Source organism: Macrotis lagotis, chromosome 1 (assembly GCF_037893015.1).
Source record: "Macrotis lagotis isolate mMagLag1 chromosome 1, bilby.v1.9.chrom.fasta, whole genome shotgun sequence".
Classification (NCBI taxonomy): domain Eukaryota; kingdom Metazoa; phylum Chordata; class Mammalia; order Peramelemorphia; family Peramelidae; genus Macrotis; species Macrotis lagotis.
Window position 1 is genome coordinate 899,959,395 of NC_133658.1, and position 266,580 is coordinate 900,225,974.

Genomic DNA, 266,580 nt, shown 5'->3' on the forward strand with positions numbered 1-266,580 from the left:
ATCTGGGATGGATGGATGGGGGGACGGACGGACGGATGGATAGATGGATGACCCATCTTTTGAAACCAAGGGTGGTGATATTAATCAGAGTTGATCAATCAAAGAACATGCTCTAAGTCGTTGCTTTTAAGCACCTCTGTGCCAGGTATTGTACGGGGATACAAAAAGAGGCAATTCTTAGAGTTCTCAAAGCTGTTTTTAGTGTTATGGGGTAAATTGTTCTCTTGGTTTTGTTCATTTCATTCTTCACCGGTTTTTAAAAATCTTTAGAAATATTCATTTTTATATGACTGATGTTATGGTGTAAAATGTTCTGCTCCTGCTCACATCACTGCATCACTTCATTTAAGTCTTTTCATAATAGACTATTTTCTCATTTCTTATATCAAAACACTATCCCATCACATTAATATAACACAACTTTCCTCAATCATCCCTTTAATTCCTCAGGTTTTTTGACACTACAAAAAAGAGTCAGTATTTTTATGCATGAGAGCTTTTCTTTTTTCCTTTGATCTCTTTTGGTATAGAATAGATCTAATAATGGTATAGCTAAGCTGTATTGTGTCTCCTATTCACAGGTCTATCAACAGTGTATCAATATACCTGTTTTCCCACAGCCTCTCCAACGTTTATCATTTTCTTTTTTTGTCATCTTTTCCATATTGATGAGTATAATATGCAATCCCTGAATTATTTTAATTTCTCTAATTATTAATAACCATTTGAAACATTTTTCTCCAACATAGCTAATGATAGCCTACGCTTATTCTGTTGAGAACTGACATCATATTTTACACTATTTATCAAATGGCAAATGACCTTATTCTTATAAATCTGAATCAGTTCCATATATATATATATATATATATATATATATATATATATATATATATATCTTACAAATAATACATTTAATGAAAGAGCTAATATTTGTAAATTGTTTAGAATAGGGTCTGGCTCATAGAAAGTGCTTAATATAGGCTTATTCACTCTCCTTTCTCTTAATTAGAGAAACTTGCTGTTAAGATTTACCTCCCCACCAGATGTTTCCATTTTAATCTTAAATTTATTAGATTTGTTTATACAAAAACTTTTAAATTTTATGCAATCAAAATTACCCATTTTATCTGCTCTGATCCTCTCTATCCCTTGTTTGATCATGAACATTTTTCTATCCATACATTTGATAGGTAATTTATCTCTACTTTCTTCCCTTTTGAAGCTGATCTTTGTGTAAATTGTGAGGTGTTGGTCTAAATCTAACACTGCTGTCTAATTTTATTAGATTTGTTTATATAAAAACTTTTAAATTTATGTAATCAAAATTACCCATTTTATCTGCTCTGATCCTCTCAATCTCTTGTTTGATCATGAACTTTTTTTCTATCCATACATTTGATAGGTAATTTATCTCTAGACTTTCTTCCCTTTTGAAGCTGATCTTTGTGTAAATTGTGAGGTGTTGGTCTAAATCTAACACTGCTGTCTAATTTTCCCAGCAGGTTTTTATCAAATAATAAGTCCTTATTCCAGTAGTTGGGGGTCTTTGTGTTTATTGAAAACTGGAGAAATAGATTTTTCTATTTAATCTATTCCATTGATAAAGCTATTTTCTTTAACCAATAGTTTGAAATGTGGTTCTGGTAGGCCTCCTTTGTTCTCATTGCTTTTCAATATTTCTCAAGATTTCTGACCTCCCCTCTCCACCCTATAGGACTTTTTTAAAAATTTAATTTAATTTTCAGTTTTGAATTCTCTTTCTCTCATCTTCTCCCACTCATTAAAAGGCAAAAAACAAAAAATATTACAAATATGTTTAATCACAAAAAGCAAACTTCTCTCAATAGCTGGGGGGGGGAGGGAAGAAGGAAGGAAGGAAAGAAAATATGCTATAGTTAGGAATTCAATTAGCTCCCTATCATGAGGTTTCATCATGAGTCCTTTGGAGTTGGAGTTGGGTATTGGTTATACAGTTTGGCTTTAACAAAAGACAGAGTAACGTTCATGTGTTCATTAAGTCTGCAAACAATTATACATAATTGGGAACTCAGAACATTGGGTTTGAAGAAGCTTTGGGGGGAAAATATTAATAGTTAGAAGTCAGAGGGGTCTTCAGTAGATAGGGATTCTCTATACTTGTCCATCAAAGAAGTTCTCAGAGGTATTCAAATTGTCAAGGGCAGAGTGATCATTATCAATAACCTCATTAACTTCAGAAAAGGCTCCTTTACTCTGGATCTTGATGCTCTGTCAGACATGCTAAAATGATCTTCATAAAGTTCATTTTTCATAGTTTAATCAAAGTTACTAAGTCATTTAAAATTGATGATCTTCAACCTTGATGGACTTGCTCATTCCATCAGTGCAACAATCAGGGACAATTCGGGGCTGTCTGTGATGGAGAATACCATCTGTATCCAGAGAAAGAACTGGGGAGTTTGAAAAAAGACCAAAGACTATTACCTTTAATTTAGGGAAAAAAACACGTTCTCTTATTATGTAATTTTCATACCTCTTATACTTTATTTTTCTTCCTTAAGAATATGATTTCTCTCTCATCACCTTCAACTTAGATCAATGTATACCATGGAAACAATATAAAGACTAACAGACTGCCTTGGGCGGCGGAGGGAAGTATGATTGGGGAAAAAATTGTAAAACAAAATGAATAAAATATTTAATAAAATTGATGATCTTTAGTATATTGTTGTTACTATATAAAATTGTGCCCCTGGTTTGGCTCTCTTCATTTTGTAGTAGTTCAGAAAAGGATTTCCAGACCTCCTCCATTTTTTTCTACATTCAACTTTTTGTAAGATTTTGAGTTCTATCACCCTTCCTTCCTGTCCCTCCCCCCCTCCCCATGGCAGCAAGTAATCTAAATTGTACATGAACAATTGTATTAACATATTTTCATATTTGTCATGTTGTGAAAAAAGAATCAGAACTAAGGGAAGGGGGGAGAATCATGAAAGAAAAAAAGAAAGATTTAAAAAGCGAACACTCTGTTTTACTCTACTTTCAGATTTCATAGTTTTTCACATCTGTGGATGTGAATGGCATTTTCCATAACAGGTCTCTCAGGATTGTCCTTGATCACTGAATAGCTCAGAAGAGTTGAGTCACCTCACAAAGTTGCTGTTCATGTTCTCCTGGTATGAATTCATATAAGTATCTCTGGGCTTTTCTAAAATCTGACCCTGTATGGTTTCTTACAAAATATTCATATATACATATATATATCTCATAACTTGTTCAGTCATTCCCCAATTGATGGAAAGCCCTTCAATTTCAAATTATTTTCCACCACAAAAAGTATTGATAAATATTTTTGTATATATGGGTCTTTTTTCCTTTCTTTGATATCTTTGGGCTATAAATCTAGAAAAAGTCATTGCTGGGTCAAAAGATAGGCACAATTTCATATCCTTTGAGGTATATAGCTTCAGATTGTTTGTGTCAAAGTGTAATTTTGCCAAAACTATATTCCTGGTCAAGGTTGATTTCTTAGCAATTATGAGGAATAGAATGTGTCTTCCTTTAGATTTTAGGAAGGAATAATTATCCTGCCCAACTTGTGCTTAAACCAGGAAAGAATGGGATCACCCTTAGGCCAGATAGCATTGTATAAGACTTATACTCTTTGATGAGATTTTGTACAACCTAATAGAATGGCCTCCAGGGAAGTTGAATATTTTGTCTATTCTTGTTTATACATAAATATCCTGGTTTCTTCCCCACTCCACTTTGTTCTTGTACAAATCTCCTACTCTAGGTGGTCATCCTGGACAGATGGCCTCCACCTATAGGTTTATGGTAAATCCTAGAGAATAAAACTTTGTGTATAATCTATATTTTCTGTCATTTTATTTTAAACCTTTATTTTTAAGGTTTACAATTCTTGTGCTATTACAGTAGATAATTTTGCCTTGGAAAGGGGGGAATTCCCTTTTAACAACACTCCCATCAAAGATCCACCAAAAAAGCTAGGACAGATTTTGTGCCTAGCCAAAGCTGGCCTGGCAATGAGGTGAATCTACAACTTTTTCAACTCAATTGCTTTATTTTCAAAATTTTGTTTTGACAGAAGTTGAAATATTCTCTAGAATTTACTTCTGGGTTTAAGGGGAATTCTTGCCTCTTTTTGGGGTAGGAGTTTTCTCTCTGTTTTAAATTTTAAGAAATGCCTTTTTCCTCACCATGTAAGACAGGAAGTAATATGAAAATATTCTATTGTTACTTTTGTGAATAATTTATCAAAATTTAATCAAAGTTTGAACAAGATTATGAGAGTTTTTTGTAATTTGATTTTTAAGGGAAATGAAATATTTTTGTTTATAAATATGTAAATGTATGATATACATATGCATATTGAAAGATACTGGGAATGTGGAGCCCAGATTTGAAATAATTTGAGATATACTCATACTTGGGGTAAACTAAGAGTCTAATATTATAAAAATCCCATTAGCATAGCACTCATTTAAGAAGCTCAAAAAGAGTAATCAAGCTTTTGGTTTCAAAGTAGAAGATGGAAAATTATAAATCCTATTCTAATATTAACTGTTTATAAAAAAATATGACATATATAAAACTCAAAATGCTAAATTATTTGATGATATTTGGGAAATGTAAGATCCAGAAGCTATTGAGTTTATTTCTAACCCCAGGCTAAATGAAGGGAAAATTCTAAAATGTGGATTCATTTTATGTGTTTAGATTTGGGATTTAATTGTTTATAAAAACTAATTTGAAATTAATAAGCAATAGCAGATTATCATCTAATTTAGGATGCCATCATTTTCAAGATTTCAGGACTTAAGTCCATGCTAGAGCATTTTTTTCCCCTAGGGAAATGGGGTTGAGTGACTAGCAGAAGATAACACAACTTGATTTTTCTATGCAAGATAATCTAAAAATATTCACTTAAATTAAGAAATTTTTAACTTTTTAAAATGCATAATTAAGAACATGGGACTTTTGGTAAATGTAACAACTAGGATTATTATTAAGGACAGATTCTCTCATAAACTAAACATCGGGGAATGTAAAATTGTATGGTTGATCACAAACAGAATAAACCTCTTATGGTGTATTGCTTACTGGAACTCCATTGTAACTAAAAATATCTAGCTTTAAAGTTTTGACCCCTATTAGGCCTCTCTGACCAGTCTTAATTGGCTTGATTTCAAAGGAATTTAAACCATAGATGTCTAATAACATTTGTGTGTTCCTACAGAAGCATAGACCACTACATGTCTTCTAGAAGTTTTTGTAGTTACTGAAAGTGGGAGAATGAGAGACCTGGAACTCTTTGAGAGGAAAATCCCCCTGAGTTTGGAAAAAAATTGGGAATTTAGTAAAAACAATGCTTTCAATAGTAGAATATGGAATTCTTGCATTATTATGAAATTCTAATTTTTTTAAATATGCATTTCTAAGTATTTTGTAGTTTAAAAAATCTTTGAAAATGGGAAAGTTAGAGTAATGGAATCAGCTTGTTATCTGATATGTCTCCAAGTGGAAACAGGAGATTTTAGCATTTTAAGGAGTCAAAATGGAGGTCTTCATGCACATACAATATCTTAGAGTTTCAAGGAAATCAAAATGGAGGTCATCATATTCAGACTTTCTTTTTTGCTATATAGTTACTCAAATTACTCTTGTGCAAAAAATAATACCAAATAACTGAAATCATAAATTGAATTTCTGCTATGTCTGGGAAATAAGTCCAGGTGTAATTTGTTTTGGCTTCATTTTAAATGAAATTTAGTATTATTGTTATATTAGGAAATATCAGTAGAGTGGCTTTTAGCTAAATTCTGTGATTTGTAAAAGGAAAAAGACCCATCTCTCTGGGTCCTAGGAAGGTTACTTGACAATATATGTTATAGTACTTACTTGTTATAGGGCAAATGTTTTTTTAATTATCCTTTTAATTGAATGTAATTACTTCACAACTCTACATAATTTTTATTAGGAAATCCAATGCTTTTGAGACTTTTCTGAAAGGAAGTCTGAATATGCACTTAAGAAAACTATCCCTGGGGAGGTTTAGGCCTTGTCCTCTCATCTCATCTCTCTATAAATCTGATTTTGCCCATTTGTAAAATTGTGCAAATTAAGATGTATTCCTACTAACCTCATAGGGCCATTCAGAAGATCATAGCATTTAATCCAACCTCCTCCTCCTCTTATAGGCAGCTAGGAGGTGCTTGCAGTGGATAGAGCCTTGAATCTAAAGTTAAATTCAAATCTGACCTCAGACACTTATTGGCTGAGTGACCCTGGAGAAGTCACTTTAACCCTGTCTGCCCCAATTCCCTCATCTGTAAAATGATCTAGAGTAGGAAATGAGGAACAACTTAAGTATCTTTGCCAAGAAAATTCCAAATGGGCTTATATAGACTCTGATAGGATTGAACAACAACCTTGTCTTGTAGAGGAGAAAATTAAGACAAATGTTTGCCAAGGTCATACAGGTATATATATGTGTATATCTACATATATAAATATTGCTATGTAGAATTACATTATTTCATTTGAATGTCACATAAATGTCCTGGAATAAGTGCTAGAGGTGGGGCAGCTAGATGGCACAGTGGATAGAGCACTGGCTCTGGAGTCAGGCAGGACCTGAGATCAAATCTGGCCTTGGACACTTAATAATTACCTAGCTGTGTGGCCTTGGGCCACTTAACCCCATTACCTTGCAAAAAAAAAAACCCTAAAAAAAAAGTTCTAGAGGTATCCAAAAAGGGATAACAATATATACTGCTTTTAAAGTTTTAAATAAATTTAATTCAAATTTAAAATTTAATTTTAATTCATACATGCAAAGCATTTTACAAATATTATCTTATTTTGATCCTCCTATCAACTCGCAGAGATGCTGTCATTGTCCCCATTTTCCAAATGAAGAAACTGAGAATGAGAAAATTTAAGTGATTTGTCCAAAGTCACACAGCCAATAAAATTCAGAGGAGGGATTTACTAGTATAAACTCATTTTACAGATGGGGAGACTGAGATTTAAAGGACTTGGGCTCCCTTACCAGTATCTGAGAAGTGTTTTGATCCTCTCTCTCCCAATTCCCAAACCAGCATTCTTTCTTATTAAGTGCCTATTGAGTGATTTCCCTACATTTACGGATCTGGGCTATCCAGGGGCTTAGTCAACAACTCCCCTGCACCCTTCCTTCCTAGAATTCTGTGAGAGCTTGTGACTATGGGGAGGGGGTTCCTCTCCAGGAAGAAGTTTCCACCCAGAGGCAGATGGATGGGGGGGAGGGAAATCATAGACCTGCTAGGTCCTGTGCATCCAGTTAACATCCCAAAGAATAATAAATAGCATTAATATGCTCTAGTTACTACAACTTTACAATATCATTTCTGTAAATTTCGATGTAATATTTAAAAGGGTCTCCAAAGGGCTTTCAGAAGTCATCCCTTTCAGGAAGGAGGAATTATTATGATCCCTTTCTAAAGGTGGGGAAACTGAGGCTAGCAGAGGTGAAGTGCCTGGCGCAGGCTCAGAGGGTCTGGGGGATTTGAACTCGGGTCTCCTAGGCCCTGCTCCCTCCACGGCTGAAGTTTAGATCTGGGCTCAGGGTTAACCCCCATTTAGGGGGCATTAAGGCTGCCCTTTCTGTGGTTGCCCCCCATCCCCTACACTTACACCCCTTGTTTCGTCTATCTCATTGATAAACTTTTTTGCAAGCGTAATCCGCACAGAAAGAAAACTTTGACGCACCTAGTGAGGGGATCCCTACGTTTTTTCCCCAAATTAGAGTACAAACTTCCGGAGGGCAGGCATTCCTCTGCCCCCCCCCAACTCCGCCCCGCCCTCTGGCTTTGCGCAAGCGCCTTCCCCCCCCCCGCCCGTCTAGGAAGCTGTCGGGTCTGCGCATGCCCACGCGTCCAGCTACAAACCACCGTGCGGGGCGCTTCCCGGGCCCTCCCCCGGCACGTGACGCCGGAGTGGTCACGTGACGAGGCCGGCCGGCCCGGGAATCCCGCGGAGCCCCGAGGGAGGGAGCGGGCCTGGCGGGCCGGGGCCACGCCCACGTCTTCCCCGGCTCCGCCCCGCCCCAGCGCCGCCGCCTCGCCTCTCGCCCAAGGGAGCGTCCCTCTCGGGGAAGGCGCCGCGGCTCTGACGTCAGGACGCCGCGCTGACGTCGGCCCCGCCCCCTCCCGAGACGAGCGCGAGGCCCGGAGGGCGGGCCCGAGGGCAGGGGGCGGGGCCACTCCTTCCCCCCCCCCCCCCCAGTGTCCGCGGCGGGGGGAGAGCGTGGAGCCCCGGGCCGGCTGCGAGGCGCCCCGAAGGCCGCCCCGAAGGCCGCCCCTCTCCGGACGGCGGAGGACTCCGAGGCCGGGCGCGGGGACTGGCCCCAGGGCACCCGGGAGTAAGTGGCCGGGCCGGGGTCCCGCGGGGCGCGCGGCCCTCCCCTCCCCTCGGGGCGGCCCGGGCCCTTCGCGGGGTGGGGGGCGGGGACCCCGGCCCGGCCCGACGCCCTGACGGCGCCGCCTCGCTTGTGTTCCAGGAGCGCAGCCCCGACGGCGCGGCCCCCGGCCGCGGCAGCCCTGAAGGCCACGGCCACCGCGGCTGACTGGGGGGCCCGGCCGGCGCGGCCCCTCGAGGCGCGGCCCGCGCCCCCCGTGACCGTGGTGTCGTCGGCGCTCGTCACGCCCATCGTGTCCACGCTGCCCCTCGTGCCGCGCGCGGCCTCGCCGGGCACCGAGCGGCCCGGGGCCGGGGAGCCCGCCGGGCCGGCCGGGGAGCCGTCGGGGCCGGCGCCGCGGGACGAGCACGCCTACCACCGCGCGCGGCGCGAGCCCGAGGCCGGCCTGGACGGCGCCCTGGCGGCCCTGCAGCGCAAGGTGCGCGGCCTGCAGCAGCGCCAGAGGCGGCACCGCGCGCGCCTGGGCGCCCTCGAGGGGCTGGTGCGCCAGCTGCGGCGCGACCACCTGCGGGCCCGGGAGCGGCTGCGGCTGCTGGGGGTGAGCGGGGGGCGCGGGGCACAGGAGGTGAGGGGGGGGCGGCCACCTGCGGGCCCGGGAGCGGCTGCGGCTGCTGGGGGTGAGCGGGGGGCGCGGGGGCGCGGGGGCACGGGGGGGGCGGGGCACAGGGGGTGGGGGGGGCGGCCACCTGCGGGCCCGGGAGCGGCTGCGGCTGCTGGGGGTGAGCGGGGGGCGCGGGGGTGAGGGGGGTGGGGGGGGCACAGGAGGTGAGGGGGGGGGCGGCCACCTGCGGGCCCGGGAGCGGCTGCGGCTGCTGGGGGTGAGCGGGGGGCGCGGGGGTGAGGGGGGGTGGGGGGTGCGGGGGTGGGGGGGCGGCCACCTGCGGGCCCGGGAGCGGCTGCTGGGGGTGAGGTGAGCGGGGGCGGGGGGCGGTGAGCGGGGGCGGGCGGCCCCGAGACCCCCGCCCCTCACCCCGCCTTCTGTCCCTCCACAGACATGCGTGAGCGCGGCCCCCGCGCGGCCCGAGCCCGGCGTGGCCCTCGTGTGCGGGGAGCAGCCCGCCGCCGTCCTCTACACGCTGCCGTCGGCCCCGGACCCCTGAGAGCCGCGGGGCGGGGGGCGGGGGGCGCGGCCGCGGCCGCTGGGGGGGTTCAATAAACTCACTTGAGAAAACCTGGCGTCTGTGAATGGGGGCGGGGCGCCGTCCGGGGTCCCTGCCCCTCCCCCGCTCCCCACCCCCTCCCCGCGCCGCGGCGCATGCGCGCTCGGGGCCCCGCCCTCCGGCCCGTCTCCGTCTCCAGGTCTCTCCATCTCCATCCTCATCCTCCCCATCCTCCTCCTCCTCGCACCTGTCTCTCCCCTTCTCCGTCTCCGCACCGGGGTAAGGGGGCCCGGCCCTGACCGGGGGGCCCCGGCATCGGCCCCCGCGGGCCGGAGGGAGGGCGGGGATGGGGGGGGGACAAGCCCCACCTGGGGGGCGCGGGAAGCCGCCGGCCCTCGGCCGATCTCGGGGGGCCCCGCGGGGCCGATGACCCCTGACCGGCCCTTTCCCGTCCCCTCCCCCAGGCCGCGGCCCCTGCCCCCCTTGAGTGCCCCAGGCCCCCTCCCCGAGCGGCCCCGGGGCCATGACGAAGACGGACGCGGCGGCGCTGCCCCCCGAGGAGGAGGAGGAGGAGGGGGAGCCCCTGCCCGAAGCGCCCAGCCCGGCCCCGGAGCGCAGGCAGAAGCCCGTGGTGCACCCCTCGGCCCCGGCCCCGCTGCCCAAGGACTACGGTAAACAGCCCCGGGGCGGCTCGGCGGGCAGCCTCGGGCAGGACCGGGGCCACCCCGGGACGGGACCCCGGCGTCCGGCCCGGGGCCACCCCAGGACGGCTTCCAGGGCGCCCGAGCAGTTGTGACTTGACAGGATCGGCCTTGGGGATCTAGGAGGCATTCCGGAGGATCTAGGCAGGAGCTCCCTTGGCCCCCCAGAGGGGGTGGCATCTGACGAGGCTGGGCAGGGCGCTTGGTGACGGGGCCTTAACCTGGGGTCTCAGACTCGCTTGGCTTTTATTTGTTTAGTGTCTTTGGGTAACGGTGCCTCCCTCGGAGGTTGCCTTTGTAATTCTGAGCATTTTTTGTTTTATGCGTTGAAAAACACAGTTCTGAGGAGAGACCCATAGGCTGCCCCCCAACCAGCACCCCAAGGGGACCAGGACAGAAAACACGGTTTAAGAACCTCTCTCAGTGGATCTGCCACTGGAACCTGAGCAGGAGGCGGTGGGGGTGGGGCACGGGGGTGGGGAAGGAGTGCTGGAGCCTAGGGATGCAGCAGGATGATGGGGGTGGGTGTGGAAGGATGCAGGTGAGGCCTTCCACTCTGGTAGGTTCCCTTCTAGGAGCCGGGAGGGTCTGCTCCCTGGCGGTCCTGGTACAGGAGGGTAGATGGAGTCCAAGCTGGAGTAGAGGAGGGGAGGTGGCTTGGTCTTGGCCTAGAGATGACTTCTGTCTCTCTCTCCCACCAGCCTTCACTTTTTTTGACCCCAATGACCCAGCCTGCCAAGAGATTCTGTTGGACCCACGCACGACTATCCCCGAGCTCTTTGCCATCATCCGCCAATGGGTACCCCAAGTTCAGCACAAGATTGACGTCATTGGCAATGAGGTTCGTAGAGGCTGCAGGCGGGACCCTGGGGGGGCAGGGGGGCTCTCCCCAGGGTGACGCTATGACCCCGTGTCCACAGATCCTACGCCGTGGATGTCACGTGAATGACCGGGATGGACTCACAGACATGACCCTGCTCCACTACGCCTGCAAAGCTGGCGCTCATGGTGTTGGTGAGTGAGGCTGTGCCCCCAGTGTCTGACAGGCTGAGACCCTGGACCCCCCAGGACCAAATTTTTGAGCTCCTAAGTTTCCATGCCTTTGAGATCCCCAAGTGCTAGGTTCACCCAAGTTTCCAACCCCACTCACCAGTCTGTGCCCACCCTGCCCATCTCCCGACAGGGGACCCAGTGGCCGCAGTCCGCCTGTCTCAGCAGCTGCTGGCCCTGGGGGGTGACGTGACCCTGCGGAGCCGCTGGACGAACATGAATGCGCTCCATTATGCTGCATATTTTGACGTCCCCGATCTCATCCGAGTGCTGCTAAAGGGGGCCCGACCTCGAGGTATGTGGGGGCAGGTCCCAGATTGTTAGGGCAGGGAGAATCTGGGGCCTGAGAAGTCTCTGGCCACCTTGACTATGTCCCTTCTTGCCCTCACCCCCATCACCCCTCCTAGTGGTGAACTCTACCTGCAGCGACTTCAATCATGGCTCAGCCCTGCACATCGCAGCCTCCAACCTGTGCCTCGGGGCTGCCCGCTGTCTCTTGGAACATGGTGCCAACCCAGCTCTGCGGGTATGTGACCCCAACCTCCATTCTGGGAGCCTGGGATGCCCAGACGTCTGGGGCCTTTGAGTGTAGCCTGGGGTGTCTCAGGTATCTGGGCCCCACAACTGTGCCTGTCCTTCCACAGAACCGTAAGGGCCAAGTCCCAGCTGAGGTGGTGCCTGATCCTATGGACATGTCCCTGGACAAGGCTGAGGCTGCCCTCGTGGCTAAGGAGCTGAGGACCCTGCTGGAGGAGGCTGTCCCCCTCTCCTGTGCCCTCCCCAAGGTCACATTACCCAACTATGACAACGTCCCAGGCAACCTCATGCTCAGCGCCCTCGGTCTTCGGCTTGGAGATCGAGTCCTGCTAGATGGCCAGAAGGTCAGGAGCCGTGGGAGGCGACGGTCAAGCATCCCAGGGGCTGAGAGTGTAGAGTGGATTGATGGAGTGGGGGAAGGGGAGCAGCAAAATCAAGACAGGTCAGAGATGAGAGTGTGGGGGTCAGGCATGTGCCGGAAGTTGGAATGTGAAGACCAGGAGGGTGGGGAGTTAAGAGATGAGAGGCCAGGGAAGGGGGAGACAGGTACAGCCGCAGGCCTCAGCCCCGTTGGCTGGCGTGCAGACTCTGAACCCCTCCCCTGTCCTTCCCCATCCAGGCTGGGACGCTGCGTTTCTGTGGGACCACGGAGTTCGCCAGTGGCCAGTGGGTAGGCGTGGAGCTGGATGAGCCTGAGGGCAAGAACGACGGAAGCGTAGGGGGTGTGCGGTACTTCATCTGCCCCCCTAAACAGGGTCAGTGTGGCCACCTCCCTATCCCCAGCTCTCCTACTCCCTCCTCTTTACTGGACCGAACCAGTTCCGCTTTCTATTGTGGTCTTGAAAGCTGATACTCCTGTGTGGGACCAGGAGGGTCACTGGGGTGCCAGCCCTACTGACACCCCCTTCTCCTCCAGGGCTGTTTGCCTCTGTCTCCAAAGTGTCAAAAGCAGCCGATGCCCCTCCTTCCTCTGTCACTTCTACCCCTCGCACTCCTCGAATGGATTTTTCTCGAGTCACTGGAAAAGGCCGAAAGGAACGCAAATGTAAGAAGGGGTCACTTTGAGACCAAGGAAGATGTCATTGGTAGCTCTGGAGCCGAGGAGATCCCAGAGAGAGATCAGGGGCTACCAAGGGGACAGGAGGTTCAGTGGTTAGTGATAGTCTAGGGCTGTTGGAAGTGTCTGGGTCCTTTTTTAGTTCAAGGTGTCCACATATGGGGGAATTCTGATTTCAGGGGTCCTTGATTCAAAAGTTCTGAAGTTTGGGCAATCCCTCATTTGGGTATCTCAGATTTAGGTGATGCTGTATTCAATTGTATGCTTAGACCCAATGGGTCCTAGCTTCAGGGGGATACCAGATTTTGGGGTTCTGGGTTTTTAGTCTATGCTTCATTCATGGGAGTTCTGCATTTAAGAGTTTCCAAGGTGAGGGAGACTCTGGGTCCTTGGCCTTTACATGCTGCCCTCTCCCTTCCCCTCCTTCCAGCAAAGAAAAAATCCCCATCCCCATCTTTGGGCAGCCTCCAGCGTGAGGGACAAAAGGCTGAAGTTGGGGACCAAGTGTTGGTGGCTGGACAGAAACAGGGTGTGATTCGCTTTTATGGGAAGACAGACTTTGCCCCTGGTAAGGCAAATGCTCTGGGCCCCTGGCGGGTTTTGTGGGGAGGGAAGAGAGGGAGAAGGACCGGACTGAGGGTTGAGAGCTAAGGGCTTTGAGGTCCAGCCAGGCAAGGACCATGATTCAGCTTGGTCTATCTTCAGGCTATTGGTTTGGCATTGAGCTTGACCACCCGACAGGGAAACATGACGGTTCTGTCTTCGGGGTCAGATATTTTACATGTCCCCCACGCCATGGGGTCTTTGCACCTGCATCCCGCATACAGAGGTAAGCTCCAGAACCCAGAACGCCACCCACTGCCACCACCACAGCAACCAAAAACTTAGTACCCCCAGACCTGAGAGATTCACCCTGACAAAAACAAAAACGAAAGCCCAGGAGCTCACACAATGCAATGACCTCCTAAACCTGGAAGATCCAAACACCTCCCAGTCCCTCAGAACCTTAAGTCTAGATTGAGGTGCTCGGGGCAGTGAGGTGACACAGTGGATAGAGCACTGACCCTGGAGTCAGGAGGACCTGAGTTCAAATCAGCCTCAGACATTTCATAATTATCTAGCTGTGTGACCCTGGGCAAGTCACTTAACTCCATTGCCTTCCAAAAACACAACAACTAAATAAAAGATAGATTGAAGTTCTCTCCTCATACCTTGAAGAGAAACCCAACACACAGAAAATGACTCTGGACTACCCCCCTCCAGATCCACCTAAAGTTGGACACCCCTTTGGGATTCCAAATCCAGAGGCCTGCTTCCCCGGCCAAAGGCCAAGAGAGCACCCCACCCCCATCCTGCTCTGCCTCATTGGCCTCAATCTCAGACATGATGAAATCCAAGACTTGAGAATTCAAACAATGACGGCCTTCACCTTACATCGCTCGTGCTTGGATCTCCCCTGCAACCTCTCTGACGTGCACTTTTATGTCTTTCTAGAATTGGTGGCTCCACTGACCCCCCCAAGGACAGCATCACAGCCAAGAAAGTCCAAGTGACCAGTGGGTGTGGGGGACCCTGAGGGGACAAGGAGGGAGTGGGATTTGGGGATTTCATGGTCCTGGGAGTGCATGAGGTGGGGAGCTCAGAAAAGGATTAAAGGAGTCTAGCATGGGGCAGCTAGGTGGTGCAGTGGAGGATCTGAGTTCAAATCCAGCCTCAGACACTTAATAATTACCTAGCTGTGTGGCCTTGGGCAAGCCACTTAACCCCATTTGCCTTGCAAAAACCAAAAAAAAAGAAAAAGGGGAGACTAGAAATCCACAAATCTTTGGGTTTCTTACTCTGCCTTTCCCCATAGTGACTCAGCCCAAACGCACATTCCCAACGGTCCGGACCCCCAAGGACATCACATCAGAAAACTCTATCTCCAGGTATGGAGGCAGGAGCGGGCTATATCCTCACCCTACCCCCCAGTCTGCCATTCAGCCTTCTGGAACCCAAATTTGGGAAGGCAAGAGATGGGACTAGTGAGAGAGGATGTGGAGGCAGAGGGGGAAGTCAGAGCTGAGTCTGTGGGAGAGGGGGGAGAATAAGGTTTGGAATCAACAGCATGAGTACCCGTCTAATTTGGGACAGAGGAATTGGGGAGATGGGTCAGGACTGGAGAGTGGTCAGAGCCAGAAGCAATGGGGCTAGAGGGGGAAGGAGAGAGATGTCAGGGACAGGGAAGTCTAGGATGGATAGAGGTTGGGGCCAGACAGAGAGGATGAAAAGGGGTCAGATGGGTAAAATAGTTGGGCTTGGAGAGGTTGGGGAAGGGGTACAGCATGATCCAAGAGGGGCCAGCCACAACCAAGATGACACTGGCCAGGGATAAGGGTGTCTGGATGAGGTCTTGGGAGATGGGACAGAGAAGAGAGGGGACTGGAACAAGAGACAGCACCAACAGTGGAGGCGAGAAGCCTGGTGCCTACCCTATCCTGGCCCCCTTCCTCTTTCCAGGTTACTCTTCTGTTGTTGGTTTCCTTGGATGCTTCGGGCGGAAATGCAGTCGTAGGAACCAGGAGCTGATGGTGGCCCTAACTACCCCCCCGATATACTGACCCCCTCAAATACAAGTCCCAGCTCACCCCAAATACACCAACCCCAACTCCCCCAGTATACCAATCCCCTCTGGATCAGACCCCATTTACATGGGTATCAGTATCAGACCTATCCCTTACTCGTCACTGACCGTGCCATCCGATATCCCCTCAGAGACACTGACCCCAGATCAGCCCCAGACGGCCTGAAATGACCCCAAATTGTCCCCTTCCTGTGACCCTTGGTAACTCCCTCAGTGACTCCCTATAACCCCCAGTGCCTTGATATTCACAATTAGCCCCTTCCCCTTAGAGAAATCTCTATTTTTTAAGACACTACAACCCCGGGCCCACCCTTGAAATCCCCCACCCACAGATCCTGGCCAAGCCCCACACTCACATTAGGGCCCCCAAAGCCGCCTGGGATGTCACTCACTGACCCGCATGCCTCCTACCCCACCTACTCAGCATGACATCTCCCTCACCTTGCCTGGCTTCAATAAAGACATTTCTATGGCCAAGGGTCTTTGGGTCACTTTTTGTGAGTCATTATAGAATCATAGATTCAGAGTTTAGAGGCCATGGGGTATAATCCTTTAATTTTACAAAGGGAGAAACTGAGGCTGAGAGGGAAAGTCACGTGTCCAAAGTTACATAGCTAGTAAACAACTCAGGTCATCTTGTGCCCAGGCCCAGCCCTCTCTATTCACTACACAGACTATGACCCTGTCTCTATTCCTACTCAAAGACCCATTCAGGTGCTTGGGGACTTGCTGCCCTAGGCCCCACCAGGCTATGGCAGGGGACAGAGAAGGGCTTGGAAGTAGGCAAGTGTCTTTGCTGTCTTCCTCTAACTTGGAACCATCCTGGAGCAAATGAGAGAGAAAGGAAAGGTCTGGGGGGCCTTAGGGTTGGCATAGCCTAACAGCACATTATGGACCATTTTCAGACTCTTTGTTGCATCATCCCAAGAGGAGGGCTCCCCAAGTTTCCAACCTTGGCCTCTTCTCCGACGGGGATTTCACCCATTTCCATGCATTCTAATTCTGTACATCCAGCCCTCATTTCATTCCTAAGATCCAGCCCCACAGTTCCATCCTCCTATGGACATCTCTACCTGGACATCCCTCCAGTACCTCAAAATTCAGCATATACAGAATTCATAACCCTTCCCCTAAAACCCATTTTATGAATGTCTCCTTTGATCCTCCTGACAGGAGGCAAGTATTAGAATGCCCATTTTAGAGATGAGGAACCTGAGATAGACAGGTTAGCTGGTTTGCCCAGGGTTACATAGCTAGTATCTGAGTATCTAGAAAGGTTTGAACTCCGAGCTTTCTGGTTCCTCTGCATTGCCTAGTCATTAGCTGCCTGATCTTATCCATTCTGCCTCTAAAACCATCCCCTCCTCCAGCCACTCACACAATCTCCACCTTCTATTCCCTCTCCCCTAGACAACTTGTAATAGCCAACTGGTTGGCACTCCTTTCTGTCTCCCCTTTCTCCCATCCTCCCCTCAGGGACTTACTGAATCATCCTAGAACACAGCCCTGACCACACTGCTTCCTACTGCCTCTAGGATCAAATCCAAACTCTGCAGCCTGGCCCTTCCACAATCTGGCTTCCACTTTCCATGCCAGCTGGATTTCACATGATGCTTCGTCTCAGACTCTGCCTTGGACAAACTAGACTCTCAGCAGCTCCCCAACCTCGACGCTCCTCCGCCTGCCCCATACATGGACACAAGCCCAGTGAGTGGGTCCCCAGTGCCTACAACGCCTCCTCTCCATTTCTTAAAATACACCAACTACCACTCTGGGGCCACCTGTTCCAAAAGCCTTCCCTCCATCCTCCAGTTGTTAGGGGAGTGCTGTCGCCTTCCTCATATATCACTGTATGTGGATTTATACATGCTTTTGCATTCCTCCAGATAGAAGGTTATGATAAGGACAATAATTAATAATACTTCTCCATACTACAAATGTCTTGGAAAACTCAATAACACATTGGAGAGGAACCAAATTGTTGCCTATAGTCTCTGGGTCATGATGTGGTGTTCGTTTGTATCTGGCATTCTGTGATCCCCTTTGGGGTTTTCTTGGCAGATAGTAAAGTGGTTTGTCATTTTCTTCTTCAGGTCATTTAAAGATGAAGAAACTGAGGCAAAAAGGACTAAGGGTCGCCCAGCTAGTGTCCAAGGTCACAGTCCTCTTTGCACTATGATACCACCTAGCTTCCCCAAAGGGTAAAGATACAAGAGTTGAATCAAAAGGCCCTCTTTGCGCTGCCTGTTCACAAAGAACAAATGGCTGAATCTTGTAGGTTTTCATACAGACACAGAGATAGAGGACAGTATTAAGAATCAGGTTTTCATCACCACAAATTATAAAACGTTGATCTTTCAAGAGCCCAGGTGTACTGTTGCAATAGAAATTGTATCCCATATGCCCTCAAGGTACAAATATTTAGCATCTACTGAATACCTAGAAAGAAATTACTCTGTGGCCAGAATTAGAAACCAGATGCTCACTAACCTTCATAGATTAACAGATGACAAACCCCCAAGTCACAAATAGAGACACCAAACTATTTTTGAGAATGCAATAAATAAATTGTACTGAAACTAGAGTATTAGCACAGAAAAAACTGCTGCCCACAGGCACCCAAACACAACATTGATACATTAATCATGATAATGATAATAGGTTTTTTAGATTTTCATAAGTTTTAAATATTTTTATAATAGTATGTATATTTATCTCTGTATATTAGATTTATTTTTTATTTTATAATAGCATTTTATATTGTATTCTATTCATTTCATAGTTTATTATAGCATTTTTATATTCACATTTTTTATAATAGAATTTTTATATTTTATGCTTATATTTTGTAATATTTTATATTTATTGATATTTTATAATGGCATTTTATATATTTTATTTCTATATTTTGTTTATATATTTTATAAAAGCATTTAATAGATTATTTTATTTTATATTTTATCTACAGATTATTTTACCTTTTATAATAGCATTTAATATTTTATATTTTAGCTATACATTGTTCATTTTATATTTTTGGTATCATTTTAATAGTTTATTTTTATTTTATATTTTATCTATATATTATTTTCTTTATATTTTATGACATTTTAATATTTTATACTTTATTTGCAGATTTACTTACATTTTATCTGTAGATTATTTTATAATATTTTTAGATTTTATGCTTATTTTATATTTTTATAACATCTTTTATTTATATTTTTATCGTAGTATTTTTACACTTGTTTACAATTCTATATTTTTGTTTTAAGATTTGCAAAGTTCTTTATATTATTTTATTTCATCCTTATGGCAGCCCTTCCTGGGAAGAAGATGCCATTATTATTTCCATTTTCCAGATGAGGAGCCTGAGACAGACAGAGGTTCTGTAACTTGGCTGGGGCCATGCAAGCTTCTGAATATCTGAGGCTGGATTTAAATTCAGGTCTCACTGCCTCCAGGCGTGGTGCTCTATCCACTGGGCAACCATGGGGAATACTCATGCATATTGGTCTACTCTTTCAACATAATCCTCCATCTTTCAACTGTAACATAACACTGTCTTGTAATTTTACATTGTTTTGCTGTTCCTGACACTTCGATTGTCAAACCTCTTTACCCACTATGTCTCCTGGGTTCCTTCAAGGCTCAACTCAGCTAAATCCCATCTTCTGCAATCTGCCTTCCCTCTTGCCTGTGCATAGTTGTTGTCTCACCCATTAGATGCTAAATTTCTTTAGCACAAGGATTTTTTTTTTTTTACCTTATTTTATAGTACAGTGCCTAGACAAGTAAGCGCTTAACTTAATACATCTTGTCTGCCCAGTCCTCTGTCTCCTTTACTGGCTTTTTTTTTCTTTCTTTTTTTTAGGTTTTTGCAAGGCAAACGGGGTTAAGTGGCTTGCCCAAGGCCACACAGCCAGGTAATTATTAAGTGTCTGAGACCAGATTTGAACCCAGGTACTCCTGACTCCAGGGCTGGTGCTTTATCCACTGCGCCACCTAAGTGCCCCACTGGCTCTTTCTTCATCTATATCTCCACCACTCTGTCTTGAGTCCTCTTCTCTCTATTTGACAATCGCACCACAGATTTAAATGACTATTTCTTTGATGATGGACTCTCAAATCTACCTTTCCTGCACCAGTCTCTCTGCTGACCCAGCTCCAACTGCCTAGAACTGAATGTCTAGCAGATATTCTAAATGCAACATATCCAAAACAGAGCTCATTATCTTTTCCCACCCCCTTCCTTATTATTATAAAGGGCCACACTCCAGGCTCAGAGCTGAAGGGATCATCCTGTACTCTTCACTGTCTCCCATTGTATTTAATGTGGTGCCAAGGCCTGCTGATTTCACCTTGGCAATATCTCTTGTTCACTTTTGCAACATTTGTCTAGGACTGGCTCTTTCTCTGATGTTGATCCTCATCACCTCATGCTGGTGTAGATGTGCATCACCTCAGACCTGGACTATGGCAATAGCTGTTGGTGGGTCTGTCCACCTCAAATCTCCCCTGACTCTAGTTCACCCTCCATTCAGTCACTGAAATTATTTTTCTTTTTTTTTTTAAAGATTTTATTTATTTTGAGTTTTACAATTTTTTCCCCATTCTTGCTTCCCTCCCCCCCCCCCACAGAAGGCAGTCTGTTAGTCTTTACATTGGTTCCATGGTATACATTGATCTCAGTTGAATGTGATAACAGAGAAATCATATCTAAAGTGATTTTTCTAAAAATTTATTTAAATTTAATTTAAATAATATAAATATATTTACTTTATATAATTTTATTTTAAATAAATTTACTCATATAAATTTATTTACTCAGAAAACTCCACTATCTCTTATCATCTCCAGTATCGAACACAAAAACTCTGTTTGGTATCCAGAGTCCTTCATAATCTGACCCCCTACCACATGGGGTTGCTGGATGGTAGGCCTGGGGTGAGGATGGTCCAAATTCTAAATACAGTCTCAGACATTCATTAGCTGGGTGACTCTAGGCAAGTCATTTTAGCCTCTATTTGCTTCAGTTTCTTCCACCGTTTTTTAATTTTAAACAAATGAAATAAAGTATCTGGCACATAGTAGGGGGTTAACGTTTGCTGACTGTCTTTTCCCGGAGTTCACCCATAGATGCTTTCCCTTGTATCCAAATGTGAAGCTAGGCACTTTATCCAGTCTTAAAATAAAAAACAGGAGAGAATAACAACAGAATGGGTTATTCGTTCCAGCAACGTTTCTCTTGAAACTCCGTCAAAAATAACATGAGAGGAGGCGGCTAGGGGGCTCAGTGGATAGAGCACCGGCCCTGGAGTCAGGAGTACCTGGGTTCAAATTCGATCTCAGACACTTGATAATGACCTAGCTGTGTGGCCTTGGGCAAGCCACTTTACCCCATTGCCTTGCAAAAACCTAAAAAAAAATGACATATGAGAAAGATGACTATGAAGATATTGATGCCATCATCTGGCTTGCCAAGGATTTTTATTTGTACAACCTTTAATACTTTCATTTTATCCTCATAATAAGGTAGCAGAAGTTCTAGGATCCCCATTTTGCAGCTGGGGAAACTGAAGGCACTTGCATTTGGATACTGAGGACCTGGAAAGCCCAGTTACAGCCACGTGACGTGACGTAAATGATGTGTCTGGTCTTTCAGACCTTAACGCTTTCTCATTGGTCCTTGAGATTGAAACACCGACACGTGAAGAGAGGGGAGGGGAGGTGTTAGCTGAGAGGTGCAAGTATGAGGATTGGTCCAGATCTGAATAAAGCCCGCCTCCGTGTTCTTCCAATTTACTGACAGAAGAGAAGGACGAGAGAGGGCAGTGTTTGGGTCTCCTAGGATTGGACAATTATAAGACGAACCCCCGCCTCCTTCACTTTCTATTGGTCAGATTCTCAGGAACACCTTTCTTTGGGTGGGAAAGTAGAGAAGGCGGGGGCAGGGGGCGGGTCCTGGGAGTCTCCAGATCGATGATTGGACAAGAAATGGGGCCGTAGGAAAGAACAGGCGTCGGTCTCAGAGTCCGGAAGTCGTGAAGGCCGTGGTCGAGACCATTGATAGAGCAACACGAGGGGTGAAGATAGAACCGAGGTTTAGGACCGAACCAGGCCGAGCCGCTGGCCGGCTGAGGGTAAGACCCAAGAGGGATGGAGGCCGGGAGATGGCTTACGATCAGGGAACAGTGGAAATGAACTTAGGGGAGGAGGAAGGGGAATGGGTTGGGCCAGGATTGGGGAGTGGACTTAGTGGAATGAGGGGTGTATGTCGACGAATGGTTTGGCCTGGGAAGGGGGTGGTGGCGAGGAGCGGTTTGCTTCAGGAAGGGAGGGGAATGGTTTGACCCAAGGGGGGGAGGCGAAGAATGGTTTGATCCAGGATGGGCGGGGTAAGCCGGGAATGGTTTGGTCCGGAGGGGGCGGGGAAAAGGGAAATTGAGTGGGTCCGAGGTGGGGGGAGGGGAGGAGTAGGCTGGTCCAGGAAAGTGGGGAGGGGGGCGGGGAAGTGGGGGGCGAGGGGGCCGGGGGCAGGAGCTGGTCCTGGGATGGATTGGGCTCCGGTGGAGAAGAATAGGTTGGTCCAGAGTCCTTTAGAGGAAGATGAGGGGGCTGGGGTGGGGGCGCCCAGAATGGGGTGGGGGGCTGGGGGTTGGGGTGGGGGCGCCCAGAATGGGGTGGGGGGCTGGGGGTTGGGGTGGGGACGCCAAGAATGGGGAGGGGGCTGGGGGCTGGGGTGGGGGCGCCCAGAATGGGGTGGGGGGCTGGGGGTTGGGGTGGGGGCGCCCAGAATGGGGTGGGGGGCTGGGGGTTGGGGTGGGGACGCCAAGAATGGGGAGGGGGCTGGGGGCTGGGGTGGGGGCGCCCAGAATGGGGTGGGGGGCTGGGGGCTGGGGTGGGGGCGACCAGAATGGGGAGGGGGCTGGGGGCTGGGGTGGGGATGCCAAGAATGGGGTGGGGGGCTGGGGGTTGGGGTGGGGACGCCAAGAATGGGGAGGGGGCTGGGGGTTGGGGTGGGGGCGCCCAGAATGGGGAGAGGGCTGACCGGGTTGAGATGGGTCGGTCCAGACTACTTGGAGGAGGATGAAAGGGATGGGGGTGGGGGAAGGAAGAATTGAGCCAGAGGCTTGGGGGAGGGGATGGTTTGAGGGCACTGAGAATGGGTGGGGGAGTTGATCTGGGCAGGAGAAGGGAACTGGGGATCGGGAAGAATGGGCTGGTCTTGGTAATAATGTTGGAGAAGGGTCTTGGAATGGGGCTGAGGGTTATGGGTGAAGAAGGGGTTGATCCATGATGTTTGGGAGGGAGTGGAGAAGGGGTTTGGCCTGGGGCAGCATGGGGGCAGTGTTTGAAGGTCATGGGTGGTGGTGGGGGAAGCTGAGAAGGGAATGGAGGGGAGCATAAGTGACCCATGTTTCTGCCTCCCCCCAACAGCAATGGCAGAGCCAGATGCTGTGATACCTTCCCTGGAGCCCTTCAGGGTAGAGCAGGTGAGGGATGAGCCTGAGAAGGGGGACTTGTTAGGGTGCAGAGATCACCCTCACCTCCATCTCTCTATCTCTCTCTCTCTCCCCTTCCCACACCCAGGTTCCACCCATCATCTACTATGTCCCAGATTTCATCTCTGAGCAAGAAGAGTCCCAACTGCTCCAACAGGTGAAGCTGATTCCTGCCTCCAAACTCCTACAGTTCAGCTCCTGGGGAAACTTTCCTGGTCTCTTTGCTGTTCCTTGAATGTGGAAATCCATCTTCCACCTCTGTGCTTTGTACAGGCTGTTCCCTTTCATGTCACTCTGTTAGGGTTCCCCCCTCCCTCCTTCCTTCCACAAGCATTTATTCATAACTACAAGACTGTTCACCCACTGTTTCCTGAGGGAAGCCTTTCCTGTCCCCCTGCCAGTTAGTCTTCTCTTCGCTTCTCCTCACATTAGTATCTCTACTTACCCTCCTTGAGGGCAGGGACAGTTTGTATCTCTGGCACCTTGCAAAATGCCTAATTGTCCATGGATTGCATTGGGGTCATGCTGTGGTCATAGGACGACTCCAGGGGCCGTCCAGTGTCCCAGGGTCACGCTCTGATCACCCCTGTTAGGTGTATGAGGCTCCAAAGCCCAAATGGACACAGCTTTCTGGGCGGAAATTACAGAACTGGGGTGAGTGCTCCCCTGACCCTCCACCATGAACACACACCCACAGGTGGGATCTGGAGGGAGAGGGTGGGTATCCCTGGCTCTAGATCTCGATCCTCCCAAGATACTGGGGCCTAGCCCGGAGGCCTTCTTTCTAGTCCCTAGGATCAGAAGAGAGTTCCCTTCCTTCCTGAGAATGACAGGTCACTTCCCTCTTCTCCCTCTGCCTTGATCCTCCCCAGGTGGGCTCCCCCACCCAAAGGGAATGGTACCTGAGCAGCTGCCTCGGTGGCTCCAGCGATGGGTGGACACAGTCTCTAGTCTCGGCCTGTTCGGGGGTGCCCAAGCTAATCATGTGCTGGTAAATGAATACCGGCCAGGAGAGGGCATCATGGTAAGTCAGAGTCCCTGAATATGGGCGTGTAACCTCACATCCAGCCACTATACTCCCAGAGAGGGCATCTTGGGAAGTCAGAGCCCTGCAAAATATGGCTCTCTACCCCTGTACCTCAGACCTTGGCTCTCTGGACACCCCCCGGGGGGCTGCCTTATCCGGGAAGGATTGAGGTCAGATGGGCTGTATATCTGGGGCTCATCTATGCTGAGTTGATTCCAGCCCTGGGGAGGAATAAAATTCCCTAGGGAAAGGAAGAGAAGAAAATCTTGATGACTCCCATGTAGGGGGGGTAACGGGAGGAGAAGGAGCAGGACCACGGATGTCTCTGGAGCGTCTCTGTTCAGGCAAGGTTCTGGGAGGAGGCTCAACAGAAAGACCAAAGAGCTTAGTTAAAAAGGGATGGGATGATTAGGCAACTTCCAGGAGAGGGCTGGGGCTGGGTGTGGAAAGTCAGGTCACTAGGGGAGTCAGTGGTAGGGAATGCAGTTGGGGGGAGAGGAAGGGCTCCAGAGTTTGGGGAGGGTCTTTTAGGCTGGGGGAGATAGGGCCGCATTCATAGGCTGAAAGGAACAGTGGGAATGTGAAGCTGCCAGAAATGGGGAGAAGACTGATAGGTCTGCGACTGGTGCCAAGGAAGAAAGCCTGGAGAGAACCCACTGAGCCAGTGGGATGCCAACTTCTCCAAAGCAAGGCCTGTGAAAAGCAGCCCTTTTTATGAAGTAACTCCTTCAGTTCTCACAAAAACCTGGCTAGGGAGGAGCTCTTATGAGCCCTTGTTTACAGATGGGGAAACTGAGGCACAGAGCAGTGAAGTGACTTGCCCAGGATCACACAGCTAGTAATCTTCTGCAGCAGGATTTGAACTCAACTCTGTCTGTCTCTGAGGGGCCACCTGGGTGAAGGGCAGCTAAAGAGTGGGCAGGGGAAAGGGGAACAACGTCTGATTCCGACCAGAGAGGACACTGGCAGTTCAGAATCTTAAGGGGCAGAACTGGAGAGTAATGGTGAAGGCTGGAGAGGGGTGGGAGCCAAGAAGATGCAGACAGGAGGCCCGGGCTGGGCTGGCAGGAGATGCTGAGGCCTTGCCCAAACGGAGAGTGCCCCAAGGGAGACTGCCCGGGGCTGTGTGCAGCCTTCGGAACAAAAGGGGGATGCCCACATGCCCTGATAGCCCCAGATGGTCCCTTTGCGGGTGCTCCCCGGAGGGTGCTCTCAGTGCCCCTTCCCCGCGGGGACTGAGATGTCTCTGGGTCCCCTCCCCAGCCCCATGAGGACGGCCCCCTCTACTACCCGACGGTCAGCACCATCAGTCTGGGCTCCCACACCGTGCTGGACCTGTACCCGCCCCGAGGACCGGCGCTGGAGAAGGACCCACGAGAGGAGCAGGTGAGGGCTGGGGCCCCTGAAGCGCCCCGGGACCCCCGGCGCCCCGCAGCTCCCCATCCTCCCCTTCTCCTTTGTGCTCTCCAGCCCCAGCTGCACCCCGAGTTCTCGCTGCTGCTGGAGCCCCGAAGCCTCCTGGTCCTCCGAGGGGAAGCGTACACGCGGCTCCTCCACGGGATCCGGCCCACCCCGATGGACTCCCTGGCTGAGACCCCCGTGGCCAACGCCTCGGCCTGCCCCTCCGCCCGGCCGGGGGCCCTGCTGGCCCGGGGCACGCGCGTCTCCTTGACTATTCGAAGGGTCCCCCGAGTGCTCCGGACTAGCCTCTTGCTGAGCAAGAAATCGCCACGAACCAAGTAAAACCAGGGATCTCCAAGCACCAAGAAGCCAATTCATCCTGCGACTCTGCCGGCCTGGAGACTCCCGGGTCTGAGGCCGCAGAAAGGATTTGGGGAGCCTGTGGGGAGCCCATTCCGCCTGCCCGCTCCCATCCCGGTCCAGGAATAAACTACAGTTACCTCGGGCTTTGAGATTCTTTGGGGGTTGGCACAGGGGCTGGGACAGAGGTGGTGACCTGTAGAGGGCAGCAGTGCGGCTGGGGAGGGGGCGCCGAACAGATGCCGGGGAGGGCCCAGATGGGGGCCAAAGTAGGGAGAGGCGAGGGGGAGTAGTCCTCCAGTCACAGGAAGGAGACAGGACTGGGGGACGGTCACTGAGGAAGAAGGAATAGCCTGGGGAGTGCAGACTCCTGGTCCCTGAGGAAGGAGGCAATGGCTTGGAAGGGCAGATCTGGGCACTGGCTGTGGCGGAGGGGTAGACACCAGGTCACTGAGGAGGGGGCAGACACCAGGTCACTGGTTGGGGGAGGGACCCAGGTGCTTGGGTGTCTGCAGGAAGAGGACCGCCAGAGGCCAGAGGGAAGGCCAGGCTTCAGGAATGAAGGGGTTAACGTTGCCCAAGTGTCACCTGAGCTGGGCATCAGGTTTCCTGGGTGCTGGCTCCACCCCAGTTGGAGGGAGGGGAAGGGCAAGGGCTCAGGCCTCCCTGAGGAGACACCCCCCCCCCAGTCCCCGGTGAGACTCCAGAGAGCCCTCAGAAGGGACCAATCCTTTTCCTTTGAGGATAGAAAGCTGGCGAATAGGATGCTTGGTTCCCGGGGGTTTGGGACGGGCAGTAACTGGCAAGAAATGGCCCATTTTCTTCAGGCCCCGTTCTCTAGGACTGTAATTGTGATTGGGGGCTCCCCCACCTGTCCCTTGGGGCGCTGGCACCCAGAATCTCATTTATTTCCCCCTTTAACACCATGCCTCCAGAAGCCTCTTCTTCCCCCCTCCCTGCCAGGCCCTGGAGGCCCCTCCTAGACCCGGACGCCCCGAGCCTTCCTGCTCCCAGCAGCAGATACCTGGACCTTGGCCCCTGCTGGGAGCCACTGCTGGCCCAGTCTGACTCGGCAGCTCCAGGTATGGTGGGAAGGGAGACGAGGAGATGGGCAGGTGGGCTTTCAGGTGCGAAGACGTGGGGGAGAGGCTGGGAAGGAGTCTTGGAAAACTTACAGAATTGGTCTGGGGGAGGAAGGGAGGATGGTGGATCTGGGCTCTGCCCTCAGAGGCCTTGGAGGGGACCTGCAGCTGGCCCAGTTGAACCTGTTTCCATGGGTCCACAGGTGGATTCCCCCAAACTTTGAGGGTGTCTGGGATGGGACCTAGACCTTTGAGAGTTGACTTAGGGGCTTTGCTTCATCCCTGGATCCTCATAGGAAGAGTTGGAGACCCGGCTACCCGGGAATTGGGCTCCCGGGGAGGGAGAGAAGGCAGGGGGTCCCCAATCCTTGGTGCCTGAGATGATGGGCCAGGCCTGTCCTGGAGGTGTGGATTCACATGGAGGAGCTGGGATCTCTCAGGATGGGGGGACTGATTCTCTGCTGGGGGAAGGATTGGCCCCCATTGTCTGGGCTCCCCCTAGGCCTTCCTGGTTAATGAGCAGCCAGCAGCTGAACAGGTGGAAGGCTGCGGGTGTCCAGGGAGGGTCTGATGTGGAGGAGGGAAGCCTGGAACAGGGCCACCCTTGAGGAGGGCAGGCTGGCCCCAACCCCCCGCTGGCATCTCGGACACCATCATGGCAGACTGATCGCCTACAGCCTGGTATGGACCTCTCAGTGCTCGGATGCCCCTCTTCAGTCAGCCGTGATCTCTGACCGCCCTTTAACCTCTACTCTCTGAGTTTTGTTTTGAAGTCTTTTGATCATAGCCTTTCCAAATGCAACCCACTGAGATCTCTGACCCTGGCCCTATGGTTCCCCTTGCCACTGAGACTTCTACCTAGAGCCACCCGCGATTCCCCCAGCCCCTCTGACCCTTGACACCTTCCCATGACCTCTGCTTCTAGGTGTTTGAGGACCCTTCCTTGATCCGGGATCCAGATTTGGACACTGACTCAGATGGTTCTGGGTGTGGCCCAAGGGTTGAAATTGGGAGTGACTGGGGCGGTTCCCCACTGGAAGGTCCCGTAGCCGAGCTGGAATGGGACCCCACTGGGGATGTGGGGTGGCTGGGTGCTCTCAGGAACAGGAGAGTCTGGACACCGGGGTCCCCCTGTGAAGTGTGTGGACGAGCTGAGCCCTTGGCGGTGAGTGAGAGCTGGGACAGGGGCACACACAGTATCTCAGGTTGGGGAACAGGGCTGGAGGGGTCCCAACTCCAGGACAGCTCAGTTTGGACAGCCCTACGGAGAGAGAACAGCCTCCACCAGCCTCTCTGATGCCCCTCTCAGCTTCCTGTCCCTCCCCAGGGAGACCTTTGTCTCTCCCATAATCCTCCTGTGGTGCCTTATCTATCCGTCCTTCCTATTTTTTATTTTTATTTTTTGCAAGGCAATGGGGTTAAGCGGCTTGCCCAAGGCCACACAGCTAGGTAATTATTAAGTGTCTGAGGCCGGATTTGAACTCAGGTCCTCCTGACTCCAGGACCGGTACTCTATCCACTGAGCCACCTAGCTGCCCCATCTGTCCTTCCTATGAGCCTTGCACCCTACCATTTTGATTCCCCAACTCTCTGTGTCTGTCTCAAACTTTCTTTTCTCTCTTCCTCTCTGATACTTAGTCTGTGCCTTTGTCTGGCCCTTCCCATGTGTCCCATGCAGTTTTGGGGTGGTGGAGAATGAGGAGGAAAGAAGAGGGGGTAAAAGAGAGAGACAGACATAGAGACCCACACTGAGGGAGAGAAAAGAGGAGAGACTTCCAGGAAAAAGAAAATCAAAATATCACTAGAGATTTAGGGGGAGAAGGGCAGAGGGCTGCTCTCTTGAGTTGAGCCCCCCTCTCTGTCTCCCTGCTGTCTCTGATCCTGCAGGGGGGGGGAGGGCTCACCTAGATGGCCTTTCCCTCCAGAGTCTCAGATCTCCAGAGCCAGGCTGAGGGGGGAGCATAGGGGGCTGCTTCCTAGAGAGATTCCGAGGAGCTAGGCTGGGGAAGGGGCAACATGATCTGACCCCTTTCCAGATTTACAGTTCCTGTGTTTCTTGCAGCAGGTGTGGTCTGTCCGGCCACGGGGTCCCCCTCGGTCTTCTTTTCACACTCGGGACCAGAATCAGCAGAGCCCCCGAGATGGGACTGTGCAGATCCCTCTGGGTTCTGAGGACCCTAAGGAGGAAGGAGTTTTGGCGAGAGAGGCCCAGCCCCGCCGGACCCACCGCACCCTCCTTTTTCTGCTGCTTTTGTTCTTGCTCGGGGTGGCCTGTCTCCTGCCACCTCCCGGGGGGCCTCCGTATCCCCCTCCACGGCTCCCTGGGTCCTTACACCTCGTCCTGCGCTATGTCAACGGCCCACCCCCGACCTGAGCTCCTGGGGACCTTCCAAGTAGATCCCATTTTCTCCCTCAGATCTTTGGAATAAATTTAAAAACCCAACTTCCTGAGGAGTCCTTGGTATGTGAGGTTTTTACTTCCCCTCCTGCCCCTTCCTGTCTCTGGCCATCTTCCAGGGGGACAGTTCACACTGCTTTGCTAATAGGAAGGAGCCAGAGGAGCCTGTCCCATGGGAGAGTTGGCCATTTTAGAGAGGCCTTCTGGACATGGTGTCTCTGGTGGGTGGCCTCACCTGCAGTCACACAAACACACAGACACACACAGACCCACACATACACACCCCCATTCACATGGATACACATACACATAGATACACACTGAACACGCACATCCAGGTTTAGGATTGTGTGGTGTGCTTGGTCACATTGGAGGTTTCTGGGACCCATACACCATGATTACTTCCATGTCAAAGCAGCAGCCCAACCCAGGTAGAGAAGGGCCCTTCAGGCACAGGGTGAATGGGCTGCTGATCTCAAGGACCTTACAGCCACCTTCTTCCTTCCACTGAGCCCACCTCAGGGACCCCTTGGGGTCAGGTCACTGGGATGGATGAAATTCATTCAAGACTGTTTGGAATCAGGGGGGGGCCTGGGTTCAGATCCCACCTCAGACACCTTTGTACAGCCTTGGATAAGTCACTTGCACTCTACCTCAGTTTCCCCATCTGCGAAATGGGGGAAGGGATACGCTGGACTTGATGAACTCAAGAAACCTTTTAATCCTGCATCTGAGATCTTTTATAGACATACCTGTCCACATACTATGGAGTTATCCTGAAGTCTGGGGGAAGAGGTGAGTGGCCCACTGCTCAGAGGAAGCTAAGGAACCCAACCTAGAAAGTCCCTGATTATACCCCGGTACCAGATGCCGCCCTCACCAACTGTCTCTACCAGCAAGACCAGACACTAGAAGTGGTTGTACTTCCAAAAGAAACAGAAACCAAGTTAAAGCCTGACCATCCTTGACCAGAATGCTTCCTGAAGGAGAATCCTCAGTGTTGGCAAACAGGTTCTCTGAGTCACCAAAGAGTTGATTCCTCAAATTAACCCCCTTCCTTCTCTTTCTCTCCAACCCCTTAAGAGACATCCTAGCCCCAACTCAAACTCCATCCCCCATGAAACCTTGCCTCCATTATCCAATGCAATCTAAACATTTATTAAGAAATTGCTGCTTGCCATCCCTCCCCTCAAGAAACTTACCTTCTACTGGGCCTTCTCCATCTCCCTTTGGGAACAGGGAATCCTCCTCTCTGTTTCCCCTCAAGGGACCCTCTGAGGATGATGTCTCTTGAACCCTCTCCTTTTCTCTACTCTCCCTTAGCATTTCATTCCCTCAGTTAACACCTCTGTGCAGATGATTCCCAAACCTAGACTTCCAGTCCCCATTCCATTCTGCTAAAACCAAATCTTCAACTGCCTGCTAGTCACCTCCAGCTGTGGGCCTCTCCATCCAATTTCACAAACTCAGTATCTGTAAAACTGCTATATCTTCATATTTATTTTGGCTCATGAAATCCTTATAGGGAATGACTTTTCAAATTATGGGGTTGTTTATTTTTTCACATTTATATTCAATATTATATCTATATGTATTAATATACATGATTGAACCACAATCTCTCATTATACACCTAGCATGTGCCAAGACATGAGAGCCACAAAACTCCAATTACATTTCAGTTTATCATTCTTTTTAAAAATACTTTATTTATTTGTTTTCCCAACTACATGCAACAGTAGTTTTTACCAATCTCTTTTTGGCAAGGTTTTGAATTTTACAGTTTTCTCCCTTTCATCCTCAGAAAGCAATCTAAAATAGGCTCTACATTTATAGCCATGATAAACACTAGATTCATATTGATCATGTGGTAAGAGAAGAATCAAATTCAAATGGAAGAAAGAAAACATTAGAGAGGAAAAAATTGACATAATTCATAAGATAGGCTTTGGTTTTCATTTAAAGTCCACAGTTCCTTCTCTTTTGAAATTGTCTTTGATTATTGTACTGTACTATTACTGTAGTAGTCCATCATGGTTGATCACCTAATGTTGTCTGTGTGTATAATATTCTTCTGGTTCTGCTCATTTCACTTCACATCAATTCAAGCAAATCTTTCCAGGCTTTTCTGAAATTCTGTCCCTCATGATTTCTTATAGAACAAAGTATTCCATCACATACATATACCACAATTTGCTGATCCATTCCCCAATTGATGGGCATCCCCTCAATTTCCAGTTCCTTGTCTCAGTTTATCATTCTTCATGCTAACTAATGTGTGACATAAAAAGTTGGAGAGACCTAATTTCTGAATACTTAATCATCTTATTAATCATGTTAGATAATTAATTAAAGGGGTCAGTGATGCTGTTGATTGCCAAAGACACCTTGTGGAATCCACTCAATGCTTATATGCCCTCAAAAGAGTGAGTGTTCCTGAGGGTGGCAATCAACTCTGATTGGGTAACAAGTAATGAGAATAATGTATAATATAATGAGAAATGGTTTTATTCTAATGAGGGACTGGGAGACATGACTCTGATTACTGAGCCTTGGACTAAGAGATTTGTCTCTTATCCAGAACCTTCTTTTTCCTTCTGCTGAACCCCCCTACTATGGCCAGCAACACTTCAGGGGCAATGTGGCTCTCAAGGTCAATCCAGTGGGGTGGACCCCACCTAGGATAATCTAGACAAAAGGGAATCCACCTCTACCCAAGCCTGATGGGAATTCACCTTAATTTTTTTGTAAGATTCTCTAGTTGGGTGGGATCTCCAACCCAGAACAGAAAAATAATCTCATCCACCACCAATGCCTTTCAGTTCAATGTCCTGAACAACTTAGAAGCCCTAATTCAATAACTGATTATTAATATGAGAAAAATAGCCATTTCTCTCAGAATGAAAGACTAATCAAACCTATACTTCTCATGCTAGCAATGAAACTTTATCAAATGTGTATAAACATTCATTTGTATTATCTATTAGACAATACAAACATTAACCCCACTAGGAACAAGTCAACCTTATTTCACCGGGCTACCTAGGAAACATATCTCATACCAGTCCTGAATGACAAGGTTCTCTTTGCCCACCTGGAGGCAGTGTCTCTCCCTTTCTGGGAGTAGTGGCCTGGAGGGTCTGCAGGTCTTTGCTGTTTAATCAGTATTGCCTGAAAGCACTCTCGACATAGCTATAAAAGCAGCAGGTTTTAAAAATTGGAAGACCAGACCAGACATCCCTACCAATCCCTGAGGTGATCAGAGCTCAATCCTTACATAAAGTCCAAAGTCAAGAAATAATCTAGAAACATGGGCAAACAACAACAGAACTTGATTATTATATTATATGCTACACATTATAGCAACAGGGAAACTCAAATTACAAATTAAGAAGACAATGACTTTAAGACATCTATGAGCAAAGCCTCAAAGAAAAATACAGACTGGGCATAAACCCAATAAGAATCTTTATAAGAACTAAAGAAAGATATTTTTAAAAAGAACAAAAATAATTTTTAAAATCAAAGAATGTTAGAACATTTGGAAATGGCCAAGAGGTACACAACTTTACTGAAGAAAATGATTCCTTAAAAATGAGAATTAGTCAAGTGGAAGCTTATGATTCCATGAGACATCAAGATATAATAAAACAAAGTCAAAAGACAATAGAAAGAAATGTAAACTATCTCATAGGAAAAACAAACTGCTCTGGAAGATAAAGAAAGATAACTTATTAATTATTGGACTATCTGAAGGCCAAGAAAAGAACCTATATATCGTATTTCAGGATGTTATGATGGAAAAAGCTCTCAGCTATCTTAGAACCAAATTACCAGCCTTAAAAATGAGGAGGAAGGATACATAATCAATGAAAATGAAAGTAAATCAATCATTAGGAGCTTTATTGTCCAATTATATGCCAATAAAACTGACAACCTAAATGAAATGAGTGAATTTTTTTAAAAAAAACTAAATTGCCCAGATTAATACAAAAAGTAGAAAACTTAAATAATCTTATTTAAAAAAGTAAATTGAATAAGCCATAAATATGCTTCCTAAGGGAAAAAATCCAGGACTCAATGGATTTACAAGGGAATTTTGTCAAACATTTAAAGAATAATGAATTCTAATATTATGTAAACTTTTTTTATAAATAGGAAAAGAAAGAATCCGGCCAAATTCCTCATTGGACATAAATGTAATTTTGACTCTTAAACTAGGGAGAGTTAAAAAAGAGAGAGGAAAAGAAAACTAGACTAATTTCTTTAATGAATATTAATGCAAAATTTTTAAATAAAATGCTGGCAAGATCATATATCATGATCAGGTGGGATTTATATCAGGAATCTATCAGCATAATTGGCTGTATTCATAACAAAAATTTATAACAGAAATGCAGGGTAATTCAATATTAAGGAGTCTATCAGTATAATTGACTGTATCCATTACACAAATTTATATCAGGAATGCAGGACTAGTTCAATGTTAAGAAAACTATCAGCATAATTGACTTTATCCATAACAAAAATTTATATCAGCAATTCAGGGCTAGTTCAATATTAAGCAAACAATCAGCATAATTGACTTTATCCATAACAAAAACAACAAAATCATATAAGTAAAATAATAGATGTAGAAAAAGCTTTTAACAGAATGCAACACCCATTCTTATTTAAAAAAAAAAACCCAACTAGACAGCATAGGAACAAATGGAACCTTTCTTAAAATGCTAAGTAGTATCTATCTAAAAAGATCATTAAGCATTATCTATTTTGGGGACATGCTAGAAGGTCTTCCAATAAGATAAAGGGTGAGGCAGAGATGTCCATTATCACCATTATTATTCAATATGGCACTAGAAATGTTAGTTACAACAATTAGACAAGAAAAAGAAATGGAAGGAATTAGAATAGTTAATGAGGAAGCAAAACTATCAAACTTTGCAGATGATATGGTGGTACACTTGGAGAATTCCAGAGAATCAACTAAAAAGCTACTGGAAAAAATGTACAACTTTATCAAAGTTGCAGGATATGAAATAAACCCACATAAGTCATTAACATTTCTATAAAATACTTACAAAACCCAGCAGGGAGAGAGAATTTCTGTTTTAAAATAACTGCAGATAGTATAAAATACCTAGGAGTCTACCTGCCAATATACATAGGAATTATACAAGCATAATTACAAAACACTTTTCACGGAAATAAAGACATCCAAACAGCTGGAAAAATGTTCATTGTTCATGAGTAGAGCTAGTCAGTATAATAAAAATAACAATGCTACCTAAATTAATTTACTTATTCAGTGCCTTACCAATCAAACTACCAAACAATAAAAACAAATAATTTTTTTTTTCCTGGAGAAACAAAAGCTCAAAAACATCAAAGGGATCAATGGTGGGAACAACTAAAGGGGTGGAGAGACAAGCAGTACCGGATCTCAAACTATATTACAAAGTAATAATCATCAGCAATCTGACATTGGTTAAGAAATAGAGGGGATAATCAATTGTATAGATTTAGGTACACAATATCCAGAAGTAAATGACCACAGTTTGATAAACCTAATGATCTAGACTATTAAGGCAAGGACTAAACTATTTGACCAAGACTGTTGGGAAAATTGGAAAGCTGTCTTGCAGAAAGTAGGCACAGATCAATAGTAAGGCCTACCTCTCAGGGTCATTGTGAGAATCAAATGAAATAATTGTTGTAAAGTGCTTATCACAGTGTCTGGCACACCATAGGCATTATATAAATATTAATTATTAGCTATTATTATACCATTCAAAATGGGATCATGCTTTAGCTATAAAGGATGTTATTATTGTAAGCCAATTACAGAAGTATGGCTAGATGAATAGGGGAAGAGTTTATGACCAAACAAGAAATAGAAAGAATCATGGGAGGTAAAATGGATCATTTTGGTTACATTACATTAATCAGGTTTGGCGTAAACAAAACCAAGACAGCCAAAAAAATAGGAGGAAAACAAGAAACTGGGTGAAATTTTTTTAAGAGCAAGTTTCTCTAAAAAAAATCTTATTTCTCAAATATATAGGGAACAGAGTCAAATTTATAAAAATAAGAAACATTTTTCAACTGATAAGTGGTCAAAAGATATGAACAGGTAGTTTTCAGAAGAAATAAAAGTTATCAATAATCATGTGAAAAAATACTCTAAATTACTACTAATTTGAGAATTGCAAATTAAAAAGAAAATCTGAGATGCCTTCACAACCATTGGATTTTCTAAGATGACAGAAAATGAAAAATGACAAATGCTGGAAGGATGTGGAAGAATAGGAACACTATTACTCTTTTTGGTGTAGAGGTGAACCAGTCTAACCATTCTGAAGAACACTTTGGAACTAAGCCCTATCCAAAGAGCTTACAGATAATATTTTCCAAAGTTTTCTAATTTTTTAATCTCACCTTTTATTTCTAAATCATGAACCAATTTTGTGCTTATCCTGGTATATTAGCATGAGGCAGCTAGTCCAGTGGGTAGAACACTGGACTAGAATAGAGTTAGGAAGACAAGTTCAAATTCAGCCTCAGACACTAGCTGTATGAGCCTAAACAAGTCACTTCACCTCAATTTGTCTCAAACCAGAGAGGGAAATGGTAAATCATTTCTTTGCCAAGAAAACTCCATGGGAAATATGGTCCATAGGTCACAGATACTACTGAACCAAACCACAAAAATAATAGCTAATATTTATATCATGACAACTAAGTGCCAAACTATTTTATAATAATTATCTCATTTGATCTTTATAATGACCTCAGAAGGTAGGTGCATATCTTCTGACCCAGCAGTGCTACTGTAAGGTCTATAGCCTAAAGATCAAAGAAAAGAGAAAAGGAATGATTTGTACAAAAATATTCATAATCATTCTTTTTTGTAGTGACAGAGAACAGGAAAATATGGGATCTTCATCAATTGGGAATGGCTGAACAAGTTGTGTGATATAAGATTGTGATGGAATACTATTGTGCTATAAGAAATGACAAGCAGTGTGTTTTCAGAAAAACATGAGAAGACATTTGTGAATTGATGCAAAGAGAGTGAAGCAGAACCAGGAAGCACTGTAACCAGGAAACAGTAACATCAATATTGTAACAATAATCAGACTTAGTTGATCAATACAATGATCCATGATTCCAAAGGTCTCAATGAAAAATATTATGTAACTTCAGGGACAGAACTGATGAACTCTGAATACAGATTGAAGCTGAGTTTTTTCACTTTATTTTTCTTGCTTTATTTTCTTGCAACATAGTTAATGTGAAAATATATTACCTGACTTCACATGTATAATTGGTATTACAATTACTTGAGGGAATGAGGTGACTAGGTGGCACAGTGGATAGAGCACCGGCCACTGGTCTTGGAGTCAGGAGTACCTGAGTTCAAATGTGGCCTCAGACACTTAATAATTACCTAGCTGTGGCCTTGGGCAAGCCACTTAACCCCATTGCCTTGCAAAAAAACCTAAAAAAACCCCAAAAGACAAAACAAAACAAATACACACATACACACACACATATCAGAGGGGCTAGAGGGAGGGATGAAACTTAGAATTGGAAAAAAAAATTTTTTAAATGAAGTCAGTTATGTCAAGACAACAAAGATTCTCAGTCCAGAGCCAGGTGCTGGTTTGATAGACCAAGAGTCCCTATCCGCAAGGTGAATAAGATCAGTCATTCAGTAATAAGCAATTATTAAGTGCCTACTATTGCCAGCACTGTGTCAGATGTTGGGGATATAAAAGCAAAAGACAGTTCCTAGCTCTTGCAGAGCTCACAATCTTTTTTTTTTTTAACTGATATTTTATTTCATTTTTCCTATTACATGTTATGGAAGTTTTTCGATATTCATCCATGCATGTGCATATTTTAAAATTACGTAATTTCCTTCTACTTTTTCTTCCAATGGCCCTCCCCTCAATTGGGAACAGTCTGGTAAATATTGTACATATACATTTATGTGTTAGACACATAAACAAATATATAGACATATGTGTTTAAACATTTGTCCATGTGTTGAACACATAAATACATGTGTGTTTAACATGTTTACAGATTATCCATTTTCTGTATGAGGAATTAGAATTAAGGGAAAGAAAACCATGAGATAGTAAAGAAAAACAAGAGAAAAAATTTTAAAAGTGAATATAGTGTTCATTCAGATTCTGTAGGGTTTTTTGGTTTTGTTTTGTTTTTTCTTCTTCAGAAAGTGGATAGCAGTTGTCTAAAGCAGATCTCCTAGGTCTGTCCTAGCTTTAAGTAGCTCACAATCTAATGGAGGAACCATCATGGTAAATAAGAGACAATTAACAAGGGGAATGCACTGGAATGAAGAGGGTATGTGAAAAATTTCCTATAGGAGGTGGAATTTTAGCTGGGACTTGAAGGAGGTCAGAGAGAGCAAGAGGTTGAGGTGGGAGAGCACCCCAGGAATAGGAGACAGCCAGAGAAAATGTCCAGAGCCAAGAGATGGAGGGTTGTTGGTGGAAAGAAGTCAGTGTCACTGAATGGAAGAGGACATGTCAGCAGTGAGAAGTTTGGAAAGGGAGGAGGGGCTCTTATGAAAGGCTTTGAAGGTCAAACAGAAGATTTTGTATTTGCTCCTTATGGCAATAGGGAGGCATTGGAGTTTATTGAGGAGGGAGGTAATATAGATCTGCTCTTTAGGAAAATCATTTTGATGATTGAATGGAAGACAGACTGAAGTGTGGAGAGACTTGAGGCAGGCTGATCCCCCCCCCCAGTAGCTATTGCAGGAATCCAGGGGTGAGATGATAAAAGTCTACATCAGGACAGTGACCATGTCAGAGGAGAGAAAGAGGGTATTCAGGAGATACTATAATGACAGGCCTTGGTAACAGCTTGGATATGAAGAGTGAGAAATAATGAGGAATCCTAGAAGCTCTCCAGCCTGAGGGTCTGGGAGCATTTTGGTTTACATAGGTGTTCATTTTCCATCTTAGAATCTTTAAAGTGAGCACTTGAACCCACTTAATAAATGCTTAGTTTGCTGATCAACATTTCTGTTGTGTCTCCCAACTAAGACCTTTAAAGAAGTCATTTCAGAGGCCCCTCTCCTCATGGGTCTCTCAAAGAGATTTCAAACCCCTAACTAAATGGCCGCCTCTCCAGGCCTTCATGGGGATACCACTGTATCTTCTCTAATCAATTATTCAATCAACAAAACATCACAACAACAAAACAATCACAAAAAATACAAAGAAAAAGCAAAAATAATACCTGCCTTCAAGGAGCTTATATTTGTAATGAGGAAGATTTGAATTCTAATGAAGATGATTAGTTGTCCAAACAGCTAAGTTTAGGCCCACCAATATAATTCCTGTAGAAGCTTGAGACAACTCTTTTGTGTTAAATGAGATATTATTTATAAAATACTTAGGCCCGACAGACAGTAGGCACTTAATAAATGTGTTTTCTCCTTTCCCTTCCATTGACAAATACCTCGGGGGGAAAACAGTGTCCTGAGATTCATACAAGGAAAAAAAGTCAACTAACAATTAAAAATAAAATAGTAGGGGCAGCTAGGTGGCAAAGTGGATAGAGCACCTGCCCTGGAGTAAGGAGGACCTGAGAACAAATTCAAATTCAGACACTTGATACTTACTAGCTGTGTGACCTTGGACAAGTCACTTAACCTCATTACCTCACAAAACCCCAAACCATAGCACAATAACAAAATACAAAGTGAAAACTAGATACTGTAACTGAAGAAATCATGGGTCTGCAGGAACGAGGGTCAAGTATATTTCTTGGGTATCCTGAGTCTTTGACAATGAAAAGGGAGGAAAAAATAACCCTGGGGGGGATTCAGAAAAAACAGGAATCCTTTTCCTAGGTCAACCCAACAATCTAATCCCAACTCTAAGATTGAGGTATTCAAAATGTTTGAGGCAGGGATTCCTACATTGAGATTATATGGCATCATCAATTTAGATGTCACTCTTGACCAAATCCTAACCTTAGTTCTACATTTTTTCTCACTAGCCATGATGGGGGAGGGTAGCTTGGCGACCAAGTGGACAGAGTGCAGACCTGAAATCAGGCAGATAAGAGTTCAAATGTGACCTCACACACTAACTTGGCATGAGCAAGTCGCTTCACCCTATTGGCCTCCAGAATTTTTGCAAAGAAAATCCGCAAATAGAGTATAAATACTTGGAAATGACCAAAGAATGATGATGGGAATCCCTTCAAGATAATTCTTAAACCCAACCCTGAAAATTTTGAAATCATCCCAAACCCATGAATTCAGGCTTTCTTTTTCTTCAATCCCCCAAGGAAACATAAATATTTGGATTAAAAATGTAATTTTATTCTAGGAGGAAGGACCATGAGTAAGGCCAAGGGTTTGGGTAATTGGGGACAGAGCTCCCACTCCAAGAGTCTTTAGAGTGTACCCATGTAGGAATTGTGGGCTCTGTATACTACAGGCCTTCAGGTCTAGGAAGGGAATCCTGGATGGGAGAACCAATCAATAGATTTATCAAATGTCTACTATGAATGAAAAAGTCCCTAGATTTAAGAAACTGACATTCTAAGGGTGTAGGGGGAGAGGAGAAAACAAGGAAATATGTATATTTTACATGTATGTATGTATGCAGAAAATAACAAAATACAAAGTTGTTAAATACAAGACAGTTTGAGAGGAAGAGCACAGGCACTTCGGGGCATCAAAAAATGCTTTTGTAGATTTAATAATCTAGAGAAGCAAACAGCAAAGCCTTCCAGTGTCTCTGACAAGAAAACCCCAAATAGGTCAGGAAGAGTTAGACAGGACTGGGAAAAAAAGAACTAATGAAGGGGGCAGCTAGCTGGCACGGTGGATAAAGCACCAACCCTGGACTCAGGAGGACCTGAGTTCAAATTCAGCCTCAGACATTTAATTTACCTACCTGTTTGACTTGGATAAGCCACTTAACCCCATTGCCTTGCAAAAGCCAAAAACAAAGCTTGTAAAAAAAAAAACCTAATGAAAATATGAGAATATTTAGATTGTGTTAAGATTGTGTCTAAAAGAGATTATAAAATGTAAAGGAAGGAGAGGGGAAGAGAGGGAAAGAAGGAAGAAGGAAGCAAGAAAGTGTTTCTGTCAAGAAAACTCCAAATAGGTCAGGAGGAGTTGGACAGGACTGAAAAAAAGACCTAATGAAGAAGAGATTCTAAGATATAAAGGAAAGAAGGAAGGAGGGATGGTGGGAAAGAAGGAAGTAAGAATCTCTGTCAAGAAAACCGTAAATTAGGGGCAGCTAGGTGGTGCGGTGGATACAACACAGATCCTGGAGTTGGATAATCTGAGTTCAAATCTGACCTCAGACACTTAATAATAACCTGTGTGGCCTTGGCCAAGCCACTTAACTCCACTGCCTTGCAAACAAAACAAAACAAAACAAACAACCCTTAAAAAAAAACCCTAAATTGATCAGAAGAGTCAGACAGGACTGAAAAGAAGACCTGATAAAAAGATCTATTTAGGCTGTGTCTAGAAGAGATTCTAAGATGTCAAGGAAAGAAGGAAGGAGAGAGGGAGGAAGGGAGGGGAAGAAGGAAGCAGGAAAGCAAGGAATTCCTGCCCCTTGGTCTACCTTTTGGACTCTGGGACAGCTTGAGGGGGTTCTCCATCCTCCCATCTGAAATCTGGAATTGCATCACCCTTCCACCGAGAAAAAGTAGACAGACAGCTTAGCAAATAGGGCTCACTTTTATTGGGGGGAACCACAGAACAACAGTTACCTCAGAATCAGGCCCAAGGACATCTCCCTGAGGACCTTCAAAGCACAGAAACAAGGGAGTCCAATGGGCCCAAAGCCTGTGGGAGTCCTGGAAGGATCCGAGTCACTCTGGGGAACCCACGGGTTTTCTGCTTCTTTCTTTCTTCTCTCCCAGGGAGTGGGGGGTTGGGAGGGATCTAGGGCAGTGTCCTGAGGGAGCCTGGCAGGTAAGGGGAAAACAACATGCCCAGGCTTTTGGGTGCCCAGTCTCGTGTGTTCACTACCATGTGTCTGTGGGCGCCCGGGCTCGTGGAGGCACTGCCTAGTGTCCTGTGGGCACCTGGGCTTGTGGAGGCACTGCCGAGTGTCCCGTGGGCGCCCGTGTGTCCTGTGGGTGCCCATGTGTCTGCGGGTGCCCGGGCTCGTGGAGGCACGGCCGCGGTCCTGCGGGTGCTGGGCCTCCGTCAGGGCTCCTGGGTCCCGGCTCCGGGTCCGAACACGCCCACGGCCGTGGTGTGGCTGCCCCGCAGCAGCTCCAGCTGGCGCCGGCCGCGCCGGTACAGGTATTCGATGCGCAGCACGTCGGCGCGTGGCAGCCGCGCGTGCTCCCGGAACTCGGCCCGGACCCGCGCCTCGGCGCCGGGCTTGCCCCGCGCGGCGCGCAGCAGCTCCCGGTACAGGCCGAGCACCTGCCTCTGCAGGCGGCTGTGCGGACTCATGGCCTCCCGCGGGGCGGCAAGCACAGGGGCCCGCGGGGCGGCAAGCACAGGGACTCGCGGGGCGGCAAGCACAGGGACCCGCGGGGCGGCAAGCACAGGGACCCGCGGGGCGGCAAGCACAGGGGCCCAGGCCGCGTCACTTCGCCATGCGGCCGGGGGAGGGCGCGGGCCGACCCTCCGGGCATCTCCTGCCCTGGCCCGGACGCCCGAGCCGGCCTCCCACGCCCGCGGGGATCGGGGCGCCCACGCCGGGGCCTCTCCTCCGGGCCAGGCCGGAGCAGTCCCGGCTGGAGGGGCAGAGCGGGCCGCGCGGCCGCTCCGAAACCACCGTGCGCCATGCTTCCGGGTTTCCCGCCGCCGATTGGCCGCCGGGCCTCGTGACGTCACCGCGCCGGGGCGCGCCCTCCCCTCCCCCTCCCCTCGGCCGGCCCGGGAGGAGGGGGCGAGCCTGGGGGCGCGGCGCGCCTCTTGGGTCCAGATCGGGGGCTCGGCCAGGCCATGGCCCAGATGTCCTCCTTAGCTCCGAGGTCAGGAAAGTGCCCCAACCGACTGGATTGTGGAGGGAGCAGGGGTCTCCCCGCCCACCAAAGCTGGGGTGCCCACCTGGCTGCGATGTTGCAGAGGGCTAACTCTTGGGGGTGTGGATTGGATCAAGGGTTCCACGCTTCACACTGGGCGCTCAGGTCCCCGAGGGGAGGAGGTCTGGGGGCTGCGCCCCCCACCCACCCCGGGCTCTGATGGCAGAGGCTTGGGGAGACTGGGTCCCCGAGGAGACATGGGGGGATTAGGAGAGGATAGCTGTTAGGCCCTCGTTGCAAAGCTGAGAGCCACAGCCCTGGGCCCCCAAGGGGTCAGGGGCTACGGCCAACTTAGCAAGCAGAGAGGGGGTCCGTGAAGAAGGGAAACATAGAGGAAAAGAAAAGAGTAGAATGGGGGCAGGAAGGAGGATTCTGAGGCCACAAATGCTTCATTTGCCAAAATCCATTTATTGGCGTTTTCAGCAGACAGTCCCCCGGTCAGAGGTGCCAGGCCTTTGTGGGAGTGGGGGTAACCACAGACCAGAGCAGCTGCATTATTATCAAGTAGAAACAGAGCCTTCCTTGTAGACAGGAGAGTGCCTCTTCTCCATGCTATGGCCAAAAAATAGAGGGTGGGGTTAGGAGGCTACAAGTCCCTCTGGCTTGGGTGGATCTTCTGGGATTCCGTTTGCCAGGATCCTGGGAAGGGACTGCATGGGAAGTTGCCTCAGACATGGGCCACTTGGGGCAGAGAAAAGGGAGAAAATTGGTCTATTCATTCCCTTGTAGGGCAATTATTGGTTTGGGGTCCTGAAAAGGATTAGGGCTAAAATCCTTACCAGGGACTGAAGGCTTGGGAACGACAGGACTGAAAGACATCATCCAGGCTAGTAGCAGGAAGCCCACCCCTGAGTTGAAGGTCATCGTGAGGGTCCCCATTGAAGTCACCGCAGGCAGCTTGCAGCTGTCCCCCCAGGGCTCGGGCAGCCCTCAGGACCACTGCACCTTTTGGCCCCACCAGCACCCGGAGAAGGGGTGGTCTCTGTACAAGGACCTTCCCCGAGCCAGCCCATTGGGCCATGACCCCTCCACAGACCTGTGCGGGAAGCTGGGTCCTTTCCCCATTCACCTTAAGAAGACAAAAGGAAGTTGGGGAATTGGCTGAGGAGGGGGTCCAGGATTCAGGTAATTCCTTGGGATTTGGGATTGGGGAAATAGCTTAGATAGTAAGGGAGAAGAATCTTTAGGGCAAGAACCTAGGCCCCATCCTCCTTGCCTTTCTAGTCTAAGGGAGGTCAGTATAAGGCATTTGAAGTTGTGGATGTGGTCCAGAAAGGTCTTTGGGAAGGGGACCTTATTGAGGAATCAGTGACTTACCCAGACCTCCCTGTTGGGCCCTACAGCCACACAGCCATCCCGGAAGCGAATGATGACCCATGGTCGTGGAGTTGGACAGGCTGAGCAGGGGGGGTATTCTGTGACCACACGGAACCAGGCCGGATCCTGGGAGTTGGCCCCAGCCAGAGCTGCCAGCTCATAGGCGCCTGGCGCAGCGAGGACAGGGACTTTGCCTTGGAAGCCATCAAAGGTGGTAAAGAGACCTCCTGGTACCATACGACAGATGGCACTGCCCTTGCCCAGAGGCCCCTTACAGAGGCGGACACCTTGTTCCAAAATGCAGCCCAAGCCTCGGCGACATTGGAATGGTCGGCACCTCAGGCGACCTCCTGCCTGGCAGATGCAGCGTTCTCGGCAGCCTGGGAGGACCAGAGACTGGCCCACCTGGGGAGAGAGCACCTGGTCAGATTGGACTCACAGCAACCACTCCCTAGGGTAACTTTCAAACTGGCTCCTCCTCTCTCTTCAAGGTCCCAGCCATTCTCTGAAGAGATCTGCACTTGACGATTTAGCCTAAGTTTCTAAGGTTAAGTCAGCAGAGCCTTGGATGGGTAGGGCTCACACATCTAGTCCATTTTACAGATGAGCAAGGTGAGGTCTGGGGAAATTATTTTATCATGGTCATACAGGTAAAAACTTTTCTACTCAAATCCTTGATTACCTCATCTGCAAAATGGAGAACAATTCCTGGAATGTGAAGGTGGTGTTTGTAAGCCTTACAAAGCTGCCCCAGGTGGCTGAGAGGGGTGGATCCTTGGAGCTCAGGAACAGGTAAAATCTATGGTATCAAGCTTATGAGTCTACATTGTGGACCCCTCCCCCATCTACCTAGCAAATCACTTCACTTCTAACTGCCTTGGCTTCTTCAATTGTAAAATGGGAATAATAGCTACCCACCTCCCAGAGCAGTTGTGATTAAATAAGGTATTATTTGTAAAGTGTTTAGCACAATGCCAAATAGCAAATGTTTTAAAAAAAATCTTTCCTCTTCTCTCCAAAAATTCCTATATAAAGGAAGCAGGTATGATGATCACCTGCATCCTTAATTTCCTCATTTCCTATTCCTTCTGGGCCCAGTCCCTTGCCCCTGGTTCTTCACTGCCTAAAACAAGCTCAGGCTTCTTAACTCCCATCAAGCCTCTCTTTGCTATATATTGGAAGACTGCTAGATCCAGAGCCTGTCTCCTTTGGGAAAAGCTGCCTGGTGCTTCCACTTCCCATATTCTCTTTGACCCCAACAATCATATGGTCATGACCCTCATTCCCCTCCAAAACTTCTCATCTAAGTCACCTCTTCACTGGCAAATTAATTGGTCTTTTTCCTTTTTTTTTTAAGATATTGATAATGTTTGTTTTTATCTCTCTTCCTATCTAAGGAGCCCTCTTGTATGACAAAGGAAAACAGAGGAGTCTCCCAAGCCTGAGGATGCTCTGTTACAGATCCTTAATCTCCCTGCTCTCCAGGGAAAAGCAGGAGTTGTATCTCTCCATCTCTCCTCTGGGATACAAGGGGTTATGTGAAGTCATCCAGTTTTGCTTATCTTTTTTGTTTGACTGTCGCTACTTTGCAGATCTCTCTTCCTTCTGGCTTCTCAGAATTCCTCCTTGATCCTAGAGCCAGAAGTCCCAAGGTTCATCAGAGCTTAGAAATTTGTTCATCAGCCTTGTAGTTTTCAGGTCTTGCCATCCAAAAAGCGGATGCTCCAGAGAATTCCAGGAGCCTCAGCTCCCATCCTCATCCTCATGACTCTGACCCCCATCTCAACTGCACTATGTGTTCCTTCCTCATAGTCAACACACTTACCTTTCTTACCATTCCTTCTCTGTCTCCTTCCCCACTGCCTTGTCATGTTTCCAGTCCATTAATATGGGGGTTCCCTTGGCTTTCCCCAGGACTCCAGTTTTTTTTCCATAGAAGCAGAGCTCTTAACTGAAAGAGACCTTACAGACCATCTAGGCCAACTCATTTTGCAGGTGAAGGAACTGAAGCCCAGTTTGGGGAAGTGACTGATCCGAGGTCATAAACTTAGTAGATAGCAAAGGTGGGATTTGAACCCAGGTCTTCTGGTTCTTTCCACTAAACCATTCAGGTGTGTGTGTGTGTGTGTGTGTGTGTGTGTGTGTGTGTGTGTGTGTGTTTAGGTTTTTTTCTCTTTCAATCTATACCCTAGATTGAAGAGACCTCAGGGCCATCTAGGCTAACTCCCTCATTTTTTACATTCACCCTACAATTCTCCAACTCCCTAGATGATTCTCAAAGCATTACCTTCAGTACTGCTCCCCTCCTGTCCTGTAGACCACCATCTTTAACCACCCACAAAATATCTCCACAAGGATGGCCCATGGGCATAGTCCCAAGATCCTTATCCTTTTCTTATTAGTCTTAAGCCTTTCTTGATTGCAGAACAGCCTTAATGTAAACTGATCATAAAAACTCACACATGTGCTCCAGGGAATAGGCAGTGAATGAAAATTAGAGGTGACTCCACTAGCTGAGAAATGATTAACCCAAAGGGGTTTAATAGGAAGGATTCCCCGGAGCCTGGGAGGGCTTCCATGAACTGCAGAGGGAAGGAGTCAGGAATAGAGAAACAGGATAAGAGGTGACTATGACAATGGAAATGGACAAAACAACAGCTAAGACTGAAAGTCTAATTTTTTTAAGAGAGTGAGACATTTGGATTCTGTTGGATTCCCTTCATTTTGCAGGTATGGGACTGGAAGGTCACATAAGACTTGATGGATATGTTGGTAGACAGCTGGAAGTATTATAACAATAAAGATAATCTCTTTGACCTTCAAAAAGGTGAAAAAAATTATTGGTTCATTATTTTTCCTCTTTGAAGAAAAGTCTTCATTACAGAGGATCTCTTATTGGGCAGAGGAGGGGGGTGGGATAGATTCAGAAATGAAGGTAATAAAAAAGTCCAACTTTTTTTTTTATAAAAGTAAGAATTGCACATATATAACCTATATTGGGGAGGGAGAAAAATTTGGAAATCACAATGTTATAAAAAGTTGAAAACCATCCTTACATGTAATTTGAAAAAATATTTACAAACTTTTTTTTAATTGTAAGCTGAGAAATTAGAGGGCCACTCCAGATTGTTATATTCAGTGGGAGGAACTGGATTTGGAATCAGGAAGGCCTACATTGACATCCATCTAGCTCTGTGATCTTGAACAAAGTCCTTTGCTTGCTTTGGTTTTCTCATTTGTAAAATGAGGATAATATTACCTCTGTGGTGTTGCGAGGATCAAATGAGGTAAGATCTAGCACTTTGTATGTAGGTGCCATATAAATCTTATAACATATGGTATCTAAATGCTACCAGAATTATTCTAGCCTTGATGATCTTTAACTCAAACTGTTGTGAACCTAACAAGAGCTCATGAGGATAGAATGTCTTAAGGTTTCCAAAGGATTTTCCTCCATCATTGCATTTGGCCCAACTGGATCTTTAGACTGGCTCTGCCACAGACAGCTTTAAATTTCTCCATCACTTGTTTGAGAAAGATGACTCAGGATTTGATGATCTCTTGTTTTTGTTTTTGCTTTTGTGGGGCAATGGGGTTAAATGAGGCTGCATTTGAACTCAGGTCCTCCTGACTTCAGGCGGATGCTCTATCCACTGTGCCACCTAGCTGCCCCCTTTTAATGACTTCTCGAAGTAGCATCGGCTGGTGCTGAATGAATGTTCTTGCAGCCAAGGGCTCTGGGGTCAGCCACATCATGTTCCTGTGGAGTCCTTCCCATCAAAGGCTTCTCCAATAACTCCACCATTCCCAAATGGAGAAGATGTGACAGAGGGATCGGAATCTCCTTCTCCCATGGCAAAGCTAGGCTGGGCACAGCCTGGGTCAAGATATCCATCAGCAGGTGGTGTCTGATTATAGGTGGCTTTGTGATTCTGCATCTCCATTTCTAGTTCATCCATAAAGGTCTTTTTACATCATGGTCCAGCTGTATGAACATTGGGCTGCAAGTTTCTCACAACTGTAGCCAGTATGGCACAGTGTGGGGAGATCTCTAGGGTCAGAGGCTCTGGCTTCAAATCTGGCCTTTATGACTCATTACCCTTGTGACCTTGGGGAAGGGTTTTCATCTTTTAGGGGATAAAGGACCCAGGATTAGAGGACTCCAGAGCCTCCTTCCCAGACTTAATGTGATCTCTAAGCGTAGGTGAATTTTGGTTCTCCATAGCTAGACATACCCAACTCTGACTCTGGACCCCAAATGACTGTTTAGCCAAGCTTCCCAGCCTCAAGGGCACATTCTCTTTGAAAGAATCTTCCCTCCAAAGGAAAAAAAAAAGCATCAGCCCTATTTACTTCACTTTGCATCAGTTCATACAAGTATGAATGTGACAATGACACATCTGTGTCATACTCTGACCAGAATGGAAATAGGCCAGTGACCAGGACACAGATGTTTAAAAAAATGTTTGTTGACCGACTTATAGCCTGTTAATTTCTTCCTTGCCTCACTCTCCCTCTTCAACCCAACCTCCTTACTTCTGCATAAGCAATTCTCCTTACACAAAGATCTGGTCATGTCATTCCTCCATGGGAAAAAATTACTGCTTTCCAAGTAAAATTCCAATTAATCTATCAAGCTTGACATGATTGGTGCCTACTTACCTTTCTAGTCAAAGGTTTAGTGGCAACACTGAAAAGCTAAGGTCCAATGTTCTCTGGTGAATTGTTTTGTGCCCCAACCCCTGATCTCTCTCCCTTTTCCACTCACATATTTTGGGTCCTATTCTCTTGCCTAGATTTGTGAGTTCAGAGTCAAACTAGATTTCTTTTTCCAGCACTCCATGGCTGACCAATTCTAATTCCACAATATGTCTCCCACCAATTCCTTCTCTCCACCTACACGACCACCTCATTACCTCTCACTCAGACATTGTAATAGCCCCAGGTTCATCTTTCTGTTTCCAGCCTCTTCCCTTCTGACTCATCCTCTGTTCTGTTGCAAAAATAATCTTCCTGAGGGGCAACTGACCTTGTCTCTAAGCTGCTCAGAAAGTTTCAATGACTCCCTATTGTGACACTATTATTTATCTCAACTCCCTATGGGCAGTTAGATGGCATATTGGATAGAGCACCAATGGAGTCGGGAAGCTGAATTTAAATCTGGCCTCGGAAAGTTACCAGCTGTGTGATCCTGGTCAAATCACTGATGTCTGCCTCATTTTCCTCAACTGTAAAGTGGAGATAATGGCACCTACTTCCCAGGGCCATTGTGAGAAGCAAACCAGATCATAGCTTTAAAATGTTTAGTGCAGTGCCTGGATATAGTAAGTGCTCAATAAATGCTTCCATGGTTGAACCTCAGTTTTATTTCTCATGAATTCATAGCTCTAAGAGCTAGAAAAGATACAGCTAGTAAGATTCAGATGTCTGAGGCTGAATTCAAATTCCTTTCCCCCTGATTCCAAGGCCAGTACTCTATCCATTGGATCACCTAGCTTCCCTGGTCACCCTGCAGCTATACCAATGGCCCAGAGGGATAGTAATGAGGGTGATAGCATTGGGAATGATGAAGGAACAGAAAAGATTTGAGAAGACAGAATTATTAGGACTTGGAGATGAATGGAAAGGAAGAGTAAGGAATGGAAAATAATGGAGTACTGGTTTTGGAATCAGGCTTTTGGTTCAAATTCTTTCTCTGCCTTATTCCTTGTACGGCCTTAGACAAGTTGACTCTTCTCTCTGGGACTCATTTTCCTCATCTGTAAAAATCTATAACATGAGATGATTGGAAAAGTGATTTCTAAGGTCTGTTCTAGCTCTTAGAGCTATGATTTCATGAGAAATGAAAGAGGTTCAATCATGGAAGCACTTATTAATCACCTACTATCTCCAGGCACTGCACTAAACCCTTAAAAGCTATGATCTGGTCCTCTCAATGGCCCTGGGAAGCAGGTGCTATTCATCTCCATTTTACAGGGCCATCTCCAGTCATCCTGCTTCATATCTGGTCACTCGATCCAGATGGCTCTGGAGAAGAAAGCGAGGCTGGTGACTTAGCACAGCACCCCCTCACTCAAATCCAATTCATGTGCTTGTCATGGCATCACCTCCCTGATGTTGTGGTCTTCTTCGAAAATGAAGGACAAGGGGCAGCTAAGTGATGCAGTGGATGGAGCACCGGCCCTGGAGTCAGGAGTACCTGAGTTCAAATCCAGCCTCAGACACTTAATAATGACCTAGCTGTATGGCCTTGGGCAAGCCACTTAATCCCATTGCCTTGCGCGCGCACACACACACACACACACACACACACACACACACACGCACACAAAACAACCTAAAAAATAAAATAAAATGAAGGACGAACTGTGTGGAGGACATAGTATATACTTAAGACTTGTTGGTTGACTGTCAATTGACAGGTCATTCAAGGCCTGACAGAATCTGATCTCATCTTGTTTTCCTAGTCTACTTCTCTAGTGACCTTATGGTTTAGACAAACTGAACCCGCCCACTGAGCACAAGCTAGGTACTGAGGCTCTCTGCCTTTGCTCCCACTCTCCCTTTCCTTAGAATAAGCTCCTCTTCTCTCTTTATTAAATCCTTTCCCATCTATTAAAGCTCTAATAGCTCCCCTGAATGAAACTCATGAATCCCCACCAGTGTGCATCCATTAACAAGCAGCTGGTGGAAGGACTTAACTTTTTTACTTTGGCAAGACAATGGGCTTAAGTGACTTGCCCAAGGTCAGACAGCTAAGCAAGTATCGTTTGAGGCTAGATTTGAACTCAGGGTCCTCCTGACTCCAAGGTCGGTACCCTAACCACAGCTCCACCTAGCTGCCCCAGGAATTAACTTTTAGTAAAGGCATTTACAAAGATGATATAGTGAGAATAATTGTGACAAAACATTCCACTCAAAAACCTAGGGTGCATTCTGCTAAAAATCCACATGCCATCCATGGGAAGAGTGAGCTTAAAGAAGGAGTCCTGTGGCATTGAGACACATGGAACAGGTGGGACAAAGGGCAACTCACGATTCCTAGGACCACCACATGTCCTAGACGTCCTTTTTTTCTCTCTGAAGAGTCCTCATGCAGATGTCCCAGGGTACGCTGTCTGTGCTTAGTAGGTTGCTCAGCTAAGCTCCCAGGGTCTATTCCTTCCTTGAGTTCAGGGCTGGCATTTTCCTGTGCTGTGGCAGCTCCTTGAAGCCCTCCCTTGGGTAATTATTTTCTCTTCTCAGGCATATGTTTATGTTCTTGGGTGGATGTCCTTGTTTCTTACTGGTCCAGTAGCTCTGCTGATCTGGGTGGTGGGGATGGGGAGGAAAGACCTCTCCCTGCAGGCATCTCCACCACAACACTCCTGACCCTGGATTCCATAGCTCTCAAAATGTAATTGCTGAACTAAATCCAGATACTTAATATCCTGATCTTGAAAGCTATGACTGGCTTGTTTGCTCAGTCCATCTCCTCATCTAGTGAGAGGCTATCACATCATAAAGACATCATAGGGCATAGCTACCTGTTAACATGTTAAAATATCATCATGGGTAACTACATTTCTGTCTTAACCCTCTCTATGTCTGTCAACTCCTTGAGGGAGGGGAGTATCTAAATTCGATGACTGTCTCAATACCTGGCTTAGGGATCTGTACACAAATACTTAGTAAATGGGTTGGATTGAGTTGAATTCTCTTCCCCCAGCTGCCCCCCACTCACCGGGATATAACGGCCAAGATGGAAACAGCCACATCGCTCCTGAGGTACGCAATCTGTCCCATTGGAGACAAAGCCAGGGTCACACTCGCAGCCCTCAAAGCAGTGAGGGGAGCATCGACCAAGAAGAGGGGCACAGCCAAGGTCACATGTACGGGCACAGATGCTGTAGTGACTCCGTGGTGGACATTTCAGGGCTGAGGGCAGAAGGCAAGGATCTGGTGTGAGGCAAGGTAGGCTCGCCTGGCTGTTGAGGTCCTAATAGAACATTCTTTCTGAACACAACTACCTACCTTTCCATCTCTCTCTCATTCTCATTGTTCCTAACCCTGTCCTTTCTGCTTATTGGAAGTCCATTGATCTATCACCCCAGCTCTGGCCTTACTGCTCCCCCATTCATAGTCTTATCCCTCTGGTTGAACAGTTCAGCCATTTCTACTTAGCCAATCCTTCCTAGTCCTAACACCAGTCATTTCTTATTAACTGCAGTGCTGGTTCACCCCACTCCCTCACCCCCATCCCCCACTCCCATCTGCCTTCGCTGCTCCAACATGTGAGTTGATGAATGTTGCTCTATGTCAACCTAGCAACAACAAAAGAGAAATCAATTGGCTTCCTGGGGCATGTATCCAAGATATAACAGGGTACCTTTCAAGACCTGTCAAAATGGATGAATACTACCACTGGTGGTGATTTACAGGGGCACAAATTATACTGTCAGAAGGAACCTAGAAAGTTTGGCCAAAGTATTTGCCAAAGAGAAAATCTTGGATTAGAAATTCAAAACCTAAGAGCATAAGGGGAGTTTTCACCATTTCTGAAGCTGCAAGGATTAAGAAGACAAAAATTGGACTTGGAAAGTGAACAGTCAAGATGATGATGTTTGAGAATATAAGGATTTATGGTTTCAAAAACAGAAATAACATAGCCCTGGCCAGAGATGGAGTGCTTTTGTTTTAAGATCAGTAAGAATGTGTTTGCTTACTGCCTTTCTAGAGTCTAACAAAATGTTTTAATGTGAAAAAGGACAGGAGAAGGAGAAAATCGACTTATCTATTCACCAAGCTGAATCCCACAGAGAGTAGCTTCATTGAAGAAGGAAGGACAGAAGACAACCTAGAAGTCCCCAGAAGACAAAATCCAAGAAAAGAATGAGGAGTAAAACTTATGACCTCAAATGTCTATAGATAAAACTGCCCAAAGATGATTTAAGAAGAATTTGAAAGACTGACATTAAAAAAAGGTAGGTTTGACTTCAAAGGTGTGAAACACATGACTGTAATATCGCTTTGGATGGGCACACTTGTGAATGTGCTGGAGCCAGTTCACATTGGCTTGGAAGAGTTGATTGTTAATTTTCCATGTGACCATGGACATTGTGATTTATTGTCTAGACTTAAGAAAGTGATAGGGGCAGCTAGGTGGTGCAGTGGATAAAGCACCAGCCCTGGAGTCAGGAGTACCTGGGTTCAAATCTGGTCTCAGACACTTAATAATTACCTAACTGTGTGGCCTTGGGCAAGCCACTTAACCCCATTTGCCTTGCAAAAAAACCTAAAAAAAAAAAAAAGAAAAAGAAAAGAAAGTGATAGAAAACATGTTAATGGATGCATGCTAAATTTAGAAGTGTGCCGTGAATACATGTTCCCACCTCCCTCCACTACTGGAAAGCTGGTTGTTAAACATTTATCAGCATACCCACTTGAGTATTTGTTTTGCAGGACAGGTAAAGGGGAATTGGAGGTGGGTCAGCATTATCTATTTAGGAAACATACTTTTTGAATCTTCTCCATTCCAGTCACACTCCCACTAGCTATTTCACAAATACCAAATTCTAACTCTTCTGTCTCCAATGTCTGGAATGTCCTTCCTCCTCACCTTGGCCTCAGAGAAGCCTGTGCTTCTTCCAGAGCACAGTCCAAGTGTCTCCTCCTCCCTGAGAAGTTGCTAACATCTCTCACTTAAGTGAATTTCGAGTAGGTGGAATGACTAGATCCAAAGTAGTCATTAATGACTAATGTTATTGTGAAGGGAGGTGGAGGACCCCAGGGATCTGCCCTTGGCCCTGGCCTGTTCATTTTTAACAGTAACACAGCAAGAATGATCCATCTGTTCATCAAATTTCAGATGGCATAAAGCCAGGGAGAAGACAAAAAGAAAAGTTAGGATACCAATAAAGGTCTTGACAAGCTAGAATGATGAGGTGATCCAATAAGCTTAAATTTAATAGCAAAAAGGTTAGGTTAGAAAAATCAACTATCTAGATAATTAGGCAGCCATTCTGCTAACAAAAGTCTGGGGGGTTTTGGGGGATCACAAGCTTGATATAAGTCATGGAAATCTCAAAAACTACTATATAAAGTCTTTGAATGAGGTAAGAAGGACAATGCCCCCAAATAGAAAAAAACATTATTATTTGGTGACTTCAACTCTGGAGTCGTATTCACTTCTGGGAACTACATTGGAGGAAAATTATTGACAAGAGGGAGATTGTCCAGGAAAGAGTCACCAGGATGGTTGGGACCCAAGATCAGATCACAGGAGGCTCAGTGAAAGGGTCTGGGAATGCTTGGCCAGGAGCAAAGAAGACTCGTCAGGGATAGTTTAACAGCTTCAAGCATTTGAAGGATCATCATCCATATTCAGCTCCAGAAAGCAGAACTGGGAGCAACAGGGAACAGTTACAAAGGAACCAATTTCAGTTAGACCTATGGAAAGGAAGAGCTGTCCAAGTGTTTCAGTGGACCTCTCTGAATAGAGAGAGAGAGCCTTTTTTTTTTTTTTTTTTGGTTTTTGCAAGGCAGTGGGATTAAGTGACTTGCCCAAGGTCACACAATTGTGTGAGGTCCAACTTGAACTCAGATCCTCCTGACTGGTGTTCTTTTCATACACCACCTAACTGCTGCTAGAGAAAGGCCTTTAAGGAAAAGCTGGAGGGCTGGTGGAATGGAGGTAATAGAGGTGATCAGGTAATTCCAAATCTCTTCTAGATCTGGGATTCTGGGATTCTGGGATTCCTCCCTATGGGAGGGAGGTAAGAACAAGCAAAAGGAAACAGGTGAAAGAGAGAATAAAGGGAGTGGCCAGGAAGCTGGCCAGACTCAGAGGCCTGGGATAGCTGCCAGATGCTCTGGGGAGGGAAGTATCCCTTTGTTGCTTGATGGACTGTAAATCCAAAATTAGATTAAAGGTGGAAGCCTGGGACTGGAGTCCTGGTTTCCCCCTATGTCCTGTGGTGGTTCCCTTCTTCTGTGGTCAATTTTGGCCAAACCAAGACCAGTTCCCCTCCCCGCCCAGATCCCCTACTTAGGGATGGGAAGTCACTCACGGCAAAGTTTGGAGTCCCTCCAGGGGTGCACCAGGGCCCCTGCCTCCTGGCAGGCCTCTGTGTAAGCGGTCAGAGAATCACATAGCCCCTGTTGGCCTCCCTGGTCCTGGCACATGTCTCGTAAGCAGAACCCATAGAAGGGATCGGGCTGCACAAAGTTGTGGCAGAGACTGAAGGGCCCTCTTGGCAGCCTGAGGAGCCCACAGGCCGAGGGTCCTGAGAAGGCAGCATCAAGACCCTGGGGACAGGGTGGGCAGGGCCCAGTAGGAGAACAGGGGCCGGGCCCAGGTAGGGCCCAGCTGACAGTAAAGACTTCAAGAGAGTCCCTGGGGCCAAAGTCATCCATGCCCCCATCCCCATTGAAGTTCCCACAAAGCCCAGAGAGGCGGCCCTGGTACGTGGATGGGACAGTCAGCCGCAGGTGTCGGGCAAAGTCATAGAAAAGGCGGAGGCCACAGGCAGCTTGGACAGCCACCACTCGGCCCTCACGGGTTACCCACAGGTGTCCTCCAGGCAGGACCAGAGGCAGCCGGCAGTGCTCTCCATCTACCTGGTGAGACAGAGGAGAGAGGAACAGGGATGTCCAGGTCCTTGCAATCCTGGCTCCTCCATGTCAATCCAGACCCTCTCAGTAATCACAACTTCAAGCATGGATAGCAGATTTAGGTCTGAAAAGAACCTCTGGTCTGTAGGGGGTAAGATGGAAACAACCTCAGAGGTGATCTAGTGCAATCCTCTCATTTTACAGATGAGGAAACTGAGGCAACAACTGGTCCATGGTAGGTAAATGAGTAAATGCTCTTTGAATAGGGATTCATTGGTTTTAGGCCCCTAGCTCCTTCCCCCCCCCCCCCCCCCAGCATTTAGTTTTCCCTGGTCTTGAACTGCCCATCTCAGCACTGGTCCTTTCCATCTCAACATTCCATAGGACTTAGATTCTCAGTATTTGCTTTTTTCAAGGACCCTGATATTCTCATCATCCAAATCTTCTCCCAGGAACCTCAGGGCATGGGTGATTGGTTCTCACCTTGACAATGCCAGGGGCTCCACGATCCAGGACCAGTTGATGCCCATAAAGGTTAAGCTGGATTTGACTAGGTCCAGTCTCATCCTTTTCTACTTGGAGGCCAAAGGGTTCAGGGTCAGGGTCGGTAGCCCGGGCTAGCAGATAAGCACATTGTCCAGCCAGCCCTCCAAGGGCCCGGCCATCAAAGGTAAGGCCATGTCTTGACCCAGCTAGAAAACAGCTGGCATGACCATCTGGGAAGCAGCCGCGAATTCCTCTCTGGATGGAACAGACCTCGTGGGAGCGGCAGGCTCCAGGCCCACAGGACACAGTCCCACTTGGACCGCAATGGCATTGCCGCTTACACCCAGGGTCTGGATACCAAGTAGTCCCCAGCCCATGGTAGCGGCCTACATGGAGGCAGCCGCAGCGGCCCCTCGGCACACAAGTCGCCCCGCTCAGTACAAAGCCAGGGTTGCACACACAGCCTTCCCGGCACTGACCCTCAGCCTGGCAGCCTAGAGACCCCTGCAGGTCCCCGCATGTCATGGGGCAGCCTGGTCCACATAGTTCATAGTGGGAATGAGGTGGACATTGGAGTGCTGGGGGTGCAGGACGAGGAGGCAGAAAAAGAGCAGGGAAGATATATAGAGGAGAGGAAAGCCAAAGGTGGGGGGGGGAGAGAGAGAGAGAGAGAGAGAGAGAGAGAGAGAGAGAGAGAGAGAGAGAGAGAGAACAAACAGATGGAGGCAGAGAAAAAGATAGACAGAGACAGAGACAGATATTAGGAGAGAGAGATATCTCAAAAAGATATAGAGGAAAGAGAGACAGAGAGGCAGAAGTGAATGAGACAGAAGAAATCAGAGAGGGAAAAGCGACCACAGAGCAGAGACAGGACAGGGACAGAGTCCATGGAGTACAGAGGCAGGGGAAAGATAGAGGAAGACATGTGCCAGAGAGACAGTTGGAGGGACAGAGAAGAAAGATACAGAGAATCGTAGGGATGGGAAAAATATGGAGAAAAAGAGAAGAAACATTTCAGTTAATCCAGTCTTGAGCAGTAAACCTCTTTAAAGTCTCCAGAGGGTCCTCCTTGCTCCCCACCTGAGTGACCTGAGTGAGCTGGGGGTCCATCCTCTGCCCACTCACTAAGGACTCTGGGACCTGGCTCCCAGGACCCCTGCACCCCGGGGGACCTCAGCATCTGGCCCTTACTCACGGCATAAACCGGACTTCCTCCAGGGCCTGAGACGAACCCCTCGGGCCTGACAGGCTGTCACATAGGCCACCAGGGCTCGACACAAAGCCCGCCGGCAGCCTTGGTGCTGACATACTTCATCCAGGCAGTCCTCCACAAAAGGCTCAGGATTCAGGGTCTGGTGGCAGGGGGCCATGGGTCCAGCTGGAGCTCCCAGGAGTCCACAGTAGCCCAGTCCTTGGTAGCGACCACGCTGAGTAGCTGGGCAGGGGAGTGGACAGTGTGACCCACAGGATGGGCTACAGCCAGGGATCTCGGCCACCTTCCAGGAATGGGCCAGCCGAGAAAGCTGAGATGCGGGTATTCCTCCAGCCATTCCCCCACAGAGACCACATAGGCTTCCAGCAAGAGACCAGGGAACAGAGAGACGGACCAGACTGTCCCAATTGTAAGTCAGAGAGAGGCCTGAAGCTGTGTCCAGGCACAGCTGACCCCCACAGGAGTAGGCCCGGAGACAGCGTCCATGGAAGAAGGGCAGCGACTCAAGGATGCCATCTACCTGTGGGGAGGGAGGACCAGGTATCTGGTTATTTACTGAGGCAAGAGTTCACCAGTGTCTGGGCATCCCAAGTCCAGGTTCCTAATGCTTGGTTAGTTCAGCCTAGCATAGAATGTACATCTCTAGGAACCAAAGAATCCCATTTACCCAGGTCTTCCTCCTCTCAAGGCAGGCGTCCCCTTTTACTTTGGGAAAGTTTGTGGAAAATCATTGGTGGGAAGTTTCTCCTTTTTAGCAAGTTTTCTACATGGAGGTCATCACCCAGAACTCCTTGGTTCCACTCTCTGGGAACCCCCCAATCTAATCTTTTTTCCCCAGTGGTTCAAAAGCATTTATTAAACCCCCTATAATATGCTAGATTCTGAGGATGCCAATGCAATAATGTAACAGTCCTTGCTCCACAAGAACTTACATTCTATTAAGAGAAAACAACATGCATGTGGATAAATAAATGCAAAGTAATTTGGGAAGAGAGCTACCAACTGGGGTTAGGTGATACAAGAGGCTCTGGTTTGTGGGCTGAGCCCTGAAGGAAGGTAGGGGTTCTAAAACTGGTAAGTAAGGAGCGAGTGGATTCCAGACACGGGATCCAGTTTATGAAAAGACATGGAAAGAGAACCCACAGAAGAGGAATATGAGGCTGGAACAGATGTATGTGGGAAGGGAAATGTGGGATACACCTGGGAAGGTAGGCTGGAACTAGGTGGAAAGGGGATTTGAAATTCAAACGCTTGCCAACAGCCCTTGTATTCCTCTAAAGTTTTCCTTCTAAACATCCCATTGAGGAAGGAGAAATTGTGAGATGATTAAGGAAGGGAGGGTTGAGCACGCAAGAATCACTGAAGAAAGAGTGGGGGGGGGGGTGGTGAGAGGACAGCAAGGGGTCAGGAAGGTCTTAGTGAGGAACAGCAGGGGAGTGATGGCTGAGGGCCAGACCTCACCTGGAGAAAATTCGGATTCACTGGACTCATATCCAGTCTGAGTCCACAGGCCCGCAGGGTCAGTGACTTGGAGCAACCAAGAGGTTGGATGTGTGTGGCTATGTCCAAGTAGAAGGGGTCAAGGTCACGACTCCCACTGGTACTGCAGGGGCCTGCCAGCCGGTATACACAAGAGCCAGAGAAATTGTATCTGGTACCCCCAAAGGTTTGGAAGCGGTAGTCTCCGGATGCAGTGCAGGTGACATGTTGCGGCCCAGAGCCCAGATGGATCGGCTGGCAGCGATGCCCTTCCCCAGAGGCCTCTTTACAGTGGCCTTGGCACTGGGCAGGCCAGCACTGGATTCCAGGGCTCCAGGGGTCCCCAAATGCTGGGCAATGGCAACGCTGTGCACAGCCTTTGGTCCAGAAGGCCTTGCCTGGCCTCAGGAGGCAACCACACTGCTCACTGGGTACACAGCGTCCAGACAGGAGCAATCGACCTGGCACACACTGGCATGATGGGGCACAGGGCTGGCTACAGTGAGCTGGGGCTGCTGGGTTAGCACATGTGGCTGGACAGGCTGGGCTACAGGGGACATAGCGGGAGTATAGGGGACAGGCAGGGTCGACGCCTGAGACCAGTGGTGGGGTCAGCGGGACTGGGAGCCCCAGAGGGTAAGCTGTTGGAGGGGAAGAGAGGGGAAGATTAGGGACCTGGGGCTCCAATTCCTGGGACCCAGGTATACTGTACTCACATCACCTCTGTACCTTCAGAGTTTCCAGTTATCCAGATCAGTAATGGGTTAATCAGTCAATCAATCAATTAATCAATTATCAAGCATTTATTAAGCTGGGTTTACAACTATACAGAATGAAACAATCTCCCAAGAGCTTACATTCTAATTGGGGAGAATCCAGGAGCCTGATTACCCAATCCCCAGCCCTCAGGCTCCATTCCTCTGGCATTGTCCCCAGCCCCTAGTCTCCATCTCTGTCCCCAGTCCCCAGCCCCCAGCCTTCAAGCCCCCAGTTCCCGTCCCTCAGCTCTCATCCCCAATCCCCAGCCCCTAGTCCCCATCTCTCAGTCCCCAGTCCCCAGCTCCCAGTCCCTCAGGCCCTAACCCCTCCAGCCCTCAGCCCCCAACCCCAACCCCAGCTCTCAGTTACTCCCAGCCCCCACCTTCCAGTCCCTGACCCCCAACTCCCAGTCCCTCAGCCCCCACCTCCCAGTCCCCAGCCCCTGGCCCTAAGCCCAATTGAGAATCCAGATTCTTGTGTTTAGCCAACACCATGCCATCTAGTTCCCAAGAACTCAGTCCTCTCAGCTCCCTAAGGGATTCCAGCATCCAGGTCACCTGGCCCAAGGCATCTGAGGACCCCATTGATGATGCTGCAAACCTGCCCCCCAGGGCACCGGTGTGGGACACAGGTCACACCCTTCCCAGGCTGGCAGGAGCAGGCAGAAGAGCAGTCATCAGTGAGGACTGTCTGACCAGGCTGAAGGGGAGGAGAGGTCAAAAGTCAGAGTATCCAGAGTGAGATACAAATGTTGGGCCCCAAGGGAGGCACACCCCAACATTCTCACCGGGAAGTAGAGGCCCTGATGGAAACAAGGGCAGTTCTGTAGGGGAACACAGGCCCCTGCAGCTGGGAAGAAGCCTGGGTCACACTGGCAGCCCTCAACGCATTGGCCTGGGGTCTGGACAACAGCTTGGACTCCTGGGCAGTCCGCCGGGCAAGGATCTGCACACAGACTGTAGTGACTGCGCCTGGGGCAGCTCATGGCTGTGGGGGCAGAAGTGAACAGTCAGGTCCTAAAGACTCCCTGGGTAGCCCCGAATCTCCCCTGATCTCTACCTCCCCTCAGATACCAGTTTTTCTGGTCCCTAAACCCATCTTCTCTCTGTCTATCCCATAAATGGATTTTACCCTTTACTCAGCCTTGTTTCTGGACCACCTGGTTCTAGCCCCTCACCCAGATCCCCCAGATTCCAAGCACTGCCTTCTTCTTCAGCCTAGGTCCCAGAAGCCCCTGGTCTCACCATCTGGTTTTGAGGCTTGGTTAGCCCCAGTCCTTTGGGCTGACCCTAAGCACCCAGCTCAGTCCTTAGCCTCACAGGCTTGGTGCCCCACCTGTCCACACACAGCTGTGGCCAACCCTTTCCCCTGAGACTCAGTCACCTGCTGGTCCCCAAACTCACGGCAAAATTCTGCACTCCTCCAGGGCAGTACCCGGGCACCTGCCTCCTGACAGGCAGCCACATAGCTCCTGAGAAAGTGGCAAAGGACATTGTGCTTCCCCTGACTACGGATAACATCAGCCAGGCAGTTTTGAAAGAAGGGTTCAGGGGGCAGAGTCTTATGGCAGTGGGCAAAGGGGCCTTGGGCTGCCCGCAAAAGCCCACAGGAGTTAGGTCCCTGGAATGGGGCACTCGCAGCCTCCTCCACAGTGGGGCAACCCGGGCTGGGACAGGGCTGGGGCAGAGGGCAAGGCTGAATGTCAGGGCCAGGGTCCAAAGACTTGGGGTCATCTGCACTGTTACCATTGTAATTCCCACACAGCCCCAGAGTAAAGCCATGATAGGCAGTGGGCAGTGTTACACTGAGGTAGGGGCCAGGGCCCAGGAGCAGGCGAGGTCCTCCCTGGGCCATTAGCACCATTGATGCCCCCTGCATGAAGGCTCGGACTCCACCTCCAGGAAGCCCAAATGGAAGGCAGCGTCGTATTCCATTCACCTGGGGTCAGGAAAGAGAAGGGGTCAGGGAGACAACCCGAGACCAGGAAATAATCTGGAGGTTTTGTGGGGTCAGTGAGCAAAGACGAAGACAAGGAGGTGAGGAAGAACACAATGAGGTGAGAGGAAAGGAGGTAAGGGACAGGAAGACAAAAGAAGGAAGAACAGAGACCAGAAAGTGATGGAGAAAGACAAAGGATGCCTAGAAAAATGGCAATAGAGACAAAATTGAGACATGTAAGTCCCAGAATGATGCCAGAGATTTGGCTAGAGAAAGCAATTGAGCCAGAAAGAGTGACCTCATCCCTTTCCTTGGCCCTGTGAGGATTCCCCAGTTTCTCTTTATCCCTGCCTTTTCCCAGCCTCAGAAGCTTTAGCTCTGTCCGCTCTCCAGCTCCTAAGACATGCCAGGGATGTCTAGGGCTGGAAGCACTCACCGTGACATGGCCCCAGTCCCCACGATCGAGGTCAAAGCGATAACCAGCAACAGTGAGAGCAATATGACTGACGATATCTCTGAAGGGCTCGTTTTCCACCTCCACTAAAAAGGGTGGGAGGTCTGCTGGATAATTGGGAGTCGTACCAGCCAGGGTGTAAGAGCAGTGCCCACGGAGACGCAAGGTGGTGCCGTCAAAAGTTCGACAATAATGGCCTCCGGAAATCAAACAGAGCCCCGGGGCTGAGACTGCAGGGGCAAGGGTACCCGGGAAAGTACAGGGGCAGAGCACCTGGCCTCCAGGTTGGCAGATGCAGGGAGTTCTGCATGGCGCCCCCCAAATTCCTGGCAGCTGGAGGCCTGGCTCATAGTAGTGGCCAGAGAGGAGGCAGCCGCATTGACCCAGGGGCACACAGGTTGCTCCGCTCAACACAAAGCCAGGATCACACACACAGCCCTCGTGACATCGTCCAGCCTGGCAGCCTGCAGGCCCTGAGAGGCTTCCACAGGTGATTGGGCAAGCTGGCCCACACAGCTCATAGTGGGAGTGAGCAGGGCATGGTGGACCTGGGGGGGGGGGAGATAAGTCAAGTGAGTGGACACTACCTGGAGGCCCCCAAACCTCCCCCCACTTCTCTTAGAACTTCAGTGCCCACTGCTGTTTGGATTCCCAGGGAACAGGGATGGTTGTAGACTAAAGGTCAGTTCCCTGAGTCTCTGAGGAGAAAGAGGCAGGGGCTGAAAGCCAAGACATCTGTGACCCTTAGAGGCTAAGGGTCCAGATGCCAAGATTCCTGCACTCACGGCAAAAGTCTGGGGTCCTCCATGGATAGATAAGGATGCCCTCCTCCTGGCAAGCAGCAGCATAGTTCCGAATAATTGGGCAGGCCCCTCTCCCAGGAATGAGGCAGGCATCTCGAAGACAGTCCTCAAAATAGCCTCGGGGGGTCACTCTCTGGTGACACAGACGGAAAGGTCCTTCAGGCGCTAGGAGAATGTGACAACCACTGATGGCCCCCTTGCACTGGACAGTGGTGCCCTTCCATTTTGCATCCACCTCTTCCCTACAGCCCTGGGTTGGCCCAACCCGACAGCTCCGGATCAGGGCCATGGCACCAGTCAAGTCAGAGACAGGGGGATGGCCCAGTGTCGGATACAGGTCATTGGCTGGGTCTCCATCGTAGTTCGCACAGAGACCAGTCACTTTTCCTGCATAGCTCCTAGGCAGCGCCAGCACCAGGTGGCTACCCCCATCAAAGGCCACTTCCAGGCCGAAAGGACAGCTCACAACAGTGTCCCACCCTCTGCGGAAAATCAGGACATGGTTGCCCACCTGGCATGGAAGATTTCGCCATCTGCCATTCACCTGCATACATATGGGACATAGATCATGTCAGCGGAAGACAGAAGGAGAGATACTCAGGAGAGGCAGGTCACTGGCATGAACCATGTTGGGGTGGGCAAAGAGGAAAGATCAGAGAAGAACAGATAGAGGAAATAGGTGAGGGGTACACAGAGAGATAAGTATACAAAGAGGTACAAAAGATAAATGGTAAAAGACATATGGAGAGAACGAAATACCGAGAGACATAGGGTGAGACAAGGAGATTGTGAGAGGTAGAGAGAAAGATAGAGACAGAGTGGGGGAAGTACATACAGAGAGGGACAGAAAGAGACAAAAGAGAAAGAGAAAGCCACACAGAGAGATGGGAAGAGACAGAGAGACACAAAAGAAAGTGAGGGACAGAGATAATGAGACACTGAGAAACAGAGACATGGTGAGAAAGAAACACATACAGAGGGTGGAGAGCATACAGAAAGTCAGAGACAGAGATACAAGGAGAACCAACCATCATCTCCTTAGCCACACAGAGATGGTAAGATATACAGGGAGAGATGGAGCTTCAGAGAGAGTGTGGGAGACTTGAAAAGAGACAAGACGAGAGACAGAGAGATGGGAAGAAAGAGAGAAAAGAGAGATAGTGAAAGAGGGGAGAAAAAGCCTGGAAAGATTTGCATGAACTGCTGCTGAGCGAGATGAGCAGAACCAGAAGAACACTGTACACCCTAACAGCAACATGGGGTGATGATCAACCTTGATGGACTTGCTCATAGCAACAAGGCAACAATCAGGCACAATTTTGGAGATGGAGAATACCATCTGTATCCAATGAAAGAATTGCGGAGTTGAACAAAGACCAAAGACTATTACCTTTAATTTTTAAAAAAAGTTGTCGTCTTATGTAATTCTGCTATATCTCATACTATGTTTCTTCTTTAAGGATATGATTTCTCTCTCATCACATTCAACTTACATCAATGCATACTATGGGAATGATGTAAAGACTGGCAGACTGCCTTCTGTGGGGGGTGGTGGGGGAGGAAAGCAAATAAAATAAGTTAAGTAAATAAATAAATAATAAATAAAACCTTTCTAAAATTAAAAAATTTGAAATTTAAATTAAAAATTAAAAAAAGAAAGAGGAGAGAAACAGGCAGAGACACAAACAAATATGGAGAGTGAGATGAAAGAGAGAGAGAGATGGAGAGAGAGAGAGACTATGAGACACAGATGGAGAGAGAAACAGACACAGAGAGAGACAGAGAGATGGAGAGAAAGACAGATAGAGAGGGAGACAAAGTATAAAGATAGAGATGCAGAGACAGAGACACACACATACAGAGTGAGTGAGAGAGACAGAGACATAGACCGAGAGGAAGAGATAGACAGAGAGTGAGAAAGGTAGAGTAAGAACGCTGGCAACACAGAGATAATGAAAGAAACAGAGATAAGCAAATACCAGGCAGAAGGAACTAGGAGACCTAGGAAAAGGAGAAAAACAAGCCTAAGAGAAAGGAGGGTGGGGTTACAAGGTCATGAAGACACAACACCACAGAGTCAGGGCCCAAGGATCTCTTTATCTCTTACCAAAACCTTGCCAGCTTGGCCCTTGTCCACCTGGATGTGGCATCCTGGTACATAGACCTCAACCCCTCTTGGAATTCCAGCAGGGCCAGTGTTGAGCAGGACCCGGAAGGGGGTGAGGGCCTGCTTCTCTCCAGGACTGGGCCTCCTGAGGCCACTGAGCAGGTAGCTGCAGGAGCCAGAGAAGCGGTAGCGCTGCCCATCAAAGGTCTCGAAGTGGCCATCACCTGCAGCCCGGCAAGTGGTGACCCTGATGGCCTGGCAGCCACGAATGCCTCCAGTCACAGCACAGCGTTCGTTGGGCCCACAGCCCACCAGGCGACAGCGTGCCTGGCCCCCGTGGGCCGGACACCAGCAGCGGCGGCCACAGGCTGCATCCATCCAGATAGCCTCCCCAGGCCCTAGGAGCAGTCCATTCAGCAGGCAGCCACAGTCTGGACCCTTGCGAGCCACGCAGTTTGGGCCACTGAGCACAAAGCCAGGGTTGCAGGCACAGGTCTCCAGGCAGGGGAGTGGGCATTGCTGGGGAGATGCTCCCTCTTGATCCGCACATGTGACAGGACAGGCAGAGCCACATGGCTCATAGTGACTATTAGGACCACAAATTCGTGCTTCAAGGATAAAAGAGAAAAAGAGGAGCTATGATGAGCCCCTTCATCTCTTCCTGGGAACCTCCAGGTCTCCCATCATCTAGGATCGAAGAGATCTCATCTTATTTCTTAGACTCAGAACCCCTTAGCACCCTCACCAGTCCCAGGACACGGTTTCCTTAATTTCTGAGGTGGAAGGAACCTCTGGAACACCAGCCTAGGAAGCAGTTTCTCTACAACACCCCACAGTATCACTCCAATTCTGCTCTTGCCGAAATACTTGTGTTGGACAGCTCCAACATTTGCCTGTAGCTCTGGTCCTTAAAAGCTCCCTCTCCTTCATGCACTGAACCCACCTGCTTCTTCCCTCTCAGAGCAAAGATTCCTTTTCCACATGCTATTCTGGAAGCCAGAGATCATGAATGATCGCCTCCTTCCCCACCCAAGGCTTCTCTTCTCCTGGCCAAAGAATTCCAGTTCCTTCAACTAATTTTTATACAGCACCATCTCTAGTCACTTCCTCTGCCCATTCCTTCTAAAGTGTGGCATCTAAAAGTGAATATAATATTCTAGATGCACTCTGAACAGAGCAGAGGATAGTGAGAAACACATACAGAGGGTGGAGGGCATATAGAAAGTCGGAGACAGAGAGATACATCTCCTTAGCCACACAGAGATGGTAAGATATACAGGGAGAGATAGAGCTTCAGAGAGAGTGTGGGAGACTTGGAAAGAGAGAGACACAAGGAGAGACAGAAAGATGGGAAGAAAGACAGACAGAGAAAAGAAAGACAGTGAAAGAGGGGAGAGAAAGCCTGGAAGGATTTGCATGAACTGATGCTGAGCGAGATGTGCAGAACCAGAAGAACATGCCTCTGGTGACCCAAACACAATTTCCTGTTTACAGAAGTTAGGTAGTGCAATAGATAAGAGTTCCAGGCCTAGAATCCAGAAGACCTGAGTTCAAATTTGACCTCGGGCACTTCCTAGTTGTGTGACCCTGAGCAAGTCACTGAATCCTATTTGCCTCAGTTTCCTCATCTGTAAAATGAGCTGGAGAAGGAAGATACTTTAATATCTTTGCTAAGAAAACCCTAAGAGTTAGATATGACTAAAAAAATGACCCAACAAAAAAATTTCCAGTCACCTTTACCTAACCAGATCTCCTGTTTGACTTCTAGGCTACAATTCTGAAGTTGACTTTTTGAACGTTAGGTGAAGGACTTAATGTTTATCACTAATAAATTTAATATTATCAGATTGGCTCCAGAATTCTAGCTTATTTTTTATATCCAGAATTTCTTATATATTTGAGCTTTGTGTCATCTGCATATTTAGAGAAGGGAAGTGAAGGAAGAGAGGGGGAAAAGATGTAGAGAAAAATAAAGAAGAGAGCAGAATGGGAAAGAAGGAAGGATTGAAATAACCCATGTTATACACATTTCAAACATCCAGAAAGATGCAACAAGAGAAGCTATTCAATACAATTTTAAATGCATAAATACCTAGGAGTTTTTCACCAACCGACACACAATCAAGACTCATATAAATATAACTACAGAACATTTTCTGGAAAGACAAATAATGGGAGGAATATTCACTGCTCATGTTCAGGCTGTACCAATGTAATAAAAATGGTAATTTCACTGAAAGTAATCTGCAAAATTAGTGCCACATCAATCAAATTCCAATAGGAATTCTTATAAAATTTAGAGATTAGACTTAGAATGAATGAATTCACTTGCTAAGTAGTGAAATGGATAGTGACAGATCTGGGGTCAGGAAGGTCTGAGTTCACATCTGACCTCATATACTTGCTAACTTGTGACCCTGGGCAAGTCACTTAACTATTTACCGAAGTTTCCTCATCTGTAAACTGAGCTGGAAAAGGAAATGGCAAACTACTCCAGGATCTTTACCAAGAAAATGGGATCACAAAAAGTCTAACATGACTGAACTTTTGAGGAACAAAAGTTCAGAACCTCAAGAAAAATAATACGGAAAAAAGTAGGAATGAAGGGCACACCATTATTAGACTTAAAACTAATCATAAAAACAACAATCATAAAAACTTTGATACTATTTTTTTAAATAGGGAAGTAAATCAGTGGAACAGACTAGATAAACAAGAAATAGGAATCCATATCTGAGACGGCAATAAGAGGAAAGGGCCACTGTGAGGAAGGGAGATGAGGGAGAGAGGAAACTGGGAAGAGAGGGAAATGGGGAAGAACCCTTCCAGTTTTTTGCCACCTGAAAATTTGATGGGCATCTCACACATGCTTTCATTCAAGGTACTGATAAGGAGTGGGCTGCTTCCCTCCTGGCCCAGGCCACAGGAGATCCCATCTCTTCTTAGGATCCTGAAATCCACTGCCTACTGACCCAAGGAAACTCCTCAATTCCTCATCTTCAAACTCAGTTTGAAGACCAAGGGGTGGTGCTCAGAAGCTGAAATGCTCCTGTTGGACAGCTCCATTTGCCACCAGCTCTGGTCCTTAAACTCTCCCACTCCAGGGGTCCTTAACTCCCACCTCCTTGCCTCCGAAGACACCCCAGGGTCCAGGATCATTGCACCTCTGTCCCAAGATCCCCCAGACACTTACGGCAGTTGGCGAGGAGCCTCCAGAGGCCCATGGATACTCCCTCCCGTTGACAGGCATGGGCATAGGTCTCCAGCTCTCGGCAAAGCAGGGGTCTATAGCCGGGGAAGGCGCAAGCTGCCTCTAGGCAACTGAGTACAAAGGGCTTCGGATCCAGGATCTGGTGGCAGTTTTGGAAAGGACCCCGGGGGCTTTCCATGAGCATACACATTTTCACCCCGGACCCCTCGGGGCCCAGAATACATGAAGGCCCCCACTGCGAGTGGCAGGGGGCACTGGAGGGCTCCAAGGCCCAAGCTTGGGCAAAGGCTTGGGCAGAGTCAGAAGGACCAAAGACTATGCCACCTATCCTTGGGCTCGAAACTAGGGCAGTGCCCTGCTCCCTGAGACTGAGGTCGTCTGCGGGATCCCCATTGAAGTTCCCGCAGAGGCCCCCCACTTGACTCCGGTAGCCGCCAGACACTTTGAGGCACAGGGCCTGCTGCCAGTCGTAGATCAGAAGGAAAGCCACCCGAGATCCCAGTCCGGTGCCTGTCACGACTCCTACCCCTGTCTTGCTTCCTGTCACGGTGTCCGACATGGTCCAGGTCCTGGAGCCAACTCCCGCCCCTGCCTGGGCTCCAGTCCCGGACTCCGGTCCTACCCCTGCCTCTGCCTTGGATCTAGTCCTTGTACTGGTCCCGGGCCAAGCCCCAGGCCCCGATGCTGCCATGGCCCCTGTCTCGGTCCCGGCCCAAGCATCAGATCCCGACGCTGCTTTGACCCCGGGCTCGCTTCTGATCCAAGTCTCAGAGCCTGCCCTCTTCTTGGCTGAGGCCCGGGTCCCTTCCCCTGCCTCGTCTGTAGCTCCTGCCTTGGGTGCGGTTCCGGCTCCCTTCCAGGTTTCGGCCCCTGCCCCTGCCTTGGCTTCGGCCCCATTCCCATTTTCGGTCCCTGTCACTGCCTTAGCCCGAACCTCGGCCCACAGGTCGGTCCCGCGGGTACAGAGTCGAAGCCTCCCGCTTGCCAGAGTCACCGGTAGCCGAACTCGCTGCTGGTCGACCTGGGGGTTGGGGGGAGGAGAGATGGGTCTGTGAAGGACCCAGGAGTCCTGAGGAAGAGGGGCAGCGCATGGGCACGAGAACACAAGGGGCTCTGGGGAGGGCATAGGGTATGGGACTGGTGGCCCGGTTCCCCGAACTTCAGGAATGGGAAAGGGTCTCTAAGGGGGAAGGCCTTGGGGTGTCCTCACCCTGACGTAGCCATACTCGTATCTGACAGCTGTGATCGTGTGGCCGAAGACGTGGAAGGAGACGTAGCGCAGCGGCAGCCGGCCCCCGTCGCCCCCAGCCCACACGTGGAAGGCCGGAAGCCCCGTCCCGGGGACGCCTTGGCTACAGCGACACACCGTGTAGGCACAGGCTCCTGGCGCCGCAAAGGAACGACCATCGAAGGTGTGAAAGTGGGGAACCCCCGACGCCCAGCAGCTCCCCGCCCCTACGGGCTTAGGGCCAGACTCAGCTGCACTTCGAGCCTCGCCCGGGGGTCCAACCCCGGTCCCAAGCCCCGATTGCCCCCCAGCTACTCCCAAGGTTTCTGCTGGAGACATCCCCCCCGAATCGAGCCCGTATTGCCCCCCCGCTTCTCCCAATGAGCTAAGCTCCGGGTAAGCCACAGGCAGCCCTATGTTCCCAAGCCCGGATTCTGACACCGATCCCCCGATGGGATCGATTCCGGATTGTGCCTCAGACCCCGCAACAGGACCGATCCCAGGTTCTGCCAGAGATGCCCCCAGCTGTCCTGCCTGGTGTTGGGATCCAGATCCACCCACGGGGTTGGCCACAACCACAGATCCCGGGATGGATCTCCCCAGGGGCTCTGCCACAGGCCTTGCCATCGAGCCCCCCACAGGCCGTGCTACAACCATAAGGTCCGAGATGGCCCCAGGCTGGATCACAACCCCCGAAGAAGCCACGGCCTTGGCCCCAGACAAGGACTCGGGCTCGGTGATGGTCACAGGTTTGGCCACAGCTTCAGCCACAGCCACTGGTGGTCCTTGGGCCACGCACTGAGGGAGGCTCTTCACCAGGCGACAGGATGTACCCTCGGGGCAGAAATAATCCTTGCAGGTGGGTGGGTACTGCCGAGAAAGGGGATGTGGGGGAGGTCCTGGTGGTGGGGGAGGCCCTGGTGGTGGGGGAGGCCCTGGTGGTGGGGGTGGTCCTGGCGGTGGGGGCAGAGAATGAGGGTAGGGATCGGGGTGGGGCCGAGTGAGGGAGCCTGCTTGGAGAAGGGTCCCGGGCTGAGGGTGGGGCTGGGGGAGAAGCTGAGGGAGGGGAAGGGACTCTGTCCGGAGCAGGGAAGCAGGAACCGAGGATCCCAGATCTGGCCCAGGTCTGGCTACAGCCGCAGGCTGGAAGACTGGAGGGGAGGAGAGGGACCCAGCGGGAGTGAGCTTCCCTGCCCCTCTTTCTTTCTTTCTTTCTTTCTTTCTTTCTTTCTTTCTTTCTTTCTTTCTTTCTTTCTTTCTTTCTTTCTTTCTTTCTTTCTTCTTGATTGAGATTTTTATTTTTTCAGTGACATGCTAGGACGTTTTTCAATATTCATCCACTTGCATATTTATGTCACACAACTTTCCTCCACCCTTCCTTCCCTCTCCCCCCAGTCTAGTGAACGCTGTACGTATCTAACTCCTCTTTCCATCCGGGGGAATGGTGCACCCCAAGTCCCTAGAGACTCAGACGTCCTCTCCCTCTCCCACCTCCCCACCCCAGTCTAGCGAACGCTGTACATGCCCAACTCCTCTTTCTATCCAGGGCATGGGTGTACCCCAAGCCCCCAGAGATTTAGACGTTGCCCCCCCCCAGTCCTCCGGCCCTGCGGGCTCCCCGCATCCCCCCGAAGCCCCGGGAAGCCGCTCACCAGCCTGCCGCGCTGCCTGGGTTCCGAAGCCAGCGCCGTCCGAGGTCCCGCAGCTGAGGACCCCTATGGCTAGGTCCCCGACGGTCTCCAGCCGGTGGCTCCCGCCGCCCCCAGCCCCGTAGGCGACCTCCGCCCAGGAGAAGCCGCCGTCCCCGTCCCCGTCCCCGTCCCCGCAGGGAATGGGCCGCCAGTCCAAGTCGGTCAGCGGCCGCCCGTCCAGCAGCAGGGCCCCGGGCTCGGGCGCCTCCCCGGGGGCCAGCAGCAGGGCCACGTTGGAGAAGCCGGGCTGCGCAGTCAGCGAGTAGCAGCGGCCGTAGGAGGCCACGGGCGGCACCAGCGCGAACCAGGGGTCGTAGACCACGCCGTGGCGGGCCCCGCCTCCGGCCAAGAAGAGCACCTGGACGGCGGCGGAGGAGCGCAGCAGCAGCGGCCGCCGCGGGTCCACCGGGAAGCGGAGGACGCGGCCCGGGCCCAGCGGACGCGCGCCGGCCGCCCCGCCGCTCCAGAACTTCAGGCGGCCCTCGGAGGCCGCCACCACGTAGACGTAGTCGCGGGGCCGGGCGGCGGCGGGCGGCGGCGCGGCGAAGGGGGGGACGGCGTAGACGCGGCCCCAGCGCTGGGCCGGCAGCAGCTGCTCGCAGACGTGCTCGCAGTCGGGGCCGGCGCGCAGGCAGCTGTGGCCCGCCAGCACGGCCACCGGGCTCCCGGCGCTCACCAGCGTCCCGGACAGGTCGGCCTGGCTCTGCAGCTGCAGCGCCTGGTAGGGCCCCAGGCGCACGTCCAGGGTCCGGTCCGCCCGCTGCCTCGCGCCGTCCAAGGTCACGGCGCACGGCGGCCGCAGCTGCACCTCCGAGCCCCGGGCGCCCGCCACCACGGCGAACTCCTTGTACCGGTCCCGGGCGCGCAGCGCCGGCGTGACCACGGTGTAGTGGCGGCCCAGCAGACGGCAGGGGAACACGAGCGTCGCGTCCAGGGAGCGCGGCCGGGCGTTCACGGCCGTCACCGACACCGGCCGCGACGACGTGACCTGGATGGCGCCCGGGACCACCCCCGAGCCGCGCAGCTCCACGCTGGACGGCAACCGGACGCACCGCGTGCTCCCGGGCTCCAGGCTCAGCTTCTGGAGGAAGGCGGGCCCCGGGGCCTCCACCGTCACCGTGGTTGGCCCCGGCTCGGACTCCGGCACCTCCTGAGGCGAGGACACGTACAGACGGAAGTCTGGCTCCCCCGCGCCCCCATTCTGCAGGAAGGCGGTGAGGAAGCACTGACCCAGGGGGTCCCCGGTGACCCAACCTGTCAGAGGGTGAAGAGAGAGGTGGGGCGAGTCTTCCCTGCCGCAGATCTAACCCATCCCCACCCCCGACTTAGAGGCGATCAGACCGCAGCCAACACCGGCAACCCCCTGTTGTAGAACCTCGGGGCCAGTAGCATACTCTCCAAGCACAACTGCACTACCACCCCCTTGGTTTGCAGATCTCTTCCTTAATACTTACCCCAAGGCAGCCAGATGAAGAGTAGGGTGGGTAAGCAGGCAGCCATGACTGGAGGAGAGGGAGGAGGACTGAGAAGATGCCCTTCCACCTAAGTCTATTCCCATACCCTACTGAATCTAGCCTGCAGCCCCCCAATTCCTTAGGAACAACCCTCTTACCACCCCACCCCACCCCGTTCCTTGAAAGAGGGGAAGGAAGGACCAGGATCCAAGCATCCTGCTCTGAAGCTCCAAGGAAAGAACTAGCCTGGGATATAGCTGGGCTCTCACCTGCCCGGCGAGCCTGGCTGGGATTCCTTCAGCAAAAAAGGGGAATTTATACTCCCCAACACTTGGGTCCAACACCGGGTTCCAGCCCCTCCCTTTCCACACACGGATATCCCCATTAGTGCTGGCTCCCGGCAGACCAGGGCCGGTAATTAACCTTAATGAGCCTAAATTATCAAGCACCCAGAAGGGCTGAGGGAGACATGGATAGAGGGGCAGAGGCAAGAAAGAGATGGGGGTAGAAAGGTGACTGAAGAGAAAGGCACACGACAGAGGTAGTCAGGAGAAGAGATAGAGAGAGAGGGAAAGAGATGGCCAGGAAAAAAAAAAGAATTGAGACACAAGAGAGAGAGGGTCAGAGAGATTCAAATAGAGAGACAGGAGAGAGAGGGACAAGGGCAGAGATGGTCAGAAAAAGAGATTAGAATAAAGAGAGGGGGATAGACAGGTGAGAGAGAGACACACAGAGATAGGAAAAGAGATTAGTGTAAAGAGAGACAGGAGGGAGAAGGGGACATCGACAAAGATCAAAAAGAGAGAATAGAATAGAGAGAGAGGGACAAAAAGATAGGAGAGAGGGAAAGAGATGGTCAGGGTTAAAAAGAATAGATACAGAAGAGAGAGGGACTAAGATGGTCAGGAAAAAAGAACAGAATATAGAGAGGAGAAAGAGACAGAGACAGAGATGGTCAGGAAAAGAGATTAGAGACAGGAGAAAGGGGGAAAAGGGAAAGAGATAGGAAAGAGACATGAGAGATTGGTACAGAAAGAGGGAGATGAGAGGGATTGACCGAAAATGAAGGAAGACCAAAGAGACTGAGGGATGGTGACAGATAGAAAGAGGAGCTGGGATCAAGACAAAGGAAAAGGAGACAGGAAAAGATGGAAAGGGTGGAACTGACTGGAGAGATCAGATCAGCAGATCAGAGAGAAAGATGAGAGACAGATGGGAAGAAAGAGACAGAGATAAGGAAAGAGACAAAAAGAAATGAGAATAGGAAAAAAGTAGAGTCTGTAAGGCATTTTAATTGACATTTATAATGCCCTTTGTGGATATAATCTCCTTGGGCCTCACCCAAAGCCGTTCTTATTCTTCCCACATTATAAATGCTGGAACTGAAGCTCAGAGAGGCTGAATAACTGGCCCATTATTGCACAACTGGTAAGTACAGATCCAGATTTCCCACCTTCAAATTCATTATTCTTTCTACTGCACTATGAGATCTCCTTCTTGAGAGAGAGAGAAAGTCAGAGAAAAGGGAGGGAAAGATGGAGAGATAGAGATTAGGGTAGGTGGAGACTGGGAGAGAGTGGGGGGATAAAAATTCTTAGGCAGAGAAAACAGTGGACCTAGTAGAAATTTTCTGGGCCTAGAATCAGGAAGAATCTAGTGGTTGGGACCAGGGGCCTGGTTCCCTGAGAAGATTGGGGGATGATCAGGAACTAAATGCCTAGGTCCTGGCAGAGACCTGACAGGTCTGTGAGAGGACTCTTTGTCCCAGGATGCCTGGTTTGGGGGGGGGGCAAGCATGGACAATGGCCTAGACATCACCCTTTGTCCCAGGACACTTTGAGCCAGAGAACAAAGACGCCACACCCCAATCTGGAGCCAGGAGTGCATTGCCCTGGTCATTTGACCAGGGACAAGGCGATGTGGGGGGGTGAACCACAAAGACTATGGTGAGGGTGACACAAGGACAGACAAATGGAGGACAATGTAAAGGAGGCCAAAACATGGAGGGTTAGTAGAAGGAGACTCAGATTGGGTAAACATGAAGAGAATGGTATGAGAAGATAGAGGGTGACATTGGAAAAAGTGGGGGATATAGTATAAAGAATGGGGAAATTGGAGATAACAAAACAAGAGGGGAGGAAAAAGACTTGGAAGTAACATGGGAAGATACTGGGGGGATGAACTGGTGAAAAGTGGAAAAACAGGGACAGATCAAAAACAGTGGCTGAGGAGACAGCATTGAAGAGAAATTACAATGGGGGACAGACTCAAAAAATTGCATATGGAAGGAATAGTATGGGGATCTGGAATCTGGAAGTGGAGGTGCTCTGGGAAAGAATGAGGAGAAACAATGGGATATTGTGAGGACAAAGGGGGACATCTAGGGACATCACAGTATTTTAGTAGAAAGACATTAGTGAAACATGGGAAGGGCAATAAGAGTGACAGTGAGATGAAGAGGAAAGTGAGGTGACATGAGAAATTATTTTGGGGACATTTGAAAAGAATGGAAAGACACAGCCTTGATGATAGTGTAAGGACAAGAAAGACTATTGTTAAAGGGGCATAGGGAGAGTGTGAGGGGGTGTGAGGGACATGGAGGGGAGTGTGTTGGAAACAATGTGGGGACAGTGGGATGGAGCAAGGAAAAAGACCTGAGATGCCACACAGACATCGTGGGAACAAGACATGGGGGCTTGTGTGGTATGGACTGTGTGGCAGTAGAGGAAGGACACCAGGGGTAGTGAGAAGAACACAGGAACCAGAGGGAGGGGCATCTGAGAGATAGGAGATAATTGGATGAGAAGAGGCTAGGAGAGAGGGACAAGAAGAGAATGAACTCGGAGAGAGCGGAAAGGCCAAGAGACAGAAACAGAAAGGGAGACAAGAGAAAGTCAAAGGAAGGACAATCCAGGCCTGTGTATGTATAATGGGAGGACAGCATTAAATTAACACAGAATAATGTGGGGGGGGGGTAGTTTCCTTTCAGGGACCATCCTCAATTAGCCCCTCCCTTGTATCCCTGGGGCATCACCAGCTGAAGTGGATCAAGTGAGGGGCTGGGAGTCAGGAAGACATCTTCCTGAATTCAAATCTGGCTACAGACATTTTCAGGCTGTGTGACCCAGGGCAAGTCACTTCACCCTGTTTGCCTCAGTTTCCTAAATTGCAAAATGAGCTGGACAAGGAACAGTAAATCTCTCGGGCATCTCCCGCATGGGATCATGGAGAGTTGAAGTCACTGAAAAGTGACTTAACTTTCACAACATTGTATTTCTTCCATTCTACTCATCGAGTAGACTCTATTTCCTTTTGTGGACAGAAGTGTTTTACCTCCCTGCACTTGGGCAGTCTCCAGTGGCCCAAGATGGGTGTTAACCATATGTGTCTCCCCGGGCCTTAGAGGAGAGGAATAGGAAAAGATCTGTCTGCAATTGAGAAATGGAAGGAGAGAGAAACTTCTTCCCTTACAACCCTTTACCAGCAGAATGTAAGCTCCTTGAGGGCAGGCCACTCTTCCTTTTTGTCTCCAGCACCTAGCCCATAGTAGGCACTTAATAAATGATTGATTCAAAAAGCAAAAAGTGAAACATTAGGGAAGATGGTGTCTCCAAGTCAAGTTGAAAGGCAGGGTCTCGCCATGCAAAGGTTGGAGGAACTCCTGCAGGGTGGCTGGTGGAAGGGGTTGAACCTGGATGAGCCCATTCCTTCAGGTCCATGACCTCAGCTCATCATCTATCTGATTGAATGAACTGCCTTCACATCCTATTGAATTGCTTGGATCCTTGTGAATCTAATTGGTGGGACTTCATAGGCTCATAGATTTGAAGCTGGATGAGATCAAGCCCAGGACTCTCATTTGATAAACAGGGAACCTCAGGCACATAGAGATTGAACATCATGTATCCAGATATTCAGCTAAAGTGACCAAGGCATGATTTGAACCCAGGCCTTCCTGATTCCAATTCCTGTGCCTTATCCCAGCTACCCGACTAGATTTCAGAGTGGTGGGGTGGGCTTCAATTCTACTATTTACTTATACACTGATCATTGGTGGCTTCAGTGTCTCCCCAGTTCAGAAAACATACCTTGGAACTGATGGGAAGAGCACAAATTCTTCAGGTGTCCACGGCTTTCTCCAATACGGACCCGATGTTACCTCTTACTATTGTCTGTTGTGTATTCTGCACTCTGGCCAAACTAGAACCATTGTACACCAGAGGCACCCTGCCTTACTCCTCCTGGTCTCTTATCTTAGAATGCCTGCCCCTCCATCTCTCTCATTGTCTCATCTTGGCTTAGTAGAATGCTACCCATCCCACACAGCCTTCCCTCCCCTGGTTAGAGCCAAAGGACCACGCTCCATTCCTCTCTTCCCCTTACAAGGAAGGGAATGAAACTCCCCCTGGCCTGATCAGTCTTGGCTCCCATCTCCTTGGACACATCAGTCTTTGGAACAGAGTCTGGAGAAGCTGTGGACCCCACCTGGATACCTGGGCACTGCTGGAGCCGAGTGTTCCCTGGGGGTAATGACCCGAATCTGTCATTGTTGATAAATTGGCCAGGCTGTGGCCTTCCTGTTGGCCATAGGAAACCACACATGACTGGTAGGATGATGACAACCACTTGCCCAGTCTGTCCTTTGTTGTGGGCAGTGCCACTGACTGGCCAGTTTGGGGACCCAGGAAATCCTTAGTGGCCACAGGAAAATCAGCCTCTTACCCTCTCCCTTCACAGAAGATCCCAGGACCTGGTGTCACCATAGAATGGTATTGTAAAATAGGGGTTAGGGTACAGAAACCAGTATTAGGAAGATCTGGCTTCAGATCCCACCTCAGACTCTGGGCAAGACATTGAAACTTGTCTTGGCCTCAGTTTCCTTATCTGCAAAATGAGAGGGCTGGACCAGACAGCCTCTGAGATCCCTAGTAACTCTAAACCTGGGATTTTCAAATCCCCCCATCTCCCCAGATCAAAAACATTCCCTGAAACTCAGACCAAGCTCAGATTTTTCTGGCTGACATTCAGGTGCATCTACAATCCAGAGCCATCTCTCTGACCTTTACTCCCACTTAGATACTGTACTTCAGGTCAGTTGGAGCAAAGGACTTTTGGAATCCTCCTAGCCGATCTCTCAGCCCACAAGGTCTGCCCCTCCAGCCTCCTACTGCCCACACCATCTATGCCAGTAGGAGTGTCTCATCCAGACAGCAGGCACTGTCCCTGTGCTTGAGCCCTGACCTCATCCTGGATATCACTGCTTAATGGGGTGACTGGACCCACCCTCTTCGTTTTATAGAGGGGGACACAGCTCCAGAAAATGGATGTGTACCACCCTGGAGAGAAAGCACAGAAGGATGGACCAAGTCTGGAGCCTATAGAAGAGAACTCTACAGATGAGAATGTTCTGCTTATGTCACTGGAGTTGGACAGACTCCAGGGTTGTTCCAAGGCAGAAGTTAAGTAACCAAGGATTCTGGAGATGGGGTTGGATCAAGTACCAGTCCCAACTATACCATCAACCCATTGTATGAGCATTAGCAGCTTCCTTGCCCATTCAAGACCTCAGTTTCTCCATGTGTAAAATGAGCAGGTTGGATCAAGACTCATGTTCTTTCTCCCAGCTTTGATATCTGTGAATTCTGTCTTTAGTCAAATTGAGCTGGGCTGAACTGCTGGGATCTGAAGTACCCCCCACAATCTAGCCAGTCTAGGCCCTACCCAACAGAAGGATGCCATCTTGGGCCAGTCTCACTGTCTGTTCTGCTCTAACCAGAGTGAGATAATCTGCCCAGCCAGGAAGCAAATACTAAATTCTAAACATGGCCCCTAAAATCTAGGAGCTAGGAGCTCTGGACCCCAACAACTCCTGGCGAATCCAGAGTCGTACAGCCCTAGGCTCTGGTGTCCTAGAACTAATCAGTTCTAGGGACCAGCTCAAGGGTCTTGGGCTTGGCAGAACTCTTCCCTAGCCTTGAGGGGAGTTTTTGGAATAGAGCTAAGGTTATTGGGAGGGGACAATCACCCCATTTATCTTCTCCCCTGCAAAGGCCCTAGGCAGATGGATGGCTGAATGGACAGAAAGACAGACAGGTAAGGGAATGAATGAGGCCAGAGCTTAGAAAAATAGGTTTCTCTTGACATAATCTCCATAATGTCCCCACTTTCCCGCCAGGTCCCCTGCGGGATTGTTAAAAATAGGAGGTTGGGCAGGAGCTGCGAGGTGGGCCAGCATCCAAGCATGGACTCCCCCCATGCCCATTATTGGCCCAGTCACAGCCCCTGGGATCTACTTTGTCCATGTTCTTCCTCAGAGGCCAGGCTAGTCTAGACCAGGCCAAGGAACATCCCAGGACCAAGACCAGGTCTCAGGGCTTCTAAGGGGCCAAGGTGGTACCCAGCAGAAGCTGGAGATATTCTAGTGAGCAGTCCAGGGCTAGAGATATTTGAGGGGCTTCCCTCAGGATCATTGCCCTCCACGTTCATGAGTAAGACGGCCTCTAGGCCCCCTTGAAGGCTCAAAGTCCAGTTGTACCAAGGTATGCCCTTTGACTGGTGTTGGAGGTGTAGGGTCCGAGTCTGAGGCTGAACTCTCGGGCCCAGAGGCTGGGGCCCCACCATTGGTCTGGGAGCAGACGCTGCTGACTCCTCCCTGAGCCGCAGGCTTGCCCGGAGGTTGGTCACCGTGCACCTTGTAGCGGAGCAGCAATAGGAAAATGAAGCCCAGCACAGAAGCCACGATAACGCCCCCCAGAGCGATGATCATGGTGCCCCCGAGGACAGGAGCCGCTGAGTGGGGTGAGCGGCATGGCCGCAGCTCAGGTTCTGTAGAAAAGCGGGCACAGCCCACGGCCCGCGTGGCCGTCAGCCCGGTGGCCCCATCCTCCGACACTGCCAGCACGCAGAGGTCATAGGTGCGCCCTGATACCAAGTCGGTCAGGTGGAAGGAGCGGCTTCCCGCGGGGACCATCCTGCAGGCAAGAACAGAAGTGAGCCTGTGAACTCCCCAACAACTCTATCTCCTTTCACCTGTTTCCTGGACCGGTCCAGGGCCTAGCCAAGTAGATGACTGATAAGTGTTTGAGCTGAATTCCCCTACAATCTCCTTCCTCCTTTCGTGTCTTGCAGACACACATTTCCCATGCCCCTGCTTAGCCTCGATCTTTGGACCTTTTGTCTCAGGCACCCCATTTCCTTTCATCTCTGTCACCCAGCCCGTTTTTATCCACCCGCCCAGTTTTCCTATGAGCTCCATCCCCCAGTTTCCTCCTAGTGCCACTGAGCAGTTTCATCTTCACTTCAATCATAGACTGAAAGCTGAAGAAGGCTACTGCATCTAATTCTTCTGTTTTAACAACGAGAAGTCTGAGGTCCAGGGTCATTTGTGATTTGCCCGGGGTCACTCAGGTAGTAAAAATTTGACCTTGGACCCTCTTGCCTCCACCTCTGGAGTCCACTCCACTCGAGCTCCCTCCTGCCTCATCCTCACTCACCTGTAGACGAGGATGTCATCGGCAGAACTGTTGTACTGGATCTGGTACATGCGGAGGCCAGGGACAGGCCCGTGGTCAGGCCATCGGATGAGGGCAGCCGTGGCGCTTCGCTCAGCTACCTGGACGCTGCCATCACTGTCACCATCATGTTCGGGAGCCTGGGGGAGCCCAGCCCGGGGATCCATGGGGGCCAAGGAGGAGGAGGCAGATGAAGAGGAGGGGGTGAGAGGGACCCCACCTTCACCATCCTCTCCTTCACCACGGGGCTCACAGCTGGTACTGTTGGCCAACTGGGGTTGGGGTGGCCCCACGGTGAGCTCCACAGAAGCAGTGGCTTCCCCGGCAGCATTGGCTGCGATGCAGGTAAAGACACCGCCATCACCGGGTGTGGCTTCTAGAAGCTCCAGTGTTCCGTTGGGAAAGGCCCGAGTGCGACTGGAGTTCCCCAGAAGTCGACCTCGGGGAGAGACCCAGCGTACCCGAGGCTCAGGGTCCCCAGCAGCCCGGCAGCGCAGTGAGGCCGTGCGGCCCTCAGGCACGGCTACTGGTGGTGATCGGTGGGTGACTACTGGAGGCTCACACACAAACTCCTCCTCCCGAACAGCCCAGAAGGAGCGGCCTCCCAGGGCTGGGGGAGAGGCGCAGGCCTCCAGGTCATCCTCCCGGGCCAGCCTCCTTAGCCACACCAGCTCACAGTTGCAGTGGAGTGGGTTCCCCCCAAAGGCTAGTACCAGGGCAGAGGCTGGTGCGCCCGGTCTAGGCCTGGACAGCACGGGAAGGCGGGAAAAAAGTGGGTCTGGCGGGATGGTGGTGAGTCGGTTCGCTGTCATGTCCAGCCTGGCCAGCTTGTGCAAGCCGGCAAAGACCCCTGCGGGGACGGCCGCCAGCAGGTTATGGTCCAGGCCCAGGGTGTTGACGTTGGCCAGCCGGCCCACGGCGTCCCAGGGCAGGGCCTCCAGGTTATTGTAGCTGAGGTCCAGATCCTCCAGGGTCTCAGCACAGTCAGCCAGGGCTCCCGCTGCCAGGACACCCAGTTGATTGTTGGCCAGGATGAGGTGGCGGAGGCTGACCAGCCCCCGGAGCTGGGCCGCGCCCAATGAGGACAGCCGGTTGCCATCCAGATGCAAGGCGCGCAGGGCTCGCAGGTCAGCAAAGGCCCCAGGAGCGATGTGGGCCAGCGTGTTGCGGCTGAGGCTGAGGTGCAGCAGGCCCGTCATGTTGGCGAGGTCACGGCGTCTGACGGAGGCGATGAAGTTATCGGGGAGGCGAAGCTCAGAAGCCCTTCGGTCCAACCCCGGAGGTACGAAAAGCAGGCCGGCCCCCGGGCACAGCACGCTCCGGGGCGGCGAGGAGGTCTGGCATCGGCAGCGCCGGGGGCAGGGTCCTGAAACCGAGCCGTCGGGCACCGACGCCGGTCCAACCGCACTGGCAGCCCCCAGCCGTGGGGGGCTGAGAGCCAGCAGGCATAGGAGCGGCAAGCCCAGCATCCTCACTCCACAGATACAGAGCCCTGGGGAGAGAGGTGGGGGTCCAGGGTCAGGGCAGTTGGCCTACAGTGGGCATAGGGTGGGGGCAGAGAGACATGGAGAGACAGAGGGGGTGCAAAGAGACACAGGTGAGGGTAGAGATACATGGAGAGACAGGAGGTACAGAGAGACTGAGAGACGGGGAAGGGGCAGAAATACATGGAGAGAACATGGGGTGGGGGCAGAGAGATATAGACACAGGATGGGGGTAGAGATGCATGGAAAGACATGGGATGGAGGCAGAGAAACAGACAGACTGGGGCAGAGAGATGTAGAAAGACGGCATGGGGGCAGAGATGCATGGGAAGGCATGAAGTAGAGGAAGACATAGAGAGACAGGAGTACAGAGATACATGGAGAGATACAGAGGGGGTGCAGAGAGGCAGACATGGGGAGGGGGAGAGAGACATGGGAGAGACAGGGGGTGTAGAGACATGAAGAGACAGAAACAGAGACATGGGGTGGGGCAGAGACACACAGAGATAGATACATATGGGGGGAGGGACATATAAAAATATATAGGAACACACAGATAGGGTTAGAGTCACAGGGAAGGCCAGAGAGAGAGAGAGAGAGAGAGAGAGAGAGAGCCAGAGTTAGAGACAGGGACAGAGGGAAGAGACCCCAAAGAGATACACAGAGACAGGGCCAGCATTGGGGAGACAGAGACGGGCCAGTAACAGAGACAGAGGGAAGAGACCCCAGAGAGATACAAAGAGACAGGGCCAGAATTGGGGAGACAGAGACGGAGCCAGAATAACAGAGACAGAGGGAAGAGACCCCAAAGAGAGAGACAGAGACAGGGCCAGAATTGGGGAGACAGAGATGGGGCCAGAATTAGGGAGACAGAGATGGGGCCAGAATAACAGAGACAGAGGGAAGAGACCCCAGAGAGAGACAGAGACAGGGCCAGAATTGGGGAGACAGAGACGGAGCCAGAATAACAGAGACAGAGGGAAGAGACCCCAGAGAGAGAGACAGAGACAGGGCCAGAATTGGGGAGACAGAGATGGGGCCAGAATAACAGAGACAGAGGGAAGGGACCCCAGAGAGATACAAAGAGACAGGGCCAGAATTGGGGAGACAGAGACGGGTCAGTAACAGAGACAGAGGGAAGAGACCCCAGAGAGAGACAGAGCCAGGGCCAGAACTGGGGAGACAGAGACGGAGCCAGAATAACAGAGACAGAGGGAAGAGACCCCAGAGAGAGACAGAGACAGGGCCAGAATTGGGGAGACAGAGACGGAGCCAGAATAACAGAGACAGAGGGAAGAGACCCCAGAGAGAGAGACAGAGACAGGGCCAGAATTGGGGAGACAGAGATGGGGCCAGAATAACAGAGACAGAGGGAAGGGACCCCAGAGAGATACAAAGAGACAGGGCCAGAATTGGGGAGACAGAGACGGGCCAGTAACAGAGACAGAGGGAAGAGACCCCAGAGAGAGACAGAGACAGGGCCAGAATTGGGGAGACAGAGACGGGCCAGTAACAGAGACAGAGGGAAGAGACCCCAGAGAGATACAAAGAGACAGGGCCAGAATTGGGGAGACAGAGACGGGCCAGTAACAGAGACAGAGGGAAGAGACCCCAGAGAGAGACAGAGCCAGGGCCAGCATTGGGGAGACAGAGACGGAGCCAGAATAACAGAGACAGGGAAGGGACCCCAGAGAGACCCAGAGCCAGGGCCAGCATTGGGGAGACAGAGACGGGCCAGTAACAGAGACAGAGGGAAGAGACCCCAGAGAGATACAAAGAGACAGGGCCAGAATTGGGGAGACAGAGACGGGCCAGTAACAGAGACAGAGGGAAGAGACCCCAGAGAGACCCAGAGCCAGGGCCAGCATTGGGGAGACAGCCGGGCCGGAGCCACAGAGCCAGGGACAGTCACCCGGACGGACAGGGCGGGAGGCACAGAGACCCCGAAACCCACAGCCGGAGAGCCCGCGAGAGTCCCGGAGGCACAGCCCCCCCCCCCCGCCCCGGCAGAGCCGGGGGCGCAGCCCCCCACGCCGAGGCATCTCCGGGGGCTCAGCCCCTGGACCGCGCGGGCTCTTACCTGGAGCCCCCTGGGGCGGGGTCACAGGTCCCGGTCACCCCCGCGCCCGGGGTCTCGGGTGGGGGGCGGCCAGGCCCGGCCCCTCAGGGCCCAGGCCCACGAGGCCCCGGGCCGGATCAGGCCGTGGCACGGGCCCCGCCAGTCCCCGGCTGCGGCTCAGCCTCCGACTCCCGGGCGCCGGGCACACGCGTGGGGGGTGGGGAGACGCGGGGCAGGGCGGGGCCGGGCGGGCGGGGGGCCGGGGCCGGGGGCGCGGGGGCCATGAGGGGCGCCGGGCCGCGCGTGGGGGGCGGGGGCGGCAGCCGCAGCCGCGGCGGAGCGGGAGCAGCAGCCGCCGCCGCGCGGGGCCGGGGGGAGGGGCCGCGGGCCGCAGGAGGCCCCGCCCCGCCCCGCGCGTGGCCGTGACCGTGGCCCAGGCGCGGGGGGGCGCCCACACGAGGCCGGGCGGGGGGGGGGAGGGGGACGAGGCGCCGCCGCCGCGGGCCCCCCGGGTCGGTTCCGCGCGTGGCGGCCTCCGCGAGGGTCGCTCCGGGAACCCAGGGCCGGGCGCAGGCGCGGCCCCGATTAAAGGCGGAGGCGCGGTCTCGATTAAAGGGACAGGAGCGCCCCGATTAAAGGCAAAGGCAAAGGCGCGACCCCGATTAAAGGCGCCCCGACCTGGGAGGCTGCTGTGCCGCTGGACCCCGGCCCCGGGCCCGGGGCGGCCAGGACCCTGGAGTCCCGCCTTCCCCGCCCCACGAGACAGAAACTCTAGCCGCCCCTCCTCCATCGGGGGCTCTCTCATCCTCCGCCCCGCCCCGCCCCCCATCTTCGGACCCTTCTCTGCCATCCACCCGGCCATCCTCAGACCCCCTGGTGGCCCCCCAGCCGCTAAGTCTCCTCCACCTCTGACCTTCCTTCTGACCCTCCGTGCTCCAAGAATCCCTTCTGATTCTCAATCGTTCAATCGGTCCCTCACCCCCTAATCCTCTGACTCCCCCACCCCAAAGCTCTTTCCTGCTCTGACCTCCCCTCTCTCTCCATCTGACCCCTAATCACCTGGCCTCTTGTCCTCAGATCCTCCACCCTGGGTCAACCACATCCTTGAGAACCTCTCAGCTTGGGTTAGGGTTCGGCTCAAATGCCCCCTTCTCCAGAAAGTCGTCTCCCTCACCCCAATTATTGTGTCTCCCCATAAGTGAACATTTACTTTATATCCATTCTGAACAAATTTGACAAGTCGGATCTCCAGTCAAAGATAAACCTTTGAGCACTGGTCTCTGAATCAGGAGAATGGAGTATGCATGTGTGTGTGTGTGTGTGTGTGTGTGTGTGTGTGTGTGTGTGTGCGCGCGTGTGTGTGCATGTGTGTGTGTGTTTACATGTGTATTTTACCTAGAGAAAACAGGGAGCCAGTGAAGCTTTTTGAGTCGGGCTGTGAAATGGTCAGATGTATAATTTAGGAAGATCACTTTGGCAACTGGCCAGAGGATGATTTGTAGACAGAAGGACTGGGAAGCCAATCAGGAGGTCTTCATAAGCTTCATAAGGCAAGAGGTGATGATGATCTGGAGGAGGGTGGTTGTGGTTGTGAGTTGGAAAAGGGCACGAGACTTGTGGGGTTGGAATCAACCAGACTTGGCAACTGATTCAATATGGGGCCATGAAGGAGTGGGGAGAGTGAAGTTCGACTCTGAGATCACAAGCCTGGGTAGATGGAAGGATGGGGGTCTCCATGAAAGTTGGGAGGAAGGTTGGGTTTAGGGGAAAATAATGAGTAACATTTGGATATGATGAGTTGAGAGTTCTGTCAGTGGAGCTGTCCAGCAGTTGGAAGTATTGGACTAGAGTTCCAGAAAGTTGGTGGATGAATAGATAAATTAAATGAGAGATCTGCATAAGGATGACAATTGAGTCCATGGGACACAACAGTTCCAGAGAGCATGTAGAAGTATGCCTAAGACAGAGGACTAGGGTACACCCAACATTGGGTTGTTGGACATGGATGGTGATCTTGCAAAAGAGATTGACAAGGATTGGCCAGGGAGGAAGGAGGAGAACCATGATAGCCACTATGCTCTGGCAAACAGCCATGAAAGCTGAGGAGAAGAGCATATCTATGGAAAGAGGGGTTGGTTAACCATGTTTCTGAACCATGTTTATTGATGACTTGATCTCCCTCAATGCTCTTGATTATTCCTTATCTGATCTCCACATTGCCCCCGTGGACCCTGCATTCTTTAATTCTCTATCTGCTGAACTACCACCTTCAATACTCCTTTCCTAGATTCCCTGGGTCCTTATTTCCTCCTTTACCCATCTGAATTCTTTTGAAGACCCTCCCTCTCTTTCCTGTTCTGATTTTCTTTCCCATTTCATTTCCATCTCCTTGATCATGTCTGAGGGGAGAAATGAGAACCCAAATCTAGGGATCTGACTATCTGAGGGGGAGACAAGTGTCTAAGTCTGACTGGGATGGACAGACCTGATCCCAGGTCTGATGGGGGATTCAATGACCTTGGACAGGGCCTGTGCCTGCCTTCACTGCCTGAAGCTGTTCAGGTTTCCAGCAGATGCTTTCTGGACTCCTTCCTAATTGTATCTAATGAAAAAAATGCATCTAAAATTAACTCAGGCCTGGGGGCAACTCCTTTCCCATTACTAGAGGAAATCTGAGAGAGAGAGAGAGAGAGAGAGAGAGAGAGAGAGAGAGAGAGAGAGAGAGAGAGAGAGAGAGACTGACTTAGCAGCTATGGAAGAAATAGAGAAATAGATATGAGACAAAGTTTCAAAACCATGGGGTGGGAGAGAGAGAGAGAGAGAGTATCAGGGACCCAGTGAGACAGAGCCATATAATTATGGGAGAGACAGAAGCCAACCCTAGAAGCTCCTTTAGGACTAGCAGGCACCTCAAAGATGATCTAAATAGTATCCATCAGGGGCGGTTAGGTGGCACAGTGGATAGAGCACTGGCCCTGGATTCAGGAGTACCTGGGTTCAAAGCTGGTCTCAGACACTTAATAATGACCTAGCTGTGTGGCCTTGGACAAGCCACTTAGCCCCATTTGCCTTGCAAAAACCTAAAATAAATAAACAAACAAACAAACAAATAAATAAATAAATAGAATCCATCCCTTCTCTCACATCTTTGACAAATGGGTATCTATCTCCTACTTAAACAATAGCAAACCCAGTACCTTCTATCACATCCCATTTCTCTACTGGATTTCTTTAGTTGGCTGATATTCAGTCTAAATCATCCTCCCCTCCCCCCCCCCCCCCCCCCAGCATACTTGATTCTGTCCTCTGGGCCCAAACAGAAAAAGGTTAATCATTCTTCCTTAGGGCAATTGTTTGGCAATTGCGCTTTGGTTCTAGCATCACTTTCTTTTTTTGAATTATTTTTATTTTTTTATTTTGAATGTAAATACAAAAGATTTCCATATACAATGCAGAATACAACAGGAGAGTTGTACATGAAACCATTTCATTTCATTCTGTTTGATTTTTTAAAATATATAATAGGGGCGGCTAGGTGGCACAGTGGATAAAGCACCAGCCTTGGAGTCAGGAGTACCTGGGTTCAAATCCGGTCTCAAACACTTAATAATGACCTAGCTGTGTGGCCTTGGGCAAGCCACTTAACCCCATTTGCCTTGCAAAAAAAAAAGTATATATAATAAATTCTAAACATCACTTTCTGTCTTGTCCTGATTATCTGTGCTTCTTTCTCAACTTCCATTCTTTTTTGTGCATTAAAATAATTTTCACTGACCCCCTTTTTCCCCACTGTTCTTACTAATCTCCTGTCCCCCAGTGTCCCTTCTGCTTTAAAAACTGAGAGAAAGGAGAGAGAAAGCCCTTATTTACAAACAAGCATAGTCAATTAAAGAATGTCCATACAATCCAGCAATTCCAGCAATACCTCTCTTTTGGGAGGTGGGTTAACAGGCTTCATCATAGGTCCTCTACCATCAGCTAGATGGCACCATAGGTAGAACGCTGGCCCTAAAATCAGGATGACCTGAATTCAAATCAGACCTCAGGCACCTACTAGCTACATGACCTTGGGCAAGTCACTTAACCCTGATTGCCTCCCATCCAGGACCATTTTCCATCCTTCTGATTCATATCTACTCACTGGACCCAGATGATTCTGGAAGAGAAAGTGAGGCTAATGACTTAGCACAGCCCCCCTGGCTCAAATCTAATTCATGTGAATGCCATGGCACCACCTCCCTGATGTCATGGTCTTCTCCAAAAATGAAAGACAAACATCAAGGATCTTTAACCAATTCTCCACACAGCGTGAGCTCAAAACACAAGCCACTTCATTCCCATGGGCCTCAGTTTCCTTAACTGTAAAATGAAGGGATTAGAGTCCTAAGATCTTATTCATCACCATAGTCATCTTCCTCTGTTTATTCTTCAATTTGTCAATGGTCTTTATAAAATGTAGCCCCAGAACTGCACACAAAAATCTTGTGAAATCTGAGGAGGTCCAAGCTGAGGGGACTGTGAGGAAGTAATAATAATAATAATAGCTGAAAATTATGTAGCAACTTTAAAAATTGCAAAATGTTTTGCTCTGCTATTACTTTCTTGACTATCACTCACATTGGCAGGCTAGAACCTCAGAAGGCAGCTATTATTCTTGCTTGGGGTTCTTGGAGTAACCTTGAAGGATTAGGCTTTTTAATATCAATCATAAATCCCTATTAGTATTCTTTCCATTGCTTATCAGTTAGACAGAATGAACTTGTAGAAAAGGTATTTACTAAGTAGGTATAGCAAGGACAATTATTTTAGAAACATCTTCCAGAAAAGAACCTACATGTATAGGGATATTTATAGCAGCTCTTTTCTGGTGGTGGGGAACTGAAGATTGAGGGGATGCCCAACAGATGAATAGATGAACAAATTGTATGTGATTGAAATGAAATGCTATTCTGTTATGGGTGATGATGAACAGGATGCTCTCAGTAAAGATCTTACTTGAGTAGATGTAATGGGAAATGTACTGTATCTAAAATAACAATATTGCAGGATGATTGAGTATGAATGATCTACCTTTTCTTAGCACTGCTGTGATCCAAGCTGATGGTATTGGAATAAAGACTGATGCATTTTTTCACTTTATTTTTCTTGAGGTTTCTCTTTTTTGGGGGGAGGTAGGTTATGCTTACTTTTACATGAACATTGTAGTAATTTTTTCATGACTATACTTTTTTTGTTTGCTTGTTTTTGTCAATGGGATTAAATGACTTGCCTGAGATCACATAGCTAGGTAATTATTAAGTGTCTGAGACCAAATTTGAACTCGGGTCCTCCTGACTCCAGGGTTGGGGCTCTATGGATACACTGTCCACCTAGCTACCTCCAAATCCATTTTTTTTAATTTTCAAGACTTTGTTTATGGATTTTTTAAAGTCATTAACTTATTTTTTTTAATTTTTTTTCCATGACTACACATTTTTAACCTAAATCAAATAACTTGCTTTCTCAATGAGGGGGAGTGGGGTGGGAGGAAGGGAGAGAATTTAGAACTCAAGGATTTGGAAGTGAATGTTAAAACTCATTTTTTCATGTAACTGGGGAAAAAGGATAAAATAAAATAAAATTAGAAACACCTTCCTTTTGCACACACAAAGTCCCTGGTGAGAGTGGGCTCAAAATTAGAGCATATGAGTGGTCAAAAGGAAAATTCACAGCTTCTGGTGACAAAGATTTTATGTCCCTTTCTGTCATCTTCATGAAATCCTCCTAGAGAATACTACTCTATGGGACTCTGGGGTCTATATGCTTGAAGAATCCTTAGAACTGCTTTTCCTACATGGGCCTGGAGTTGTGTTCTAACCATCCCCTGTTGCTTTGGTGGTACTGCTATTAATACTGAAGCTTACAAGGTCAATGGGAGGCAGAGCAGGCAGAATTTCCTCTTAGGAGTTCTCTACTGACAGATCTGACAACCATTTGTCTGACTGCCTCTGAACTAGCTAGGTGGTGCATTGGCCTTGGAGTCAGGAGGACAGGAGTTCGAATCCAGCCTCAGACATTTGACACTTACTAGCTGTACAACCTTGGGCAAGTCACTTAACCCTGATTCCCTTGCATCCAGAGCCATCTCTAGTCCTGATTCATTTCTGGCTCCTGGACCCAGATGACTCTGGAGGAGTCTGCTGGTGACTTAACACAGCCCCCCTCACTCAAATCTAATTCATGTGCTTGTCATGGCATCACCTCCCTGATGTCATGGTCCTCTTCAAGAATGAAGGACAAACATTATTATTATGAGCCCCCATGAGGCATGACTGATTCTCTGCAGTCAATCTCAAGAGAGTTTTCTCTCCAGCTTCCTTTAAGTCCCAACTAAAATCCTATCTTTTATTGGAAAACTTCCCCAATCCCTCTGGATTCTAATTGCTGTTCAGTTGGTGTCTGACCCTTTCTAATCCCACTTGGGGTTTTCTTGGCAAAGATACTGGAATGGTTTGCCTTTTTGTTCTCCAACTCATTTAACAGCTGAGGAAGCTGAGGAAACCAAGGCAAACAAGGAGAATTGACTAGCTAAGGGCACACAATTAGGAAGTATCTGAGGCCACATTTGAACTCAGGTCTTCCTGACTTCAGGTGGCTCATTAAATTCCAGTGTCTCCCCTCTATTACTTATTTCTTATTTATCCTGTATATACCTTCCTTTGTATTTATTTGTTTGCATGTTGTCTCCCCCATTAAACTATAAGCTCTATGAAGGCTGGGACTGCCTTTTGCCTCTTCTTTTAGCCTCAGTTTAGCACAGTGCTGGGACCTGGTCCCAGCTAGCTTTCTTTTTTATTCAGTGGGGAACTCTGAGTCTTCTAGGATTAATGAGGATTGAGGAGGGTTGGACTCTATCTTCATACAATATTATCTCAACAAGCAACAGAGTCTAGTGAGGCCTGATTTCCCATCTCCCAAATCTAGCTTCCTAGGCCTTGGCAGCTAGATTCCATGACTCCTTACCAACAAGATTGGTGAGGTCTAGCAAGGTCTCTGGTAAGGTCTAACATCCCTAGACTTAATCTTAGGAGCAAAGAAGAGAGAGCTCTGCACTATTAGGTGCAGGCCTAGGGCCCCTAACCCGAAGAATGAGGCCTTGTGGAGCCTGCTCCAAGGCTCTAGGTTTTCCTGGCTTACCCTCAGTCTCCAATGTCTCCCAGACCTATAGAAACTAGCAGTGCGTATCCTGGGACTCCAGGAAAGGTCAAAGTTATCATTTCTTGTGAGCAGAATAGGGGAAAGAGGGGAAACAGAAGGGGGAGGGAGGATTGCATTCTTCACCTTCCTCTTTTTGGCTCATCACGTCATTTCCCCAGGCTTCAAGCCACAGGTTCCTCCTTTTTTTTTTTTTTTTACTCCTGGAAAGTGCCCCCCCACCATCATCCAACAGATAAACTCTCAAACATCATTGACTGATTCTAGGCTCCTGAGGGGCTTGAGGATTGGGGCTGGGAGACTGAAAAATTCCCCTCACCTCATTTCCTATCCCTTCTCAGGTGGAGTAGCTGGTCCCCCTTCCCAACCCCAGTCCCCATCACCAACACCCAGCAGTCTATCACCACAGCTCTCTGTTGGTTGAACCTATGACCTCCACAGAAGACCACCACATAGCTCCCATATCTAGAACCTCTTTTCACGTCTCTTTTGTCTTCCCCTTTTTTCTCTGTTCGTATATCCTATCTGTCTCTGCCTCTCTCTCTCTCTCTCTCTCTCTCTCTCTCTCCCTTTGTCTTTCCCAGTATCAGCATGTTGCTACTGCTGGTGCTGGAGTGGGAGGCAGCAGGAACAGGACCAGTAAATTGAGAACATCACAATTAGGTCTTCAGCCCCAAAGTCCAAACAGCTCTATCAGTAGCCAACTGTGGTCTGATGCCTGGGTTCGTGACGGGGTGGAAACTTGGTGTGGGACCTGATCTTTTGGGTCCCCCAGTGTCCAATCTCTCTCTTCCCCCTTCTCCCCGCCTCCTACTTCCTCTCTTCTCAGATACTCTGCCACACCCGGCCTGGCTCTTCAAACCCCAGTCTCCAGATTCCCTTGGCCCAACTATGGGGAAAGGCAGAGCACCCACCCTCAGCCTGGCCCTAGTGCTGGCCCTGCTTCTGACCCCAGGGGGTGAGTCAGGGTTACTTTGGATCTTAGGAAAATCTCCATAATCTCTGCACTTTAGGAAGTCTAGGAAGATCCATGACGGTTGGGATGGGGAGGGGAAATCTGATGGGAAGAGTTGAGGGGACTATGTATATCCTGGGGAGATTCTAGGATTGGATCTCACTCTTCCCAATAACCAGGTGTTGAAGCTCTTTAACGTCAAGGCTTTGGGGTTCCAGGAGGGTGGAAACAGAGTAATAGTTTGAAGGGACTGAAGAGAGGAAGTATTAAAATGTTTTCCTCCATAATCTTAGTGGCCCTGGATGGATCAGGAGGAAGGTTGAGATGGTTTGGGGGCTTTTTGCTGAGAATGTGGCTGGGAATTTGGGATGTCCTGGGCTAGGATAGTTCAGTTCCCAGTCACTGCAAGTTTACTCCTTCTGTACCCCCTTTAGGTTTCAATCCAGTCTGGGCCCATAATGGTAGGAGCTTGGACCCCCTACCCTGCTTGTTTCTCAGACCTTCCACTGAGGACCCCAGACCCCTTCCTTCTTGACTCCCTAAGATCTCTTCCCTGCTGGCTGCCCCCAGTTCTTCCCACTACCCCCAGACCTCCTTGTTGAATCCCTAGTACACTTCCCAAGATTCACCTTTGACTGGTAGGACCCTTTATTGATCCCCTTCCAGAAAATTACTCTTGCCATCCCTTGAAAAGTCTTTCAACCCCGTTAACCCTTCCCAGTGACCTCCTCAGACTGTTTCCACTAGCCCTAGCCTATCTCTTTACTGAACTCAGTGGTTTTTTTAGAAGCTAGCTCCTGCCCATCTGTGGGTCCAGGGATCCTGGCTGGGATTGTGCTTGGGGATCTCGTTCTGACCATCCTCATCGCCCTGGCTGTTTACTATCTGGGTCGTCTTGTGCCTTCAGGTCGGAATGCCCCAGAGGGTGAGGGATTGACCTGGGAGTTGGGGGGCAATGGGCTGGGGAGGAGGGGAACAAGTGAAGGGGACTGATTAGAAGAGAAACCAACTAGAATTGAACAAATCAGGGAAGTAAGCAGTGGGGAGGCTCGGCATATAACCAGGGAAGTGCAGAGAGAGCAGTGATGGGGAAGTGACTGGGGAACGGGGAGGAGCTGGGTATCTGGCCCCAGAGTTCTGTGTCCAGAAGGCCTCATCCGTCCTTTTCTTCCTTCTTTCCTTCTCTACATGCCCAGCCTCCAAGAAACAGAGAATAACAGAGACAGAGTCCCCCTATCAGGTAAGAGAAATCCCCTGATATTCCAGTTCCTCCTTGAACTTCCCTAGGGCTTCTTGGCTATGCTCTGCTACAGTCAGAAAAAGAAGGTCCATCTGGTCCCAAATGGACCATCTCTAGGCCTAGGGCAGATTTCAATTCAGGAAGAATCAGATGAAGGAAAGACTTTGACTAAGGAAAGCAATTTGATAGCAGAGTACATCAGCTGCGAAGTCAACTCAATCAAATCCAGTGAAGGAGACTGGCACACAGTGAAGTTGAGGGAGGGTATGTGGGGGTGTGGGGGGCTGGCGGTGGCTTGGAAGCAGGGTTAAGGCAATCCGCTTCACTTACGGGATCCATGAGAAGTCCCTTGCCAAGTCTGAGGAGGACTAGCCCTCTGAGTCCTCACTGCCAGATCCTGGGGACACAGCTAAGAATCTTCAAGTGTGAGAAGAAGAGTGGGGCTTTGCATGTGCTCCCCTGGGATTCCCTAGGTGCATGTGTTTCCCCAACAACTCCCCTTCCCATTACCCTTTGATGATACCCCTGTCTCCATCCAGGAACTCCAAGACCATAGATCAGATGTCTACAGTGACCTCACTGCCCAAGGTGGATTCTACAGATGAATCATGAAGATATTCAGTGTGGGAAACTCAGCCTCTGACTCCAAGAATCCTAGGCCCACTAACCCCTTCTTGATCCCTTCTCTTGTCTGTTCTGTGATCCTAGGGACCTTCTTTTCCCTCCTTGTCCCTCCTCTCCCAATAAACATAGAGCAGAGATCATATTTGTGCTGAACTCTGGGGTTCCAGGTGGTAAGGCACTAGTTTGTGTGGGTTCCAGGGTCCTAAGGGACTGGGTTATAGGGATGCCTGGATCCTGAAGATGATCAGAGAACAGGAATGTTGATCCCTTAGGGACTGGGAACCAGGGATCCTTGATGGTTTGAAAACTGGGTACACCAGATCCTTGCTTATAAGATTCCTAGGTTATTAAATTATGGATATACCTGGGACATAGCAGAGTGAGTTATGGGGACATTTGGATTCTAAGGATGTTTATGTTCCAGACAGATTTATGAGTGATATACGAGTTTCTAAATCAATGTTCTGGAAGTAAGAATTAATTCCTTTATTTCCAAAGAGAAGGAGGTGGTTCAAGGGGAAGGTTGTCTTTGGTTGGGTGGGGATGTCAGGATCCTCTGGAGGGGGCACGGGTAGGAGATGCTCTGGAGCTCAGCCTCGTCCAGGCATATTCATGTAAATTCTGCTCTTCTCTAGGGGGGGGGGGGGGGGGAAGGACAACATCAGTTTGAGCCTTACCCACTCTCCCTCCTCCACTGAGAAGCAAGCTCTCCATCCTTCCTTAGCTTCTTACCTGAATTCTGGGAAGCCTCTCGGGGCTTTGCACAGGCAAACACAACGCCCACAATGAGCAGAGTCATCACCGCATCAGCTACCACAAGCCCCACCAGCAGGGGCAGAGGCAAGGGCAGGGGCAGGGGCCCACAGTTAGGGTCTTGGACTGGGGGGTCAGCTGCAGAAGAGACACAGTCAGGGACAGAGAAGAGGGGAGACTGAGAGAAATGGAGGCACCAGAAAGCTGGAAGGGCACTCCCACCCCCACCCCAAGGTTTGAGAGATTGGGAGAAAAGGTCCCTGGGGCTGCCTGGGTCCTTCCTTCTTACCTGAAGGTGTCTGGGCTGCAGCCACTTGGAGGAAGGGAGGAGAGAGTATCAAGGAGCTGGTCAGGGACTCAACCCAAACACAAACAAAGAAGGAGAGGTTTAGATCCTAAATCAAAAGGAGGTCATCTAGTTCAACCTCTTTATTTGTTCCAGTAAAGACTGAGGCTTAGAAAGGTTAAAAAAGACTTAGCTAAGGTCACCCAGTATCAGCTGGAATTAAAACCCAGGACTTTGTATTGTTCATTCATTCAGTCGTGTCTGATTTTTCTTGACTCCATGGACCATTGCATGCCAGGACCTTTTGTCCTCCACTATCTCTGGAAGTCTGTCCAAAGTCTGGTTCATTGTTCTCATGATACTATCCATCCATCTCTTCTTCTGCTATCCCCTTTGCCTTTTGCCTTCAATCTTTCCCTTGCCTTTCAAGACTTTCCACATTGAGTGCCATCTTCTGGGATCAAAGTTTTTCCAGCTTCAGCTTTAGGATTTGACCTTCCAAAACAGCACAGTAGCTATTCTCCTGAGCCACAGCCTTTTCCAAAGGAGTAACCTGAAGCTCAGACAGGTGAGACTTGCCAAGGTCATTCAGGTAATGAATGGCAAAATCAAGATTTGAACTCTGATCCTGAGACTCTAAGTTCATCAATCCTTCCACTGCCCCACGAAGTTCAGAAGCTGAGAATTGCAGTCATCAGGTAGCATGGTTCAGAGAGGAGAGGAGGAATTCAGAGGGAGAGAGATGGAGAGAAAGGAGAGAGAGAAGAGGAAAAGAGAGGCAAGACCCAGAGAGAGAGAAATGGAGAGAGAGAGAAGAAGAGACAAGGAGAGGAGTGACCTAGAGGGAGATAGAGAAGAGAAACAAGAAGGAGAGAAAGGAGAAAGAGATAAGACAGGGAGAGAGGAGAGACAAGAGGGAGAAAGGAGAGACCCAGAGGGAGAGAGATGGAGAGAGAAGTAGAGAGAGACAAGAGGGAAAGAGAGACAAGGAGAGGAAGAGAGAAAGAGAGAGAGAGAGAGAGAGAGAGAGGGAAAGAGGGAGAGAGAGAGAGAGAGAGAGAGAGAGAGAGAGAGAGAGAGAGAGAGAGAGAGAGAGAGAGAGAGAAAAGAGGGGAGAGAGAGGGAGGAGAACCAAGAGACCCAAGAGAAACTACTGAACCAATAACTCTTAAGTTCCTATACTGTCTATAGGCTCTGTACAAAAATATTTGACTCTCAAAAGAGTTTCCAGTTTAACAGGGTCGGGGTGAGGAAGAGGGAATGTGAAAAAATGCAGATGATACATAAAAGAATAACAGAAGGGTCCAGAGAAGGTCAGATCAGGAGCAGCCAATGTATACGTTAGAAAGATCAACCCTGAGTCAGGAGATCTGGGTTCAAGTCCAGTCTCAGACACGTACTAGCTGTGTGATCCTGGACCAGTTAGTTTTGTCTCAACTTTCTTATCTGTAAAATGAATCTAATAATATCTTTTGCTTCCCAGGGCTATTGTGAGAATAATATTTGTAAAGTGCTTTGTAAATCTTATAACACTATTAAATGGGAGTCATTATCATCACCTTGCACAGCTTGAAGGAATCTCAAAGCCCAAACTCATTTCCCCTTGGAGAAAACTAATGGCCAGAGGGGTTAAGTGATTGATTTAAGCCAAGCAGTTCCTAAGTAGCCACTTTTTCCAGTTCACCTCTATGGATTTCATCCCTTGAGGAAATGATCATGTTGGAGGGAGGCAGAGAGAAGGAAAATTTGTTTTAAATTGTTTAAAATTGTTTAAACTGGCATCTGACGTCCAAGGGATGTGACTACAGCTCGTGTGCCAAGGCCAGGGGGTTGCCTGGTTTCACTGGACTGCCTCATATGAGAGACTTGCTAGATTCAAATGTGTCTACTTAGGGAGAAAGTGAAGCCCAGAGTAGGTCCATTCATCAGACAGTTCTTCAGACTGGGACCAACTGGAGAAAGGTAAGACAGACAAAGGAATGACCTGGCCAGAGTTTATTGAGATAGTTCGGAGGAAATAAGGAGGGGAGAGATGACAAAGAAGTGGAATACACAGTATCACAGGGACATAAATGAAGGAATAAAAGGTGTTCCAGAAGTCACCTTGTTCAACTCTCTTATTTTAAAAATGAAGACACAGGCTGCAAGGGATTTTGCAGTTATCTTTTCAGTGTCCGCCCCCATCCCACTTTCTCTCCAAGCCTGGGCAATTGATTGAGGAAGACATGAACAAAAGGAAAGAATCAAAGGATTCAAGCATGAGGGCAGAGTAAGTTTGATGGTTGCTACAGATAAAATGAAGTCAGAAGATATGGGTTTTGGCAGGCTGAAGTGGAAAGAGGGAGAGCTAGTGGGCAAAGGACCCATGAACTTAGTATTTTAAACGTCATTAAAGGAAAGAAAAAGGGTAGCTAGGAGGCATGGTGGATATAGAGCCAGACATGGTCTGAGTTCAAATCTGTCATCAGACATTTACCAGCTGTGTGACCCTAGGAAAATCACTTAACCCTATGATTTGCTTCATTTTCCTCATTTGAGGAAATTCAGTTTCCTCAAATGAGCTGGAGAAGGAAATGGCAAATCATTCCTGTATGTTTTCCAAGAAAACCCCAAATGGAGTCATGAAGAGTCAGACACACCTGAAAAATGACTGAACGAGGACAAAAATAGAGGGGGGGGGGAGAGAAAAAAAGAAAGGAGAGGGTCAGAGGGAGGGAGATGGAAGTGGTAATGAGAATGAGAACTAGAGAGAGAGATTCAAAATGGAGAAAAAAAGTCAGAGACGGATAAGAGACACAGAGAAGAGTGATGAGAAAGAGACAGAGACCTAGGGAAGGAAAGTCACAGAGACATTACACCCATCCCAGAGAGGGAGACAAGAACAGAAGGAAAGTAAGGGCCCTGGGCCCCAGTCCCAGGCTTCACCTTGCCTTGAGCTATGGGAGAAAGGGAAAGGGGACCACTGACCTGTGAGTAAGACCAAGAGCAGGTTAGATACCTGGGAACTCATGTTAATGGGCTGAGATCAGAGTGAGGGTTTTCGGGACTCTGGGATCCCCAAAGAAGAGGCTGGAGCAACGGGTGTGGCAGCTAGAAGAGAAGATAGAATAGGTCAGCAGCCCAGCTTCCTGCCCCCAGCAAAGTGGGGGAGGGAGGTCTACCCAGAGGAAAAGGGCGGGGAAATAAAGGGGGGAAGAAACTGAGGAGGCCCCCTGGGCCACAGGGGGGCACCCGGGAGCCAGCTTTGAAGGCTAAGAAGCCTGCCTCTAGAAAAGTGGCAGTAATAACCGGGAAATAGCATTCAGGTATCCTAGAAAGAAAAGTACAGGGAAATAGGACCTGGGGTTGTCTAAAAGGGCAGGAGCTGGGGGTGGCTAGGTGGCGCAGTGGATAGAGCACCAGCCCTGGAGTCAGGAGAACCTGAGTTCAAATCCGGCTTCAGACAATAATTACCTAGCTGTGTGGCCTTGGGCAAGCCACCTAACCCCATTGCATTGCAAGATCCTGAAAAAGGGTAGGAGCTGGGAAACTGATCTCCCAGGGAAGGGACTGTGTAGCTCCCCAGATGGGACACAAACTGGGAGACAAAAAGCCTGGATCTTCAAAGTCATAGGTTTCAAGGAAGGGTGCCAGGGTCTCCTGAGGAAATGGGGCTGACAGGCAGGATGCTTGAGACCCCAGGGGCTGGAGTTCAGTGTTTGGATCCCCAGCAATAGATGACTTGTAAGTTGTTGTCACCCCCATGGAGTGGGAGAAGACCCCAATCTATACCTTTTCTTGAAGACAACTACTTTAAGGGAAATTGAGGCTAGGGGCAGCACCAGGAGCAATGGTGGACAAATGGGGGAGCCAAACTAGACCCAAAGGTGAATAAAACTATGACCCTGTGATCAAGCAATACTACTACTAGGTCTGTACCCCAAAGAGATTTTTAGAAAAGAACCTAACTTTGCAAAATATTTAAATCGGCTCTTTGTTTGTAGGGGCAAAGAATTGGAAATTGAGGGAATATCCATCAAATGGGGAATGGTTGAACAAGTTGGGCCATATAATTGTGATGGCGCACCACTGTGCTATAAATGACCAATGCGGGTCGGCTAGGTGGGGCAGTGGATAAAGCACCGGCCTTGGAGTCAGGAGCACCTGGGTTCAAATTCGGTCTCGGACACTTAATAATGACCTAGCTGTGTGGCCTTGGGCAAGCCACTTAATCCCGTTTGCCTTGCAAAAAAAAAATGACCAATGTGTGTTTTCAGAAAAAAGACAGCAAGACCTATATAAACTGATGCAAAGTGAAGTGAGAAGAACCCAAAGATCTTCATGCATAATGATAGCAATGTTGTCACAAGAGCAATTGTTAAAAACTTGGCTACTCTGATCAATATAATGATCTGCCTTAAAAAAATAGTATCCATCTCCAGAAAAAAGCTGATGAACTCAGGATGCAATGGAAATATCGAGTTCTCACTTTATTTTTCTTGCTTTTTTTTGTCACTAAGGCTAATATGGAAATACAGTTTGCATGATTTCACCTGTAGAATTGATTTCTTTGCTTGCCTTCTCAGTGGCTGGGGGAGTGATGAGGGGGAGGGAGAGAATGTGGAACTCCAAATTGAAAAAGGAACAGTGTTAAAAATAAATAACCAAATTGGAAATATAATTGGGAAATTAAAAAGAATAAAAATAGAATAGAACTATACACAAAGGAAAGTGTTGGCGAGGATGACCCAGCCCCAAGCCTAGCATCCAGCAGACTCCAAATGTGATCATTGAACTGGGAAGTGCGATGGTGGGCCAGAGACAGGTAGGAAGGTTTCCGACCCAAAGGGCTTCCAGAAAAGATTCGCTGATCACTTAGCTGATTGGAAGAGGAGGTACAGACGGTCGTGAGGATACTTCCCACCCTCCTTCAAGCTCAGTCTCTGGGGATTCTGTAACTCTCGGGGCCGCCCCGAGGGCGGGGCGAAGGCGGGACTGGGGCACAATTTAAAGCGCCGGCGCGGGCCAGATCGAGAATCGGGGAACAGCTCCGGCTCCCCGGACAGAGAAGAGACTGGCGCAGCGCCGAGGTCGGGGTGGCCCGGGGGCCCCGCCACCCGCGCCCCGGAATTCCAAAGGTAATCCTAGGACCCAGACGCTGGGGTCTGTGGTAGGCGTAGGGAGTAGAGGGCAGGGCTGGATATCAGATGCCTGGGTACCTGAGGGGAGTGGAGAGTGGGATGTCAAAAAGAGGATTATGATGTCTTCGGATCCAAGAAATGGGGAGTGGGGTGGGAAGGGGAAGGGGAAAAGGAAAAGACCTGGCTGTTGGGGGCCTCGGAGCTTTGGGGGATCGTCTCATTAACAAGCGTCTTGCCCAGAGATCTGGATTCTGAGTCTAAGATGATCAGACGAAGATAGAGTTGAGTTCAGGGTCCCAAAGGACAGAGCTAACTGCGAGAGGGCCCACTTCTTTTGCAGGCTCAGAGCTGGGGGAAGGGACAGGCAGCTGGGATCCTGAGCTTTGGAAAGATGGAGAAGGGGGGGTGGCTCCTGGGTCCTGGGGTGTGTCGGAACTGGGGGGGACTTCTGGGTCCTGGGGTGTCGGAGCTGGGGGGGGGCTCCTGGGTCCTGGGGTGTCGGAGCTGGGGGGGCTCCTGGGTCCTGGGGTGTCGGAGCTGGGGAGGCTCCTGGGTCCTGGGGTGTCGGAGCTGGGGGGGCTCCTGGGTCCTGGGGTGTCGGAGCTGGGGGGGGAACTTCTGGGTCCTGGAAAGTAAGGAATGGTGAGATAGACAGCAGCAGAGCAACATCCGAATCGGAGAGATCGCCATTTCTGGGTCCCGACGGGTCGGAGCTGAGGGGCTCGGGACTCCTGGGTTCTGAGGAGTCAGGGATGGAAGGTGGCACTAGTGAGCCACTAGTAGAGGCAGGACAGGGGCATTCCTGGACCTGGGCTGGGCAGGATTGGTAGAGAGGAGAGAGAGAGAGGGATTCCTGGGTTTCAGAGGGTCAGAATTGGGAAAAGGGGGACGCTCAGACTCCGAGGTTCCCCTGGTCAAGAGACAGGGCGCCCCAGGGACCCCCTGGCCCCGGGAGTTCCCCCGCCCTCCTCGAGGGACCCGGGGCCGAACAGGGATTCCCCTTACGCGGGGATTCCGTGGTCACTGCGCTTGGCTGCCCTCCCCGCCACCCTTCCCTTTGGCCAGGACACCTGCCTGGGTCCCCGGGGAAGGCGAGGGGCAGATGGAAGATTCCCCTTCGCAGGGGTGACGAGAGAGTGACGTCATCGCGTTCTTTCCGGACTCCTTTCCGAAACCGCCCGCCTCCACTTTAACCCTTTGTCTGCCTGACCCCAGGGGGCTGGAGGGTTGAGGCACCTGCATCTTTCGGCAAGGGGGGGGGGGGGGGGAGTTGGGTTCCTGGATCCTTGGGTCCTCTAAGGGGCTGGGGCTGGGTACCCAGAGGATGGGGACTGGACGTCTGATGATTCATAGATGCTCAGAAGTGGAAAGGCGCTTAGAGATCATCCAGTCTCAGGATTAATTTGAGTAGGAGACCAAAGGCCAAACCCAGAAACCGGGAATCCTGCCCTCCCACCCCAGACCCTTTTCAGGCGGGGACTTTTCACAGGGTGGGGACTGCTTTTTTTAAAAAAATTATTTATTCATTTTCATCCACATGCACATGCATAATTTTAAGTTACATTTCCTCCCCCGCCCCCCGCCCTGCCCAGAGGCGAAGCCAGGTTAGCCATGGACACCCATAGTTTGATAAACACGCTTACAGAATGGGGACTGATTCTTCATGGTCTCCTCCTCCTCCTCCTCCTCCTCCTCCTCCTCCTCCTCCTCCTCCTCCTCCTCAGGTGTCTGACATCTAACGGGGCGGAACCTGGCTTGAGTTCACCGAAGGGCCCGAGAGTCTGGGGTCCCCCAGGTGGAGGAGTTCCTCAGGGTCCAGAGTCAGGGTCCGTGAGGTGGGGATGGAGGGTGCTGGGGCGATGGGAAAAGCAGAAGATCATGGGCCCCCGAGGAGGGGGGGAGCCGAGTTGGATCCCAGAGAAGGGACGACTAGAGGGGGCGGTAGGAAGAGAGCAGAAGCCAGTGTCCGCTGGGAAGGATGTGGGCGAGACAGATGGCCGGATCCCAGTTTGGGGGCGCTGGAGCAGGGTTGGGCCGCCTCCCCGGTTTCCAATACGTGCGAGAGGGAGGTGGGGTCGGGAGGAAACTGGAGGGGGGGGTAGGGGAAGAGCCCACACGCGGGAAATACTGGCCCGGTTTTCTGTGAGAGTGGCAGGGAAGAAGGGGGAGGGGCTCCTCTACGAAAACCCTCACCCTTGGGGTCTCCTACCTCCCACCCTCGCAGTGAGCCGGGGCGAGCGTAGCCACTGCCCATCTCAAACAGTGAAGAAGCTACTGGAGGCTCAAAGGCGGCGGAGGCAATCCGGCAGCAACTACCAGCCTCAGGTAAGATGCAAGAGACTCCAAACTACAGCTCCCAGCAAGCTCGGCGGCCGCCGCCTGGCATTGGGGCCTGATTCGGCTCCACGGTCTGCTGGGAGATGTAGTCCAGAATCCTTCTCAGCGCTCTTGGGGGGGGTGGGTGGGGTGGGGGAGGAGGGGGCCTCCACCTCGAAGCTGACCTTCACCTCCTCCCTCTCTAACCAGGGACAAATCCCTGCGACTTCTGCAAATGAGACAGAACCAGGTGAGTCTGAAATCTCAAACCCGAACCCCCTTTCTAGTCACCCCCCTGCCCCCCTGCTCCCCAGCGCCTCGGACGCCAGGCCAGCGGCTCCGAGTTGAGGGTGTTTTTTGTTCCTGATCCCTCCTATCCTGCAGGTCTTGGCCCCTTCTCAGGGGAAGTTCAGGTGGCCGGCCTTGGGGGCCCGTCTGCCCCCCCAGCCCAGGCCCCGGGGTGGGACCTGGAAGCCCATGCATTGTACCCCGACTGCCACTATCATTGCGCAGCCTCTGCGGAAGCCTTCTACAGCCCCGGCATCTTCCCCCCCACGGACCCTGGAGGGCTGGCTTCCTTCCCTTCGCTGCTGGAGGTGAGGGCCCCCCAGAGAGGATGGAGGGAGAGGGATGGGGGAGGAACCCGGGAGGATTTCCGAGGCCCCGAGGCAGACCTGTCCCCGGCTCTCTTTCACTCTCATTCCCCCTCCACGCCTTAACTCCACCCACCAATGACAAAATTAAAATACTTAGAAAAGAAAGGAGGAAATGGTGATTCACTTTGTGGAATGGATGATTCATTTTAGGGAAAGATCAATCTTTTTATAGAAGGGCCTCATCTTCCATCCATGCAATCCCCCCACCCATTTCCTTTTCAGACCTAGGTGTCCTAGTCCCCTCCCCCCATTTGGCTCTGGGTTACAAAGCCATTACCCCTCCCATGCCTAAACTGGCTTTATTCCATCCCCTTTCTCCCCTCAACTGCAGGCCCCCGTGGATGCCACTGGAGTCTATGTGGAGCCGACCCCTCCTCCAGGTGGCCCCTGGGGGGTCCCAGGGCCCCCTCAGCTCCTGGCTGCACAAGGGGCTTCACTGGATGCAGCTCGGGCGGAGGTTCATAGCCTGGGACTACAACGGCTGCTGACCCAGGATGAGGAGGGGGACACGTGAGTTTGTTCTGGGGGACAGAATTTGAAGGAGGTCAGGAAGGAAGTGTGACCTTCAGTTGATCATTCTCCTGTCCCCACATCAGGCTCCTTCACCTGTTTGCTGCCCAAGGCCTGCGCTGGTCCGCCTACGCTGTGGCGGAGGTCCTACAGGGCTGCGGCCAGTTGGATATTCGGGAACACCAAGGAAAGGTGAGTGGCAGGAGCAATAAAGGAACAGTTCACCGCTCTGGTGGCTCCAGTCTCACATCTTAATACTCTCTTTTCCCCTGCAGACTCCACTCCTTGTAGCTGCCACAGCCAACCAACCATTGATTGTCCAGGACCTATTAACTCTGGGAGCTGACCCCAATGCTACCGACCACCGTGGCCGAACCATCCTCCATCTGGCTGCCACTTATGGCCTGCCTGGGGTCCTCACGGTGAGAATGACTTCTGGACACCAGAAACTGATCTTCCGAGCCCTCATGAGGTCCAAATGCTGGCAGTGAGGATATGTGGGATCCTTAATGGGTGGGAGACTCTCTCTGAGGGACCTAGACCCAGAAAGAGAAAAAGGGGACTGAAGTCCAGCTCTCAGGAACCTGGGTGGGGCTGGGAACATTGACTTTAACTGTCCTCCACCCCTCTCCCCAGGCTGTGTTTAACTCAGGTATTCAGGTGGACATGGAGACCAGGGACTTTGAGGGTGAGTCATGTTTGGATAGGGTATTGTTGGTCAAAAAAAAGTGAGGAGTCTTTCAAGGACTGTCAGGACTTATGGTTCCTATGAATTCCCATCCTTCAGGCCTCACTCCTCTCCATGCTGCTGTTCTGTCCCTCAATGAGGCTACCCAGCAGCCAGCTTGTGGGCCCAGGATAATGACCGCCCTAGCACGAGATAGACTGGCCTGTGTCCAGATGCTGATACAGATGGGAGCTGATCATACCAGTCAGGTGGGCAGAGTCTCTGAGGAGCTGGAGGAGGGGCTCCATGATATAAGACCATAAATCAAAGAGGTCCAAATGCCTGGGTTCCCAAGGTTAGAGAACTGGGTGGCCTGGCTCCCTGGAGAAGGGAATGCCTTGACCCTCACTTCCCCCTTTCTCCAGGAATTCAAGAGCAATAAGACTATTCTGCATCTGGCTGTCCAGGGTGGCAATCTCTCCCTTGTCCAGATGTTGCTGGACCTGCCAAATGGGGATCCAAGGGCCTTTGTGAACATGAAGGTAGGAGATGAGGCCAAGACCTTGGGAAAAGGGACCAGAGTTGAGAGGTGCAGATCAGAGAACCTCTGGGGGTATAGGTATAGGATGAGGGTTTTCTATGTGGCCCTTTAGAACATCTCATCAGCAACTGGAGAGACTGAGGTCCAGTGAAGTTTTGGAGCTAGGTTTTCTTCCACCTTTGTCCCCACCAGGCCCACGGCAATACAGCCTTGCACATGGCAGCCGCCCTGCCCCCAGGGTTCCCCCAGGAGCCCATCATTCGTGGACTCCTAGCTGCGGGGGCAGATCCTGCCCTGCGAAATCTGGAGAATGAGCAGCCTGCACACTTGCTGGGACCTGGACCAGCCTCAGAAGCAGTAAGGGCAACCCCTTTCTCCTCCCCCATTTGCCTTTCTTTCCAACCTTGACCTAGACCTCTGACCCCAAGACCAAGAATGTTTCCTTCTACCTGCCCTCTCAGTCCGACCTCTGACCTAGACTTCTGATCTCTGACCCCTTAATCCCCAGGAGGTTGACCTCTGACTATTGGTCCACCCCAATCTTTGACTTGTTTTCCCAGCTTCGGCAGCTGTTGAAGAGAAGCCGGACACTCCCTCTGGCCTCATCCACGTAGGACTCCGAGGCTCATTACCTGGACTGATTCTTCAGTCCACATCTGTTCAACCTCCCTGTCCCTGAGGGACAACCAAACGTATGCTCATGTATGCAAATCTAAGCTAATTTATTTGGCTCTCTGTCCACCAGTCTACCCTGCCCCCCATGCTGGGGAGTCTTACATTAAAACTCCTGTGATGTCCATTGACCCTGGGGGGGAGATGTCATGGACAGGGAAGCTGAGGTGGAGGGGGAGCTCGTGATGATTTCTGTGAAATTGAAAGCCCCCTCAACTTGTTTCTGTGAAACAGATTTAGCCCCAAACATTCCATCCAACCCTCCAACCTTCAATTAAATTTGATTTGGACCCTAGATGGTTCTCTCCTGTCTTTGAGGTGGGGAATAAAACAAAGACATCACTAAGGTGACCTGGATTTAGGTGTCTGAATCGTGGGGAGGAGGTGTGGGAGCAGGAGTGGGACTGAGACCTTCAGTCACAGAATCTCATAATGGTATAAGCAGGACAACTGAGCCACAGAGTGGAAAGGAATCTGATATAAGACCACACAGCAAATAATGGCACTGAAATCCAGGGCTCCAGATTCCCAACCCTGGGGGCTCATCTCTTTTGCTACAAAATGGGCACTTCAGAAGAGGAGGGTTCATTGTTTCTGGGCAGTGCCCCAGTGGTCAGAAATGCCCGAGAGGCTTCTCTGGACTTATAGCTGGCCCTCCAGAGAAGGACTGGGTCTTTATTTCTCTAGAATAATTTCCCAACTCCCTCCCCGCCCCCACATTCCTACCCCAATTCCTGGTGGCAATTTCCCCCTGGCCCTCTAGAACTAATCCAAATCTCTCCTTTTCTGAGAGGCATCACACAAGCCTGGGGGCTAGGTGGAGAGGCTAGGCCAGAGCATGTCCCTTCCCCTCCCTGGGCCTCTCTACAAGATGGAAACAACTGAGCTCGGCCCTGTTTTCTGGGACACATTCCCTCTGTCACCCTCACCCTCCTCCCCACCTGGCCAAGGGAAGGTGAAGGAGATGAGCAGGCTTTCCTGGGCTAGGCACTTTACAAATGTGATCCTGTTTGTTCCAATCTGTGATTCTCATTCCCCATCATTGTCCCCCCCAAATATCTATCTGGCCAAGAGAGACAGGACTGTTGGACAGGGAAGGTTTATTGAGTCATTAGTTTCACTGGGTCACAAGGTAGAAGACAGTGGGAGCCCTTGGGTGGGTTGAGTGGGGCAGCCTTTCTGCACCCAATTAACTTAGAAAATAAATTAGGGGAGGAGGTGGGGTAGCCATGGGTTTAGGAGGCCTCAGGGTCAGAGAGCAGGAGTTTTAGGGTCCCTAGGGTCAGAGGTTGGGGGTTTAAGGTCCTCCAAAGACAGGAACTGGGGGCTTGGGTTTCTTCTGGGTCAAAGGTTAAGGGGTTTAGGGTCCCCCAAGAGTTAGGGTTTGGGGGCATAGGTTGGATAGGATCTTGCCACTCAGGGTCGCTCCTCCAGGAATCGATAGGTGGGGTTCTCATACCCATGTCTCTGCAGCTCTCGGAGCTGCTGCTCCTCCAGGCTCAGCATTGGGTCCACCTGGGGTCAGGGACAGAATCAAGTCTTTTAACTCCTGAAGCTTGGATGGTCATCCCCAAGTAACCTGATGAACCCCCAGTGTCCCATGGATTGGTACTCCAGTAATCTCTCAGGATCCCTGAACCCCATGCTTCCCAGACCCAGGGTGGGGTTGGTGGGCTCACCTCCACAACCCCATGGCTGATGGCCCCATAAGGCCGCCTCCTGCGGGCCACCAGAAGAGACAGGACAACGACAGCAGCCACAGCCACGGCCACAACCAAGAGCCCTGCCACAGCCCCCCGGGCCACACCGGTCCCTGCACCCATTCCTGGCTCCTGTGGGAGAAAACAGGATCACAACCTGACCTGGCCCCAATATTCAGGAAAGGTGTAGGCAGACACCACCCTAGACTCAATCCCCAACCTCTGACATCCAGATCTCTGCCCCATGCCATACTTACCAGTTCATCTCTCTGGATCTCAGGAGAGCGGAATGGGAGACCCCGAGGGATGGAAACATTCACCTGGGGGGTGGGGAGGAGAAATTTAGAAGTAACTGAGGGCTTCCTGACCCTTCCAAGTGACAAATGTCTAGCCTCTGACCCCTCAGGGATACTGGGTTCAGTCTCCAGACCCCTCCTCCATCCACTCTGAGAATCAAGCCTCCAGAACCCCAGTCCACACCCTCTCAGGGACCCTTGGCCACAAGTCTTCACCTTATGCTCCTGAAGTCGCTCAGCTCCATCTCCTTCTGTGGATCCTGCACCCAGAAAACCCTCACTTAGACTCCTGAGTTGCTCCCCTCAGACCTCAATAATTCCTTATTGACTCCTCCCTACCACCCAGGTGATACTGAGCTTCTGTCCAGAGAAGACTTCAGAGTCTTCCAGCCACTCACCTTTAAGCGGCATCGTTGCAGCCATATCTGCTGGGGGTGGGGGTGGGGGGTGGGCAGAGTGATTGGGAGTGGGGGAAAAGAGGAGAAAGGCAAGAGATTAGGGAGTGAGGCAGGAAATGATCCTTTTGCCCACTAAGCCCTTGGCCCAGTGTCAACCTTGGCCTCTTCCTGCCCTCCCAGACCCATTGGTGAAGTTCAGTCACCTTCTTCTGTGGAAGGTGGCAGAGGGCCACCCCCATCCTCACTGCTGCCCCCTGGGGGAGGGGCCTCCAGCTCTCCAGGACCAAGATGCTCAGCTCGGAGCAGCTCCTCTGCAGGGGAGAATTGGGAAGAGGTTCTGAAACTGGCACCTGGGGACTAGAGGTGGGAACTGGTGGGGGTCAGGATTTGGGCTTGGGTTATAGGTGAAGTTTGGGGGTCAGAAGTGAGGGTACCCACGGATTTGGGGCTGAAGTTCCTGGGCCAGTTGTGGGTTCTGTTCAAGCAGGCCCAGACTTTGATTCATTCGTTCCTCTATCACCTGGAGATGAGTTTGAACCTAGAAAAATTTAGAAAGGAGAGGGTGTTAATCCATCAGAGAAATCCCTTGCTCTTGTCCCCACCACCAGGGGCAGCCTTTCTGCATCCAATTAACTTAGAAGATAAATTGGGGGGGGGTAGCCACGGGTTTAGGAGGCCTCAGGGTCAGAGAGCAGAGGAGAGGGGGTAGTGGATGGCCCCTGAGCAGGGCTAGGAAACTGGGGGGGGAAAGCCTAGGAAATGGGTTCCTCACTCCTCCCTACCTGGAAACGCATCTGCTCTGATTTCTCAGGGTCTACTGCAGCTACATGTTGATAGTGGCGGATGGTATGTCTTTGCTCTTTCTGCTCAGCCCGCAGGTACCGTTTCAGGGCCTGGAGCACTCTCTCTGCCTGCGGGGGAGACCCAGGTGTCCAGCCCTACAGTTCCCCCCTCAAAGACTCAGGTATATGATTACAAGATTTTTCTCCCCACCAGTCCTTAAGCAGACAGGTGAGCTGGGGCCTTAGGCCCTGCTTCCTCATAAAACCCCTCCGGGACCCTGGAATCCAGATTCTAGCCCCCTCACCTGGGGCTCATCACTCTGAAGAGCTGCAAGGAAGCCCTCCAGGGCCGCTCGGCGTTGATCATTGATGAGGGCAATGACTCGGGCGGCATGGGTCTCCACTAGCCTCTGACGCTCTCCAGAGACCTGCTCCTCTAACGTCTGTAGGATTGACTGGAAGTGCTATTAGGGGAAGACTGGGGTTATTGAGGCTATTGAGTCATTCATTTCAGGAGGGAGGGAGTCACTGAGGGATAGACATTGATGGCCATTAAACTATCTTTCATTGAACCCAGAAGACTCAACAAAGTCATCGAGGTTCATTTGGGATTACAGTGAATGGGGATTCTAGTTCATTCTCCTGCCAATTCAATCAGGGCAGGGTCAGAGGGGCCTCACCTCATTCAGAGCTTGTCTGTCAGCCTTAGGTAGGTTCCTGGCTTGATTGTCAGCCTCAGCCCATTCCCTCATGACCTGGGATAGGAGTGGTCATTTCAGTCCCCCAAGACTGTCTCCCAATCTCCTCCCCAAGGAATTTAAGGAGTCAAGGAGTGGGGAACTGCTTTTTTTGGAGAGTAATCCAAAATATCATGGGAGGACAGGAGTTTGAATCCAGCCTCAGACATTTGATACTCTTACTAGCTGTGTGACCTTAGGCAAGTCACTTAAGCCAGATTGCCTCACATCCAGGGCCATCTCCAGTTGCCCTGATTGCTATCTGGCTGCTGGCACTGGAGGAGAAAGTGAGACTTAGTACAGCACCCCCTCACTCAAATCTAATTCATCACCTCCCTGATGTCGTGGTCTCTTTTTTTTTCTTTTAGGTTTTTGCAAGGCAAATGGGGTTAAGTGGCTTGCCCAAGGCCACACGCTATGTCTGAGACCGGATTTGAACCCAGGTCCTCCTGACTCCAGGGCTGGTGCTTTATCCACTGCACCACCTAGCCGCCCCGTTGTCTTCTTTGAAATGAATGATACACGTTATGGGATGAGGGGGAGCTCAGGATTAATTGGAAGTTTGAAGTTATCCTGACATTTTATTAGAGGGGATCTAGGTTCTTATTGGGGGTTCTAACAGATTATTCGTGGAGTCATCTATGGGATCCTTAGGGCATTAGGGTTATTTCAGAAGAGTTAGGCACCAGAAGGTTCATGACCCCCATTTATTCTATCATATTATAGAGAATACTGAAGTTACCGGCATGTCTGGGGGTTCAAAGTATTACGGAAGGTCATGGTCTCACTTCATTGAGCTGCCCCATTAAAGAAAGCACACTAGGATTATTGGAGCAATAATCTGGGTGTCTCATTTAGTGAAAGAGGTCCAGGAATTGTAAAGGTTTGAGCATTATTCAGGACTCAGGGGGAGTGGTGCTGGGTCAGTGGTATTCCCTTGCTTGGAAAGGCAGCTAGGGACTCCTGCTCCCCACCTCATTAATCTGCCGCATCCTCCTTTCCTCCAGATCCATTTTAGCCCTTAAGAAACCTGCGTGTTCACCACCCTCAGCTGGCATTCCAAAGTACACATCCACACCATCTGTGGGCCGGGCTGTTGGGCTCCCTGTGGGGTAAAGGATATGAGAGTGTCAGAGCCTGAGAACAACTGTACCACGATGCCCATGATGCCCTCTCTTACCCCTCCAAGGAGACCCTGGGCTACCACGGGATATGTCATTTCCCTCTGGGAGCCTGGACCCCAGAACATAGAGGCTTTTGTGGGTGGCACAGCTGGGACCTCCTCTCCTTCCTCTCTAGGGCTACTTTGTGCCAGTCTCGGTCAAGAAGCCAAGGCTTCTGGCTCTGACTCCAGTCATCTGGGCCCCTGGGGCTTTAGGGGTGGGTCTCACCTTTGCTGGCCCTGGATGGGGGTTGGGTACTGGGGTGCTGGAGTCTTCTGGTTTCCCCCTCCTCTTCTTCCTCATCCTCCCCTGGGGGCTCCACAAAGTAGTCATCCACTGTTTGGGGAAATGGTTCTTCTTCCTCTTCTCCCTCCTCTCTGCCTGGGGCCTGGGGCTGGGTGGGAGCATCACTGCAAAGAGGACAAGGTCCCCCCGCTCTGGCTACGTGGCCCACAGGCATCTAACTATTCAGTCTTCAACCCTTGGAGTTCTGGTCATTCCAACAGCCACCTTTCACCCATCTCCTGGTGACCCAAGACCTCACCTATGGGGGGTCCGGGGAGGTACAGAGGTGCCTGGAGGGGGACAGCAGACATATTCCACACCCCGAAATCGATCTGTTCCACAGGGGAGGAGCATCCCTGAGCCATGAAGAACAAGACCCTCAGAGTGACAAGCCTGAGGAGGAAGTGATAGAAGATTTGGGGTGAAGGAATAGAAAGGGGAGTGTGTGGTGGGGGGAAGGGGGAAAAGAGATTGGGTGAACTGGAATTGGGGGTATGGGAGGTTGAACCCCTGGGTCTGGAGGGGTTGGGAGATGGATGCTGAGGGACATGGGGCACAGAAGTGCAGCTGTTAGGGGTCTTGGAAGCCAAGATGTCTGGGTTCCTGCCTCACCTCTTGGGCCTGGTGGTGCCTGTATGCTGAGCCCTCACACTCATCCATCCTCTCTTGGTGCAGGAACTTGCATCCCTCGGGAACCAAAAGGGCCTCACTCACAAACTCGCCGGCTGTAGGGGTACATGGGGACAAGGAGGAGCCTTTCCTCTTTCCCTCCTCCCCCTCTAAATCATTCCTATCCTACCCAGACCACCCCCCCAGGGATTCGGGTGGTCTCCCCATAAACCTATTCCCCGAGTGGTCCAGGCCCTGTCCCCACTTTCTCAGCAACATCTTTCACTCACGTAAGCAGTGATAGGGGATCACCACATGGTGAGGACATCTGATGCCCCGGGCACCCCCACACCAGCGCTCCATGGGGATGGGTCGGGAGGCCTCCTCCACTCGGCCGATCTGGAGGTCGGGGTACACCTGGGGGGGTGGGGGAACGAGGTGGGGGCTCCATGGAGAGGAAAGTGCCCATTTCTCCGCCCTCCCACCCACCCACCCAAAGCCCCGGCTCAAGCCCCTGCAGAGGATCCACCCCTCCCAAGGATGCCCGGGCCAACCTAAGCCCCTCCCCTTCAGCCCCCCGGCCCGGCCCGGCCCCCTCAGGCCCCGCCCACCTGTCTGCAATAGGCCAGCACGTGCTGCGGGTCCCGGAGGCAGCGGCGTGAGTGCGGGTCAGGCTCCCAGCGGCCTGTGCGTAGGTCTCTGTGGAGGGTCAGTCTCCCGCAGAGCCCTGCCACCTGGGGGACCCCCGCGATCTGCAAAGAGCAGGGGCCATGAGAGCGAGGACCCGAGCGTGGAGGCTGCGGGCTCCACGGCCCCGCCCCCCCGGGGACCCAGGAGTCCGGACCCCGACACCCGAGACCCCAGGACCCCAGACACCCCCCCAGACCCCGTCCCCCTCCAGGACCCAGGCATCCGGGCTCCATCTCTAGTCGCCCCCCCCCCCCGGGATCCAGGCCCCAGCCCCCGCTGTGGTGCAGATGGCGTTGCCAAGGCAACTGCTCCGGAGGGGATGGGGGGGTCGCCATGGAGACTGGGTCCCAGGTGAATCGCCTGGCATCGCCGGCTGGTTGCCGCGGAGACCGACCCTGCTTGTCGCTGCCGCACCCCCCGTGCTGGCTGGGCCCGCGGGGTGGGGGCCGCCGGAGGCCTGGGGTTTCTCTGGTCTCCTCCACTCCCCCCCACCCCGGGCCCCGGGTTCGGGCCCCCCAGGCCACGAGGCAAGGACCCCGGGATCTAGGCCGCCAGCCGCTACCCATCAAGGGTCTAAGCGTCCTTGCCCCCCATCGGGGATCCGGGCGTTTCAGCCTCCCCGCCCCTCTGCCCTCCGGACCCGGGGCGCGCTGGCCCAGGGCCGCGGGGGCCAGGGGCCAGCCCGCCCGTCCCCTCCCAGAGCCAGGCGGCCAGGCCCCCTGCCCTTCGGAGCCCCACCCCCCATTCAGCCGCAGGCTCTGAGGACTGCGGAGCGGGAGTCGGGGAGGGGTAGGACGAGCAGCTGGGGCTCTGGGGGCGGGGGTCTCACCTCCCCGGGGCTAGGCGTCCCCCTGGAGGAGCTCCCGGGCAGCAGCAGCAGCAGCAGCAGCGGCGCCGGCAGCGGGCCGAGGCGGCGGCCGAGCCCCCGGGCCGCGGGGTTCGCTGACCCCATGCTCGGGCCGGGGCTAGGGCGCGAGCCCCCTCCTCCGTCTCCCCCGGCCGGCCCCGCAGCGAGCCCCGGGCCCGCGGTCTCCCGGCTTGGCTCGGCCGGCCTCCCCCGGGCTGGGCCCAGCTCGCCCTTCCCTTGCCCCGGTCCTGGGTGGGCCGCCTCCTTGGACTCCGCCAGCCCCCTCCCCCGGCTCTCCCCGCCCTGGGCCCGCCGGTGACAGGAGCTCCCAGCACCGCCGCCGCCGCCTCCTGCCGCTGCCCCCCCAGCCCCGGGCTGCGCCGGCGCCGCCAGCCCCGCCCCGGCCCCGCCTCCGCGGCCGGGACAATAGCGCGGGTGAGGGCGCTTGCCCTGCCGCACTCGCCCGGCCCTGAGCCGCCTCCTGGACCCTTTGGGGACCCCGCCATGCCGGCGATCGCAGCCCCTTGGCCTCCGGGGGGACCCCCCCCCCAAGCCCTGGGCGTGCCAGGCCTCCAGGTCCAGCCTCACACCCTAGAGACGAGGGCGTGTCAACACCTCTACGTGACAGCATCTCCACTCCCCACCCCTCCAGGAGCTGCCTCCCTAGCTGAAGGTGGGGAAGAGAGCCCGCGGGCAGGCGGCTTCAGCCAATCTGACCCCGCACCTGTAAGGTTCCCAAGAACCGTGGCTATAAGGCATATCAACCCGTGGGCACAAGTCTGGCTGCCAAGGAGGTGGGGACTCGAACTCTGTTCCCCTCATCCCACCCTATCCCAATTCTTGCTCTGCACTCCCTAGAACCGACTGAAACAGACAATTGGGCACCAGATGAGTTAGAAACCTGGGCACCTGGGTCTTGAAGGGGTAGGTTGGGACACCTGAAGCCGGGAACCATCCTAAGCAAATACCCACCCCTTTACTTGATGGTAAAAGATATCTCAGACATTTTAAATGTTTTTTTAATTAAACATAAATATTCAAACCCCAACATTCACCCCATAGTTCCAAATTCCTATTTGCCTCAGCAAAAGGGTCATGCTGACAGATGTGCCCCAAATTTCCTCCTTCCCTGCAGAAGGATGTGTGGCCACTTTTGAGTCCACCATCTTGGATTCCTCAGAAGTCATCTTGGCACAGTTTCCAGGAGATTGAGCATGTACCAGGGAATGGAGGACCATCAATTCCTGGTCCTCGCCCCATCATCAGTCTACTTCCTGGGCCAGGAATGACTTTTGTTCCATCTCCTGGTTGGAAGCAGCAATACAACTGTGTGTCCTTGATTCCATCCTTGCCACTATCCCATTACCTTCTTTTCCAGGGAGCCCATGCTAGCCCCATTCGCCACTTTGAGTTCTCTTGACTCAAGTGAACTGGTAGGCATGTTTACACTTGGGCCTTTTCCATTTGCTGGGCCAGCTGTCCATCAAAGTCTTGCTCCTCCTCCCCCCTCCCCCCCATTCCCAGACTAGGGTTGCTATCTTGAGGGGGAAATCTTCATGGTTGCCCAATGACTAGGCCAGTTCTTCATCACACAAGAAAGGACTGGAGACTTTACAGAGGCCTCCCATTGGCTGGAGTGTGACCAGCTATCAGTCGGATCCCCAGGTCACACATGCGTCTGAAGGCGCTGGTGGCCAGGTACGGGGAGAACAGTGTAAGAAAAAGAAGGGGGCACAGAAGCTGGGTCGGAGGTCCCATAGGGTGTGGATTTGACATAGCTGGTGAAAGCCCGGGTGTATGGAGTGGTGAGATAACCTTCCCGGGGTCTGTAGAGACCGCCTAGGTCTGGGGAGAATAAGGTCAGGTGAGGGTTGAGGTCATAGAACCCAGAAGGGCTGGAAGAGAAGACAGGGGATGCTGGAGAGTACAGGGCAGCTCCAGGGTCCTGGCTCACACTCACACCTCGAACTTTATAGTAGCCATTAGTGGGATCCTTGGGGGGATAAAAAAGATAAAAATGAGATTGATAAGGGAATAAAAGGAAGATTAAAGATGAGGCACCCAGGGATAAGCAACAGAAATCAAGAAAAAGAAGCCAACAGAGACACAAGAAGAGATACAGAGAATAATGGGGGGGGGGGGGAATAGTTATGGGCAAAGCCAAAACAAGAACCACCAGAAACAGATTTAAAGGATACAGGGAATCACTACTGACAAAAGCTGAGAGAATGGGTGGTAGATGATAGACAAGGCGAAACAGATGGAGAAACACAGAGTGAAAGACAGAGACACAGCCAGGAGGTCCCTGAACAATGGTGGAAAAGCTTATGGGTGGGGATGGGAAATGGGGGGGGGGGAGTGGTTAAGAAAACATTTAGATATTTGGAGTCAATGTCGAGCTCACGAAGGGAAAGACAGGAGGTTAGGACTGCACAATGGATATGCCAGGGCAAAGGAGACACAGCGATTGACCAAGAGGGTAAGTGACCCCAGGTAAGGGCTGAGGAAGAGATGGAAAGAGAAAGCCGGGGTGACTGAGGGGATCCAAAAAGAGATGGAGGAAAGAAAAACAGATTAGATAGATATGGGAGAGGGGCCCAGACCCTACAGGTTCCAGGCCCCGCCCTCGCCCAGCTCTGCCCACCTTGGACTCAGGCCCCGCCTCCTCAGCAGCCGCAAGGTCGCTCTGCTTAGTGTGGGAAGTGCCATTGGACTCGCTGCTGGGGACCTGAGAGAAGGGGTTCGTGACTATCAAGGTTCAAGGAGAGGCCCCCTCCCAACTCTGTGAACCGCCGCCCACGCCGTCCCTTCCGGCCAGGGCTTCGGCAGCTTTTAGCCCCTGGGTCTCCATCTCGCGGGGCTCAGGGTAGGGGCGCTAGGCGCGAAGCGGCACCCAGAGGTCCATACCCGGTCTTCCCGGCTCCCCTCCTCCCCCTCCTCTTCGGGAGCCCGAGGGCTGGAACCATCGCTGTCTGTGATTTGCACCAGTATGTCCCGCTTGGAGATCCTTGCTCTGGAGCCTGAGGATGGGAGAGAAGGCGGAGCTACAGGGCGGTATCCCAGAAACTGGGGAAAATGAACAATGAGGGACTAGGGGGCAGAGCGGAGGCAGGGGCTGGGCTGGTAGGGGTGGGGGGTGACGGGCCATGAGGACCGGGGCTGCCTCCCGGGGCAGCTGCTCCACACTGACCTCGGCCTCGGCGCCAGCAGCAGTGAGCACTCCCCGCGATGAGCAGTAGTAGCATGGCGGTGGCCGCTGCAGCCACTCCGGTCACCATGCGCACCAGGGGCAGTGGGTCTGGAAGGGGACACAGAGAAGTTAAGACAAAGTTGGGGCAGCCTGGGGGAAACCGAGCAATCCTGAACAGCGGTCGCTTTGGGGAGTCTCGTGGAGGTTAGGGAATGTGGGAGGTGCTGGGCCCCTGCCCTGGGGCGGGGGGTGCTGGGGACTCACCGCTGCGGGTCAGCCCAGCCCGGGCTCCTGCCTCGCCCAGCCGGTTGCGAGCGCTGCAGTTGAAGTCTCGGGCGAAATCCGGCTCCCGAGTCCCCGAGATGTGCAGCACCGAGACCAGCCCTCGTCGCCCACTCCCAGAGACCCCCGGGGCGGGGAAGGTCTCTATCAGGAAGCGGCCGCGAGACCCCGATGCCAGGGCGCCCTCGCCCCAGGACCAGACCTGGGGGAGAAGAGAGCAAGAAAGACTTGGCGAAAGGATGAGAAAGGGGGTGTGTGTGGATGTGGAGGTCAAGCAACAGGCCAGCTGGGGTCGCCGAGGAAACCTTACCACTGCCTCGGGTGCAGGAGATCCGAGCACTAAGCACTCCAGCCGGGCAGGGCCTCCCAGAGCGGCAGGGGGCGAATGCAGGGCAGTCACTGCTGGGGGCCCTGGAGGTGCAAGGTTCGGTCAGAAAGGCCCCCGCCCATCCAGCCCCCTCCCTTTCCTCTTGAACCCCCAAACCCCTGCTCACCATGCACAGTCAGCGTGGCCTCCCCCAGGCCGCCCCCCATTCCTGAAGGGCCTGGCTCTGCGTGACACTGGTAATTTCCTGCGTCCCCCGATCCGACTGCAGCCAGGAGCAACGTGGGACCCGAGCCCAGGATCTGGGAACAATGGGGGAAAAGCCGTTAGCAGAGAGGTCAGGGAGGAACTGCATCAATTCCTGAGCTGCCCAGGCCTCACCTTCGTCCCCCCACGGCGGGTCCAGGTCACTCGTGGGGGCGGGTTTCCCTTCCAGGTGCAGGTGAAAGAGGCGTCTTCCCCCACGTCCACTGCCACTGGCTCAGGTGGAGAGAGGAGGAGAGGACCGACTGGAGGTTCAAGAGACATTGTCAGTGAGACTAGGGCCAGGATTATTGTCTCCTCAGACTCTGGCATACCCACGGCCTGAGCACCCACCCCCTCCAGTCCCTGCAGGGCAGCAGCAGGGCCTCCTGGCCCTGTCCTGGCAAAGAGATTCTAACCCCGAGGACCATCCCCAGTCACTACCTCCTCCACTCACACTGCACATCCAAGGCTGTGCTCCGATTGGTGCTACCCACAGCATTGGTCACCTCGCAGGACACAGGCTCGGTCAGGAAGGAAGTATCAACTTTTGCCTCTAAAAGGGGCCCGCGAGCTCCAGGAAGTGCAGACCCCCCTTTTGCCCACCTAGGGGTTGGAAAGGAGCAATATTGGAGAGGATCTCAAGTATGGGGAGGAGGCCTATGCAATGCAATTGGGGGGGGGTTGTCCCATCATTTGGGAGTAGGGGCTCACCTGTAGCCAGTGACTGGGGGATGGGCTGTTGCTCTGCACATAAATGTGACCTTCCCACCCTCAGGCACTGTCTGTGGTTCCGCAGACAGGGTTACCACAGGAGGATCTAGATGAGATTGAAATCAGAGTCCAGAAGGACCTGCCCAGAATCCTTTGCCTCACCCAACTTCTTCTCTGAGAGATCCCTTCCAGTTCCCTCCCAGAACCCATAAGTCCAATTCTCACTTACATTGCAGGCTGAGGGTGACCTCAGTGTCTTTCCCCTTGGGCAGGGCTGGACTTCGGGCCTGGCAGATGAAGGAAGCACCATCATCCTGGGCAGTTGGGGTGATTGAGAGGGAACTCTCAGCTGCTACCAGGATCCCATCGGCCAGCAGGGTCTGGGGATGGGGTTGGAATTAAAGATGACCCTCAGTGAGGGAAATGGTCCAGCTTATTACTGGTCCCTCCTTCCCCAGTCCCAAGTCACTATTACTCCAAACTTTTGCAAAAGTTTCCCTAGAGAAATATTTTCCATTCCCTACCCTCCTCATACTTTGAAGTAGGAGACAGCTCCAGATTATAAACTGACCTGGCTATAACTGGCTCCCTCCAGACGGACACCATCCCGAAACCAGAGTAGCTCTGGAATGGGTCGAGCTCCACCTCGGGTCCGGCAGGTCAGGTTCCCAGTAACTCCAGCAACCAGAGCCACAGTTGGAGCACCTAGCACCTCAGGTGCTTCAGGGGGAACTGAGAAGAAGAGAAGTGACCCTCCAGACTCATCTCATCAGAAACTCCCCTCCCCCCATCCTGGGACCCAAGGAGAGCAGGAATAGTTGGGAACTAATGGAGGTAGCTGCTTGAGATCCTGAAGTGACCCTTGAGGACCTAGTCAAACCCATGAATCAGGGCTGGAATGGGGCAGGACATGGAAGTCCTAGCTGGAAAAGGGATCAGGAATTACTCACTGAGGACTTGGAGTCGAGCAGGCCGGGAGCGAAGGGCAGCCTGGGTGGCCTGACACTCATAGGATGCTTCATCCCCAGGTTCAGCTGCCCCAATGTGAAGATCATGGTGGCCGTTGGCTCGGTCTCCTGCTATCCAATAACGGGACCACCCTGGGGGAGGCCATTAACAAAAGGGGGAAGGGTCACACCTCTAAAGCCAAAGTAGACAGTCTCCCCCACCCACCCCGACTTGCCTAATCCCCCTTTCCAGAGATGTTCCAGCCTTGAGATAACTCCCCAGGTTCTTCTCACCAGGCAGATCCCGTTCACCCCCCAGGGCTAATCCATCCTTTGTCCATTGAACCAAACCATGATAGCCGCTGAGAGCACAGGGGAGGATTGCCTCCTCCCCCAGGACAACCTCTAAGTCCTCCGGTTGCTGTGTGAAGTGGGCAGCGTGGCCTGGCAGGAGGAGAAAGAGGAGTCAGAGCTTCTCAGGGAGGGGCAGTATGCCAAACCTTCAGCAGCCCGGATCCCTCCAGTTAGCTGGAGTGGGAGCAGAATTGGACCTCGAAGGTTCTCCCTGTGGCCTTTTCCTTCGCCCCCAACCTCAGTGAACTTCTGTTTAAGGGAGCAGAATTCCAGTCCACCAGTCCCTGCCCCCAGGACCCGGGCATCCCGAACTGTCACCTTCCTTTCATTTTGGAATGCTGCTAATCCTGGCAGCCTGGTAGGACAAGGAGACTTGTTTCTGTCTTTCCCTGCCTGAGCCTTGGAGCTGGTACTCCTGGCTCTGAGGGTCTCTTCTCTCCCACCCCACCAATGAGAGTTGAAAGAACGTATGGGGAAACTGAGGTACAAGGGTACTGCCCTTCCTCTGCTCCCTTCCACTCAGCCTAGGCAAGGCCAGCCTTGCCCTCATCCTATCCCAAGCCCTGCTGTCGCCGTACCTGCACTGGAGCCGAGAAGCAAGAGTAGAAGTGAGTGTAACGGGCGCATCTCGGCCTTCTTGGGTCTCCCTCAAGTTCTCACACTTTCTGTGCTCCGAAGAGCTGGCCTTTGGACTGCCCACACTTGGGCCCTCGCCGACTGATCTTGCCCCCTTCGCCCCCCAAGCGGCCTCCTGGAAGCCCGGCTCTGGCTTCTCCTCCTGGTCCCTCCGCTTCCCCGATGCTCACCAAGTCCCCCGGGGCCGCCCGGCTACACTTAGGCAGCCCTCCTCTGCCCCGCCCCCAGCTGGACCCGCCCCTCCTCATTGAGAAAACCCTCCTCAGGGTGAGAATTAGACTGGGGGGAGGGGAGAGGAGCAGACTAGGAAGGTCAGTGGGTGGTGCGGGGAGCCACCTGTGCTGGGCTGCAGGGCAGAGGTGAGGGTCCCCAGTACGGGGAGGGTTTAGGGGACCAGGTTCTCTGATTGGGGCGTGGCCGCACCCCTGGCTGGGCTCCAGGGAAGGAGTTCGTTCAGTTAGTGGAACAAACTCGCTCAGCAGGGCCCTGTGGGTAGGAAGCTGAGTCTCCTGGGCTCCCCAAGTGGAAAAGAAGATATAAACGGTCCAGGCCTCTGAGGTTCCCGCTGCGCTGGGGACGACCTTCGGGATATAGGGCTATTTTTAGCATGAGAGCAAGGTCAGATCCGGGCCAGTGGCTTTGAGGGGGAAACGGAGTCAGCAATGAAAAGCCTGAGGACCCCATCCTCCTTCCAGGTTCCCAGTAGGCCTATGGATTCTATAGGCCAAAATTCCTAATACTAAATTCTGCCAATCCTGCCCCCTCTTTTTTAAACATCAGAAACCAGGCATCCTGACCCCCAGATCTCTTTGGGGGCCCAGCCACACTCTTCGGGCATCCATAGGACTAAACGTCCCATCTCCTGTTAGCATCCCCGCCCCCGCCCCCACCGTCCACTGAAAGACCCCCGGCATCCAGGTCCCCACATACTCTGCCTCTTCACTGCCTCCGTGGTCACCCGGGAGACGCAAGAAAAGTGGGAGGGGCCAGGGTCTAGGAGGCTGGGAACGCAGCAGCTTGTCCTGACGGTTCAATGAGGGTCCCAGCCGCGCGTTCCCACGAGGGCCAAAGGGATCTGGGGGCAGCTGGGACAGGCAGGTGGGAAGGAAGGGAGCGGACCCCTGAGAAATATCCTCTTCCCACAGCTAGGGAACAGAAGATCAGACACCTGGGGCCCTCGGAAAAGGGGAAGACGAGATGGGCTGGACGCCTCGGAGTCTGAGGCGGGGTGGGGAGGGGTGAGGAGAGGGAGCGGGACACCTGGATGTCCTGAGGACAGGGTGGGGAGAGCACTGGGAACTGGTCTCTGGAGAGAGATGAGATGCCCGAGGATCCAAATGGGGATGGGGAGGCGGAAAGGGAGGCAGAGGTCTCAGGCTCAACTCCGAGAGGATGCCGTGTCCTGCGGGGTCACAAATCCGGTCTTAAATCACCCAACTTCATTGGATTTAGCCACCAATCCAGATGCCTACCGCAGTACTACACGCCCCCCATCACACGGAGGATTTGGGGATCAGCAGACACTAGACATCTGGCTGAATGTCTGGGTTCAGAGCTAGAGGGGGCAGGGGGAAAGAAGGGCAGTACAGAGACTGGAATAAGAAAACTTGTGAACAATTTTCCCCAGAGCTTTTGCCCCCTGCGCCCTCATGATGGAGTGGAAAGAGGGAGCGTCTGGGATGAAGCTCAAGGGAGCCAAGTCAGGAAATAAGCCGTTGCTGGGCAAAGGGAAGGAAAATAAAAATGCTGGGGGAGGAGAAGCGAAGGGAGCTGGTGAGACCTGATGCTAATTAAAGATGATGAGATTCCTGGCTAAAGACAAATACCCCCAGCCCTCTCTCTGCTTCTAAGTCCCTTGGTATATAACCTCCCTAGATTAAAGCACCCCAAGCCTACCCTTGATTTCCATTTCAGATACAGGTGCTAGATGCCCTCCAATCTGCTCCAATCAAACTCAAGCCCCTGGTTCCTTTAGGCACCCTTCTACAACTCAGGGACCCCCAGGGGTGTAGCTCTCCAGTTTCCATCCTTGTGTTCTTGGTTTCTTGCCCATAACAGCTCACACCCCAAATCCCCTAAATTCTTCAGAGTGGACTTCTCTGGGAAAGCTACACTTGGGGTGAACCACAAGACATAAGCAAAGGAAAGGGAATAAGGACTCTGGAATTAATCTAGAGAGAGGACATAGGAGACAAAAAATAAGAAATTTTGAGAAAAGAGTTGGAACAAGGAAGAAAAACAGAAACCTAAAGGACCTAGGTGAACTGAGAAGTGACATGAGAAAGGTTTTGAGTTGGAAACTGGATTTAGAGGATTCCCTCTAAAAACAGTCTTCCCTCAACAGAGGATGTTAAAAAACTGGGTAGGAAGTATTCAGGGATGTAGTGGGAGGAAATTACCAGAAGGGAGGAATCTGAGATGGGGGTGTATGGAGAGATGTGATTGTGAGAGTAAATCTCTGGGAACTGAAATGAGAGCAGAAGAGGCTTATCTCTTACAAGGGACATCAGCATATGGTCTAGGAATTATATAGGAGGTGGTATAGGGAAAAACAAAGTGACTGGCAAGAAACAACATTTATTTCTTAGTTAACATTTATTAAGCTCAGAAATCCTGAAAAAACTCCCCCAAACCCAAGAAGGGACCAATTCATCACCAAATTTTACTCTCTGACCTTCCCACAGGTCTAGAGATTCCTATATTAACTCCTTGTGATGCCAGCTGACATCAGGGAACACAAACTAATATACCATGACCTAAGGAAGCCTACCCTAGGTACTCTGGGAATCATATATCCCACACTATTTCCATAATCAAATTGGAGTCAAAGATATAACAGACAAGATCCTGAGTCCCCCCCTCCCCCACTGGGGCCAGGAAAACCCCACAAAAACACAGTTGGTGGCCTTACCTATGATATAATGACCATATGAGACCAAAAGGATAAACACTTCATATAGCAAGGGGATTGGAATGTCAACCAAACAATCGTGGGTGCTCAGTGACAATAAGAAATGCCAGTGTAAGTCATCTGTGAACTCCCTGGCAACCTCACAGGAAATAGAAGAGGAAACCCCATCTGGTCCCTGAGATCCCACCATAACAGTGTTGTAAGCCTAGCAGGCACCCAGAAATGCCACAGTAACTCCCATGAGCCCACTAAGACTCAAAATTAGATTACTGCCAACTGGGTTCAAACACCTTCTAATAAAAGCATCCACTGTGAAGACAGCACAGGCCTAAATCATCCAGAGTCATCTATATTTGCTCTCATAAGACTCCAACTGGACCCAGGGCTCCAGGATAACTCCCATGGTTGAATCTATGGAAAAACATTTATAAAGTGATTATTATGTATCAAGAACTGTGCTAAACTAAGCAATAGCTATAGAAATAGAAGCAAGACAGTCTTTACCCTCTAGGAGAGATGTAAAAGAGTAAGAGAAGGGTGCTAACTGTGGAGAGGATAGGGATACAAAGACTTCCTGCCTTCAAGGAGTTTACACTCTCCTATGGGGGAAGAGACCAATGGGTAAATAGAAAGATATATGAGAAGGGACAAAAACACAGCAACAGGAGGCTCTGGAGAGGCTGGACCTTGAAGGAAGTTTGCATTCTAAGAGACAAGAGGAGAAGGAAGTGCATTCTAAGCATGAGGGAAACCTGGGCAAAAGCCTGGAGGCTCCCAGAGAGATGGAATTCGGTGTTTTGGGAAGCAATAAATAAGTCACTTTGGCTATAACAAAGCTCGTGCAAAGGTTAGCCAGGTGCAATTAGCCTGCAAACAGCTGGAACCATGCTGTGAAGGGCTGAAGACAATGAGGAACCCTGGGAAGTTCTTGAGTAGAGGTGTGATGGGGTCACACTAGTGCAAACTGACTAGGAAAGGGAGGGACCAGAAGGTAGAAGATGACTAAACAACAGGCTATCGCAATAGTCTAGGTAAGAAGAGTGAGGTGGGTGATTGTATGAAGAGAAGGGAATAGATATGAGAAGAAACTGAGCCCAGTCTGAATCTAGAGAAAACACATCATTTTTTTAGAGGTGTCAAGGGCCCCCATCACATGTGCGTTGACAAAGAGTTAGCACCTCTGTAAACCTCCCATTACTTAAGAAGGCCTATAAGAAAATTTAGAATATCCATTAGTGACTCGAACTTGTAACAATATCCGTGACCACTGGACCTTGGACCAAAGACTACAAACTAATTCGCCTCTGAGGTAAGCAAGGGCACAGAAATCCCCAAATTGCATCCACTAAAGCCCTGAAGATCCCATAGAAACACCTAGGTGACCCCAAATGATTTCAGAAATCCCCCTGTCATGTGAGCTTATCTGTGGAAATGCACAGGGGCAGGGGATAATCCCACATGGAGACCAGAAAGTATATCAGGTTTTTGGAGGGTAAGGATGAATGCAACACATAATTGGTGTAGAGAGAGGTTAGAGAGTGGGAAAGAATTTAAAGGCCAAATGGAGAAACTTGTATTTTAAAAGCTTTGTGTAAAGGGGAATAACTTGGTTAGATGAGCTCCTCTACTGTAACAAAAACCTAAGAATCACACTGGCCCACTAATGATCAAGAAATCCAATGAGATTTGAAGTCAGCAGATGTAAGCTCACAGGCAGATGTAAGCACCTATTATTATGTGCCAGGTGATGCTTTGCTAAGAGCTAGAGACACAAAGAAAGGCCAAAGAAATCTCTGCTCTTGAGGATCTCACAGCTAATACTATATACCAATAAGATAGACACAGGATAATTTGGAGATCACCCAGGACAGATGGCTCTAAGATTGAGAACTGGGGAAGGTTTTTTGCAAAAAAGGTAGGATTCGGGGGGTGGCTAGGTGGTACAGTGGATAGAGCACTGGTCCTGGAGTCAGGAGGACCTGAATTCAAATCCAGTTTCAGAACCTTAATAATGACCTAGCTGTGTGGCCTTGGGCAAGCCACTTAACCCCATTGCCTTGCCAAAAAAAAACCCTAAAAAAAAAAAGGTAGGATTTTAGTTCAGACTGGGAAGAAGTCAGGCAAGCCAGGAAGTACAATTGAAGAGGGTGAGAGTTATAAGCATGAGAGATAGTCATTGAAAATGACATCATAGGGGCGGCTAGGTGGCACAGTGGATAAAGCACTGGCCTTGGAGTCAGGAGTGCCTGGGTTCAAATCTGATCTCAGACACTTAATAATGACCTAGCTGTGTGGCCTTGGGCAAGCCACTTAACCCCATTTGCCTTGCAAAAAAAAAAACCCTAAAAAAGAAAGAAAATGACATCATAGAACTGGGCAAGAAGATCTTTGGGGCAAAGTTAGCACCAGTGTAGACAAACTAGTTGAAAAAGTTTCTCATTTTACTTTGTTATTCTTATAAGCTAAATAAATGTCTAGAAAACATGAATCAAGAGATAAAAAATAAAATAAATGATCTGGAGGAATGAATCAGGAGGATAAACAGATTAGAAAAAAAGTATTGGACACTGAAAATTAAAAGAGATGAAACAGAAATCAATGACTCCCTAAGACAGCAAGAAATATTAGAACAAAATAAGATTGAATATAAGAAAATGAATATATTAAATACAACTTATCTAGAAAATAGCTCAAGGAAAAATCAACTTAAGATTCTTGGGATTCAGGGCAGCTAGGTGGCCCAATGGAGAGAACATAGGTCCCAGAATCAGGAGGATCCGAGTTCAAATCTTCACACTTGACCCTTTGAGCAATTTGACCCTGAGTAAATCACTTAGCCCTGGTCACCTCATCAAAAATCAAACAAACAAACAAACAAACAAAAAACCCTTTGAGGGAAGGCTAGGCTTCACAGTGGATAGAGCACCAGCCCTGGAGACAGGAGTCCCTGAGTTCACATGTGGCCTCAGACACTTAATAATTACCTAGCTGTGTGGCCTTGGGCAAGACACTTAACCCTGTTTCCCTTGCAAAAACCTAAAAAAAACCCCTTTGAATTCCTTGCAGATCCTGCATTCAGAGGATATAACCATCCCTCTTGGGAAGACAAGAGATAATCTAAGATACAGAAAGAGACCTGTATTTTTGGACATGACCACAGGATGTTGACTTGACTGGGCTTATTTGTTATAAGATTCCCTTCCTGACCCTGTTTTTAAATAGGGTAATTAGTTGAAAGAGGAAGATGAATAATAATGATGCCTAAAAAGAGGCCCTGAAATATTTTTTAATGCCCAAAAGGAGAAATGGAGGAAGTTTATTAGAAAGTATGGACAGGCAGGACAAGTTTGAAAATAACAATGAATTTATTATATACTTTTAAAAAAGCAAGTGATTATTGGTTGATAGCCACACTTAGCCTTAAAAAAAAGCATTTTACATCTTTTTTTTATCCAGACTAATGTTTTCATATACAATCCTTTTTGTATTCTGGTGTTAAAATTCTGAAAAAAAATAAAAAAATTTGACAGCTGTGTGAAAGTTTGAAGATGTGAGAAAGTAACTGTAGCAGGGAGACTAATTAGAATGCTACTGCTATAGTTAAGGTTAGAGGTGATGAGGATCTGAATTAGGGAGGTGGTTGTGTGAACTGAGAAGAAGACTGATGAGAGAGATGTGTTGTAGAGGTAAAATCCATAGAACTTGGAATCTGGGTATGGGAATTGAGGAAGAGGGCAGTACTGAGGATTATAAGGTTTCATGACCTGAAAAATAGTGGTTCCCTCCAGAGAAACAAGGCACACAGGAAGAGAATTAGGCTTAAGGAGAAAAGATAAAGAATTCTATTTTGGATATATTTAATTTGAGGGGAATATGGAACATCTCAATGGAGATGTCAAGCAGGCAATTGGTTTTGAGGGATTAGAACACTGGGAAAAAATAAGTTCTGAATATGCAGACTTGGGAATCATTCGGAGAGAGTTAACAACCTATGAGAGCTGATGAAATGTCCAAGGAAGAATATGTGAAGGGTGGGGGGGGGGGAAACTCAGAAAAGAGTTCTGGGGTACAACCATTTATAGATGACAGGACATGAATGATGATCCAGTAAAGGGGATAAAAGGAAATAGGGAGAACTAAAAGAGATCAAATTTAGAAAAATCCTGGGACTATAACTCAGAAGAATTGCTAAGCATAGACAATTACTATAGAAAAGCCAAGAAGGATGAGGATTAAGGAAAAAGTCAATGTATTTAACAATTAAGAGAATATGGCAGGGGCGGCTAGGTGGTGTAGTGGATAAAGCACCAACCCTGGAGTCAGGAGTACCTGGGTTCAAATCCGGTCTCAGACACTTAATAATTACCTAGCTGTGTGGCCTTGGGCAAGCCACTTAACCCTGTTTGCCTTGCAGAAACCTAAAAAAAACCAAAAAGAGAATATGGCAGATTTTAATAAGTTTCAATTGAGTAGTAGGGAAGGCACATCTTTTTGGTGTGTTGTTCAGTCATGGCCACACTCTGTAATCTCCATTTGGGATTTTCATGACCAAGACACTGGAGAGATTTGCCATTTCTTACAGCTCATTTTACCCATGAGGAAATTGAGATAAATAGGTTTAAGTGACTTGTCAAGGATCACATATCTGGTACCAGTTCTGAATTCAGGAAATCGAATCTTTCTGATTCCCGGTCAGGTACTCTGTTTATTGTGCCACCTGGCTTCTAAATATTTATTAAGTGATAGATACTACTGAGTATTTTGTAAATATTACCTTATCTGGCTTAGCCTTACCAGATCTAAAATTATATTATAAAGCATCAGTCATCAAAACTGTCTGGTATAGGCTAAGAAATAGAGTGGTGGATCAGTGGAATAGACTAGGTGCAATAGCAGGAAATTATTATAGTAATCTGCTGTTTGATAAATCCAAAGAGTCCAGCTATTGGGATAAAAACTCTCTTTGATCAAAACTGTTGGGAAATTTGGAAATTAATATAGAAGAAATTTGGTTTAGAGCAACACCTCACACCCTATACCAAGATAAGATCCAAATGGATACAGGATTTAGACATAAAAAAACAATATTATAAGCAAACTAGAAGATCAAGGAATAGTTTACCTGTCAGATCTATGGAAAGGGAAGCAGTTTATGACTAAGGAAGAGATGGAGAACATCACTAAAAAGAAACTCAATGATTTTGATTACATTAAATTAAAAAGCTTTTGCACAGACAAAACCACTGTAACCAAGATCAAAAGAAATGTAGTAAAATGGGAAACAATTTTTAAAACTAGCATTTCTGACAAAGGACTCATTTCTAAAATATACAGAGAACTGAGTCAAATTTTCAAAAAAAAAAAAAACAAGCCATTCCCCAATTGACAAATGGTCAGAGGATATGCAAAGGCAATTTACAGTTGAAGAAATCAAAGTGATCCATAGTCATATGAAAAATTCCTCTAAATCATTGCTTATTAGAGAAATGCAAATTAAAGCTTTTCTGAGGTACCACCTCACACCTCTCAGACTGGCCAAAATGACCAGAAAGGACAATGATCAATGTTGGAAGGGATGTAAAGACTGGCAGACTGCCTTCTGTGGGCGGTGGGGGATGGGAAGCAGGACTGGGGGAAAAATCATAAAGTTCAAAACAAATAAAAACTTTCTCAAAAAAATGTAATTGAGAAATCTTTCACAAAATAAATAAAAACATAATAGAGCAGAAAAAATAAAAAAAATAAATATTACCTTATGAAGATAGCCTAACTGTACCAGATCTAAAACTGTACTATAAAACAGCAGCCAACAAAACTGCCCGGTACTGGTTAAGAAAGTGGATTAGGAGAAGTACAAAAGAAAACAGTAGTAAATGATTACAGTAATCTACTGTTTGACAAACCCAAAGACATTAGCTTCTAGGTTAAGAAATCACTATTCAATAAAAACTGTTAGGAAAACTAGAAAATAGTATGCCAAAAACTAGACAAAGACCCACATCTCACACTCCATAACAAAATAAGGTCAAAATGGGTTTAGAATTTGGGCATAAAGGGCAATACCATAGACCAAATAACAGAGCAAGAAATACTCTTATCTTTCAGATCTATGTAAAGAGGAGAATTTTATAACCAAACAAGAAATAGAGTATAAAATGGAAAATGGGATGATTTTGACTATATTAAATAAAAATGTTTTGCACTAATAAAACAAATTCTGCCAAGATCATAAGAAAAACAGAAAGCTGGGAAACAGTTTTCACAGCTAGGGGTTCTAATAAAAGTCTCATTTCTAAAATACACAGAATTGAATCAAATTTATAAGGTTACAAGTCATTCCCTAACTAATAAATGGTTAAAGAATATGAACAGGCAGCTTTCCAATGAAGAAATTAAAGCTATATATCATATGAAAAATTGCTCCAAATCATTATTGATTAGAGAAATGCAAATTAAAATAGCTCTAAGGATTGTCTAAATTGACAAAAAGGGAAAATGATCAATGCTGGAGAGGTTGTGGGAGGAGTGGGACATTCATGCAATGTTGGTGGAGTTGCTCTGGAGAGCAATATGGAATTATACCCAAAGAGCAATACAACTGATCATTCTCTTTGACTCAGCAATACCAATACTAGGCCTATATCCAGAAGAAATAATTAAAAATGGGAAAAATCCCACATGCTCCAAAATATTTGTAGAAATTCTTTTTGTAGTGACAAAGAATTGGAGATTGAGGGGATGCCCATCAATTGAAGAATGGCTAAACAGGTACATGAATGCTATGGAGTACTATTTTTCTGTAAGAAACCATGAATAGTTGAACTCTAGAGAAGCATGGAATGAGTTGAAGGATCTAATGTTGAGCAAAGGGAGTAGAACCAAGAGAACAATGTTCACACTAGCAATAACATTGTGAGTTGATCAACTTTGATGGCTCTTCTCAGCAGTTCAGAGAGCTGGGACAACCCTGAGAGACTTGTTAAGGGCAATACCATCCATATCCAGGATTAAAAAAAACAAAACAAAACCCAAACCCAAAACGCCACAGAATCTGAAAAATACAATGGTGATTTTAAAAAATTTCTCATGCTTTTCCTCCCTATTTCATAGTTTTCATTCTTTTCCCTTTGTCCTAATATGTAAAATATTAAACACAAATGTCCATGTAGCATGTTCATTAGACTGTTTGCCACTGTTTAACTTGCAAATAGGCAAATGGATGAATGTTATAAAACATCCATAATATGTAATTGGAAAAATAAAATGAAATCATCAAGAAAAAAATAAAAAGTAAAAAACAAATATTACCTTATTTGATCTTTACAACAACGTTGCAAGGTAGGTGCTATTCTGATCCCCATTTTACAATTGAGGAAACTGAAGTGGAGGTTAAGTGACTTACCCAGGAACACACACAGCTAGTATCTGAAGCTAGATTAGAGCTCAAGATCTTTGTGACTTGAAGCCCAGGACACTATTCCCTGAAAGCCAGTTTGCAAAAGGCCAAGAAGTGAGAAGAATATGAAGAAGAAAAGAAAATTCATATAAGCAATTTTTCCTAAGAGTGGCAGTGAAGGGTGGCTAGGTGGCACAGTGGATAGAGCACCGGCCCTGGAGTCAGGAGGACCTGAGTTCAAATGTGACCTCAGAGATTTAATAATTACCTAGCTGTGTGGCCTTGGACAAGTCACTTAACCCCGTTGCCTTGCAAAAACCTTTAAAAAAAAGTATCAATAAAAAGAGTGGCAGCGAAGAGAGAAGCTAGCTCAGATGATAATTTAAGGAAATTATAGGTCTGAATGAAAAACTTTTAGTATCTTCCCATTGCCTCTAGGCTAAGATATAAAATCTTTTATTTATTTTTAAGTTTTTTTAGTTTTTTTTTTTTTTTTTGCAAGGCAAATGGGGTTAAGCGGCTTGCCCAAGGCCACACAGCTAGGTAATTATTAAGTGTCTGAGACCAGATTTGAACCCAGGTACTCCTGACTCCAGGGCTGGTGCTTTATCCCTGTGCTACTTAGCCACCCCAAGATATAAAATCTTAAGCTTGGCATTTAAGCCTCGTCACAGTAAGGACAGCTAGGTGGTGTAATGGATAGAGCATGGGCTCTGGAGTCAGGAGGACCTGAGTTCAAATTCTGCATTAGACACTTAATTGTCTAGCTGGGCTAGTGACTTTGGGCAAGTCACTTAACCCCATTGCCTTAATTAAAAAATTAAAAAAAAAACCCTACTCTTCACATTGCCTCCTCCAGTCTATTTTCCCAACATTATGTCAAGTGAATATAATATGCTATAGAGGAGAGAATATTGTATTTGGAGACAGAAGAGCTGAATTCAAATTCATTATCTTTTATATTGAATAAATCAATGAAAATTAAAATTTAAAAGCATTTATTTAGCAGTTATGCTATGCAAAACAATACACATAGAAAATACACATAGAATACACATAGGATACACATAGAAAAGACAGGAACTCCCATTTCCCTTTTCTAACAGGCTGTAAGGCAGGAAGAATTTGAAAAAAGTAATGAGTTAGACTAATTTATTTTAACACCCCCCCCCCGTCTGACTGGGTAGTTGTGTCCAGTGGAAGAGGCTCTTTTTCAAACTACAAGGTTAGCAGACCAGAACTAGTTATAGAATATCTGCACATGCTCCAAAGTCCATGTGGGAATTGCATCAGCTTGTAAAAAGCATTACACTCACCATTCACTGTGAGCTTCATATTGGTTCATAGGAAAAGTCTCCTGAGAACACTGGAAAAACAGACTGGGCTCATTCTCTTTTACTTCACAATGGCCTACCTGAAGTTCTGATGGGTTCCCCTGCCTTAGAGCTCTTTAAACAGAATTTGGGAAACATACATAAAGAGTTGGTATTCTTTTAATGACAACTAGATGGTCACCAGATTCCCTCCCCACTCTCACATTACTTGCCCTGAGGTAGAAACAGATGGTAGCCTGTGCCAAACAAGTCAGCCCCCTACCACCTTAACTATCATGTCCACTCAGAACCCCTAGTGTTGGCAACATCACTTCTAACACAGTGTCCACAGCCACTATCCTGGGGAGCAGCAGCCCTATGGAGCTGAAGTGAGGTTAGCAAGTGAAGACTGCAAAGAAAATTCTTGCTACCGAGAGTCCTTGGACACAGTTCATCAGAACCTGATTTTGATCAGAAATGACATGAAAGAAAAGATATTACCATCCTCTTCAATTACCAATTTGCTGTTGTAATTCCATCTGACTTCTAGCTGAAACCTTTCATTTATGATGGGTCTGAGTTCTGTGGAACCATATTAAAAATCTCTTGTTTTATTTCAACTGGAAATAGTGTTTTTTCCCATTCTAAAAAACCTTTGATGGGGCAGCTAGGTGGCGTAGTGGATAAAGCACCAGCCCTGGAGTAAGGAGTACCTGGGTTCAAATCCGGTCTCAGACACTTATTACCTAGCTGTGTGGCCTTGGGCAAGCTACTTAACCCCGTTTGCCTTGCAAAAAAAAAAAAAACTAAAAAAACCTTTGATTTTTCCCTTTTAAAGTCCCAAGAAATGGGTAAAAGGTGATTACCAAACTTGACTCTCATCTAGGTAAGATCATTACCTATCCATCCCTTGAAGTGATTGGAATCATCACCCACTTAAGTTGTCTTCTTTTTCACTTAAAAAATAAATTATTGATCAAAGGAAGCCCTTTAAATCCTTAGGGAAGGATCTGCTAAGGAACTGGATAGTGACTGTTTTGGGAGTATTTAACATCTGATCTTTTCCTTGTTTAAGAATTCTATAAGTGTTACCTCAAATCATCTCACATGACTGTCATTTAGGAAAGGTTTGAATAGAGAATAATGTTAAATTAAGGATTGTTCTTCAAACTTAAACCTAAAATTCACAGCAGTAATTTTTTTGTCCATGACAGTTTTGTGTCTTTACCTTTGTTTTTATTTTAGATTAAGGAGATTGAAGTCTGGGATATTGTGAGTCTCAAATGGTCAGGAGATTGTGTCACAAGTAAATCCAGAAGTGAAGCCTATGCTGTAATTTGCAGCCAACTTTGAGGCCTAGAGAAGCACCTCTCCAGGATTCAGTTCAGCATTATTTTAGAGAAGAGGCTAGATAATCTTCCATTAACATTCACTTAGTAACAGTGTCACATTTAGACCTGAACTTAAAGGGATCAATGTTATATAGAAACAGCATTAAGGTTGAGCCCACTTGCCTCAGAGACCGAGGTGATATAGGTGCCAGGGTGTCTCTGAAATAATGAGGTTTTTACTGATGTTCTTGCCCTTTACCCTCAAGGTAACTGATGAAAGGGAACCAGGGTGCTACTACCTGATGGCTGACAGTAGGGAACCATATGAGGGCCTGGGCTCTAGACAAAAGCATTAGAAAAGAGACATCCCAACCCTTTAGGATTATGTAATCCCTAAGGGAAGAGATGATACTACCTAGCTGGAAGAATGAGGCCAGAAAGCCCAAATACACTGGCATCAAGTCTAAAGTTGATGCTTTGCCATTTCCAACCATTACTCCTCATTTAGCAGACAAAACAGAACAAATGGCAAAACAGAACAAATCTAATCCTTCCACAAAGTAGTCCTTCAAATATCCTCTCCCCCTCCCCCCAGTCTTCTCTATAAAGTAAATAAGCCCAGTTCTCTCAGCCAATTCTCACATAGCACTAATTCGATATCCTTTTGAACACAATGCTCAGGATCAAGTCTAGCAAAAACAAAGAATAGTGTCCTACAGCTTCCCTATTCATAGAAGCGATGCCTCCCCTTCATGCAGTCCAAGACTGCATTTGTTTTTATGGCTTTGCCAGCACATAACTGAGTTCTGATTTTGCAGTTCCCTAAAACCCTCAGATCTTTTTTTGAACAACTGCTATCTTTGTGCCTCCCTGTTGTCTTCTTGTGAAATTGCTTTTTTTTTCTTTCATTTTATTGCATCCAAATGGAAGACTTTTAAATCTTTAACTTCATCTTCAATTTAGAACAATGCTTGTCAAGATTCTCTTGGAACTGGATTCTGTTATTCACTGTGTCAGTTCTCTGTTTCAACTTTGTTATCTGAAAATCCGGTAAGCCTACCATGTGTAGTTTTATCCAAGTTGCTGGACCAAGCATAGATTTCTATGGTTCCACACTAAGAAACCTCTTGCCATGCTGGCATTGAACAATTCAATATTTGGAATACAACTTTCCAACCAGCTCTGAATCCATCTGAATTTATTCCTCCCCCTTCTCACATAGAGGTATGTGTTCAAAAAACCTTGATGAAATCTAGGTTAACTGGAGTCACAGTGTTCTCATCTACAACTTTAGTAACCCTTTCCAGAAAGGAAATAAGTTGTCTAGCATGATGTTTTGATGAAACTAAGCTGCTTCTTTGTAAATTTCCCTTTTAGATTTTTGCCATCCATACATATATATTTTTTTAATTTATTTTTTATTCTCATTTTGTACAAATATTTTTTACATTAATAAAATATTGTTTACAAGTAAACAAAATACTCCTCCTCCCCCATGAATATAGATAGACTTGCTTGGGCGAAAAAGTAAAGGGGAGAGAAAAAAATTAAAATAAAAAAATAATAGTAATAATTGTAGGTATGGCCAGGTGGCACAATGGACGAAGCACCAGCCCTGGAGCTACGAGCACCGGAGTCCATATCCAGCCTCATAAACCCAACAATCACCCAGTCATGTGACATGCAAGCCCACCGATCCCCACTGCCCTGCAAAAACCAAAAAAAAAAAAAGAAAGAAAAAAAAGACCCCAAATAAAATAAAATAGTAATAATAGTAGAGGTGGCTGGGTGGCAGACAGAGCATTGGCCCTTGAGCCAGGAGCACCTGGGTCCAAATCCGGCCCCAGACACCCAAAGATCACCCTGCTATGTGGCCCCAGGCAGGCCACCCAGCCCCACTTGCCCTGCACCCTCCCCCAAATAATAATAACAAAAAATGTGCTTGAGTCTTTGTTCCAACACCAACAACTCTGTCATGGGTGGATCTCATTCTTTATGATAAGTCCATCACCAAAGTTATTTCCATATTTTTCCACCATTGCCATTGCTGATCGCAACTCCCTCCTTTCTTATTTCTCCACTACCATGTACTCTATTTTCTCTCTCCTTTCACTCTGACTCTGCTGTAGGGTCGCTGAGTGGCACAGCAGACAGATCCCTGGTCCTGGGGCCAAGAAGCCCTGAGCCCCCATACCACCCCTTAGGCCCAGAATCCACCTGGCCCTGTGGTCCTGGGCAGGCCTTCCAATCCCAGCCCCTTGCAAGAAGTAAGAAAGAAAATGTATTATATCTGGCCACTCTCCCCCCATGGTCCATCCTCTCCTCCTTTATTCACATCCCCACCCCTTCCCCCCTGCTCCCCGCTCCTTCTTACTCCAGATGCCTATACCCCATTGAGTATATATGCTGTTTCCTCTCCTAGCCATCTCTGATGAGAGCAAAGGTTCCCTCATTCCCCCTTGCCTCCCCCCTTCCATATCATTGCAATAGCTCATTGTAATAAAAAAATATTATGTGAAATATCTTGGACTATTCCCCCTCTCCTTTTTCTTTCTCCCATTCCATTTCCCTTTTTTTCTATTGACTCCATTTTTACACCATATTTTATCTTCGAATTCAGCTTTCTCCTGTGCTTCAACTATAAAAGCTCTCTCTACCTGCTCTATTAACTGAGAAGGTTCATATGAGTATTATCAGTGTCATTTTTCTATGTAGGAATACATGCAGTTCATCCTCATTAAGTCCCTCATATTTCCCCCCTCTCCTCCAATCTCCGTGCTTCACATGAGTCCTGTATCTGAAGATCAAACCTTCTGTTCAGCTCTGGCCATTCCAAAAGGAACCTTTGAAATTCCCCTGGTTCATTGAAAGTCCATCTTTTTCCCTGGAAGAGGACATTCAACCTTGCTGGGTAGTTTATTCTTGGCTGCATTCTAAGCTCCTTTGCCTTCCAGTATATTGTATTCCAAGCCCTACGAGCTTCCAATGTAGCTGCTGCTAAGTCCTGTGTGATCCTGACTGCAGCTCCATGATATTTGAACTGTGTCCTTCTGGCTGCTTGTAATATTTTCTCTTTGACTTGGGAGTTCTGGAACTTGGCTATAATATTCCTAGGGGTTGGTTTTTTGGGATCTCTTTCTCTGGGGGATCGGTGGATTCTCTCCATTTCTATTTTGCCCTCTGCTTCTAGAATATCAGGGCAATTTTCCTGTAGTAATTATTTGAAAATGATGTCAAGGCTCTTTTCCTGATCATGACTTTCAGGTATTCCAATAATTTTTAAATTATCTTTCCTAAGTCTGTTTTCCATATCAGTTGTTTTTTCAATGAGATATTTCACATTTTCTTCTAATTTTTCATTTTTTTTGTTTTGAAGTATTGATTCCTGATTTCTTTTAAATTCATCAATCTCCCTGAATTCTATTCTTTGTCTGAAGGATTTGTTCTCCTCAGAGAGTTTTCTTATCTTTTTCCATCTGGCCAATTTTGCTTTTTAAAGCATTCTTCTCCTCAATAACTTTTTGAACTGTTTTATTCATTTGACCTAAGCTGGTTTTTAGCATGCTATTTTCTTCAGCATTTTTTTGGATTTCCTTGACTAAACTGCTGACTTCATTTTCATGTTTTTCCTGCATCTCTCTCCTTTCTTTTCCCAGTTTTGGTTCCAACTCCCTCATTTGATTTTCAAAAGTCTTTTTTGAGCTCTGTCATAGCCTGAGCCCAATTTCTGTTTTTCTTGGAGTCTTTAGATGCAGGAGCTTGTGCTTCCTCATCTTCAGACTGAGTATTTTGATCCTTCTTGGGCTCATTTGCAAAATATTTCTCAATAGTCTTCCTTTTGTTTCTTTGCTTGCTCATTTTCCCGGCCTGGGCCTGGTTTGGCGGTGCTTCCTGAGCTTTTGGGACACTCCCACAAGGGTCTCAGTGTGTGAGGCTCTGTCCTCCCTCCTGGTCTGTGAATGACCATAAGCGCTCCCCTCTGCCATGGGCCGAGGTGGGGGGAGTCCCTGCTGTTCTATGGGGGGCTTAGACTGCGATCAGGATCTGAATGTGGTCAGAGCCCTAGAGTCCTGTTCCAGAGGCAGAGGACAGAGCTCTGCAGTCTCTCTTCACTCCCCTCCCTCAGCTCAATGGGCTCATGCCCTGGGGGCTCCTGCTTACCGGCTCTGCCTGCTTCTGTTTCCTGGATCAGGGCTGGGGAAAGACCATGCTGCTGGCTGTGTGCCCTGAGGGCTGGGCTCCACGTGCTCGCTCTGGCAGAGGCCCCCCCGCTGTTCCCCCACTTTGTGCCCGGTGCTCCCCCAGGGTGCAGCTCAGGAGACTCCCCTGCTGCTGTGAGCCGAGGCTCTCAGCGCCTTGGGGCTGCCTCCAGGAGGCTGAGGTTCTTTGGCTCTGGCGGGCCGCCCCTCTGGCAGGCCGCCCCCCCCCCCCCCCGACCCCGGGGAGCAGAGCCTTTCTGCCCTTTTCCAGGTTACCTTGAGTAGGAGAACTGCTTCACTGGGTCCCTTTGTGGGTTCTGTCTCTCGAAAGTTTAGTTAGAGTCCTTAGCTGATGAATTTTATCAGAGAGCTCCTAAGACTTGATCCCTTCTTGTCACCATCTTGGCTTCGCCCCCCCCCTCCATACATATATTTAATGATTTCATTCTAGAATTTTCCCAGGAATCTAAATGGAGTTTATGGGTCCAAAGACTGCGGACTGTAGTTTTAGGTTATCTCTCCCATTTTCCATGATCTTTCAGATATCACTCAGAATGACTCGGCAATCACACCTGCCAGATCTTTTTCCAGGGAAACAGGGATGTATTTCATCAGGGTCAGTTGGTTTGAATTCACCAAGAGCAGTTGAAGTGTTATCTCTCAATATCTTGGATATCACCTCCCTGTGTAAGTCCCTTTTGTTCTGTCATTTCCAGTATAAAGATCATTCTCCTTTGCAGAGAAAAGAAAGTTATAGTTGAGTAGCTCAGTTTTCTCTGTCATCAGTTATCATCCCTTTCACCCTAAGCAAAAGTCCTATTTGATTCTCTTTCCCAATATGCATGGGATTCAGTTGAAGGGGATGGATTAGAAGACTTCTAAGGTGCCTTCCAGTTCTAAATATACAATCTGAGTTGTTACATGTTGCTTATGTGGTGGGTATCCCGGTGACAACTGAGGCACTGTCACATAGTAAGACTTGTCCAAACTTGATTCACTTTCTCCTTTCTGAATGCTGAGAAGTAGGTTTCTCACTTCAGTAACCAGATGGCAAAACATTCAATCCCACAATTAAAGAGTTTTTTTCCAGCACATTATCTAGTGTGCATGTATAGGTTTTGCCTTATCACAGGACTGACAAACTATACTTTATTGTACAAGCAAACAAAATGCTTATTTGGTGGAGCAAAGTTTTATAATTCTGCTTTCCATATCTGAAGAGGGAAGAAGAGGAGACTTGGCGATTTGGGGTAGTGTATATGCTGCCATATGTTGTTCCCAGTCAAGACTTCTAGGAGGTATAGCTAGCTGTGAGGAGCATGTATTGCATTACATATCAACAGTAACCCTCCTTCATAAATGACATGTTTAAGTCATCTCTCCATACTCACTCTCCTATCTCCAGAAATACTTTCCACTAAAGTATAATGCTAAAGTGCTTTGATCCCTTTCTCCCTGTTGTCAATATTTTAAAATTTTTTATTTATTTAAGGCCATGGGGTTAAATGACTTGCCTAAGGTCACACAGCTAGGCAATTATTATAAATGTAGGAGGCTGATTTGAATTCGAGTCCTCCTGACTCCAGAGCCAGTGAGATCCACTGTGCCACCTAGCTGCCCCTGTTGTCAATTTTCTATCCCTTCTTCAAATGACCTTATATATAGCTACACAATTGGTTATTTCCTTCTCTCCCCCTACTCCTAGTTTTTCAAAGACAGGGGACATCCTCTTTCTTGGCATATTTTTTGGTGATTTGCACATGAGAGATTCTTTATAAATGTTGAACTGAATTCCTCTGAGCTAATCTGAATCTAATACTACCACAGGGTCTCCTAATACAACAAATGGCAAGTAGGAGCCCAAAGGCCTCACAATAACAGTCCTACACCCCACACAAATAAATAGCTCTTATACTTTGCCCTACAAACTTCAAAATCATAGGCCTATGAATTCAAAATCAACCTTTGTGTTTGTCATTCAGTTGTTTTAGGCACATCTGACTATGAATACCATGTGGCAAAGATAAAATAGTTTGTGGTTTCCTTCTCTGGCTCCTTTTAGAGATGAAATTGAGACAGAAGGTCAAGTGAAGTCACACAACTAGGAAATGTCTAATTTGATTTGAACTCAGGAAGATGAGTCTTCCTGACTTCAGGTCCAGGTGCTCTATCTACTCCATCACCCAGCTGCCTTAAGATGAATCTTGAGGAATCTCGAGTCTGGCAGTTTTGCTTATGAACATCTCCATGATCCTCCTTAGTCCTGAGATTGCACAGTGCTCCCCCAGGGAACCCAGCCAAGGGCCAGAGACCCTAGAATGGCAGTCTGTGACTCTCAGGCAGAATAAGAAGCTCCTTTCTCCTCCTTTTTTCCCAACCACGATATTTGAGAACTAGGCTTCTCATTTCCCTACCATTTTTACTGAGCTTTACAAAGCAACTAAGAGACTTAAGAATGGCACCAGAATCCAGGGTTGTTCCTTGAAGCTCAGACTACTCTTTCCTAAAAAGTGAAGACTAGGGAAAAGGGACACATGGGTATGGCTCCAGTACTGCTGTCTAGTCCTATGATCATGTAATAAATAGCTCGAGTCAGTATAGAAATCTGGGAACGTGCTTTTCAGAACCCCTAAGAGTTTCTTCCCCTGCCCCCCTCCCAAAACTTGAACTCTGCCCCAAGTATGGTTAATGAGTTACCCATCCCTTTATCCACCCACCAAGGAGCCACTGACCCTAAATGTGCTCCCCACCAGTTAATTGGTCATATGCCACCCAAGAGGTGGGGAAATTGGGTTTTGGTTCCATTGATTGTGCTAAGGGTCCCTTCCTTTGTGCCGGGAACCCAGGAGGCAGGCAGAATGCTTAGAACCAGCCAAGTACTACGATCTCTATCTCAGAGCACCTCCCCTTTGCAGGGTGCAGGAGCCCAGAGGCCAGTTTTGCGGTTTGATGGAGAAGCTTTTCGTTTGAAAAAGACAGGGGAACTAATCAGGGCCCTGTTGGTGCTTCGGACCTGTGCATGGCCCCCATTGGTCACTTATGGTCTAACGGTGAGTGTTTTGATCCCCAACCATGGAGGGAATTCTTTTAAGTTCTCCCCAATTCCAATTCCAAAGTCTTTTCCTATTGTAATTCTCTTTTTCCTTCTTCCTATTACCTAGCTTCTGTCTTGGTCCCAGAGGCTCCTGGGCTCCCGGCTCTCTAAGGCACTACTTCGGGCTTCAGTGTATGGGCAGTTTGTGGCAGGGGAGACCACGGCTGAGGTGCAAGACTCTGTCCAGAGACTCCAGGGACTTGGACTGCGGCCTCTGCTGGCTGTGCCCACTGAGGAGGAGCCAGGGACAGATAGGGGAGGGTGAGCACATGGATCAGGGGAGGGAAGTTGAAGGGGAAGCCAGAGAGAAGCAAGGAGTCTAACAAATCAGGTTCTCTCTGGTCTGCAGAGAAGCCTGGTATGAAGCAAACCTGGATGCTATGTTGCATTGTGTGGACCTGTCCTGTGGTCCCCCAGGATCCCTGCCACCCCAGCCAGCCCTCATGCAGCTCAAAGTGACCGCCCTGACCAGTGCCCAACTCTGTGTAAGAGACCTAAGCCTGGGGGAGAATGGAGGTAGGGCCTAAAGCTAGGGTCCTGAACTGTGGACCCTCTTCTCCCTCTCCCCCTTTTGCTCACTGCAGAAGGAACTGACCCTCCAGCTCAGGGAGACTGGAACTGCTGCCAAGGAACTAAGTCCGGAGAGGTTTGCTGCTGCCATGGAGAGTGATACGGTAAGCACCTCAAACCATCCCAAGCATTTCTGAACATCTCCCTGGAGCCCCTGAACCCAACTTCTGCTCTTGCTTAGGACCTCTGGATTTCCAGTCTCAGCTCTAAGCAGAACCAGCATCTTCGGGCCTCGCTGAGCCGCTTCCATCGCATTGCTCAGGTAAGCCCAGCCCTCAGCCCCAATTCTTCCCAAGGTCTGAACTCTCTTCTTGGCCCTCATTTGGCACAAGGCCTACCCAACTCCTTCCATGGCCAGAGTCCCATGGCCCCATCTCTCCTCTCCTCTTCTCCACAGTATGCCCGGAACCAGGGGGTGCGGCTGCTGGTGGATGCCGAGTACACCTCTCTCAACCTGGCCCTGACCCTCTTTGTATCTTCCCTGGCCGTCCGCTGGAACTGTCGGGAGGAGGCTGATGGGGACAGGGCTCCCTGGGTGTGGAACACCTATCAGGCCTATCTCAAGGTAGCAGGGAGCCAAACAGCACCTAGGAGTGGTTGGGGGTTAGGACCCAGGCCTTTTACATCCCTGGCCTTCACCACCTCCTCAGGACACATATGAGAGGCTGGATCAGGCAGCAGAGGCAGCAGAGCAAAAAGGTCTGGGCTTTGGGGTGAAGCTGGTTCGTGGAGCCTATCTGGAAACAGAACGGGCACTTGCCCAGAAGAGTGGCACAGCAGATCCTACGCAGCCCAACTATGAGGCCACGAGCCGAAGGTAGGTAAAAGGGGACTCCCACAGTGGGGGGGGGAGGGTAACTGCCAGGCCCCGATTCCTCTGGGTCATGGATCCCCTCACCTTTCTTCCTATTCACCCCTTTTCCCAGTTATAGCCGATGTCTGGAGCTGATGCTGGGACATGTCAGCCGCCGGGGCTCACAATGTCAGCTTATGGTAGCTTCTCACAATGAAGAATCTGTGCGCCAGGCAGTCAAGAGGTAAGATGGGGCCAGAGGATGGGGGAGATGGGGAAGTGTCCCTAAGGAGGCAGGGAAGGGCAAGAAGAGGGACTTGGGAGATCCAGAGCCAGGGAGTCGGGGAGGTCCTTCAGGGGTCACCATTTCATTCTTCTTATTTCAAGAGGAGGGAAATTCATCCAAAGAGATTCAATGAGGTCCTAGGAGGCAGGGGTCTGAGCTTAAGGACTAGAGGGAACCCTGAATCATACAAGAGAGAGAGAGACTGAAGGGTTAAAGAGAGGGAAATGGGCTCACTAAGAACTTCCCCACCTAAACTTCACACCAGGATATTTGGTTAGTGGAAAGAATGCTGGACTGACATCAAGTCAGAACTGGCCTGTGTTCACATTCTGTCTCAGAGCCGTGCAATCATGACAGTCATTGAACCTCTCTGAGTTTCATTTTCCTCAACTGTAAAGGTGATTGTAAGGAGAGAGAGAGAGAGAGTGCTGTATAAAGTGGGCTCTTATTATTCCCTTGCCATTGTCCTTTTTGTCCCTCCAAGTCTGATTCACCTCAACAGTGGGCTCTGGGCTGGGCCCCAGGAGGAGCCAGTCTCTGCCCACACAGTTAAAGCCCCTAGAAAAGCTTGGGACGAGCTAGGTCTCCTAGGGAGGCAGCCTGGAGCCTGAGGAGGAGGAGATGAACCTGGGGAGGTGGGGGGCAGCAGAGCGCTGGGGGCCTCATCCCTCTCCTATACTGGGGACTGGCAGAGCCAGTCTCCATCCAGTGGCTCCCAAAGGACATTAACCTTGCTCTCCAATGCCACAGGATGTCAGACTTGGGCATTGCTCCAGATGGTGCCGTGTGCTTTGGACAGCTGCTGGGCATGTGTGACCATGTCTCCCTTGCCCTGGGTATGTATCACCATCACAGACCAACCTATCCTCAATCCCTGCTCCCTCAGGCCAGGACAGCATTGGCCTTCAAGCCTTCTCTCTTCCCCACCTGAACCCATCCAAGCCCTGAGCCCAGTCTCAGCCTGCCAGAGGGCCTGCTCTCTCTTCTCCCCCAGGGCAGGCTGGGTATGCCATCTACAAGTCCATCCCCTATGGTTCTCTGGAGGAGGTGATTCCTTACCTGCTTCGTCGGGCCCAGGAGAACCGAAGTGTGCTTCAAGGGGCCAGGAGAGAGCAAGGGCTGCTGGGCCAGGAGCTGCTGCGGCGCTTGTCTCGACGTCCTTAAGCCATCACCCCTCTGTCCTGTCTTTCTGTCTCCCAACCCCACCCCATCATCTGCCATTAAATGTCTCTACCACCACCTCAGACTCTGTTGTTGTGTGGAGCTAGGGCCAGTAAACACAGTTTCCCTAGTCCTTTGACTGCTGGGCAAGCAATTTCTGGGCCTCAGTTCCTTCATTCACAACCTGAGGGGATCAGACGAGATTGTCCCCCAGGATTCCAGTCTGTGGAATCCCTGCATTGGAGGGAGGGTGCCTAGGGAGGAGCCGTTCTGAGCACAATCAGCCTGGCATGGAGACTAAGTGCCCCATTCTCTAAGCCTCTTTGGGGGAGTTCTCTGAAATGGGAGAAGAGGCTGAGAAGGTGCCTTGGTTTCTGAGGCCTGTTAGGTATCTGGGAAGGGCAAGGGGTTCAAGGTTGAGGGGGCATTATCTTGAACTTTAATCTCCTCTTTGAGACCTCTTGACTGCAGAGCAGGCAGAGGTAAAAGCTTTTCAACTTTTGAGACCCTCTGAGGGATTCTAAGAAGGTACATAGAGTCCTATTTTGGGGTCTCTGGCTGAGGAGAGCCTGAAGGGAAGGGTACCTACATCTGAGTCCCTCTGAGGAGTCTTTAACTGGGAAACAGTGAATATGGGGCTATCTTGGTCTCTGCTATCCTTAAGTATCTGACTGGAGAGAACCTGAGGGGAGGGCCCTTTTGGGAAGTTTGAGTGGGCAAAGGCTAAGAGATCACTTGATGGGAAGATACTGAGAGGGGTCCCTCTGTTAGGTCTTTGACTGAAGGAGACCCTTCAGTCTCTGAAATCTTTGACTGGGGAAAAGCTAAAGGGAATCCAAAGGAGTCTCTGGGCAGCAGCAGCTGAAGGATGGGTACCTACCTCTACTGGAGTCCCTGATTGGGGGTAGGGCCCCCCCGGGGGAAGCCGAGATGGTATCCCTTGGTTTGTGGGCTCTGACTGGAGGGGAAGCCCCTCTCTGGAGTAGATTTGAGGGGTCCCTCAGACTGTGAGGGATGAAGGAGAAGCTAAGGAGAGGGTCTCTCAATCCATGAGGTCTCGGGGGATGCAAAGAGGGCCCCCTGTGGAGTGTTTGAGTTCATGGAGATTGTGAGGGGATAGAATCCTTTGAGGTGATGAAGATTGTGAGGGGATAGAATCTCTTGAGATATAGGGAGTCTGAGGAAATTAAGGGGGGGGCTCACTCAAGGGAGGGGTGCTCAGCTTACGGAGTTTTGGAGAGGATGCCCTTTGGTTTACAAGATCTGAGGGGAGTCTCTGAGAGGACAGAGAGAGGTCTTGGGTCTATGGAGTCTCAGGGGTGATGATGAGGGGAATCCCTCAGTTTGTGGCATCTCTAGGGGGATCAGAGGTCCAAAGTCTAGATGAGACGAGAGGGTCCTCTGTCCTCTAGGAAATAGATTTATTCCATCTTGGTACTGATAGAAGTCTAAGTTTGTGAGGTCTGTGGAAAGGATCTCTTGGTCTAAGATCTGAAGTGAATGGGTCCCTCACTGTATGAAGTCTGGAGAGTTTCCTTTGTCTCTGGTTGGGGTGATGGCATGAAGAGGATCCCTTGGTTTCTAGAGAAGGTAAAGGGGACTTTCTAGTGTCTCTTAAGGGGGTCTTGGTCTATGGAGTGGGTTAGAAATGTCCCTCAGTTTGTGGAGTCTGAGGGTCTGTGGGGTTTGAGGAAGGTCTCAGTCCATGGGGTTTGAGGAGGTGTCTGTCTTTCTGATTCAGATGAGAAGAGAGGGGTCCCTCAAGTTTATGTAAAGTGTTTTCTGCTGAGTTAAAGGGGGTCTTTTGGTGTCTTATGTGGGATGAAGGATGGTTCCCAAGTCTGTGGGATGTGGGACCCTAAGTTCATGGAGTTTGGGAAGTTCTTTGGTCTGTGGAATGTGTGAAAGGGGGTCCCTGTCTCAGTGATGCGGTGAGGGAGTTCCACAGCATGTAAAGTGATCTGTGGGAGGGTCTTTCAGTCTCTGGGGTGAAGAGGTTCCTCAGTCTATGGGTTGGGCTAAAGAAATCCCTTATTCCATGGGGTGAGGTGAGGATTCCTGAGGTGCAGTGAGGGGGTCTGAGAGGTCTGCTCAGTTTTTAGAGTGGAGTGAGGGATCCTTTGGTCTGTGAGGCAGGACACAAGTGGTACCTCAGTCTCTGGGGTGAGGGGAGTCCCTCAGTCTGTGCTTTGGGGGACGGAATTATCTCTTGGTCCCTAGATTGAGGTGAGAGGTGTCCTTTAGTCTGAGGGGAGAGGTGTCCCTCAGTGACTGAGGTGTAGACTCAAGGGGTGTGTGTGTGTGTGTGTGTGTGTGTGTGTGTGTGTGTGTCTGTGTGTGTGTGTGTCTGTGTGTGTGTGTCTGTGTGTCTGTGTCTGTGTGTCTGTGTGTCTGTGTGTGTGTGTGTGTCTGTGTGTGTCTCTGTGTGTGTGTGTGTGTCTGTGTGTGTCTCTGTGTCTGTGTGTGTGTGTCTGTGTCTGTGTGTGTCTGTGTGTGTCTGTGTGTGTGTGTGTCTGTGTGTGTGTCTGTGTGTGTGTGTGTGTGTGTGTGTGTGTGTGTGTCTGTCTGTGTGTGTGAAGAGAGTCCCTCAGTCTGCAGTATGGTGAAGGAGACCTTTTAGTCTCAAAGGGGGATGAGGGGAGGCTGCTTTGTGTGTGTCTCTGTTATCTACAAGGGATAAGGGGAGGCCATTTAGTCTGTGGAATCTGGAAAGGGTTCTTATTCTGGGAGGTAAGATGAAGGTTTTTTGATGGGTGTCCTTCATTTTTTAGGATAAGGATCCCTCATTTTTTCAAATGGAGGTGGGGTCCCTCAATCTGAGAGCTAGAGCAGGAGAAGTCCCTCAGTCTCTTGGAGAGTCCCTTCGTCAATGGAATTTGTGGGAGATCAGTATTCTGTGTTTTAAGGGAGGTCTCACAAGTCTCTGGAAGGTGAGAGGGGTACCTTAGTTTGTGGAAAGGCCCTCAGTCTCGGCATGGGGATGGCCTTCAATCTCTAGAGGAATGAGGTAAGTCTATAAGGAGAATGAGAGGGGGGTCCCTTAGCTTCCAGGGAGAGGTAAGAAGGGTCCTCAGTCTCTAGAAGGGGATCCTTCAGTCTCTGGAGGAATGAAGGGGAGCCCTTAGTATTTAGGAGGGTAAGGGGAGGGTCCCTGTCTTTGGGGGTATGGGGGTTCCCTCAGCGATGGGGGGTGAGGGAGATTTCTGTCTCTAAGGGGAGAAAAGGGAGCCTCGAGTCTCTGAGAGGATGAAGAAGTCCTCCATCACTTAAGAGAGGAAGGAGGCCTCCAGCCTCTAAGGAGGACGACTTCATGTCAGGTAGGGCTGAGGGGGTCTCTAAGGGGGAGGGGGAGGGAGGTCTTTATGGGGGAGGGGCTGAGGGGGTCTCTAAGGGGGAGGGGGAGGGGGAGGGAGGTCTTTATGGGGGAGGGGCTGAGGGGGTCTCTAAGGGGGAGGGAGGTCTTTATGGGGGAGGGGTCCTCTTAGGGGGTGGGGGGCTTCTACAAGAGTAAGAGGGAGGAGGAGGCGCTCTAACTGGGGGGCTGAGGGGGTCTCTAAGGGGGAGGGGTGGTGAGGAGGGTTTCTCAGAATAAGGGGATGGGGAGGGTCTCTCAGGTGGGTGAGGGAAGGGTCCCAGGGGTCGCTAGCCGAGACAGGGGTGAGGGGTTTCTTTAGGAGGGGAGGGCGGGGCTGTAAGGGCGGGGGAGGGGTCTCGGGTCCCGCCCCCCCCCCCCCCGCGACCCCTGACGTCACTAACGGCCGCTCTCGCGCCCCCGGCGCTTTCCCGCTCCGGCCCCCGAGCCGCTCCCACCGCGCAGGCGCCGTAGGCGGGCGGGGGAGGGGAGGCGAGGCGGCCGCGCCGCCTCTGCGCACGCGCCGCCTCTGCGCACGCGCCCCCGTCTCCCGCCCCGCGGCCGCGCAGGCTTGCAGGCCCCGGAGCCGGGTCGAGGCGCGGCCCCAACGGTCCTGGCGCCCCTCGAGGCCGCCGCCCCCCGCCCCCTCTCCCAGCCCCTCCCCCACCCCGGGCCCCCCCAGGCTCGCCCAAGCCCATCCGGCCCCCAGCGCCTGCCCCTGCCCCAAGACCCCGTCTGACTTTCGAAGACCCCCTCCAGCCCCCAGCCCCCTTTCTCCCCATGGGAGTTCCGCCCGCCCCCTCCGAGGCCCTCGGCTGAGCCGGGCAGCGCCCTCATGCCCACGGTGCCCCGGCACTGCCCCGCGGAGCTCCGCGTCCTCGGCGAGCGGGACAGCCCCCTGGCCCAGCTGCACCGACTGGCCCTTGCTGGGGGCCCCTGCTGGCGCCTGGCCCGGCTCCTCAAGAGAGGTGGTCCTTCGGGGGGGGGCGCGGGCACGGGCTCGAGGCCACCCGCCGAGTGGGCAGGCCGGTCCGTGCCCGGCCTGAGGCTCGTCCCTTCCCACCGCAGGGGTCCAGGTGGATGGAGAAAACTCGCTGGGCCAGACGGGCCTCTTCCTGGCGGCGCTGCTGGGCCGGGCCGCGGCCGTCCGCCGGCTGCTCCGCTTCGGGGCGGACCCCAACCAGTGAGTCGGCCCGTGCCCGTCACCAGGCCCTGCCCCCGGCCGCGGCCCGGCCCGTGACTCCGCTTCCCCCCTCCCACAGCCGCTGCCTGGACGGAAGTACCCCGGTCCACGCGGGAGCTTTCTCCGGGCACTGCCCGGTCCTGCTCCGGCTGCTGCGGGCCGGCGGAGACCTGAGGCTGCATGACCACCAGGGCTGGACGCCGGAGGACTGGGCCCAGCGCGCCGGGTCGGAGAGCTGGGAAGTGAGCGAGCGGGGGGCAGGGCCCCCCGAGACAGCGGGAAGGGGGCGAGAGGCCTGGCCCGATGCTGCCAGCTCAGGCTGGCGCCGCGTGGCTGGCCCCTGGGATGGGGAGGGGCCCGAAGGGGCAGCCCCTCCGTGCGGGATCCCGGGGCCAGGATGGGTCAGGAGCCGGCCAGGCCCCGAGGATGGCGCCTGCAGACTCTGCCGGGTGGGCCTCTCCCTTTGGGGTGGGGGGGACCAGGAGGAATCACAGAGAGGAGGCTCGAGACCAAGATCTGCGGAGGCCTTTGTCCTCATGAAGCCCCCCCGTGGGGGACCCCATAGGACCTGGCAGCGTGGGCATGTGTCTCTGGCTCTCCCTGCCCCCGCCTTTCCCTCTAGGTCTTGGAGCTCCTTCGAGAATGTCGGGCCAGAATGTCCATGCTGGCCCAGGGGGGTGAGACTGCCCTGGCCTCATCCCTGGGGGAGCTGTGTAGGCTCCGGGCTGGATCTCTGGGGAGCCTCCACCTGCCCAGGTCCTCTCAGCTCCAGCCTCAGGCTGAAGGGTAATTGCTGCTGTTGCTTATTCCTCTACTGCCCCACCTGGACCCTTCTCCCATGATTCCCCGGGGAAGGAGCACTCCCTGGGTGCTGACCTCCCCCACTACCCCCAGGTCACTGTGGGCCAACCGGATCCAGAGGTCCCCCCAGGTGCCAGGGCTGGGATTTGGCCAGGTAAGCAGGGTAGGTGTGGGAGATGAAGGAAAGGGGAGGCAGGGTGCCACCCCCCGGGGACCTGCTGAGTAGGGTCTCTCCCTCCCCCCAAAGCTGAGCAGCCTGAGGCCTCTGGGCCTTGTGTCTGGTGTTTCTCTGGTTGATCCTGAGGAGCTGCTGCCAGCCCAGGGGGAGCCTGACCGGACCTATGAGAGTGGCAGCCACACCATTATGGTCAAGTGAGAAACCTAGTCTTCTTGTCACCCCAGGACCCTGTTCCCTCCTCTCCATGCCTACTTCTCCCCCTCCCAGCCCCAGTAGCCCTCTTCCTCCAGCCTCCTCTCTGGAGGCCTCCCCTTACTCACTGATTTCCTTCTTATGTCCTGAAGCCTCCTGTGGAGGGGGCACCCAGTGACCGTTCGGAAACTGAAGCCACCCCCCGCCCCAGCCGTTCCTGATCTGCTCCTGTCGGACCTGAAGCACTGCAGGTACTGGCTGGTTGGGAGGCGGCTTTGGTCTCTGCCCTCACCCTCAGCCAAAGAGTAGACATCTAGTGGGCACTGGAGTGCTGGGGACATGGAGAGCAGCTGATGGGGGCTTCTGCCCTCCAGGAGTTTCTGATGGGAGCTGCTGAGATGCCAGCAGGAAGGCTGCTGGGCAGAGGTAGCGGGAGCCCCTCCCTCTAGTCTTGTCTCCCACAGCATCCTCCATCACCCCAACTTGCTGCTCCTGATGGCCCTGAGCCTGTCCTCTGACCTGGCAAGCCTATCCCTGCTGTTTGAGCCCATCCTGGCGGGCTCCCTCTACCAAGTGCTGCACCTCCATGGGGTAAGTCCTGCCAGGCTCAGGGGGCACCACTCGGGGGGGGGCTCTCTGAATGCTCTCACCTTTCCCTCCTCTCCCTCCTTCTGAAGTCTCATAGGACCCAGGGTTAGTGAGGGGCCCCTTCCTGCTGGGACCTCAGAATGACTCAGAGGGAGAGAAGGGGCAGGGAAGAGAGAGCCCTTGGAGGAGTGGCATCATCCCTGCCCAGGCACTGTGGAATGAAGAGCCACCTGGGATCCTGGCAAACCCCTTGTCCTGTCTCTGTTGATGTCTGAATAATGGGGGTGCCCGGCTCTGCTGGGCCTCTGTCACACAAAGGGTCAAAGATGAGAAGGGTGTGACCTCTTCCCCATTCCCCCCTTCTGAGGAGCCAGGGTGAAGTGACTTGCCTGGCATCATACAGCTAGTAAGTAAGTGTCTGAGGCCAGGTTTAAACTCGGGTCCTCCTGCCTGCAGGGTCAGCTTTCTATGCAGTCCCATCCAGTGACCCCTTTATTTAGTAGTTTGGGACTGAAGTTCAGAGATGCCAGTGGCCATCATTGATTCCATGCCCCCCCCCATTTATCCTAATTACCCATGACCATCTTCTCATAACAGGGCTGGACCCCTAATGACAGCTTTCTTTCCATTCCCATTCCCCCAACCCAATGTTTTTTCCCCTAACCCCAAGCCAGCATTGCCCTGGGGGATGACTGAATGTGTTGCCTGCCCTCTCTCCCCACCAGGATGAGTCCTGCCCCAGATTGCCCCCCGGATTCCCCCCAGGGCCGCTGCTGTTACAGGTGCTAGAGGCTCTGCTCTTCCTCCAAGGCCAGGCCCGGGCCCATGGGGGCCTCAGTTCCCACGCGGTCCAGCTCGTCCGACCTGGGCTGGCCAAAGTCAGCAACCTGGAGCATGGGCGATCCTTGCCCCGGCCCCAGTGAGTGACCCTAGAGGCCCTGCTGCACTATGCTGCTCCCCCCCACCCCTGCCGAGTCTGCCTCCATGCTTCTGACTCTGCCCCCCTCCCTCTGGCTCTGCAGGCCAGAGCGAGCCGTTCTTTGGGGAGGCCCAAGCCCAGGGCTGCCTCCACCCTCTGAGCTGTACCCCTGGCTGCCTCTGGAGCTGATTCGGGGAGACACCCCTACCTTGACTTCCGACTTCTACAGCTTCTGCCACTTGGTCCAAGAAATCTTCACTGGTTAGTGATGCCCCCCCCCCCATTTATCCTCCTAATTACCCATGACCATCTTCCCAAAACAGGACTGGGACCCTAATGACAGCTTTCTTTCCATTCCCACTCCCTCAACCCAATGTTTTTTCCCTAACCCCAACCCCCCCCCCCATAGGGAACCTTCCCTGGGCCGGACAAGAAGGTCTGCAGGTCCAGGCAAAGATGGAGTCTGGGATAGGACCAGCTCTCGATCCCCAGGTTCCCTTGACCTACCGGTCCCTGGTCAAGGCAGGCCTGGGGCTGCGATCTCGAGACCGAAAGGGTAGCCTGCAGGATGCCCGCTACAAGTTGAGGGTGGTGTTGGCTCAGGTACAGACTGGGGGAGGGCTAGGCTTGGGGGCAGACCCCAGCAGAGAGTGACAAGGTTGTCCAATCTCCAGGAGTCTGCACTCAAGGAAACTTCTTTGGGGAGTATGGGCAGCCCCTCCTCAGAGCCAAAGACACCACCACCACCTGGTAAGGAGGGGCAAGTGGGCAAGGAGGGCGACCACCCCTTGTTCAGCATCATTTACCTTGCCCTCCCCAAACAGAGCAGCTAGCTGAGGTGGATTCCAAGGTCACTAGCACACCTAGGCCTCCGTCCCCTAAGATGGTCCCGAGCCCCAACCCATCTGAGGTAATAGGGGTGTTGATGGGAGAATTGAGGGGCAGTGGGGCCTTGGTCGGGGCCTAGAGAGAGGAGGCCCTATGTTCCTCCAATGCCTCTTTAGACCTTGAAGTCCCCTGAGAGCAGTGGGGCCTGGGGGAACACCTGGAACGCCCCAGCCTTGGACTCGGGAAGCAGCCTGACCCTAGGGAGCAGCCTCAACCTGAGCTTCCAGTCTGAAGAAGCATGCTCTGAAGAGAAGCTGCAGCCCCCCAGTCCTGAGGTAGGAAGAGGCCCGTGGCCCCTCCTTACCTCTCCTCCCATCACCTGGATGCCTGACTGCCCTGCCATTGACCCAGGCCCTTCCTCCCTTCTTGCCAGAGGCCAACCCTGCTGACCAGCCTGCAAGAATCAGCCTCCCTGCTGGGCCAGGCCCAGGGCTCCCTGGAAAGACTGGAGAGGAAGTTCTCGTCTAGGATCGCAGTCCTGCATGGTCTGCTGGGAGATGGTCCACTGACACCTGCATCCCCATACACCTGTCCCCAGAGTTAGTGAGGATAGGTGCAAGGACAAACCCCTTCTTCCTTCCCTCGAAGGGAAAGACACCCTCCCCCAGTGGGCTGAGGATTCCTCCCCCGTCTTCCAGTGATTGAGGACCTCCCCCCCCCCCCCCTCCCCAGGTGGCTCCAGTCTTCAGGAATGCATAGACCTTACAACCCAGGCTCTATCCTTGGACAAACAGGGTCAGATTCAGGTAGGGATCTGGGGGCTTGGTTTAAGGTGACTGTTACACAAATGGGGATTCATCTCCATGGCATAAGGCTCCTGAGCCCCATAATCTGAAAAGCTCAAAGGAGAATGCCCAGATTGACTTTGCCCACCCATAGACCCAAGAGGCTGCCCTTTCTGCTTCTTGTTGTCATTCAATAGACATTTTGGGGTGCTATGGGCTCTAGGGGACCCTAGGATTAACATGATCTAGACAGTAGAACAGAGTGAGGCAAAGATGGGGTGAGGAAGACTTTGGGGAGCTGGGCTTTGAAAGGACGGACAATTGTATTTTGATGAGGATTGTGATGCCCACGAGTCATCACTGACCAGAGAGGGCACTGGCTGCACCTCTGAACAGGTCTGCTCTCATGGGGTGTCCACTAGTCCTCCCCAATGACTTTTCTGAAGTGTCTTTGTGGGCAGGGCCACACTTGCAGTCACCCACTCCCTCTACTCTCTTCCTTGCCAGGTGCTGGGCCCTGAGCTGATCGAGAGCCCCTTCACCAGCATGGATTCCTCTCCTTGCACCCCAGGCATTGTCCTCCCCAGGCTAGATCTGCTGGAGGTACAGTAGGGTGAGGGTGGGGGATGGAGCAGATGATGTCCAGGTCCAAGTTCCATGCCCCCCCCCCAACCCAGCCGCTCTGGCTCTTGTCTCAGGATCGTGGCCACCAAGGAGCTGAATAGTGGAAGCAGAGTCTGGACAATGTGGGCTACCCGACCCCAAACTATAATTCAATAAAGCTTCAGATCATTTTACTTTATTTGATATACACAGGATTTGAGGACATGCTGGGGGGGATCCTGGGGGTGGGGGAAGAGATGAAGGGTCTTAAAGTCTTCAGTCTCTCCCAAATTAGTGCAAGAGACCCCAGGGTGGCAGGAGAGGTGTAAAAAGGAGGGCAGAGAAACTACAGTAGTTACAGGTCGAGATCACATTTGGGAACCAGTTTACAAAGTTAGAAACTTGAATCAGAGTTGGGAAAAATTACAAAATGGATCCATCGAGTTGGGGCCCCAGGGCCGGTGATGGCAGGACCTTGGTTGGTGGTCATCACCAGGCACACCCAGCTAGGGCCCTCAGGATTCCACCCCTTCAACTTAGGGACCATTTTACAAAAAATTTGGGAGATCAGCAATAGCTGTGTGTCTGGCCCTTGGCATGGAGGGACCAGCTTGGGGGGGGTAGGTAGGAGGGTGGGGGGCCAGCCCCCTCTCCATGTCCATCCCTTACATTTCCATATTGAACTCCATGAGGAACCTCCCCTCCTTTCCCATAGGCCTGGGTGGGGGTCCTGTAGAATAGGAGGGGATCTGGAGAGCCCCAGGGTCGAGGAGGCCGGGGTCCCCAAGGTGAGCGCAGCTTGTGGGGGAGTCGAGGGGCTGGGGGACCAGGGTCAGAGCGACTTCGGGGATGGGCAGGAGGGGAGGAAGAGGAGGAGGAGGTAGGGGAGGGTCCACCCCCACCCAGAGGCAAGTTGACATAGACAGGTTCCAGGTGGGCCGGGTGTCGCCGGGATTCTTGGGAATGGTGGCAGAGGTGGCCAGGTTGGGAAAAAGGCTGCAATGCTGGGGGGTATGGGTGAGGTGGGGGTGGGGGGTAACAGAAAAGGAAGTCAGGAGAACCTTGGGGTGGTGACTGTTCCCGTATTCCATAGGAAGTATTGAGCCCCTCAGGGCCCTGGTAGAAGGGGGCCCAGGGTCTAGGCAGGCCTGGGTAGGGAGGCCCCTCACCTCCACCAATCTCATAGTACAGGTTTTCCCCCTTGTCAGGGGGCAGAGTGGGACCACGGAGGGTCCTCCGGGTAGGAGGCTGAAATCCAGGCCGGAAGGGAGGAGGAGGAGTACCCAAGGAGTGAAGAGGGGGCTTGGGGGGCCCAGAGAAGGCTGAGGGACGCTCCTTGAGGTTGGGAGAGGCCACAGCCGATGAGAAAAAGGAGGCAGGCACCTGTGGAGGAGAAGGCCACTTGTGGGGGGGCCCCCAGAGGACTGCAGAATCTAGATAAGGGGCTACCCCCACTTCGTCAAATGCTGTGTTTTGGGGCTGGGGTTGAGAGGTCTAAGGAGCCTGGGCCCACCAAAGACATCTCAACCCCGCAATAAGGGACAGACCCAGAGTCCTTCCTGCTATTCTTACTGACCTGGGCAGGACCTCTCCGTTCCCTCCGAGGTGGACCAGAAACATGTGCGCGCAACAGGCCTCCATCACTCTGCTGCCGCTGCAAGGAAGCCAGGGGCCCCGGGGCTTGGGAGCTGGAGTTCACCATGGAATAGAGGGGTCCGGCCCCCCCCGGCCCCGGAGTTTCCCCACTCCCTTCCAGGGACAGGGAACGTCGGAAGGGGGAGCGAGGTGTGGGTGGGACCGTGCCACCCATCTGGCGCTGCCGCTGGGATGCCCTCTGAGCCCGCTCGGCCAAAGCGAGGGCCATCAGACGGGCTGGATTCTTGGGGGGTGGAGGAGGAGCCCCTCCAGGGCGAAGGAGAGACAAGGGCACAGGTAGAGGTGGGGACTCAAACCCAGGCACAGGACCTGTACAGAGAGGAGGAGACAAAGGCCATGAGATGGGGACAGTCTCAAAAGGGGGGCCCAGATGCTGGGGTTCCAGGGGTTTGGGGGGTGCCGGGGTTGGGCGAGGTGGCTCACCCAGTGACCCTTGTAGGTCTCTCTGGCTGCTCAAGGACAGTTTACTACGGATCTCCCTTTGGCAGCTGTCGCTCAGCTCAGTCTCCGCACTGCGCAGCAGGAGAGGAATGAGCTGGGGAGCAGGGGTGGCCGGTGGAGGGGACGGGGTGGCGGGGGCCCCACCCCCCAGCAGCTCCAGGACAGCGGGGGGCACAGAAACAGCCACAGGCTCAGATATATCAAGGGCAGTGGGGGGGGCAGGGCTTGCAGGGCCTCGAGGAGAACGAGTTGGGGGGGTGGCTTTCTGGGTGAAAGAGCCAGCAGGGGCTGGGGGGGCAGGGCTGGAGGGAGGAGCAGGGTCCCCAGGGGTGGGGCTGCTGCACCGGAAGGTGAGAGGATCAAAGTCGAGGCCTCTGAGCCCCTCCAGGCATCTAGGGGGACTAAAGTCCAGGTCATCGCCATCATCCAGCCAGGCTGACACCCGGTGTGGGGGAGAGCCCACCAGCTCCCCGCTCCCCACAGATGAGGTGCTGGTGGAGGAGGATGAGGTGGTGGAAGAGAGGCTCTCACAGGAGCCAGCCAGGCCGGGAGCCACGGGGAAGGCGTCGCTGCTGGACCGGGGCCGGCGCAGCCGGTGGAGCCTCTGGAGGCCTGTGGGGAGGCAGGGAGTTGGTGGCTCCGGCGCCAGCCCCCACCTTTCTCAAGCCCCAGCTCTGTCTGCCTCAGTGTCCTGGGTCTGAGGCCCGTTACCCACCATCTTGGCTCTTCCGAAGCCAGTGTGGCCTCCCCTTCCTCCCCTCCAGAATCCCAGCCTCCACTGCTGGACTGTCCAGAGCTGCCCAGGACCTTTCTCGATGAACTGTGGCCAGAGGGGCATGGCCCATCTCCTAATGCCTGAGCGGAGCCGGCGCCATCCCTCCTCTGCCAAGGCCACCACTTACCAGCCCTACCATTTCAAGAACATGCTGGCTGCCTCTCTCCTTTGCCTGATTATGCCATCTGGGCACATGCCCACTCTCTGTACCCACCTCATTGCCAGGACGAGAGTGCCCAGCCCACGTAAAATGAATGCTGTCAGGGGCCCTCCCCAGGCGGCTCCATATCCTCTTCCAGTGTGTCTCCCTTCTGTGCTCCTGCCCCCCCGCATCGTGCTCTCCCTGCTGTCTATCGGCATCTCAAACTCTGACCAGTCTCCTCTGCTCTGTGATGTCCGTGGGGCGGCCAGATTTGGAGTCAGATCCCAGCTCCAGCTCCGATACCAGGGATGTAGACAAATCACTTACCCTCTGGGGTGTGGGCCTGGATGACCCCTGGGGTCCTTCTAGCCTGGATGACTCTTTTCTGAGACCCTATCTGAAGCAACCCCCCCCCCTCAAGCTGGCACTGGCTGCAGGGCCCCACGGGTGGGGGGCCCATCTGGGTCCCACCTGGGAGCCCTGGAAGGCCCAGCACACGGGGACATCACGACACAAGTTGGGTTCAAGGGTGTTTGGAGATGCTGAAATTGGCCCAACTGTGGTTTTCAGGGAGGCCCCAGGCACCCAGCCACCCCTGGTGGGGTCTCACCGGCTCCGCTGGCCTGGGAGGACAGTGACTCTTCACTCCTAGCGGATCGCAGTGGCGCCGTTTCTACTGGGCCACCTAGGTTTCCAGAAGAGACAGGGAAGCAGTTGTTGGGAAGGTCCCAGTGCCCTGTCTGCCCATCGACCTTGGCCCAGGGGCCCCCTCACCTGGGGGTGGCTGGGAACCTTGGCTGGCTCCACGCCAGGGCAAAGGCTTCTTTCGGACCGAGGAGGGGCCTCTGCCCAGGGCAAAGAAGGTCTTCCAGCTGCTGCCACCTGGCTTCCTGCGCTTTTCTCCAAAGACCCCCTTCCTCCTATATAAGACAGAGGGTGAGTTGGCATAGTCTCTGGGCTGGGGTCTTTCTCCCCACCCTCCCTGATCCGGGGTGTTACTCACTGGTCTTCAGGTGAAGGAGGAGCTTTGATTCCCTGTCCCAACAGCCTCCCCTGTGACCGAGCCTGAGCCTCCTCTAGGGAGAGGAGGCGAGTGGAAGGTGCGCTGCCCACAAGAGACTTGGGCCTGGAGAGGAGACAGCGACCTGGGGAAGGGATGGTGGGAAAATCTGTCAGCCCATCAAGTCATTCCATCCAACATGCAGGCAAAGCCAAGCACAGCCCCCACCTCCCCTGGGAGCCCTGGCAGGCCAAGCCCCCGACCCAGAACAGCAAGGCAGGGACCCTGGGATTGGAGACAGGAGTGGGGAGTGGCTGGGGGGACAGGGCAGCTTAGAGGAGGAGGGGGGAGGAGGAGGGGCATCAGCAACAGGCGAGGAGGAGGAGGAGGAGGAGGAGGCAGGAATGAGCTGATGAGGCAGAGGCGGCGGCGGCGGCAGCTGCAGGAGGAAAGCCGACTCAGTTACCTCGGCAAGGCCCAGCCGTTGATCCGTGTCTCGCAGGGGTCCAGGGTTTGTGGGGCAGGGGTGGGAATGAGAGAAGGGGATGTGGCAGGGGTTTCTTGGGAAAAGGTGATCTCTAAATGGGGGGAAGAGGGGATTGGGAATACCCAGGAAGGGGCTATGGGTTCTCTCAGTACCCGCCCAGTCTCCCCTAGTCCCAAGAGGGCCCCAGAGGGAGCTAAGGGATGGGGGTGGAGATGCAGCTTCCGGGACCAGTGGGGGATCCTGAGACGAGGAGCTGAAATGAGAAGGAGGCCAGGGGAGGGGGCAGGGCTCTTGGGGTCTCAGGGCACAAATCCTGGGGCCCCACCCTCCCCCAGTCTCTGGCTAGCCTTCTCAGTCCCAAGGAGCGGGACCTTCCACCTCCAGGAGGATTGGCACACAAGCACCCGGGGAGCCGGCGTACCTGCGGGGTCGAGGCCTGCCGAGGTGAACGTGTCACTGAATAAAACATCCACATGACTGAGAAGAAACTCCACGACGACAGACTGGACGCGGACCTCCCGGAAGGCAGCGGCGCCTCCCAGCCCCACTGACTCTAGCTCCATTGACCTGTTGGCCCAGGGAATGCAGGGTTTAGGGGGTCCCTAAAGATCCCAGAGGCACCCCCCCAAAGCCACTCTTCTGAGGTCTGCAAGACCAGCAGCCAGGATCATTTATTATTTCAATTCAACATTAATTAATTAAATGCCTCCTAAGATTAAGGCACTATGCAGAGAGCTAAGGAGACACAGGGACTCAATTGTGCCTTTCCTAAGGGGTTCCAGCAGAAGTAGAGGGCTAGGGGCTTTCTCCCCAACTCACCGAAGCAGGTTGGGGGCCCACACAATGGCCAGGTTTCTGGCATGCATGCTGGTGTTGGCACTGTGTTGGGCCATGCGAGACAGGTGGCGAAGTAGGTACTCCAGGGTCCTGGAGGGGGGACAGGGAGGGAGAAGGGTCACTCACTAAGCCCCTCTGGAACACTGCCCCTCCAGGGACCCAGCCCAGCCTGACTCCCTGGACTACACTAGCTGCCCATACCGGTAATGAGGTGGGGGCAGTTGCTGGATGACATCGTGAACCCGAACCAGCCGCTCTTCCTCCCCAGGCACGGACATGGCCTCCTGGGGGAACAGGGTGATGAAGAGGGTGTTTGCAGGCCGGAGCTGCGGCCCCTCATGCCTGAATCTCCCTGGATGGACCCCCTTCAGACTTACACTAAATTTTCCATAGAGCTGGTAGGTGAGCAAGGGGTTAGGCAGTTCTCGAAAGTAGAGTTTGCAAAGGGAAGAGACGCTGTGGATGTCCTGGAGGAAGGCTGGTCCGCTCAGCTCGGGGATCCGCTCACTGTCAAACTCGTGCCTGGGACCCAACCCCCCCAAGAGCAGAGAAGTTATCAGGGCTCTGCACAGCCTCTCCATTTCAGGGCCCTGCTTCCAGGGCTCTCCTCCCTCCCTCCCTCACCTCTCACCTCCCTACCTCAATTTCTGGATGTTGGAAGAAACCCCTGAGAGGCGGTAGATCCCATCCACAACCCCATGGGCCTCAATAAACTCCGAGCAACAGCGCAGAACTTGGGGAACTAGAAAGGATGATGGGGGTCAGTGGAGGAGGATGCAAATTATAAAAGGGGTGGGGAAGAACAGACGTGGGAGATAAGACAGGCGTGGGTCTCTAAAGGGCCATGTTTTCCCTTATATGTTAGTGATACTTTCCCTGGAGACAGCCTGGACTAACTGCTCTGGGCTTGGAATGAGACCTGTATACAAATCCTCTCTCTGGCCCTTACTAGTGACCATGAAGTGAGGGTGATACCTGTAGCACCTACTTCATAAGTGTTGAAAACACCAAGTAAGAGGTGGTCAAGTAATCTTCGTAAATCTTACACAACTAGGTCAACGCCAGTTATTCTAACTGTACCAACAAGGAGAGAATAGAGGAACCCCTCTTAGAGGTGGCTAGGGAGGGGCCCATCGAGGGAAGACGTGGCCAGGCCCTCACCATCTTGGCCAGAATTGCTGAGATGCTCCCCAAGGTCACAGCCAAAGACTCGCTGTCGAAGGATGCCCCGCTGCCTGAGCCGTTGTCGAGATGGCCGGGAGCGGATGAAAGAACGCAGGAGGCCTGCCAGCTTTCCTCGGGGCCGGGGCACTGTCCAATGGCAGTGTGGGAGAGAAAAGGGGTGTTTGATGAAGGTGGGGGAAGAGCAAGAGAGGGAAGGGGTGGGTGGGGACAGGGCATGGGGGTGAGAGCCCCAGTTCTGTTACCTGCTGTTAGAGAGGGAGGGCCCTCCCTTAGGGGAGCTGGGATGCTGGCTGTGGGGCCATCAGAATCTGTGGGGGGAAACCAGCATGGATGGTTCCAGGTCCCTTCCCCCCTCCTCACCCTCTTCCCAGGCACTGCCCACTTGTTACCAGCTTTGACTCCCAGGCCTGGTCGTTCGGTGAATAGCTCCACACACTCACTGGGGAAGAAGCCAACCTAAGGGAAAAGGTCCAAAGGTAAAGGTCAGATCACCCTAGCATCCCTCAAGGTCCTCGCCCTCTCAGCTGCCCCCGCTTTCTACCTGGAATCCATGTTTTCCACGCCACCAGCTTCGGTCTTCGGTGGGTGGCATGTCAATCACAGAGACAATGTCACCAACCTAAGGAAAGAGGGGAGCAGGAGCCATCAGAGAAAGGTCAGAATCCAAAACAAGCCCCGCAGCCCCTTCCCCCGATCAAGTTACCTCAAAGGACAGTTCATCGGGGGCCTGGGCTGTGTAGCGCTTGACCACATGCGCTGCAGCCACCGCGGGAACATTCAGGGAGGCCTCCTCGCTGAGCAGCAGCCGGCGGCCGTGGTTATCCAGCTGGGGGCAGAGCCAGGGAGATGGGTGTTGGCGGGCCCCCACTGCAGGCATGCCACTGTCCTCCCACTCACCAGGATTTTCCCATTCCACGCTTTCCCAAGTTGTTGTTGAGGCGCACATGGCAACCCCTCCTCCACCCCAGCCGCCATGGTCTTCCCTGCAGCTCCCATGCTCTTCAGGACCAGTGACACAGACTGGGCCAGTGCCCAGCTTCTCCTACTTCTGACTCTTCCCTTTCCTCTTCCATGTCCTTCTTCCCCTTACATGCATGCATCTGAGCCACCATCCAGGCCTTCTTCTCAGTTTGACTCACTTAGCCTGGTTCCCTTCCCACACTAGTCTAATTTTTTCCCTCCCTCATACTCTGCTCCCCCTTCCCTCCTTCCCTCCCTCTCTTACTTCCATCCAGGTAAGCACAGGGCCACAGTTGAGGTTACTGTCCACCAGGCCAGAAAGGGTTTCAAGATACTGTAAGAGCAATGGCACTAGCAGCTAGATGGGGAACAAAGTAGGAAGGGATTAGTTGGAACCAAGATACCCCCCTTCCCTACACTCCTCACTGTTGAAATGCCCCCCCTGTTCCTTTGGGGAAATGACTCCAGTTTTGAGGACTAGGGAATGGGGGGGCACTTCACCTGATTCCGGGAGCCCTCGGGAGCTGGAGGCAGTTCTGGAAGACGAGAGAACCGACGGTCAAAAATGCATCGATGCAGGTGGCTATCCAGGGAGCGGAAATCCTCATAGCTTCGGAGAACAGGCCAGGACCGACCCTAGGGAAAGAGTCCAGCAGGGTGAAAGGGACAGGTTTTGGAAGGCTCATGAGCTAGACAAATCATGAGCAAGGCTAGGGTACTGATCAATCAATGTAGTTGAGGGGGAAAGGTGGGATCAAGGGTCTTACCTGACAGGTCACCTGGACCCCAAACACCAGCTCACTATCACTAGGAAGATTGGAGCCTTCACGATCTGGAGATAGTAGCAGCTGAAAGGGAACAATCAAGGACCAAAGCCCAGGACATGTGGTCCCCCACCCCAATGACCTGAGGCAAAACATACAATTCACAACAGAAGAGAGGGGTAGATATCTGGACAAGAGACTGCTCTGGGGGGTAGAGGTCATCTTGGGATCTCATGCTGCCATGACCAGATGAGAGGACCCCAAATACCTGAATGTGGCCAAAATCAACATTCTCATAGTGGAAATGGGCACAGTCAGCCAGTCGGGGAAAGGGGCCACGAGGGGCAGAAATCCTAGGGATAAAAATCATAGGTCACCCACAGCACCTTGGCCTGGTCTCCCAGAATTGGGAAGACCTGGATGCTCACCTCCTAAAACCCCAAGCAGCTACCATCTCCTCGTACCTCTTGCCAGGTTTCCCTTTTACATTAGAGCCCCCTGAAGGGGGCAGGGGCTGTACAGGCCCCTCTCCTGGACCATCCAGGTTATCTGTGCTTCTGGCCTGTGGGCAGAGAAAGATGCCTGAGGATTGTCTAGCCCTGAGCTAGAGCATCCCTAGAGCCCAGAGCTACAAAGGAGCCCAGATGCTATTTCTTGAACAAGAGTAGAGTCAGAGAACAGGACAAGGTGGCCACGTGTGTGGCTGTGACAGCACTAAAAAAAGAAGTCTAATAGGATTCAACTGTCAGCAAAGGCAGGGCTGGAACATTCCACTTTGTCTTCTGTGATGATGGTAGGAACTGTACAGAAGGGGAGTGGTATATGCATGTGTGGGGGGGCAGATGAGGTTGGAGAAATAACTATCAATAATCAAGAATTCACATTTATGGAGCACTTCCTATAAACATGGTTTCAACCGGTCATCCTATCAACCCTGATAATATGTGCTGTGATTCCTATTTTACAGATGACGAAACTGCTGCAGACTGCGATGAACGGTCTTGCCCAGGGTTACCCAGGAAGGGGGGGGTCTGAGGCAGGATTCAAACTCAGGTCTTCCTGATTCCAGAACCAGCACTCTATCCACTGAACCCCTGGCTGCCCAAAACTGCCCCAAGAGGAGACAGGAAGAAAGGATGCAGAAGGGGAGAGGGGAACGAGGCCTCCTGTGAAGGCTGCGGTTAGAGAAAGAAATGAGGGTCCATGAGGAGAGGGGAGGGCAAAAGACGACCCAGATCAGGCTGAGGGGGCCAGCTGGAACGAACAGGGCTGGGCTGGGGAAGCAGCAGGGTAAGACTGTGATGGAGCAGGACAGACACAATGTCCAGACAAGTGGCAAAAATTGAGATCAGAGGAGGGCTGGAGGGGACCAGAGCATAGGGCTGAGGATCAAAGGGCCTGGACCAGGGACAAAGGAGGCCATGGGTAGCCTGAGGTGACTAAGAATCAGGCTAAAGTGGGAAGGAAGGAGGGACCAGGCTGAGGAGTCATGGAGGACAGATCAGGTGGAGAGAAGGGCAGACTCTCAATGAGGAAGAGGATGGGAACCCACTTTAGGAGAGGAGGATGGAGACCCTGGGGGGGCAATGGAGACTGTGGATGAGGAGGATGGAGACCCTTGGAGAGGGTAGAGACCTTGAGAAGAGGGTATGGAGATCTACTGAGAGGGATGGAATGACCTGAGAGAAAGGATGGAGTCCCTGAGAGGGGGGCAGAGAGATACTGGGAGCAGGGAATGAAGACACTGGGAGGGAGAATGGAGACACTGAAAGGGAGGATGGAGACCCTGAGGCAGGAGGATGGAGACCCCGGGGGGAGGATGGAGACCGGAGGGGAGGATGGAGACCCTAGGGGGAGGATGGAGACCCAGGGGGGAGGATGGAGACCCGGGGGGGAGGATGGAGACCCGGGGGGAGGATGGAGACCCGGGGGGAGGATGGAGACCCGGGGGGAGGATGGAGACCCGGAGGGGAGGATGGAGACCCAGGGGGAGGATGGAGACCCTAGGGGGAGGATGGAGACCCAGGGGGAGGATGGAGACCCTAGGGGGAGGATGGAGACCCAGGGGGAGGATGGAGACCCTGGGAGGGAGTATGGAGACCCGGGGGGAGGATGGAGACCCCGGAGGGAAGGATGGAGACCCGGGGGAAGGATGGAGACCCGGGAGGGAGGATGGAGACCCTGGGGGGAGGATGGAGACCCGGGGGGAGGATGGAGACCCGGGGGGAGGATGGAGACCCGGGGGGAGGATGGAGACCCGGGGGGAGGATGGAGACCCCGGGGGGAGGATGGAGACCCGGGGGGAGGATGGAGACCCCGGGGGGGGAGGATGGAGACCCCGGGGGGGGAGGATGGAGACCCCGGGGAGGGAGGATGGAGACCCCGGGGAGGGGAGGATGGAGACCCCGGGGGGAGGATGGAGACCCTGGAGGGAGGACGGAGACGCCGGAGGGAGGATGGAGACCCTGAAGCAGGAGGATGGAGACCCTGAGGCAGGAGGATGGAGACCCCGGGGGGAGGATGGAGACCCCGGGGGGAGGATGGAGACCCCGGGGGGAGGATGGAGACCCCGGGGGGAGGATGGAGACCCGGGGGGGGAGGATGGAGACCCCGGAGGGAGGATGGAGACCCCGGGGGGAGGATGGAGACCCCGGAGAGAGGATGGAGATGGGGGCTAGGATGTAGATGGGGGGATGGAGACCCTGGGGGAGGATGGAGATGGGGGGATGGAGACCCGGGGGAGGATGGAGACCCCAGAGAGAGGATGGAGATGGGGGGGGAGGATGTAGATGGGGGGATGGAGACCCTGGGGGAGGATGGAGATGGGGGGGAGGATGGGGACCCCGGGGGAGGATGGAGATGGGGGGAGGATGGAGATGGGGGGGGAGGATGGAGATGGGGGGGGAGGATGGAGATGGGGGGGAGGATGGGGACCCCGGGGGAGGATGGGGACCCCGGGGGAGGATGGAGACCCCGGGGGAGGATGGAGATGGAGACCCCGGGGGGGATGGAGACCCCGGGGGAGGATGGAGACCCCAGGGGGAGGATGGAGACCCCGGAGGGAGGATGGAGACCCCAGGGGGAGGATGGAGACCCCGGAGAGAGGATGGAGACCCGGGGGGAGGATGGAGACCCCGGAGAGAGGATGGAGACCCCGGGGGAGGATGGAGATGGGGGGGAGGATGGGGACCCCGGGGGAGGATGGAGACCCCGGGGGAGGATGGAGATGGGGGGGAGGATGGGGACCCCGGGGGAGGATGGAGACCCCGGGGGAGGATGGAGATGGGGGGGAGGATGGGGACCCCGGGGGGAGAAGATGATGCTGGGGGGACGGGGCTGAGAAGGGGGGCTGGAGCCACGGGGGAGGATGGAGCCGCCCCGCGGCCCCGCCCCCGCCGCCTCACCACCATGGCCAGTCGCGCCGCCGCCGCCGCCGCCGTGCCCCCGTGCCCCGGGCGGGCGAGGGGCCCGGAGCCGCCCAGGCCGCGCTGCTGCCCCTGCCCCTCCCCCGCCTCAGGCCGGAGCCTCCGCCGCCGCCGCCGCCGCCATGGCGACACAATGGGGAGAGGGGCGCGCGGGCCGAGGCCACGCCCCTAACGGCCCCAACGGCCGGGCGCGCGCGCGGGGGGCGTGCACCGAGAAGGCCGCAGCCAACCAGGGGGAAGGGCGAGTCCCGCCCCCGCCCCGCCGGTTCCTCACTGGTCAGGGCCCCCCGGGCCCCGCCCCCGAGCCCGCCCCCTCGGGAGCTGTCCGGAGGCGTCTGTCAAACAAAGCGGCTGGGGGGGGGGCGCTATCCCCGAGACCCAGCCCCTGGCCCGGGCCCCCGCTGCCCAGTCGGGAGGGCGGACTCCGCAGCCCCGGAGCGAGGGGCCCTTCGTCTTCTCCCCCAGCTGACCGCCGGAATCTGGAGCCTCCTTTCTATAGTTATTATTTTGAAGTGTTTTGCAAGGCAAACGGGGCTGGGGACTGGGCCGAGGCCACACAGCTAGGCCACCGTGAAGCGGCTGAGGTCGCCCTTGAAGTCAGGCCCTCCGGACTCCGGGGTCGGTGCTGTGTCCACTGCGCCCCCGGCCGCCCCAGGCCTTCTTCCTATCCCGCCTCTGCCCCCTCAGCCCCTTGCCGCCGGGACCGGCCCGCCGCCCCTCCGCGGCCCCAGCCCCTTGCCGCCGGGACCGGCCCGCCGCCCCTCCGCGGCCCCGGCCCCTGCCCCTGCCCCGCCGCCCCTCCGCGGCCCCGGCCCCAGCCCCTGCCCGCCGCCCCTCCGCGGCCCCGGCCCCAGCCCCTGCCCGCCGCCCCTCCGCGGCCCCGGCCCCTGCCCCTGCCCCTGCCCCGCCGCCCCTCCGCGGCCCCGGCCCCAGCCCCTGCCCCGCCGCCCCGGCCCCGGCCCCTGCCCCTGCCCCGCCGCCCCATCGCTGAAGGAAGCCACTGGGGACGTTTCTTGAACAAAGTTTATTCCTCGATGCTCCGGCTGTCCGGCCTCTCCTTGGGGGAGCCCAGCGCCCGGGCTGGCTGGGAACCGGGCCCCGTGAACGCCGGGCGCGTGAGCTCGGACAGGCGCCGCTCAACCGCCCTGGGGGGGGGGGGGACCGTGGTTATAAAGGGCCAGGGGCGAGGGGGCCGCGCTGTCGGGGAGGGGCGGCCCGGGGCTCACCTCAGGCCGGACCGGAGCTCTGACCGCCTGGCCCGGAGCACCTGCAGCAGGGGGTCCTCCTCAAATTCTGTCCCGTCAGAATCTGGGGAGGAGGGGACTATATGCATCTGCAGGGTCTCGCGGGGGACCCCCACCCAACCGCAGCCGCTTCCCAATCCTCTCACCTTCCGCCGCCGCCAGTAACCCAGAAGCCAAAGCGAGCAGCCCCCCGGGGGGTGCGGCCTCAGCAGGAGGTGGGCCCCCAGAAGGGGGTGGGGGGCAACCTTCCGAGGGCGCTGGGAAAAGACGAGTAGCCACCACGTGCTCTAGGGCCCCCTTCAGCAGTGGCCCTGGTCTTGTCCCGGGCCCGGGACTCCGGCTCTTGGCACCTGGGTTTCGAGCCTTTCTGGGTTTGTGGTCCTTCCTCTTAGACTCCGAGGGGCCCTTGGAACTGGGGGGAAAGCTCCCAGATGGGGAACTGTTGCTACCTGTTTCTGGAGAGTGGGGGCTTGGCTGAGGAAGACAGAGAGGTCCCACGGGACTTGGGTGGGGAGCCCTAGAGGAGGCTGGAGGGGTGGGCTGGAGAAGATTAAGAGGGGCTGCCAAGTTTGGCTGGGGAATATGGTGGGAAACGCAGGGGCTTAGCACATGTGGACAGAGGACAGCAGGGCCCTGCTGGGACCCACAGGGGGGGACTGGAGGCACCTGCTGGGACCCAAAGAGGGGGGCTGAGGGAACATGCTGAGACCCACATGGGGGGACTGGGGGGACCTGCTGGGACCCATAGAGAGGAGGTGTGGGAACTTGCATAACAGGAACTGGGAGGACCTGCTGGGACCCACAGGTGGGGACTGGAGGGACCTGCTGGGACCCATAAAGGGGGGCAGAGGGAATATGCTGGGACCCACATGGGGGGACTGGGGGGACCTGTTGGGACCCACAGGGGAGGACTGGGAGGGCATGCTGGGACCCATAAAGGGGGGCTGGAGGTATCTGAGACCCACAGAAGGGAACTGGAGGATTCTGCTGGGGGTTGCCAAGAGGGGCTGGGGGGGGTGGTTGGGGATTGCTGAGGGGGACCAGAGAATTCAGCTGGCTGGTAACAACTGGCGCTGGGGCATACATGTGAGGCTCAGGCTGACTGTGGGCCACAGTCATAGCAACCTGGAGGAGGAACACACAACTTTGAGGGCCTGTACCTCTCCCCTTCTACTCCTATTCCCAAAGTCCCCTAAGCTTCCTTCCACTCCCTACCAGGGAGCTCCTGGGAAGCCAGGACTGTGCCTGGGGCCCATCTGCACACTCCTCCTGGGCCAGCTCCATCTTCCTCCGGAGACGCCACTGGAAGAGGATGTCATCCTCTGGTCGGGACACAGATGGAAGAGGGACCTGGGTCCTTGTCAGTGGGGCTATGAGAGACAAGTCTGGGATCAGCCTGAGGCCAGGATGTACCTATCTATGCATGCATCCCATGGGCCTCCTGGGGCTCACCTGGTTCCCTGGGGTGGGGGCCTGGTCCAGAGTCAGAGGTGAAGGGGGCTAAGGGGGAGGGGAGGCCCTCTGAGCTGACAGGGATGGAGGCCACTTCATTTGTGCTGCTGCTGCTGCTGCTGGGAGAAATCTCACTGGGGGAAACAAGAGAATTAGAGGAAGCTTGGGGAGGCTGTGGGGGGAGGTCTGTTCAACAAGCCTTCCTTAGGCTTCCCTGTTCCTGGGCTGGCAAGACTTCTGGATCTGGGCATCCAACTGTCTCTGCCCATGAAGAGCTTCTGTTATAAGTGGAGGTGGGGGGCATTCAGGAGAAATTAAGGAATAACAGCAAATAGCTTAGAACTTTCAAGGTTTACACTTAACAAATATTGGCACACACCTCATGAGGTATGTACTATTAACCCCATTTTACAGTTGAGAAAACTGGGGTAAACTGGGTGAAGTGACTTGTCCAGGCTCCCACAGTTAGGATGTGTCTGAGAGACTGTAGCAGGAAGAATATTGGGGGAAATAGGCTACAGAGGTATGTGGTAGGACATGGAGGACTGTGTCCATGGTGCTGCCAATAATCAGTTTGAGGAGAATGGAAGTTAGGAAGACTGGAAAGTATGGTGGGGGAGCAAATGGGGGGGCACAGTTGAATTCCAAATGAAGGATCATTTTTATTATAATTTGCTCTAACTTTGGTGGGGGGAGAAAGACAGGGAATTTAGGGGGAACCTGTGATCAGGAAAAGAAGTCACCTGCGGAGGAGAAGCTGGGCTGCCCTGTCCTGGAGACTCAGTGTGTCAAAGTCCAAGGGAGATGCCTCATCAGAGGCTTCCAATGGAGATATGTAGTCCTAAGCCAGAGAAGGAGGAAGGGGCTAATACTCTGGCCCCTCCCTGGTCATCACCCCTCTCCTCCTTCCACAGGGTCTCCAGCCCCAGCCCCATCTCCCAGAGGAGTTGCTAGAATCCCAGAGGACACAGGAGGCCAGAAGCCAGGCTCTCTGATCTAGCCTTCTTTGCTCTTGGACTTTGGTGGTCTCCTCATATCACACAGGAATGACAAATCCCTCATCCTGTTCCTCTCCCAGAGATGTGGGGTAAAAAACCCTCTGTCGAGTCCCGTGTTGTGGCTGGAGCTCTTACTAGGCCCCTCAATTGTCAGTTACCCTGGGGGTTCCTGATGGGCAAGCTTCTGTCCTGGATGCTCCTGGCCCCTGAGGCAGGGGCTGAGTTGGGAGGACTGGGCTGAGGCTGCCTCCTCTGGTCTCATCTGCAAGAAACATGGTCACCGGCATCCCTCCTAACTCTTTCTGAGATGCCTGTCTGGACCTGCCAGTCACCTGAGAATACAGGCTTGCTATGGACCCTGGGTAGGAGGGCTGCTGGGGGTCCCTGAGGAGGGGGCAAGGGCTGGTACCTGTGGATGGATCAGCGCAACCCTGGGCTGGGGGCTGCAGCCACCAGAAGTCAGCTGCTGTGAGGCCTGCAGACCCCCGCTCCTGCCGACTGGTGGGCTGGGCCTGCCGGAACCGAGCCATATACCTGTGGCAGGCAGAGAAAAAGTGGGGGAGGCTCATTGGGACACCCCCTTCTCATTTCCTCGGCAGAGGGCGATGGTCAGGAGTCTGGCCTCCTCCTAGTTTCTGGTTCTTCCTACTTACTTGGCAAGCACAGAATTTCCTTCTTGGTCTGTCTGGGGGAGCAAGGAGCTTGTGGAAGACCATGACTCCTCCAAGTCTGGGGATGCAGGGGCTGGAGGGGAGGGTGAGGGGCTGGGCTGCTGTGGTTGAGAAGGGCTGAGGATCTGAAGCGGGGGAAAAGAGAAGCCGGAGCTGCAGGCCCTTCCTTCCCCACAAACCCAGGCCCTTGGGTCAGCTCAGATTCCTGACCCTCCCAGGGATCAGTGACCCCCTTTACATTCTGGTCTAGCCCAGGGATCAGTGACCCCCCCTTTACATTCTGGTCTAGCCCAGGAATCAGTGACCCCCTTTACATTCTGGTCTAGACCAGGGATCAGTGAGCCCCTTTACATTCTGGTCGAGGCCGCCTTGGGGCAGTTACTGAAGCCTTACAGACTTGCCTGCCCCCATGTGAAAGGCAGAAGCCACCCTTCCTCTGAGAGAAGAGGGAGGGCACCGGCGGGCGCCCTTGGACCCCAGAGTCCGCCCTCGCCCCGGGCCCCTGGCATGGGGGGGGCCTCCTCGGACCCGCGGCTGGCTGCCCGGGCCCTGTGAAGGTCAATGCCTGGCCGGGGCCGGGGGTCCCTCTGGGACACAGGGCGGGCCCCAACCCTCCGCTCTCCTCTGCTCGGCTCTGGGGACCCTCGGCCCGCCCCGGGCTGGGGGGGGGGCCTCCGGGGCCCTTCACAGCCCCCCTTTGGGCGGCCCCAGCTCTTTGCACCTCCCGGGGGATGCTCCCGAACCCAAGCCCCAAGCCCCAAGCCCGCCGCGGGCCGGCCCCAGGGCCCGGGGCCCTCCGGCCCTGCTTCGGGAGGGGCGGCGCCCCCACTCCAAGACCCCGCCCCGGGGCGTGTCCTCACCCTGCTCCGGGCCCCGCCTCCGCGGCCTCTCTCCCGCCCCGGGGACGGGTGGTAATAGCTCCGCCTCTTCGGGGGCGTGGATTTGTGACAGCTGCCCCGGAAGGAAAATACGGCCAGGCTAAAAAGGAGGCGAAGGGGCGGGGTTAGAAGGGCGGAGAGCGGACTACGACTCCCAGGAGGCTCCGGGGCTTCGTGAGAGCGGTAGTTCTCGCCTGGGGAAGGGCGCCTTTCTTAGGGCCCCGAGGCTCGGTCCTCACCTGTTATCCATTGCGTCAGCGCCGCTGTCACCTCCTCGAACGCTTTCTCTCCCTTCCGCCTCGGAGCCGCGCTGTCCGTTGCTAAGTAACAACTCTCTGAGACCCGCCTCCCCTCTCCGGAAGCACCAGGGCGGGAAAGGGAGCGGTGCCGCGGCCCTCCAACCGCCGCGAGGGGCCGGCGCCCAGGTGCGCTTGCGCAGACACCGCCTTCGGCCATTCGTGGATTTTTCCCATGGGGGCGGAGCTCCGGAAGAAGGCAGAAGCCACTCTATTGGCTACTCCTCTTCCTCGGCCCATAAACAGAGAAATGATTGACAGGGCCTGGGCGTCCTGGGCCCGGGCCGGGAGCGGCTCCTGCCCTTTCCGGGGCATTGGGCTCTCCCGCGGGCCCCGCCTGGCCCCGTTCCGGCCCTGCCCGCGCGCCGCTGCTCCCGCCCCATCCCCCTCCGCTTGCCCGCGGCCGGCCGCTCGGCTGCCAGGCATTCTTGGCTCCCGGGCCGGGGTGCCCACAGGTGGCGGGGATCAGCGCGCCGGGCTATTTCTGGCCCAGGAGGGGGGCGCCGGGACCCGCGCCCGTCCCTGATGCCCCCTGGCCCCCGGCCGAGGGGCACAGGGCGTCCTGGCCTCCGCCTCCCGGGCCGTGACTCACCGCATTGCCCGGACTGGGCACCTGGGCAGGGGGCGGCCGCACCAGCCCTGTTTGTGCCCCTGGGGGATGGGAGGTGTTGGGGGGGGTGACTGGGCCTGGGCTGGGGGCAGGGGAGCTGTGGCCCCTCCTTCCCGAGGCGGGGATCCTCTCTAAGGACCCCCCCACATTGTCAAGGACAGGTCATCGGGAGACGGTGGAGCTCTCTCGCCTGGGGTGGGGTCCTCAGCCCTGCTCCTCGGCTCCCCCCTCTCCTACCCCCCATCTCCTATCCCACCCTACCCTCGGGAGCTGGGGGGAGCAGATCCTCGGGTCTTAGTGATGGTGCCACGAGACTTGGATACAAAGTGTCCCCCTGCTCCACATGCGGACCCATGGGCAGAGCCCAGCCCCCATCTGGGCAGGCAGGCCCCAAATGGAAACAGGCCCTGCCAGGCAGGGTATCTGCGTCACTGTCCAGATCCAGATCGGAGCTGGACCCTTGGGGCGGATGACTTAAAGGGGCCCCTGCCCTTGGACCTGCCCCTGCCTTTGTTCAGTCCCAAGGGCTCCCTTCGGGCAGCAGTGGGTCAGCCCCTGCCCCAACGCTGCTCATCCTGGCTTTGTCCAGTCCTCCCCCAGCTCTCACATGGGCATGTTTGCCCACAACCCCCCCCCCACCTCTGCACCAACCAGGCTTCGGCCCTTGGGGGAGGGGAGGGGGTCTTAGCCACCCAGGCTTTAATAAACATCTGTGGACATGAAATGGGCCTGCTGGCTGTCACATCGGGGACTTTGCCTACCCCTCCCTTCTCTCTGGCTGACAGGGACCCTGGAATGCTGCCCTAGGGGGAGGGGAGGGGAGAGGCGGGGCAGGCAGGGGCCTGGTATATAGAGGCCGGATCGGTGCCCGCTGGGGACTCGCTGCCGCCCAGTCTGACCATGGAGGTCCCCGTGCCCATCCAGCCATCCTGGCTGCGTCGCCCAGCCTCTCTGCCATTCCCCAGCCTGACCACCCCCACCAGGCTCTTCGACCAGCGTTTTGGGGAGGGGCTGCTGGAGGCCGAGCTGGCTGCACTCTGTCCCCCGGCCCTAGCACCCTACTATCTTCGAGCGCCTAGTGTGGCCCTTCGGGCAGATCCTGGCCCCGGAGAGGTATGGACCTTCCCAAGGGCTGGCTGGGGCCAAGGGACATGGGCAAAGTCCCTATGAGCCCACTTCCTGTCCCCTCCTCTACTAACTCTTTAGGGGTCTTTATTGTGAATGCCTAATCAGCTGGGGGAGGGGGAGGCTTTCCTCAAGGCCAGAGAAGACTCCTCCCATTGCCAAAGGACCCCAGGTCCACTCAAGAAAGAACCCCTTTTTCTTCCAAAGGATCGGGTCTTCACCTTGGGCACTCTCCCAGACTGACCCCTTGCCTCAGGAGACTTTAGCTCCATCACCCCTTCTTTCTCCCCTCGCTAAGGGATGTTCACCTTTACCCAGAAGCCCTTTGCACCAGAGACTGGTGGGTCCCCCTCAGGTATTCCTCACAATAAGCTCAGGGGGCCTCCTGACCTTCCCCTGTATCCCCCACCTGTATCCCTCCTGAGCTCCATAACCCCTAACCTACAGGTGACCCTGGCCAAGGGGGAGTTTTCAGTGTTACTGGATGTGAAGCACTTCTCCCCGGAGGAGATCAATGTCAAGGTGGTGGGGGAGCATGTGGAAGTGCATGCCCGCCATGAGGAACGCCCGGTATGCTGGGGGGGAGGGGCCCGGAGGCACACAGGCTGTGGTGGGGAGGGATGGAGGAGGAGGAGGAAAGAAGGCGGGGAGGGAAGTGAGGAAGGGGTGCAGGGGCATGAGTCACCGGTGCCTAAAAGGGGTGCTATCATGTTGCAGGATGAGCATGGCTTCATCTCTAGGGAGTTTCACCGCCGCTACAGGCTACCTGAGGGTGTGAACCCTGCAGCAGTGACCTCAGCCCTGTCCCCCGAGGGCATCCTGTCTATCCAGGCTCCTGCACCTACCCCAGGGCCCCAGGCAGCTGAGCGCACCGTGCCCATTGCCCAGGGGTCAGCGCCAGGGGCTAAGTAAGAAGGAAATGGGGGACACCCTGTCCTGACCCTCCCCTGTCCCTCCCCAGCTCCCTGTCACTCACCCAGACCTTTTTCCATTTACACTGGCCTAGCTTGGTCCTGCCCAAGAACCCCACCCTCCCTCCTGTGACACTTGCTCTGGACAGGCCTCATCTTCAGGACTCAATAAATGCCTGGGTGTCCCTGTTGATTGGTGTCAGATGTGTGGAGGGCAAGAGAATAGACAGAGGGCTGGGGTGGGGGGGGACGCTTTTATTGGGGGGAGGTCCAGCCAAGGGTCACTGGCGCTCATACATCTCACGCAGAATCTTCATGCTCTCGGAGTAACGCAGCTGGTTCCGATGGGAAGCCTCCTTCCACCTGGGGGGGAGGGGGTGACAGGCTATCAGGGCCGGCCAGCCGGAGGGTTGAGGGGCTAGGAGCGAGTGTGGGGACTAGGGGCTGCATACCTCTGCCTGATACGTTTCCAACGCTCCATATTGCGGTAGATAAGAGAGGACATGGTTGGGGCAGTCTCAGGGGGCTGTGGAGAGAGAAGAGAGGCAGAGTCCTGGTGGGAAGTGGCCTTAGAAATGTTTTCCTCTAGGGATCTGCCATATCTCCTTCCCACAACTCCTTTTGTGGGTCTGGGGGGCTACTTACTGGGTCCTCAGAGGCCTCCTGACCCTCTGGCCGAAGTGGGGAGGGGATTCTGGGGCTGGGGGCTTCACCAGGAGGGGAAGGGGCGCTGGGGGGTGGCAGCTTGTAGACATCTCGGCTCTTCCCATTGGTGACCTCGGCCCCCTATGGAAAGAATTAGCCCCCGAAGTCCCTGTGTCAGGCCCTGCCTGGGGAGGGCGAAGCCCTCTTCCCTCCCTGTCCCTCACCCCAGGCATTCTCACCTCTTCATCTTCTGACCGGGGAGGAGGGGGGGGGCTGGGAGAACGTTCTGGCTCCCGGACAGAGGGGCAGTTCCTCATCCAGGCCCGGCAGATGGGGTAGAGTGGTGTGTTCTCACTGAACTGGGCCAGGTCCACACTTCGGTCAAATAGCTTGATGGTGTAAGTGTCTGGAGGATGAGGAACAAAGGCTCCGATCAATCCAGGGTCCTAGCCGGACTGCTGGCTTTCAAGTCTGGCTCTGGCTCCCTCCAACCCCCAGACTCCACTCCAGTCCCACCTTACAGATAAGGAAACTAAGACAGGCTGGGCTAGGATTGGTCCTCAGACTTCCTGACTCAAGCCAGAGCTGTCTGTTCCTGATGAGCCCTTTCTCACCACTCCCCACCCCCAGCACTCACTGGGTCTCTGCTGTCCCCCCTCTGCGAGCCCATCCTCCATCTCCTTCCTCTTCTTCCTCCTGTGATGGGGGAACCTGGCTGATGGCCTGTGAGGGAGAAGGAGTAGGACCTGACTGGACAGACCAAGGGCAGGAGTGGATCAAGCCATGGGGGTCCAAGGGAGGCCAGGACAGGCTCCTGCAGGGCTATGGACCAGGGCAGGGATAAGGCAGGACTGAAAAGACAGGACTGTGTGGAAGGAAGAGCAGGAGAGGAGGTAGGCCCCCCCAGGAGGCCCCCCCAGACCAAACCAGGCCCTCTCCCCACCCACCCAGCCACCCAGGCCTCTCCACTTACCGTTTGCCGGCAGCCGTGATAGAGCAGTCCCTAGGGAGAAGAGAGGCAGTGTCACCCCATCCCAGGGACCCAAAGGGCGTCCCATGATCCCATCTCACCCAAACCTGGCCAGGGACCTACTTGCTGTGAGCATCGGGGGGTGTCTTCCCGGTCTCGTCCTCGAGCTGTTCCCTTTGGAAGACAATTACAGAAGCTCAGACCTTGGAGTTGACCTTCTGCACCTCTGGGCTGGATCCCTCCAAGGCTGGGCCGCTCACTGTCTCCTCAAGCAGCCCACTCTGAGCTGGGAAGCTCCAAGCCAACCTTTCTCTCTGCCTGGCTCGGGGTTCTGCACCCCTGGGAAGCCGGGGATCCTCAACCTAAACCTGGCACCTTCCCTCAGCCCTCATCTCCCTGCCCATTTCAGAGGACAAAGGGGAGGCCCAGGGGTGGAGGAGGACTTGGCTAAGGTCACAAGAATACGGGTGGCAGCCCCCCCAGGCTCGAGGTGTGACAGAGAAGCCTGGAACCCTTCTGCTGGGGAGGGGGGCCTCACCGGTCCACGTCGCTCTTCTCCAGCAAGCACTGCAAGACGGCGTCCAGGTGGTTCCTGGCTTTGGACATCTCCAGCTCTGGGGGAGGGGGGCAGATCACAGAATCACCCGTGGAGAAACTGAGGCCCTGCGTGGAGGAGGGGCTGGCCAAAGCCGGAGGGCAGCGCCTCAAGCTGCCCCCCCCTCCGTTCCCGGCCCGAGAAGCCCCCCTGGGCTGCGGCTGTGCGGGGGCCAGGGCGCAGGTCCCGCCCCCCCCAGCCTCCCTCGGGCCCCCCAAGCCCTCCCCCCCAGCCTCCCTCGGGCCCCCCAAGCCCTCCCCCCCAGCCTCCCTCGGGCCCCCCAAGCCCTCCCCCCCAGCCTCCCTCGGGTCCCCCAAGCCCTCCCCCAGAAGCTTGGGGCAGGGGGCCGGAGGAGCCCAGGGCTGCCTCTCCCGGGGGCGGCTCCAGCCCCCTCCTCCCCGCAGGTCCCTGATTCCCGTCCTCCCCCGCCCCCTCCAGGCAGCCCCCCCATCGCCCCCCTTCCTCCAGGCAGCCCCCCCAGACTGCTCCCTCGGGGGGGTCCCCGGGGGCCGCCTGCCGCCTCCTCCCCAGCCTCTCCTGACGCCCCCCTCACCTGACTTCTCCACCTTCACCTTCACGGGGAACATCGCTCCGCCCGGGCTCCTGTCCCGAGTGGGGCAGTGGGGTACCCAGCAGTGCCCCGGGCGGGGACAGGTCAGGGGTCAACCCGGGAGGTCGGGGGTCGCAGCTGGAGCTTGCCACAAGGCGGATCGGAGGTCAGCTTTGGGAGGCGAGCCTCTCAAGTCGAGCCAAGGAATCCCAGCTTCCCGAGCCGGGGAGAGGGGACCGGCCCTGGTCGGACAGCTCCTCACCTCCGCCTTCGGCCCCCGCACAGGCTCAGCTCTCAGGGCTCACCTTGGCCCGCCCACCCGTTGCTTCCATTGGGCGACGGGGCCGTTCGTCTACGGAATAGACCAATGGGATCCCGCTAACGGCCACCTCCCGCTCGAAGCCCCACCCCAGAACCATTCTTCCGGAAACGAACTAACGTCCCCCGGTCCAGCCGCGCGGCGCCTCATGGGAGGTGTAGTTTGTGCTCTGGCCTCCCCTTCACGTGTCCCCAGAGCCTGGCCGCGCGAGGTATTATGGGAGGCACAGGCTGAGGCTGCCGCCGAGGATCCTGGGACTTGTAGTGCCAACAGCTTAAAGGGGCTCCTTGAAGAAAAGGACAGGAGACTCGCGACTTTGTAGTAGTTTTGCGTTGCTAGGCAATGACTCCCGCCTCCTAAAAGAATCCGGTAGCGTAGGGGTGATTTCACACGCTTGGGTCCATTTTACAGATGTGGAAAGTAAGATTTGTATTGTGGGGCTATTCTGCTGCCGAGGGGGTGGGTCAACTGTGAACTGGACCCGCCTCCTGAAGGCCACAGCACCTAAGAGCTGCAAGAGGCTGGCGTCATCCCAGCACCTCTGCACCCCAATAGAAGCCAGGAGGCCTGGACCTGGGGACCTCCCTGGTCCCCTGCAGCTGCCTCTCCAGGATTCCTCCCTGTTCACTCCCTTCACATACTCTGCAGGCTGGCCAAATGGGACAGAATTGAAGACCCTGAGCTTCAGTTTCCTCCTTTGTAAAAGCGGGGGGGGGGGGGGGGGGGGGGGTAGTGGCCTGGATGACCTTTCAGGTCCCTTCCAGCCCCAACTCTAGTTCATCCCCCATTCCTGAAAGTCAGCCTCTCTTCATTTCTCAGAAGCCTGGACTGGTTTTCCTTCAAGGCTCATCTCAGACACCACTTCCCACATCAAGATTCCGGAACTATCTCCCAGATCCTTCCTTATAGAAAAGTAACTCCTGAAGAGCAGGAATGGTCCAAGAGACTAGCATAAAGTCTTAGATGGAAATATTTAGAACACAAGTTTCTGTCTCTCTTTTATATTCACATATTTTATATATTCTTTGCATGGAGCTCTGGGCTTGGAGTCAGGAAGACCCAACTTCCAATCCAGCCTCAGACACACACTTAGTTGTGTGACCTTGGGCAAGCCAATTCATCCTGTTTGTCTCAGTTTCCTCATCAGTAAAATGAGTGGGAGAAGGAAATGACAAACCATTGGATACCCCAATATCTTTGCTTAGAAAATTCCAAATGGAGTCACAAGGAATCAGAAATAATCAAACAACAGATATATTCTCTATATATTCACATGTCCTCTACCCTAGTGTGGAGAGCTTACTTACCTGCAAGTTTTCTCTATTAAAGTGATGCAGTTGCTAATGGGAGTCATTTGTCCATTTTCACTGATTTGCAGATAGGGAAGCTCAAGTCCATAGAGGAGGAAGGATTGCTCCAAAGTCACAGCAAGCCAGTGAGAGAATCAATTGAAAGTTTGGTCCTGATAATAGATCCAGGCTCCACCCCCCCCCCCCATGATACTATGTCTCTCCTCACTTTATTAATACCAGTTCCACTAAAGATTAAAGTGAACAACTATGGTAGTCCATGGGTGAAATATGTTTTCAATGTAAATCATAGTGTTCAAGTTTCCTATCATTGGGGCTCTCTTCAAAGAGAGGCTAGATGACTGCTTGCTTAGGTAGGGCCTTCCCAGATTTGAGATTCCACGATTCTAGGGTCAGTTTTTTTGGTGGGGGGAGATCCCACCTCCCTCAGAAAAAAGGGCATAGAGAACACTAGTACTCACAAAATTAACCTTTCTATTTTTATCTTTTTTTATTTGGGAGTCCTTAGTGGAGGTGACAGGGAAAAATGGGAAATTAGTCAGGGATAGGCATTCTGGGGAAACAGCTCGGCCAAACAAAAGGCTGTGGGGACATGAAGGACATTAGATCTCCTTCGTCTTTGGAAGGCATATCAGCCCGGTGCTGGAGCTAAGGCGGGGCGGGGAGAGGCGGTGGCCAGGAGCCGGCCGATCAGGGTATCCCCAGAGGGATGGTGAAGGACAGATAGTCGCCCAGGGCTCCCCAGCGAGCTCGGTTGATCTGGAAGACCGTGATCCAGGAGGTCAGCGCCACGAGCCAAAAGACTAGCCCTAAGGCTGAGCGCCAGACATCTGCAAAGGAAGGAATGGAGGGGAGGGGCGGCCCCGGGCGGGCCCCTGTGCCCCCTGTGCCCCCTCCGCGCCCCGGCCCCGGCACTCACAGCCCTTGATCTGGCCCTGCTCCTCGTAGGCCGGGGCCAGGAAGGCCTCTCGGAAGAACCACAGCACGTTGACCAGCCACAGGAAGGGCAGCAGCGCGAAGCCCCCTGCAGAGGAAGGCATTGGGTGGGGGGCTGGGCGCCCCCGGCCCGGCCCCCCCCCGGCGCCCCCGCCCGCCCCCTCCTCACCTAGGTAGTACTTCCGGCAGAGGCTGAGCTTCTCCTCGTTGGACACGCGCTCCAGGTTCATCCTGGGGCCGGGGCCCGCGGGGTCCTCCGGGCGCGCCCCTGGGGTGCTGCAGCCGCGGTGGGTGGGGCGCGCTCCTGCGGCGAGGGAGCGGGGTGCGCTCAGGGCAGGCCGGGGCCGAGGCCGCCGCTCACTGCCCCGACCCAGACCCAGAGCCGGGGAGCGCGGAGCGGGGAGCGGGGAGGGGGCAGGGGCGCAGCCCCCAGCTTACCCGCGGCTTCTCCTTCCTCCTTCCTCCTTCCTCCCTGCACTTGCGCCGCTGCCGCCGGGACTTGTGGGGCTTGTAGTCCGCGCCCTCCACGCATGCCCCGACGACTCGGGCGCCCCCGCCTCCTCCCCAGCCCCGAGTCCTCGCGGGACCCTTCCCGCTCTTGCCCGCGGACAGGCCCAGCCTCCGCCGCCTCGCGCCGCGCTGGGAAGGGCGCTCCGGGGCAGCCTCACGGCGCCGCCACGTTTCCCGGCTCGCCGGACTCCAACTCCCAGGGACCTTCCCTTTAAAGCACGCCCCGGAAGCGGGCTGCACCCGGAAGTGACGCACGAAGCGGACAGGCGGAGGGAGCCGGTGAAAATGGCTGAATATTTAGCCTCGATTTTCGGGACAGAAAAGGACAAGTGAGAATCATGGTGGTGGGAGGGACGGTCGTGCTGGGGACCCGCCGCCGGAATCTGCAGGGCAATGGCGGCAGGGTCTTGTTGGACTGGGTCCTGGGGGTCCGGGGAGAGCAGTGACAGGTGCCAATGGGGGGAGGGGCTGCAGGTGCCACTGGGGGGAGGGGCTGCAGGTGCCAATGGGGGGAGGGGCTGCAGGTGCCACTTGGGGGGAGGGGCTGCAGGTCCCACTTGGGGGGAGGGTGACAGGTCCCACTTGGAGGAGGGGCTGCAGGTCCCACTTGGGGGGAGGGTGACAGGTCCCACTTGGAGGAGGGGCTGCAGGTACCACTTGGGGGGAGGGGCTGCAGGTGCCTCTGGGGGGAGGGGCTGCAGGTGCCACTGGGGGGGAGGGGTGATAGGTCCCATTTGGGGGGAGGGTGACAGGTCCCACTTGGAGGAGGGGCTGCAGGTACCACTTGGGGGGAGGGGCTGCAGGTCCCACTGGGGGGAGGGGCTGCAGATCCCACTTGGGGGAGGGGCTCCAGGTCCCACTTGGGGGGAGGGCTGCAGGTGCCACTTGGGGGAGGGGTGATAGGTCCCACTTGGGGGGAGGGTGACAGGTCCCACTTGGAGGAGGGGCTGCAGGTACCACTTGGGGGGAGGGGCTGCAGGTCCCACTGGGGGGAGGGGCTGCAGATCCCACTTGGGGGAGGGGCTCCAGGTCCCACTTGGGGGGAGGGCTGCAGGTGCCACTTGGGGGAGGGGTGATAGGTCCCACTTGGGGGGAGGGGCTACAGGTCCCACTTGGGGGAGGGTGACAGGTCCCACTTGGGAAGGGGCTGCAGGTCCCACTTGGGGGGAGGGTGACAGGTCCCACTTGGGGGAGGGGCTGCAGGTGCCACTTGGGGGAGGAGTGATGTGGGAGGGGCTGCTGTTCTCATTGTTGGGGAGGGGAGATAGAGGTCCCAATTGCTGGGGAAAGAGTGACATGGGGGGCAGGGTCAAGGGGGAGAGCCAGCAGGGGCCTTATCACCCCATTCACCCCTCATTTTCACGCTTCTTTCAGGGTTAACTGCTCTTTTTACTTTAAGATTGGGGCTTGCCGGCACGGGGACCGGTGCTCCAGGCTCCACAATAAACCCACCTTCAGCCAGGTGAGGCATCTGTCCTTTCCCAGTGTGGTTCCCACCATGCACACCCCCTCTTCCATTCCCACCGCCTCCACTTTTGAGGGGCTCTGCCCTTCCGAGTCTAAAATGAACCCCTTCTTTCCTGCCTTTTGTCCTTTCCCTCAGACCATTGTGCTGCTCAACCTGTACCGGAACCCCCAGAACACGGCCCAGACAGCGGATAGATCCCACTGTGAGAGTTGGGGCAGGGGGATGGGCACCTTAGGCTCAGGACTCCCCTCTTTCCCCACTCCCCCAAGCATGGCAAAAAATAAAGGAAGCCCAGTCAGGCTCATCTGGGAGGCTGGGAGCCCCAGGAATAGGGAGCCCTTGTATTGTGGACAAAGCGACCCTGAAACGTCTAAACTAGGGGAGGATGGTGGGGTCTGACCCTTGAGCCCCATAACCCTTCTTTTCATTCCTGAATTGCTCAGGTCACGTTAGTGATGTCGAGGTGCAGGAACACTATGACAGTTTCTTTGAGGTGAGCAAGGGGAGCTGTTGGGGACCTGACCTCCCCCACCTCTGAGCCTGATCCCTCCTCCCATCCCCCCCCCCACTTCAGGAGGTGTTCACCGAGCTGCAGGAAAAGTACGGAGAGATCGAAGAGATGAACGTCTGTGACAACTTGGGGGACCACTTAGTAGGGAACGTCTACGTCAAGGTGCTTGAGGCCCCCCTCCCATACAGGCAGTTTTGAGGCCTGCCCCTGGCCCCAGGCTACCCACTCTGAGGGACCTCTCTCTTATTGTATCAGAATCCTTCCCCTCCTCAGATGCCCAAGTAGACCTCTTCCTCCCTGCCCCAGATCTGTGCCTCCTGACAGTGCTCCCTGAGGCCCCAGTTACTGGAGGAGAATTCCCAGCTGAGCCTTTTAGAGTGCCCCCAGCTAGATTGCAGACCCTCCTAACCCCTTCCCCTCTGTCTTCCCTGGGCCCCCAGTTCCGGAGGGAAGAGGATGCAGAGCGGGCAGTGATGGAGCTCAACAACCGCTGGTTCAATGGGCAGGCTGTGCAAGCTGAGCTGTCCCCTGTCACCGACTTCCGAGAGTCCTGCTGCCGACAATATGAGATGGGGTGCGGGCAGGGATGCTGGACGGGTAGCCTCTGGCCTGGCAGGGGGAGGGGAGGGGCTGGGGGCAAGGCTGCTGTTCCACCTGCCCGTCATCTGATGCCACAGTGAATGTACCCGGGGTGGCTTCTGCAACTTCATGCACCTTCGACCAATCTCCAGGGACCTTCGCTGGCAGCTATATGGCCGAGGCCTGAGAAGAAGGTATTTGGTGGGGAGTGAGCCTGGCTTGTGGGGAGAAGGGAACAGGGGCAGGAATTGGACCTGGGAAGGACTGCTGCCATCGTCTTTCCTTGACCCTTTATCTCCAGGGGGCCATTACCCTCAAGGCCTAGAGGGGGACACCGCCCCCGAGAAAGGAATCATAGAAGATCTCCAGACCACCGCCATGGACGCTTCTGAGAGCCCCCCGCCCCCATCCCCAGTAGCCTGCTTTCAGCTACAAGGAACCATGATCGCCTCCCTCCTTCCCCCAATAAAATTTCTCATTTGTCCTTTACTTTTCTTTCCAATTGGTGTTGTGGGATGCCTGCCCCCTTGCTCACGGGCAGAGGTGTGTGAAGGAGGGTTTGGATCAAAGAGCCAAGATCAAAACCCCCACATTTTGCAGAAACAGAAACTGAGACTCGGAGAAGTCACCAAGATGCCAGCCCAGGCCACCCCACCCCCACTCCCTAAGGTGATGCAGTCTGTCCAGACGGGGAAGTTAAGGGAGGGAGTGGGGCTCTAAACCAGACAGCAAGACTGGCATTAGGTGCCGGGGGTAGGCTGGCAGTGGGGGGTTTGGGCCTTCTTGAGGCCGAGGTGGGGTGGGGGGTGGAGAAGCAGGGCTTGCTAGGCCTGGGTTTCTGAAGGGGAAGGGACTTCCTGGAGGGTCCTGAGACCCTTGGGGACAGGGACAGGAAAGGCTGGGGTCGGGGACATGGTTAGCAGCCCTCGGGGCTTTGGGGAAGAGAGGACTCTTGAGGAGTGAAGGGAGTCCTCTGAAGACCCCTGTGAGGGGCTGGAGGAGTGGGCTTCTGGCGGGGGCCGGGGTGATCAGAGCCAGGCCCAAGTCACTTTGCCCGCAGGCCCCGCCCTTGCCGTGTGGCTCCTCCTTCTGCTCTGGGGGAGCACGGCCCCCACTCCCGGGGCCTTGCGGGGAGTCCCTCTCGGTTCTGCCCCTTAATGGAGTTCTGGGACCTGGACCACAGACGCTGCAGGCTCTGCGTGGAACGCTTCGGGCTGCCCAGCTGCCGGGGTGAGAGCCAGGGAGGTGGGGGCAGCCTGGGGGGATGGGGGGACACTTGGGGCCAGGGAGGTGGGGGGCCCCACCCAAGCATGCTTCTCTCCCTGCACCCCTCAGATTACGAGGTCTCCCAGAACTGTGGGCTCAGTGACTATAGGGACCGCCTGGGATTCCCTTTTGTTCGCTGCTCACCTGGGCTTTGCAATAAGGGCCCGGGGCGGGAGAAGTGTGGGCCCTGCCTGGACCATCTTCTGCCCCAGGCTACAGTGTCCCCCCCCAGCCCGAGACCCTTGCTAGCCCCTGGCTAGATTGGGGGTACCTGGGCTGGATGGATGAGGTGCTGCCTCCCCTAAATCCATGCCCTTTTCCTGTTCCTCAGAAGCCTGTACCCCCAGGAGTCAGTGCTCACTGGCAAGCGACCCAGAACCCTCGGCCACCTTCCCTGCCACGAGCTCCCTAGCTTCAGGAACCAGCCCTGGCCCAGGCTCCGCAGGGCCCTCCTCACCCTCAGGGGCACCCTTCACCCCCCCCCCCAATGCAACCTGCACCCCACAGGAGCCCTTTGCAGTCTTTGCAAGGAGTGCAGCCTGGTACGTGGTAGGCATCACTGCCCTTCTGTTGGCAGGCCCTCTCCTGCGGGCGGCCTTGCAGACATTCTGGGCCAGGGCAGCTGAAGCAGAGATCTGCAAATTCTTCCCTCTGACCAAGGGGTCTGCTGAGTCCCTAAGGTGATAGCAGCGGGGGGTGGCCCAGCTGGCTCGGGACTTCTTTCATTCCCTTGTGCCCTTTCCTTTCAGTGCCCCCCACTTGGGCACAAGTCACTCTCATGACTTCTGGACGAGCTTGAGTTGCTGGAAGAGGTGGTCGTCTTGCTGGGCCCCGAGCCTGGGCCCGGTGGAGGTTCTGCCTGGGGAACCACGTGCCACCTGGCCTCCCGCTACACCTCCTGACCTCCCGGGCCACCTTTGCCTAGCCCCTGCAGCTGGCACACTCCCCGTTTCGTGCCCTCCTGGAGACGGTGGTGGCTCGGGATCCCGCTGCCCAGCTGGGACAGTTGAATGGCCACCTGAGCTGGCTGGGGCGTGCCGACGCCTTGGGTGCGCTGCTTAAGCTCAGATGAGCCCCCTCCCCACCCCTGGCCCTGCCTCAATGACTGGAACAATAAACCTGGCTGCCCTGGCACTCTGGCTCCTCATTCCCACTAGGGGCTGAACAAGAAAGCCCAAAAGGTGGGCAGAGCGGCTCGGGCCCATGAGCCCCACACAGATTCAGAGGCCATGGATCCAAACATTGACGGACTTTATTGTGGGGGGGCTCCCCCCTGGGACCCCACCTTTTAAATAAAAAAAGTGCATAGAAAAGAAGGGATTTAGAAACCTTTGTACAATATATCTACATCCTGGCCCCTGCAGGCAGGTGATAACTGGAAGAGGGCAGGCAGGGCTCCCTGGGGACACGTGCAGGGGGAGGAGGGTCTCGCACTCCCAGGGTGAGGGTGAAATAAGATGGCAAAGTATATGGGTGGGGTCCTCTCAGGGCCAGGGCTGGGAGGGGAGGGGAAGCGGGTCAGTTGAGGAAGCGGCGGCAGCGCTTGGCCCCACAGTTGCAGGGCAGCTTGTTGCTGGCGTCCTCGATGGGGAACTTGTAGTCGTAGGTGAGCTCCTCTCCCCGGAGGATGCGGCGGAGGGCGAAGATCACGATATGCTTCTGGCCCTCCACGTGGATCACCCGGGAGAAACAGTTGGGCTCGCACGAGTGGTTGATGAACCGCGCAGCGTTGCCGTGCATGGTGGCGTCCACCACGTCAAAGTCATCCATGCGGAACATGTAGCACCCGATACCCTTGCCGTCGTAGAACTTCTCCCGCTTGTCGGTCAGCACCGAGCGGATGACGATGCCCGAGTACTCGATGACCATTTCGCCAGCGTCGATGTTGCGTTTACAGAACAAGCCCCGGCCGTGGATGGCGGATCTGTGTGGGAAGGGGGGCATGCCTTCAGTTCAGGGGCTGACCCCCCCCCCGCCAGGAGATGGGTTTGCACACACCTCCCAGTGGAAGCCAGCACCCCAGCCCTCACCTGTAGACCCCCACGGCCTCTTTGGAAGTCTTCTTCAGGTGCCGGAAGCGCATGGCCATGGGCAGCTCCAAACTGGTGGCCCTCCTGGAGCAGGGGAAAGCCTTAGTGCGAGGCCCTGCCCCTCCCCCAGGTCCCCCTCACCAAGCCTTATCCCACCAGTACCTGGTAGACCTGAGCTGCACCTCGTCCTCCTCCTCGTCGCAGGCGGCCCCCTCAGGCAGCACCCGGTGCTGGGATGCCAGGAAGTTGAACATGTCAAAGGTGCATTTCCTGAGAGGAAAGGGCAGTCACCTCAGACCACTTGTGGCTGGGCCCAGGCAGCTCCGAGATCCGGGGACCTCCCCCCCTCTCACCGGAGGTAGACTTCAGCCCGGGCAGCACCGTGGGGGTTCAGGGGAGGTTCTTCCTGCCCCTCCCCCTGCTGGTGGTATCGGAACTTGTAGTGGTGGCAGCGCTGGGCACCAGGCAGCTGCTCGGCCAGGAAGATCACAGCGTCATGGTGGATCCCCAGGAGCCGGGCGCCGCTCATCCCTGGGGTGACACGACGAGAGGCTCACCTTACCTCTTTAAAGACCCTGTTCCTCCCAGCTCCCCCCACCCCCTTGCCTCCCCAAGCCCGTCCCCAGCTCACCACTGAAGGACAGATGCCGGAGTCGGGCATGACCTCGGGCCTCCTGGACCTTTTCGATCAGCGTCCGCCATGCCCCTGTGGAGAAGGGAAGATCGGCACCCGGATCCCTGCCTTACCCAGGCTCCCTTAACCCTGGCACCACCAGCTCACCCTCCAGACTCTCTGCTTCCACACTGAAGCCATCTTCACTGCTGATCTCAAAGCGCAGGTGGGGCCCTGCCCGCCTGGGCCCCTGGTTCTCCTTGTCTTCAGGGAATGGCGGATCATCCTCTGAACTCGATGCCTCACCTGTGTGTAAGGGAGGCGTTGCCATCGCTCTCCCACTGGCACCCCCAGCACCTCACTGCTCCCTCGGCTCCTCAGCCCACCCTTCCCCCTTGTGTTGCCATCACCGGGCTCATCACTGAGTCCTCATTCCCCCGCACAGACCCGGGGCAGAGGAACATGTGCTCCACCTGAGTAGTGGTGCCACTGGGGCTCAAGCAGCAGGTCGGGGGGGCCATCAGAGACCTTGGGGAAGCCACAGTCCGGCAGTGGTAGCAACGGAGACCGGTCAGGAAGGGGCCTGAGAGGAGAGCAGAGCCAGTCAGAACGGGGGGGGGGGTTGTTATGGGCCAGAATGGGGGGGGGGTGAGGAGGCGGGCCACTCACATGGAGCTTTCTCCCCCACTGGGCTCCCCAGGAGCATCCAGGTCTAGGATTCCCCGAATGGTGGGTGTCTTCATCCGGACTCTGCTGAGTCTGGTTGAAAGGGAGGCACAGGTTTGAAGATAAAACCCACATGTGTGCCCGTATGCCCATAGCGTCTCCCTCCCCATCCCCTGAGCCCCCCCACCCCCCAAAGTTCCTTCTTGCCCTTGTCACCACTTACCCACTGCCCAAGGCCCCCAATGATTGGGGGATACTCTCAGGGGAATCCCCTTCCCCATCCAGCCGGGGGGCCTTGTTTGGAGGGGGTGCTGAGGGGCTGCGGCCGGCGAAGGTCGACACCCGCTTAACTCGAATGGCTGGGCGGGGGGGGCTGGGCGGCCCACTGCTCAGCACCAGCGTCAGTGACGGGGGAGGCGGAGGTGGGGGGCGCACCACCCCCACCACAGGCAGCACACTCAGCAAGGGCCCAGGTGTGAGACCCCAGGCTGGGGTGGCAGCTGCGGGGGCTGGGGGGGCTCGTTTCGGCAGAGGTGGGGCCGGCTCGCTCTCCCCTGCCATCTTCACGAACACCTGCCCCAGTTTGTTAACGAGAATGATCTTGGAGGCAGCGGTTTTGGGGGGTTCAGGGGCAGGGCTGAGGCTTAGCACACGGACTCCAGGAGTCCCAGGAAGCCAGGCAAACGTCCGTGGGGGGTCGTTCGGGGTGGGGAGCGGGGCTGGGGGGACCTGGCTGCCATTGGCCAGTGAAGGGGGCGGGAGAGGGGGTTCTTCCCCAGGGCCAGCCCCTCCCTCACCAGCTCCACCTAGGTTCTTGAGTACAAACTCCACAATTTCAGAAGGAAGGTCCTCAGGGGGCCTTGCCCCATCCCCTCCTCCCCCCCCACCCCCTACCCCCCCCACCCCTGGCCCTGAAGGGGGGGCTTCCTGGCCCCGGGGCTGCTGGACGGCCTCAGCTTCACTGTCCGTGCCATCATCCACACCATCCAGCTGTTCAATTCGGGGGGTTCCAGGTAGGGGACTGGGTGGTGGGGCGGGACCAGGCACCACAGTGGGGGGAAAGTGAATGTAGTGGGCAGCAGGGCCAGCCTCCTCCTCTGAACTATCCCCAGGGCCCCCCCGGCTACTTCCCCCAGCCCCCTCCGCCACAATCTCCTCCTCCTGGAAGGGTTCCGACCCAAGCAGACTGGCTGCAAAGTCCAAGTCAGCTGCGCTCAGCCCCGGCACCACCTCCATGTCCTCAAAGTCAGGTCCCAAGTCTTCTGGAGGAGGCGGTGAGGAGGCGGCTAGACCAGGGGGAGCCAGCTCCCCTGAGGTAGGCATGAGGGCCTCGAGGGCTGAGGTAGGAGGGGGCACCCTGAGCTGAGGAGTGAGTCTGGAGGGTGGAGAGGCCCGTCGAGGTGGGAGCCAGGAAGCCAGGGGGCTTGGACGGCGGGAACGTCTTGGGGGTGCTGGGAAGTCGGGATCACCGACTGTTGGGATGTGATGAGACAGAGATGATGGACTTCCTGCGAGGGAGAAGACAGAAAGCTCAGAGCTCTGACTGATGTGGGCACAGCTCATTCCCCCTCCCTCTCACCCAGAACAGCTCAGACTCACCAGGGGAGGGGAGAGGCCAGCAAGAGACACCTCCCAGGGGTCTTCGGGAAGGTGAGTAGTTGGGCACTTTGATTCTAGCCCCTGAGACAGATCGAGGGGCTGGGGAAGGGGTGATGCTCTGCTCTGGAGGGGGGGGTAAGGGGCCCATGTTCTGGGCAGGGGAGTAGCGCTCAGGACCTAGGGAAACTGTGTCAGGCCCTTGTTGGGGGGACTCGGCTCCAAGCAGCTCTGAAATAACATGAGAGATGACGTTAGGGCAAGAGAAAGGGCGGGGGGGGGAACCCTATTCTCTCTGGTCACTGCTACACAGCCCTCATGGTGGGGCTTAGTCTCACTGTTGTCCTTTCTCCCCCTTGGGCAGTCTTGGGGTCCCCCTCCCCTAATACAGGTAGCAACAGCTCAGACTCAACCTGATCTTGAGCTTTCCTTCTCATGACGCCCCCCTCCCCCCACAACTAGAGCATCCTTTCCAGCCTCTCCCCTTTAGAACCAAGCTTCCTGGAATATCGGACACATCTTTCCCTCCACAAGCCCCTCCCCCCTGCCATTCTGGATGGCCTCCCCATTCTCCCATCACCAGGGTCTCACAAATGAAAGGCCTCTGCCCCCTCTCTGTTTTGCTGATCATACCTTAATCTTCCTCAAATAAACTCACATTAAAAGTGACAAATCGCCTGCCCTGGCCAGGCTGACACCCTTTCCAGGTCTTTCCTCCTTTAACCAGAAGTCCTAGGGCACCTTTCCCTGCTTGCTACAATTTCCAGCTCCCTCCTAATCCATTCAACCCAAGCTCAATTCCTGAAGCTGGCCTTCAGGGCTTTGGATGACTGGCCCTTTCTACCTTTTCAGACATATCTCCTGCCCCTCCCAACACGGCCCTTTCCCTTCCCACCTCTATGCCTGGGCTTAGGACAGTCCCTGACCACACTTCCAATAGCTTCGTCGTCTCTGTGTCCTACCCCAATCCTCTAAGATCCAACCAAAGTCGGCTCACACTTCTCTAGGTCCTCTCCTCCCACAAATCAGCTCAGCAGTGAGGGGGACATGTTACTCGCACCTCCAATGCCAGACTGGCAGAGGCTTCCCCACCCACTCCTTCCCACCACGACAACTAACCAGAGCTGGACACAAAGCAGAGTGGAGTCACCATCCCTAAGTGAATGAAGAGTCCCTACCAGCTGGTGGGCAGAAGATGGGGAGGGGAAGCTGTACCTGCAGTGGGGATGGGGCTATGCACAATGGTCCTATTCTCCTCTGCTGCCCCGATGTGGTCTGGCTCCTCCCGAGGGCCCCTGGGTCGATATTCCAGGATCCGGCACCGATACCAGCAGCGCCGACGAGCATCCACTGTGCTCCAGTACAGACGTGAGCACCTGGGAGGTGAGGAAGAGGTGAGGCCAGAAAGCGAGGAACCCATGCCATGCCTTCTCCCTTCCTCCCACACCCCTGGCACATCAGGGCCTCTCACTGGTAGCCAATGGGAAAGAGTCTTCCTTCGCAGTCAGACAGATCAGACAGCGTCCCCAAGGAATCGATTCGGATAGAACCTGTAAGAAGAAACGAGCAGGATCAGAAGGAGGGGGGCGGGGAGTGCGGTTGGTGAATGGAAGGGCACAGGCAGGAGTGGGGCAGGGGTCTCACCAATGAGCACGTTGATGGCGTCCGGCTCCAGTCCTGTCAAAAATTTCCGCTTGAAACTGATACCCTCGAAATCCACATAGACCCGGCGGAGCACATCGAAGCCGTCAGGCGTCACAATCTCCTGGGGTAGAGCGGGGAGAAGGAGGGTCAGCAAAGTCGATGGCCCCCCACACCGCTCCAGGAGCAGAAGCTGTGAGGCCCCCAGTGCAGCATTGATGAGAAGCAGCTATGAGCCCCCAGGAACTACAGAATATGACAAAGGAGCTGTTTGCGTCAGGGAAGACATGGTGGAGAAAGCCCCAGGATAAGCAGGACAAAAGAAGGAACAGAGAGGAGTCGGCATCCCTCCTGCAGGCCCTAAGGCCCCAGGCCCACCTTGCCATCCAGGAGGTCTGTGTGTTTTTGGCAAAAAACTTTCTTGTCGTCCTGGAAGATGCAGCAGCTGGCGCGGGCACACATGAAGTGGAAGTTGCTCAGGCAAGAGGACAAGCAGCAGCCCACAGTGGCACCTGGCTTCAGGCACAGTTCACACCTCTGCGGGGGGAGAATGGGATTCAGGACGACCCCAAGCCCTTCTCCCTACAAACCCCTCCTGAAATGAACCAACACCCTTTGCAGAGTAATGGAGAGCTTCTCCTTAGACCAGATGACAGGCCTATCAAGGGGGACCGGAGGAATTATCTGCATTTTCCAGAAAAGTACTGAATGACGGCCAGGGTGGGTGCTGGGATCCCTGAGCCTCACCATCTGCCGACCCCGGGCCACAGCTGCATGGACGTTCTTGAGGGAACCGTCATTCTCCTCAAACACTTCCGCTGACCAGATGGCACAGTTGACGTGCGTCCACTCGTTCTGTCCAATGTAGAGGAGCCTTCCAGCCTCCTGGGGGAGAAGAAGGGGGAGAAGTCTAGTGTGGGCAGGGGCTTGCACCCAGTTTGAGACTGTAGGTGGAGCAATGATGCTTCCTCCCTTGCCGCCACCTCGTTTACCTTGGAGTCAGCATCCCCATATTTGAGACAGAGGGCACATTGGCGTGGGTCCTCCTGATGGGGATCCAAAGCTGGCTCTTTTGCCTGTGTAGCTATAAAGCGAAGCATGTGATCATGGTCAAGGCTCTGGCCTTTTGGCCATACCCCCTCCTCAACCCTGAATGATGTGGTCACTAAAGCCACCATCCCTCTCCAGAACCAGGGAGCCCCTCCCTCTACCTGGAGCGGCCCCTCCACCAGGGGCATGGCCAGACACAGGGATCTCAGATTCATGTTGTCTCCACTGAGCATAGATGTGATCTGCGGATGGGGGCAGAACTGCGTTGGGCAGGACTCCGCTGCAGGAAAGAGGGAAGACAGTCATGGGGGGCACTGAGCTGCCCCAGGGAATATTCTCCTGCCAGGCTTCCCTCTCCACCACCCTGGGCCGCCAAGCCCCGCTCACTTGGGCAGCCGAGTACTCCGTCTCCAGTACTTGGGATCGTGGGCATCAAACCAGCTGAAGGCAGACTCCAGTAGCTGGAAAAGGAGACACGGAGGGAGAGAGAGAGAGAGAGAGAGAGATAGTGTGAGTCAAGAAGATGGCCGGGCCAGAAGCTGAGAAGACAAAAGGACTCTTTCCCCAGGTGCCCGCACCTTCAATAAGAGGCCCTTGACCTGCCCAACAGCCCGGCGCTCGGGAGCATCTCCTTCCTCCATGTGTCTCATCAGGATACTGACCACATCCTCCATGAAGCTGTGCTATAAGGGGGTGGCTGGTTGGTAGGGAAGACCCCCGCCTTTAATGCTCCATCACCCCCAGCCCCTCCCTACAGGTCCACCCCATACCACAGAGTTGTAGTGTCCATCTTCAAAGAGTTGGCTGATAGCCCGCAGGTCACAGGGTCCTCGGTGCAGCTGCTCCCCAGCCTGGCCACACTGCAATGAAGCACCAGGTGAGCCCCTCCTCTGGGTGGCCCTCCCCACCCCACTGTGAGAGGCCCGCTACCATACCTGGGTGCACTGCAGCAGAGGGCTGGTCACCTTGGTGCTCAGTAGTCCCTGGAGGACCTGGTGCAGCCCCCCTCGAAGAGCGCCATCCAGGGCTTCTCTCCATCGAGGAGGAGTCGCTCCTGCGCACGGCCCACAGGTGTATAGCACCGAGTCTGGCAGCCCAGACAAAATCTCGTAGCCCTCATCTGAAAGCAGGCAAGAAAGAGGATGACGGTTGAGGGCAAGGCTCAGAGGTGACAGCTCCCAGCAGCCCTCAAGAGTCAAATGCTGGAGGCTGGGGGAAGTTGTGCCCAGGGAGCTCATAGGATATGTAGTCCACTCACCCTGAAGGGGAAGGGGACTGGGGACCATCAGAGAGAGCAGGGCTGGGGTCCAGGGTGGTCCCCCCACCCACCTGAGAGACCCTCGCACTTGGCATGCACCCAATGGTCACACTGTGCACACTGCATCATCTTGCTCTCATAGTCATTATCCTCATAGCAGCGTGTACAAATTGGACAAAAGTTTCCTGTGGGAAGAGACGGGGGTTCAGAAAGGGTACCCAGGACTCCTAGGCCCAGCCCCGCCTCCGGAGGCTTGCTACCTTTCTCATACAGCTGGGTGCAGCTGGGGCAGAGGCTGTAGTCCCCCGACCACTCGCTATCCCAGTTCTTCCCTGGAGCCGCTCCACAGCTTTTACACCGGATACAGGCCGAGCAGATCTGGGACAAGGGGAGGAGAGTAGGAGGTCAGCGCCAAAGTTCAGGTCGGATGAGAAACAGACCCAAGAGCCACAGGGGAAGTCGGGATCTCACCCAGTGACGCCTTTTACGGGTGGCACGGGTTGGGTAGCTGGGCCCTAAGCAGGCAGGGTGGTAGGCATGGCGGCAGCGCTCACACTCCAACAGGTGCTAGCACAAGTGAAGACAAGAGGAAGAGTCACCACCCCAGGGTCAGGCTATCGTGCCCATCTGGCCCCCTCCAGCTCCGGGCCCCATCCTCTCACCTTGCTGCTGCGACCCTTACGTCCACAAACATGGCAGAACTTGCACCGGCGACAGCACCAGGTATCATGGTGCTGGGGGAGTGGCCGCTCTGCCTCCTCCAGGCAGAATGGGTGGAAAGGGTCACAGCAGACCTGGCAAAACACCAGCTAGGGAGAGAAAAAGGTAACCTGCTGTTGTGGGGGGAGGCCAAAGAATCAAAGAGTGGGTCTAGAAATATGGGGCAGTGGAGACTGGAGGAATGGGCGGCAAGGGCATGACTAGGAGGGCACGGGTAGGGGGGGATCGGCGGCTCAGACCTCATGTAAGCCTTTGCTGGCGCAGAGCAGACACACAAGGGGGGGACCCCCAGGCACAGAAGTGAGCACACTTAGACCGCCCATCAGCCACACATTTTCCAGATCACAATCCTCCTGGTGGGAGAAAAGGGGAAATCGAAATCAGAGATATAAAAGGTACCTTGACTCCCTGCCTTCTACATCAAAATGCATGCCGCACTCTTGCCCCCGCAATGTTCCCCATGGCTTAAACCCTCTGACCCCTTTCCCTCAAGCATCGTACTCCTAAGCCCACACTCACGACCCATTTTGTGCTGTTCCATCCAATGTGCTTGGACAGACACTTAAGAGAAAACAGAAAGGCAGAAATTCCTGCCATCTACTCTCAGTCAACTGTGACTCCCAAAGCCCCCCTCCCCACCCTGTGCCTCCCATGCCTCATCGGCTCCTGCTCTACCTTGAAATCCACACGCACTCGATGGATCCCATCTGGAGACTTCTGCTTTCCAGTCCAGCCGTTGGGGAAGGAGGCAAAGGGTCCAGGGCCAGAAGTGTCCTGGGGAAGGGGGTGGGAGGGAGATGGGCCTGGAGGCAAGGCAAGGATAGCCAGGGTGGGGGGAGGGGATCCTGGCTGCACCCCAGTGTTCCAACCTAGGCTCCACCGTTTCCCTAAAGGAGTTCTCACATCAGGCCATTTGTTCCCCAACTGGATGCCAAGTATTTTTGGGGAGGGGCTATCCTGCCTCACCACCTGCTCCAACCCCCTTCCCTCTCCCCTCAGCCCTAACAGGGGGCAGCACATTCATTCCCAGGTGTGACAGGAGCCAGGGCTGACCTTTTCCAGGCGCCTCCGAGCCTTAAGCTGCACCACGGGTTGCAAGGTGGCCTTCCGGGGCCGGCTCTGCTCCTCAGGCTCCAGCAGCGGCAGCTCTAGGGAGGGGAGGCAATGAGGACATCTGCTGACCCTTGCAGCCTGCCCCAACCCCACCCCCATTTTGGGGCTGGTTCTCTCTACTCCCAGGTCAGGAAGATCAGGGAGTGTCGAACAGAAGCGAAACCTGTTCTAAAGTCTGGCACTGTCTATGACCCGAGGAGGCCCCAGAAGTTAAGGGGAACTGAGCCTTAAGAGCCCAGACAAAGAACCAGCCACTTTGGGTCAGGGAGTCAGGGGAAGCTAGTGTGGACACAGCTAACTGGTCCTCACCATTTTCTCGAGGGCCACGGCGGCGGGAAGCTGGGGGGACACCTGGGTCGGAGTCATCTGAGTCCTCAAAAATGTCATAGGAAGGCCGCTGTTTGACACAGCGACGGGCTGACTTGCGCTGCAGGAGGGGATCCTGCTCTTCAGACCCAGGGGGGGCCACTGCCTCCTCCCGGGGCCCCCCACCTCCTGACCCCCGACGTGGGCCAGGAGGCCCAGGAGAGGCTTCCAGGGATTCATCGGAATCCCAGGGTAACAGTGTCTTCACCATTGTTCGGCCTGTGAGGACAGGGGGAGGGGGGGGAAACGGTGTGGAGGATAAGAAGTACAAGTATGGGGGGGTGGGGGGGAGGAACAGGGAGAAATGATTGATCAGATGAGGCAGAAATGAGATAGAAGGGAATTAATGGGAAATGGGGAAGGGAAGGAATGCAGGAATGGCAAAAAGATAGGTTTAAGAGAATGAAATAGAATGGAGAGGAAATGAAGCTGGGCCAGGGGCAGAGGGAAGGTAAAGACTAATGTGGCCTCCTTCCCACCCTAGCTTCTTTAGTCACGCCTCTGCCTAAAAGTGTTTGATGGGTTTGGGGCTTTTTTGGGGGGGTCAGCAGACAAAAACCTTTCTAATGGGATGACATTACCTTTCTTAGCCAGGCGTTCCATCTTTCGGGCCTCAATCTTATCACACTTCCGGTACCTGGGAAGGGGAGTGGCCCATCACTGGGGGAGGGGACTAGAGGTCTGGTGGGGAAGGGGGGGGTGCCAACCTCCTGGGATGCTAACTCTACTGTTCTGAATAATGATAAAAATAACAATAACAATAATAACGAAAGCTGAATTACGTCCTCATTGGCCCACAGGACTAGGACTGGATTATAGGTGATTCATAAAATGCTGGGGGGGGGGGTCACCTCTAAGAAGCACTAGGAGGGACCCAGGAGAGAGCAACTCACACACAGCATTGTTTTTTGGTGTTTGGGCCTCCAAACTTGGGTTTGTCCAGACAATTGACACAGGAACCACAGTCTTGCAGACGCAGGCAGCCCCGGCACCGCCCACATCGTGCCATCCTCATCTTCTTGCCTTGGTGGGAGGGCAGGGAACGTCTCGGGGCATGTGGCAGGGGACCTCCGGTTCCTGTGGAACCCGAACTCCCACCCAGGCCTGCTGGTTCCACTTTTCCCCTTCGGGACCGGGAAGGGATACCTTCAGTCTCAGATGCGGATGATGTATCTGTTGCAGGAAGAAGCAAGGTTAGCCCATGACAATGTTCTCCAACCTCAGGTTTTTCTTTTCTCTTCACCCCTCCCTACTCCCAAACCCACCCCCAGCATCCTCACCATCAGCTGCAAGGTCATGACGCTCCCGGAGGGGCAGAGCGCTGAGTCTAGGGACATCTTCGGGGACCATGGCTCGGGCCTGGCCCAAAGCCACAGCCGCATGACGACAAACATGTTTGATTCGGGGACCCTGGACTGGTGACTCGGGGCCCTAGAAGAATAGGCAGAAAACATGGTAGTCAATTTCCTGGCTTCTCCAATCCAGTTTCTCTCCCTCCTCCATCTGGCATCAGTCCCTCTGTCATCGCATACCGGCGGTCTCTCCTTCTTGGCTTCCAGAAATTCATCCTCAGACTTGACAGCCCCTCTGTCAGGGCTCTGCTTAATGGTCCTCACAGCCTCTTCCACCTTCATTCCAGGGCTTGACTGGGGGGGGAAAGAGATAGGGTTGTGAGCTGGACAGTGAGGAAGGATGGAGATAGGGCAACAGTGGGGGTGGGGGGGGTGGGGAGGAGAATGGGCCCAATGAACGGGTGAAACCTTGAAAGAGTCTTGTGCATGATTAATCTCTAGCAGATCATTTGCTGTCTTGGGGAAGGGGGAGGGATGATTTTTTTTTTTTTTACAAAAATGAATATTGTAAACTATCTCTAGAAATGACTGGAAAAAATAAAATAACATTAAGATTTTTTTTAAAAAATGGAATCTGCAAGGAGATGGAAAAGAGGATCTAGGTGGACCCTGGCTAGCTAGAAGGGAATAGGAAAAGCCCTGTTCTCACCGGAACTGGGGGGGCCGCCTTCTGCTGGTGCTGTTGCTGGTCGATCTTAAACAGCTGTACTTTAGCCTTCTTGAGAAGACTGAACATCTTCTCTTCTACTCCAGAGAGTGGAAGTGAAATTGTTCCTCGGGCACAAAGATTCTGCTCTTCAGGGGGAAGGAGTAGCTGTGGCTGCCCATTGCTGGGAACCAGTGAGCCTGGTGGGCCCTCAGCCTTTGTGGGTGTAGTTGCTGAAGGGCTGAAGCAGGGCAAGCTGAGGTGATTGGTTCGACTACCTGTCCGGGCCTCAGGCTCCAAAATCGGTTCGTCAGCTGGGGGAGGCTCTGGCTCAGGGAGATCAGGGGCCCCCGGTAGAGGTGCGGTTAGCACAGATTCATAGATCTTCAGGTGGGCTTCACTGGGAGTGAACTGGGGAGCTCGAAGCAAAAGGGGCCTTCGAGATGGGGTCAAGGGTGCAGGGGGTGGGGCCGGTGGAGGAGCCGGAGGCGGAGGTGGGGCTAGCTCCAAACTCAGTGAAGTCCAACGGAAAGTGGGCTCCCTCAGAATAGAACGTCTCTTTTCAGGAAGAGGGGCCGGTGGGGGTGTTGGCGATCGGGGTGGTGGAGAAGGAGTAGGAGAAGGGGTAGGGGTAGGGGTAGTGGTAGGGGTAGGGGTAGGGGTAGGGGTAGGAGTAGGGGTAGAGGTAGAGGTAGGGGTAGGGGTAGGGGTAGGGAGTGGAGCTGGAGTTGGCTCCTGAGGGGTTGGAGGAGAGACTTCCACAGGTGGCCTGGGAGGGGGCGAAGCCTCAGTCCTGGTGGATCGGGAGACTTCCTCATCCATGAATCTTCGAGGAGTCTTGATGAGACGAGAAGATCGGGCACTCACCACAGGCATGATAAACTGGCGGATATTTTTCAGGAAAGTGGTCCCCTTGGGGGGGGCTGTGGGACTGTCTTCGGGAGGTCCCACAGGAGGGACGGGGGTAGGGGGAGAACCACCCTCTGGTCCCCCTCTGGCCGCCTCCCGTTCAGCTCGCTGAGTAGGGGTCAGGGGGGGCCGGCCTCTTTTTCGGGACCGAGTGGCCGTGGCCACGGGAGGTGGCGCGTCTCCCTCTTCCTCAGGGGCTGGAGGGGGTGGAGGGGGTGGAGGTGGGGGAGGGGCAGGCGAAGATGGGGGAGGTGGTGGAGATGGAGGAGGTGGTGGTGAAGGTGGTTTTTCTTCCTCTTCCTTGGTCACCTTTTTCTCTTCTTCATCTTTTTCCTCTTCTTCTTCTTCTTCTTCCTCCTCTTCCTCTTCTTCACCTTTTCCTTCTTCTTCTTCCACGGCTTCTTCTTCTTCTTCCTCCTCCCGCTGCCATTTCTGTTCTTGCCCCACTCCTTGGACAGACCCGGCTCTACCGGGGGGCCCCTGCTGTCCCCCTCTTCGACGACCTCGACCCCTTCCTGGCTCAGTTCCCAAGGTCAGCTGTCCCATCTTCATCTTTTTGGCCTTAGAGACAAACTTGAGAAGGAGAGGGAGCCTTCCCCGGCCACGGCCCCTACCTCCTCGGCCCCCTCGACCGGATTCCCCTCTTTTGTGGCTCCCTGGGCCGGGGCCGGGGGCCTCTCGACATCTCCAGGTCACGGCTCTTTGATTTCCCGGGCCTACGGGGAGCGCCGGCTTGGGAGTGGACGCAGTCGCTACGGGCTCCGGGGGCTGCTTCTTCTTCTTGCAAGACCCCGGGGGCCGGCCTCGAGGCCGCCGGAGGGTAGGAGATTCGGAGACGCGGCCCCGGGGGCTCGGGGGAGCCTGGGACCGCTGAAGCAGCTCAGCCAGTACCTGCACCATCCGCTCTTTGCCGGCCTCACCCCGTTTCCTGGACGGGGTCTTCTGGGGGGTGAGGGTCCCTCCGGCGGGGCGGGGAGGCGGAGGGGGGGCGGTCCCGTGCTTTCGGCCCCGGCCTCCTGGGGTTCCACCTGTGGGGAGAGCGGTCGTGTGCAGACACGGATGAGGGCACGGCCGAGGGGCGAGGGGGGCCGGGGACCCCCGACACAGCCTTCCGGAGGTTCGGGCCGGGGCCTGCGCCCCTCACTCACCTTGCTGGGAGCGCAGCGCCGAGCGCAGGGAACTGGGGGCCGCATCTTCGTCCGAGGGGAAGCCCAGGAACTCCTCCTGATGGAGGGACCGGGAGGGAACGCAGTGGTCAGTGCCCACGAACCTTCCTCCACACGACCCCCGCGTGGGGCCGCACCCCACTTCCATCTTCTCTAGTCTGACCAGCAGAAACCAGGGAAAGCAAAGCAGTCTCCAGGGCAGGCTCGGGCCCTCAGCCCCGCGGGGAAGGGGCGCCGGGGGGCGCCGGCACTTCCTGGTTGTCACGGGCACCTCCGTGCCAAGGTCACATGGCGGGGCCGGGCCCGGGGCGCCCCGGCCCCCCGCGCCCCCCGCCCCCGGGCGCCCCCCGCCCCCCCCCCGCCCCGCCCCTCCCGCGGCCTCACCTCCGCGTCCTCCTCCTCGGAGCTGCTCTCCTCCGGCGCCGCCGCCGCCGCCGCCTCCTCGTCCTCCTCCTCCTCCTCCGGCCGCCCCCGGCCCGGCTCCTCGGGCGGCCCGGCCCGGGCCCGGCTCCGGCCGCGGCCCCGGCGGCCCCGCAGCCCCCTCCACAGGCGGCGGAGCCGGCGCAGGCCCCGGCGGAGGCCGAGCAGGCGGCGCAGGGCCGTGTCCTCGCCGGGTTCCGCCGCCCCGGGCCCGGCCGCGCCGCCGCCGCCGCGCCGCAGGGCCACCCGGGCCCGCTCCCAGCCGCCGCCGCGCCCGCAGCGGCCCCCGCCCCCGCCGGGGCCCCGCGGCCGGCCCGGGAAGCGGCCCCGCGCCGAGCCAGGCCCCGGGCAACCGCCGCCGCCCGCCGCCGCCGCCATCTTGGCACCGTGAGAGGGGCCGGGGAGGCGGGGGGAGGGGCGGCCGGGCGCAGGCCCGGGGGGAGGGGCGGGGGCGGGGCGGCCCGCGGTGCACGACAATAATAAGCGCCACAGCGCCCCGGCCCGGCCGGCGGGAAGCGGCGCGCCCGGCCTGGCCCTGCCCGCGCCGCCGCCGCCGCGCCGCCGCCGCCGCCGCCGCCGCCGCGGGGCACCACGGGAGCCGCGGGCCGCCGCGCCGCCCGGCCCTTCCTGCTCCCCGCCTCGGAGCGGGCCCGGGCCTGGAGCCGCGGGGCGGAGCCGGAGCCGCGCGGCGCGGGGGCCGCCGGGAAATGGAGTCCCGCCGCCTCGCCGCTTCCGTTAGCCGCGGGAGGGACCGGGGTGGGGGGGGCGGAGAGGGGCCGGCGACGCGCTCCCGGGCGCAGCGCTAGAGGGCACGAGGAGGGCCGGCGGCGGGGCTTGGGGGCCGCCGGTCCTTGGGGTCCTTCCTCCCCACCGGCGCCATTGTTCTCTCCGCCTCGAGCTTAGCAGCGCGGACTACGGCTCCCAGGGGGCGATGCGGCCCAGCGGGAAGAAAAGAAGGGCGGAGCAACCGAGCGCCCGGAGCGCGAGCGGCCTCGGGGCCGGGGAGGCCCCCCGCTCCTCCGCCCGGGGGTGCGCCGCCGCGGGGGCGCGGGAGCCCCAGGCCCGCCGGGGGCCCGGAAGAGCAGCACGGCGCTCCGGGGGCCCCGCAGGCGGGCGCCCGGATGGACCCGGAGGAGGAGAGCCGAGGCCCGGCTAGCGGGGCGGCCTCGCGGCGGCGGGTCCGGCCCGGGCCCCGGCGCTGCCTCTCCCGCAGGCTCCGGGCCGGGCCGGGCAGCGGGGGCCGGCCCGGCCCGGGGGCGGCGGGAAGGGGCCCCTCGGGGGCTCGGCCACGGCCGCGGGGGACGGGCTTCACTGCCGGGCAGCTCCAGGGGAGGGGGCAGCCGCCGGCGTGGGGCCGGGGCTACGGGGGCCGGCACCGGGCCTAGCTCCACCCGGAACCCCCCCACTGCGGAGGGGGAAGAGCGGGGCAAGCGGCCCGGTACCCGCCGGAGGGGGGCTTCTCCACCAGAGGCCCCTGGGTGGGGGCCAGGCTTCTGGCAAGGTCCAGAGCCCGGCTAGGGAGCCCCAGCCGCCCGGCCAGACCCTCGGGGCCGGGCCCGGAGGGCACTTGCCGCAGACCCCCCCGGGTGCAGGAGATGGCGGGGCCCAGCCCAGACTGGCCTTCGCTGCGCCTCCCCGCAGGGGCAGAGGCGCCCAGCCCCACGGGGAACAGGACTCCCCTGGGCCGGGATGGAAGTGGCAGGAATCCCAAAGCGTCGGCAGCTTGGGGGCCTCAGAGAGAGGGGGCGCCTGAGGAGTGGAGGGAGGGAGGGAGAACCCCCCCAGCCTGCTCTGGTGGTGCTCAGAAAATGTAGCGAACGTACCAAAAGCCAGGGCTCTCTCTGTTCTGCACTAGTGACTTGTGGCCACTCTCCCCTTGCCCAAACTCATCTCTGTTCCTGAGGCTACATTTCTCTCGAGTTTCAGGGATGGGGGCACAATGGCAGAAGAGAATTCCATACCTTGGGGACATTAGTGGGATGCCCTCGAGGACAGGTTGGTCTTCCTAGCACCTGGGCTGGGGATGGTGCTTCCTTGTAGTGAGGCTGGCTGGGGGGATAAGGGGCCCCCTCAGAGGTCCCCAGCCTCTTCCTCAACCGTTGGGGAGAGGTTTCTGACAGGGCCTCTCTCTGCTGCTGCAGTTCCAGCAAGAGCTTTTCCCTTTGGCGGGGCCACCTCTCATTTGGGCAGATAGATGCCCTTGACCCTGGCCAGTCCGCAAGGGGCTTTCCCAATTTCAACTCCTTTGCTCCATCTTTCCCTCCTCTTGCTTCTCCAGTCAGGTCTGCCTTTTCCTGATAATGTTTTGGTCCCTGATATTCCTCTTCAACCTCTTCTCCAAGAACCCCCCTGCACTCTACTTCAAGAGTCTCTACTCCCAAGGCCCCAGGCTGCCTTCTGGAGAGGACCCACCTCCCCAGGGCTCAGCTCCATAAGCAAAGTGACAAAGGTGGTTACCCCCTCTGGCAGACTCATGCCGGCCAACACCAAGCTGTAGTCTGGGCACTCCTGTGTCCCTTACATATCACAACATCACAAAGTCCTGGCCTTAAACTTCTGGTAGTACTAATCAACACCATGAGGACTGTACAACTGCCCAAAAGGCAAGGGCACTGCCCCCCAGCCAGGAAATGGATTCAGAGACTCCTGGGAGGGAAGGCACAGCTTGGCCTCCAGCCTGTAGAGGAAGCAAGGTCAAATGAGGGAGTTGTTGGACCAAAGCCCTGGGGTATGAGTAACCTGAAAAGAGGAAAACTTATTCTGTGATCTACCAAGAGAACTGACTCACCTGTCTGAAGGATGGAAGCCCAGATCTAACTGATCAGGCTTCAGGTCCAGGAGACACTGATCCTGGAGCTCTTTCTCTCGTGTCCAGATTGAGGAAAAGAATAGGAGATTTCAGAGGACTCCTAAACAGTGATTTTGAAAGAGATAGGGGCTTCATCAGGTCCTCCATGGGCCCAAAGTTTGCAGTCAATGGATGTTCCCCTGAGAAGTTGGACGGTCAGAAGATAGGTTTCAAGATTCAGAGAGAAAAATAGGATCAGGGATGATGTCAGGGCTTCAGTCCCTTACAAGGAAAGCCTTTGGGTTAGCTTCTCTTCCCTGGTACTGAGGATTTCCCATGGTGAACCAGGGAGAAAGTGAGCTATTCTCAAGGAGGCATGAGAAGAAGGGTGAGAGTGGAAGGCTAAGAAGACCTGAATCAGGGAAAAGACTGAAGGGGTTTTCAGTAAAGGCAAAAGAGGAACTTGCAGGGGTAAAGGCTATTATTTCCCAGGTAAGGGAAAGGCTGGGAAAAATGAAACGATTCATTGCTTCAATGTCTTTAGTATTTCAAGAGAAAAACTGGAGAATAAGGAAACATGGTTCTCTGTCATGTCTTGCAAAAAGAAAACCATGAACAGAACATTTTTCAGAGACAGAATGGTTTTCATGGAAAGGGGCTTAGAGATAGTGGATATCATGCAAAGGATATAGAGCCATAAAGGTTAAGAAGTAGGGATATAATGTGGGGTGGGAAAGAAAGCCTGAGCAAGGGAAAGCAGACCAGTTACTAGTTGTAGACCCTTTAGGCCTCAATTTCCATTAGCTTCACCCACCTCCCTTGGGTTCCACCTTATTGGATGCTCCAGACTACTATCTTCCCTTTAAGACAGTAGAGTTTCAACCCCCCCCCCCCATATGTTCTACCAACCTGAGCAACATGCCCTCAATTTTCTGTTCTAGGATCACCTACTTTGTGACCTCAAGCCCTTTTTAGGGCTGATAGCTGATTTGTAACCGACTTGGGTTGGAAAGATGGAAGTTGTTTATGCCTCCTGATCCTGGAGGGGAAGGGACATAGAGTCAAAGGAGTGGAAATAAAGCAAATATAAAATAGTCTCATCCCTCACATTGAATCATACTATGTTATTTCTGATTAGAATTTACCTAATGGGAATGTTCCCCATTACCCCAAGACCATTATGGTCAGTTGGTGGAGCAAAGTGTTGGTCAGGTGGTGTGACATAAAATAGTGACCAAGTTCTGGAAGGGGAAGCCCCAGGGTAGACTGGAAATGTCAGTGACCAAGAGACTTTCTTTCTCTTGGCAAGTTTTACTTCTTTTAAATAAAAGTTCAGGGTTTCTTTTGCTTTCTACTCAAGAAGAGAGATACTCAGGAGATTTCCCCCTCTTCTCCCATTTTTGTACTCTGATATAGGATAAAAAAGACTGAGAAACTCAAATATTCTTATTCTTTCACATCCTACTCCTTAAAAACCCCTCAGCCCCTAGGTTCCATCCTAGGACCTAAAATTCCTGTCCAGCCCACATTCTTTTGCCAGTTCCTTTTTTCCTATTACACAGATGTGGACAAGAATGGCTTTAAGAGTAATTACACACACCTCTAGTCAGTCTCTTTTTTCAAGTTTTTCCTTCCTTTCAAGAAAGTTTGGTTTGTCTTCTAGTTCTCATGATTAAATGAGAGTGTGCCACTGGAAGAGAAAGACTGGGGAAGGGGCAGGTGGAGTGAGGAGAGAAAAGTAGTGGCTGTGAGTCATCTGGGGGTAATGTGAGTCAGAATGAAAAGGAAAATGCAAATAGGCTATCTGTACTCATTTGAACTTCAAAGATTTTCCGTAACTGCTTTTGATTCTTTATGTCCCCACACTCATGGACTCAGTCAAGAGACCCATATAAAGGGACACTCATAGAACCTTAAAAATAAGGACCAACAATCCTGTATGCAGAGACTTCTTTGCACACAAAAATAGAACCATCTGTTAATACGGGAAGATAGAAATCAAGAAAGGGAAGAGGACTGGGGAGATGATGTCATTATATAGGGGGGTTAGGATGTGATCACTGCACTCTGACCTGTATCATGTGGCAGTGACTCAGATCCTTTGGTGGTTTGCCCTTTGATGAGCTATAGGGTTTAGGGGTTGTCCCTAAAGGAAAGAAACCCCTACAAATCCAACCTAGAGGGGGGGAAGAATGATCACCCTGAGATCCTAGGATGCTGACACAGGGTAAAACCACAGCAGGAGGGGTCTAATGAATTAAGACGTCAGGAAACAGGGAATCTCACGGGTAAAGACCCACATCCCACTGGATCAGGGGCAGAACAGGGTCTCAATACCTTAATTCAATAAGCATTACTCAGTGCCTAGTATACTCATTTTGTTCTTACCATCACCTTCCTGCCCAGTTAAATGCCAGGTCTTTGACACTGGCACACTAATCATGACATGTATCAACAGAACCATAAGAGAAGAAATGCTTGTTGAATTGAAGCAAAGTGGGGCCAGAACTAAGGAAGGAGATGAGGGTTGAATCTTGGGGAGTCCTGGGGAGAGAGAGAGGATGACTGGACCCACACATGCTGATGATGGCACTGAGAGTAGAACTAGAGAAGGACCCAAGCTGAACCTTGGAGCACTACCGAATGCCCCTGAAAAAGATCAGAGAAATAGGGAGAATGCCAGAAGGAGCCATGAAAAAAACCTAGGGAACAGAGAGGATCCTGGAGGAGGAGGAGGAAGAGGAGGAGTTGATAAATAGGGTTACATGCAAAGGTCAAGCAGGACAAAGATTGAGAAAAGGGGTTTGCATTTAGCAACTGAGATGTTGGTTCATTTCCTTGGAAGAAGCCATTTCAGTCAAGCCCTAAGATGGGCTGTTACAACAGTCCAGGCAAGAAATGATGAGAGCATGAACTAAGGTGGTAGACCTCAGAGGAACTTTTGAGAGATGTGAAGAAAAAAAATAAAAAATATGGCAATGGATTGGACATGTGAGTTAAGAGTGAGAAGCAGAGACGTACTGAAGTTTTGACCTGGGTGACTTGGAATGATGTTTTTTGTCCTTCATTCTCAAAAAAGACCATGACATCAAGGAGGTGACAAACAAATTAATTGGATTTGAATGGGGGGGGGGGGGCTGTGCTAATTCCCCAGTCCCACTTTGTCCTCTAGAGTATCTGGCTCCAGTGGCTGGATATAAATCAGGACAACTGGAGATGACCCTGGATGCGAGGCAGTCAGGATTAAATGACTTGCCCAAGGTCACAGCCAGTAGGTGTCAAGTGTCTGAGGCTGGATTCAAATGCCCACCTGACTCCAGGGCAGGTGCTCTATCCCCTGTGCCACCAAGCAGCCCCAACAATAATGGAGCATTGGGAGAGGAGTGGATTTAGAGAAAAATTCCAGCTCTGTCTTGAATCTATTACATTACATTGAAGATGCTACAATTCATAAGGTCCAAGGGGAATTGGTGACATGGCTAAGGAGAGAGATTATGGCTAGTTATATAGAACTGGGCTCCTCTGTACTCCCGTGAGCTTGGAGGACCCACGCTGTCAGCACATCTTGGATAAATAGGGGAACAAGCCTTTTGCTCTGGAACTCACTTGCTTGGGAGTTGGTCTTCCCAGCTCCATCCACCAGTAACCCATCGAGGTCCTTCTGGGCTCAGTGGGCTAGGCTATGACTGGGGCAGGAAGCTGTGCTTTCGAAGGATGAGTGAGCTGCTAGTTTTCTCTGAAAGCTCTCACTTCCCCCACATTCTTCAATATCCAGCCCCTGCCACTATCTTCCTAGAGAGGAAACTGGACAATCAGAGCTTATGAGAACTTCATCCAGCTACATGGGGAAGAGGAGGTCAGTACGGTAAGATACTAAGCAAGGCAAAAGGGCACTGCAAGTGGTGGAGGTAGTAAACAGGAAGGTGCCCAAGCAAACCTGAAGTACATATTCTGTCGAGGTTATCTGATCCCCTGATAGCAGACCTGTAGGAAGCCAGACTTCAGAGAACCCAGTCACTGTCATCCCTTTTGAGCACAATCTGATTTAATTCTGTCCTACCTAAGTTCCCTCCTGAGCTCCAGTCTCTCATTGCCAGCTGCCTGGGGAGCACCTCCAGCTGGGTATCCCATAGGCACCTCAAACTCACCATATGTAAAACAGAATTCATTCTCTCCACCTTCCCCTAGCCCCCAAACCCTATTCTTCTGGACTTTCCCATTACCATTAAGGGCACCGCTATGCTCCTGATTGTCCAGGCCTTGACTCCTCATTCTCATTCAACTCACCTATCTCATCCTTTGCCAACCTTGTCATTTCAACCTTTACAACTTTTCTCCCATACAAATCCTTCTTCCCATTCATAGCCACCCCTATAGTTCAGGCTCTTAACTGGACTACTGCATTAGCTTTCTAACTGGTCTCCTTGCCTCAAGTCTTTCTCCATTCCAATCAATCTTCAACTCAGTGTCAATATGATTTTTTTTCTAAATTAAGAGTTCTTAATATTTTTTACTTCAAGTATTCTTTAGCAATCTGGTAAATCCAGAATAATGTTTTTTTAAAAATGCATAAAGTACAATGGACCGAAGAACTAGTTGTATTGACATAATTTTCAAAATATATTAAAAAAAAACTAAAACAGTAAGTCAGAGAACCAAATTAAGTATCCTTGTTTTCAGTCATAGGCCTGACTATAAAACCCCCTCAATGAATTTCAGAGACTAATTAATAAAGATCAAATAGAAAATGTTCTTTTTGTCATTTAAAGTACACCATAATCTGGCATTTTCCAGCTGTATTTTTTTTTACACTTTCCTTCACACACTTTAAGATCCAGTTAAACTGGGTTATTTTCAGTCTCTTAAACTGGACAGATTGCTATGTCTTTGAATATTCACTAACTATAACTATTCCCTATGACCAGAATGATCTGTTCTCTCACATCATGACTCAGTTTCCTTGGTTTCCTTCAAGATTGGTTCAAGTTTCACCTTCTACAGGAGGTCTTTCCTTGTTCCAACACAATTGCCTCCCCTCCTCCCAAATACTAGAGTCTTCTCAGATTACCTTCTATCTCCCCTGTATATAACTTCTATGAACCTATTTATGTACAGGTTGTCATCTCTATTAGAATGACATTCCTTAAAAGACAGATCTGATTTTGCCTTTCTTTTTATCCCTAATCCATAGCAAAGGTACCTGTGCTAAAGTCCCACCTTCTACAAAAAACTTTTCTTAATTCTTAATCTTTCCCTCTGAGACCACCATCAATTTAGCCTGTATATATATTTTGTTTGTTCCATTACACTGTGGGTCCCTTGAGATCAGGGACTAAAAGATTTTTCCCCTTTCTTTTCACCCTCAGTACTTAACAAAGAAGGTCCTCAAGAAATGCTAGTTGACTGAATAACTTAATAAAAGCTTATGATTGGTAATTTGTGAAACAAAGATTCTTCAGGTAAGAAAAAAGGTTCACCACAAATATTATTTAAATAGTGAACGACTTAGACCAAGGTTGTCTAAAGTTACTTTTAAAAGTTTTTATTGAAACAATAGACAATATATTTTGATTTGCCATTTTATTCAGAGCTCTGCAGTAGCTTAGCTTCATTTACTAAAGCATTTAGTAAAGCATTTTGGACAGCCCCGACTTAGGCCATGCAAAATAGGATTGAGTTTACAAAACTTCAATTTACATGTATCTTTTCTCAAGAACACATCTCTTTTGCAAAATAATGGCTACTTTTAGATGTTTCAGAGAATAAAATGTGCCATAAAATTCCCCTAAGAGTAATAATAATAATAAACTGTATTTTAAATGGAATTCCTGACGTCTGACTCTTATGCTGATCCAAAGTATGCCAGAGAAAGGATAAACTACTTCCTTTCTTTAAATGGCATCACAATAACTAGAAAACATATACCTGGTCACAACAGGTGAGATGGGCCTGGGATACAGATATACCTAGAGGTTCAGATATGGCCATAATAAAGCCTTCTGGTAATAATTCCAAGGGAAATATTTTGGGGGAAATTATTTTTAAAAAAAGAAAAAGCAACACCAGTTCTCAAACTATACTACAAGTAGAAATCATCAAAACATTTGGTTTTGGTTAAAAAACTGAAAGTTAAATAATTAAAAAAGATTAAGTATACAACATAACAGATCCAAATAAACCTAGTAGCCTGGACCCCAACTTCAAAGATGAGGAATCACCATTTGGTAAAAACTTATGAAAACTGAAAAGCAATTTGGAACAAATTGTATATAGACTAATATACACTCTATACTGAGATAAACTAAAAGTGGATATATTACTTATATAGAAAATATATTAATAAATTAGAGGAGAAATGAATAGTTTAGTTTTTAGATGTATAGAGAGGGGAAGAGTTCATAACCAAAGGGCTACAGAGAATCACTGAAAACAAAGTAGACAGTTTTAATTACACAAAATTAAAGTTTTTGCACAAAGAGATCAAGTGCAACTATAATTAGAAGGAAAGCAGTTAACTGGGGGAGGAAATTTTCAGAGATTCTCTGAAAAAAGTCTAATTTCAAAGATAGATAAGGAATTGATTCAACTGTATAAGAACAGTCATTTCCAAATTGATCCCTGGTGAAAAGCTATGAATAGGTTATTTTCAAAGAGGAAAAGCTTTCAACAACTATATGAAAAACATCCCCCAAATCAATAATATAGAAATTGCAAATCAAAGCAACTAAGGCTTTACTGCATTTCCAACAGATTGATAAAGATGAGAGGAAAAGAAAGAGAAAAATAAGGAAACCGACAAATGTTCAAAGAGAAAATATGCAAATTATTACATCACTGGTGACTGTGAACTGATCTATCCATTCTGGAAGTGTTACTATCACTAGGCCTAAAACCTCAGAGATAAAAGAGGAAAAAAAAAATCTATAAATTCAAAAATATTTCTAGCAGCAAAGGACAGGAAACTAAAAGGCTGACCATTTATTGGGGAATGGATGAACAAACTATGATATATAAATACAATGAAATGCTATTGTGCCAAAAAAAAAATGGCCAGAGGTATGGTTTAAAAAAAAAAATCTGGGAAGTGAGCAGAATCAAGAAGACAATTTTTATACTTACACATGCACACACAAACATAAAGAAAAATAACTTTGAAAGACTTAACAATGATCATGTAATAACCATCCCCACTGTCAAGAGTACCAATGAAGCATGAAGCATCATGATGGACCCAAGATTCAGAGTATGAACTATATTATTGTATAAGATCAATGTGGGGGTTTGTTTTGCTTGACTAGGTACACTTGTTTTTGTGGTTGTTCAATTGTGTCCGATTTTTCATGACCCCATTTGGGGTTTTCTTGGGAAAAATACTGGAGGGGTTTACCATTTCCTTTCTCCAGCTCATTTTACAGATTAAGGATTTAGGCAAAAAGAGATGTGATTTATGTAGGGTCACAAAGTAAGTTTCTGAGGTTTCCTGACTATAGACCTGCCACACTATTTACCGCCACCTAGGTGCTCCTTATTAAGCATCACCTTTCCTTCTTTCTACCAGGGATCCTTGATACATTGGCTGCCACCTCCATTCCCACAGAGCTTTTGCTAGAGAATTTGGGGGAGCATGGGATTCCCACACGCCATTGCACTGCATTTCATAGCCTACCAGCTAGGGGCAGTACAACAAAGATAAATTTGTGGTTTTTATATCATTAAGAGGCCTGAAGGAATCTGATCCTATTTGGGTTTGACACTACTGATATAGATGTTTCCTGAACTTTGACTTGAATGAAGTGAGATTCTATGGGGCAGAGGAGAGGAAGGAATGTATTCCAGGAATATAAGGGATGCTGGTAAAAAGAGAGAAGACTGGGGATGAAGAATCACGGGTGAGAAATAAAGAGGTCAGTTTAGTTAGATTGCATGGTACAGGAAGGGAAGTAACGGACAACGAGACCAGGAAGAGAAGCTGGGTCCAGGTTGTGTAGAACTTTCTTTTTTTTATTGATCAGAACTATTTTACTCCTTAAAGTAGATCCTCTAACACGCCATTCTGACTTTGTTGTTTTATTTTAACTTACTTTGTCTACTTTAAAGCAACAAAGCGCTATCATTGAAACAATTTTCCTCGGACTTTTCGCGGCTTCAGGTTGCTCTGTTCTTCATCAGCTGTAAAGGCCCAGTCAAAATGAGAAATCAGTAACAATCCCAGTTACCGCTTCGCCGGGCCCAGAATTTGGCACAATTGAAAACATGTTGCTGCATAAATGAAAAATCCGTGAAACGAGTTAGTCTTAATGAAGCTTGTAACAGTTGATGGAAAGCTACAGAGAACGATTCGTGTCGTATCCGAGGCAGTAAGCGGGCATCCGAGTTTCCCGGGGGGCGTGAGGCAGATGTGGGCGCTGAGCTGCGGGCCGCGGCGGGCACTGCCCCCGCCCCCCGCGAGGCTCTGGGTCTCCCCGGGCCTCAGGGCCCCCCGAGGCGCGCCTCCCGCGCCCCTCCACACACGCCTTCTGGCAGGGAAGGAAGAAGCTTCGGGACCCGGCGGGGCGAGCCTGGCCTCCGCTCGGGGTGTGGCCGCGGCGCCGCCGCCCTCCCTCCGCGCCCCCGTAACGGCCCCCGGCCGCTGGCCACTTCCCGCCTTTTCTCACCAGCGCGCACGCGCACTCGGCGGCTGATAGGCCGGAGGGGGAGGGGAGTCTGTGTCTTCCCGAGCTCGGTCGGAAACTGCCCGGAGAGTCCTGACGTCACCCGAAACGCTCTCCCGAGATAGGTCGGCTGTGCCCTGGGCTGGGGGACGTGTGCGCCCCGCCCCCCAGATCCCAGAGAAGGGAATAGGGAGGGAACAGAGGCTCCTTTCCCGCCGACATGAGCGGGCTCCTCTGGGATTGGCTGAGGAGCTGGCACCTCAGGCCACGTGAGGGATGGGAGGCGGGGAAAGAGGTGCGAGGAGAGGTGGCTGATTGGCTGCAGGACTTGCATCTCCCATGCCTATTGGTCCAAGTTGGCCGAAGGGGAGGCGGGGATTCCGTTCGGCTAGGGGAGCGCCGGCTCCTTCCCCGGGGGTGCTGCGTGCCCCCGGACCCCTACTCCTTCCGGGGGAGCGGAGGGGCGGAAGCAGGCAGGCCAGGGCCACCCAGAGGTGGGCAGAAGAGGGAGCGGAGGGCCTGGGATCCTCGACCTGCACCTGGACCGGGTCTCAGAACCCACCCAGGTGGCCCCTCCCAGGTGGCTGACAGGTGGGGAAACTGAGGCCCGGAAAGGTTCGAGGCTTGCATCAAAGGTGGGACTTGAACCCAGGGTTCTGGTGGGCAATCATCTGCTGTGCCTAGTCTCCGTAGTGCCAAGGGCTCCCGCTCCCGTGACTGCATCTACTGAGTGCCCTAGAGACCCCAGGCTTCCGATCGGAGGAGAATGAAAGGCAAAGCTCTGCTGGCCCCAGGACCCTGAGACCCCTGGGACCCCAGAGGCCCCCAAGACTCCCCAGGACCACCAGGACCCCGGGGCATTCCTCCCTTCTTCGGAGACCAGGGGTCCATACCTGTGTCCCCTCTGGCCTGACTGGCACCCCCTCCTGCCTCTGTGACCCACACTGCTCCATAAGGCTGCCATCAGTGAGCAGCACCTTGAGCCCGCAGGAGAGGCTCCAGGGCCAAGGAGAGCCCAGCTTTGATTTGGGAAAGCAGAGCGAAGGCCCCCCCACCCAAAGTCTTCTCAGTGACACTCCTGAATCCCTGACTTGTTACTCTGATTATTCCAACTCTGACTGGTCAAGGCCTGTCTGATGCAGTGGGAAAAACACCACTCCTATTGATGAGCTGTGTGCACTGTGGCAGCACCCCCCCCCCAGCTGTAAAATGGGTCTATTAGAAGGGCACTACCTATGGGGCAGGGTTGTTTTTAGGTGAGTCAAAGGGGCACATGGTTAGGAAAACCCTGGAGAGAGGGTCCCACCAGTGACTGAATATATTGAGCCCCCTACCAACTAACCTGAATTAAAAAAAAAATCAGGCTCCTGCAGAGTCATTTAACCAACCAATTCAATTCTAATTATTACTGAGATATGAGACTAATCATGATTCTGAGATGACGGTGTCCAGAAGTATATCTCACTTGGTAAAGATGATCCACCAAAGAATCATCTGGTTACCTACTCTGCGTTAATTCCTATAGCTCCCACCTTCTGTGGAGGGGTGATTCTGTGCTTATTCCAGAAAACAGGGAGGTCTTATTAGGACTCCTCCTTCAGGACCCCCTTTCCCCACTGCATAAGGTCTGAGCAACAGTCTCCCATACTCACCTCTACCACACCACACACAAGCACATACACAGGCACACCCACACCCACACCCACACACCATACATGTAGATATCACACATAACATACATGCACACATCACACATATGCACACACACCACACACACATACACACCACACATGCTACTCACATGCCACATGAGGCAGCTAGGCAGTGAAGTGTATAGAACACTAACCTTGGAATCAGGAGGACAGGACTTCAAATGCAGCCTCAGACACTTGCCACTTCCTAGCTGTGTGGGCAAATCATTTACCCTGATTGCTTCGCATCCAGGTCATTTCCAATCATCCTGATTCATTTCTGGCCACTAGGACCCACATGGCTCTGGAGGAGAAAGTGACTTAGCACCCCCCCCCATCCAGTTCATATACTTTGTCTATCTTCTCCTTGACATCATAGTCTTCAAGGACAAAAACATCACATACCACACATATATATCACACACACACACACACACACACACACACACTTCTCATACCACAACACCACACCATACACATGCACACACCACATAGCACACATAACACACACACACACACACACACACACACACACACACACACACACACACGAGGATTCCTAGCTCTGACTGACTCTCTCCCCTTTTGCTCCATTCCCCTTTCACACTCATCTCACTTCATCTGTAGCAACAGTGGTCTCTCCTAATGGGATCAAGAAACAGGCAAACCAGTTTGGCCTGTTGAGGGGGGCTGGAAATGACCATCCTTGAACAAGATTTTGTTCAGCCCCACTCCTGGGTGTGAACCCAACCAAGAAGAGAATGTGGCTCAACAGGAGCCCAAGAAGGCAGTAGTGCCAAGGCATGAGGGCAAAGATGAAACTATTGCTCCCTTCCCCCTTGCCCTGGTCTGCCTTCTCTCTTCAGCCCCGAGAACCTTTCAGCCAGAACAAACCAACTCAAGATGAGAAAAAAAAAAACTTTTATTTGACTCAAAGTATGTGCGGGCAGATAAGGGGGCTCTGGAACTGTTAGCAGGAACTAGGGATCCTTGAGATGGAAGAAGAAAGGGAGCAAAATAGAATCAAGAAGCAGGAAGAGGGAAGGGTGAGCTAGTTTAGGGAAAAAAGGGAAGAAAAGTGGGGAAAGCAGATGCATAAGAGCATCCAAAGGGCCCTCAAAACCATCTGTGAGACAAGCAGGAGCTGTTTCTGGGGACAGGGGCCTCAGAGAATCGTGTAGAAGTACATGCCCAATAACATCACAGGGAGCTGAGAAAAGAGAAGGGAGACGGGAGTGAGGAGCATGCCCTTATATAATCATCCTCTTCTGTCCAGGCCCTTAGGCTGGGGTGGGGGGGAATTGTTCTGCCAAGGGCCTGGGTTAGTGTAAATGGGAAAACAGGATTAATACTAACTTCTCCAATTTCTTTTTTTTTTTTTTTTTTTTTTAGGTTTTGTTGCAAGGCAAATGGGGTTAAGTGGCTTGCCCAAGGCCACACAGCTAGGTAAGTATTAAGTGTCTGAGGCCAATTTGAACTCAGGTACTCCTGACTCCAGGGCCCTGCTCTACCCACTGCACCACCTAACCTCTCCAACTTCTCCAATTTCCTAAGCACCACCCCCTCCCAGCATCCTTCATTAAGGACTTTTGCCTTCTCTCACCGTCCACATGAGGATGGCAAATCCAAACCAAGAGATACCCCAGGTGTAGCTATCAATGGCATGACCTATATGTTCAAAGCAGCCCTGAAGGAGAAAGTGGAGGAGAGGTTGGGTTAAGAAACAACAGGGTGTAGTTATAGCAACTCCTTTTGTGATTGCTAAGAATTGAAAATCAAAGGAATATCCATCAATTGAGGAATGGTCAAACAAGCTGTGGAATATGATTGTATTGGAATATTATGGTGCTATAAGAAATGACAAGCAGGATGGTTTCAGAAAAACCTGGAAAGACTTACATGAACTGATGCAAAGTGAAGTGAATAGAACCAGGAGGACATTGTATAGAGTAACAGAAATATGGTTCTATGAAGAGCTAGTGAATGACTTTGCTATTCTCAACATTACATCCATCTAAGACAACCCCAAATGATTAATGATGAAGCAAACTATTCACCTCCCAGAGAAAACTAATATTGTTTGAATACATACCAAGGCATGCTATTTTTACCTTTCATTTTCTTTTACTGGAGTCTTCTTGTACAAAATAATAAAGCTAGAAATATTTTACATGATTACACATGTATGAGCTATATCTGATTGCTTACCATGTCAGGAGAGAGAAAGAAGAGAAGGGAGAGAGGAAATTTGGAATGCAAAACTTTTAAAAACAAATGTTAAAAATTATTTTAACATGTAACGGGAGAAAATTTTATTTTGTACACACACACATATATATATATATACATATATATGCATGAAAATATGTGTGTATTTATATATACATGTAATTGGGTGAAAAAACCAATAGTGAGGTGAAAGGCAGTCTGGTGGTACCTTGGTGAAAATGTAGTCTTGGTGGCCAAGCCGACATCCCTCCTCATTGAGAGGGTTAAAGTTGGCATCCCTTCGGCAACACAATGGGGGCCAAGGAAATTCAACTTCTGGGATGGCCTCTCGGAAGGCTGATGTAAAGTTCACCCAGTCCAGGGGCCCTGAGGTGCCACAGCATTGTTGCTGGAAATAGAGGCAGGAGAGATAGAGTCAAAAATGGCTTATAAGAGGCTTCTTTTAGCATAGAGCCCAGTAACTGGCTTCCTTGGCTCTGAGTTTCTTCCTTTAGCTTCAGCTATCTAAATATCTTTGGTTAACATTCCAGCTTCTAAATGCCCACATTACCCTCTATACATCCTGCCCAATTTATTGTCCTTTAGGAGCCCAAGAATATTCTCACCTCAATCATGACTCGGTCCCAGAAACGAGTCAATTCCTGGCCCTGGCCCGTAGGGGTGTTGTAGTATGTCAGCATCTGCTTAGTAATAAGTGATGGGTTTGACACCATCTGCAGGAAGGAGAAGGGAGTCAGAAGAGAAGATGGGTTCTTCCCTGGAACTAGGAGGGAGAAAGTACCTCAGGGAGATAATGCCAACCCCTTTCCCCACTCCTCGAACCCCTTCTCTTGGGGTTCCTAACACTTTGGATCCTGGATCCCTTAGGCAGTCTGATGAAGCCTACAGACTCATCCCCATCCTACATTTATGATATTAAATGCATAAAATAAAATCCATAGATTATCTTGGAAACCAGTTATATTGTAATAATTAAAACCTTTTGAAATTCAAGTTCACAGACTCTAGGCTAAGAATTGAATCCTTGTTCTGTCCCATACCTCCAAAATCTCCCTCCACAAGCATCCTCTGCCCCCTTTTCTCCCCCCTCCAATTCCCCCTGGGTGCTCACATAGTCTCTGTGGGTATATGATGTGATGCATGAAGCACATTCAAACACATAGACAATCAGCATTAATAACAGGTACTAGAGAGGGAAAAACATGGTCAAATAGAAATCTAAAGTTGTGGGGGCCAGGGTAGGGTGGTTTAGGATCTTGGTTGGATGACTGGGGCCTATAAAAGTGGCTAATTGGAATTGGATCAGGAAATTGTGGTTCACAGGGTTTGGGAGAGATGAGAACCCAGCTAAAGGCCACTTTTGCTGTCACCCACTTCCCTCCCCATCCCACCCCATCCCATCCCTGACCGTGAGAAGCATTCCTCGGCTGTGGCACAGCACTGCTCCTATACCAAAGCTGGCAACCACGAAGAAGGAGAAACCGCTGAAAATAGCAATCCAGGCCCCTGCGAAGACGTCATCCTTGCCAGAGACCCCAAGCAGAGGGTAGACCCGGTACTGATCTGCTGTCACCCAAACTGTCTCTGCAAACAGCGCCAGCCCCGACAGCTGAACCAAAGGACCAGTCAAGGTGGGGCACACACAGTCGACCTCTTTTAGTGCCCTTCAGCCCATTTTCAAACATCTTTCATCCAACCCCTTGTAGCCCCCTACATCCATCAACTTCAACCAATTCAACAAGAATTATTGACTGCAAATCTTACAGCTCCACGATATCCCCTAATCTTCCCTAATTTCCACTATAATGTTTTTGATATGTTCAGATCCTTTTTTTTGATATGTTCAGACCCAGACCTCATTCTCTTCTATATGGTTATCATCCTATATTATTAGCATGTAAAGGAATCAAATGTGTCTTTTTTTCTCTCAACTAATCCTGCTTCCCATTTATATTAACTCAAATCCCTTGATAAGGATTTCAGCATGTCCAAATGAGGGATCTGGGTAGATATGTCTAGGGCAGAAGGTTGATGTATAATTTCCTCCAAACCCAGTCTCTTACTTCTTACTTTTGTAACATACCCCACTAATCCCCATGCCCTAGAATTTCCTCTTCTCTTCCCCATACTCCTGTGGCAAGCTATGCCTTCAACTTTCTGATCAAGCCCCAATCCTAACCCCTGGGAGAAGACCCTGGCGGGGGGGGGGTAAAGGGGACAGGGATATGTTACCAGGATGATGATGTTTCCAAGGACCAGTAAGCCCACCACTGCTGGGGATCCTTTCTCTGCTGCCATGATCCTCTGCAACACAAGTGGAATTCTAGGGACTCCCAATTTCTATTTTGCTATTCATCTTTTCCCTTGTAACAGTCTCCCCAGTCCTTCCAATGCAGCTATATATCTCCACAAACCCAGAACCCAGATATTTATTCTGCTTCCCTCTGTCCTGGTTCCCTGCTCCTACCTGTTTTTCGGTCCTGGTGATTGTCAGTCTTTGCTGGGCCCCTAAGGCAACCTTTTATATCACCAGAGGAGTATGTATGTATGTGTGACCACACCCTGAATTCCCTTTCCTTTGGACAGATTGGGGCAGAGTGCAACACATCTCTGAGCTTTCTCAGGCATTTGAAGAAACTGAAATTCCTGGTATATGTAAGACAATGGGCACAGGTGAGGGATGGGCAGTTAATTGGAAAAGGGGGCTGAGGGGACTAGAGTTGGAGAGAAGAGGAGTTTCAATTCCAAGGGAGTCAGCTAGAAGAGAATCTTTTCCAGGGGGATGGAATCCAGATAGGATACCTTGGAAAGAGGAGATGGACCCATTTTAGGGTCTCTCAAGAGGAACCAGTGACTCTTCAGGTGTTAAGGTGGTAAATTTCTTTCTCACTCCCTCCTTCTTCCTTCTCACAAACTTATCCTAGACCTGAAATTCTAGTCTGTATGGTTTAGCTGAGTGTCTTGATGGGCAGGATACATGGGAAACCAGTGAAGTGCCATAAGATAGAGGAAGAAATTGGTCCTTGGGGAAGGGGTCTGGTCCTCATAAAGACAGCATATTAGTGGCTTAGTGGGCAGGAATTACAGTTGATGGTAATGATTAAGACATTATTTATACTGTATTCACACATATAGCCAACCATCCCGTCCAGGTCCACATCATTTCCCACTTGAACTATTGTAATAAGTTTTTGGCTAGTGATACTGCTTTCAGTCTCTCCACATTCTAATCCATCCTTCCCATAAATTGCCAAAAATCATTTCCCAAAAACTCAAATCTAACCATGCATGCCTCTGGTCAAAAAATCCCAGTTGACTTCCTATTCCTGGGTCAGGAGAAAATACAATACTGATTCTTTAGCTTAGCATTTAAGTCAGTCCACAATCTGGCTCCAAAGCATCTTATTTATTTTAATTTAACAAAATTTTTATTTTATTCATTTTACTTCAATAAATTTAATTTCATTCTGAACATAGCAGACATCAAATAAATGAATGTTTCCATATACAAAATAAAAAAGAAGATTGAACCCAAAGCAAAAATCTATCTCCAAAACTACTTGATTTTTTCCTCCAAATAACAACTCACCATATTATTTTCAGAGTTAAACCGCTGGTCTGTTTCCTACTAAACCTCCCTTCTCTTCTGTGCATTTTAAAGAATGCTTCTGTGTTCCTCTTTTCTTTCTGTTTTTCAGAGCTCATTCCTCCCTTCCAAGGCCATCTGGAAGGTTCTCTCTCCTCAGATGTCTATGGGATGTTCTGTCCAGACATTTCTTTTGCTTCCATCACTCCTTTTGTCTCAGTAGAGATGTTTTATCCATTGCTGCCATTACTCTCTGGAAAATCTAAGTTTCTTGAGAGAGCAAGGACAATCATTTAAAAACATTTGCATCTTCAGCACCTCTGAGTCCAGTGTCTTGAACATAAAAAAACAATAAATATTTGTTGAATTGAGAGAGAGAGAGAGAGAGATGCTGAAAGAAAATAGATGATCCCAGATTAGAACTTCTTCCTTCCAACACTTCCAATAAACCTATTTTTCTGACTTAATTTTCTATTTTCCAGCACTCCAATATGTATTCCATGCTCAGAACTGTTCTATATACTATGGGCAATGGTAGAAGAAGGATAAGATATATTACTTCTCAAGGAGTTTATAATCTGAGAAGAGAGATTTCTTCATTGTTATTGTTTAGTCAGTCATTCAATACTAAACCTTAGGAGACTGACTAAACTTAATGAGTTTCAAAAATGGAAAGATCACTGGGTTGAAGTGGTAAAAGGGCTTTCATGGGGAATGCTGGATTTGAAGTGGGTTTGCTAGGATACTTAGTATTGGACAAGTGGATGGAAAGAAGGTCCTCTTCAAATTCATTTTACACCCCTACCAGATTAAATTTTTACTTTAATTATATTACTCCCCTGCTTAATAACCCACTATGGCTCCCCACTGTCCATAGGATAGTCAAAAATCCTGAAGGAGCTGGTACTCATTGTCCTTCATGACCTGATATCAATCTACTTTTCCAGTTGACTTTCTATCTTTCAACACAAACCTTCTCTAGCAGCCAAACAAGCCTATTCATTATTCCTGGAACACGTTAGCCTTTCTCTCTTTCAAACCTTTGCCTAGACATTTTTCTACTCCTAGAATACCCTTTCCCTCTGTCTCTGCTTGTAGAAATCAAAACCTTCCCCTTTAAGATTCAGCTGTGTCATCTTCTATAAGTTTTACTTTATCAATTCCAAATTAGGAGGAACTTCTTCCTTCTCCAGACTCCTATAGACCTTGATTAGAATCATTATATGGGGTGTGTGTGTGTGTGTGTGTGTGTGTGTGTGTGTGTGTGTGTGTGTATATATATATATATATATATATATATATAAAATTGAACCATAAATACAAACCATTAATAACCACATATGTGTATTATTTGTTATATATTTCACAATTTCATTTTAAAATTATTATCATTTTAACATATTAACACTCACTTAATATTTTTGAGTTCCAAATTCTCTTCTTCCCTCTTGCCTCTCCCTTACCTTTTGAGAAGGCAAGTCATATGATATCAATTATGCATGTGAAGTCATACAAAATATATTTCCATATTAGTCATGTTACAAAAGATAACACATGCAACTCCTCCCCCTTCCTCCAAGAAAAACAAAGAAAATATACTTCAATCTGCTCTCAAAATTCATCAGTTATCTTTTTGGAGGTAGATGACAAATTTTGATCTTGAGTCCTTTGTTAATTGTAATTATCTTGATCAGAGTATCTCAGTCCTTCACAGTTGATCAGCATTACAATATTACTGTTACTGTGTACAGTGTTCTCTTGGCCTAACTGTACTTTGCATTAGTTTGTATAAGACTCACCAGGTTTTTCTGAAACCATTCCACCTGTCATTTTTTTTATAGAATAAGAATGTTCCATCACAGTCACGACTCCTTCAGCCATTCTCTAATTGTTGGGTATCCCTTCAATTTCCAATTCTTTGCTACCACAAAAAGAGGTGCCCAAAATATTTTTTCCTTTTCCTTTGATTTTTGGGTTATAGAGCTGAGTCAAAGGGAATATGCAGGTTTATAGCCCTTTGGGTATAGTTACAAATTGTTCTCCAGAGATTGGACCACAACTCCACTAACAGTGTATATATCCCTATTTCCCCCATGTTTGTATTTTCTGGTATTTCTATTTCTTTCAGGTGTGAGGTAGTATCTGAGAGTTGTTTTAATTTGCATTTCTGTACTCATAGTGATTTAGAGTATTTTCTCATGTGACTACTGATAGCTCTGAGATCTTCTAAAAATTTCCTATTCACAGCCTCTAACCATTTATCAATTGAAAAATGTTTCTTATTTTTACAAATTTGCCTCAGTTCCCTACAGAATTGAGAAATGAGGCCTTTATCAAAGAAACTTGTAAAAATAACCCCTCCCCAAGTTTCCTACTTTCTTTTAATGTTGGCTGTATTCATTTTGTTTGTGCAAAAACTTTTTAATTTTATCTGACCAAAATTATCCATTTTACCTCTGTGAACCTCTCCATCATGTGTCCTGTGTCTTTTTCCCTATATATATAGATCTGGAAGGTAATTTCTTCCATGTCCCAATAATTTCCTGATGATATCACCTTATGTCTAAAGTACATGCCTATTTTGAGTTTATCTTGGGATTTGGTGTCAGATGATGGTTATTGTCAAAATGTTTTCTAATTTTCTTGATTTTTTTTTTAATACTGAGTTCTTGTGGGGTAGCTAGGTGGTGCAGTGGATAGAGCACCAGCCCTGGAGTAAGGAGTACCTGAGTTCAAATCCGAGCTCAGACACTTGATACCTACTAGCTTTGTGACCTTGGGTGAGTCACTTAACCCCATTGCCTTGCAAAAAGCAAATTAAAAAATTAGTAAGTTATTGCTCTAGTAGCTGGAATATTTGGACTTATCAACCACTAAGTTTATTGTGTCCATATTCTTCTACTGTGCCTAATCCATTCCACTGATCAACCTTTCTTTTTTCTTATTCTGTTTCCTACCAAATTGCTTTGATTATTACAGCATTACAGAATAGTTTAAGATCTGGTACTGCTAGGGCTCCTTCATTTCCATTTTTCTTCATTGATTCTTTTAATATTCTTGACCTTTTGTTCTTCCGGATGAATTTTGTAAATCATTTTTTTGCTCTGTAAGGTAATTCTTTGATACTTTCATTGGATGGTATTGAATTGATTTAGGTAGCAGTGACATTTTATTATATAGGTTTATCCTATCCATTAGCAATGAATATTTTTTTCAGTTATTTAAATGTCTTTATTTATATGAGGGATATTTTGTAATTCTATTCATGTTGTTTCTGTCCATGTATTGGCAGATAGACTCCCAAGTATTTTATACTGCCCACAGCTATTTTAAATGGAATTTCTCTTTCTATCTCTTTCTGATGGAATTGATTGATGATATAGTATGTGTAAGCTTTTTAAGGGCAAGAATTTTTACCTTATAACCCTATGTATTTCCCACAGGACCTCATATAAGGACTTGAAGTACCCAAATAAATTTCTTTTTCTAGTTTTATTGTTACAAATTTGACAAAATTCAACAAACATTTTCCTAAACAAAAAGAGGACTTTGTATGAAACTGTGAATCTTCATTATGTACAGTTTTTTAAAAACAGCAATATAAGATCTGAGCTAACATTTGTAAAGTGTTTTGCAAAACTTAAAGGTCTACATAACTGCTATATTATCATCGTTATTTTATTTTGAATTTAGTATGGCTAGTTCTAACATTACTTTGTTTATCTCTGTCCCCTCCTAAACTTCCTTCTATTCTCTTTTGGGTATTTTTGAGTGATTCGTATTTTTATTTCTTTTCTATCTTTTTTAAATAAACATCCTCAATTATTCCCCTGGATATGCAAAAAAATGCCCTCCATTATAGCAGCTAAGTATAAGTCCTCAAAGCAAATCCACACACTGAGTGTTTATGAAAACTTATGTCTACTATCTCCTCATGAAGAGGCAAGAGATATGTTTCATCATCAGTCTTCTGATTGGTCATTGGTCATTCATTAGAGGTTTTGATCCTTCCAAGTTGTTTGTCTTTTCACTGTTGTAATTGTGTGAATTCTTCTCTGAATTCTATTCTTTTTACCCTGCATCAGTTCATACAAGATTCTGAGATCTTTCTAGATGCATTCTTTGTTCCGGTTCTTTGGATGCAATAATGTTCCATTATATTGATAGAGCATAATTGTTCAATCATTCTGAGTGAAGGACATTCCTTCTATTTTCAATTCTTTGTGACAACAAAAAAATTAGGTCCTGACTTCCTTCTTTCAAGAGTTAACTCAAATCCTACCTCCAGAAGATTTTACTTACTAGGGTCTTTCTTCTACGATCACTTTCCATTGTGTTCTTTCTCTTTCTCTGTCTCTGTCTCTCTAACTTCTCTCTCTCTCTATCTCTGATTGTCTCTGTTTCTAGCTCTCTCTCTCTCTCTAATCTGGTGTTTCTCTGTCTCTCTCCCTCTTTCTCTCTCTATATATTTAAACATATGTATGTATATATTTATATATACATATATATTAAAATATTGCATGTAAATTGCTGTCTGCATGGTGTCTTGTTTATTAGCTTGGGAGCTCTTGAAAGGCAAGCATATGTTTACTCCCTTTCTTTGCATCCTCAGAACTTAGTGTGGCATTAGGTACATGTTAGATGTTTAATATTGACTTATTGACTGACCATAAATATTTTTTGTCCATATGAAACCTTTTTGAGGAAACTCTTTCTAAATAAAAATAAAAATATCTTTGGATTACAGGTCTAGTAGAGGTGTCATTTGGTCAAAGTGCTATGCCTCATCTAGGCACTGTTTGGGACAGGTCCATAGGTCTACATTCCAGAATAGTTGGACCCAATCAGAACCCCATCAACAGCGCAGTAGAACTGCAGACTAAATGCTGGGGAAGCACCTTCAGCAAATCCAACCCTCTTCTCACACTCCAAATACACAAAAGAGAAACTGAGGCACAGAAAAGTTAAGTGACTAGCTCAGAGTCACACAGCTAGTGAGGGATTGAACCAGGACATGATCTCAGGACTTCTTGACTCTAGGCCAGACCTCTACCACCATACCACAGTGTCCCCACAGTATCTCTTATAATTGTCATTTTCTTCTGAGGGATGTGAGGAAGAATCTCATTTCTCTTATTCTGAATGATTTGGGACATTTTTTCATAAGTTTGTTAATCTCCTTTTGAGAACGGCTGTTCTTATTTTTTTTTTTTAGGTTTTTTTTTTTTTTCTGCGAGGCATATGGAATTAAGTGGCTTGCCCAAGGCCACACAGCTAGGTAATTATTAAGTGTCTGAAGTCAGATTTGAACTCAGTTCCTCCTGACTCCAGGGCCGGTGCTCTATCCACTGTGCCACCTAGTCACCCCAGTTCTTATTCTTTCAATCAATCAATCAACATTTATTAAGTGCCTACTATATGTGAATTTTAGGGCTAAAAGCTGAAATACAAAAAGAGTCAAAAGACAGTTCCTGCCTTCAAGTAGCTTACAGTCTAATGGGGAGACAACATATAAACAAATATATAGGAATAAGCTGTATAAGGGATAAATAGAATATAATTATCAGAAAGAAGGTACTAGAATTAAGAGAGTTTGGGGAAGGCTTGCTATGAAATATTGGATTTTACTTAAGACTTAAAGGAAGCCAGGGAAGCCAGTAGAGGAGCCAATGAGGGACAGTATTTCAGGAATGGGGGACAGGAAGAGCAACAAACTTTTCCTAAACAAAAAGAAAATGAAACCCACAGTCTTCCTTATAGGTGGAATGAGCAGGAGGTCAGTGTCACTGGTTTAAGGAGGATGTGAGGTAGAAGAAGAAGATTAGAAAAGGAGGAATGTGCCAGGGTATGAAGGGCTTAGAATGTCAAACAGAAGATTTTGTATTTGATCCTGGAAGCAATAGGGAGCCAATGAGTTTATAGAGTAAGGCAGGGACATGGTCACATCTATGCTTTAGGAAAATCACTTTGGTGACTAATTGGGGGATAACCTGGAATGAGAAGAGACTGGAGGGGGAGGTAGACCACACTCCCAGCAGCTATTACAACAGTCCAGGTTTGAGGTGATGAGAGTCTGGAACTAAGTGGGGGCAATATCAGAGGAGAGGATGGAGTGTATTCCAGAGATATTGCAGAGGTAAAACCAGAAGGCCTTGGCAATAGCTTGGATAAGGGGGCAAGAGACAGGGAAAAGTCCAGGATTACTCCTAGGTTGGGAGCCTGGGGGAGGATGTTGTTCCCTACAGTAATAGGGAAGTGTTAAGGGCAGCAGGGTTGGAAGGGTAAGAGGTAAGAGGAAAGATAATGTTTTCCACTTTAGACATGTGGAGTTGAAGATGTCTTCTGAAACCTAGTTGAAGGTATCTAAAAGACAGTTGGAAATGAGATATTGGAAGTCAGTAGAGAAGTTGGGGCAGGAGTGGTAGATTGAAGAATCACTAGCATAGAGATGGATAAATCCATAAATCATCCATAAAAATCCATGGATGCTAATGAGATCCCAAGTGCAGTAGTCTACAGAGGGAAGAAAAGAAAAATGAGATGCTTAGAAGTGTAGTCTGGATAAGGATTTAGCAAGAGAGAGAGAGAGAAAGAGAGAGAGAGAGAGAGAGAGAGAGAGAGAGAGAGAGAGAGAGAGAGAGAGCCATCAAGGAGGTAGAGGAGTACCAGGAGGAGGGGACATATCCTGAAAGAGAGTATCAAGGAGGAGAGAGTGATCAACAAAGTCAAAGGCTGCAGAGAGGTCAAGTAGAATGAGGATTGAGAAAAAGCCATTGGATTTTGCAACTAAGTGTTTGTTAGTGGCTTTAGAGAGAGAGCAGTTTTAATGGAATTTTAGGGTCAGAAGCCAAATTTTAAGGGCTTAAGAAATAAGAGGAGGCATCAATTGTAAAGGTCAAAATAGGATGGGGGCAGCTAGGTGGTGCAGTGGATAGAGCACTAGCCCTGGAGTCAGAAGGACAAAAATTCAAATTTGACCTCAGACACTTAATATTAATTACCTAGCTTTGTTACCCTGGGCAAGTCACATAACCCCATTGCCTTGCAAAACCAAAAAAAAAAAGAAAAAAAAAAGAAATATAGGATGATAGTTATCAGGGATGGGAAGAACAAAGGAGTTTTTTTTTTCAGGACAGAAGAGACATTGGCATGTTTGTAGGTGGGAGGGAATGGGCCAGTAGAGAGGGAGAGATTGAAAATAAGTGAAACATACATGGAATTGGAAAAAATAAAATAAAAATAAAAAAAAGACAAAATGATAGAGGGGGCAATCTGTTGGAGGAGATGGTTTAGAATTGGGGTCACTTGTGCAGGTAGGTCAACTTTGGGAAGGTGTAAAGCTACCTCAGCATCTGAGTCATGGGGTGAAGGAGGTGAGAGTGGCAGAAGGCCCCTGGGTGATAGAAAATAAGGGAGAGGGAAGAAGAGAGAGTTCATAGTAAATGGTCTTAATTTTTTTCTTTAAAATATGTGGCAGGGGCAGCTAGGTGGTGCAGTGGACAGAGCACCGGCCTTGGACTTAGGAGTACCTGAGTTCAAATCCAACCTCAGACACTTTAATAACTACCTAGCCATGTGGCCTTGAGCAAGCCACTTAACCCCATTGCCTTGAAAAATCTTAAAAAAACAAAAACAAAAAAATATGTGGCAAAGAGCAGCTAGGTGAAGCAGTGGATAGGGCACTGCCTTGGAGTCAGGAGGACCCAAGTTCAAATCCTACCTCAGATACTTAATAATTATCTAGCTGTGTGACCTTGGGCAAGTCACTTAACCTCATTGCCTTGCCAAAAAAAAACAAAAAAAATGAGGCAAGATTCTCAGCTGAGAGAATGGGGTCATGGGAGGTTTGAGGAGGGATGGGAAGGTTTGGAAGAACCACTATGAAGAATGGGAGAGTGAGTTGATAAGAGAGGTATAGTATTGCCTAGGTGAAGTAGTATAACACAAATTTCTGTGAGCCCAATCAGAACAGTTGCTTGATTTTCTCTTCTTTTGTTTAGCAACATGGGTAGGAGTGAAGATGATGAATGATGGGAGTGATCCAAGACTGAAGCTTAGTTAGCTGTCATCAATGATATAAGGAGGTGAGGGATTCAAGAGAGGAGGATAGTTTGAACTGGTTTACCAAGAAGTCAAAAAGAGAGAGAGTGGCTAAGGCAGGTATGATGACTAAGGAGAAAATTGAAGGGTCAAGGGATGGAAGATAATGGTGCAGATTAAGAACAGGGTTAGAGAGAGAGCTAAAAAGTTAATAGATTTTGATAAGATAAGGGGATTTCAGCTTAATCATGGAGATAGTACATTTGTGGGTGATGGAAATGGTATGATCATCTTTGTGTGTGACTGAGGTGGGGTAGAGGGACAGTGTGTATGAGAGGAGGAAAGAAATGGTGAGTCATATACTGAACTCATTGAGGAAGGAAGAGGAGTGACCTGGGGTCTGCAGACAGAGCTATCAGGATTTTGACTGGGTGGTGGATATGAAGAGCATGAACCTCAAAGGAAGTGAGGTTCCTGACTGATGGAAAAAGGGGAGAACCTGGAAGTGGCAATGGGGAGCAAGGAGTATTGTGAGTCCCCTTTCTTGAACAGTGTGCTGAGGTAAATGAGTGAAGATGCAAAAGGACTGGAAAGGGTCATCAGGGAAGCTTTGTCATCAGAGGGAAACCAGGTTTCAGTAATAACTTTTAGATAGATGGATCCTGTTCTTTTTCTTTAAAATAGGAAGCAAGATTCTCAGATGAGAGAGTGGAGGAAGGGGGAGCCTTGGGAGGGTTGAGGAGGATTGAGAAGGTTTTGAAGAATCACTGTGGAGAATGGGAGAACAAATTTTAGATGAAGAGATATTTGTTGCCTATGGAAGGGCCATTCCACAGGGTGCAGTGGGAGGGTTGGGTGATATTTGATTGAAACTTTGTAGTGGGAGAGTTGAGGAAGATGGGAATAAGGAATTGGGTAGGGGAGTTGAGGAATGGAGTATGGATGATGACCTATAGGAATTGAGAATGACTCCGAAGATGGATTGTGTGAGAACATTCATCATTGAATGAAGGGCGCTACTCTCTTTCCCAAAAGAGGTTGGAGATTAGACTGCAGAAAAGTGCAGCATTAGATTTGAAGTCCTGCTTTGCTTCATCTCTTCCCTCCAAAGAAGTGGAGATTAGGCAGGAATTCCTCTGATCATTTATATATAAGGGGAACGAATAGTGTTAGTCAATGAACAGATGAAGTAGAAATGGAGGGAATTCTGGGAGGAAGAAATAGTCCTTTGGCCCTTTGCTGGAGGCATGGATAACTGTGTGAGGTGGTGATTTACATTCTTCTCATCTCCTTTCCACCAGATTATAAATTCTTGGAGGGTATAAGATATGTTTTACTTTGTATTCTTTGTAAGTTTAGCTTACTTTATCAATAGAAAGTATTCATTAAATTTTTGGAAGTCTTTGAGACTCAGGCAGAATATCATAGATTTCATATATTAAAATAACCCACTGCTTGGTGACACAATGGAAAATGTTGGATTTAGAGGCAGGAAGATTGAGTTTAAATCTCAACCTCAGCCATTTGCTAGTTATATGACCTGGGCAAATGACTTAACCTTTGTCTGCTTCAGTTTTCTCATCTGTCAAATGCAAATAATAGCACCTACCTCCCAGGGTTGTAGTGAAGATAAAATAAGACAACATTTCTGAAATGTTTCTGTAAACCTTAAATCTCTATAAATGCTAGCTATCATTATATCATTATTATTTTATTATAAGTTGCAGAGCTGGTATTAACCAGTATTGGTAGAGAAAATTTTCGGTACTAGTGAAATCAGGTTGTTTAGTCATTTTTCTTTCCTTTTTTTCTTTTTGCAAGGCAATGGGGTTAAGTGACTTGTCCAAGGTCACACAGCTAAATAATTATTATGTATCTGGGGTCACATTTGAACTCAGGTCCTCCTGACTCCAGGGCTGGTGCTCTATCCACTGCCCTTCAAAAACTTTTTTGGTTTCTTTTTTGAGGGGAGTTCAGTCATTTTTCAATAGTGCAGAACCCTATTTGAGGTTTTCTTGGCAAAGATAATAGAGTGGTTTGTCATTTCTTCTTCAGCCCATTTTACAAATGAGGAAACTGAGACAAACCAGGTAAAATGATTTGCCCAGGGTCACCCAGCTAAGAATGTTCCAAGGCTGGTTTTAACTCAAGGGGATGAGTCTTCCTTCCTGATCTCTGTCTACTATGGCACTACCTAGATGCTTCTATGAAATCATAAGTCTAGTCCTTAATCTCCCTTAAATAAATTATCACATTTGATATTCAAAATATCCCTGGGACATTAGTGATATTATTCTTACTATAGGATCAAAAAAATCTGGATTTGAACTCAGGTGTCCCTGATTCCAAGTCTAGTGCTCTTCACCTAAAGGTAGAGAGACCATTTAGGGTCAGCTTAGAGTAGCAGGGAGTAGAGAGGAGAGGAAATTGTTCAGTGGCTCCAAGGTTTCTAGTCAGGAAGTCTAATAGAATGGGGACAATGGGGCCAAAAATACTATAGCTGGGGATCAGAACTGGGCTGATGGGGAAGATGTATTCAGGAGGAGAATATTGGACTGGAAGAGAGTCTGCACAGGTTCTGGGGTGGCCAGTTTTTTTTCTGGGAGAGAAAATGGTGCTTTGGGTAGACACCAAGCTAGGCTAGCAAGGATGAACCTCAAGTTAACGACTCAGTATGAGCCTCCCCTCTTTTTGGAGTGTTCCTGCCCCCCAAGGAAGCTGTAACATGGCACTCTAATCCTAGGTTTGAGGGAGATCAGAGAAAGTCTAGGAGGACATCACTCAGTGTTCCTTCACCACTTTGGGGACTCACCATCCCTTCCAGATTGCTTAGGAAATCTCATCATGCCACATCCTGGTATAGTTTATTTATTGGACAGGCTTAGCCTGCTTGCAAAGTGACCGGACCACTGGCTATTTCAGACACACCTACTGGCAGAAAGAGCGATTGCTATCAGGAGAGTTAATTGGAGGGCAGCACTACCAGCTTCAAGTTATTGGGCCTTTGGTTGGTCTCACACCAACTCCCCTCTGAGGTGGAAGGGCAGATAGTCCTGCCCTACCCCAGGGAGGTCTTCAGGTACTGGATCATAAATTCCCGGCTCCTCATATGCTCCATGGGACCATTTTCCATGATGATAAGTTCCCTGGGAAACAGAGAGAAAAGATAATGGAGAATAGTAGGGAGAGGTAGCATAAGGACAAAATCCAGGAGACTGAGCTCCCCTTCAGCCTGACAGGGAAGTTGAGGATAGGATGGGGCCTTTTAGTATCCTCACCATTTGTGGTGCTTTGTAGGGAGCTTCCCAGGCACCAGATAGGCGATATGACCTTTCGACTTCATCATAAAGGGGTCCTGGACCTGCCACCTCTTCGTATTCATGACCCCAGAAACCTGGAGTGGGGACAGAGTGAGGCAGTTTCACTAGTTAGGAAGTTCTTTGTCCTGATCTGGAAGATCATTTTAATATCTAAAAGATTGGAGAAAATAATAAGAGGGGGCAAGGGGACAATTAGGGGATGAACTGGGGGAATCTTTCAATTTACCTCGATATTGGGGTTCCTCTTCAGGTGTTGGGGGAAGTTGGGGGCTGAAGTCCTTCATGGAATGGTAATATGGTTCCATTTCTGCTGAACTCTCCTGGTCCCCCCCAAAAGAACCCCAAACTTCAAAACATTTATTCATAGAGTAAGGGAGTCTGAAAGAACACCCTCTTTCCTTTCTACTATCATTAGGGACCTGCAGAACTCTTCCCCCCACCCCACTTCAGTTGCACCCAGATGGGTTTCCTGGTATGTGAAGCAGTGAAAAACCTTTTCCCATTCCCCTTCACCCAATGCTGTTATGCCTTACATGGAGGAAGGACTGATGAATTCCTTCACTCAGAGATGTTGTCTACTCTTAGAGGCTATTTGCTTTTTAAAAGAAGGTCCAGAACAGAGATCTACTCCCTAATCATGGAATTCTGGGTATCAAGAACATGTGAATTGAGGAAAATATTCATATGGGGAGGAAGTATGAGTGGGGTCCTTCAAATCTAAGAGACAGTTGGGGTTCAATAGATAGAGTGCTACTCCTGGAGTCAGAAAGACCTGAGTTCCAATTCTGCCTCACTTTTTAACTGTATGACCTTATGCAAGTCATTTCATCCCTGTTTGCCTCAATGACTCCATATGTAAAGCTAGGGATATAGTTGTCATGAGGATCAAGTAAGATAATATTTTCCAAGAACTTTGTCCACTTTAAAGCACTCCATTATTATCAAGGTAGGTCAAGGAACCAACTCTTCCCAAGGCCTCCCTGGATTGTCCTCTCTGTACTCACCGTAGTACTTGGGGTGTGTCTACCGCTCCATCTGCTCTCTTCATAATCATTCCCACTTCGACTTTCTGACCTGCCGTGAGGACAGACTTTCCCATCCTCCTATTCCTCACTTCCATCCCATCAGCCCTCTCCCTCCCTCTAGAATAAGCTTCCTTACCCTTCTTCTGTCTTTTCCTCTTTGGTTCCTGAGAGCAGAATGAGAATCAAAGGGTTAGGGTCAGCCCATTTGGGGGGGCATCTTTATGGGGAGTTGAGGGAACCAGATCTATGCTCTTTCCTTTCTATGCAGAATATTACAGTCAACAACCTTCTCTCCTCCCTTCCTCCTCTGCCCCCCCCCCCAGGACCTTACCCTCTGAGAGACGCCCACGATGCTTCTGCCTCCAGAGGACAAACCCTAAGCAGGAGGCATTGGAGAAGAGTAGCAGAACCCCTAGAGCAAAGAGTATGGGGAGCAGGAACCACCGAGGGAGGGCTGGGGACAGAAACATGGGGTCCTTAGGAAGGGGAAAAGATAGGGAGGCTACCAAGAACTCTCTTCCCATTTTCACCATCAACTGAGAGCAAATCCTTGCTCTCTCACCGCCCCCCCTTACTTCCATTGCCTCCTAAATAAGGACTCCGTTATCTTCTCACTATTATATCCAGCACATTGATGTTCAGTTCATCTAAACACATTCACATTCAGTCAGTTGTTCACTATTAGTCAACAAGCCCAGAACCCCTGGAGCTACAAAGGCAAAACTAGTCTTTGCCCTCAATAAACTCACATTCTCATTGCTAAAATAATTAAATGGGGGTAAATGAGTAGTTATCTCAGAGAGAAGACTCTAGCCATGGGGGAGGCAGAAATGGGGGTGGAGGACCCCAAAAGAGAAGAGATTTGAACTTTTGTCTCTGAGGAAGCCGGGAGGTGGAGTTGAGGAGACAGAGTAACCTAGAGCACGGAAGAGGCATGGGATTACATGTTTTGTTCAAGGGACGGTGAAGAAGCCACAATATTTATCTGCATTACTGCAAAGAGGACTGGATTTAGCATCAAAAGACTGATGTCATCTGTGTGACCTGGAGCAAAATATTTAGCCTTTCAAATCTCAGTTTCCTAATCTGTAAAATAAAAGGATTTTTTCAGTGACCTCTAAAGTCCTGTCCACATCTAAATCTATGATGCTATTATCTCTGATCAGAAACTGGCAATAGCTCCCCACTGCATATAGACCAAGATCACCCCTACCAGTCATTCAAAGCCCTTCCTGATCCAACCCCAGCCTTCCTTTCCAATCTTATCTCCCATCTCCATCCTCTGCTCCAGTCAGGGCCGTCTCAGCACTGTGGTTGTTCCTATTACCTGAAAATATCCTTATTCAGACAAATACTACTGAATTTTCAAAGTTCAGTTCAAGGCTCACCTCTTTCAAGACTGTCCCAAATATTTACTAACAGTCATAGAGACTGAAATGACTGATAAGATGTAATAATGATAACTAGCATTTTCTATAGCTATTTAAGGTTTGTAAAGTGCTTAAAACTATCTCATTTTATCTTCACAATCCTGGGAAGTATTACTTAATATTGTACCCATTTTCAGATGAGGAAACTGAGAAAGACAAATGAAATGACTTGCTCAGGTTCACACAGCTAATAAAGTTCTGACTCCAGATTTTAATCAGGTTCCTGATTCCATCCCCAGCACCTGGCTACCCAAAGTATAGACTTTGTTTAACTCTGGACTATAGTACAAATTCTTCTGCAGTATTTGCAAATTACTTCATGTACATATAAATCTTATCTCCTCAATAAGATAGTAAGGTATCCAAAAACAAAGACCTTATCTTGCAACTTTCTCAGTCTCTCTCATCCCAGTTCAGGATTGGGTTCCAAAAACACACTCAAGCAAATATTTGGTGAATTAAATCTGGTAAAAAAAGAAAGGAGAGGAGAAGAAAGGAGAAAAGTAAAGGAAGTTGAGTTGACAGGTCAAGGGGATGATAGGAAGATAAAGAAGCTATGGATGGGGCCATATGGAGGGAGCAGATAGATTATGCAAAAGAGCTAAAGTGGGTGGTGATAGACAAATTTCTTTCCCAGGCAAAAGAATAACGGAGATTGGTTCCAGGAAGGCCTCACCAGATTCAGTAGGGAACTGATCTTCTGTCTTCTCAGATGACTCTTCAAATCCTATAAAAAAAGAATGAGTGGGTTGGATTGACTACAGGATATCAGAATGCTCCTCTAAGATTGGCTAACTGTAATGATCCTCTCCCAGTCAAAGCTAGATGATGATTCTTTTTCTCACTCTCTATTTATCTATATTGTATTCAATAAGGTAGAGCCTTTTCCCGTCCTTTCTTTCTGTGCTGATCTCAAAGATATCACTAGGGTTTCCTCTTTCTCTTTCCCACACCACCCAAACCTGTTGTGATTTGTATGCATGTGTTCTCCCAGAGACTGTCTTCACCCTTATTTTCTTCCCTCCCCTTCCCTCTCATAGACTTGGCATCCAGAACTAGATAGAATCTCAGAGACCATCCAGTCCAGTTGATATCCTTTCTAGGTAGCAATCCCCTCTGCTGTGTAGTTGATGAATACTCAACCAACCTCTACTATGAAGAAGAGACTATACCTTTGGATATATTTGTTAATAAGCTTTTTTTCCATATGGGAAACTGGCATCTCACTACACCTAAATCCACTCCCTCTGGGGCTAAGCAGAATGAAGGGCAATCCTTCTTTCACATGACAGTCCTTCAAATGCCTGAAGACAATGCTTATAGCCCTCCATTCCTTCATATAGTTGGGTCTTTAGCCTATTGGGTCTTTAGCCTATTCACCACCTTGGTCACCATTCCCTGAATGTTTCAACTGGTCAGCCTCACTCATTTCCACAGCTTCTACTTCCATTCCTCAGATCTCCCAAACTGCTCTCTCCAACACTGACCCCTCTTTTAAGTTTCTCATAAACATCATCTTTTACTTACAAAACATATTCTTCTGAATACCCCACCAGCCCCTCAAATCCAGAATGTCCTGTGTAGTCCCATTTTTTCTCCCCAACTAGAGGGAAGACCTTATGCCCTCTCACCTGCATTCCAGCAGGTGAGAACTCTCTACATCCTTCTTCTGCCAAAAAAATCATCTGCCTCCCTAATGGCTTCTAAGGCACTTTCTAGTTCAACATCTAACATCCTTCATTCCTTCATGGGCTGATCTTGTCATGTCCAATATCCAAGATCTCCCAATGTCAGAGACATCTTATCTCCTTGTCTTTTCTTCTGTTACTCCTTCCCATGCTCTCTATGCCTCAGTCAAACTAGATTTCTCTCTGCTATCAGAACATGTTCTTTCATTTCTGATCTCTCTATCTTTGTCCACAATGGCCTTAATGTCCTTTCTCCTCTTTCTTCAATGGATAGGTCATTGGACCTGGAGTCAGTGTTCAGATTTGGGCTTAGATACTTCCTAGCTGCATAAATCAATTGATCTTTGCCTGCCTCCAATTCCTTAATTGCGAAAACAGAGATCAAGATGGCACCTACTTCCCAGGGTGGTCATGAGGATTAAATAAGATTATATTTGTCAAGAGCTTAGCATAGAGCTTAGCATGTAGTTGGCAAAGGCAGGAGTCTTTGAATGATGCCTAATGTCTAAGTTTCCCTAATGCTTTTTCTCCAGGTGGTCACCTATGGTGGTCACTGGGAGCCGAGCCCCTCTATCAGCGAGATCACTGTCCCCCAAGGCGTTGGTGGCCAGCAGAGAAAAATGATACAGGGTGAAAGGCCGAAGACCATCCACAGTGAAGGAAGTAGCTCGAGGTGGGAAGACATCCACATACAAGTACCCTGGGGTCTCCGGTGCCTCATACCTGCAGCAGTCATGGGGAGTGTATAGATGAGTAGGTTGCCGAACTTCAGTTCACTTCCTCCCCAGTCTCCCCTCTCAGCCCATTGTGGCCCCTACCTCACACGGAATCTCTGCTCCAGGCCCCCATCAAAGCCTGCTTTCCATTCCAAACCCACAGAGTGATGGGTGATATTCATGACCCTTAGGCCTGTTGGAGAGTCTGGGCGACCTGTCAAGGAGAGAAGTGAAAGAAAACTCCCCTTCCTCCCTGAGCTGCCCCTCCTACATTCTGTGACCATTTACTCCCTGGACCCATGCAGGCCTACTTTTCATTGACCAACATGCTGCAACGTATGAAAACAATTTAACAAAACCAAAAATTATAAGAGCGATGAGGTGCAAGAGGAAATTGCCTCTTTATAATTCAGCCTCCTTTTTGCTTTTCTGAAAGGACCAGATATTCTTCAAAGATTATCCTCCTACTTACTGGAAATAGTTTTAATGTAGCAAAATTCCAAACACACCTAACATGAAGTAAGAGAGAGACAAACACATGTAATCTTTCAGGTTGTGGATCAAGAGATTTCTAGAGCTAGCACTCTAAGCCATTTTTGTGTATCCTGGATCCCTTTAGAGAAACCTTTGGGCTCCTCAGAATCTTATTTGGAGACTTAAAATACATAGAATGTCAAAGTTTTGATGAAATAAAGTTTTTTTCTCATTTGAGTTCATAAACTCCCCTGCAATTTCTGGGGCCTCTACAGCCCCAGGTTAAGAACCCTTGCCTGAAAGACCCTCCCCTCTCCTGTCATCCTGTCTCTAAGCCATACTAATGCTGACGATCTGGATGTCCGTATGGTCAGTGCCCAGGTTGTTGGTGGCTGTGCAAGTGAAGAGGGCATAGTCTTGGGCAGATGTGACGTTGGCAATGGTGAGGACACTGCTATGGACTGATCCCTCATGGTAGGTATGTTCGGTGTATCTGGGAGAAAGAAGATGAGGAATGAAGTAAGGCTGGCAATGGTGGTGGTGGTGGTGATAGGAATCAGAAAAGGTGTAGCTGCAGGTTAGATGGGGTTGAGATCAGAGGATATGATGCCAGGGGTTGAGGAAGCGATCTGAGAATTTAGGACAAGCAAAGTATGGTGTTAGAGGCAGAAGGGTATGGGCCAGCCCCTGAGGGAAATGGTGTCAGAGAATGGGAATAGTTATGGGAGAGTAGGAATTGGGTGTAGGGAGACATGTCCATAGTGAAATACTTATATTCCCAGGGATGAAGGAGTGGGACAGTGATAGATTGAAATCAAGCCCATGTGGAAAACAGAGGATGTAAGGATTAGGGAATATTTGGAGTCAGTGGGGCTGACCTGGGGTCTTGGAGGTCCAGGGCAATCCCATTTTTGGCCCAGGTGAAGTCCACATTAGGGACACCTCTTGCCCGGCAATGTAATGTGGCTGAACTGGACCGGTCCCCAGCGGCAGCCACCTTAGTGAGGGGATGAGGGTATTCAACCTCCGGAGCAACTTGAGAGAGACAAAGAGGAGTGAGCATGAGAGGAAGAAACTTGCCACCTAAGGAAGCCTAGTGTCATGGTGGGGTATCAAGGTCTGGAGTGCAAGATTTGGGGATTAAGATGAACTGAGTGTGAGGAGTTCATATTGGGGTTCCCCTCATTTGGGAGGGACTACCACCTACATCTCACAACCAGCTGGGAGACGCCCCGGGCAGGGGGAGATATCCCATTGTCCACAATGCATTGGTATGGCCCAGCCTGCTCCAAAGTAGCCTTATGGATCTGAAGACGTCCGGTCAACCCCTCTGATACCTGCTCCATGTCCTCCAACTCTTGCTCTTCCTCTCCCTGCAGGGATACAGATTCCATCTTCCTGGTCCACCCAGTACTCCCCAGGCCCAGAAAGGCCCAACCCAGCTCTTCCCCCCTCCCCTTGCCCGCCTCCTTCTGCCAGTCCTGCAGAAGCACACTAGGAAAGTCCCTACAGTCTCAGAGAGGACTCAGGCCAAATCCCTGCCAGATCTAGGGTCAAGAAAAGCATCTTTAAGCTGTAGAAGCCAAGTCTGGAGGGCGGGGAGGGGGTAGAAGACCTGGCTGAGGCCCTGAAGGAATGCAATTGAGTTGGGGAGTGGCAGGTTGGGACCTGGCTCTGGGATCTGTGGTCTAGGATCTCAGGGTAGATGCTGAAGCCAAGGGTGGGGCTGGGGCTGGATGGGGATCCCTCACCAGCCTCTCCCACTGAAACATGCCCGGAAGGACAGGGCTGGCATCCACCACACAGAGAATCTCTGTCGATCCACCCACATCCACCTCTGTGATATCTGGGATGGTCCGGATGGTGGGGGCATCTGGGGAGGGAAGAGAAGCAAAGGGCTCAGCCTTGGGGTGTGTTGAGGGCAAGGCTGGCCACTCCCAGACAAGGAGAAGTTCACTCACAGTGGACATCCAGTCTGATCTTGGTCTCATTGATGCCCTCTGCGTTCTGACAGAGCAGCCGGTATTCCCCGCTGTCTGCCCTGGTCAAATTCCACAGTTTCAGAGCCCCTCCAGGAAGGATCCGGTATCTGGGACCCCCATCTGGGGAGTGAAGGGATGCTACACTCACAAGAGCATGTCCTTTCCTTCCAGAGCCCTTCCAGCCCATCATGCCTCTTGTGGGGTCTTTCTCCCTCACTTCTGATACCTGGACTCAGTTTGCTCCCCTGGAAACTCCAATTGAAGAACTCAGGAGCTGGGTTAGCAGACACTGAGAGGGGGATTAGAGCTCCCCCATGTTCCTGGGATTCTACTTTGAGGACTTGATCTTCCAGAAACTTGGGAGGGTCTGTGTGGACAATGGAAGTGATTATTAGGACCCATGTCCCAGTTCTAGGGCATGATTCAGCCTCACAGCAAGATCCCTCCTCCCCAGTGGGGTCCCCCCCTGGATCACATACACAGCACTTGGAGCCGATAGAAGGCGCTCACGGTCTCCTGAAGCTCAGGGCTGTTAGCCCGGCATGTCACACCATTGCCATGATCTTGGGAAGACACTAGAAGCACTATGCTCCCTGATGCCTCAGAACCCCTGAACAGGGATGGCCTGTACTTGAAGGTCAGTCCTTGAAGCCTGGGAAGGATGGACACAGGAAGTGCTGTTAGGAGCTGGGAGGTGGCAATTCTAGGAGTTGGGTATCTGGGGAACAGGTGGTGGATGGAGGTTGCCAAGGAACCTCACCTTTCCTCTTTCTTTTCCCAAGACAGGTTGACTGGGGGGTTACTACTGAGGCTAATACAGGTGAGGTTCACAGAGTCTCCAGGGCGTAGAATGGAAGTATTGGCTGAAATAGTCACATTGATGGGAGGGACTGCAATAAGAAAGGAAGCATGTGTTGTGTGTGTGTGTGTGTGGGGGGGAGTATCTGAATGACCAAATTTCCACAATTTAACTTTCCAGAAACTTCTATCCAACACCCTCTTTCCCCCAGGGGTGAGAGTTTCCTAAGCCCCATCTCTTGGAGTCTCTCCATTTAAGATCTCCGTTCCATTCAGAGCCCCCCAAGAACATCACAGTGATGCCTCACATTGCACATGGAACTTTGTGGAGGCAGAGGCTTGGTTGCTAGTGGACTTGCAGTTGGAAGTGGTCTTGCAGGTGTAGATGGCCTGGTTGTCACTGGGGTCCAACTTGAGGATCAGCTCTCTGGAGAAGGTGTTCCCCGACTTCTCCATGACACTCTGCTGCCTCTGCTCCTGTCCTGACTTCGATTCCACTACCAGCTTCTTATCCTTTGAATCCAGTCCAGGCCTCAGCCCCAGAATCCCTTAGCAACTGCTTCCCAGACTGGTATCTCTCTCCTCCCCAGCTCCCCCCAGGGGCCCCACATTTGGGAATCATCACTCTTAACTCTCTACCCAAGTTGCTCTGGGTTCAAATTTTTCCCTTTAAGTATTTAGCTCTCTCACCCTAGGTAAAGTCCCAGAATTCCCCCCCCCCCCACCAATTTCCAAAACCACAAATCAGCTCATTACACAGCTGGCCTCCCCATTACTGCCAGCCCCAAATTCCTGAGATTTTCTAGCAGCCTAGTCTAGACACCGCCTTTCCCAGCCCCCATCCTGCTCCAAACAGATCCACATCCCTGGGAAGGGCTTTCCTTCCTTGACCCTGAGTATTTTTCACTTATTACCTTGCACCAGGACAGGGAGGGATCTGGGTTGCCCCCAATGGCTAGGCACAGGAGCCGAACCTGGTTTCCTGCTCGGAAACTTTCAATTTTAGGGAAACTCTCAATCCAGAGTCTTTGGATAGGATCTGGTGGGTGGTGGAGAAGGAGAAATCAGGCTCTGATCTTTGCCTCTCCTTCCTGCAGGTGTCTGGGACAGGGTCTTGGAAGGGGCAGGGGAAGGACTATTGAAACCATCATCTAATCATTCTCCCCATCACTAGCCTTTCCCATCTCCAAGGTGGAATGGTTATTATAAAGCACTGATCTCACTCTTCAGGTCACTCCTCTGCTCAAGAAGCATCAATAACTCCCTCTTCCCCTTAGGTCTAATGCAAATATCTCTGCTTAATCATTTGAAGCCCTATGCAGTCTGGCTCTGGCCTATTTTTCCAGATTGATGATGCAATTTTCCCTTTCATTCGATCTTCATTCAACTAAAACCAGCCTGCTTGGCAGCTGGGGATGTTTACCATTCTGTCAGTACGCCCCTGAACTACACTTGTCTGGAATCCTTGCCTTATGTCAAGATACTCCAGGATTGCCTTCAAGAAGCCTCTTCCATTTCCTATTTGTTGGTGCCCTCCCAGACCAGTCACAATGTAGTTTTTGATCTAGCCTGTATTGGCTTCTCTGTGAATGTTGCAGACCCTGCCTCCACCCTTCCCTTTCCCCCCAGAAGATAAGATTTGGATCCCTTGTATATTTATATCCCCTGCCTAGCCCTCAGTCTGATATATATATATATATATGCACATATATATATATATATGTATATATATACATATATATATATATATATATGCTTAAGCTTGTCAATGGGGACTCACATTTCACATTGAGTGTAACTGATTTCTTGAGGGTCTCCTTGGCAAAAGCCTCACTAAAGGCCTCACAGGTCAGTAGTAGCCCATTGTCTGCCCTTCTCACAGTGTAGGTCACATTGGACATGGTTATTCGACCACCATTTGGGCCCTGAGGATAGAAGTGAAGACTCCAGTCCAACAGTCCAGGGACTCTTCCATTCCTTCTTTAGGGGTGAGTCAAATCTTTGATTCTACCCCACCCCCACTCATGACTCTTTGGGGTCCCCCTGGGCTCCAGCCCTCAAACCTCACATCAGTCACAGTCACATCTGTGGGGGTGAGCTCTTGCCAGCCCAGCCACCAGCTTAGCGAGACTCCTGGGTTACTAGACTTGGTGAAACAGGAGAAGGATGTAGTCTTATTTTCTTCTAGGCTTGTGGAACCCAAGATGGTGATGGAGCTGGGGGGAACTGGAAGGAGGGGAGAAGAAGAGAGATGAAGATATCACCAAAGAGAGTTAGAACTAGGCTGAGGTGATCAGGGCTTATCCCCAGGATACCCACATAGGACATACACTTTCTATAAAGATCAAGCACCTTGACCTTACTGCCACCCCCAAGCTTGCCCTGTCATGGGACTCCTTCTGCTGCTACCTGTCTCTGGATTGGGCCACTCATTGGCTGTTCCTCTGGAAAAAAGGACTCCCCCTTCTCCAAGTATGACTGCACCCAACCAGAGCCATGCCTTTTATTGAGGATAAAGGGACTCTCTTCCCACTCATTGTGAGGAAGCCTGGTGTTTGTCTCCCTCTTCCAAGGGTGGTGTCCCAGGGTCCTTCTGTTTCTGAGGCTTTGTTTCCCAAGATCTGTCCCAGAATTCCCAGCTGGGGACTAATCAAGGTTGGGTAGACCTGGGTGGTTCAGGGGCAGAGAAAGGGGACTAGAGTGCTCCAGAAAAGAAAGTAGTGATTCCAAAGATGGAATCTGGAAGGGGGCAGTTCCCAGGATCCCTGGATCCTCACAGGTGATGTGCAGTGTGATCACATGTTCTTGAACTTCTGGGGACACACTATTCTGTGCTTCACAGCTGAGCTGGGCCCCATTGTCCTCGGGCTGGATGGTCAGAGGCAGGATGCTTCGGGCTAGGGCCTGCTTATGATCAGTCTCCCAAACTGTGGAGATCACCTTTCCATTCTGGGATGGAGATAAGAGAGAATGGAAAAAATGAACAGGGGATCCTGAAACTAAAAGCCAAGATTTCCAAGACCCTTCTATGGTATCCCCACCTCACCTTCAGCCACTGCAAGGTGGCCAGAGGGTTTCCCCCTTGAGATATACAAGGCAGCTTCAGGTCCTGTCCAGCTTTGGCCTTCCCCTCCAGCTGACCAGGCCACTTAATGATAGGAGGGCCAGGGGGAACTGGGAGAAGAGAGACAGAGGGGACTCCTCAGCCTTGGAGATCGTCAAAGAGACAGAACTTAGACCCTTTGGCATCCCTGTGATCTCCCATGTCCCAAGTCCCCGAATCATGATGCTTAGACTTCCCATTAAAGAGCATGCATGGTGCTCTTGGTGAATGAGAACTCCCAAGGGACCATGGCTCCCTTCCCTTCCCACCATGGCTTGGGGCCCTAGCTCACACAGGATGTTCATAGTGAAAAAAGATTTCAAAGATTCCTTCATGGCTGGGTTGGTCACTTCACAGACAAAGAGTTTCCCATTGTCAGAGGGCTTAGGAGTCACCCTGGGCAGAGACAGGAATCCAGAGGTGGACCAGGCAGGAAAATAGATTGAGAGAAAAAGTGGGTCCTTGGGGTTTCAAGTACTCTACTCCCTACCCCCATACCTGACTGTGGCCTCTGTGGTGACGAATTTCTCATAGGATCCAGGATTTGTGTAGGGGAAGACATCTGGGACTATCCAGTTGTCTGGTTTGCAGGAGAAGGGGAAAAGGGAGAGAGACCCATTGAGCTAGATCAGAAGTTAGGGAGAATGAGGGACCACATTTCCCCCAGTGACCTCTAATCCCCAAGATGCAAATATCTTTGGTTTTGCCTTTCTTGTCCAGCTACACACACACACACAACACACACACACACACACACACACACACACACACACACAAACACCCTATCTCTAACTTTGGAACCCTACAGTTAACACTCCCTACAGCAAAGTCTGCCTATACCTTTAAGTATCTATATCCCCAACCAAGTTCATCATCTGGACAACCCAACCCCCTTCTTCCTGCCTTCCCTCTTTCCGTTAATAGCCCTGCCTTCCTCATAATCATCTGACACCTGACCCCCTTCCACTCCCACATCCAATCCATCACAAGAGGGTGTTGATTCTATCTCAGCAATAACCTGTTGTCTCCCCCTCTCTTTAGACCCACTGCCCCTACACAGAACAAACAAGTTCATGTACTCATGGACCCTGATCTGGAATATTCCAACAGCCTCCTCACTTGTATCCCTCCCTCCCTTACTCCAGTCCATCTAGTACAGCCAGATTTAGCTCTGTTCACTATGTTCCTACTTGAAGCTTCCAATGGCTTCCTATTGCCCAGAGGATCAAGTACAGATTCTTTAGCTTAACATTGAGTCCAGTTGGCCACCTGGTGTTCCTCCAGGTCTGTTTCTCATGGCTCCAATTTACTCTCTCCTCTGCCCCAGTCAAATAGGGCTATTATTGCTTTCTCTCCTCATGTACTTAGCTTGACATGCTGGACCAAACCTGCCTGTCCAGTTCCTATCCATCTCCAGGTCATGTTTAGGTCATATGTCTTTCCTGATACCTTCCAAAAGTCAGTAGACTCATCCTTCTCTGAGCTGCCCTAGTACCTTTCATAATCTGCCTTACATTATCACAAAGGGAAAGGAAGAAACATTCATTGGTTACCATCTATGTATCAAGTTTTACAAATATTATTTCATTTAATCATACTTATAAATACATCTTATCTTTCCTTCTGTGGAAATTGGACAGAAGGCCTAGGGACTGGTCTCATGTTTCATTTGATCTGGGCACCTCCTGGATGAGGAGGTTTCTGATATATCAGTGGGGGTCCCAGTGTTGGGAGGCACTAACTGGGGGTTGCTACCAGGGACAGAGGGGGCTCCGTCCTGCTCTGCTGCTGATAGTGTTAAGATGTTCCCTAGAACCCTTGAAGTATATGACTTGCCCAGGAAGATTCAACCAGAATGCATCAGAGATGAGGTAGAAAGGTTGTCATTTGATTCATTCATCTCTGGATTCCCCATAAAGACCCTCCCACAGTCTTATACAACAAGTAAACACACAATACATCTTCCTTGCATTGGTGACTAATCACTTAATGGTCTCACTCAACATCTCAAATGCTTCAGTCACATACACACACTCACCCTGGTGAAAAATGATCTCAGCTTCTGGTTTAGAGTCTCCGGAGGTGCAGGTGATTGAATATTCTTGTCCAGCCACCCAGGTAACCACACTCCCAGCCTCAGGATTCATCTGGATCACTGTAGGAGGCACTAATGGGGACACAGGGTCAGAGAGAAGAGAATCATATCCCAAAGTCTGAGAGAGTGACCCCAAGACTAGTCACTTGAGTCCCCAAAGCATGAACAGAATGGGGTAGCTAATGCTTAAATCCCCAAGGCTTCCCCCAGAATCTGGCTAATTAGTCTCTTAGGAAGATCAGTGTCTAGAAACTTGTTTCTGGGAGTGCTGAGGTTGGGGCTGGTGGAAGGGACTGATAAAAACTTGAGGCCCTGGAGGAAAGGAGCAAGATGGTGGAGAGAAGCCAAGAACTTGGGATCCCGAGGAGAAAAAACTCATACCTAGCACAGTGACTGTGATTCTAGGAGAGACAAGTTCAGGGCTGGTCTCTGACCGACTGACTTGACATTCGAACTCGGCGTCATCACTGATATCACACTTAGAAATGTGGAGGTGAAATTCACCTGTCAAGGAGACACAGGTATTAACATGGTGTGGGACTGGTTGTGGGCCAGAGAGGAATCTACGCTCCCATCTGTGGAGTGATGGTCAGCTCTCACAGAATCATGGGGCAGGAAGGGCCTTGAGTGGCTAGCCTCTACCCAAAAAGAAATCCCTACCTCCCATAAATACAGACAAGTGGGTCATCATCCCACCTCTCTTTGAACGTCTGCAGTGAGGGGAATGGGTGACTTTTGAGGTGATTGCATCTTCAGATAGCTAGAATTATTCGGAAATGTTTTCCTCTTGGTCTGGATCTCCCTGAGGCTTATTCTTAGTTGAGAACTCTGCTCATGGGAAGGCAGCTGGGTGGCATAGTGGAATAGAATTCAGCCTCAGATTTTTCCTAGCTGTGTGACCCTGGGCAAGTTACATAACCCTGTTTGCCTTAGTTTCCTCATCTGATCCAAAGAAGGAAACTACTTCAATGTTTTTGCTAAAAAACCCTAAAAGAGGTCAGGAAGAATTGAACATGGCTCAAATGACTGAACAACAATAACAGCTTCTAGTTCAGCTCTTGGAGGCCAAAGGGAACTCACCTCGATCCGGGTTTCCCGTCATTCGATATCTGGGGAACCCTGGAATCTCGGGGTTAGGGCCCAACACAAAACCATCTTTCACCCACTGCACATCTCCCTGTCTGGCTCGGACACCACATTTCAATACAGCATCTTCTCCTGCAATGACTGTCACGTTGTCCGGGAGCAGCCAGAAGTCTTGGAGGGGTGGGGTCTGGAGTCGGACTTTGGGGAAGATAGAAATAGTTGAGTAAAGGGCTTGGGATTGGAGGCCTGATATAGGAAGGCTCAGAGATAGGTGATCTCTCTTACCTGCCACAAGCAGTTGCAGAAAGATTCTAGCCCACAGGATTCCCCTGAGCATCATCCTCCAGGCCTTGGACATCTCGGCTCCCCAACTGGAGTTCCTCCCCTGCCCCAACTCAACTCTCTCCTATTGAGTGTCTTGGAGATTGAGAGAACATCCGAATTCTTTGAAATCACCTAATGGAACCCAAGCGTAAAACTGCTTTGCCCAAGGTCACCCAGATGAGGAGGAGAGCAAAGTTGTGAAGGCAGCTCTCCTGGCTCCCAGGGCAGGCTTCTTTTCATCACCCTCTCCCCAGCTGTCAGCCTCTGTCTCTGCTTATTTTCCTACTGCGGTGGGGGCAGAGCCCAGGGCCAGAAATCCCCCAGTGTCAGCACATGCCAGAGACATTCCTCAGCCGGACAACCCCTCCACACTCTGGAATGGCCAGTTCCCACCCTGCATCCATTGGGAGACTCGGACTGGGGTTGTCACCGGGGGACCTGAGGGCTTTGCATGGCACCTACAAATTTAAAACTGGAATCAGGTGGTGTCATGGGTAAGGATATTGGAATTGGCATCAGGAAGATCCGAGTTTGAATTCTGCTTCACTGATTACCAGTATAAGTCACTTAACTTCTCTAAGACATTCCTGTCTTTAAAATGGCAATAGTGAAAAAATAAAATAAAATGGCAACAACGAGAGATCTTTCTTCACAGAGTCATTGTGAGGGTCAAAGACAGTGATATATGTAAAGAAAGTGCTTGGCAAACCTTAAATCTCTCTATAAATATCTGATCTTATTACTGTCCTCTGACTCAAATTCCCATTGTACAGATAGGGAAATTGAGACCCCAGGAGTCTCTGACTTCAGAGCAGAGGACCCCAATTCAAATCCTGATCCTGCCACTATCTGTGCAGCTTTGGTCAAGCTATTTGACATCCCTAGATCTCAGTTTCCTTGTGAGTAAAATGCTGGAATTGGACACCAGCAACAGCCCCCTTCAAGCTTTAAATCTATGACTCTAGATCTTGTACTTTTGGATTTCTTCCAGCTCTTTCCAGAAGACACCATATCTCCCAAACTCCTTTTCAAGGCTGGCTGCTCCTTCTCTCAGAACCTTTGTCATACATATAGGGTCAGGAGGAGAAGAAGTCAGGGACTATTTCTCCTTTAGGCCCTTCCTCTAGACTCTATTACTTAGCTATCCAATCTCCTCCTTTAAAGTTTATTGGGTCCTGGTCAGATCATTAATGGCCTTGCTTCTCTCTCTTCCACAATGAATAAATGAATCCAAAAGCATTCAGGACCTTTAAGTGGTACCACAAGTTCCCATCCTGGAGTCAGAAAGACCCCTCTTTATGAGTTCAAATCTGGTCTCAGACACTTACTGACTGTGTGACCCTGGGCAAGTCACTTCGCCCTGTTTGCCTCAGTTTCCTCATGTGTCGAATGATCTAGAGAAGGAAAAGGTGAACCACTCCAGAATCTCTGCCAAGAAAACCCCAAATGGGGTCAGCTAGGTGGCTCAGTGGATAGAGCACCGGCCCTGGAGTCAGGAGGACCTGAGTTCAAATCCGGCCTCAGACACTTAATAATTACCTAGCTGTGTAGCTTTGGTCAAATCACTTAACCCCATTGCCTTGAAAGAAATAAAGAAAGAAAGAAACAAACAAACAAACAAACAAAGAAAAAAGAAAACCCAAAATGGGATCACAAGGCGTAAGAAACAACTGAAAATGACTGAAGAACAAACTTCTCCCCAGTCCCTTTCAGTGGAATTTGTCCTGGGTGCTAGAATTCTGAGTTAATGGATCAATCTTCCAATTCCCTTCTGAGGGCTTCTACAGCAATGTCCCTTACTTAAGGGGCACAGTCCCATTTTGTGAACAGGTATGGACCAGGGCATTTGAAGGCATACCCAAAGCCCCATTGGGAGTATCCTTTGACCAAGAATTACTTGCATTTTTATGTAAGCCCTAGAAACTATGGAGGTAGAAATGACCTGTCTTGGTAACTTACTGTCAGGGGTGTGGAGGGGAAGGGGTGGAGGTGTCAAAGATGACTCTGAGATTGTAGAACTAGATGGCTGGCGGTAAGGGGAGGTGGTGTCATCAGTGGTGGTACAGCAAGTCAAGGGAGGGAGAGTGACCTCAAGAGACAAGGATGGCTTTCCAGAGGAGAGAATCCGATTGGAAGTCTTGACAGAGCCTCATGAAGGTCTGGAGATACTTATCTCTGAGCCCTAAGTTCCTTTCCAGCTCTAGGGAGTCATGGCGCCCCTGTTGGGTTTGACATTGTCTGATGGGGTGCCATTATCTGAATGTTATGTGCACCGAGCAAGAGGAGAGCTCATTTGATGAAAGCCCCCTATCCAGAAACAAGTAAAGGTCAAATAAACCAGAGCAGGCTAGGGAGCACCTTCATAGGTTATAGTAAAATGAAGGGTAACCCTGAGCTTAGTTTTGCAATCTGGGGCAAGCCAGTCAACCTCTCTAACCCTCAGATATCTCATATGTAAAGTGCCTGGGTTGGACCAGATGCTTGGTGAGGTCTTTTCTAGGATCTCTATTATATGCACCTCCCAAATTTACAGGTGAAAAAAGTAAATAGCTACAGATCCCCTTTTATCAGGAGGAGATTGTAGAGGCGAAGACAGTGTGTGGGGTGACTAATTCCTGTGAATCCAGAAGATCCCTGATCCAAGAAAGAAAGAAAACATAGGAGGTGCATGGCATAGAGGGAGGAGCCCTGATTCTGGAGTCAGAAGACCAGGGTCCAAATTCCACCTGTGGGGGGTTGGGCAGGTCACCTTCCTCTTTTGTGCCTCTGAAGTCCCTTCAACTTTAGAGAAAGGATCCCATGAACATAGGTTAGGAAGCCTATCTATATAATGTTACTGTTCATCCTTCATTCCCCCCCAAAAATGTATAAGGCATGGAAACAACATTTCTTACTTAAAGATGGGGAAGGATCCAATCGTAAATGGGGCAGAAGGTGGCAGGATTTCAATATGCAGGTGGGGGGTAAGGATATACCTTCCCCTCTAGGCCAAGAAGCAAAGGCTCAATGGAAAAGTTTAAGTCTCAGCTCTTTCCTTCCTTCTTGATATGGCTATGATCTCCAGAGGCCCTTTTTCCTTCTCTGGGCAGACCTGGATATTAAGCTTGAGGGTCTGGATTGGGGCTGGTTGTTCTCTTTTTCATGTCTGATGTTACTTTCAAGGGGCTGCAATGTAGCTCTGGTGAACTTGCCATCTAGGCTTTTTCTCCATGTACACAATGCACCCACCCAACCCCCACACCCACAGCTGTGTGGTCACAGGACGACAGGAAGTCAAAAGTGAGGCCCAGATAGATTTCGCATGTACTCTATTAAAACAACAATCAACCTCCACAACATGCAAATAAAAGAGACCAGGACTGGGGGGGACAGAAATTCATGAAGGGATAAAAGGTGCTTTGAGATTCCCCAAATGAAGGGGAGCAGAATTCATCCACAGCTATGCTCCTGAGGTCATCCCCAGGGGTGCTCAGAACCAGAGTTGGCATTAAATATATTAGAAGTGGGGTTGGGAAGGAGTAGAATGTGGATTAGGATCCTGGGAGATTTTATCGGATATGAATAGCTCCTTACAGGCTGAGAGATAGGATGGCAGTATGATGGCTAGATGGCATAGTAGATAGAGAGCTGGACCAGAGAAGTTCATTTTCATGAGTTCAAATCTGGCCTCAGGCCAGATCCTGGGCAAGTCACGTCATTCTGTTTGCCTCAGTTTCTTTATCTGTCAAATGGACTGGAGAAGTCAATGGAAGTGGTAAACCACTTCAGTTCTCTGACAAGAAAATCCCAAGTGAGGTCAGAGTCAAACATGACTGTATAACCAGTTATCATCATCATTTACTTTGTTTTTCTTATTTTACGTATTAGAAAATAGATCTGAGAGATGGAGACTTGCCCAGGATCATAGAGCTAACCTTTTTCCTGCCCCATTGGTTAGGGGGACCCAGGAGTCTTAACCTCTCCTTAACTCAAATGATCAGCCTTCATGAGGTCTTCCCCTGAGGTTTAGGCTGTGATGAGGGATGGGGAGAGGAGCACATGTCAGTGATTGATGATGATAGAACTACTATCAAAAGTAGACAAAAGAGCTATGAAAGTCCAGTATTGTGCAGTTTCAGAGCCCTAGCCCCTAAAATCCACTAGTGTCTGCTCATCTTTGACCTCTCCATTCATGTGCCTATCTTTAGTGTAGCACTAATATTAATTGATTGTGGCCACCATCTAGTGGCGAAAGAGAAATAATCTCGAGCTAGTAAAGAATTGATCTTTCATCATTCCCACAAGCATATGTGCTGATTGTTCTTAGATGTTGGATTCCAATGGCAAATTTTAAAAATAGTGTCTATTCTTCCCCCTCCCCCCAATTAGAAGGAAAGGGCCTTGAAGGCAGGGATTGTTTGGTTTTTAGCTTTAGAACCCCAGCATCCAGCATCATGTCTGAATTAATCCACAGGCATTTATTTATGAACCAGGAATTGGAGATACAAAGGCAAAAAAAAAATCACTACTCTCATGGCAATTAATTCTAATAGGGAGATATGTACATACAAAGATAAATGATGCATAAATAAAAAAGGAATAAATATTTTAGAATAAAAATTTAGGAAGGGTGTTAGCAACTGGGGATCAAGAGGGTTTTTCTGAAGAATGTGATGGATAGCTGAGTCCTGAAGGAGGTAAAGAGGAAGGGCAAAGCACGGAGGCAGCAGGAGATGAAAGTCCTCATGTAAGGAACAGAGAAAAGGATCTAGATTAAATAATGAAGGAAAGAGAGTAACATCAAAGGTTCCTGGAAAGACAGGTTGGGGTCAGGTTGTGAAGGGCTTAAAAGCTAAACAGAGCTCAGTTTCTTCATTTATCCAATGAGAGGCTGAACTTAATGACCTTTGAGGTCCTTTTCGGATCTTAATCTCCAGCTCTGAAGATCAATAAGGAGCCACTGATGTTTACTGAATGGGAGAGCAACACAGTCAGAGATGTGTATTAGGAAAATCACTTTGGCAACTATGTGGAGGATAGATTGAAGAAAGACAAGATCAGAGGAAGCGAGGTCAGTTAGGTCTTTGGAATCATCCAGTCAGGAAGGATATGATGAGGACCTAAAATAAGGAGGGGACTGTGTGAGTAGAGAGAAGGGGTCAGATGTCAGAAATGGAGTAGTACACTATTGACAGTGTGGAAATGTTTTACCTGACCTCCTGTTTTTAATGGATATCTTATTTCTTGCCTTCCCAATGTGTGGGGGAGGGATGGGAGGGAATTCAGAATGGAAAAGGAAATTTAAAAAATGTAAGTCAATTTCAATTGTTAAAATATTTATTGTAGCTGTTTATGGTGGCAAAGAATTGGAAACAAGATAGTGTCCGTCTATCAATTGGGGAATGACTGAACAAATACAGTATATGGAGGTGATAGAATACTATTGTGCTGTAAGAAGGGAAGGGTTTCAGAGAGACCTGGGAAGACTTGAATGAAGTGAAGCAGGGTAAAATGAGCAGAATCAGGAACTATTTATCTTCAACAGCAATGTTGTAAAAAACAAACAAGTTAGAAAGACTTAAGAACTTTGATCAACATTAGGGGAGGAACCAGGAGATAGGGAACAACTAATAATTAGAGAGACAAGAAAATTTTAAGAGTCAACCTTCCAGGTTAAGAGACCTAAATAGGTCTACACAGACTGATCACAAACCCACTTTAATTTCAATAGAGGTTATGATAAAAATAAATAAATAAATAAATCATTCCCCTGGTCCATCTAGGTTGATCTTTGATTGCCTTTTAGCATTGAGTCTGTCCGTACTTAACTCAAAGCGGAACCCAGTCCAACACTAGGTTTTGCTTTGGCAGAATGTTTCAGAACTTGTATCCATTCTCATTGCCTTCAAGCTTCCATGGTAACCCCTCCAGCACCATGTGGCATTTGAGCACCCTAGCAAACTCATCCAGAGAAGGCAATTCTAAAAGCCCCAGGCTCCCAAATCCTGATTCATTAAAGCCTTTACAAATTCTAAAGAGGCAGCAAAATAATTTGTATATTTATTAAGACCTTTCGGCTGAATTACATTCATTTAAAGATTACCATCTGCTGCAACTAATGCAACTTGGCTGAAAAGACTGGCTGGTTAGCCTGAAGCAAACAATTAATGATTATTTTACTGTTCTTTGGGGAGTTGAAATTGATGCTGAAATTAAGATTTTAAAATCACACAAGAACTCTAGGAAAGGTAATAATCTGGATTATTAACATCGGTTGAGAAATAAAGCAGGCACATCTGTGCTTGCCAGATAATGGTAGGTTTTTGCTCCTCAGTCAGGGAAATTGAGGTATAGCCCAGTTCACAGGATTCCCTAGAGATGGCAAGGTTCTCTGAGGGCACCTGCTGGTGATATTGAGTTAACACAACTGAAACGTATATAACTATGGTTTACAAAAACCTTACATTATCTCCTTTGTTCCTCCCAATAACTCTGCAGGATACATGACATTATTGTCTCTACAGTTGAGGAAACTGAGGCTAAGAGAAAGGTTAAATGACTTGTCCAGGGTCACACAACTAGTAAATGCCTGAGGAAGGATTTGAACTCAGATCCTCCTAATTCCAAATCGTTATTCAGTTTTTCTTACTTGCTCTAATAAGGCTGAGCTTCCTAAACCAGATCTGCTCCAGTGTTCAACCTAACCATCCACATAGATTAAAACAAGGAGGATGGAGGGTTACCTTCTTGCCCCCCCCCCCCGCCCCATTCCTTTAGGTTCATCTGGATATAGTTAGGGTAAAGCCTGAAGGGGAAGTTGGTTAGGATAGAACCATTCAGCAGTTTGTACAGGAGCATCTACTTTTGATTTGCATTGTGTCTGGACCAGTTTGTTTAGTCTAAGTCCTGGCTCTTTTTGATTCATATAGAATAATGTTTTATTCACTTATTTATATATTCTATATAAACTAGAAAATGAAAGTGTGAATAACATTGTATGAAATAAAACAAAACCGGGGTGGCTAGGTGGTGTGGGGAGGCTAGGTGGCACAGTGGATAAAGCACCGGTCCTAGAGTCAGGAGTACCTGGGTTCAAATCCAGTCTCAGACACTTAATAATTACCTAGCTGTGTGGCCTTGGGCAAGCCACTTAACACCATTGCCTTGAAAAAACCTAAAAAAAGAAAAAACAAAACAAAACAAAAAAACAGGTGAAAGATACTATCATCCAGGATACCAAAGGCAGTTGAATGGTCTACCCAAATAGCTAGTCTGTCAGTACCCTATAACAGCACCAGCAGATGAACATTTTGTCTGCTTTTCTAACATCTTTAGGGATAATGCCTTTTATCAGGGACTCAATTCCAAACTAACATTGTGCCCATATACTTGCTTCCTGAGTTTCCGTTATGGTTCTGCGGTCACCTATGTACAAAGGTAGGAAAAGCTGGCAGAGGAAGTTGAGAGTGGAGTCCAATTTCAGCATTTTATATTGTAGGTGTAGGTTTCCACCCACAATTAAAATAAATGGACCAATGTGTGAAAGGCAGTTTTCCTTTATAGGAATTCAATGCAAACTGGGTGAGGGACTGGGCTAGAGGAACTGGACTTTAAGAACCCATCTCATCTTTGCCTTCCCACAGCAAAGCATAGGGACCCCCTAGAGAGGAGATGCATGGTTTTGATGGTGAACATCTCTCCCAAACCCTCCAAAAATCACACTTAATCTCTAGAGTGAAGAAAATCCTGCCTGCAGTCAGCTCATCATACCCAAGAAATGCTGTTCCTCAAAATGTTTTGAGATACCTAGGATGGGGCTTATGAAACATTACCCACAGGTCAAGTCTAGTGCCTCCAGGTTCAGGGCACCAGAAGTCTAAGATCAAGGCCAGGGAACAAGAAGGGTCCAAGTTGGGGAAGGTGGGTAATGTTTCTCCTCTCCTCCCCTCCTTCCTTTCCTCTTTAGTTTGCTGTGGACACTCACAGACACTTGACACCTGCTCGATTCCAACACAGTTTATTTTAACATGATTCAGGTTCCCCAGAGCAGGGGGAGTCACAGATCACATTCCCCCACTCTGAAAGAAGAAGGGATCCAGCCCCAGACATTGGGGTAGGGACAAGGGAGGAAGAGGAAGCAGCTCAGATCTTCCCAGGGAAGGTTTCTTCTGCTCTGCGATCATCCCAAGTATTCACCTATAAGTGACAGAAAAATTCAAATCTGCTTTAGTTGAGTTTCTCCCTCTTCCCCGGCCTGATCCTATTTATTACATGTGACCCACACTCATGGGGTTATTCCATGCCATCTTACAGAAAAGGGAAAGATCCAGGGGAGGGAAGGCCGGAGCTGTGCTCAGTATCACACAGAGGGCTAAGGCTAGTACCTAGGCCTCCTGGCTCTAGGACACAATTTGATCCTGAACTGTAGGGAGCTAACTCTAATCAGGAGTGTCGGAAAGAGAGGTCTCCTTGCAAGCTGGAGGGACATCTTTGCACCCCAGTTAGAAGAGTCACTAGAAGCAAGCAGGATGGACTCAGTATAGTGTCACTTCAGTCAGATTCCACCCTTAAATCTCCAAACAAAGGCTCCCAGAGCCACGTACCCAGGACAGGGGACAGATGGACTTGTAGACACGTTTATACCACTGGCAGACAGACACATCACCACCTTTCTCAGTCATGGCCTTCTCACAACGATGAAAATCTAGGAGGTAAAGGAAAAGGGGCTTAGTAGCTGCCTTGGAGGATAAAGGAGAAGCCCCTGGAGTCTGGGAAAAACAAACCTGGATCTCAGGGTCTGAGATCCCAAGAGGAGATCAGATACCTGGGAATCCATTCAATTTAACATGCACTTATCATCTGCTCTGTACCAAGGACAAATATCTCTTTCCTCCATGGGCTAACATCTTATTGAACTAGAGATATAGGGAAGGGAAGGATTCTTAACAATTTTTTGTATAATGCTTCCCTTTGGTTGTCTAGAGAATTTTGTGGCTATGGTCTCAAAAGAATGTTTTCAATGCACAAAAATAAAATACATAGAATTTTGGAAAAAACTCATATTGAAATACATTTTTATTGTATTGTTTGCATTTAAATTGAATGTTTTTTAGTTAAAGAAAAACCTCTGTTCTGAACTGAGGTGTAGAACTCCAGCTAGTGCTGGATGTTGGCGGGCCTGGGGAGGGAGGCCCCCTGCATACCTAGGTAGTTCTGCCAGCAGTTGCGGGTCTGGTTTTGATTGGGGAAGCGGCTGTCGAAGGGTGCAGTGCGGTAGTTTCGGATCTTGGTCTTGATGTCTTCAGACATGGTGACTCTTGGACTGGAGAGAGAGAGAGCAGAGGGTCACTCTCAGTTCCCCAAGGCCAACAGGATGCCTCTCCCCCACCCCATTGGGGTCTCTCCTGTGAACCTAGAAGTAGCAGGGAGAAAGCTAGAATTCTGGACCAAGACTGACTCTATGTGGTGGGGAAGGGGGGGGTAGGGTCTGGGGGGCATGAGGTAATGGCTGGTCTCCGTGCAGGGTGGATGGTTGAGCTGTAGTGCATTAAGTCCAGATACAATCAATGTGGAAGGGGCTGAGTGGATGGAAGGGTCCACTGAGGTTAAGAAAATCTGGCAGATGGGGTAGAGGGTTGTGTCCTAAAACACACAGATGTGTGGAAAAGGTAGGATACACAGTTATAAACTAGAGAGGGTGGACTATAAAGCAGTATTTAAGATGGGGTACACTATCTATTAGCATTATAGAGAGTGAGATACTCTATATGGATACATTATATAGGTGAAGATAGTTTATCAGGATGTACTGGAAATGGACAGAAATAGTGACAAGAGGTGCTGGGGCACATATGGGGGGTCTGTGAGGAGTGGATATGCAGTATATAGTACAAAAAAGGTGGGGTATCTGATATATGGGAGTGCTGGGAGAGTGGTATTTGGGGACTGTGGTTCAGGCAAGTGAAAAAGTTAGGATAAGATTTAAGAATGTGGGATAGGTGGGAAATTATAGAGGCGTGTCACATTCGGGAAAGAATAGAGAGGATGTGGGGTACATATGGTGTTTATGTAGCAGACAGATGAAAAGGTGGGTACAAGGTGGGTATAAAAAGGGTGATGAGCAGTATGGGGGAACAGAAATAGATATAGAGAATAGGAAGAATATAGATTGTATAAGTGGGACATGTGGCATATTTAGGGGGTACAGTATTCAGGCAAGAGGAAGAGGCTGAGATACATGCAACGGGCTGGGCGGACAGTGGGGTGTGGGGTCTATAGGAGGATGTGCAGTAAACAGGCCAACGTAGATGGTGGGGTCTATAGGAGGATCTACAGTATACAGGCCAGTATAGATGGTGGGGTGCAGGGTCTACAGGAGGATCTACAGGCCAGTATAGATGGTGGGGTACAGGGTCTATGGGAGGATATGCAGTAAATGGGTCAGTGTAGATGGTGGGGTGCAGGGTCTACAGGAGAATCTACAGAATACAGGTCAGTATAGACAGTGCGGTACAGGATCTATGGGAGGATCTACAATAAAGGGGCAGAATAGATGGTGGAGTGTGGGGTCTATAGATGAATCTACAGTAAGGGGGCAGCATAGATGGTGGGGTGTGGAGTCTATAGGTGAATCTACAGTAAGGGGGTAGCATAGACGGTGGGGTGCTGGGTCTATAGGTGAATCCGCAGTAAGGGGGCAGCATAGACGGTGGGGTGCTGGGTCTATAGGTGAATCCACAGTAAGGGAGCAGTATAGACGGTGGGGTGCTGGGTCTATGGGTGAATCCACAGTAAGGGGGCAGTATAGACGGCAGGGTGCTGGGTCTATAGGTGAATCTACAGTAAGGGGGCAGTACAGACGGTGGGGTGCTGGGTCTATAGGTGAATCCACAGTAAGGGGGCAGTACAGACAGTGGGGTGCTGGGTCTATAGGTGAATCTACAGTAAGGGGGCAGCATAGAAGGTGGGTGTGGGGTCTATAGGTGAATGCACAGTAAGGGGGCAGTACAGACGGTGCGTGCGGGGTCTATAGGTGAATCCACAGTAAGGGGGCAGTACAGACGGTGGGGTGCGGGGTCTATAGGTGAATGCACAGTAAGGGGGCAGCATAGATGGTGGGGTGCTGGGTCTATAGGTGAATCCGCAGTAAGGGGGCAGTACAGACGGGGGGGGGGGGCGCAGACGAGCGCAGACAGGTGCGTGCAGAGGGCGGGGCGGGGGCGGCTGGCAGGCGCCTGCGGGACTTGGGGTGCGGGCGCCTGGGGAAGCGGGGCCCCGGCATGTCGGGGGGGGGGTCACCTGAGGTCGCCTCCGCCGCCGTCGGGCTCTGTAGACGCAGCTCCTCCCGCGGACGCCGCAAACTCAATGTGACCCTCAACACTACGGGTCCGAGGCCGGAAGCGGAAGCGCAGGCCCGGGACGGGGGAGGAGCGGGAGGAGGCGAGGCGAGGACTTCCGGCGAGGCTAGAGCGGCCTCGGAGCCGGGTGGGAGGGCTGCGCGCCCCCATTGGGCCAGAGGACCCATCTGTCCTGTCCTGGAGAGCCAATCTGCATTGAGAGCGCAGGAGCCGGTTTCTGACCCCGCCCCTTTGCTCCTTCTCCCGCCCTCATTCAAAAGCCAGACTTTTCTTTTCTTTTAGAAATTATTATAACATTCATTGAAAATAAATTTTCATTCCCAATTCAGCGCCGGGCCTGGAGTCAGAAAGACCTGAGTTCCCCATCTGTAAAATGAGCTGGAGGAGGAAATGGCAAATCATTCCAGTGTCTTTGCCAAGAAATCCCCAAGCAAAAAAAAAAAAAAGAAAAAGAAAAAAATCCCCAAGTAGGGTCACGGAGAGTCAGAAACAGCAGGACACCAATCAAATAAACAAATGTATATATACATATATACACATATACACATATACACATATACACATATACACATATACATATATACATATATACATATATACATATATACATATATACATAATATGAAAGATTATTTATTTTGAATTTTACAATTTTCCCCTAATCTTGCTTCCCTCCTCCCACCCCTCACAGAAGGCAGTCTGTTAGTCTTTTTCTGTTAGTCTTTATTTATTAGATCAATGGTATTCATTGATCTAAGTTGAATGTGATGAGAGAAATCATATCCTTAAGGAAGAAAAATATGAGATAGCAAAATTACATAATAAGATAACTGTGCCTTTTAAATTAAAGGTAATGCAAACAAGTAAATATTAAGAAAAATAAAGTAGGGGCGTCTAGGTGGCTCAGTGGATAGAGCACCGGCCCTGGAGTCAGGAGGACCTGAGTTTAAATCTGACCTTAATAATGACCTAGCTGTGTGGCCTTGGGCAAGCCACGTAACCCCATTGCCTTGCAAAAAAGAAAAATAAAGTGGGAAAAAAGTGTGCTTCAATCTCCACTAATTATTAGTTGTCTCTTTGGAGCAGTTTTCATTATAAATTCTTGGAAATGCATCATCCATTGTCTTGATCAGAGCCCCTAAATCCTTCTCTGTTGATCACTGTTACAATGTTGCTACTATTATGCACAGTCATTTCCCGGTTCTGCTCACTTCACTTTGCAACATTTCAGTGAAGCTCTCAGGTTTTTCTAAAATCATCCTGCTTCATGGCTTCAATGGTTTAAGCCTTTATCATCTGGATATTCCCACTTTCACCTACAATTTAAGTTGGTCTGGTCACTGAGCGGAGTCCTGATCTTTTTGTAGCCTACTGAGCTATCTGCACCTATCCTGTGCTGGGTGTTGGTATAGGTTGACCTCAGAACTAGGGTCTTACCCACATAATCTGGCCCTATGTGGGGCCCAGGTTGTGTTCTGAGGAGATTGTTTGTCCCCACAAAGTCTCTGTGGTACTGTATTAGGCAGATAAAGGGATGGCTTCAGTTGTCTCCCCTCATTTGAACTGGTTTGGGGGTATAGCCTATATATCCTCCTTATTTGAATGAATCATACTGTCTATGTGATTGGAAGGAGAAATCTTTTTCTTAGGGTCCTCTGAGGGTAATGTCTCACAAGTTCAACCTGCCAATCTGGGAAATCAACCCACTCACTACCTGGCAATAGAAGATTGCGATGAATTGTCTCTCCTGGAGCCCCTTATGTCTTCTATTTTTATGTATATGTGCATGCCTTCCTTTCTATATATTCCTGTTGGTTACCCCCCTTTTTGTCACTATTTTATTCTTATTGAAGGGTAGCAAGTGCTTAAAGCAATGGCCCTAGAGTCAGGAATATCTGCATTCAAATCCAGCCTCAGACACTTACTAGCTGTATGACCATGGACAAGTCACCTAACCCTATTTGCCTCAGTTTCCTCATCTGTCAAATGAATTGGAGAAGGAAGTGATAAACCACCCCAGTAACATTGCTGAGAAAATCCCAAATGAGGTCCTGAAACATTGAATGCAGTTGAAACAGTTGAACAACAACATTTCTTAATTATCTATAAAGGCATGAATCAACAGCTATTATGTGTGTGTGCTGCCCAAGGGTTTTGGGGTATTAAAGGAGGAATATCACTTCTGCTGTGACAGATCGCTGAGCCTGTTTCAGAGCTGCCTGGCCACCTTGGGTGTCCACCTAGGACTCTCATCTGTGGCTCCAAGAAGCTATAGTATGTGCAGCAGCCACACCCCAGTAAAACCATCTCCACAGATGGGTGAAAGTAGATTGAGGGTAATGCATAGGCCTCAAATCCAATGGGGAGTTGGATAAGAATTATTTATCCCAAGCATGTGAAGACTTCCTCTGGTGAAATGAACTGATGAAAACAATTTGTCTCAAGGGTCTTGGAGGTGACTAAAGTAGGCACTTTGGAGCCTTAGAGCTAGGTCAGACATTGAAGAGACCAAGGTCATCCACTGCATCATAGCCAGTCAGTAACCTTGACTTTTGTTCTGCCACTGGACTTCCTTGACTATGGAAGAGAGAATGAAGCTGATGACTTTGTGCAGCTCTGCCTTACTTATATCCAGTTCATACTTGAGTCAAGATGTCATGAGTCTTTTTGGAAGCAAAGACAAACATCCTGAACATGTTGTTTAGATTCCTAAGCACAGAAAAGGAATCGTCAAGAAATGCTTTGCATCCTTCTGATCTTTATTGTACCTTTGTGTCTTACTCTTTTGACTTTATTCTGTGTAGACTAAAATGTTAATTAGTAAAATATTTGTGATGTTGGGATATAATTATTTTATTTGGATCTTTGATTTTATCCACATAGGGAAATCCAAGTGAAAAAACTCCTACCAATACAGATCAGTAACATTTCTAATGCATAGTCTTGGAGATGCCTAGAGGTAGTGAAAGGTTAAATTTACAGGTCCAAGGTCATACAGTCACATTGAATGTAACTTGTCCTGTCTCTAAGGACATCTTTTACTATGACATGTTGCCTTCTTACCCTTGCTTTGGTATTGGGATTCTGATGTTTATTGTGATGGATATTTGCAGAATATTCATGAATATTCCTAGTAACATTACAGGTACTGCCAGATCTTCCTCTGAAAGGAGGAATACAACCTAGGATAAACTTTTTCTTTTTTTATCTTGGTCTTCTTGGATTTACAAGGGATCTGGGGAGGGAGGAAGGAAGCAAGACAAGATAGATTCTGGGGCCTTTCTACCATGAAGGATTGTTACTGTTGCTTATCCTACCTATGATAGATGAGCTGTGATTTAAAAAGGGACTTTCCAGCAGAATTGAAAGAGCAATTATTGAGAACAGGAGGAGGATGGGCTGGCTGTCCCTGCTTCAGCTGAACCCAGCCTTAAGGTAAAAACAGGGCCTACCTGCTGTCCAGATGTGAAAATCAATAACAGCTGTGATGTGTTCTGCCTCGCTATTGGTCAGGATCAGAAAAGCTGAGCCTCCTAAGAGTCTTGAGCCTCTTTGAACATCAGCCCCCATTGTCCTTATAGGGTGTTATTATTTTCATGAACAGAGAAGTTAATTGGAAATTCTCACCATGAAAGGAGGGGCTAGGATTGGATGCCAAGTAGCCTGGGCTTTTACAAACTGAACACCATCTGTTGCCCAGTAGGGATATTACCAATTCTTTGCTGCCACAAACGAGGCTGCTATGAAGATTTTTGTACAAGTGAAGTTTTTACCCGTTTCCATCATCTCTTCAGGGTATAGACCCAGTAGTGGTATTGCTGGATCAAAGGGGATGCACATTTTTGTTGCCTTTTGGGTGTAATTCCAAACTGCTCTCCAGAAAGGCTGGATGAGTTCACAGCTCCACCAACAATGCATTAGTGTCCAAGATTTCCCTCATCCCTTCCAACATTGATAATTGCCCTTTCTGGTCATATTGGCCAGTCTGAGAGGTGTGAGGTGGTATCTCAGAGATACTTTAATTTGCATTTCTCTAATAAGTAATGATTTAGAGCAATTTTTCATATGACTATGGATTGATTTGATTTCCTCATCTGTAAATTGCCTTTGCATATCCTCTGACCATTTGTCAATTGCCTCCCAACACTTTCAACTAAAGTCTTTATTTATACTTAAGTGAAAAAAATTGAAGTTATTGGCTGAGAATTCTATCTTTCCCCATTCTCCTTGGTCCTTTCCCACCCCTTCTCATAACTCCCAGATTCATTTCTTATTCTTTCTTCAATTATTTATTCCAATCTCTGTTGAAGCTCTCCACAATATCCTGGCTCCCATTTCCTCTCTCTTCTGGCTGCTAGCTTCCAGAAACATTTGCTTTATCTAATCACCAAATCTCTTCCAATCTATTTTTTCCCCTACAGATTGTAAACATGCCCAAGTCTTCCCCTTCTTCAAAAAAACCCCCCACACAATCCCACTATCTAGCTAACTATTGTTCCATGTTTCTCTTCCTTTTCTGAATCTTGACTTCTGGAAGAAGCTATCTATACATTGTCTCAACTTCCTTTTTCACTCTATTAATCCTTTGGAATCTGTATTCTGATCTCATCACTTGAGTGAGCTTGCTCTCTTCAAAGTCACCAAAAATCTCCTATCAAAAGTAATGGCCTCTTATTTCTCAATCTTTTTTTTCTTTGACAACCTTTGATGTTGTCACTTTCTCTTTCCTCTCTCCTCTGTGGTTCTCTTGGTTCTCCTGCCAGCTGTCTGTTCTCTGACCCTTCCTCTTCAGTCTGCTGCTCTGTCATTTATGTCATGTCTGCCAGGAGTGTTCCCTAAAATTCTGTCCTGGGCCTCTTCCCTTTTTTCTCTCTGCTTTCTCTTTTAGTGATCTCATCAGTTCACAAGGATTCAATAATCATGCATATGACAATATGCATATGACTCCCAGATCTCTCCACTCCTGGTTTCTTTCTTGTGATGCAGCTTCTTATCACCAAGCGCTCATTGAGCATCCTGTGGGAACCTCAAATTCAGCATGTCCCAAAGAGAATTCTTTATTCCCCTATCCCCAAAACTCTTTTCCCAAGCTTCTTTAATACCATCACTTCAGAGTCAAAACTTTGATATCATCTTGGACACCTCACTCCCATGCCATGATTGAAATCAGTTGCCAAGTCTCCTTTCTGTTGGAGGAGGCTGGGAGGTCCAATGGATAGAGCTGTACTTGGGAGTTAGGAAAGCTTAAATTCAAATCTTGCCTTTGATACCTCTTATTCTGTTCCCTCTTCTGTAAAATGGGGGTAATAGCACCTACCTCTCACAGGGCTGTGGTGAGAATAAAGTGGAATATTTACTTGTAAAGTGTTTGGCTTAAACTGCTGTCCAAACGCTAGCTAGTATTTTTCTCTGCCTCTTCCTCTAGAGATGCCCCTTCTCATTGTCTTGCATCTATACCGTTAAAATGGTCTTTTTCTGTTTCCCAGTCTCAAGCCTTTCTCCCATTCCAGTTGTCTCTCATAGCAACCAGTGATTTTCCTAAAAAGCTGATCTGACCATATTTGCCCTACGCAACGAATTCTTGTGGTTTCAAATCAAGTATCAAATAGATCGTGTCAAATGGAAACTCTGTGTGGTGTGTGTAAAATCGGGATTAAGTAATTTGCCCAAGGCCACAGAGCTAGCTAACTAAATGTCTTGAGGCTGGATTTGAATTCATGTCCTCCAGACTTCAGTGGTGGTGATCTATCTGCTGCACCACTTAGCTACCCTCCAGCTCTTAAATGCCTCTCCCTGCTCCCTTCTCTTTCCCACCTCACTTTTTAGCTCCCCTTCATCTTTTTCTCTTCTCTCCCCCTCTTCCTCTTTCCCCTTTCTTCCCTCTTCATTTCTTCTCTCCCCATCTATCTCTCTACTTCCCCCTTCTCTCCATCTCTCCCCCTTTCTTTCCCATTCCTCTCCCCACCCTTCTCTTTCTCTATCCCTTTCCATCTCTCTTTTCCCATCTTTTTCCTTCTTCCCCTCTCCCCCTCCATCCCTGGAATGTATTCCTCCCCCTCTACCCCTTATCCCTGGTTTTCTTAAAGCATCATGTTAAAGCCAACCTTCATGAAATCTCTCCCGATGGCTGCCCCTGTCAGGACACTCCCTCTTCCCCAATTCTGCACTTTGGCTCATTGGCCAGTCCCTGTTACATTCCCGAGCCTTCTATCCTACCGAATGCTCCTTGAGAACAGGAACTAAAGCCTCACGTCTGTGTTTCTTTCGATTATCACCAAGAGAGTAACTGCTTAATAAAATGCTAGTCATTTGATCCAGAAAGGATATAGTGCAAATATTATTGTCATTTACATACAGCGAAGTTGAGCCTGAGAAGATTGGAGGGGATTTCTTAGAATCAGTCAATTCATCCACAAACATTAAAGCCCTACTATGTGTCAAATGCTCTGTGCAAAAAAAACGCAATACTTCCTGCCCTCAAGGAGCTTACATACTAGGTGGGGAGAATAAGCTGGGTTTGGTTTGGCAGCTAAGGATCTCCGTTTTCTTGCCTTTCTGCTCACTTTTAACTCCAGGACTCCACTTTGGAGAGCATCTGGTACCCAGAGCTGGATAATAGGGCCCACACAGATGTTGGGAGGTGGGCCAGTGGCCCCGGGAGGGTGCAGCCACAGCAGAGGGCCAGCTCTGGAGGGGAAGTCTCCGTTTTCTTCAGCAGCCCTCCCATCATTTCCTGGGGGTGGTGGTGGTGGTGTGTGTGGTTGGGGTGTATTTGATGGAGGGTGGAGGGGCCCAGAAGGCTGGAGTCGGAAGAGTGGAGGCTGAAGGGAAGGTCCGAGGTCGGGGAGCCTGGGAGTCCGAGGACTTCCCTCGGGATAGAGAGAGACGCTCAGAGGCGCTTGGAGGAGTCCGAGGTTTTATTCCTCCCGCGTGTGCCCCCAGTCCCCCCCCCGCATGTGGCTCTCGGCCGTCGGGTCAGGGCAGGTCGGGGACACGGCCCCCAAATCGATAAGTGTACTTTCGGCCGCCGCTCTTGTGCACGATGTCCCGGCGGTAATAGTAACGCAGACCCCGGCTCAGTTTCTCGTAGTTCATTCCCGGCTTCTTTTTCCGCTCCCCCCACAGGCGGGCCACCTGCGCAGAGCGAGACCAGCTGTGGAGCACCTGGCCGCGGGCCCCCCAAGCCCAGGGGAACCGGGGGGGGGGGCAGGTGCAGGCAGGGGCAGGGAGGGGCAAGGGCGGGGCTAGGGGCAGGATCGGGGGTCAGGGGCAGGTGCGGGGAGGGGTAGGTGTGGAGAGGAGAAGGGGCAGGATGAGGGGCAAGAGCCGAGGGGGCGGGGGCAAGGACAGGGGCGGGAAGGGGTAGGTGTGGGGAGGGGAAGGGGCAGAATCAGGGCCTGGGGCAGGTGTGGGGAGGGGGAGGAAGCGCAGCTGGCGCCTTACCTCCTTTGGGTCGCACAGCTGGAACTCCCGGCTGTTCCCTGTCCAGCGGATGCAACCCTCACCCGCTCGGTCCCGGAGAAGTTCCAGCAGAAATTGCCAGAGCTGAATGGGACCTGAGGAGAGGGTGGGTGGGTGAGAACGCAGGTGAGCAGCCTCCCAGTCTCTTTTCCTCAAAGCCTCCTTATACCCCCCCCCCCGAGTGTGGGTGCTCGATTCACACAATTCGAACTTCCCTTTCCAGGACCCCACGGGCACCATCACGGGGCATCCTCAGCCCCAGTTCCCCACCTCCCGCTTCATCCGCCGCCCAGCGACCCCAGCCCCAGCTCTAGCCCCCCTTACTCAGGGACTCCAGCGTCCGATTTGCCAATAGCAGCCCCCAGCTCTCTTCTCTCAAGCCGCAGCGTTGTATTTCCTCAGGATCCCCTTTCCCCTCTCCCCCAATTTCAATGGGATCTTAGCGGTCACTTACCGCGGTGGCCGGTCCTGGGGCCTCGGGGGGCCGCGGCGCGGTCCTGGCGTGGCGTCGGGTTGGAAGGGACTGCACACCCGCTCGAGGGGGCTGGACATTGCGAAGGTTGGCTCAGCCCCCAGGTGGCGGGATGGTCCCTCGTGGCGGGGCCAGTGCTGCCTCCCTCCCAACAAGGGCCGATGGAGCAGTCCCAGTGGGGAGGGCCGCTTGGGGCAGAGGGGGCGGCCCACGAGGGGAAGCTGGCCTGGCTCGGGGGGAGCTCCGTGATCCCCGCGCTTTCCGAGTGGGTGAAGGGAGTAGGGCCGCAGGGCTGGGAGGCTGGGTTGAGCCACGCAGAGTCGCTCCAGTCTCCGGACCACTGAAGGTTCAAGGAGCAGGCGTCTAGGAGGAGAGACCTTGTCACGGTCTGGACAGGTGCAGGCAGGCGCAGGGGCCCCCACCCCAAGGGCAAAGACTCCCTCTCCTCCCTCACTTGGGGAGCTCCAGGAATTCGACTCCTCGATGACGGTCCCTGAATTCACTTGGAGGATATTCGAGGGGACTCTCTCTCCCCAGTCTGCGCCCTTCCCAGAAACCTTGGCTCCCTAATCTCCTCCTTCATCTACGTAGGGGCCTGAAGGCAGACCTCCAAGGACTCACCAGTCCCCCACGGAAATTCGGGCAACAGGAAACCCGAGCCGCATTCGTTAGCCGGTTCTGGGGAGGGAGGAGGGAGGAGGGAGTAAGCATCACTCTGCCCCATCCTGGGGACCCAGGAGTGCTCCCCGCCCCCATCTTCTGAAAGCCTGGCCTCCAGCATATCTCCCTAGCCCCGAAACTGATTTTCTGCCTAATTTCATTTCCACCTTCCGAGCCTTTGCAGGCTGTTGAACCCTTTCCCTGCACTCCTTTCTCCCCCCCCTCCATTAAGGTATTTTTCTAGCTCAAACATCACCTTCTCCAAGAGGTCTTATCTGATCCCACCAGCTGCTAATACTTCTGAAAATCACGTGCATTGAGTTTATTTTTTAAAATATTTATACAATAAATTCAAGCTTCTCCCTGTAGACTGTAAGCTCCCAGAGGACAGGCTCATAGTAGAAAGTTCACAAATATTCATTGATTCGGGTCTTAGGTCTCCAGTACCCGTTCTCTCGGACCCACCTATCCGTTCCACTACCCCCAGCTCTTGCCCCTAAATGGTTCTATACTTCCCACCTCTCCTTACCTTTCCATCCTATCCCCAGGGGCCTAGGGTCCAAGCCTCTGGGGTCTGACACGGTGGAAGTCTTCGAGTTATAAAAATCTGCTTCTCCTGAGGCTGGAGCGGGGAAGGCAAAGGGCCTGGAGTTAGGGCCTCACGATTTTCAGAATGGGGTTAGGGTCAGGTGGGCCGGTATTGCTCATCCCTCCCCCGACCCCCCTGGCATTGTACCTAGGCCTGGGTGCTCCAGGGGCACGTCCTGCAGTGCTAGCTCATCCCAGCAAAGCCAGTTGAGGTCCATGGTCTCTTGTGGTTGACCGCAGCGGCAGGGTGCTAGGAAGGAGAGAGGCCCATGAGACGGGGTACTCAGTCAGCCAGGTGCAACCCGCTGACTCAGAGATCCCAGGGGATTCAGAGAGAGCTCGGGGAACCCCCTCCAGCCACCTCATCTGACAGACCCCAGTGGATTTTTAAAATTCATTTTTCACTCTCTCCAGGAATCTGTTCCTCAATTCCCCCCAGGAGACTGGACCCTTGCTGAGGTAGCATCCTTGAGGTCCCAATGAGTCCTGAAATCCTTCGCTCTCTCAGCAGCCCAAGGAATCCGGTGCCCCCCGATCCCAGTCATTCTTCCAATCCGCCAGGGGCTTCGGGTTCTCCGACCCTCCCCTCCATAGCCCCAGGCATCGGACACTCCAGACCCTCCCTCAGGGACCCAGGCCTCGGAGGTTCTCCCATCCTCCCTCGTGGCCCCAAGGCATCCCGCTCTCCTCGAGTCCCAAGTCCCCGTGGCGCACTCACCTCTCTGGTGGTGTTCTGTCCCTCACCCCCGGGGTCCTCGGCCCCATTTCATACACAAGCCCCCCTCCCTACTCTCTGGGGAGGGGGCATATTTTCCGACACGTCAGAGACTTTTGGAATTGGGAAGGGGTCAGGTTGCAATTGCAGCAGGGGGCGGGGTTGCGCCGGGGACTCATCCCGAGTGGTGGACCGGCCATCTCGAAGGCTAGACATCTCCCGGGGAGTCCTAGGACACCCTCTTTATTCTGACTTTCCTCAATGGAGTCCACTCTAACTTGGGGCCTCGTCTTGCTAGCTTGAGGGGCAGGGGGGGGTTGGGGGGCGCAGGTCCGATCCCCCCAGCACCAGCCCCTCACTCTCAGGGCCGCGGAGTCCGAGTCAGCCGGGCTGCCTGGAGAGGGGGGGATCAAGCGAGCTAGCGAGCCCCAGCCCCTGGCCACCCCTAGCCCCGCTCTCAGGGGCTTGAGCGTCTGCCTCTGTCGCAGCTGCTGGGCGAAACCCGCTGCTCGAGGGATGGGCGGTGGGTGGCTCTGGAGGATTTGGGGGACCTGAGGCAGGGTGTGGAGGGGCTCGCTGTGGGGTCTGTGGGCAACTTTAGTAGGCTGAGACTTGGGAAGCAGCGCTGAGCCTCAGGGAGCTTAGACATGGGGACCCGGAGCGGGGTCTCTGGGCTGGGAGGGGGCTGCGGGGCCGATGGTCTGGCAAGTGGCTCTGGGGCCGGCTCGAACTCTTATCTCCGGAAGTGGGGGATTTCCGGCTGGGCCCCCCGGGGGCTGACGTCACAATCGGCGAGCGTGACGGGCTTGGGGAGGGGGGATTGGAGTCTCCGCGGGTCGTCTCGCTCAGACACCCCAGCCTTGGATCCTGCCTCTTTTAGGGGGGATGGGCTTGCCCCTTCTTTCTTCAGGAAAGCCCCTTGGTACTCCATTTCCCAACACCCCATCCAAGGAGAGCGAGGGTTGCCTTGTGAGCTGGGCCCTATTGATTCCAGTCCCAAGTGAGCAGCTAGCGGGGGCCTATAGGGATGATAGACTCCCTGAGCAGAGGCTCCAAGGACTCCATCCCTGCCTTCTGGCTGCACCTTCTCCAAGGGCCCCCCCTCCATTTCTCCTCTCAGCATCTGCCACTGTTTCCTCATCTGTGGTGCCTTAGTCCCAGTTTGTCTCCTTGCTTTTGTTCCTAGGGCTCAGTTTCCTCATGTGTAATTGGGCAGCGATGCCCATGAAATCTTAGCCCCCCACTGGCTCCAGTAAGGCTCAAAACTGCACATATGTACAGGTCTGTAAATCTTGGGAGACAAAGAAGGGGCAGCTCCCATTGTTTCCCAAACCCTCCTGAGCCTCTATCTGTTTCTCCATCTGACTCTTCCTGTTTCTGTCCTCCATCACTCAATGTGTGTTTACTTTAATCTTTGAGTTGGTCTGGTCCTCTTCCCCCCACCCAAGACCCTGGAAAATCGGCTGGGGGGGTCTAGCCCAAGAGGGGAGGGGACCCCCCAAGGTCATTTCCTGTTGGAGGATGGGCTCCATTCTGACCCTTAACACCCCCCCCCCCAGTGTAATGGAAAATATGACATCACAGAATCCAAAGGAGGGGAAAGCCATTTGTTTGGGCTTTTCCTGGGACAGATCCCTCCTCCTCAGCAGCTACCATCCTTCTTAGAGAAGGACTCCTAGGGTCTCATCTTCCCAAACTTTGCCCCCCCACCCCCAACTTGAGAAGTTGGTAGGCCCTGGATGGCTGATGTCAAGATGGCAACTTGATGACAAAATGCGCTAGAGTTGTCTGATTGAAAGAATTCAAATTTATTCCGATTGGGGACAGGGGCAAGGTTATCATCTTAGGGGATAAGGGGGAATCTTGGGGGGGGGGTCTGGGCTATCTAAGCCCTAGTTTCTTCTTCTCCTTTTGCTTCTTCCTCACAACATCCAGGTTGCGGTCCTTCCACATACTCTTGCGCAGCTTGATGGGACGTGAGCCCACATACTTCCCTGGGGGGAGAGAGCTGGGTCAGTCAGGGCATCTGGGCTCGGGGCACCGGACTTGGGGGCCTCAGGATCCGACTTACCGTTCATCTCCCTCATGGCCCGCACATAGTCACTGGGGTCCTTGAAACTGACAAAGCCGTAACCCTTGGTCTTCCCTGTGCGCTTATCCCGGATCACTTTGGCCTTGAGGAAGGAGGGGAACCTGCTGAAGGCTCTGGCCAAAATGTCATCATTCACCTCATTGCCCAGGTCCCCACAGAAGATCCGGAAGTCATCTAGGCCACAAAGGGAGAGGGAGGAGAAGATGGCCTCCTTTCACCAACTCTGCCCCAGCCTCTCCTCAGCCTCGGGCTCCAGTAGCCTCTCATCTTTTACCTGCATCCCACTCCAGGAGGCTGGGGTCTTCCCAACTGCTCCCTGCTGCTGTTCGGATGCAACGCTTTAGTTTCTCTGGCTTCCCTTTCTTCTTGTCCTCACCCAAAGGCTCTGGGACCTGAGAGGATGTGGCAGGGGTAAGGACTGAAGAATCTTTGGGAGCAGACCCTAAGGTAAAATTTTCTCAACTCAAGTATTTTATTCAATGTCCACTGTTGGGAAAGATTCCCCGATACCCTCCGAATCACCTTTGCCCTCCTCAGAGCCACCCCTATGCTGTTCTCAACAGAGGTCCATACTGACCTCGAGGGCCATGAGTCCCGGAGGTGGCTGGGGTTCGGGCCGAGGCCGGGGCCTGGGTCTGAGGGACAGGAGCTCAGGGATTCTCAAAGGTGGAAGCAGACCCCGAACGACTTCCAGGGGTAGAGGCAGGGGTTCTGGCTCAGGCAGGGGCATGGCCAAGGGCAGGGGGAGGCTGGGCCCAATGACTGCAGCAGCTCCTGGGCCCCCCACAGCTGCACCTGCTTCTTCCAGTCCTGCAGCTGCAGCAGCTGCCACAGCCACAGCAGCAGCTTCCTCTTTCTCTTTCAGCCCCAGGCCCAGGCCCAGGCCTAGTTCCCGAGGGGCTGGAGGCTCCTCCTGCCAAACAAGGAGATGAAGGCATCAGAGAAATAGAGGAGAAATGATGGGCCTTGGAACCGAGTTATGGCCAGAGCGGGCCCACTATCCCTACCTCCAAGGCCAGCAGGCACTCACAGCTCAGAATGTGAAATACCTGAGGGGGATGAGTGGAGGGAGCAGAAAAAAAGAGATGGAAATGAAGATGAAATAGAACAAGAAAGGGAGATACACAGAGGGAAACAGGGAAAACTGAAGTACAGAAATCTAAGGGAGACCCAAAGGGACACTGATGACACACTCAAAGTTGGAGAAATATAAGTGTCCCCACATGTTCCTTTCTCATATGCAGTGGACACTCACTGGGGGGGGCCTCAGGGTTGCCATTGTGCCAAGTGGGGGTCCTGGTGCCCGGGCCATAGGTGGCAACATCATGGGAGGTCCAGGGGGCCCAGGCAGGGGAGGCCCTACCAGGGCCTGGTGTGGTGGCCGAAGAGCCATGGGCCGTGGGCCACCTGCTGAAAAGAGAGGAAATATATGGTGAAGGGGGTCCTTGAGTCTCTGAGGTGCCGGGGGACGCCAAAGAGGGGATGGGGCCGGGCCAGGAACATTCCCTGGGCCCTTCTCTCACCCGCTCTCTGCAGCACATGGGGGACGAAGGCTGGGCGCAGGATGGGGGGACGCTGCGGGGGCACTGCTGAGAGACACAGAGATGGAGACAGGGCGTGAAGGGTCATGTCTCAGGTCCCAGGGTTCAGGGGTTGAGACATTTTTCATGGGGTGCTGGGGTCACTGCTGGCATTTCTAGAGTCAATCTTTTGAATCTCAGGGAGATCAGGGATCATTGGGATGTATGTGGGAGGAGGGAATGGGATTCTAGAAGGTTAGATGACGTTTCTGAGGGTTTG

General features: G+C 51.0%; 27 protein-coding genes and 1 long non-coding RNA gene across 59 annotated transcripts in view; 11 read left to right on the top strand and 17 right to left on the bottom strand.

The window, feature by feature from the left end:
* The first annotated feature begins 8,776 nt into the window (after nt 1–8,776).
* Nucleotides 8,777–16,076, top strand: CLIP3 (CAP-Gly domain containing linker protein 3). 3 transcript variants are annotated; one of them, XM_074218832.1, is made up of 15 exons: nt 8,777–9,002; nt 9,457–9,763; nt 10,029–10,235; nt 10,967–11,106; nt 11,186–11,279; nt 11,449–11,610; nt 11,723–11,841; nt 11,960–12,196; nt 12,472–12,607; nt 12,769–12,897; nt 13,340–13,477; nt 13,615–13,738; nt 14,404–14,465; nt 14,765–14,837; nt 15,409–16,076. In XM_074218832.1, exons 3-15 carry the CDS (start codon nt 10,088–10,090, stop codon nt 15,461–15,463), a joined length of 1,617 nt encoding a protein of 538 aa, XP_074074933.1. In that variant the 5' UTR covers nt 8,777–9,002; nt 9,457–9,763; nt 10,029–10,087; the 3' UTR covers nt 15,464–16,076. The 3 variants fall into 3 exon arrangements, with proteins under 3 accessions (XP_074074933.1, XP_074074931.1, XP_074074932.1); XM_074218830.1 differs by having other exon boundaries at nt 9,457–9,843; nt 15,409–16,075; XM_074218831.1 differs by lacking the exon at nt 8,777–9,002 and adding an exon at nt 9,253–9,282 and having other exon boundaries at nt 9,457–9,843; nt 15,409–16,075.
* A 5,429-nt stretch (nt 16,077–21,505) lies between these two features.
* On the top strand, nt 21,506–25,970 carry ALKBH6 (alkB homolog 6). Of its 5 annotated transcripts, none has more exons than XM_074218821.1 (7): nt 21,511–21,675; nt 22,973–23,028; nt 23,126–23,194; nt 23,631–23,691; nt 23,910–24,061; nt 25,328–25,450; nt 25,535–25,970. In XM_074218821.1, exons 2-7 carry the CDS (start codon nt 22,975–22,977, stop codon nt 25,805–25,807), a joined length of 732 nt encoding a protein of 243 aa, XP_074074922.1. In that variant the 5' UTR covers nt 21,511–21,675; nt 22,973–22,974; the 3' UTR covers nt 25,808–25,970. The 5 variants fall into 5 exon arrangements, with proteins under 5 accessions (XP_074074924.1, XP_074074922.1, XP_074074927.1 ...); XM_074218822.1 differs by lacking the exon at nt 21,511–21,675 and adding an exon at nt 22,062–22,115; XM_074218826.1 differs by lacking the exon at nt 22,973–23,028 and having other exon boundaries at nt 21,520–21,675.
* An 85-nt stretch (nt 25,971–26,055) lies between these two features.
* Nucleotides 26,056–29,395, top strand: SYNE4 (spectrin repeat containing nuclear envelope family member 4). Of its 3 annotated transcripts, none has more exons than XM_074218829.1 (4): nt 26,056–26,907; nt 27,410–27,588; nt 27,833–28,072; nt 28,973–29,395. In XM_074218829.1, exons 2-4 carry the CDS (start codon nt 27,478–27,480, stop codon nt 29,279–29,281), a joined length of 660 nt encoding a protein of 219 aa, XP_074074930.1. In that variant the 5' UTR covers nt 26,056–26,907; nt 27,410–27,477; the 3' UTR covers nt 29,282–29,395. The 3 variants fall into 3 exon arrangements, with proteins under 3 accessions (XP_074074930.1, XP_074074929.1, XP_074074928.1); XM_074218828.1 differs by having other exon boundaries at nt 27,379–27,588; nt 28,970–29,393; XM_074218827.1 differs by having other exon boundaries at nt 28,970–29,393.
* An 11,646-nt stretch (nt 29,396–41,041) lies between these two features.
* SDHAF1 (succinate dehydrogenase complex assembly factor 1) lies at nt 41,042–42,127 on the bottom strand. Its single transcript, XM_074218833.1, has one exon. It carries the CDS (start codon nt 41,787–41,789, stop codon nt 41,535–41,537), a length of 255 nt encoding a protein of 84 aa, XP_074074934.1. The 5' UTR covers nt 41,790–42,127; the 3' UTR covers nt 41,042–41,534.
* A 1,545-nt stretch (nt 42,128–43,672) lies between these two features.
* Nucleotides 43,673–51,469, bottom strand: LOC141508524 (IgGFc-binding protein-like). The gene is made up of 3 exons (XM_074217220.1): nt 51,408–51,469; nt 50,721–50,802; nt 43,673–44,089 (listed from the first exon to the last, which is right to left on the bottom strand). The coding sequence occupies exons 1-3, from the start codon at nt 51,467–51,469 to the stop codon at nt 43,673–43,675; spliced, it is 561 nt and encodes a 186-aa protein (XP_074073321.1).
* An 8,244-nt stretch (nt 51,470–59,713) lies between these two features.
* Nucleotides 59,714–62,778, bottom strand: LOC141491617 (IgGFc-binding protein-like). The gene is made up of 5 exons (XM_074192526.1): nt 62,391–62,778; nt 61,588–62,153; nt 60,617–61,151; nt 60,001–60,200; nt 59,714–59,912 (listed from the first exon to the last, which is right to left on the bottom strand). The coding sequence occupies exons 1-5, from the start codon at nt 62,695–62,697 to the stop codon at nt 59,745–59,747; spliced, it is 1,776 nt and encodes a 591-aa protein (XP_074048627.1). The 5' UTR covers nt 62,698–62,778; the 3' UTR covers nt 59,714–59,744.
* A 12,937-nt stretch (nt 62,779–75,715) lies between these two features.
* LRFN3 (leucine rich repeat and fibronectin type III domain containing 3) lies at nt 75,716–83,360 on the bottom strand. The gene is made up of 3 exons (XM_074218834.1): nt 83,175–83,360; nt 79,593–81,102; nt 75,716–79,070 (listed from the first exon to the last, which is right to left on the bottom strand). The coding sequence occupies exons 2-3, from the start codon at nt 81,077–81,079 to the stop codon at nt 78,566–78,568; spliced, it is 1,992 nt and encodes a 663-aa protein (XP_074074935.1). The 5' UTR covers nt 81,080–81,102; nt 83,175–83,360; the 3' UTR covers nt 75,716–78,565.
* Nucleotides 83,361–91,177: 7,817 nt separating this feature from the next.
* On the top strand, nt 91,178–93,304 carry TYROBP (transmembrane immune signaling adaptor TYROBP). 2 transcript variants are annotated; one of them, XM_074218835.1, is made up of 5 exons: nt 91,178–91,305; nt 91,737–91,763; nt 92,090–92,227; nt 92,499–92,542; nt 93,082–93,304. In XM_074218835.1, the coding sequence occupies exons 1-5, from the start codon at nt 91,239–91,241 to the stop codon at nt 93,145–93,147; spliced, it is 342 nt and encodes a 113-aa protein (XP_074074936.1). In that variant the 5' UTR covers nt 91,178–91,238; the 3' UTR covers nt 93,148–93,304. The 2 variants fall into 2 exon arrangements, with proteins under 2 accessions (XP_074074936.1, XP_074074937.1); XM_074218836.1 differs by lacking the exon at nt 91,737–91,763.
* Nucleotides 93,305–93,636: 332 nt separating this feature from the next.
* On the bottom strand, nt 93,637–97,367 carry HCST (hematopoietic cell signal transducer). 3 transcript variants are annotated; one of them, XM_074218837.1, is made up of 4 exons: nt 97,204–97,367; nt 94,209–94,275; nt 93,899–94,057; nt 93,637–93,797 (listed from the first exon to the last, which is right to left on the bottom strand). In XM_074218837.1, exons 1-4 carry the CDS (start codon nt 97,213–97,215, stop codon nt 93,757–93,759), a joined length of 279 nt encoding a protein of 92 aa, XP_074074938.1. In that variant the 5' UTR covers nt 97,216–97,367; the 3' UTR covers nt 93,637–93,756. The 3 variants fall into 3 exon arrangements, with proteins under 3 accessions (XP_074074938.1, XP_074074940.1, XP_074074941.1); XM_074218839.1 differs by having other exon boundaries at nt 94,209–94,232; nt 97,173–97,358; XM_074218840.1 differs by lacking the exon at nt 94,209–94,275 and having other exon boundaries at nt 97,173–97,363.
* A 3,836-nt stretch (nt 97,368–101,203) lies between these two features.
* NFKBID (NFKB inhibitor delta) lies at nt 101,204–105,127 on the top strand. Its single transcript, XM_074217230.1, has 11 exons — nt 101,204–101,650; nt 101,852–101,891; nt 102,026–102,237; nt 102,629–102,807; nt 102,894–102,999; nt 103,083–103,229; nt 103,444–103,495; nt 103,595–103,743; nt 103,900–104,016; nt 104,208–104,372; nt 104,576–105,127. Exons 1-11 carry the CDS (start codon nt 101,204–101,206, stop codon nt 104,627–104,629), a joined length of 1,668 nt encoding a protein of 555 aa, XP_074073331.1. The 3' UTR covers nt 104,630–105,127.
* Nucleotides 105,128–105,777: 650 nt separating this feature from the next.
* Nucleotides 105,778–112,400, bottom strand: APLP1 (amyloid beta precursor like protein 1). 2 transcript variants are annotated; one of them, XM_074192531.1, is made up of 17 exons: nt 112,177–112,400; nt 111,269–111,409; nt 110,948–111,074; nt 110,661–110,773; nt 110,308–110,441; nt 109,992–110,173; nt 109,575–109,705; nt 108,544–108,618; nt 108,169–108,327; nt 107,864–107,992; nt 107,520–107,619; nt 107,285–107,392; nt 107,082–107,111; nt 106,900–106,943; nt 106,645–106,707; nt 106,367–106,519; nt 105,778–106,202 (listed from the first exon to the last, which is right to left on the bottom strand). In XM_074192531.1, the coding sequence occupies exons 1-17, from the start codon at nt 112,297–112,299 to the stop codon at nt 106,104–106,106; spliced, it is 1,911 nt and encodes a 636-aa protein (XP_074048632.1). In that variant the 5' UTR covers nt 112,300–112,400; the 3' UTR covers nt 105,778–106,103. The 2 variants fall into 2 exon arrangements, with proteins under 2 accessions (XP_074048632.1, XP_074048634.1); XM_074192533.1 differs by having other exon boundaries at nt 107,082–107,108; nt 112,177–112,398.
* A 795-nt stretch (nt 112,401–113,195) lies between these two features.
* Nucleotides 113,196–119,760, bottom strand: KIRREL2 (kirre like nephrin family adhesion molecule 2). Its single transcript, XM_074218854.1, has 15 exons — nt 118,828–119,760; nt 118,190–118,339; nt 117,899–118,048; nt 117,520–117,680; nt 117,178–117,328; nt 116,949–117,054; nt 116,692–116,840; nt 116,373–116,500; nt 116,161–116,293; nt 115,977–116,077; nt 115,649–115,868; nt 115,385–115,492; nt 115,102–115,214; nt 114,839–114,922; nt 113,196–114,187 (listed from the first exon to the last, which is right to left on the bottom strand). Exons 1-15 carry the CDS (start codon nt 118,874–118,876, stop codon nt 113,861–113,863), a joined length of 2,130 nt encoding a protein of 709 aa, XP_074074955.1. The 5' UTR covers nt 118,877–119,760; the 3' UTR covers nt 113,196–113,860.
* Nucleotides 119,761–138,758: 18,998 nt separating this feature from the next.
* On the top strand, nt 138,759–142,081 carry PRODH2 (proline dehydrogenase 2). Of its 2 annotated transcripts, none has more exons than XM_074218856.1 (10): nt 138,759–139,085; nt 139,197–139,390; nt 139,479–139,614; nt 139,714–139,803; nt 139,881–139,961; nt 140,097–140,264; nt 140,350–140,516; nt 140,626–140,736; nt 141,529–141,618; nt 141,773–142,081. In XM_074218856.1, the coding sequence occupies exons 1-10, from the start codon at nt 138,801–138,803 to the stop codon at nt 142,044–142,046; spliced, it is 1,596 nt and encodes a 531-aa protein (XP_074074957.1). In that variant the 5' UTR covers nt 138,759–138,800; the 3' UTR covers nt 142,047–142,081. The 2 variants fall into 2 exon arrangements, with proteins under 2 accessions (XP_074074957.1, XP_074074956.1); XM_074218855.1 differs by having other exon boundaries at nt 138,763–139,085; nt 141,529–141,614; nt 141,773–142,016.
* Nucleotides 142,082–142,270: 189 nt separating this feature from the next.
* Nucleotides 142,271–151,567, top strand: LOC141509360 (inactive serine/threonine-protein kinase TEX14-like). Of its 6 annotated transcripts, none has more exons than XM_074218846.1 (20): nt 142,271–142,327; nt 144,711–144,946; nt 145,154–145,256; nt 146,360–146,474; nt 146,554–146,716; nt 147,097–147,260; nt 147,369–147,429; nt 147,523–147,647; nt 147,798–147,896; nt 148,110–148,236; nt 148,959–149,152; nt 149,256–149,413; nt 149,562–149,755; nt 149,827–149,902; nt 149,977–150,062; nt 150,157–150,315; nt 150,414–150,579; nt 150,713–150,786; nt 151,273–151,368; nt 151,464–151,567. In XM_074218846.1, the coding sequence occupies exons 3-20, from the start codon at nt 145,250–145,252 to the stop codon at nt 151,488–151,490; spliced, it is 2,091 nt and encodes a 696-aa protein (XP_074074947.1). In that variant the 5' UTR covers nt 142,271–142,327; nt 144,711–144,946; nt 145,154–145,249; the 3' UTR covers nt 151,491–151,567. The 6 variants fall into 6 exon arrangements, with proteins under 6 accessions (XP_074074947.1, XP_074074949.1, XP_074074948.1 ...); XM_074218848.1 differs by having other exon boundaries at nt 144,711–144,869; XM_074218847.1 differs by having other exon boundaries at nt 142,310–142,327; nt 144,846–144,946.
* Nucleotides 151,549–163,237, bottom strand: ARHGAP33 (Rho GTPase activating protein 33). Its single transcript, XM_074218844.1, has 22 exons — nt 163,020–163,237; nt 160,080–160,177; nt 159,884–159,968; nt 159,619–159,699; nt 159,353–159,487; nt 159,117–159,209; nt 158,595–158,717; nt 158,433–158,510; nt 158,281–158,347; nt 158,134–158,199; nt 157,868–158,017; nt 157,346–157,448; nt 157,084–157,228; nt 156,908–156,990; nt 156,689–156,796; nt 156,291–156,436; nt 155,386–155,527; nt 155,157–155,302; nt 154,993–155,067; nt 153,448–154,077; nt 152,945–153,333; nt 151,549–152,751 (listed from the first exon to the last, which is right to left on the bottom strand). The coding sequence occupies exons 1-22, from the start codon at nt 163,023–163,025 to the stop codon at nt 151,936–151,938; spliced, it is 3,765 nt and encodes a 1,254-aa protein (XP_074074945.1). The 5' UTR covers nt 163,026–163,237; the 3' UTR covers nt 151,549–151,935.
* Nucleotides 163,238–164,047: 810 nt separating this feature from the next.
* PROSER3 (proline and serine rich 3) lies at nt 164,048–168,743 on the bottom strand. Of its 2 annotated transcripts, XM_074218853.1 has the most exons (11): nt 168,523–168,604; nt 168,266–168,383; nt 167,388–167,530; nt 167,144–167,268; nt 166,893–166,996; nt 166,480–166,577; nt 165,737–165,870; nt 165,500–165,654; nt 164,431–165,409; nt 164,267–164,348; nt 164,048–164,185 (listed from the first exon to the last, which is right to left on the bottom strand). In XM_074218853.1, the coding sequence occupies exons 1-11, from the start codon at nt 168,531–168,533 to the stop codon at nt 164,065–164,067; spliced, it is 2,070 nt and encodes a 689-aa protein (XP_074074954.1). In that variant the 5' UTR covers nt 168,534–168,604; the 3' UTR covers nt 164,048–164,064. The 2 variants fall into 2 exon arrangements, with proteins under 2 accessions (XP_074074954.1, XP_074074952.1); XM_074218851.1 differs by lacking the exon at nt 166,893–166,996 and having other exon boundaries at nt 168,523–168,743.
* Nucleotides 168,744–170,046: 1,303 nt separating this feature from the next.
* HSPB6 (heat shock protein family B (small) member 6) lies at nt 170,047–171,416 on the top strand. Its single transcript, XM_074218859.1, has 3 exons — nt 170,047–170,302; nt 170,762–170,884; nt 171,032–171,416. Exons 1-3 carry the CDS (start codon nt 170,090–170,092, stop codon nt 171,224–171,226), a joined length of 531 nt encoding a protein of 176 aa, XP_074074960.1. The 5' UTR covers nt 170,047–170,089; the 3' UTR covers nt 171,227–171,416.
* Nucleotides 171,350–174,946, bottom strand: LIN37 (lin-37 DREAM MuvB core complex component). The gene is made up of 9 exons (XM_074218857.1): nt 173,989–174,946; nt 173,379–173,454; nt 172,964–173,014; nt 172,844–172,873; nt 172,508–172,593; nt 172,110–172,276; nt 171,871–172,011; nt 171,678–171,751; nt 171,350–171,588 (listed from the first exon to the last, which is right to left on the bottom strand). Exons 1-9 carry the CDS (start codon nt 174,020–174,022, stop codon nt 171,507–171,509), a joined length of 741 nt encoding a protein of 246 aa, XP_074074958.1. The 5' UTR covers nt 174,023–174,946; the 3' UTR covers nt 171,350–171,506.
* A 1,133-nt stretch (nt 174,947–176,079) lies between these two features.
* On the bottom strand, nt 176,080–177,096 carry PSENEN (presenilin enhancer, gamma-secretase subunit). The gene is made up of 4 exons (XM_074218860.1): nt 176,989–177,096; nt 176,720–176,854; nt 176,534–176,638; nt 176,080–176,444 (listed from the first exon to the last, which is right to left on the bottom strand). Exons 1-4 carry the CDS (start codon nt 177,080–177,082, stop codon nt 176,305–176,307), a joined length of 474 nt encoding a protein of 157 aa, XP_074074961.1. The 5' UTR covers nt 177,083–177,096; the 3' UTR covers nt 176,080–176,304.
* A 31-nt stretch (nt 177,097–177,127) lies between these two features.
* Nucleotides 177,128–180,391, top strand: U2AF1L4 (U2 small nuclear RNA auxiliary factor 1 like 4). Its single transcript, XM_074218858.1, has 8 exons — nt 177,128–177,389; nt 178,435–178,522; nt 178,664–178,730; nt 178,972–179,021; nt 179,103–179,201; nt 179,480–179,613; nt 179,717–179,812; nt 179,920–180,391. Exons 1-8 carry the CDS (start codon nt 177,346–177,348, stop codon nt 180,008–180,010), a joined length of 669 nt encoding a protein of 222 aa, XP_074074959.1. The 5' UTR covers nt 177,128–177,345; the 3' UTR covers nt 180,011–180,391.
* IGFLR1 (IGF like family receptor 1) lies at nt 180,134–182,195 on the top strand. Its single transcript, XM_074217244.1, is given in 6 exon segments — nt 180,134–180,161; nt 180,651–180,848; nt 180,954–181,139; nt 181,216–181,550; nt 181,634–181,775; nt 181,778–182,195. Coding segments are annotated over 6 exon segments (1,068 nt in total). The 3' UTR covers nt 181,957–182,195.
* Nucleotides 182,119–196,808, bottom strand: KMT2B (lysine methyltransferase 2B). 3 transcript variants are annotated; one of them, XM_074218843.1, is made up of 37 exons: nt 196,395–196,808; nt 195,993–196,068; nt 195,154–195,872; nt 193,939–194,772; nt 193,470–193,583; nt 193,218–193,368; nt 192,831–193,110; nt 192,519–192,574; nt 191,881–192,156; nt 191,512–191,606; nt 191,134–191,232; nt 190,698–190,811; nt 190,401–190,547; nt 190,210–190,305; nt 189,999–190,116; nt 189,810–189,923; nt 189,416–189,600; nt 189,251–189,340; nt 189,059–189,163; nt 188,868–188,941; nt 188,642–188,760; nt 188,423–188,514; nt 188,178–188,315; nt 187,809–187,967; nt 187,434–187,554; nt 187,261–187,339; nt 187,005–187,165; nt 185,793–186,020; nt 184,417–185,701; nt 184,197–184,286; nt 184,001–184,110; nt 183,696–183,833; nt 183,546–183,620; nt 183,268–183,445; nt 183,077–183,184; nt 182,915–182,998; nt 182,119–182,808 (listed from the first exon to the last, which is right to left on the bottom strand). In XM_074218843.1, the coding sequence occupies exons 1-37, from the start codon at nt 196,806–196,808 to the stop codon at nt 182,403–182,405; spliced, it is 7,728 nt and encodes a 2,575-aa protein (XP_074074944.1). In that variant the 3' UTR covers nt 182,119–182,402. The 3 variants fall into 3 exon arrangements, with proteins under 3 accessions (XP_074074944.1, XP_074074942.1, XP_074074943.1); XM_074218841.1 differs by having other exon boundaries at nt 193,939–195,872; XM_074218842.1 differs by lacking the exon at nt 189,059–189,163 and having other exon boundaries at nt 193,939–195,872.
* A 13,688-nt stretch (nt 196,809–210,496) lies between these two features.
* Nucleotides 210,497–214,090, bottom strand: UPK1A (uroplakin 1A). Its single transcript, XM_074218861.1, has 7 exons — nt 214,022–214,090; nt 213,198–213,398; nt 212,901–212,975; nt 212,395–212,502; nt 211,998–212,177; nt 211,164–211,247; nt 210,497–210,770 (listed from the first exon to the last, which is right to left on the bottom strand). The coding sequence occupies exons 1-7, from the start codon at nt 214,085–214,087 to the stop codon at nt 210,726–210,728; spliced, it is 759 nt and encodes a 252-aa protein (XP_074074962.1). The 5' UTR covers nt 214,088–214,090; the 3' UTR covers nt 210,497–210,725.
* A 12,180-nt stretch (nt 214,091–226,270) lies between these two features.
* NPHS1 (NPHS1 adhesion molecule, nephrin) lies at nt 226,271–241,707 on the bottom strand. Of its 2 annotated transcripts, XM_074218862.1 has the most exons (29): nt 241,418–241,707; nt 241,127–241,330; nt 240,428–240,550; nt 239,990–240,118; nt 238,450–238,531; nt 238,244–238,347; nt 237,895–238,022; nt 237,626–237,797; nt 236,917–237,074; nt 236,629–236,773; nt 235,763–235,887; nt 235,157–235,361; nt 234,811–234,940; nt 234,530–234,702; nt 234,277–234,417; nt 234,030–234,170; nt 233,820–233,941; nt 233,276–233,441; nt 232,947–233,103; nt 232,410–232,561; nt 231,697–231,808; nt 231,420–231,601; nt 229,867–229,917; nt 228,092–228,214; nt 227,897–227,924; nt 227,740–227,809; nt 226,962–227,055; nt 226,694–226,809; nt 226,271–226,561 (listed from the first exon to the last, which is right to left on the bottom strand). In XM_074218862.1, the coding sequence occupies exons 1-29, from the start codon at nt 241,488–241,490 to the stop codon at nt 226,430–226,432; spliced, it is 3,738 nt and encodes a 1,245-aa protein (XP_074074963.1). In that variant the 5' UTR covers nt 241,491–241,707; the 3' UTR covers nt 226,271–226,429. The 2 variants fall into 2 exon arrangements, with proteins under 2 accessions (XP_074074963.1, XP_074074964.1); XM_074218863.1 differs by lacking the exon at nt 228,092–228,214.
* A 7,729-nt stretch (nt 241,708–249,436) lies between these two features.
* Nucleotides 249,437–252,844, bottom strand: LOC141491649 (cytochrome c oxidase subunit 6B1). Its single transcript, XM_074192539.1, has 4 exons — nt 252,734–252,844; nt 250,639–250,757; nt 250,039–250,139; nt 249,437–249,631 (listed from the first exon to the last, which is right to left on the bottom strand). Exons 2-4 carry the CDS (start codon nt 250,742–250,744, stop codon nt 249,578–249,580), a joined length of 261 nt encoding a protein of 86 aa, XP_074048640.1. The 5' UTR covers nt 250,745–250,757; nt 252,734–252,844; the 3' UTR covers nt 249,437–249,577.
* A 6,844-nt stretch (nt 252,845–259,688) lies between these two features.
* On the bottom strand, nt 259,689–263,413 carry LOC141509375 (ETS translocation variant 2-like). Its single transcript, XM_074218874.1, has 7 exons — nt 262,692–263,413; nt 262,122–262,223; nt 261,915–262,007; nt 261,347–261,403; nt 260,708–261,088; nt 260,236–260,348; nt 259,689–259,926 (listed from the first exon to the last, which is right to left on the bottom strand). Exons 2-7 carry the CDS (start codon nt 262,189–262,191, stop codon nt 259,768–259,770), a joined length of 873 nt encoding a protein of 290 aa, XP_074074975.1. The 5' UTR covers nt 262,192–262,223; nt 262,692–263,413; the 3' UTR covers nt 259,689–259,767.
* A 76-nt stretch (nt 263,414–263,489) lies between these two features.
* The window catches only part of LOC141509376 (uncharacterized), a 3,169-nt gene continuing 78 nt past the window's right edge, over nt 263,490–266,580 (top strand). The window contains exons 1-4 of one of the 2 annotated variants that reach the window (XR_012474641.1): nt 263,490–263,610; nt 263,875–263,969; nt 264,624–265,227; nt 265,646–266,580. The exon at nt 265,646–266,580 is cut by the window's right edge and continues 78 nt beyond it. This is a non-coding gene — a long non-coding RNA (uncharacterized LOC141509376). The remainder of the gene's footprint in view (nt 263,611–263,874; nt 263,970–264,623; nt 265,228–265,645) is intronic. The other variant, XR_012474642.1, reaches the window with a different exon arrangement.
* Nucleotides 264,458–266,580, bottom strand: part of LOC141509373 (RNA-binding protein 42-like) — a 3,470-nt gene continuing 1,347 nt past the window's right edge. Inside the window, exons 4-9 of one of the 9 annotated variants that reach the window (XM_074218872.1) lie at nt 266,304–266,369; nt 266,036–266,190; nt 265,358–265,693; nt 265,055–265,172; nt 264,760–264,954; nt 264,458–264,682 (exon numbers count right to left, since the gene is read on the bottom strand). In XM_074218872.1, the coding sequence (XP_074074973.1) occupies nt 264,570–264,682; nt 264,760–264,954; nt 265,055–265,172; nt 265,358–265,693; nt 266,036–266,190; nt 266,304–266,369 (983 nt within the window). In that variant the 3' untranslated portion in view covers nt 264,458–264,569. The remainder of the gene's footprint in view (nt 264,683–264,759; nt 264,955–265,054; nt 265,173–265,357; nt 265,694–266,035; nt 266,191–266,303; nt 266,370–266,580) is intronic. The other 8 variants (XM_074218867.1, XM_074218866.1, XM_074218865.1 and 5 more) reach the window with 8 other exon arrangements.

What these genes read in the sequence shown, in the direction of transcription:
- KIRREL2 (XM_074218854.1), bottom strand. Translation starts at nt 118,876, where the DNA reads ATGCGCCCGTTACACTCACTTCTACTCTTGCTTCTCGGCTCCAGTGCA. An exon ending in GGGTGAACGGGATCTGCCTG is followed by an intron (nt 118,049 to 118,189) that starts GTGAGAAGAACC and finishes GGCCTCCCCCAG; the next exon opens with GGTGGTCCCGTTATTGGATA. An exon ending in AGGGAGCCAGTTATAGCCAG is followed by an intron (nt 117,329 to 117,519) that starts GTCAGTTTATAA and finishes CCCCATCCCCAG; the next exon opens with ACCCTGCTGGCCGATGGGAT.
- NPHS1 (XM_074218862.1), bottom strand. Translation starts at nt 241,490, where the DNA reads ATGTCCAAGGCCTGGAGGATGATGCTCAGGGGAATCCTGTGGGCTAGA. An exon ending in GATCACACTGCACATCACCT is followed by an intron (nt 237,075 to 237,625) that starts GTGAGGATCCAG and finishes CCCTCCTTCCAG; the next exon opens with TTCCCCCCAGCTCCATCACC. An exon ending in GATCAGACTGGATGTCCACT is followed by an intron (nt 233,942 to 234,029) that starts GTGAGTGAACTT and finishes TTCCCTCCCCAG; the next exon opens with ATGCCCCCACCATCCGGACC.
- LOC141509360 (XM_074218845.1), top strand. Translation starts at nt 146,127, where the DNA reads ATGCCCACGGTGCCCCGGCACTGCCCCGCGGAGCTCCGCGTCCTCGGC. An exon ending in TTCGGGGCGGACCCCAACCA is followed by an intron (nt 146,475 to 146,553) that starts GTGAGTCGGCCC and finishes CCCCTCCCACAG; the next exon opens with CCGCTGCCTGGACGGAAGTA. An exon ending in CGAGCCCCAACCCATCTGAG is followed by an intron (nt 150,063 to 150,156) that starts GTAATAGGGGTG and finishes ATGCCTCTTTAG; the next exon opens with ACCTTGAAGTCCCCTGAGAG.
- PSENEN (XM_074218860.1), bottom strand. Translation starts at nt 177,082, where the DNA reads ATGCGTGGAGGGCGCGGACTACAAGCCCCACAAGTCCCGGCGGCAGCG. An exon ending in GGAGGAAGGAGAAGCCGCGG is followed by an intron (nt 176,855 to 176,988) that starts GTAAGCTGGGGG and finishes CCCTCGCCGCAG; the next exon opens with GAGCGCGCCCCACCCACCGC. An exon ending in CTGCCGGAAGTACTACCTAG is followed by an intron (nt 176,639 to 176,719) that starts GTGAGGAGGGGG and finishes CTTCCTCTGCAG; the next exon opens with GGGGCTTCGCGCTGCTGCCC.
- SDHAF1 (XM_074218833.1), bottom strand. Translation starts at nt 41,789, where the DNA reads ATGAGTCCGCACAGCCGCCTGCAGAGGCAGGTGCTCGGCCTGTACCGG.
- NFKBID (XM_074217230.1), top strand. Translation starts at nt 101,204, where the DNA reads ATGGGCCCCCGAGGAGGGGGGGAGCCGAGTTGGATCCCAGAGAAGGGA. An exon ending in CAGGATGAGGAGGGGGACAC is followed by an intron (nt 102,808 to 102,893) that starts GTGAGTTTGTTC and finishes TCCCCACATCAG; the next exon opens with GCTCCTTCACCTGTTTGCTG. An exon ending in CTGGACCAGCCTCAGAAGCA is followed by an intron (nt 104,373 to 104,575) that starts GTAAGGGCAACC and finishes TTGTTTTCCCAG; the next exon opens with CTTCGGCAGCTGTTGAAGAG.
- KMT2B (XM_074218841.1), bottom strand. Translation starts at nt 196,808, where the DNA reads ATGGCGGCGGCGGCGGGCGGCGGCGGTTGCCCGGGGCCTGGCTCGGCG. An exon ending in CACCCAGCTGTATGAGAAAG is followed by an intron (nt 189,924 to 189,998) that starts GTAGCAAGCCTC and finishes CTCTTCCCACAG; the next exon opens with GAAACTTTTGTCCAATTTGT. An exon ending in CGGAGTACTCGGCTGCCCAA is followed by an intron (nt 188,761 to 188,867) that starts GTGAGCGGGGCT and finishes TCTTTCCTGCAG; the next exon opens with CGGAGTCCTGCCCAACGCAG.
- CLIP3 (XM_074218832.1), top strand. Translation starts at nt 10,088, where the DNA reads ATGACGAAGACGGACGCGGCGGCGCTGCCCCCCGAGGAGGAGGAGGAG. An exon ending in AGCTGGCGCTCATGGTGTTG is followed by an intron (nt 11,280 to 11,448) that starts GTGAGTGAGGCT and finishes ATCTCCCGACAG; the next exon opens with GGGACCCAGTGGCCGCAGTC. An exon ending in GAAGACAGACTTTGCCCCTG is followed by an intron (nt 13,478 to 13,614) that starts GTAAGGCAAATG and finishes GTCTATCTTCAG; the next exon opens with GCTATTGGTTTGGCATTGAG.
- ALKBH6 (XM_074218821.1), top strand. Translation starts at nt 22,975, where the DNA reads ATGGCAGAGCCAGATGCTGTGATACCTTCCCTGGAGCCCTTCAGGGTA. An exon ending in AGCCCTTCAGGGTAGAGCAG is followed by an intron (nt 23,029 to 23,125) that starts GTGAGGGATGAG and finishes TCCCACACCCAG; the next exon opens with GTTCCACCCATCATCTACTA. An exon ending in GGCCAGGAGAGGGCATCATG is followed by an intron (nt 24,062 to 25,327) that starts GTAAGTCAGAGT and finishes TCCCCTCCCCAG; the next exon opens with CCCCATGAGGACGGCCCCCT.
- PRODH2 (XM_074218856.1), top strand. Translation starts at nt 138,801, where the DNA reads ATGCCACCCAAGAGGTGGGGAAATTGGGTTTTGGTTCCATTGATTGTG. An exon ending in TGACCAGTGCCCAACTCTGT is followed by an intron (nt 139,615 to 139,713) that starts GTAAGAGACCTA and finishes TGCTCACTGCAG; the next exon opens with AAGGAACTGACCCTCCAGCT. An exon ending in TATGAGGCCACGAGCCGAAG is followed by an intron (nt 140,517 to 140,625) that starts GTAGGTAAAAGG and finishes CCCTTTTCCCAG; the next exon opens with TTATAGCCGATGTCTGGAGC.
- ARHGAP33 (XM_074218844.1), bottom strand. An exon ending in AAAGGGAAACCTGGCAAGAG is followed by an intron (nt 159,969 to 160,079) that starts GTACGAGGAGAT and finishes TTTTATCCCTAG; the next exon opens with GATTTCTGCCCCTCGTGGCC. An exon ending in AGGTTCCCAGCCACCCCCAG is followed by an intron (nt 155,068 to 155,156) that starts GTGAGGGGGCCC and finishes CTGGAAACCTAG; the next exon opens with GTGGCCCAGTAGAAACGGCG.
- SYNE4 (XM_074218828.1), top strand. Translation starts at nt 27,478, where the DNA reads ATGTGGAGGAGGGAAGCCTGGAACAGGGCCACCCTTGAGGAGGGCAGG. An exon ending in GACTGATCGCCTACAGCCTG is followed by an intron (nt 27,589 to 27,832) that starts GTATGGACCTCT and finishes CTCTGCTTCTAG; the next exon opens with GTGTTTGAGGACCCTTCCTT. An exon ending in GACGAGCTGAGCCCTTGGCG is followed by an intron (nt 28,073 to 28,969) that starts GTGAGTGAGAGC and finishes TGTTTCTTGCAG; the next exon opens with CAGGTGTGGTCTGTCCGGCC.
- HSPB6 (XM_074218859.1), top strand. Translation starts at nt 170,090, where the DNA reads ATGGAGGTCCCCGTGCCCATCCAGCCATCCTGGCTGCGTCGCCCAGCC. An exon ending in CAGATCCTGGCCCCGGAGAG is followed by an intron (nt 170,303 to 170,761) that starts GTATGGACCTTC and finishes CCTAACCTACAG; the next exon opens with GTGACCCTGGCCAAGGGGGA. An exon ending in CCCGCCATGAGGAACGCCCG is followed by an intron (nt 170,885 to 171,031) that starts GTATGCTGGGGG and finishes ATCATGTTGCAG; the next exon opens with GATGAGCATGGCTTCATCTC.
- LIN37 (XM_074218857.1), bottom strand. Translation starts at nt 174,022, where the DNA reads ATGTTCCCCGTGAAGGTGAAGGTGGAGAAGTCAG. An exon ending in GGTGAAGGTGGAGAAGTCAG is followed by an intron (nt 173,455 to 173,988) that starts GTGAGGGGGGCG and finishes CCCCTCCCCCAG; the next exon opens with AGCTGGAGATGTCCAAAGCC. An exon ending in AGGAGGCCTCTGAGGACCCA is followed by an intron (nt 171,752 to 171,870) that starts GTAAGTAGCCCC and finishes CTCTCTCCACAG; the next exon opens with CCCCCTGAGACTGCCCCAAC.
- PROSER3 (XM_074218851.1), bottom strand. Translation starts at nt 168,739, where the DNA reads ATGGCCGAAGGCGGTGTCTGCGCAAGCGCACCTGGGCGCCGGCCCCTC. An exon ending in GCCCAGCTTCTCCTCCGCAG is followed by an intron (nt 165,871 to 166,479) that starts GTGACTTCTTTT and finishes TGTTTCCCCCAG; the next exon opens with TGAGATTTCTCCCAGCAGCA. An exon ending in CCCCCACCCCAGGGAACCAG is followed by an intron (nt 165,655 to 165,736) that starts GTGAGCCCCAGG and finishes TGTCTCTCATAG; the next exon opens with CCCCACTGACAAGGACCCAG.
- APLP1 (XM_074192531.1), bottom strand. Translation starts at nt 112,299, where the DNA reads ATGGGGTCAGCGAACCCCGCGGCCCGGGGGCTCGGCCGCCGCCTCGGC. An exon ending in GATCCCCTATCACTGCTTAC is followed by an intron (nt 110,774 to 110,947) that starts GTGAGTGAAAGA and finishes GTACCCCTACAG; the next exon opens with CCGGCGAGTTTGTGAGTGAG. An exon ending in GGCACCACCAGGCCCAAGAG is followed by an intron (nt 110,442 to 110,660) that starts GTGAGGCAGGAA and finishes CTTCCTCCTCAG; the next exon opens with GCTTGTCACTCTGAGGGTCT.
- U2AF1L4 (XM_074218858.1), top strand. Translation starts at nt 177,346, where the DNA reads ATGGCTGAATATTTAGCCTCGATTTTCGGGACAGAAAAGGACAA. An exon ending in TTCGGGACAGAAAAGGACAA is followed by an intron (nt 177,390 to 178,434) that starts GTGAGAATCATG and finishes CGCTTCTTTCAG; the next exon opens with GGTTAACTGCTCTTTTTACT. An exon ending in GGCCGAGGCCTGAGAAGAAG is followed by an intron (nt 179,813 to 179,919) that starts GTATTTGGTGGG and finishes CTTTATCTCCAG; the next exon opens with GGGGCCATTACCCTCAAGGC.
- HCST (XM_074218837.1), bottom strand. An exon ending in TGCAGCCCAGACACCTTCAG is followed by an intron (nt 94,058 to 94,208) that starts GTAAGAAGGAAG and finishes TCTCTTCTGCAG; the next exon opens with CTGACCCCCCAGTCCAAGAC. An exon ending in AGAGGCTTCCCAGAATTCAG is followed by an intron (nt 93,798 to 93,898) that starts GTAAGAAGCTAA and finishes CCCCCCCCCTAG; the next exon opens with AGAAGAGCAGAATTTACATG.
- TYROBP (XM_074218835.1), top strand. Translation starts at nt 91,239, where the DNA reads ATGGGGAAAGGCAGAGCACCCACCCTCAGCCTGGCCCTAGTGCTGGCC. An exon ending in TCCAGTCTGGGCCCATAATG is followed by an intron (nt 91,764 to 92,089) that starts GTAGGAGCTTGG and finishes TGGTTTTTTTAG; the next exon opens with AAGCTAGCTCCTGCCCATCT. An exon ending in AGACAGAGTCCCCCTATCAG is followed by an intron (nt 92,543 to 93,081) that starts GTAAGAGAAATC and finishes GTCTCCATCCAG; the next exon opens with GAACTCCAAGACCATAGATC.
- LOC141491649 (XM_074192539.1), bottom strand. Translation starts at nt 250,744, where the DNA reads ATGTCTGAAGACATCAAGACCAAGATCCGAAACTACCGCACTGCACCC. An exon ending in CTGCTGGCAGAACTACCTAG is followed by an intron (nt 250,140 to 250,638) that starts GTATGCAGGGGG and finishes TTTACCTCCTAG; the next exon opens with ATTTTCATCGTTGTGAGAAG. An exon ending in CCATCTGTCCCCTGTCCTGG is followed by an intron (nt 249,632 to 250,038) that starts GTACGTGGCTCT and finishes TGTCACTTATAG; the next exon opens with GTGAATACTTGGGATGATCG.
- LOC141509375 (XM_074218874.1), bottom strand. Translation starts at nt 262,191, where the DNA reads ATGGACCTCAACTGGCTTTGCTGGGATGAGCTAGCACTGCAGGACGTG. An exon ending in CGAATTTCCGTGGGGGACTG is followed by an intron (nt 261,089 to 261,346) that starts GTGAGTCCTTGG and finishes CTCTCCTCCTAG; the next exon opens with ACGCCTGCTCCTTGAACCTT. An exon ending in CCCCAGGACCGGCCACCGCG is followed by an intron (nt 260,349 to 260,707) that starts GTAAGTGACCGC and finishes CCCTCTCCTCAG; the next exon opens with GTCCCATTCAGCTCTGGCAA.
- UPK1A (XM_074218861.1), bottom strand. Translation starts at nt 214,087, where the DNA reads ATGGCAGCAGAGAAAGGATCCCCAGCAGTGGTGGGCTTACTGGTCCTT. An exon ending in TTGGAAACATCATCATCCTG is followed by an intron (nt 213,399 to 214,021) that starts GTAACATATCCC and finishes CCTTTGGTTCAG; the next exon opens with CTGTCGGGGCTGGCGCTGTT. An exon ending in GGGACCGAGTCATGATTGAG is followed by an intron (nt 212,178 to 212,394) that starts GTGAGAATATTC and finishes CTCTATTTCCAG; the next exon opens with CAACAATGCTGTGGCACCTC.
- LOC141508524 (XM_074217220.1), bottom strand. Translation starts at nt 51,469, where the DNA reads ATGGGACAGATTGCGTACCTCAGGAGCGATGTGGCTGTTTCCATCTTG. An exon ending in ATCTTGGCCGTTATATCCCG is followed by an intron (nt 50,803 to 51,407) that starts GTGAGTGGGGGG and finishes TACTAAGCACAG; the next exon opens with ACAGCGTACCCTGGGACATC. An exon ending in ATGTGGTGGTCCTAGGAATC is followed by an intron (nt 44,090 to 50,720) that starts GTGAGTTGCCCT and finishes CTCTCTCCCCAG; the next exon opens with GTGGGCCAGTCTCTGGTCCT.
- LOC141491617 (XM_074192526.1), bottom strand. Translation starts at nt 62,697, where the DNA reads ATGGCCCTGATCCGGAGCTGTCGGGTTGGGCCAACCCAGGGCTGTAGG. An exon ending in GAGGACCCCAGACTTTTGCC is followed by an intron (nt 62,154 to 62,390) that starts GTGAGTGCAGGA and finishes CCCCCCCCCCAG; the next exon opens with GTCCACCATGCCCTGCTCAC. An exon ending in ATCAGGGCCTCTACTTCCCG is followed by an intron (nt 59,913 to 60,000) that starts GTGAGAATGTTG and finishes CCTCCCCTTCAG; the next exon opens with CCTGGTCAGACAGTCCTCAC.
- LRFN3 (XM_074218834.1), bottom strand. Translation starts at nt 81,079, where the DNA reads ATGCTGGGCTTGCCGCTCCTATGCCTGCTGGCTCTCAGCCCCCCACGG. An exon ending in GATGACATCCTCGTCTACAG is followed by an intron (nt 79,071 to 79,592) that starts GTGAGTGAGGAT and finishes TCTTGCCTGCAG; the next exon opens with GATGGTCCCCGCGGGAAGCC.